Source organism: Cupressus sempervirens, chromosome 1 (genome assembly GCF_028749045.1).
Source record: "Cupressus sempervirens isolate cs-2001-9-10 chromosome 1, ASM2874904v1, whole genome shotgun sequence".
NCBI classification, from domain to species: Eukaryota; Viridiplantae; Streptophyta; class Pinopsida; order Cupressales; family Cupressaceae; genus Cupressus; species Cupressus sempervirens.
In genome coordinates, this window is record NC_143118.1 from 855,327,429 (window position 1) to 855,615,786 (window position 288,358).

Consider the following 288,358-nt stretch of genomic DNA (forward strand, 5'->3'; position numbering starts at 1 on the left):
CAATGTTGTCATTGTATGGTCGACGTATCCTTATTTTTAATTATTTAAATTAAACCTTTCGGTGATTATTAAATCTGAATCATTTGCATTATGTGATTAGACTAGTGAGCATGTCTGTGCATTTAGAGTTTTGCAATGTCGCTAAAGTTGTTAAGAAGATTTCTATTTTTTTGGGTTTTCAGGCTTTTTATTTGATTTATTATAATTGCAGGCAAATTTTCCATAGATGAATTCCTATTTCTAGGAATAGCTTGTTTTTATTTGGGTCCATTCTTGATTTAACTAGGTTGGCTAGTTATTTTCCCTAATCGATTATTCACTTGAAAAGTGAATAAATATCCAAAAAGGAATTTAATTCCTCACTTGTCACTTTTGAATTAGAAAGTTAGACAGTAAAACTCAAAAAACCTCCTCATGAGGATTTACTATTTTGTTCATTGTGGGAACTACGAGTGTGGGATCATTGCAAGGTTGAGCTCGTTGGATCCAACTCGGGGAAACTTTGGATTGTCGTGATTTTCAGCTACTTCTGCGGGCTATTTATTTTATGGTTTAGATTCTTGTTTTGTGCTTTTGGCTATGAGGTAGGGCTTTCCTGTTTTATGGTTTTGGCTTTGTTTCTGCTTCTAGTTTTGGTAGCCATTTGTTAGGAGGCTGAGAACTAGTGTTCCCCTCTGTTTCTATTTGTTGGTTCTACCTGGTTGGTCGAGTATGAACATTTCTCTATTTTTCAAGATGAGGGTTTGGGGTTTTGTGCCATTATGCTAGCCATTTTTGCATATAGTGTGTGAACTTGTTTATTTTTGGATTTTTGAGGTTTTTATACCCAAAGGCCAAATGGGTTTTAATTTTGAAGTATTTCCAAAATTTGGGGTTTTTACCTCGTTTTGCATGCCCCCCTATTTTCTTGAGTTTTCTTGGCACAAGGTGGGTTTTGGTCCTAGATGATCCATTTGGATATCAGTCAACCCAATATTGCACTTTTATGTTGCATTAGGATGCGTGTCACACCTATACTCTCAACTTTGTGTTTGGTTGAGTAATTTTTGTACCTGTTGTTATGGTTTCTTTTAAACCTTTGTTATTGTTTCGTAGACACTAGGATTTGTTATTGTTTCGTAGATACTAGGATTTGTGTAGAATCCATACTCTAAGATTGAGACTGGTTGAGTGAGTTCATGATGTTTGGTCTTGTTGCATCATTGGGATTCATGTAGAATCCATACTCCCAGATTGAGGGCGGTAGAGTGATTTCATGATGTATGGTTTTATTTGGTTTTGGGATTTGTGTAGAATCTATCCTCCTAAGTTGCTTTTAGTTGGGTGTTTTCTTTTGCATTGTGGTCTCATCATATCCTTGTGTTTTTGTCTTTGTGATGGTGGTGCACCACAAACGAGTACATGCACATACATTTGTCGGGTGACTTGTGAGGCCCGATCTTCTATGGTATTTCTAAAAGTTATGATCATTGGTGTTGGGATGGGAGTATGCATGCCCATGGGCACTTGTCATAGGATGAGCATGGGTAGGGTAGGGTAGCATATGGAGGGGGCTTCTATCTCATAGCCTGGTGTCATGATGCCATAGGGTTGGCAGAGGAGGTTTTAATTAAGTGATAACTAAAGAAAATGTGTGAGTGGTAATAAAACTTAAGATAATAAAATTCCGTGTGATGGTTCCAAGGGAGTAGCTTGTGAGAGTTTCCACATGTGATCTGAGCCTGGGCTTGTCGATGCCAAGTGATTGTCCATGATGTAAGCCCCTACTTAGTAGCCTATTGAGTGTCTGAGTAGAACTTATACTCCTTGAATTGTCTTAGGTTCTTGGTTACAACCATCATATTGTCTGGCATGAGTGTTAGCCACGAATGTTTGTTTTGTGTGTGTTTGTGGTTGGATCTTTATCTCCATCAGCATGGCAGGTGTGGACCTATAGGTGCCATGTGGTTGGGAGGCATAGCTACCTATACCACTACTAAGGACCAATGTCTAGAGATGGTCTGTTATACTAGTGCAACTATTGCTGGATGTTTTCACTTGATGCTTCAGGTTTTGGAGTATGCTTTCTTGTGATTTATGCTTTCATTGGAATGCTTGGATATCATGTTTAGAAGATGTTAGTTTATTTGATGTATTTCCATATTATTATGTTTAGCATATGCCTAGATGATGTGAATTGTTGTATTAGATTATCTATTGCTTATTTGTTTAGCATGTTAGATTTCCTTTTTACGATGTTCAACATGTAATAGGTGATGTTATCTACTTGTAGGATTATCTGATGCTTTACTACTAGCATGTTAGATTTCCTTATTCTTATGTTGGTAGCATGTTTAGTAGTGATTTCCCTATTATGATAGCACCAATGATCTGATCAGTGGCTTGGGATGTTACCCATAGGGGATGGCTAGCATCCATGATGGTCTTATGATGCTATTGACGGTTGGGAGGAACCGTGTACTTATTTTGGTTGTTTAGTTATTGAGATGTATTTATATACATTGTGATGTTGCTTATGTTCACTGCAATGTTTCTTTTAGTATGTTCTTTACTACTATGGTTTAGATGGACAGATGTTCCTCTTCCCTTGTTGTTTATGTACTCCAGTGTTCATTCCTTGATTTATGTGGATTCGATACTCCCTAGTGTGGAGGTTTTCATGTTTGTATGCTTTTTATTCTTGTTTTGTTGTTGTGCTAATGTGTTTTCTCATGTGGAAAGGTAGTTCCTCATGCGAGAAGGTACTTCCTCACTTGAGAATGTACTTCCTCACACAAGAATGTATTTCCTCATGTAGGGATGCAAATCCTCACGCAGTGTGCAATGAATCCTTGCGTGAAGCCATGTACTTTCTCGTACATAATCATGCAAGATCTCGTGTGAAACTCGAGATCAGTGCACTTTCTTGTGCAAGAAACATGGGGAAATTAGGCTTGCCTAAGGAATGTTTGAAAGTTGTCTTTGGACACCTTATTGGATTTCACACCTTTCTACTTCAAAACCGTCTTTCTTAGGGGTTTAAAATATATCATTTAAGTATAAGTTATACTTAAGATATATTTTAATATATGCGATGAATCTTTTGAGATAGGTTTTGGACGTCTCTGAGATAAGATAAAGATTCTAGGAAATTTTAGGGCTTCAAAATTTTAGACTTAGCCAAATTTTAGGATTTTGCATTTTACCCCAGCTTGGTGTTTTGTTGATGAGTGGTCATTTCTTTGAACCTTATCATGTGCATGGTTATTATTTGCTTTTGTTTGCATGTGTCAGTTTGGTAGTGGCATTCAGAGATTCGTTGGTTGCTGGGATTGTGGTGAAGTCTCCTGTTGTGATCTTTGTGATCCCTGAATGGTGTTGTCATGTGCATTCATACTTGTAAAAAAAAAAATCTTGGCTTGAATTAAATCCTTGTTTCAGGGATCTCCGGGTAGGGCATTACAAAATGGTCCTCCACTTTCTTTGGTATCTGCCTTGCCTTTTCGACATTGTAATGGATGTGGGGTAGCATCACATTATTTACATCATGAGTCTTATTCCTCCCAAATTTCCCCTACAAATCATCAATGTCTATGGGCACATCCATTTTCCCCTCCAAACCAAAAGCTTCTATGAAAGAAGTCCTATCAAGTGTGCACAAAATACTCTCATTATGTCTATGAAATGACCTTGTGACTAGATTATACGAGTTTATCAGTGCCTTCAACAAGTCCACATCATCAAATACCTCTGGGAATATCAATTTTTCCATGTTCCTATTCCATGGGTTACATACTTGTATGTTCTCAGTTCTGTTCTAGTAAAAATACATAAACAAATTGAAACCATTGACCTTAGGGCATTTTGCATCCTTGGATAGGAAGTAAGGGTCTTTGGAAACATGGTCATTTGCTGAAATTGCATTTGATGACCTTGGAAGTATCTTCAACTAGTCCTTTGCATGCTTGTTTGGCTTTCAGACTCTGGTTTTATTTTCTATTTTTACTACATCCTTCTTCTTCTCCCCTTTTGGTGTGACCTCTACAACATCATCACTTTGCTCTTCAACCTCTACCTCCTTGGTAGGAATCTCTTCAACATCCATGTCAGCAATTTTTTTTGCAAATCTATCTCAAACTCCTACAGAACTAATATAGAGAACTCAAAGCTATGGATGCCTAGAGAATTTTAAGAATAGAAAACACAAGCTCTTCAAAATGGCAAATACTCTGAATGTTCAATCAAATATTTATAGTTTAATCATGCCATCTACCAGCTTTAATAAATTTTGCATGCATGAGTTTTAATACTAGCTTTGTAGGATGTCAGCAAAGAATATCAACCATGTAATTTCATTGGCTATGGTGAATTTATCCTTTTTCCTCAACTGGCATGACACGTCAGCCGATCTCTTTTTCAAATTTGGTCTTCTTCTCATACACTAAGTCCAAACTCTTCAATCCTCATAACTCTAGAAATACAACTTAGCAAAGCCTTACACTTATCCATTGATGCTTCAAAAAATTCCAAGCATAGAAGCATTAGGGTTCTTTAAGCATGGATCTGAAATTCCTTTTATACTCTTATGTGGGCCCTTTTATCATAGGGTCTGAAACCCTCTCAACATACCTTTCTATGCTTATGCTTCAACACATCTTGTACTATTGTAAAGGATTCATTTTGTTCCTGATTTTACCCTTTATGCTCACATGCTAAACCAATCTCATATCTATAGAGGAAGACATGAAGCACCTCTAAGTTCACATGGTATCCTTGCTAACATAGAACTGTAAGGAAAATCTCTCTCTTCAACAAATCAATGACCTAGATTAGATCATAGAAAAATATCGCCATTGATTTAAGCACATGCAAAAAGAATGACTTAAGTTATCTTCCACGTGGGTTGGGCCCATCTGAAATCTATGATGTTTCATAATTTGATTCATTCTTCTCAAGGCCCAAGTGACAATTCATCAGGGCCCACACACACACATCCCTCTATATGATATTGCTTTATAGTTGCCCACAAGCCAGAACAACGAAGGCTCATAAAAGAAATCAAGACTTTCTTTACTCTTATGAGTTTCCCTTTTGCTTAGAACTCTAAAACCTATTTTATATTTTCGTGATATACCTTTTATGTTATGACAAGTCCTTATGTTCTTACGCCACTGAACAAAATGTAAGGGCATAAAACAAACCAATCCACCTTTCTGCCCATCTACTCAACTTATTACTCATACCCCCATAAATCAGTATACATGATCACTTTAAACTTTATTACACTCATATGCTTTAAAGGAAAATGTATGGCTAGAAATACCTTTATGAATTGCTTTTGCTCATTTGCTCAACTTATTACCATCGAATTGTAAGTCAAAACTTACCATATATGCAAACCATTTATGCCTCTTCGCCCAAAGATGAATTGTATACCCAAAAAGCTTCAAAGTCCATCGCTTCATTGTTATGGGTTACATAACTGTATGCTCACAAACCAAAATGCCTTTATACCTTTACACCACTTAGTAAAGTGTGACCATGGAAACTAAAGAAAGAGAGATCAATGCTCCTATGGGAAACCCTAACACTGTAACACCATAAAGGAGTAGAACTTAGGAATTTTGCAAACCCTTTCAAAAAATTGAATAGAAGCTAGGATTTTAACATACTTAGGGCATTTTAATGACTATGTCAATGAAAAACCTTGAGAATTTAATAAAATTCAAACAACATAGAGATCAAGGCATGACTAGGGTAACACAAAATTTTGAAAAATATAAAAAGAGAAACCCTAATCTATAAGACACAAGGATTACAGAAATTTTCACACATATTTTTGGAATTTCTCTGCACTGTGAAAAATCAGACCACTAGTAACCATTTTCAGCTAATTGAGCAATACTCATTAGATTAAGTGCTAACATGAATGGACATTCTAAATGTTAGGAATAAACCTTTTTCTCAATTTTTGGCCAATACATGAATAAAAAATCCCCCAAGGTGAATGCACCAAGTTGTGGTGTCAAAAAGATAATACAAAACTCAAATATCTAAATTTCAAAAAGTGTGTGCTCACTATAGTATGCATGCTTCATAAAAACTCTATAAATGAGCTACAAACCCACATCCCATTCCCTTTTCCCTTATTTCTTTGTCTTGGTTTCTTCTTTCCCCTCAATAGTGCACACATGGTTTGTGGAATTTGAAGAATTTTTTCATTCTCCACCTCAAAATGGCTCCTTGTCATTGGAGATAAAGATCAGGATTGTCAAGTATGTTTTCTAGTATTCTTTTGCATTATTTTGTATATTTTTAAAGTTTTTCTTCAAATTTGTTTATTTATTTAAAATTCAATTGGTTTCTTATCAAGAAATATGAGTAATCAACCACCAAATCCCTAGCCTGATCAACAAAATCAAAGTGAAAACCCTTCACAAGATCAAAATTGAAACCCTCCTCAAGATCAAAATCAAAACACTCAACAAGAAGAGCAAGAAATTCTGCAACCTCCACCAATTTAAAGACCTCCTCCTAGCACTCAAGAAAATATAATGAATGAAATACAAAGAAGGAAAAATGAATTAGAAACAATCATTGGTAGGTTGAAATCTTGCAAGAAAATTAATCTTATGAGAGCACAGTTGGCATCCTCCCTTGAGTCCATTATGAGCCATGTAGCTTCTGCTAGTGGTTAGTTGGATATTTGGTGTGTGAAAAGAGAAGAACAAAGAAGATACTATACAAATAAATTATTTTATAAAGATGTAAGAAAAATGACATAGAAAAAGGTAGCATATGTGTATTGTTTAAAAAGCCTGAAAAAAAAGACACTTAAACATACAACTAAAAGGTTCACCATTGATTGGTGCATACACGATGATATTAGAAATAATTTTTGGGATAGATGGTGGATGGTCTTTGATGCCCCTCCCTACAATAATCATGAGGTTTCAATATATTTCTTAAATAAATTGCATTGTGAATTTGTCCTTGGGGAGATCCCCCAGTTATTTTGATATGTCAAATTCTTAGGGTAGAGGTGGGGTGTCATCATTTGAGAGTTTGGGGGACATCATGAGTCTAATGTAGTTAGGGTGCCTGTTGTCAAGCCACAAGGTGAGCATATCATTATTCCTTTAGTTTTGAAGGAACATGTAGAGACTAGTACTCTAGGGACTATCAATGCTTTGACATAGACCCTCATTCATTATGCTAGTCCATTAGTTGAGGAGGAGCCTTCCTTGTGTTACAGTCACATGTGCACATTATGTGGATTGTTATGTACATTTGGTAGTCATGTTGGAGACACTATGTATGATGGGATAGTCACTGATGAGTTCCTAAGTGACATATTTGGCATTAACACACTTGTAAATTACAATTATAATAAACTAATTTGATTACATTTCATATGTATAGTGAATGAATAATTAATTAGCATGTCTTGACATTGTTCAAAACTTAGGGTAGGAGTGTCGATGGCCCTAGAAAAATTCCCTAAACCCATTTTACATCTCATCGATGAGTTTAGAGGTATGCATAGATTTAATTATTTAAATTAATACATATATTTATTAAGTAATAAGATGAAGGATTTTTTTTTTTTTTGATCCATGTGGATTAGTTCTATACATGACCATTGACATTCACAAGGGACTCTGAGCTTGGCATGATATGAGTTTTGGAGAAGTACATTTGTTTCATGCTAATTTCATTATATTTGTTTCATGTTTCATGTAAGTTGTATTATATGATTTGCAGTTGCTAACATCCAAGACTCCCCATCTTCACCAGTCCATCGATCATGGAGTTCCTATTGTGATGGCTAGTTCAGAGCCATTGACGGAGGTATGAAAGAGTTTTCATAGTTTTAGTTGTTATTTATAATAGTTAGTATTGAAATTTCAAATGGTATTTATAAGTATGATCGAGTGATTATATTGATTGAGTTGTTGTAGGGCCTTGTTACTCACCACTGTCTATGAGCCTTTGAAATATATGTAGATAGTGACTATTTGATGATAGTAAGAAGATAATTAATTTTGTGTGTACATATATTTAATTTTGATGTATAATAATTATTAATTCATGTCTACTTTGTTCATGTATGAAATTATTGGTTATCATAATATATTATATGTTTTTTCATGTATGACATTATTGGTTATCATAATATATATCTTGTTTTTCTTGTTTACATTTTAAGTACATTTAATGTATTTCATTTTAATGTAATTTGCATCCAAAATGGTGTAGAGTGCTCACATCAAAAGATAGTGAATTCTCAACAAGAACACTTTTAAGTAAAATACCTTTTCCACCTTTCTAAGTGTCTTCAAAGACTCTTTCAAAATTAGTTACAACACTGGAAAAACTTCTACCCAACTTCACAAAACTACTTGATCACTTTCCCTATTCAAGACTTGGGAAGCAATAAGGGAAAAATGAGCAAATTTGAGAAATGGATCCTAAACAACTTCTTGCTTCAAATGAACACCTTAGACACTTCAAGAAACACCTAATGATGAGGTTTCCACAACTAGTTTACTCTCCTAACATGTATTTTGCAAAATTTCTCTCAATAGGCCTAATTGCCCCTGTAGCAGTTTTTGTGGTTTTTAGACAACAACTTTGTTTTTCTCCACTAAACTTGATAAAAAAAAGGTATTTGGATACCCTTTTTGAAGTTACACAAAAACCCAAAGCTTCACATTCCAACCTACTCCAGTACTCCTAAACATATGCAAATCTCACATGCCTAATTAGCCAAATCAAGCCTAGAACACTTGGGTTCTTAGGATTGGTTTTCTATTACAAAAGGTCTTATTACACCTTTCCCAACATGGAATGACTATTTTCCAAGTTTCATAACCCAAATAGTGTGGGAGCACCCTGATCATCTCCTTGGAATTTTGAGTCATAAGTATAATGTTTTTGTGTCATGATAGGTTAAGGAGTTAGTTATTTCAATTCATGTATTTAGGTGTTCAAGTAAGGTCATGTTGACCAAGTTCATGTTTTATTCAATATGGGTCTAAGGGAGTCAAAGTCCCTCAAAATGTGGAAAATGTCACGTAAGGCCATAGATGGAGTGTTGAAAGGTCATAATAAGCTTTTGAACCTATTTAGGGTACCAAGAAAGCATGAAAGAGTATAAAATGCAAAATGTTCAAAAAATGTAAAATTGTCAAAAAATGAATTTGTATAATAAATCATTCATTTTGGTGAGATGTACAGTCATTTGATTATAGTCCTTATTCTTTTCTAATATCTCATGGTTATGGAAACTCTTAAAATTCCTTATACATGGTAATGAAGTTAGGATCAATAGTAAGTGTTGCATGTATGTCTAACATCACTAGTTATGGGTATAGTTCTTTGTATTTATAGATTGAGTAGTAAATCAAGATTACTTTAGTCACAAATATTCAGAATTTGGTGATCTTGTCTCATGGGCTGATCTTCATTTGGTAAATCACACATGTAATGGAAGTCAACCAAGTCACCAGATATTTATATGATTTAGGTCCAATGCCTGTAGTAGTCTCCGATTAGTTATCACATGATTGGTCAAAATTTTTGATCTGATTGCCAATGTAATATACATTTTAGATACATTTATTTTAAAATTTTTGCATTAATTTTCATGTTGTTTCTTACTAGAAAATATTCTTTTTCCATTACTACAACCAATTAATTTTCCCTTGGGTTGGGTGTCGCCAACCATTTTCACAATGTGTGTTGACCACCAAGCTCGTTTAGCCAACTATTTGCTATTGTAGGCTTGCATAGGAAGGTACATTTTTCCCACATTTGACATTCTTTCCTATTAATATTATGTAATACTCCAACATATATTGGACTATAAGATATTATTATTGTACACAATTCGCTCTTTTCTAGTCTAAAGACTAGTATTTCTTACTATTGCCAAACCTTCAAAGTGCTAAGTGCATTGTCCATTGACTTGTGGACCATGGTACTTGTTATTTTATTTTATGGTATTGGTTATTGACTTGATTTTAAATTTTAATTTTTTGTGGTAGTAGTACTAGTTATTTGTTATTGTCTAGTGTCCACTAGTGACTAGATATCTCACATGCTAAGATAGGTTTGCAAATTTTATTAGGTAACACCATAGACTGTAGTACTGTATTGGTAGTACCTTTTTATGAGAATGAGAATAAATCATATTATTATTATATGTAGTCTAAGTAGTCTTCTATCACATTCTTTGACTTGTCACTCTTTGAGTCTTTTGTTCAACAACTAAGTTGATTTATGTTTTGCAACCTTTATCGGTTTGCAATGTTAAACAAGAGGGATAATAGGGGTTTTGGTAGGATACCTAGAAGCGAAGAGAGGCTACCATTACCAAAAAAAAAACCATATCCACATATTTTAGTGGTGAAAATGTTGGAAACCTACAAGATTCATGAATTAGATCTCTAGTGCATATTGAAAAAAGAGATTTATCACAAATTGGAGACCATATTGAAGAAGTTCATGTTGGTGAACCTGATATCTCAATCAAGGAAAAACTTGAACACAATTTGGAGGAACTTCCTCTAAGTAGGGTGTCACAAACTAATATTATAAGACTTGGAGTTAGTTTCAGACTAGTCAAGTGAGAAAACCGAAAGCGATTCCATAAATCATGTTCATGCATAGATGGGGAAAAGAAAATTGGAATAAAATAAAAGATCAATCTCACTACGATCTATCCAAAAGGAATTTTCAATTAGAATGGGTGGAAAAGTATTGGTTCATTAAACCAGTGGCCAATCCAATTGATCTTGAGCCTCTTGTGCAATGTAGATGTAAGATTTTCATAGTTTAACATATAAGGAGAAGAGGTTGTAGCTTAAACTTGATACAATAGAAAAGCATGTCGGTAAAGTTTACAAAAGGAAACTATATATGGAGTTGAAAAATCTATGCTAATAATCTTAAAAAGATACCAAGCACTTGATGAGAAATGAACTGTACTAGGGTTTGTATAGCCTCTGTGTAAATCCTTGCTAGTTTCCACTATTTGTCATACTGCATTTACTATGGGAATATTTTCATTTATAATGAGTTTGGCCTTCTCTAGCCTAGCAATTGATGCTAGTGTTAGAGTTGCTACTACTACTAGAGTTAATGGCTATACTGACCAAATGCTTGTAAAAGTTTGTTCCCAAAGTATTCCATGAGGTAATTCCTCTCTTGATATTATTTTGAATGCTAAGGAGTTTGATAGTGCATGCATCTAGTTAGAACAACAAACCCTTATTGGGTATTTTTTGGGTTGTACTCCTAAAACATGCTACGGGAATGGGTTTCCAAGGCTTGGACACCTCAAGGTGTTCATCTTGAAGGCATTCAAAGCCTTACAAAATGAGTTTTTCTTTTTCACTTTGGCAATGCAGGCCAAGCTAAACATGTTTTTGCGTGAGGCCTCTAGATTGTAAGGTCCTCCCTCCTAGCTTTTTAGTGCTAGTTGTGAGATTTTTCTATCTTCAATGATAAAAAACTTAAGGTACCCATTTGGGTGGAGTTCCCTGGGCTTCCCATTCCTAGCTAGTCTTTTTTACCTACTATTGTACAAACTATTGGCAAGGTTGTTTGCCTTGAACTAGACAAGTTTTTCAATGCTCATCCCCAATGTAGGGTTTGTGTTGAGGTTGACATTTCTAGGGACCTCAAAGATATAGTGGACATACATATAGGTGGTACCACCTTTACTTAGAAAGTGCCTTACCTTAACCTCCCAAATACCTGCTACTAGTGCCAGTTAGCTGAGCATAAGATTAGGGATTGTCCCTTGTTGGACCTTAATCATCCCTTTTCTTCAAAAACTAATCTTTCTTTAACCACCAAAAAAGATGAATGGACTATTTTGGTGAAAAAGGGAAAGGTTCAGCTGCGGTTAAGGCAAGCTCATGCCTATGGATCATGGTAAATCTAGCTCAAGCTAGGTTCCCCATGAAGCCCCAATTCCATTGGTCCCTCCACCTCTTGTTTCAAACCCTCGAGGGCATAAGAAAATGGTTGTTCATACCTTGAATCTGCATCCTCTTTGGACTTGAGTGCCTCAAGTAGTGTTGATGATTACCCAAAAAAAGCTATGCTAGTCTCATAGCCCAGATGGCTACGATGAATTTTTTGATAATAGGGAGAAGCTTTGAAGGGTCATGACTATTGATGACCCCTCTTTTGAGCCTCCTTCTTTTTTGAATAATATTTTCTACTCTCTTTTGGATGAGGATGACGTGCAAGCTAGGTTACGATAAATTGCATGTCATGGAATGTGTGGGGGTTGATAGACCTCCGTAGAAAATATTTTGTGCATGTACCAAATGTCAGTTTGTTCTAGATGTGCTTTGCCTCTAGGAAGCTAAAGTTGTTGGGTTTCTTCTTACCTAAACTTGTCATGTTATTTGGCCGAATAGTGCTATTTTTTCTTCTCAGCATGAAGCTGGTCGAGGTGGTGTTGTTACTCTTCTCTCCCCATCTTTAATATCCTCTATTGTTTGACATGGTTCTGACCCTTTGCACAAGGTGGTTTGGATTTTGCTATCTTTTTAGAATCATTCTTTTGGAATTGTTAATATTTATGCTCCCAATAATCCTATTGAGCATTCACACCTGTGATGATGGTTGGCAAATTATTTACCACTTGCGACATGGGTTTTTTATGTGGACTTTAATATGGTTGAGCTAGCCTCTAAAAAGGATAGCCTTCTGCCATTTAGATGGGCTACTGGTGAATGGGAGGACTGGTTTTACATGTAGAACAAATTAGGTCTTTTTGATTCTAATGCTTCTCACTGCCACCTTGATGGGATTTGGCACACTTGGTCCAATTTTTGAGCTAGATCTAAAAGTGTTTTTAAAAGACTTGATAGGGCTATGATTTTTGTGTAGTCCTTTTTCTCTTTTTCTCAAAAGTATGCCTTGCCTGTCATTCCTCTACCTAATATGACATTGTTAGATCACTCCCCCATTCTCTTTTCCATCACTTGGCAGACAACTCAACCTCGCCCAAATAATATGCAATTTTACCTCAACACTTCTTTGTTATTCCATGCACCAACTATTGCTCACATCCTATGTATCTAGATCCTTGAGCCTCAACCTTACAATCACCTTGGATGTATTAAATGATGGAATGATGTCATCCTTCATACTACAAGATTTATTTCCATTTATGATAGACAGTTAGCTATGTACCATAGGAAATATTATGAAGTCACTACTCTTGATCTGCATATGGCCTATGAGGCTCTTGCCATGAATCTATTTGATATGGATCTCCAAGTTTGGCTTGCCAACCTTTGGCACCAAAAGTAGGTTACAGATAGTTATATTACTAGGGGATCTTAGAACAAAGCCCATCTTGATTGACTAGAGGTTAGAAAATAGGCTTCCAAGGAATTTTTTAGTGCTTTCAAGACTTGTCATTCTACTATGGGTATTAAGCACATTCAAGAAGATTAGCACGTCCTCACCAACCTACCTCACATTCTCTAGGATTTTTTCCATCATTATGAGTAGGTTTTCATAGCTTAGGAGTCATCTATTACATGTGATCAAGTGCTACAAGCCTACCTTAATGTTACTCCCAGTAGGCTTGCTCTAGAGAAATATGCCTTTTTTTGACAAAAGCTTACTCTTGTAGACTTAAAGGAAGCTATCTTATCCATGGTTGATGACAAAGTCCCTAGATGTGATGGCTTCCCTTGTGAGTTTTTCAAGACACTTTGGGATGACATTGGCCTTGACTTGTTTTATGTTTATCTTGAAGCTTACAATTCTAAAACATTAGGCAACATTATCAATAAAGGGAATATTAAATTCATACCTAAAGCTAGAGATCTTGAAGAGATTTTCAATTAGAGGCCCATCACTTTTTTGAATGTCTCCTAAAAGATCATTGCCAAAGCCTCTCTCTTAAATTTTGGCATTTTCTCCCTCAGATTGTTTGACCTAAACAAACTAGCTTCATTGAGTCTTGCTATATCTTAGACAACATCATTGCTATCTTGGAAGGAGTTGAATGGGATAGGCAATCCCAACAATAGGCCTTTTTCCTAAAGATTGAGTTTGCTAAAGCATATGACCATATTGAATGGCACTTTATCCTTGATATGCTTCAAGCTCTAGGTTTTGGCCTAGTATTTTGTCAATCAGTGTAGATTCTATTTGGGGATGCTTCTACTTACATCACAATTAATGGTTGCTAGTCTAAAGCTTTTGGGCTCTTCAAATCTATCCGTTAAGGTTGTCCTCTTGCACCTTCTCTCTATTTTTTAGTAGCCAAGGGCTTTGGTTATCTACTAGCTAATTCCATCTCTTGAGGGGTGGTGTGTGGCATTTCTTTACCAAACTCAACCACCCAGCCAGTTAATGGCCATTTTGTAGATGATTCTTTCCTCACATTGATTGATAATGAGGAGAATATTACCAATGCCTTGCAGTGTTTAGATACTTCTTTTCTTACTTTAGGGTCAGCTATCCAATGGAACAAGACCCTTTGCTACCAACAATCTTTTCTACCAGCCCCTCATTGGTTGTAGTAGTATGGTTGGAAATGAGTCCAACATAGAGAAATCTTTAAATTCTTGGGCATTTCCTTTTCTTTTCAAGCATCTTCTATGGAGTTGTGGAATTTGTGCTTGGTAAAATTCAAAAGAAGTTAGAGTATTGGATCACTAAGCCCCTTTCTCTTGTGGGGAAATTCAAAATATGCTCCAAAGTGCTTGCTTCTACTCATGTTTATTATTCCTCCTATTGGGCTCCCTCCAAAGCCTTGTACCTTATAATTGAATTTCTTCTTAGGGTGTTTCTTTGGGCATTTGATGGTATACATCATAACTTTCATAGAGTGGACTAGGATTTCTATTGTTTACCCTAGGATTCTGGTGATCTTGTCTTGCTTTCCACTCATAAATAGGGGATATCCCTCTGTGCTAAATGGCTCATATGGGCTCTCACTAGAGATGAGGCCTATAAAATTTTTTTTACTTCACTACATTTCTTCAAGCTTTCTGGTTAACCACCCAAACTAGAAATGGATTGGTTTTCAAACCCTTCTTGTGACTTCTGAACCTATTCAGATTCAAGGAACCTTTGTTACTAAGAGCATTTGGAAATCCTGGGAAGCCATTAAGCCTTCACTTTGCTGGGCTGGAAATGGATTCAAAGATGGTCTCTCAATGAATCAACAAAACTTTTGGCAATCACCCTTGTTCACCACTCAAGGGGTGCCTTTAGCCAAGATTCAAGGAGCTAGTGCTTTGCATTTATTTCATAGGGTTATCAAGCCACTGAAAGATTTATTCTCTAGGGCTACAATGAACCTTCACTCATGGGAGGACTTGTAGGTGTAGTATCAACTTATCCATCCATATCGATAGACAATTGATCATTTAGTTTCCACACTTCCTCCCAATTTGTTACACAAGCTTGGAATTCATTCATCTCACCCTTGGTAGAAAGACTAGAAGTGGTCCCCTACCACTCTAGTGACCAGTTACAAACCTAGGCTGCGGTATCTATGGCTAGTGTCCCATCTTCTAATGGTTGATACCCTTAATCAACATTTGCATTTGCATTCCTCACGCAAGACTAGGATTCTTAGAATTGCCACTATTTGGCATGCTATCACTAAGCCAAAGATTGCTCACTTCACTTAGTGTCTCCTTTTCTAGGGTTTTCCTTTGGGTCCTCAGCTCTAACATCTAGGGGTTCTTGATCTTAAATTCACTTTTTGTGGCCAAACTGAAAGATTTCTACATATTTTTTGGTTTTTTAGAAGAGCTCAAAATTATTTCCTTTGGATTTTTGATTTCTTAATTCCTTTTCATCCAGAGGCCTACACTTGTCATGTGATGGTTGGGCTCCCCCTGAGCCAACCAATGACCCCAAGGACTTCTGGGGTTTTGATGACAAAGATCCTCTTTCAGCTGGCACTACTCTTGTAGCCTAAAGTTTTTATTATTTCTATTTATATATGTTTTTTGATGAATAGTTGATCTCCAGCCTTGAGCCATTTGAACTTGCAAGGTGATCCTATATCCCCTAGCCCATTTTTTGTGAATATGTATCTTTAATGTTTTAAATTAATGGATAATGTCTATTCATAAAAAAAATCTGTTCTAACTTGGAAAACAAAGGACAACTATATGCATATAAAAAATGCTGAAATATATGAGTTACACAAGTAATTATGGGAGAGACATTCTGCTATAAAATGATCCATTGAATATTTCATTGAGAAGGCAATGGAAGTGAAAGATATAAGAAAAGTTGTTCAATTAAATGTGGTCTTTAATATTTGAGTAGAGGGCATCCTATGATGGACTACCCTTCAATTAATGGTTTATTGCAATTTTTAAAAGTTTGAAACTATCTGAATAGTTACTGGGCAGTAAACAATGGGTGGGAATAGACTACTTATGTTGCACAGGTTGAAAAAGAAGATATAAAGGAAAAAATAAACCACTCAAATTTCATTGCATTGTCTCTAGATGAAGTTACAAAAATTCATAATACTTGCTAGGTGTACATGCATGTTTATATTGTAAATGATCTTTGTCATCAACTCTTTCTACTATCTATTGCTAAATTGAGTTATAGTGTGACAACCAAAAACTTATATGATTTTTTAACATGTAATCTAAATGATTGTGGAGGTATGGATAACATTGAGATTTCCAAAAATTTGGTGTGTTGGAGTAGACAGAGCTTTGGTTTTGCAACGTCATAAAGGCCATCTTTGCAAAAATATCAAGAATGATCTGGCACCCTATGCTATTCCCATTTATTGCATGGCCCATCGAATGAATATAGCTTTTGGAATTGTTTGTGATTTTAGTTGTGTAAGTAATATAGAATCTTTAATCAAAGAGATTTACCAATACTTTTAAGTCCAAAATGAGTCTAAAAATTTCAACAATTTTATCAAGGACTTACTGATGAAAGGAATCTTCTTAAAGTCAATGACACTAGATGGATCTTTTTGGATGGACTAGCACATTGAGTATTCTCTGAATTTCCATCAGTGGTTAGACTAATCCACTCTATGCAAGATAGATTCCTTTAGCTATATTCAAGTCTAACTAGTGTTAAGACACTCTTAACTTTAGAAGATATTCTCCCCATGCTATAGGACATGAGAAATATTATGAAAAAGGTTCAACAAAGAGCTATGTACATTGTAGAATATAATAAGCTACATAAGATGACATGTAATAGCTTGGATTATTTGTATCGATTACAACCACTAAATTAATCAAAATGTGTAAAGTGGATAGAAATCACACTTTTGGAAAAATCCTGGGAACATTTTACATATTTGTGCAAACTATGAGGTATGTGCCAAGGTATGTGGAGTTGATATACCAATGTAGTACTATACTTGCATTGACCCCTAGTCCAATCCAAAAAAATAAGGAAGAAAAGTAGAATTAGAATCAGAGAAGGTACTTTGATGTGTTACAAGTGAAGTCTTCAAGAAGATCAAAAACTCTATGCTTGACTTTGTCAAGCTAGTTTTCTACAATCATTCATCAAAAATTTGATTCAAATTCCCTCTAGAGGAACTTATTGAAGAAATTTCTATTGTTTGTCCTCAATATTGGTCTCTAGGATTGAACAAGGATGATGAATTTGATTGAGAATTTTTGCAAACCTAAAGTAATCAATAGAGTAACTATAAATGGAATTTTAGATGGATCTTGACTAAGAGATCAATCATATTCTTTTGAAAACACAACAAAGGAACAATATGATCTTATGGAGAATCTAAATGAAAAGGGAGTGGTAACAAAGTTTTGGAAAAACCTTGGTTAGAGAAATTAGTTGAGAGAGTTAATACTAGAATATTTCAAGCTTACCAATTTATTTTTGACAATGATATTGGGTTCAATGGAGGATGAGAGAGTTTTTAGTACTTTTGGATTTTTGAAGTCAAAGGTTAGAAACAAACTAGACAAAAATTTGGATAATTGTTTGAAACTCTATAATTCTAGCTATGAGGTAGATAGTTTTCCTTATGATGAGGTTCTCGACATTTGAAGAAAAAAATATCAAAGAAGAGGTATGATCAACATTTTAAACCCAAGTGGTAGTGGTAGTGGTGGTGGTAGTGGCAGTGGTGGTTGCAATGGTTGTGGCTCTGATAGTGGCAATGGCAGTGGTTCATGTCCTGATATTGGAAGCAATGAAGATGAAGTAGACTTTGGTATGTATACTGATAGTAAATTTGAAGAAAAGAAAATGAAAAATGAAATGTTATTGTTGAAACTAAAGCTTTCACCCTAGTGTAAGGGAATACATCGTAGATAGCCTCGTGTAACATGGAAACAACCTCCAAGTGTGGGACATGTGCCCTGAGGCTAAATCTCAGGAGAAGGCTGACTTCCTTTACTATAAGGATGGTCCTAAATAATCTTCAAAAAGAAAAGGGAGATGGAGTGCATGTAAGAAAAACTACCTAACCTAATTTAGAAGGTGATGCACCAAAATAGTATGTGGGTCTACTTCTTTTCCAACGAATGCACTAAAAAAAACTTAATAGATTTCTCAAAATATACCATAATCTACACCTTTTCAATCTCTATATCATAACAAGAAAAAGATAACACAATTAGAGAAGGAATACAATGGATTTACTTGATCTAATTAGTCACCAAATATGAATATGATTATATGATATTTCAATTGTCAAATATATTCAACAAGTGAGGCCACAGGGATATGCACATAGTTGGTTGATATAGAATGGATATAGCAAAGAAAGTCTCTATTGAGTATAGGCCAAGTTGTAGAAAAACTCCAAAACTTTGGAAAGAGAGGGCTCTTTGAAAATTAGAAAAGAGAAAACCCCTAAGAAAATAACAAAACTTGCTTTTATAGTTCAAGCATAACTCTCAATTGCTTCACAATTTCAATCATGCATTCAAGACTATTAGAGGATGACTAGATGAAATCTTGGTGATAGTTTGGATTTGATATACTTTTAGAGTCATTAAAATCATCAACCCTAACTGGAAGAACCCTAATTCTAACATGAAATGGCACCCTTAATACAAAGCTAGGTAGATTGATAACCAGGTGATGAGTTCATGCTCCTTTTGTATTTACTAGGCATGGGAAATGGTGAAAGCAATCTATAGACTATCAAAAATTTGATCTACCATTAAAGAGTCATTTTTCTTTTTGCTATTAGCATGCCAAGTTGGATGTATCAATAGGTCAATCATATTCAACATTCATTCTATATTTTTCCTACAATTCCATTAGATGAAGACCCCTTTTCTTTTCCATCTTGGATGAGTGAAAACCTTTATTTTGGTCAACCTAAGGTTCTATGATCTTATGATCATCAACTTGTCTTAACTTTCGGCCTCCCATGAAGTCTCCTTATGATCTTATGATTGCCACGATGCTATGATAGACCTTCACCTTTATGCCTTTGGAAGAATTTCTCAGATGCACCTATGACCTTATGAAAACCATATATCATAAGATCCTAACCCTTCTTACCGTCCCACATGACCATACACTCTTATGATGTGACAATAACTACATATCATAATATTAATGATTTTGATAATTGACTTTATGATCTTATACTGGATTGTAAGTTCATAGCATGAGAACATGGTTGTATTATGGTAACCCTGACTTTCATCTTTTGTGATTTGAATAAATGGGGCCCACTAGGGGCACATATCAAATCCTCACTATGTTACTATAACTAAAGATCAATCATTTTTCTATAGTGACATAACAAGAGATATCAATCTTCCTCCATTTGACAACCAAAAACATGTAACAAACTTACTGACCATGCTAGAACCCAAACCAATCACGACTCATCAGTATGCCAACCTATCTAAAAAATCTTTTCTATTATAGCCCACCAAGGGGATGATGTCACTAGATACATGCATCACAATCTTGCTATGTCACTTTCCATAAGATCTTTGTAACTTTATAAGGAGACAAGGTGATGGCTATGGATGTTAGGAAGATCTAACACTAAATAAAATGCACTGAAGTAATTGGCTGACACCTTACACAGTCATCACCTTCACCGATGAGAAACCAACAAACTATGAATGTGTTCTAACAACTATCAAACTTTTCTGATAGGAAAGGGTCCATCAAAATCCGTGTGTTGTGCCATCACTATGTCACATAAAATAACTCCCTTGCATCTTTGCAAAGTGACATAATGATGATTGTAGATTGCAAAATAAGATATGATGATAGGGAAGTTGTAGGCCCATGAAAATATTAAAGTGTATAGTCACTTAGGAATTTAAAATATAACCTAAGGTATTAGTATGAAGTATTTTTATGCCCCATATTTGAATATTTAAATATGTGAACATTACCATGTTTGAATTCAATTATGGCAATTTTGGCAGGAAAGCAAAAATGACCAACAAATCTAGTGACTCAAGGGGGATGCAAGCTAGCTATGCATATATTAGTAGCCTGCGCATCCATTGGGAAACAAAGTCATAGAAATCATGAAGATCCACCCAAAAAAACCCTAAAATCATAGAAAAAATTCCCATAAACCTCAAAACTACCTATCTACAATTGAAACCAAGAACCAAAAATCTTTGCAAAACATGTGTGCTCATGCACTTCTTGGAAAGTAGGACAAACAAGAAGTAAACTTCTTTAACTATGTATATGAAACATCATTCTATCATAGAAATAGGGTTTGAGATATATCCCATTAGTTGGAATGGGTAGAATTTCACCATCAGGCCTACTTAACTAGAAAGCATTGGCCTACTTTCAACTAACAACCACATAGGGGCCACTCCATAATGTATTAAATTTTAAGTGCCTCCCTATTTTTTCCCTAACTACATCCCATTTGAGAATAAGATCCCCTTCTTTGAAAACCCTAGTTTTGAATTTTTTGTCAAAAGACCTTTTCATCTACTCCTGATGTGTCTCCAAGGTTTGCATAGCTTGTTGCCTCTTTCCCTCTAACTCAATTAGTTCTACCAATCTGATTATCATGTGGTCATATTCTTCTAGCTCCAATTGATGAGCTAACTCAAGAGAGGGGAACTCTAATGAGAAATGAAGCTTGGCTGCTTTTCCATATACTAGCATGAATGCATAATTCGCAATGGCCCTCTTAGGTGTAATTCTATCAGCCCAAAGGACTATCTTATAACTTGGAATGCCAAAACCTTTGATTATCTTAAATTTCCCTCTTCAAGATTCAAATGAAGTTCTTGTTAGATGACTTAGCCAATTTATTTCCCTAAGGATAGTAGTTTGAGGATGTGCTCCAGTGGATATTATGGTCAACCACTAATGCAGGAGCATCTTGGGTTTGCTTGGTGACTATTTTGGATTTCATGGAAGGAGGATCAATAGATGCTTTGGAGGGTTCTTGGACTAGTTCTCAGTCAAAGAAGGACTGGAGCTTGGAATGCTTCAAAGTTTGGCATGTTCTTGGAGCTCAACATGGTCTATGGAGTTCAACATGGTCTTGGAGCTTGGCATGGTCTTTGGTTGCTTAGCATGGTCCATAGTGGCTCGGCATGGTCTATGAACTCACCATGGTCTATAGTTGTTCAGCATGGTCTTGGTCACTTGGCATGGTCTTTGGTTGCTCGACATGGTCTGGGAGCTTGGCATGGTCTTTGGAGCTCGGCATGGTCTTAGAGCTTGGCATGGTCTTTGGATGCTCGAAATGGTCTAGGAATTTTGTGTCTATTGTAGGCTATATAACTAATTTTACATAATGAGTTAGAGGATGAAAATTTCAAGGATTGAAGAGGGCCTAGATTTCTATCTATGGTTCAAAGCACGAGGTCTAATTCATTCAGAGCTAAGAGATATCATAAGTTTTTCTATGACATTGATTTTGGGAATTTAATTGTTTTTATTAGCCGACTTGTGGCATTTAATTTATGTATTTTTATTTAATTTGTGTTCTAGGCCAACTTGTGGCTTATATTGGTATAAGTAGGGGTTGTGAGGAGGTCTTTAGTCATAGATTCACTCACTTAGAAGAGGAGTGAGTGTGGGAAGTAGTTGGAGAGTGAGTTTTCCTAAATCTGTGGATAGAGCACTGAATGTGAGGTAGTTTATAGTAGGACTATGATTATTGATCCATCATGGAGAAGTGGAGGAGCTTGGAAGAACAAAATTGGAGAAGAGCTAGTAGCTGTGGCTTGGAAAATAAGGAGATTGCTTGGAGATCTTCCTTGGAGGTGTCTACCAAAGTGTGGATTTGGACTAGCTAGGGTTTGGGATTGGATCTTAAGTGATTTTGTAGAACTATTACTTGCTTTGTAGTTGGTCATAACTAAGAAGGCCTTATAGCCTAACACATTGCATGTAACTAGTTATATTTTATGAATATATTATTGTAATTTGGTATTAGATCTTGCATTGTTGCTTCTTGTTGTTGCATTTTTGCTGCATGGTTATTTGCTGGGGGCTAGGAAATCTCTTTTCGGGACTCTCCCCCCTTGCACTACATTAGGCGGTATTAGAGAAAAGGTTGTTCCTAATTGTGTAGATAGATCATCGAAGTTGAGGTAGTTTGCACCAAGACTTGGTTGAAAAAGTAGATTTAATTTGTTCTTGATTAGAGGGGTTGTAGATGGATTGATGGATGCCAAGATGGAAGAGTAATTTTATTGAGGCATGATCATAGAGAGTTTGTGGATTGTAGATCCGTGGTCTTCGATTTGTGATGCAATTCTTGATTGCTCATGCGAGGTGGTAGGTTACGATCTAACTTACAAACAATTCAAAGTTTTCACAAGGAGCATGGGAAGGATTTTTTGTAGAGGGTTTATCAAGATCTTGGGAGATGGCTCTGAGAGGATTAAACCTTAAGATGATTGAAAATCTCCGTAATGTGGTGGAGAGGAGGTTTTATGAGATGACTACTTGGTTTGAAGCTAGCTTGGCTAATCAAGTTAAGGATGGGGTGAGGAAGAAATTCCATAGCTATTTGTGGAGTTGGAGTCTACCAATCCAGAAGAATGTAATTTGGTTGGTTAAGAGACTTTTTTGTGAAAGAAGATGGCGCGACAAGGGTGAGGTGGAAGAGGTTAGTTTTTTTTATCAAATTATGAAGTCTAATATAGAAATTGTAGAGCAGCTAGAGGTTGTTTCTGAAGATAATCCTAACCTTGTTGATGCTAGGATAGAGGTTTATTTTCATGATTAGTTGGTTTGATCTGACATGGTAATTGTAGAGCACTTGGTCGTGGATGATCTGATTGCTATTGGTGGTGAGTTGTATATTGTAGAGATTCTTGTTGTGAGTAATGAGATTGTTGGTGTTGTGATTTTGCCATGTGTTGATGGAGATCTACATGTTGCTATTGATGCAGAGTTTGTTCCTGCTAGTATGGATTCACTAGTTTTTGATGTGGATGAGGGTTTGCTATTGAAGCATTATGTTTAGTTTGTTCCAAGGAGAGAGCATGTTGATTGGGTGATTGAGATTCTAGTGTTTGATAGTGTGATGCAGATGTGGATGATGTGCAGATTGGTTTTCTTTTCCCTATTGAAGTTGAAGCCTTTGGTAAAGATGAATTTGGTTGTTACTTTTAAGGGTGCTTGAACTTGTTCCCGATCAAAGAAGGACTAGAGCTTGGCATGGTCTAGAGTTTGGCATGTTCTTGGAGCTTAGCATGGTCTATGGAGCTCGACATGGTCTTAGAGCTCAACATGGTCTTTGGTTGCTTGGCATGGTCTAAAATTTTTCAGCATGGGATGGGAACTCAGCATGGTCTAGGAACTCACCATGGTCTATAGTTTCTCAACATGGTCTTGGTCACTTGGCATGGTCTTTGGTTGCTTAGCATGGTCTGGGAGCTTGGCATGGTCTTTGGAGCTTGGCATGGTCTAGGAATTTGGTGTCTATTTCAGGCCATATAACTAATTTTCCATAATGAGTTAGAGAATAAAAATTTTAGGGATTAAAGAGGGCCTAGATTTTTACCTATGGTTAGAAACATGAGTTCTAATTCATTTAGAGCTAAGAGATATTACAATTTTACTAAGACACTGATTTTGGGAATTTAATTGTTGTTGTTGGCTGAATTGTGGCATTTAATTTACGTATTTGTATTTAATTTGTGTTCTAGGAAAACTTGTGGCTTAGATTGGTATAATTAGGGGTTTTGAGGAAGTCTTTAATCATTTATTCATTCACTTAGAAGAGGAGTGAGTGTGGGAAGTAGCTAGAGAGCAAGTTTTCCTGAATATGTAGACAAAGCGCTGAATGTGAGGTAGTTTACAGTATGATTGTGATTATTGATCCATCATGGAGAAGTGGAGGAGCTTGGAAGAGAAAATTCGGAGAAAAGCTAGTAGCTATGGCTTGGAGATCTTCCTTGGAGGTTTCTACTAGAGTGTGGATCTATACTAGCTAGGGTTTGGGATTGGATCTTGAGGGAGCTTGCAAAACTATTACTTGCATTATACTTAGCCATAACTGGGAAGGCCTTACAACTTGACACATTGCATGGTTATTTGCTGGGGGCTAGGACATATTCTTTGGGGATACTCCTACCTTGCACTGCGTTAACCATGCATGCAAATCTGATCTCCTATGAAAGATTTTGAATTATTTGTAATAATAGTTGAAGGGCCACCAAATCTAGTTATAATTCCATTAAGGAAATCAACCACAAAAGCCTCTATTGCATCCTTTAGAGCCACTACTTCTATCCATCTTGTGAAATAATCTATGGATGCCAGGATCAACTTATGACCAACACTAGAGGGTGGGTTTATTGGACCAGTAAAATCCCAACCCCATTGAGTAAAAGGTTGATCATGCATGCAAATCTAATCTCCTATGAAAGATTTTGAATTATTTGTAATAATAGTTGAAGGGCCACCAAATCCAGTTATAATTCCATTAAGGAAATCAACCACAAAAGCCTCTATTGCATCCTTTAGAGCCACTACTTCTGTCCATCTTGTGAAATAATCTATGGATGCTAGGATCAACTTAAGACCAACACTAGAGGGTGGGTTTATTGGACCAGTAAAATCCCAACCCCATTGAGTAAAAGGTTGATCAACCTAAATGGGATGAAGGGGAAAGGAACCAAATCTTTACTTGCTAGAAAAGAAGGAACATTTCTCACATTTTTTTACCCATCTATAACAATCATTAAATAAGGTTGGCCAATAATAGCCAACCCTCATTATCTTCATGGCAATAACTTTGGCTAAGAAATGGCCACCTCTAGTACCATCATGAAAATCTTTCAGCAAGTTGCTGACTTGATTAGTCTAAATGCATCTTGATAGGACTCCATCAAAATATTTTCTAAATAATACCCCATCCACAATGACACAGGGAATATATTGTAACCTGAATTGTCTCCTCTTCATTCTATTGAAGTCTTGAGGATACCTCACTTCTTGCAAGAAGGTTGTCATGTCTTGTGACCAATTAGACTAACCCTCATTTCCTACTGGTTTCTCACCTTGAATTAAGAGGGTAACCTCCTCAGGTACCTCAAAAGATGAAGCCATCTACTTGCAAAGTCCTTTACCTCTTATCAACTTGGTGATCTTGATATCAATGTCATATTCCATGACCTTAGTAATCCATCCAACCTTTTTTTCATTAATATCTTTGTTCAGGAGGAAGTCCTTCACACTTGAATGTGGAACTAAAAGCTGAATTTTGTTATGGGATAGAGATGCCTAAACTATTTGAGAGCTCTTACAACAACAAGGACCTACTTCTCTACATATGTATATCTATCCTCATAATCACTGAGTCATTTGTTGAAAAAAGAAATGGGGTGTTCCAAGTTTCCATCATTTACTTCTATCAAAACTACTGATATACTTGATTCTCCTCCAAAGGAGTAGAGGATGAAAGGGGTTGAGGAAATTGATTGCTTGATTTCTTTAAAACTAGCTTTCCCCTCCTTAGTCTAGGTGAAGGTTAAATTCTTTTTTAACATGGTTGTCAGGATTTTGACCATAGTAGCAGTGTTTGGAATGAATCTTCTTACAAAATTAATCCTACCAAGGAAACTTTGCAACCCTTTATTATGAGTGTGAAGTGGGAGAGTAATAATTTCTTCTACTCTCTCTAGATCTATCTTGAATCCATCTCTTGATACAATATGCCCTAGGAGCTTTATCTGCTTAGTAGAAAACACACACTTCTTGGGATTTAGGGAGACACCATATTCACTGGATCTAACAAATACCTAACTCAAATGATCGAAGTGATCTACTGCATGTTTGGAGAAGATAGTTATATCATCAAGATACACTAACACAAAATTCTCCATTATGCCCTTGAAAGCCATCTCCCTTGCCTTCTAAAATGTGGCACCTATATTAGTTAGTCCAAAAGGCCTCTTACAATATACATAGGTACCCTATTTAGTGGTAAAGGTTGTCTGATGTTGGTCTAATTCTTGGACAAGTACCTAATTATAGCTTGAAAAGCCATCCAAGAAAGAAAATATTTCTGTACCAGTAACCTTGGATAGGATTTTTTCCATGGAAGGAAGAGGGTGATGATCTTTAAGAGAAGCCTTGTTAAAGTCTATAAAGTCTACACATACTCTTATCTCTCCATTCTTCTTCCTAATAGGAACAAGATTAGCTACCCATGAGGAATGTTTGATAAGAAAAATGATATTAGCCTCTATGAGTTTTGACAACTCTTTTTTCATTAATGGCTTAATCCTAGGATTAACTAGCCTTTGTTTATGTCTAATAGGCTTGTTATCTTGGTCAAATCTATAGTATGCTGAAATAAGATTGGGTCAAAACCCTTTAAGTATTCATATGTCCATGCAATGACATCATTAAACTCTTGACATAACTTAATGAAAACTTCCTTTTCAACTTCAATACATACCTTTCCTAAATTGAGGGTCTTTCCATCTATAATCATGATGGGTGTGTAGTCATCTTTACTTGTAGTCAGATTTCAACCCTCACTCCTTAATTGATCATCAAAATTAAAAATCTCCTCCAATGTAGTGAGACCATTAGGTAATTTTTTAGAGTTCAAATTCATAATTTGGTCCTCATATCAACTTTGGAGTTTAGTTTGGTCCCCATGCACTTTTAAGAATTTAACACCTCTCTTTCATGCCAATTGGAGGCCTTGGATTAGGGATTCTTATTCTACTACATTATTTATGTAGCTAAATTGGAGCCTATAAGAAAATAACATTTCTCCAATTCAGGAGAAATCTGAATAACACCAACCCCTGAACCATTTTTATTTCTTGAACCATCAGAGAATAACTCCCATAATATGTTTGGATCCTCTTTTGTTTTCATGAGATTAGGGATATAAATACTTTCTTCAAATATATAATAGGTTCCAAGACTTGTCCCTTTGGCCTCTTGTATTGGATCAAAATAATAGGCAGTGGCTCACTCATCCAAAAGAAAATCAAGGAACTCTACCAATGAAGTAGTAGGCTCATGGAATGTGTACACTTCTTCCTCCTCCCTAATCATACAATTCATGTTTATAGGGCCTAGAGTATAAATCTCTATGTGGTTAAGGGCTAAAATCTCTACCTTTAAGGAAGCTCTTGCCCCATATCTTTTCCTAAAGAACATGCATGACCAATTTGCTACAATATGACTCCCTATTTGTGTAGTGAAGTCTAAAGAAAGACTGATAGAAAAATAGGGTTCTACCTCTGCTATTGATATATCTTGGGTTACTGTGCAATAAGGACAAGCATGTAATGCCATCTTCACATTTTTGAGGACCCCTAGAGTCTTGATAGAGCTACCATCCAACTAAAGGACATCCTTGATCATGGGCTCATACTTGATACCAAGGTTATCATTCACACTTTTGGGCACTATAGAACTACTAGCCCTTGAGTTTATCATACAATTGTGGACTAGCTTATCTCCTATAATCAAAGAAACATAAAATGGGTGAGGGCTAATTTTCTTACATATTTCTCCTCCCTTTATTGGTTGCACCAAGCTTGTTGCATTCTCTTCTCTAGGTAGATGATCCTTGACCTCTATGTTCTCTAACTTATTTTATAATGATATGGTGGCAATAACATCCCACATAGAGATATATACATTAGTCCTTTTCATTTTATCCACCACATTAAAAGGAGTTTTGACTACCTTGGTTGAAGCTTTTTGGATTGTATGGGTAGGTGGTTGAGGTTGAGTAATTTTAGGTTCAACAAGGTCTTTGTTACTTGTATTTAGATTCTATTGAGGAGTAACATTGGATTGGACATTCATTATTGGCACTTGAGGAACAAAATTTGAAGTTGAAGCCTGATTGGGTGATGGGGGCATAACATCTTCATCGTCTCTCCTTTTTCTTATGGTATTCTGAGCTATAACATCATAACTGGCATGATAATGTTCGTCTAGTTGATGGTTCATAAAAGAATAATCATTTTGCTACTATAAATAAGAAACATTAGTAGGTTGACTAACACTATATGGTTTTCCCAGTCTAGGCTCTTGGGTAGTTAATTCCAAATAGAGTTTTCCCTTCTTGCACATGCAACATGCATAAGAATAGTTGCAAGGAGGGAAGAAATCTTTCTCTTGAGAAAAATTGTTTTGGGGAACCAAGGTTCTATTCTGATTTGTATTGTCAGTAGAAGCATGACCATTAGATCTATTTTTATTATAGGGGACACATTTTGGATCCTAGTTTGGAGGCCTACTATTCATAGGGGATTGATATTGTAGTTGAGGAGCCTTATTCACTTGAGCTTGTTGTCTCTCCAAATTCACCACTTTATTGCTTACATTTTGAAACGTAGAGAAACTATCCTCCAACTTCTTATCTTGAATTTTCAACTTTTTTCCAATAACTTGCATTAATTCCTTTAACTCTCCTAGCTCACTAGATTCTGTGGAAACTTGAGGGGCTAGAGCAAGAGATTGTGATGTGGAGGATGTGGGAATAGGGGCTATTTTTGGCTGATGATTTGGCATATCAAGGAAGAAAGGCATGGAAGGCCTTCGGGCTAGCTTACCTCCTTGGATCAAAATATTCTTTGCCCTTATGGTTATCTCATAAGCACCTGGTAGAGTATCCCCTCCCATAGTTTGGATTGAAGTGACAATATCACTATCTAAGGCTCTTAGATAATGCAGGAAAGCATTACTGGGGGTAGGCTTCACTAAGGTTGGTATGCTATCCTATGTTTTCTGGAATCTATAATTAAATCTAGTCATGTATTCATGGGGGGTTCTTTTTATAGTGGTTAACTGCTCTAATAGTGAAAGGGAATCACTTTTATCTTCAACGTGTTTGCATAGGGATGGTCCTGACCCATCCTAATCCATTATAGAATCATGGGGAAATCCTCTATACCATTGGAGTGCCTTTCCTTTTAAAGATGAAGTTAGAAGCCTAACTGTAACATCATCCTTAGATATACCATGGTTATTACAAGCATTTGAGACTTCTTGAATATGTTCTATAGGAGAAATGGAGGTTTCACTAGTGAAATCCCATATAACTTTGATAGCTAATACTAGTTTTCCATGTCTCTAAGATAACAAAAAGGGACTTCAACCATTAATATGATCAAATGGTATTTTAGGTTGAGATCTAACAATAGTTGGAGTGGAAATTGATCTTGTAGGGGTATGTATTTCCTTTTTTCTCCTAACTTGTGATAGAGACAATCTAGTCTTCTTTCTTGTAGGATTTGAAAATGAAAGCTCTTGGTATTGGAAATTACCTCTAGAAGATGCCCTTGTTTCAACTTTGGTCATGAATCATAGAAACCTTGGTCTAAGACAAGATATGAAGGGCGTAGAGTGTAGACTCACCAAGTGCTTTGTGAAATTGAGCCCCTTGAAGGCCTAGAATATTGAGAGCAACACTATCTTCTCAACATCAACTTGAAATTCTTCTGTTTTGCACTAGTAGACTTGAAATATTCTTAAATAGGTCCCACTAGGTATGCCAAAAAAATTTTGACACAAAAGCTTGCACCCTAGTCTGAGGGAATACTTCTCAGATAGCCTCATGTAACATGGAAACAACCTCCAAGTGTGGGACTTGCACTCTGAGGCTAAATCTCTAGAGAAGCCTGACTTCCTTTACTATCAAGATGCTCCTAACTAATCTTCAAGAAGAAAAGGGAGAAGGAGTGCATGTAAGAAAAAATACCTAATCTAAATTAGAAGGTGAGGCACCAAAATAGTATTTGGGTCTACATCTTTTCAAATGAATGCACTAAAAAAAACCTTAAAATAGATTTCTCAAAATATACAATTTTCTACACCTTTTCAATATCTATATAATAACAAGCCAAAGATAACACAATCAGAGAAGGAATATAATAGATTCACTTGATCTAATTAGTCACCAAGTATGAACATGATTATATGATATTTCAATCGTCAAATATATTCAACAAGAGAGGTCACAAGGATATGCACACACTTGGTTGATAGAAAATAGATACAACATTGAAAGTCTCTATTGAGCATACACCAAATAGCAAAAAAACTCCAAAAATTTAAAAAGATAGGGATCTTTGAAAATTAGAAAAGAGAGAACCTTTAAGAAAACAAAAAAACCTACCTTTATAGTTCAAGCATAACTCTCAATTGCTTCAGAATTTCAATCATGCATTTAAGAATGTTAGAGGATGATTGGATGAAATCTCGGTGATAGATTTGATCTGATAAACTTTTAGAGTCATGGAAATCATCAACCCTATCTAGAAGAACCTTGATTTTGACATGAAGTGATGCCCTTAATGCACATCTGGGTAGATGGATAACTAGGTTATGAGTGCATGCTCCTTTTTAATTTACTAGGCATGGGAAATGCTAAAAGTAATATGCAGACGATCAAAAATTGGATCCGCCATTAAAGAGTCATTTTCCTTTTTTCTATCAGCATGCCAAGTTAGATGTATTAGTAGGTATATCATATTCAATGTTCATTCTGCACTTTTCCTACAATTCCATTGGACAAAGAGCCCTTTTCTTTTCCATCTTAGATGCATGAACACCTTTATTCTAGTCAACCTAAGGTTCTACGATCTTACAATTGTCAACTTGTCTTAACATCAGGCCTCCCTTGAAGTCTCCTTATGATTGGCATGATGTTATGACAGACCTTCACCTTCATGCCTTCAGAAGACTTCCTTAGTTACACCCATGACTTACAATAACCACATATCATAAGATCATAACCCTTCTTACCATCTCCCATGACTATATGCTTCTATGATGTTATGATAACTGCATATCACACCATTAGTATCTTTGACAATTAACTCCACAATTTTACACGATCATAAGATTGTAGTATGGGAAGGTGGTTGTATTATTATAACCATGACTATCACCTTTTGTGATTTGAATAAATGGGGCTCATTGGGGACATGTGTCAAATCCTTGCTATGTCACTATAACTAAAGATTGAACATTTTTCTACAGTGGCATAATGAGAGATGTTGATCTTCCTCCATTTGGCAGCCCAAAATAGGTAACAAACATACTAACCATGCAAGAAACCAAACCAATCAAGACTCATCCATATGTGAACCTATCACAGAAATTTTTGCTTTTGTATCTCACTAAGGAAATGATGTCACAATGTCGCCATGTTGCCTTCGATAAGATTCTTGTAACTTTATAAGGTGACAAGGTGATGACTATAGATGTTAGGAAGATTTGATGGCAAGAAAAATTCATCGAAGAAATTGGCTCACTCCTTGCATAATCATCACCTCTACCAATGAGAAATTGACAAATTGCCAACATGTTCTAACAACTGCCTAACTATTCTAATAGGAAAGGGTCCACCAAAATCCATGTGTCAAGCTATTGCTATGTCACATAAAATAACTGCCTCGTATCTTTGGAAAGTGACATAATGAGATCATAGATTACCAAAAAGATTTGACAACGGGGAAGTTGTGGGCCCATGGGAATATTAAAGTGCACAATCACTTAAGAATTTAAAATATAATCTAAGGTATTAGTATAAAGTATTTTTGTGCCCTAGATTTGAATATTTAAATATGTGAATGTTACAACATTTGAATTCAAATATGACAATTTTGGTAGGAAGGAAAAAATGACCAATAGGTATATGCAATAAATGAGGAGGATTCTAATGATAGTGATGTTGAGCTGGTCTAGGCAGATTGGCAACTATAACACCTTCTCAACTTCAAGTTATAACTTCTATGTGTGTCAAGTAGTAAGCTAGTAGCTTTGGTCTTACCAATTTCAATTCAAATTAATTTATGTGCTCTGGTCTTACCAATATCTAAGACTCTATTTACTAATTAATTACGTTTGTAGAAGTCAATTTATAACCTTCGTTCATTGTCCTTTTATAGATGCTTAATTTTTTTTTAAGCATGTTGATATTACAAACTTACATGTTGATATTTTAATTGAAATTAGTTCTTACATTTAGAGTCTACATATGTTGAGACTTTCATTGATTCTAGTTTTAATACAATAATACATGTTGAACTTGAGATTTTTATTCATTCTAGGTTTTAGACATTTTTAGGTTTTCATTGATTCTAGTTTCTTTAAGAAATTGTAACGTAATGCATTTAAAAAAATAAAATTTCTTTAAAAAAAATTGTATTATAATTTATAATTACAAATCATCCTATAACATAATACATTTAACAATTACAAACAATTACAACCCTTTGCAAATGGCTCAATGCCAAATGACCCTAAATTTCCTTTGCAAATGACTCAATGTCAAATAACCTTGAATTCCCTTTTATAGATATAAGGGAGTGGCAATAGCTATAGGTTAGTTTGTAATTGTATATATAATCAAATTATTACCACATTATGTGTGTACAATCACATTGCCACATTGCCAATTGTACAATTTTTTCAAGCAGGAGTAGGGAAAATTCTTCCATATGCTCTATGTAGTAATAGTATGCTAGTGTTTGGATGTCCAACTATCCTGAAATGGTAGCTCTTGATTCCTGTAACAATTAACATTAAAAAAAGTTGAAATTAAATCTAAAATTTTAAATTAAAGAGCAATAAGTAACAAAATGATGATAGTACTATCACTTACTAAGTTGTTACTTCTTAGTGCTATCAACTATGACTACCACTAACACTAACAATAATAGTTTGAGAAGATGAACCAATTCTAATGATGTTCTTTAGGGCACTCCATTCTCCATCATTTGAAATCTCTAGTTTTTTGAGGTTGTAACTAAATAGTTGTGACCTCGTTAACAATGAATACTTTGAAGATATATTTTTATATGAATCAAGGAATTTATCTATCATTGCATTCATTGTTGACAATGATTTGATGCAACTAGGTAAGTGCAAGAAGTTGGGTCTTACTTTTGGACAAAAAGTAGAAGTGTTTTTCCTATTTTTGAAATTTCTTGTCAATTTATGTGAAAATTTGATGCATATAGATATTGAATATAAAAAAACTTCTAAAATAAAAATTGTAGTGTTCAGAATCTACTTTTTGAATATGTAATTTATTTGTGTACCCATATGATAGATTTCGTTTTGGTATGGATCTTTAAAAATCACTTTTTTGAAATGCCTATTTAGGACCATACCACACCCTTGCATGAATACCATAATTTGACACAAATAAATAAATTTTTGTAAATCCTTTTAAACAAAGTCACCTAATACACCATATATTGACGATAATATTTTTCCTTAATTTTTTTATTTAATAAATTATTATTAATAATTATTAATTGGCTATAAAGGTAAGTTTTAAAACCTCTCATGTATGAACACCACAATTTGATCAAAATTTCACTTTTAAAAAAAAATCTTTAAAAAAAAAAATTCAAAAGAATTTAATGTAGATTTATGACATTAATTAATTTAAGAAAAATCGTAAAATAAAAAAGTTCTAAAAGTTTTAATGAATGTCATTATTTTACATTTAGGTACCACCTTTAATTAAAAAAATACAAAAATAGTAAATAAAATTATAATAATATTAAATTTATATTTATGAAATCATGACAGTATTCAGGAAGACCCACTAAAAATTATGGCAAGGCATGAATTTGTCAGTTTAATGCCTTAGCCAAATCATGAGAGGTCAAGGCATAGGCTTGGTCTCACCAAGCCTATCGCAAACCAAAATCTGAGGTAGGAAAAAAAAACTCCTGCCCCATGCTGTAAGAAACAAGTACCTGTTATTTGAAATTCAAAAAATGGGTGCCCATTTTGAAAAATTAAAAGTGGCATTAAAATCCCCCCAAAAATTTTAAAAATTGAATTTTTAGTAACGTGTACCCATTTTCTAAAATTAAAAAATGGGTACTCATTTGTAGAAAAATCATTTTTATTTTTTTTTAAAAAATGGGTACCCATTTTTTTGAAATGAAAAAGAGGTACCCGATTTGAAAAAAGAAAGAGTACCCATTTTAAAAATTTACGATTGGGTACCCGAGTCGAATACAGGTGCCCATTTTTAAAAATCAACAACACATTTCTAAAGAGTTCTCATTTTGCAAAATTTACTTTCATGAAATTGTGACCCAACTTTGTGCATTCACCCAATTTGCAATTCTTTCTGGAGTGGTTTCCACAAGGAAGTTGCCTAAATAAAAATTCAAGGTGTTGTGCAACTTTTTCATGTAATCTTCTTTTCTAATGAATTTGCTATCTAAGTAAGTTGGATTTGGTAATCCAACATTTAGCAAGTTTAGTATGTTGTGATTAATCTTTATCAAATCTCTAGAAGAAGATTTTAAAGCTTAATCTATTTCCATTGATTATTGACAATTGTGATAGACAATAAAGGTCATTACATAGGCATCCAAGTGATTTTGAATTCCTTGATTTGCCAAATCCCTGTCACTGAATCTATGTATTTTATTCAAAATTTGTATAGCAATATCTTTTAAGGAATTGGTGAAGAGACTTCTTTTACCCTCAACATCTTTTTTAACATTTTCAAAGACAACCTTGAGATTGCTATTTAAATCAACCCATTCAAACAAACTATCAGTATTCTTCATTAGTTTCTCCCAATTTTCTTGTTTGATAAGCTTAACCATGTTTATTATAGTATCCTTGCAATGATGGTCTTCAAAAGATGTCATTATATTTTGTGCAATTGCATTCTACATCATTTTCTACATTTCAAACATCCCTATTTCACTCTTTTTATGTATTTCCTCTAGTTTGTCCTTGCCATTTAGTTTCTCTCTTCCTCACATCCTCCAATTTCTTCTTCAAATCTTTGATTGTCATTGTAGTAGTTACCTCTTTTTTCTTCTCATCCTCGAATTCCCTTTTCAAATCATGGATTGTCTTCATAGTGGACTCCTTTCTTCACATTGTACAATTCCTTCTTCAAATCATGGAGTGTTTGAGTAGACTCCTTTTTCTTCACGTTCTCCAAATTCCTTCTTTAAGTCAAGGATTTTCTTTGTAGTTGAATCCTCTTTTTTCTTTGCATTCTCCAATCACTTCTTTATATGGTGGATTGTGTTACTATTTGTAGTTGAACTAGACTTCATTTTCTTCACATTCTCTAATTACTTCTTCAAATCAAGGATTGTCTTTGTAGTTCACTCCTCTGTTTTCTTCATATTCTTGAATTGCTTCTTCAAATTGTGGATTTTTTTGCACTAGACTCCTCTTTTTTCTTCTCATTCTCTAATTCCTTCTAAAAATTATCAATTATCCTTGCCTTAGAATCCTCTTTTTTATTTTCATTCTCCAATGCCATCTTCAAATTATCGATTGTATTTTTAGTATAGGAGTGACTTTTTCTTTCATTCCCTAATTTAATCTTCAAATTATTATTTTTCTTGATAGAAGAGTCTAGGTAGGTTTTCAATTTATTGTTGACCTGTGCACTACTCTCTATAGACTTGAACAATTGTGTAGTAGAGGTTTTTTCATGTTGAATTCTTTTTTTGCACTCATCCAATTCTTTAGTCATATTTTTGAGTTGTTTGAATTCATATTTTCTTGCCAAACAATTGCCTTTGTAGAAGAAGAATTCTTTATTGCAATTCTTTGAACCTATTGTCTCCTACTTTCTTCCTATAACTTTTCTATTTTCTTTGTAAGGCTTTTTTTTCCCTTTCCACTATCATAAGTGTAGAGTAGAGTATTTTGTTGCTCTTTTTTGATATATTGATTTTCTTAATATTTTACACTTTTGAGAAATCCATTTCAAGACTAGTAATTTGTACATCATTATAATTTATTACATTTTCTGGTGGATTATTATCTCTAGCTAGGGGCATAACAACCTTGAAGCTCATTATTTTAGTGTTTGGATCATATGTTAGAAATATATTGTTAGTAGAACTCTAACGTTGAAAAATTGGATCACTTTTCAAAGTCTTCATAATTTGCCTATTTCTTTTGCTTGTCTAATAAAACATTGATACAAACTCCTTTAAACTAAAATCTAAGTTTGCTAACACAATTGACTGTTTGAAAGGTGAATTATTAGTTGTATTTTTGTATGCTCCTCCAACTCTAGTTACACTTACTCCACCTATAATTGTATTTTGAGGATTGCCAACATACTAATGATGGTCCATTCCAAATCCTAGCATTTTAAGACTATTTTTAGGGTTTTGTATAGAAGCTATTGGTGCATACATTGCTAAAGTAACCGCTGACATTGGTTGCATTTTACTTTTCATAACTATTTTCTTTTTTGCACAAGGTTCATCCATGCTAGTGCTAGTGGGATCAACTACAACTGGATTTGAAGATTTAACAAATATTTTGTTGGGATGACCTTTAGAAGCAGAAGTATAATATTTTTTCCCTTTCTAGATGAATCATCTTTAATCTCATCAAAGAGTCCAATGATTGGTTTACTTGCACTTTTGGGTTGGTCTGGTACTACAAATGGATTCCAAATCGCTTCACCACTTGCACCAATGGGTCCTATACACACATAACCTATTTTTTGTATCATAGTTGCCCCTTTATTATATGTTTGTTTAAAATAATCACTCATTTCAAGATTAACAATATGCCCACCCCTAGTTGACCTAGAATTCTTAGTACCTTGAATGTCTCCATCAGTCTCGAGGTCCTTTTGTCTTTGACTATCACTATCACTACAAGTGCCAAATTCATATATTATAGTTGGATGCTCTTTATTCTAATAATTTATGAAAAGTTTATGCTCAATTTCCTCAAAACCTATTGAGGTCTTTTGTTCACCCAAATTTTGCCTCATTTTCCAAAAATCATTCATCTTGGTTTAACATCATAATTTAGATTTGCATGCCTCTTTAATTTCTTTCCACATAGAACTCGTAGAAAGTTGAGATGCTTTCTTGTAGAAATTAAAGTATTTCAAAAGATTTGATTTGTGTGGCTCTGATATGTGAAATATCATAATTTCAAATGACAATTCTTGTAATGAAATATTATTCTCTGTTGCATGTTTCTCCATCTCTTTCTTAACCTCATCATATGAATCCATATTTTTTAAACTTTTCTCTCAATGAAATCTCCTAATGTTAATATTTTCTTACAAAGTTCCCATTGGAAATAAGTCTTATTTTTATTATGTTCAGTGGATCATAATTCTAGTAACTAAAAAAATCAAAGCCAAAAATTTTTACCAATTCATTTTCCACTTTGAAAGTCTTTCTCTCAAATGTGAGGCCTCCAATTGTGAAAGGCAAGGAAGAAAATATCATGTTCTTTTGCTATCCAATGAAAAGTTCATCTGCACTCACCATCTTTTGTACATATTCTAGTGAAAAAACCATTTTTGTAACATGCATTGGAAGTTTGTACAGTTCAACTGCTGAATCATAAAACCTTAACAAAGTGTAGTCTTCCATGAAGAACCAGTTAGCCAATTAAATCTGACTTCCCAGTTGAATGCAATCTTTACAAGACACATGCAATCTAGGCATTGACATGCCTGTGATATTTTGGAAAATAGGTGCCAAAAACAAGTCTACAAATTTTTTGTAGTTATTATTGTTAGTAGTCATCCTCATCTTATTTGTCCACTCATATACTAGACTTGGAGTCTCTGATTTCTTCTAGGTTTTCTCATCAAAATTATAAACCTCAATATCAAGCTTGTTGTTCTCTACCTCAAATATTGAGTGATGCTTTACTAAAAGAAGGTAGCACAAGTAACTTGCGAACCAAATTTCTTCATCTTGCCTATAGTTGTACATTGTTTAATTATTAGTTATTGTTCAAATGCATATATTCAACATTGTGTTGAATAAAATTATATCTTATTTCTACTTTCTCAATTGACTAACCTTGACAATGGATATTATGAATCATTGCAAGAACATTTGTCTCCACTTCCTTGTTACTATCCAATCCTAGACAAAATGATAGCAAATAAATAGTATTCTGAATGCATGTCACAAAAATAGCATACTGTTAAGGAGGCTTATGGTCTATGTCCAGTGTAATAGTAACACTAGTAGGATTAGTAGATGACTCTAAGTTAATTAAACCCTTAATATATGAATCTTGAAAAACTCTATCCAATTTTTCATAAGCTTGTGCTAGTTTATCCAAGTCAAAGCACTCTTTAAAGATTTTTGGTTTAAACCCTAGGCCTAGGTCTAATAGAGTGAAAATTTTACTCTCAATTATGGATAAAATTTCCTCTTGAGTGTTTTCATTTATAATTGTCTTTCTATTTTCATCATAATTTTGAGTGTATAGCATTACAATTTCAAGGCAAGAGAATACTTTGGGTAAAATGAGGTTTGCTAATCCAATAACCAAAGTAGCTAGTTTATTTGTATGTGCAGGAATACTTTTGTTATATTTGTAATAATTTTCCCCCTTTTGTGGATCATTCCACTTATTAAATAATGAAAGTCTAAATCCCATGATTCCCAAATCTCTATGATAAAAAGACGAAAAAATATCATGACATTCATTAGTGAAACCTAGGGTTTGTAGCACTTGCCTAAGTTCTATAATGTCTTTCTTTTCCTTTAAGCTTGCACTTGTATTAGAGGTTTTTGACTTTGTTTTGCCCATGCCTAGTACTGTTTATTACACAAAATTCTTCTTCAAGCCCCATTTAATTTTTTTATAAAGTGTAAACCTAAGACAATAAGAATCAAGATTTCTATTGCTACATATTGTACGACAATTTTTAAAAAAAATTTAAATACCCAAAATTGATAATTGAGATTCAATAATATTGGTGCTAGCAGATACTTAGATAATTGGTGTTGTCCTTTGATACTCAACTTTTAGACTTTTAGTCTTCAAAACGAAAAATGGAATTCAGTCAATGTTTGAAAAGTTGAAATTTGAAAACCCTATAGTATCGGACTCTCAAGAACTCTGAACTTCATAGTCTAAAAACATAAAAGATTAATAGTTAAAAGTTAAAACATAAGTATTAAGTAATTAATGGTTTTAAGTACTTTACAAATACTATGTATAGTGTACATGTAAATGACATCAAGACTCAATAATGTACAAAATTATAATAATAAAAAATAAAAATTTATTACACTACTATACATTTGAATTTTGAAATTTGTTCATTTTAAATAAATTAAATAATAAAAATTGAACTTAATAATCAATATGATTTTGGGGTCAATTTGTGGAATGTTATTATTTTTGTCAAGAGTCCTTCAAAATCATGACACTTGTCAAGGACATGTTTCCCTAACACATGTCAAGATTCTAGATGTTTCTTGACAACAACGATAGCATTACAAAAGTTTACCCAAAATTCATCTTAGGTCATTGATCTATCTTTTACTTAATAGTAAAGGTTAATTAATATTTTTTTTAAAAGACTAAACATAATAATTATTAACTGAGTCCTGACACTTAATCGAGCTTTGTAATGATCAGACATGTGTCACCATTCTGGATGAATCTAGACACATGGAAAAAAATTCCCCAAATCAATCTAAAATTCATATTGGGTCATCAATTTTTCTTTTAATCATTAGTCAGGACTAGGACACAAGTTATAACTATAAGAGAGTATCTTGGACTACATGTGTCCCAATTTTCAGTAGTGGAATGTTCTCATGGACATGTTTCACAATTATGGATGTTTCTTGATAGCAATAATATCATTCCTAAAATTTACCCTAAATTCATCTCAGACTATTGATCTTTCTTTTAATCAATGGTCAGGACTCAGACATAACTATAACTTATAATAAAGAATCTTCAACTACATGTGTCCTGATTTAGGTAGAAATATAATTTAACTTAAAATCTTTTAAAATCTAGTCCAAAATAGAGCCGCAGTCATTGATCTATTGTTCATTGAATAGTCCAGATCAAATTGTAAAATGCTAAACCTTTTGCAGAATTAATATTAATTATTTAAGTTATAATTTATTTTATTATTGCACAATGCAAATTAAAACTTAAATCACAAAGTGTTGTAACTAGTTGCAAACATAGAAATTATTTGAAGTTCTTCACAATTTCCAAAATCCATGATTTGGATGAATAAAATTAAACATGTAAAATTAATGAAATATCAAATTTTTGAAAATATAAAATTATAATTTGTAACTTGTAATCAATTATCATTCATCAATCATTAATTGTTTGAAGATGATAACTTGATTTCATAATCATAGTATTTTTACTTAATTAAAATTAATTTAGATTATAATTAATATTTGCTAAACTACTTCATCTTGATAAGGATAAGTGATAAATTAATTTAAATTTAAATAACCATGACATTTTTTATTTAATTCAAAATATGATAAAAAGTTAAAAATATTATGATGATCATTATATTTAAATAAATTTGTAAATTTCAAAATAGGAAGTAATGAATAAATTAATTAATATTCAATATTTTATATGAACATTTATATATAAGTTATAATTTAACCTTTTTATTTTCAAATCAAATTTCAATATTATCTATATAATTTACATTGCATGATCATTGGTCAAGATTTAGAATTCATGATTCATGATTCATGGTTCATGAATCATGATGTTACATGTATCATAAGTTTAACTTTCACAAAGTATTTATTTATTTATTTAATATTTTAAAATAAATTAATAATAGTTAAAACTATTATAACTAATAACTATTAACTTGCATGGCCTTGACCCCTGCATTTATATATTATCAAATTTTATAGGTTTTGAAATGTAAAGGACATACATATACATATTAAAAAATTTCATTCGATGATTTTCAATTGAATAATTTTTTAATATAAATCATTAATCAAATATGTAACCATAAAGGGATTGTTGAAACCCTTTTTTTGTTTCTAACTTTATAACTATTAACAATTAATTTTTTGTAATAGAGTCACAAACTAACATTTGAATAGTGCATTGAGAAGCCAAAAATAGAGTCATGTAGACTAATAGGAACAACAATTTGAGAAACTAAAAACTATTATTTTCATTGATAATAATTGATATTGTACAATGTACATACTACTAATTCATAGCATAGATATTCAAAATAGCTAATTAAATCAACCTAATTTTACTATTTCATAATTTACAATAAAGGGCAAGGCATGATCTAAAGAAAAAAAAATATCTTAAAAAAAAAATTTCAAGGAAACAAGATTCAAGAAATAGGGAACAAGGAAGCACATAATAGGGAGCATTAGTAGGCTGAGGACTTGAAGCCTTCAATTAGAAAGGTCTTCAAGCCCGTCCACATAGAATCTCTTGGAGATGATAATGTTGCTAAACTTGTGTAGCCATGTGAAGTCAGTCTCGCTGATGTTGTCCAACAACAACCACTTTCATAGAAATCCCTCCCAAGCTCCACCCACTTCTGATGGCGAGTCAATTTCTGTTCATTCATGACAAGCAAGAAAGGATGCTTCTTTACAATGCTCCTTGTGCCTTGCTCCCAATACTTTTATGCTACATCTACAAAAGAGATGCCAATGCCAAACCCTAGTACCTACTTAGCTAATACAAGAATTTTGACATTGCATTCTAAAAATTTTTCCTTAAAAACATTACATAGAAGCATTAGAATGTCTACTTGATTGCCTCCAAGGTTGAGAAGAGACACAAGGAAGTGAGAATCAATATTTTTGGACACAAAGAATGATGGATAAAAGGAGCTTGGGTGTCTTTCTTGCAAACCATGGCTAGGACATCCTCATGTATCATGCCTAAAAAGGGATTTTGCAAACCTGTTGTGGTGCATTTCGGGCAAATTGGCATATCCATGACAATTGTAACCCTAAGATTCTAAAAATCTCTACAAATTGGATTGAGATTCTAGAATTTGAGAAATGATAATGAAAGAGGAATTAAAGAGGCTATTTAATGGTAGTTGCATTATATGTTTTAGTATTCACAATCTTTCATATCTTTTTTTTTTGTATTCCTATTAATTTGTTTGTGAAATGTACTCTCATTAATGTCAGATAGTCAGAGTACCTACCAAGGTGGCTGTAAATGGAATGCAATAATTGTAACTATCAGTACCACATTTATGATTTTAATCTTGATGTGATGTTCACTACATTCTAGTTAATGGTTTCCATGCAAAACTTGGCATGTGTCTCCACTCCAAAGAATGTCATTCAACTCCAAGTCTTTTCATGCAACTGGCCCTAAAATGCATCTACTATCGTTGATCTCTAATTAGTCAATGGTCAATAAAACTATTGTATTAACAATAGGAAAGTGATGATATCCAATTTGGTAATGGTGATACTAACATAACTACATTATTAATAATAGACCTAAGACAATACACAAGTTGAAGTGACTATTCAGAAGTCACTACAATCACTAGCAAATACACATGAAAATTTGCTTTCAAATTAAATAAATTTTTAGTCTATCACTAAAGATTAGCCAAGACCATTATTATTCATCTTCCTACAAAAAAAGTATTTGGCCTTTGACATTGCAATCTCAGTTTTGGCAAGGAAAAAAATAGCCATCATTTATTTATCTCTTAGTAAAAAAAATTAATTCACCACATTTAAAATGATTTTTTTTAGAGAATGAAAAAAATCACCAACATATAATATTTTATTTCCCTACATGGAACAAAAAATTGCCCTTGATATTACAATGTTCCAGCGCATTAAATGTTGGATTTGCAAGCATTTTAGGCATTTTTTTCTTCAGAAGCGGTTTCTTAAAGTTATCCTTGACAATAAACTACATGCTTCTTTGGGATAAATCATTATAGTACTTACATGTTATCTTTATATAATGTGGAGGAAGATTTAAAGGTTCCCTTGGTTGCTTTAGATCACCATCTTATAAGTTGACACCATAGCTTTGTTTCTTATTATGGATATAGTTGAAAATTAGTAAATACCTACTGATTGCATGGAAAATATAGAGGATCAATAATTGAAAATGCGACAATGGCTTGGTTAGAGTTTTCATGTGTGTTGGAAGGCTTGTATGCATTCATGGGATGCTAAGGAAGCTCTGGAAGATTGGAATCGAGGTGAATGCACCAAGTTGTGGTGGTTAAAAGATGCCACACAACTCAAATTTCTAAATTTCTAAAACCATGCATGCACTATAGTGAACACACGATTTGGCTTGTGCTTGTGGAGCCTAAGCCAAAGTGCCTGCACACTATAACATGTGTGTACATTTTAAGAACTCTATAAATGGATCGCAAACTCATGACCCATTCTATTTTCCCTTATTTCTTTGTGTTGGTTTATTCTTCCCCTCAACAACATGCACACAGTTTGTGGGATTTGAAGAATTTTCTCATTCTACTTCTCAAAATGGCTCCTCATTGTCGGAGATCAAGATCAGGATCATCAAGTATGTTTTATACTCTTATTTTTGCATTTTTTTTTATATTTTGCTTTAAACTTTTTTATTTATTTAAAATGCAATTGGTTTCTTATCAGGAAATGTTAATAACCAACCACCAAATCCCCAACCTGATGAACACAATTAAAATTAAAACCCTCCACAAGATCAAAATTAAACCCTCCACAAGAAGAGAAAGAAATTCCGCAACCTCCATTGATTGAAATACCTCCTCCTAATAGCTAATACAATATATTGAATGAAATAGAAAGAGGGAAAAATGAATTAGAAGCAATCATTAGTAGGTTGAAAGCTTATAGGAAAACTAATCTTATGAGAGCACAATTTGCATCCTCCCTTGAGTCCATTATGAGCCATGAAGCTTCTATTAGTGGTCAGTTGGATATTTGGCATGTTAAGAGAGAAGAACAAAGAAGATATTATGGAAATAAATTATCCTATAAAGATGTAAGAAAAAAGGAGATGGCGAAAGGTAGCATATGTGCATTGTTTAAAAAGTCTAGAGAACAAGATCCTATTAAACATAAAACTAAAAGATTTTTCATCCGTTGGTGCATACAAGATGATACTAGAAATGACTTTTGGGATAGATGGTGGATGGCCTTTGATGCCCCTCCATACAATAATCATGATGTTTCAATATATTTCTTAAAGAAATTGTATTGTGAATTTTTCTTGGGGAGATCCCCTATTATTTTGATATGTTAGATTCTCAGGGTAGAGGTGAGGGGTTGTCATTTGAGAGGCCAGGGGCATGTCATGAACCTAATATAGTTAGAGTGCCTATTTTCAAGCCACAAGGTGAGAATGTCATTATTCCTTTAGTTGAAAAGGAACATGTAAAGACTAGTACTCTAGGTACTATCAATACTTTGACATATACCCTCTTTCATTGTGCCGGTCCATTAGTTGAGGAGGAGCCTTCTTTACATCATGGTCACATGTGCACATAATCTAGATCCTTATGCACATTTGGTAGTCATATTGGAGATATTATGGATGATGGGCTAGTCATTGATGAGTTCTTGAGTGACACATTTGGCATTGACACATAGGTAAATTACAATTAAAATAAATTAATTGATCATATTTCATATGTACAGTGAATGACTAATTAATTTGCATTTTTTGACATTATTCAAACTTTAGGGTGAGAGTGTGGATGACCCTAGTATAGATTTCCTGATGCCATTTTATGTCTCATTGATGGGTCAAAAGGTATGCATCAATTTAATCATTTAAATTAATACACATATTTATTAAGTAACCATATGAAGAATTGACAAAAACAATTTATCCATGTGTATTAGTTCTCTACAAAACCATCGATATTCACAAGGGGCTTTGAGCCTAGGAATGAAATGAGTTCCATAGAGATAAATTTGTTTCATGTTAATTTAATTCATTTGATTATATTTGTTTCATGTTTCATCTTACATGTAAATTGTATTATATTATTTGTAGTTGTTGACATTTGAGACTCCTCCTTATCTTTGCCAATCTATCAATCGTGAAGTTGCTGTCACAATGCCTAGTTTAGAGCCATTGACTAAGGTATGAAATAATTTTCATAGTTTTAGATGTTATTTATAATAGTTACTATTGAAATTTCAAATGATATTTATAAGTATGATCATGTCATTACAACAATTTTTTCAATTTCCTGTGAGCCTTTGAGGTGGATTTATAGAGTGAATATTTGATGATGGTAAGAAAATAATTAATTTTGTGTGTACATATATTTGATTTCAATGTATAATAATTCTTGATTCATATCTACTTTGTTTGTATCAACTCCAGTTAGAGAGGAGCCCAAACAAGAGGATGAGCGAGCATGTGAGGAAGACCCCATCATCCCCAACATCTTTCTCCATACAATGATGAAATAACTCTAGTGATTTGTTTCATTTCCTCCATGGGAAGGATAAGATATAGGAATAGACACACATGTATAGGCATTAGTGGACATATATCTTAGATTTTATGTTAGTGGACATATTCAACATACATTTGATGTATATATGATATTTTATATTTGATGTATGACATATATTTGATGCATGACATTATTAGACATATGAAATTATTGGTTATCATAATATATGATATGTTTTTTCATGTGTGAAATTATTGGTTATCATAATATATTATATTTTGTTCATGTATGACATTATTGGTTATCATTATATAGTATATGTTTCTTCATGTATGACTTTTCTACTCCACCTCTCTTCTTCTTTATCTTCTACATAAAAATGTATTATTATTATTTAAAAAAATGACCTTTAACCTCCTCTAAGAGGTTGACCAATATGAATGACTATTTAGCTTCCAAAACTTGTCATTTTTTTGCAAAAAATTGCTGATGGTAGCTTTTTGTCAATTTTACATTTTTCGCACACATTGCATTTTATGATTTCTCATTCCTTCTAGATACCCTAAATAGGTTCATCATCTCAACATGACATTTTAACACCTCATTACACTCCATTTATTGTCTTGTATGCCATTTTTCCATGTTTGACTAACTTTGACCCACATTGCTTAACACATGAACTTGGTCAACATGACCTTAATTGAACACTAAATAAATGAATTCAAAAACTAATTCCCTAACCTATCGTGACAAAAAATCATACTAATTATGACTCCAAAATATAAGGAGATGGTTAGGATGCTCCTACACCACACCCCCCTTGTTGAAAAAACTCAAGTACCTTCAATTTGTTGGTAGAACTTTGTCTCGTGTCGATGTTGCCTCCTTGTTCACTTGCTTGCCACCTTGTTCAACCATTGTACTTCATCTCCTTCATCTTGTTCCAAATGATTATGATCTGTACTATCTTTCTTGGAGCCCTAATTGTGATCTTCAATACTTCAGCTCTATCTTCGAGTAAAGGAATGATAAACATTGCGCTAATCTCTGGTGGCTTCCTTGCTTGAGGTACCTTGGGTCCACATGAACTAAACAATTTCATCTTCACCCAAGGTTTACATTTCCTTGGTGAAAAAAACACAATATATCGATTACTCATCATGTTATTTTCCAAAACTGATGGCTTCATTAGAAACTTTATCCTTACTATTTTCACAATTTTAGTCCTTTGACTACCAAGAAAGCATGTGAAAGTATAACATGCAAAATGTGCAAAAATGTAAAATTATAAAAAAAAGTTAGCATTTATTTTTTGCAAAAATGACAAATTATGGAAGATGGAAGGTCATCTATCCTGGACAAGCTCTTAGAGGTGCTGAAAGGTCATGTATGATATAAACAATGTAATGTCATGTAGAAGATAAGTGGGAAGAGATGTGAAGAAGAAAAATACATAATATAGTGTGAATTTGCATAATAAATCATTCATTTTTTGTTAGAGTTTGAATGTGTGTTGGAAGACTTTTATGCATTTAAGGGGTGCTAAGGAACCTCTTGGGAGAGGGGAATAGATGAGATAATGGAGTTTGGGAGATAGTTACTGTAATCAATGATGAAACCCTCATGGAGGCAAGGGTTTGAAGAATCTTCCTTCTACTGAATGACTAGGGGCCTGAAAGTTAGTAGTTGGAAAGGTTTTGATAAGGTAATGGAGTATTGAACATTTTTTGTTTGATTTCTTCAAGATTTTTGAGAGTTTATAGTTTATAGTTTAGTATTGATAGGTGATTGGAAGATTTTTATTTCTTACCTAAATTCCAAGCTAGGGCTATAAGGAAGCGTCCTCATTAGGTCAGTTTACTTGTAATGATGTTTGGAGCCTACTAAGGTGTATAGAACCTTATGAATACTTGGAAATAATTTTTTGGTAGTGAGTTAAGCCTTTGGAAGTAATTTGGAGTATGTTGTTGTGGAAGATCCTAGAGGGTGTAAGGTAGTGGAGGTGTTGTGCATTGTGTGAGATAGTTGATAGAGTTTGTGAAGGTTTAGGAAGAGATATTTGGAATAGGTGAGTGTGGCATGAATAATACACCAACCACCTAGTCTCTATACTTGGAATAGTCCTAAGGGATTGAAAGCAATATTTTTGGAAGTCTTGGAAGAAGCCTAGTTATAGAGTTTGGTAAGAAGAATAAGATTAACACGTCTTAATTGCATCACCAACCCCAAGCACTATCCACAAAATGAGAGTCCTAAGGATTAAAAACTTCATATTTTCACACTATGTAATGTTCATTAACCACTTTGATCATCTAAGAAATTAATGAAACCTAGGAATCTTAATCTACCTACCCTAACCTTAGGAATTTCTTAGAGAATCCATATATTTGGTATTAAATATTTGTTGCATGTACACCTTATGTCTCCTCTAACTTCATAGAGGGTATTTTAATCATTTGACATCCATTCCAAGTGATTAGTAATTGGTTTCATAGGTTACAAGGTTAATGTCAATGTTTTCCAAAAAATTGCTAAAATTGGCAAAAAGTTGTTAGTAACTTTTATTGCAAAATGTAGTTTTTGCACTAACTCTTCCTAGAGCTTAAGCAAGTGGTTTTTCATAACACATAGGACCTATATAATGTGTAATGACTCTCAAAAAACTTCTTTAGTCAACTTATTAATAAAAAAAAACATGAAAGCAAAAATCTTTAGGACTAAGACAACTTGGGTTTATATGTGACCTCAATTTCCTTAACCTTACAAACAAGAATTGCCTTATTATCATAATAAAATTAAATGTTCAAAATGAGGTGTATGATCATCCCTTTAAATTGTATCATGAGTATCCATCATTGGATGAGATGAAATATCCAATTGCCACCAAGATACCCTACACCACAAGTTTCAACACCACCTAAGATGGGGCCACAAAATGAAAAAAGAGTTCAATCTTCAAAAAGAGAGAGGTTATTTTAGGTTTTGGAAACATGATCCTATAGCAACCAAAATTTTATCCATACCTCACATGAGTTTTGAGATATACCCTGTCAAAGATCACTACCCTATGGCATTTAGTGACTATTAGTGTCAATTCAGTTCGACGTGCCCAAGAATTTTTGAGTGGTCAATGAGATTGGATGAGATTGGAAATAGGGTTTACCTGATTGCCTAGAGCTAATAGAAAAAATAGTTAAATCCCATGATGAATGGTTAGAGAGATTCATCAGCTAGCAAATTTATACTAGCCAACACTACAAGTTTTAACATCACCCGAGATGGAGCTGCAAAATCAAAATAGAATCCAATCTCCAAAAAGAGAGAGAGGTTATTGTAGATGTTGACAAAATGATCCTATAGCACCAAAAATTGCATCCATACCTAACAAAATTTTACTTTAGCTTCCCAAACCTAACAATATTTTACCTTAAGATTACATGTTTTTGTAATTATATTCAATCTAATAAACCAACTGGATCTACTCTACATTTTAATGTCTCAAATATTGCCTCATGCTTTGACTCGAGAACCTTCCAAAGATTCTTATTATGTGGTTTTCCACCATATTTTATCAAGATAACATTTGACATAACAACAAGGTTCAAGTAATGAAGAATCTTCTTCTCTATTTGCCAATTCTCAAATAACCAAAAGTTAGGGTTCTTCATAGAATATCGTCTAAGCCATGTGTCAATTACAACCATTGCACCTATATGGTAATCTAAACCTTCACCATCTATAACTGAGTAATCCAATTTTATTCTAGCCTAGACATAATGAAACAAATGTTAATCTATCCCTTCTTTATTTTTTCAGGTGCAATAACAATAAAAAGTTGGCCTATAGTGATAAATGTACAAAATACAGTCATTAATTCAAAATATACTTAGGTAAAAGTTATAAAGTTACATATTGAATTTACAAAGATATATTTATTACCAGGTTGCACTAGATTAGAAAAGTGATCAAAGTCAATGGACGAATCCATCTCTACCATTTTTGGTGCTTGTGAGGGATGATAGGTTCAGTTGGGTCCAAAATCTATATATCCCATTCGTCCACCCATTTAGTCAACTTGTACTCATCCCAATTTCCCTCTATACGTGATGGACAATAGCATGCCATTTTTTGGTGTGTGGATACACCATGAAATTGCATCAGAGCTTCTAAAAGAGTTCAACTTAGTTGATCCTATTAGTGTGCAATAATGCTTACATGGTGCAATTTTAACATTATCTATCAACCAAAAAAAATCTATGAACTGTAGATTCAACTTCCTTACTTGGACCCATTGTAGCATTACACCACTAGATGATAGGTTTTGCATATGTCAATATTGTTTCATCTTTGTAATTTATTTCTTCACAAGCTAATCCTCCTTTTATGCATGTGCATGCACCGTCATGCTCTCCCTTTCCTTGGCCAACCTTTGTGAAATTCTACATATATTGAATTCTAGACAACCCGTGCATCCTTCTCAACCAATAAAACATCTGTGTATTCTTGAATTGAGATGCACAAGTGTCTGACCATATAATGTGCTAGCGATATGGTATGCCCCTATTAGCCAAATCTCCATAAAGTAGTTGAAAACAACCATGTACAAACTCCATAGAATGTGATCGATCATCGGTGATGTAACAATGGTACTCCCTCAATATCTTCTTGTCATCATCTATACTTGCAGGTGAATGCATAAATATCATGTAAAAAAATATAAAAACTTGTTGAGAAGTATAATACTTTTCTTACACATCATTTTGTGGTTGTAGTGTGTAGTTATTTGTGAATTCTATAACCAAAACAATGGTGTCTACTATAAATGTATCCTTTCACAACCTAAATTGCAAATTCAATCATCAAGCTCTATGTGTATGCCTTGCATACTTGTAAAAAAAAATTTCATGAAAAATCTTCATGAATTCATACACTAGAATCTTGTCAATGACTAAATCATATATTTTATTGTGTTTCCCATCTTGCAGAGCATATGTCACTATCTTATATATTCTGTAATTTACTATTTCATTTCCAATTTCATGTGTACTATCAATATGTTCACAAGTTGATATAAGTTGCAAAGAACCACAAAATAAGCATGTATGGTCCAATCATGATGTCTTGTAAAATTTTTGACCATCTCCTATTTCATATAAAATGTTGGATATGAATTCCCTTGAAGATCTAGATGGCTCATTCATTTCACAATCCTACAAAACAAACTTAGAATGAAAAAAATACACATATATGACTAAAAACATCAAAATGGTTAGAAAAATCAATATGTATCCTACAAAAACAAGTTGTGTGTGTGTGATTTATCTTCACATAAAAAGGTTTAACCATCTCAAAAAATATTTGAATTATTTAAATTTGAGGATATATAACAATAAATTTTGCAAAAAATTGTGTCTGAGTTGAGTCCAAAAATGATTCATATGTGGGTCACGAGTTCAGCTACCAATCGTCCTTCTTTGATTAGGGGAAACTCACATGTTATTTGTCCAAAAATATTCAAACAATGATTTAAAAGCTTCATTAATTTCTTTATCCTTTCATATTAGTCTACCACTAAATGTCCATAACTCATTTTTTGTTGGATATTCCATTCTCTCACACCTTACCAAGGCTCTCCTTAGAGTACCTCTACCGATTTTCAATATTTTTCTTGTCTTTTTCATGATTCGAGCTTTCTTCATTTGGGTATTTACTATTTTCAATGTAAGTATGTGTCTTGTGATATTACTATCTTTGGTGTGTGACTGAGAACCCACTTAGTCATGTGCACTCCTTAGATTCTTTACAATGATTTTTTCATTTGAATCGTCCATTTTTCTTATCCCAAGAATCTTCTTGATGGGCCTAGATTTCAAACTCATCATCATTTCAAGAAATAATTAGAATTGACTTACAATATTTAATTCTATAAAGAATAATCTCCACATACGATTAACTTTTCTTTGACAAGTATGCTTACTAATCTTTTCAAGCATTGATTTCAAAATGTTAGTATCAATGTCAATCAAATATTTTTGTCTTCTAAAATGAATTCTAGAAGGTGTTATAATCTCTTCCATTCTCTCAAAATTGTGAACATCAACATAAGGTTGAGTGTTTTGCGTACCTTAAATTGAAGATGATGTGCCTTGGCAAAAATATGCAAAATATGGAATATAACCTACTTGATATGGTGATGTTGTGCTTTCAACATGACATGATGGAGTGTGTAAATTGTTAGATGTAGAAATTAGCATCTCTTCAACATGAGTTGATGATATAAATCCAACATTGGAAGATGGTGTAGCTTCACAATAAAATTGTCTTCTTGAGCCTAAGAGTCTCATTTGTTCTCTGTCTTTCCAATTCTTCCTCTTTGTTTCTTGTATCGGTGGTTCTTATTCCTCTTTGAAAGACAATTCTTCATTATTTCATTGTAATTTTCTTTGTTCACATAGTATTTTCATTTTTATCTCTTTTAATTGTCAAATTTCTCTCCCTCTCTTCCATTGTTTGAGTTTTTTGTTTCTTCCTTGGCATGATGATGATTTCTATATGTCAAATTATTCAAATACATATACAAATTAGAATTATTTCAATGAATAGACAATATATATTAAGCAAATTGTCAAAATTTTAACCATTTCCAAATAAAAATTCATTCAAGCATACCAATTTCAATGAATTCATATATATTAAACAACTTATCAAATTATAATGAAATTTGTCTCTATAGTAATAGAGAATATTTAAAAAAGGACTACACTAACCTTTTATATAAAAAGAATGTTCAAAAAGCCTTCAAATAGTGTATCTAATGATTGAATTTAGTGTTTTCTAGCTTCGAATAGCATGAAAGAATGTTCAAAAAGCCTTCAAATAGTGTATCCAATGATTGAATTTGGTATTTTCTAGCTTCCAATAGAATGAAAGAATGTTTAAAAATCCTTCAAATAGTGTATCCAATTATTGAATTTGGTATTTTCTAACTTCCAATTGCATGAAACCCATGTTTTTTGTTAGAAAAACAAATAGACAACAAAGAAAAAACAAAATATGGGTTAGTAGGGACCCAAACTCTCATTATAATCCCTTTTTAGTGTTCTCTCTCCCCTATCCCACCCTCTATCCCATATCTCTCTCTCTCTCTCTCTATCCCAACCTTCCCATCCCCTACTTTCCCTCCCTTCCCTCCTCGCCCTCTCACCCTCTCCCATTCCCTTCTCTATCTCTCATTCTCTCTCTAACACACACACACACACACATCCCCTACTCTATCTCTGTCTCTCCCACCCTCTCCAATCTCCTACTCTCTTTATCTCTATCTCATGCTCTCTCTTGTGTGCTCTCCTTCAAGTGTTACATGACATTGTAGATCTCTATGTTAGCTATATAACCATATAATTTATTTTAAATTTGAATTTTTTTAAGCCTTTCAACTATGATTTCTTGTGAATGTATGTCAATCTTTTGTCAAAAACCAACATGTACTAATTGGGCTATAGATTTTAGCTTGTTCATCAAATGTTACAAAATCTTAGTTTGTTAGAAACTAGAATCCATTCTACACACTTTGCAAAAAAGGAGTTTTGATTTTAGATTAGTTTTCAATCATTTCTAGGGGAACACACAAATATTTCATGTTTTTGGGATGTGTCCAATTAAACAATTCATAAAAACAAATTACACATTATAAAATTACCCAAAAAATTTGGGATAAACTACATGGTGTTAGGTAACTTTTGACCAGAGCGATTAAAGAATTTCAAAAAAACATTAAAAATTTTTTGGGGGGCACACTTTACACTATGTTATGTTTTTTTTTCTTAAAAACTAGTACCACTTTCTATGGCCCCCTTTTTTGAAGACCTACAACTAAACCGTTTTGAAATTTTTTTTAGTAGTTTAGAAACTAGATTTAAAGGACTACTACTTTTGTTTTTATCAAATCTTAAACTTTTGAGGGTAAATATCTTCAAATTCTTGTCGAAGTTCAAAAATTACTGATTTCAAAAAAAAGTGGTCACTTATACCCCCCTTTTGGCACTAGAACTTGGTCCATTTACCCCCTATTATAGGCACTATTCTCCCATGTTTGAGATCCATGAAAGTGTGATGAGAGAATTCCCATATTTGATAAAAAAAAATACACAAACCAATATTAACATAGCATTGGTATGAAAAAGAAGAAATTATCTTATTACATATCTTAATTAGACTTCATTACAATCATATATATAGAAGTCTTCTAAAATTTCTATGCTCCTCATTAAGGAAATATAAGCTAAAGAATTATAGGTGAACTAGACTAAACAGATAGACTCTAGTTATAAACTATGTATGTATCACCATAATAAAAAATATAATACTAGTTTCAAATTATGTAAAATGTGGAGATGAATTTAGTGAACCTTGATAGAAGAATCATTAAACATACAAATATGATTTACTAAAACTTAACTAGATGTGAGAGAGAAATTACCGTGAACCAACAATACTAGTATTTTTTATTCATATCCTTTCAATATCTCTAACTCATATATGTCATATTTAGTTTCATGTAGAATAGAACATTCATTAAAGTACTATTTGAATGGAAAATCCCACTTTGAGCTTATGTTTATGTGCCTATAGTTTTACAAGACTACCCATACAAAACCAATACAACATTAACAATCTCCACAAAATGTATACAAGATTCAAGGTCATTTTAATATTGACTAGTCAACAATAATTAATCTTAAAAGAATTATATATAAAGATAGGAGATAAAAGAAAATATTCTAAACAAAGCACAAACCAATAACTAGAATATCATAATTTATTGAAACTGTCGATTAAGCTTTCAAAAGATTTAAAACCTATCCAAGAGCATAACGAGACAAGAATATTGTAGGAGTACTTTACAACCCTACCATGAAACTAGTAAGATTCCCCATAATATTTCCTAAGATGAAAGATACCCAACCTAGCATTGAGGAAGACTAACGAAGAAAAACTGCAAGTAGTAATGGAATTGTGTAACACATTGTCTAAGATATAATGAGAAAGTTACCAACTATCCATAGTTTATCATTTTGAATAAAAAAATCCTTATATACCATTTTCTACAATTCTCTATGGAATCCAATCCATAACAATTGATGGATAATTTAATGGCAACTATGGAAATAAAATACATCATAGTGCAATCAATCAACAATAGAATGCACATTTCCCCTGAGGGTGGTGGTGGTTCACAACTAGTGCCACTACTAGAATTCACCCCTGAGCACTAGTACTGGTACCAAAATTCACAGTCCCCGCCCCTTCCATTTTTGGGAAAACAAAAAAAAAAGAAAAAACTTGATATGACTGTGGAACAAAAGGGTAATAAAAAGATAAAATTTGAAAATCCCAAAGAGATGGATGAAGAGGATTCAAAGGAGGAGGTCAGAGGTAAGGTAAGGAGGATATCTAGAAGACTTGCCCAATCCTAGGCAAGGCATAAATAAAAATCCAACAGATTCAAGGTGGAGGAGGTTGAGGAGGAAAACTCAAAAAATAATAAAGAAGAAAGGGAGGAGGAAGAAGAAAAAGGTAAGGAGGAGGTGGAAAAAAGTATGAACTTGAAAGATAATTCTATTGATAATGCACATACTAATGTTTTTGTTGGTAATACTAATACCACAGAGATCACACATGTGTCTACCAGCTTCTCCCTCTAGCCCATAACCTTGTATGAAGAAAGCAAAAAAATGGACACCTCCCCCATAACTATCTCATCACTATCCAACAAAAATTTTAAGGTTTTTACTAATCCAAAGGTTTTGCAGATAAAATCCAAGTCAAGAAAACCAAGGAGGAAGCAAAGAAGGTGGAAATGGAAACCAAGGAAGAGACTAAGGAGTAGGTGGAGCAATATGCCAAACTAGAGAAGAGGGTTAAAGTTTTAGAGGAAGGTTTCTTTACCTTCTCTAAATTTAACCTTAAAGTCACCCACAATGTGTCCACTACCCTCCAGCTATTGGTGTAGGATAAGGAGGATACAAGAATGGATATGGAGGACAATAAGCTACTCTTCAAATTCCTTGATGATGATTGGTCTCAAATTCTGTTGGCTGTGAAAGGGAAGGAGAAAAAAGAAAAGTGAGTTTTTTAGTTTAATGGGATCCTCAAATCCAAGACTTTTATGTTTATCTACTATTTTTGGTTTTGCTGGTATCCAGTTGTAATTAGGACTTGGTGTTGGCCTATTATGCCAACAATTATCTTGATGAACTTCCATATTATTAGATCTTTTTGACTTTTTAGTTTAGTTGTTACTAGTATTATGTTGATTAATTAATAGTTGACAGATCTTTCATTTTTTGAAGCTCTAGTTAGTTTTTTTCTTATTGTTGGTCATTGCTGGTAATGTGCTGGTTACTAGCTTTTTTCTTGTAAGGGCTGAACCCCTAGGTTTGGTCACTTTATATTTCAAACACAATAGTATGCACATGATTATTAACCTACAATGAATTAAATGTGAATTAACAATTAAATTCTATTTTTCCTATTAAAACACATCCATTTGAATTTAACAAAGGATCTCAAAATTTTCAAAGTAATGTAAGAAAATCTCACAAGGAATTTATGTGAACTTCTTTTGCTATTCTAATTCATAGTTCATACACAATTCATAGTTATGAAGAATTTCTTCTGATTAATCATTTAGCAAAAAGATTCTTAAAGCTTGATACCAATTAAATAATAGATCATACATTCAATGTATTAATATTGAGAAGTATATTGATTTAAATAAAAATTTACTTCTATTCCCTAATAATCTTTCTCCTCTCATGATAAACAACCAAAAGAATTAACAAAGCAATTCTATCAATTAGAAAGCCATCAAAGGGAGTCATCTCTTTTTCTTCCTGGATAAATACTAATAGATAACAACATACTCATGGTAAAGACATCAATGAATATAATAAATTTAGAAATGAAATTTGTTTCCTTATGTACTATCATCATGCAGGCATACAAATAGTCACCTGTTGAAATCCAAATCACTTAAATAATCTTGACACATTCAAGATCATGTGTAGATAGTGAGCACAAGTGTTGTGACTAAAATAAGGAATCATGAGGATTGTACACCAATAAATACCAATCTATTCCTTACATCAATAGTGAGCATTTTATTTGAATGTATATAAAAATGTTCACTATATTGATGGAGTTCCCTATTAACCCTATCTCAAGAATCAAATAACATTTAGTATATGGATTCATTTTCATATAATAACCAATCTTAGAATCATCTCACTTAGGCAACTTATCTCTCCTAATAAATATAAATTTTTAATTAATCTTTTCATAATTCCAATAAGTTTAATCACCTAACTCATGTTGGAGAGAGATTGAGCCTTAAGAATAAAGGAAAGATAAAAGAGGACATTTCTTTTCAGCCATTAACCTATCATATTATTCTCTTTTCAATAATAAATGAGGCAATGATACATAAGTTTCACTATCTGAATAAATAGTCTTCTAGATTCCTAAGAGTATATTTTAGTTCTAAAATTAATGTAATCACATTTAACAAAGAAAGACTTTCTCCTTGACAATATTTTACTTTAATATTTGTTCACACGTGTTACTAAGGACTGTTTATCATTTTAATTTGGTATTATATTTGGGAACAGACATTATTTATAATTTTACTGAAAGTGTTAGAACAATATGCTTTTCATCACATTTAAACCTTTTATGCAGAATTAAATAGTAGACATATAACTCATTTTCAATAAATGGTCATGAACTAAAACTCAACATTAAAAAAAATCGCAACTCACATAAGAGACACAAGATTTGTGTCAAGTGGGAAACCCTCAAAAATCCTTACAGTTTTTTCATAGGGAGAAAAACCACTCCATGTAAACCTATAAGTTTATTGAGCAACAATATCCTTTTACAACTAAAACTTCAACTTCTTGGGCTTCAACGCTTATTTCCTTTTACAAAGTATCCATATTCATACCATTTATATACATAAATGCATTCTTTGTATACACACATCTATGCACACAAATAATCTTTTAATTTTGTCTTTCAATAGTCCAATCAATTATTCTATATATAAAGAAACATTCTTGAATGCTTCTCACATTTCTATACTCAGATCAATTTCCTTATATAGAGATATACTTTAAATGTTTTCAATTTTTTTTTAATATATCTCAAGTACAATTACATCTAATTTTTGTAACTATTTCTCAATACTAGTACAAAAGGATCTATTTTAAAGAAACCATAAGTTAATAACAAGTCACATCCTAAACACTTCTTTTCTAAAAAAGAGAGTCTTTGATCAAGCTTAGAAGACTTTGGAGGAGAAACAATTTCAAAAATTAAATTAAAATTTTAACTACCACAATCAACATTTGAAAATTGTATTACTGGCCAAACTAATTTTCATCAAATCTGATAAATATGTGAACATGTTGAGAGCAAACTAGACTTTCTTCATGATTCCCCTTATATAGATTGAGAATAGAAAACCAACTTGAAATTTCACAAGAAAAAATATTCTAGCTCTAAATATTAATGCTTTGTTACATGAATGCACCAACTTTATGATAGAAGAGCCAACATCTTGGATTACTCACAACCAATTATCAATTGTAGAACATACCTAAAGTACATGCAAATAAAACTCACAATTACATGTGATTATCTCTATTAAAAAATAGAGTGTTTACTGAAGATAACTATATAGAATCTACATAAGAAACAAGACACACCAAATAAACTTTTATTAGTGCACCATGATGAAGATACAAAAAAAGAAAAATAAATAATAGAAAATCCTCTGAATGAAAACATTCTCTATTTAAATACCTTATTTTTTGAACAAGTGTATCCTTCAAAAAATAATATTATGTTCTCTCCATACATCAGTATAACATATTGAAAACCCAAAATGAAAAATGAAATTTAGAAGAAGTATTCCTTCCATGGCGGCAACCCTTAAGATAGGATTTACAGAAACTAAACAAAAAAAACAACTTTCCTTCAAATGAAAAAAAATCCCTTAACTAAAAAATAACTTTGTCAAACTCAATCATGTTTTGAAATCCACCACACATAACCAACACATGGATCATCATTAACCATGTTGTATTAACTACAATCAAATATACCATTACTTTTAACTCATGCTCAAGTTGAAACTACATCAACAACCAATTGATTTTGCACTATATTAAACCATGTGTGAAGAATTTATTTTGCATCAAGGAAAACTTTAGTTTAACAAACTTCCTCATTTGTCCTTGAGAAAAAAATTATTTTCTCTACTTCATGCATCACAATATGTAGATACAAATGAGTGTTATATACTATGATTTTGATTATATAGACAAGTATATATAAAAGACAAATATACATACTTGTCTATATGATAACATTCACTTGCATCAAAAATATTGTGACAAATAAAGAACATCAAATAAGAATGCCATAGAAAACCAAAAAAATCTACTAGCCAAAAAAAATTGTCATGTTGTTAAATACCTTCCATGGCTGAAGAATGTACTAGCTATAATGTTAAATAAATGTCATGGATCTCATGGTGATCCAATGTACTCAATTATACATGTACCTATTAAAGATTATACCTATCATACTGTCAACATTAAGTTTATTTCTCCCCCATTTTGCATCAAGGACAAAAGAAATCACTATCAAATGGTATTTCTTTTATACATTTGATATGTTTGAATAGGACCAGAAACCTATATCAGGCTCCCCCAAGTTTAAAGAATTAGTGCAATAGAGATTGCGAGATAACCCCCAAACATGCTTGAAATTGTTCAAAACTATATCAAGAGAAAGGTTTTGTAATAATATCTATAACTTGGCATTGAGTAGGGACATATACCAACTAGAACTCATTATCAATGACCTTATCATGAAGAAACTAAAGTTTCACAACAACATGTTTAGCTCTAGAGTATAAAACAAGTTTTTAACTTAACTAAATGACAGTCTTATTATCACATAAAATGGTGATAGGTTTTGAAATGTGAATTCCTAAGTCAAATAATTGATAATACATCCAAATCAATAGACTACAACATGTGGTAGAAGAAAAATATTAAGACTCACAAGTGGATAATGTGACACATTTTTGTTTCTTGTTATACCAAGCAACCAACCGGTTAACAAGAAAGAATACAACATTGCTAGTACTCTTTTTATCCTCAGAACCACCCCAATCTACATTTTTGTAACCAAGTAGAGTGAAATCACCATTATGTGGATACCATAAACCAAAATCAAGAGTTCCTTGAATATATTTAAATATTTGATTAAGAACATTAAGATGGGACTATTTTGTAGCATATTGAAACTAAGAAACCATACAAATTGCTTGCATTATGTTAGGTCTAGAGGCTATAAGATAAAAGAGAGTGTCATTCATGGATCTATATGTAGTTTGATGAACTAGAGGAGAATCATCATCGTTAACCATTTTGCAACCCGTTTCCATAGGTGTACTAACATGCTTGCATTTTGTCTTGTTAATTTTCTTTAACATTTCTTTAGCATATTTGGTTTGAGATAAGAATAGACCATGTTCAATATGTGAAACTTTCAAACCAAGGAAGAATTTAAGTTCACCCAAAAGTGACATCTCAAACTCAGATTCCATAATGTTAGAGAAATGTTTTGCCAATTCATCATTAGTAGATCCAAAAATAATATCCTCCACATAAATTTCCAGTACTAAAATATCATCATTAACATGTTTAATATATAAAGTGTTCTCTACTCTATCATGAGGAAAACCATTTACTATTAGATGTTTATCCAACTTAGAATACTAAGCTCTAGGTACTTGTTTTAAACCATATAGTGCCTTTTTAAGACAATACACATAATCTGGTTTAATTGAAGATTCAAAAGCTTTTGATTGTTCCATTTAGACTTCTCCTTCAAGATAGCCATTCAAGAATGTTGTTTTAACATCCATTTGATATATAGTAAATATTTTGTAACTCACATATGCAAGAAAAATTCTAATAGATTCCTTTCTTGCAATTGGTGCAAAGGTTTCACCGGAATCAATTCCTTCCTATTGAGCATAACCCTTAGATAAAAATATGGCTTTGTGTCATATTACTTTACTATCTTTATTGAATTTATTTCCAAATACCAATTTTCCACCTATGATGTTCTTGTCATCGGATCTAGGAGCAAGTTCCTAAGTTTTATTTTTCTCAATCTAATTATTTCATCTTGCATAACATTCAAACAACAAGAATTTTCTAGTGCTTCATGTTGGTCTATTTTTTTCTAAGAAGAATTTCCCCAATCTAGGTACAAAAAATTAGAATTTAATCCTCTAATGGTGAATAAAGTTTCTGGTATTTGGTCCTCTAGATCTATTAGCCTTTGAACATTTGTGAAACCTTAGGTCTCATTCCTTTTAAATTTTTGGGCATGAAACCTTTAAAAAATTTGCAAATATTCCTTGAAAAGTTCAAATCTTTTGCATGCCATATGACCTTTTGCTTCTTAAAACATACCATTTGATCAATGCAAGATCAATGAAAATTGCATTGAATGTTACCCTATGTGACATAGCAACTGTCACAAATTTAAAGGGTAGCACCATAAAATGAAGGTGCAGTAATCAAAGATTGTATTGCGTCAGAAGTATTTGGTCACTTTTCTCATGTCAGACTTGTTAGAACCAAAAAAGGGATTAGAATAGTGAAGTACAAAAGGCATCAATAGAAATCAAATTTTTTTTGATAGGTCTCCATGTCACTATCAAAAAAGTTGTGCACTTCGTCATTAGTGACATGGTGCCTTCATGGAACATGTAGACAATAGGCACTTTTAAGTTTTTTGGTGACCATAATCTTCCCAAGTCACATGGTGGACATGTAGTTTTATTGTTATGTCAGAAGCATTAATGAGTGTGATTATGACTTCACTTTCCTTATCTTTTCGGCACTAAGTTTTGATAAGACACTAGAGGTCCCTATGTTGCTGTCATGAAACTTTGTGACCTTCACCATTCGTGACATAGTGCCTTGATGGAAAGTAATAATGTGATAACATTTTCACAAGGTGGGTCCCAAACACATGCTCTGTAAGATATTAATTATATAGTTTTTGGGACATGGTGGCATCTAGTAGGCTACACATGCATTGAGAAAAGTAAAGGCACATAGAGGTCACTATGTCATTGTCATGAAAATTATGCATCTCCTCATTAGCGACATAGTGCCCAGCCATGAAATAAACAAATGGTGGGACCCAAATAATGTGGCAATGTGACTAGGATTGGAAATATGGATATATATGCCAACTGTACAGGATTTTCTCACATCATCAATAATTTGGACCCATGCCCCATTCATAAAACATATGAAAGATTTTGATCGTTTGATCAAGCTTGGATCAATGATTGTCACTACCTTGGTATGGAAAGATGTGCACTTTTTACTCTATGTGACATAGTGTCTAGGGGACCCACTAGATCTTATGTAATTCATGTAGTTTCCATGCCCTTAGAATAATTTCAAATCTACAATCATCCCTATCTCATTATAGTAAATTTCTCAAATGATATGTATAGTGACAAAGTGACTAAGGCCCACCGTATTTCTCTTAAGTAATGCATCAAATGTCATCCATGCGATCAATGTAGAATCAACGATCGTCATTACCTTGCTATAGCAAGGTGCTCACTCTTTATGTATAGCAAAGTAGTGACTCAACAACATGTGTCCTCAGTCATCAGTGGGTCCAGATTGAAATGCCAATAATGAAGGAATTATACACTTGTCAAAGTCTCATTAGGTTGACTACCAACATGTCAAGTGGAACTTGAAGTCATCTTTGCCTACATCCCTGGATCGTAGGATTTTTTGAAAATGAATGGTGTAAATTTGAACGCAGAACGTGGTGCCAATTTGTGCATTTATGAGGAATGAAAGCTTTACATACAAAAGAAAAATAGAGTATAATACATAAGATTTTCTCAATTCCATCTCACACAGACAAAGATTTCAAGCCTTTTCTTGAGCAGAAGCCATTATTGAGAACGCTGTGTAGAGCTTGATAAGAGCGTGAAGCAAATTTCCATTATCGGTGAAGACATTGCAAAATTATAGGAAGGAATGAGAAAAGACTCAAGTAAGTAATTATACTATAATGTCTATAGTGTCTTAGTTCTAAAAATTACAATAAAAAATGCCTCTAAAGAAGGTATTTTCTAGTCAAGAGAATTATTTGGGTAGGAATGTCCATGATTATTTTCTTGTGTTGCTCCCTAACTCCACTATTGAAACTGTACAAGTTAAAAAGCTTACTTCATTAAACCCTAGTTTGAAAATAGTAGATGGATTGTATGACAAAGGGAATTGGGTCCAGGATGCTAATACCTCTCAAACTAGTCTACATTTGTTCAAGAAATGGTTTTTAGAGAGGAACCTTTTGGCGCCACATGCCAATATTTGGAATTTTGATTTAGGAAGATTGGTGGTTCCTAGTGTTTTTATGGATTATGATCTTCTTGGAGTTGTGGCAAAGAACTATCACCAAGCCATTAGAGTAGTAAGAAGAACTTATGGTCAAGTCCTAATTATAGTTAGCCTAGATGAAATTAGGGAGGTTTTTGGTTTAGGGCCTCTCACTGATTATCATGTGCCCATTAATTTGAAAGGGATAGAAAAGGAATACATGTCCAAGAAGGATACCATTATGAAAGGTGCATTGAAGGAACGCATAGGTAAAATTGGAACTCTACCAGGGTTGTGGAGAAATATACGACCCTATGCAGAGTTTTTGGGAGAGATGAAGAGGAGTTAATGCCTGTGGATTTCATGTATATGGTTACTTAGATTTCATCTTTTGGTGTGGACATGATTTTTTATTTTTCTTCTTACTTACCAAGGAAATTCACAATGGACTAATTAGGATTGTTAAGGGCAAGGTTGAAAAAAACATTTGGCCATTATTCTTTATTGATGCACATATTTTTGTTTAAGGGAGCTACATATTTTGGTAAGAAAATAGAGTTAAAAAGAGAAGAAAATGGAGAAGCACTACTAGTCAAATTATGGAGTGTAGATATGACTTGGGATATAGAGAAGGCTAGCTTTGTTAGGTTTGATAGGTATTTCACATCCAAGTTGAGATGTTTCATATTGAGTGACAATTCCAAAATCCCCAAGGCACTAATGAATCTCATTAGGCCTATGGATAATCCCAATGGTTTGAAAGTTTCACACAATTGGGGAGATATCATCCCATACTATGTTTCTACTAAGTTCAAAATTTATGGTTTTAAAGTGAGCCCTCATGTACTACCTTACCAAGTGCCCTTGAAGGTACGAGTAGCTGAGTTTTTGTGGTAGTTGGGAGGAGTGGAGGAAATTTTTTTGATAAAAAGATCAAGAGGGTCAATCTTTCCCACTTGTATAGTGGCCCATTATTTTTTTATCACAAAAGGGGGTTGGCTTTCTCTAAACAAGATTATGGATCCTTATAAGATGGCTATTTCTCACCCTCATTTTTGTGATTTTGAGGGCTTTTATCATTTGGCTCTAAGTCATGGAATTAAGCTTGGTAAAATTGAGCATGAATTCTATTTTCCTAAAGACATAATAAGGAATTAATACTCCTTGCAAGAGATAGAGACTAGAAAGGAAAAGTGGAGAGCCTTCTCTAAAGTTTTGGATTTCATTCATTGTTTTGATGTAGATTATAGTCCTTTGGACAATGTAGTTACAAATATAGATAAGAGAAATAAATTTATGAAAACTTTTCCTAAAATAATGGAGACAATGAATGAAAATAAGCAATTCTTTATTAGATTTTACCTAGATAAGGCCAAGGACATAATGAGAAGATTGAGTTTTACTCCCAATATAGGGGCAGGTCAATTATCTATCTAGAAAAGGCCAAGGTATGTTTTTATTCAAAATAAAAGGGCCATTGTGGACAAAGGCAAACAAATAGTTGAGTCCACTAGTGATGTCTCTGAAGAGAGGCCTTCTGAAACCTCCCTAAAAAGGTGAAAAATAATAAGGGAAGAGGATCCTCATGTTGAGGAATACTCACCCTCATAGACCTCTATGAGAATTGAAGAGGAACAACTCACTAAAGAGCAAGTTGAACAATTAGGAACACAAGGGGGAGTTTTTGTTACACAATTAGAAGTAGATGAAGGAGATCCCCAGGAGCTTCTAGTGCCAAGTTTTGAGTTGACAGTTGCTGATTATAGAGTAAGGGAATTAGACCCTATGTTGGAACAAGCAAGTCAACAAATTTTTATTAGATGAAAATTTTGTTAAATCTAGGGCTTTCTACCAATTTTCATGGAGAGCTAACATGAGAAAATTTGAAGAGAGATGCAACAAGATGAGGACAAAGCATTTTGAACTAGAAGAGGTATCCCTACAAAATCAACGATAGGTACAAATGATTCAAGAGTTCCAGAACATAACCCCTGAAGAGGGGAGGAAGATTGCCAAGGCCTCAAAAATTTAATTATTACCCAATTGGAATATTGTATATGCATTAATTTAAATTCTATTTCAAATAAGTTGGAGTTGCAAGACCCCAATAAAAAGGAGTTTGCAGGGACTTCATTTAGTGAAGATCAAGATGCTCTAGTTATGTGGTCATTGACAAGGGGATCTAGGGTTGTTTCATCATAGCCAGATGACTTAGGATTAATAGGAAATATAATTTTGAGGAGAGTGGATGATACCTCTCATGTGCAAGCTACACATTGGAGTGTTGATTCATCTCAATTTTTTCTGGCCACTACTAAAAAGGAAGAAAGGGCCATGTTTGAATTACAAAGTAAGTATGAAACAATTTTGGAAGCTTACAATAAAGAGGTTTAGAAGTGGATTGAACTTGAGAATAAATTAATGGGGAGGACTACAAGATGTAGAATAACATATCCTCACCCTCCAGTGGAGCCTTCTAAATCCACTAATCTTATAGAGATGCTAGATACCCCATAGAGGCCACAATATTAAACTACTGAAGACTTTAAAGAATAAAAGAGCAAGCCGTTGCCTTAAATGTAGAGTTGAATGTATAATATGAAGATAAATTTAGAAAGGTTCTCATATATTTGGGAGACAAAATTGAAAAGTCATTAGTTTACAATCAGTTGGCTAGAGTGATAAGCATTTGGGAGGAACTGAAAGCAAGCGATAAGGCTCTAAAGCCTATTATGAATAAGTGGGTAAGAAGGAGGAAAGAAATAACATTTTTATGTTATTCTCTCATAAAAGTCTCATATGATCAAATTGAAAAAAAAAATTGATATTGTTTTTGAGCTTCCTAATTTTGATAATAAGAGAATTTATTTGTAGAGAATAATAGTTGGCTATTTGAAAAAATATAAGAGCCAAAATTTTAGTTTGTTTCCTCATGCCCTAGATAGAAGCAATAATTTGAAAGACAAAGATGAATGGGCTAAAGAACTTGATGATTTATTTTGTCTAAGGATGAATAAAATTATCAATGAAACATGGCATGCATGGTGGGCTACCACAACCAAGGAAATAGTGAAAGCCCAAATATTCTTTGATTGTTTGAAACAACAATTTGTTGATATTGAAAGGGAAGCAAAATATGTTATTAAGAGACAACAGGATATTCTGCATTTTGACTGGACAGATGATGCACTTTATGATGAGTGGATGGTGGATATTGCTTTTGGTGAGAAACTAGAAGAAGTTGAAAGTGATGATGATGAAATACACAAAGATGAATTACAAATCATTGACCCACTTCCATCAAAACTCGAAAAAGAAGAAGGGCAATCATCTCATGCTAAAGATATAATGGTTCAGTTAGATAACATAGCAAACAAAGAATCAAGAGTAATTGTCACCTTGGTAACACATGATGATATGAGTGAAAATGTTAGAGTGGAGGTGAAGTTGCATGAATTAGAACCTAACATGTCACTACCAAGTCTAGTAGCTACATATGTCAAGGACTCAAAATGAATAAAGACCAATCACAAGATTCCTAGCATGCAAGGATGTAATAGAAAGGGACCCACAAAGGGAATTTTTGATGTACAAATCTTTCTATTATTCACAATTTTTTCTTTTTGTGATAGGTGTATGTAAATATCTCTTGTAATAGACACCTACCAATTCTCTATGCCTCAAGCTTATTGCATCTCACATTATATAACTGAGATTCTAGGGCTAGAGAAGGGTTTGAATTCTAATGCATTTTTAGTATTACATTTAGGATGTTTTTGGTCCAATCTTTGAGGAAAAACCTTATAGTGTATCTTCTCTGCATATTTTCTGAGAATACATCAATGTGGAAAGATCTTTGTGTCTCTTTATAAGGTCATTCTAAGTTTACAACAATTGTATACAATTTTCAAGGAAAATTAATACAAGTTTTGAGCTATCTGCATATCAATTTTTATTGAATTTTGTCTCCTTTAGTGTTATCCAATTATTTTGAGATTGTGTGAGTAAAGCTTGCTCAATTAAATGCAATTCATTTAGGTTGTATGTCAATCCATTATTGTTATTAATTTAATGAATTAAGTAAATAATTTTGATGGATTGATAGGATTGTCAAGGTAATAGAAAGAATGTCTATAAGAATGAGCTTCATTAAGAATTGCTAATTATATTTGTTGTAAGGCAATAGATTAGATCTAAAAATTGGAGTAGACTCTAAATCCCAATGGAATAGGCATTGATCAAAATTTATTCAGTCTATAGATAGGTATACTATGAAGAAGCATCAAATCTAAAATCACAATAAGATTTAATTTACTTTCCTTGAAGATTCGAAAAGGTGGTCAACACTTGTTTACATGGAATGTTTTAGCCTTAGTTAGCCACTATTGCTAGGAACACTTGCAAATCTATAGAAGAATTTTGACCAAATCTACCATATGGGATGTGTTTTATCTAAAATGTCAAAATCATGCATGTGTTTGAGGATATGAGATGAGAATCAGAATGAAACTAAGCTAATTCTCATACAATAGCTTTCAGCCTTGAATCATCCCCTAGGTATACCCACCTTGGTTTTGCAGAGCCTAAAGAGTAGAAAACCGCCCCTGGTTTTGTTGAAGTTGGGTCCAAATGGTTTACACATGTAATTTTTAATAGGAATTGGCTAATCTCTAGGTTGTGTGAGTAATATCAATTTGGTATTGAGCATTTTGTTGTTCAGTAGTTTCAAACACCAACAAAATGGTGACTCTACTAGGGAGTTGTCCAACACATCTTTGAAAAACTATTGCAATTTCTTTGGTCCTATTATGTATGTGTGTGTTAGACTATTTAGTATTTCTCATGGTTATAAGGGGGGTGTTTTAGTGACAAACCTTGAGAATTTAAAAAGAAAGAAAGAAAACCCCAAATACCACAGAGATACACTGACGTATCTAACCTTTCCAAGTGTCTTATCTAACAAGCAAGAGTTACAGTCTTATAATCTCAGTGATTGGTCCATCTGTGTCAAATAATTCCATTCTAATCTATGTCTTTTTTTTGAACTTAGGAATAATTATAATTGTGTATTTTCCCAAGAAAAGGGTGGTGACTCAGTTAAGGTTTTGAAGCTAGTGCTTATTTGATATATAGTAAAATGGTTGACAAAAGAAAAAACACATGAGCTTACACAAGAGCCAATCCTGATGTACCAATGTATATTGATTTACCTAAAGGTGGTAAGAACAACCTAAATAAGAAAAGGATAGATCCAAATCCAACCTAGAAACCCAAAGGTAGTGTATCAGTCAATTTCCACTATCAATCAATGATAGGGAGAGATTCTTCTTCACTCAACTCTGAATCAAAAACCACAAGACTCCTAGGAGGGATATTTACTACCCCAGTACTAGATGAAAGAACATATCAAGATAATGATATGTCAGTAGTAGGGAATATATCCCCTAGACTAGATGTCATAGCTGAAATGCATCATAGGTTAGGATTGGAGATCTTTCTAATCCCAAAATAGTCCCATATACTGAACCAAATCTTATAGATATGGATGACCCTGTTGACTCAGAAGCTACTTCTATAGATCATGTAGATGTATAATCAGAGATAGGATTTCTAAAGATGTGGTTTGCTAAGGAAGAAGCTAAGAACATTCATCTTGAAAAGGAGAAAGAGCAAACCACCCTGGATGCTATAATAGAGAGAGACACTCTGCTTAGAAGGATGGCTGCCTTGAAAGAACAAAATAAGAAGTTAGAAGAAAAAATGACAACGCTCCATACAAATGTCTTTGGAGATCTAGACACTCTAAAAGCTAAACTACAAGAACAAGAAAAACTCCTAAGTCAAAAGAAAGAGCTAGTTATTTCTCAAGTCCAAGATTATAAACCTATCCAAATAGATCTTGTAGAACCCATTGTAAAAGCTGTGGATAAAGGAAAGTGTAAAGCTATAGGAATCCAAATAAATGCACCTCAAGCTCAACCAAGAAAACCCATAAAACCTTCCATGTCAAAATTAGATATAGATCTAGAGAAGGCTAAAAAGGAGAAGGAAGATCTTGAAAAAGAGCTTGAGAATTTGGAGAATGAAGCTCAAGCTGTAGAAATTAGGAGAAAAATCAAGTTCATAAAATCTAATTCTGCATTGGCTTCATGGCCAAATCTCTCCACCCCATCTACAATTTTTGTACCTAATATTGGTCCAATGATTTCAATTTAGGGGGTATCTCAATCTATTCCTACCTCATCATCCACCATTAGTATTCAAGTCCCTTTTGTTTAGCCTCAACAATCCCAAAATGTTGTCCTTAACCAAGCCAACATAGCAAGCACCTCAAATGTTCTTGGTTTCCAAAAGAAACATGTATACATGGAAAAGTATAGAAAAATATCATTTGTAGATATTCCTAGTGCTCCACATCCCATATCTTTTGATTTAAGAGATAAAGTGGTTAACTTTTTTGGAAACAATGCTATCACTAGTGAAGAAAATTTGAGAATTTTCAAAGACATGTTAAATGATTACAAAGTTGAACATGAAGATGTGGTCATGAAGTTGTTTGTTCATTCACTAACTGAGGATGTAAGAGATTTGTTCAGAAGGTTACCTAATGATATTATTACCTCATGGACTGACTTGGAAAAATTGTTCAAGGAGCAATATGGAGACAACACTAATGCAAGGTTCATGTTAAATGAATTCAATAACATCAAGAAGAATCCTAATGAGTCCACATTTGATTTCAATGTCAAATTCTAGAAAGGCATATACAAACTATTTCAAGTTATGAGATTAAATGAGGATGTTTGTCTCACAACATATTTTAATGCTTTTAATAGGAAAATAGCTTATCAGCTGATGGATAAGGATCCTAAAACTTTAAGAGATGCTTATAAGGTTGCAGTAAATATAGAGAATAATAGGAAAGTATCTAGAAAACTTGGTAGGAGAGATGATTCAAAGCTATTCAATCCCAAGAATAACAACAAAAGGGATGTTGATAAAACTCTTGTAGGAAAGAAGCTAGAAGAACCTACAATAGGTTAGGTACTAGAATTGTTAAAAATGATGAATCCTACTAGTTTCAATACCCATAAGCCAAATGTTGCTAAGAAAATCCCTGTGAACAATGGCAATTTCAATAGATAAACTAGAATGCAGAATTACCCTTATACCAGCCAATGGAAGGATGGCAAGCCGATCCCTAACCAGACCCAAAATGTAAAAGATAAGGGTACACTAGACCCTCTACAAAGAAGTTTAGTAAATATGAATGATAATGTGCCATGGTGTATTATTTTTCAATCACCTCACTCTATAGAATATTGCGTAGTTGCTCAGTCATTTTCTTCTAATCATAGTTTATAAACTAAGGAGGAGAAAGAAGAAAAGAGCCATGATGATGTAAGATGTAATATGGTAAGCATGTGTAATGATGGTGTTGATTTTGATTTGATATAAACAGAAAGTGATCTAGAGAATAAGAAAATTTGTTATCAATTAAATCATTAACAAATCTTCGCAGACAATGAAGATTGTGATGAAGATCAGGTATGTGTTACATCTTCTAAAGTTGGTCATGTGAATTTGAGAATGCCTTCTAAGGAAGAAATTGATAGGATCACTACAGAGATGATCTCCCAAGTACATAGCAATTACAACTTGAGAAATAGAATAATTAATAATGATGTTGGGAAGCCTTCTAGTATATTCATAAAAGATATCACACATAAGATGAAAGATGATGGCAGGAAGGCTAATGTAGAGATAGTCAAGGTTAAAGATATTAAAACTAAGAAGTGGGAACCCAAGAAGAAAGTGCAGTGCTGAGTAAATGAGACATCAAAAGCAGTTGTACAAGAGAAGGGATCAGGATCTAATAATGCTAAGAAAATAGTAGTCCCTATTGCTCAGAAGGTTCCTACTCCAGGTATGATTGTGAGACCCACTGCGTCTGATCCTATTGGCATGATATCCATGTTGTCACAAATTACTATTAACGTACCCTTTTGTGAACTCTTTAGAATTGAAGAGAATAAGAGTAAAGCCTTGTCATGGTTGGGAGGGATAAGAAATAGTAATAACAATGTAGAACAAAATGCTACCCAATAGACTCCCTTAGTAATAGAAGATGTGGTATCATGTCCCAAATTCCCCAAATGTTCTTGGACGACTCATCAGTAGCATCCATAGAAGATATTGACCAATTTTTTCTCAGCCTAATTATAAAAGGAAGACTCTAAAAAATTTCATGATAGATTTAGAAGCTTCTAACACCATCATGTATTTCAAAGTAATGGAAGCCTTAGGGTTGAAAGTAGACACTAAGTAAGGCAGATGTAGGGGTATGAATGCTAGAGAAGTCTTAGTCATAGGTATTATAAATGATTTTCCATTTAAGCTAGCTACATATCCTGAAGTAGAGTTGACCATGTCATTCCTTGTAGTTGACATACCTCCACACTATCGAATGTTGCTTTCTAGAAACTAGAGTGCTGCTATGGGATGTAGCCTACAATGTGAATTAACTTATGCAAATTTCCACATAGGTGACAAGGCTATTAAAGTAGATAGAGAGCCAAGGGTTAGTCATATCTTGGGTGAAGAAAATGAAAAAGATGCTACTTGCTTTTTAGATACTAGTGTGAATGCATTCATAGCTGAATTGATTATACAAGAAGTTGATAAATAGCCTACTATTATTGAAAATGAATTTGAGTTTTGTATGGACTCCCCAATATTATAGAAAATGTTGTTTGATGGGGCCAGTTCTAAAGAAGGTGCAGGGGTAGGGGTAGATTTTGTTTCTCTAGAGAAAAACACTTTCAAAAATTCTTTTACCTTTAATTTTTCATGTACTAATAATATAGTTGATTATGAAGCCTTTTTGTTAGGGTTGAAAGTTGCTACCCACCACCGGATCAAGAAGTGGCATGTTATAGGTGATTTTGAATTGATTATCTCACAGATAAAGGGAACATATGCTTCTAAGAACAAAAGGTTGAAATAGTATAGAAATGTTATTTGGGATCAGATTGGCCTTTTTGATGCATTTGGTATATCATGGAAACATAGAACTCAGAATAAAATGGCTGATATTTGGTAGAAGAAAAACACTTTCAGATATTCTTTTACCTTGAATTTTTCATGTACTAATAATATAGCTAAGTATGGATCCTTGTTGTTAGGGTTGAAAGTTGCTACTCACCATTGAATCAAGAAGTTTCATGTTATAGGTTATTTTGAGTTGATTATCTCACAGATAAGGGGAACATATTCTTCTAGGAATAGAAGGTTGAAGTAGTATAAAAATGTTGTTTGGGATCATATTGAATTTTTTAATGCATTTAGCATATCATGGAGAGATAGAACTCAGAATAAGATGGCTAACTTATTAAAAAATGTAGCAATTAAACCCTAGGAGATATCATTTGTAGGAATATCACAAATTGAAGTACAAAATAAGCCATCAATACTTGACAATATTGAGCATTGGCAAGTCTTTGAAGATGACAAAGACATTGTGAATTTCTTGCTAAATGAAGATAAATACCATGAGCAAGAGTTGTACTATATTGATTTGGTTCAAACCATAGATGGGAAGGAAACAATTTTTGATCAAGAGGTTATACAGTTAAAAATGAATAAAGTACCTAAAGGTTTGGTTTTTTTGGAGAACATGTTTGATAACCAAGATAGGGTAAGGCCTGGTGCTAAAAATTGTAAACCTCAAGAGCTAGAAGAGATACATTTGGGTACTACTGAGGCCCCTAAGAAAGTTTACATTGGCAAAACTTTTTTAGCCAAAATTAGAAATCCTCTGATTGACTTGTTGAGAAAATTAGAAATGTCTTCACTTGGTCATATGATGATTTAAAGGCTTATAAAGAAGACCTCTTTTAGCATGTCATACCTCTAAAGGATAATGTAAAACCTTTGAGGTAGAAATAGTGACCAGTTAATCCCACTCTAGCCCCTAAAATGCAAGAGGAACTAATAAAGTCAAGAGATGGGGGAATAATTAAACCTATCAGACATTCCACTTGGGTCTCTAATTTAGTAGCTATCAAGAAAAAGAACAGAGATATCAGACTGTGTGTAGATTTTAGAAACTTCAACATTGCCTCCCTAAAAGATAATTATGGGTTACCAAACATGGAAGCTATGTTGCAGTAGATAATAGGGTCTAAACTTATGTCTATGATGGATGGATTCTTAGGATATAATCGGGTCCTAGGGAAAGAAGAAGAGAAATTCTAGACAACATTTACAACTCCATGGGGTACTTAAGTATATGTGAAGATGCCTTTTGGATTGATTAATGTTGGTGCCACTTTTCAAAGATCCATGGATGTGACTTTCCATGAGTACATAAACAATTTTATGGTTATGTACCAAGATGACCTCACTACTTATTCCAAAAGGGTTGAGGTCCAATGTAGGCATTTGGAAAAGATATTCATTAAAGCATTGGAATATGGAGTGTCATTAAACCCTAAGAAGTGTGCATATGGGGTAACTGAAGGCAAGTTATTGGGACATATAGTTTCAAAGGATGGAGTAAAGATAAATCTTGAAAGAGTAGTAGCCATTGATAATGTCCCTAAGCCAAAGAATGTAGAAGGAATCCAATATTTCTTTGGGCAAGTTAATTTTCTAAGAAGATTTGTTACAAATTTTGCTCAGATCAGTAGACCTATTTCAAAAATTCTCAAGAAAGGGGATACTATTAACTAGGATGGTGAACCTTCATAGACATTTCAAGATATTAAGACTACTATAAAGAATTCCCCATTCTTGAGGACCCTTGACTACACTAAGCCCATGCACATATTTTCTTTTTCATCTTTCCACATTATAGATGCCATTTTGTTGCAAAAGAATGAGAAGGGATATGAACAACCCATTTCTTTCTTTAGTAAGTCATTGTAACCTACTGAACTAAAATATAAGATAAATGAGAAATAAGCATATGCTTTAGTAAAGGCTATTAATACATTCAAATGCTACTTGATAGGAGCTATTGTCATTGCAATTGTACTCAGTGCTACCGTAAAGGATATTTTTTCTCAACAAGAAGTGTTAGGAAGAAGGTGTAGGTGGATCAATAGGATCCAAGAGTTTAACATTGACATACAGATAACAAAATTGGTAAGAGGTCAAGGTTTAGCTAAACTCATGGCTCAATCTAATTTGGATGCTATTCGGATAAATATGGTAATAGATGACCTCAAATTTAATTTATGTGACATGGATCATTCTGACTAGTATGCTAATGTTATCCAGTATCTACAACATATGGAAGCCCCACCTCATTTGATTGAAAATGAGAAAAGGAGCACTAAATTACAAGCCATCAAGTACATAATTATCCAAGGCAGCTTGTGGTGGATAAATTTTGGGGGAATATTGCTTAAATGTGTTGATCAAGAAAAGGCTAAGGAAGTCCTAAGTGAAATGCATATTAGAGTGTGTGGGGGACATTATATGGCCAAAACCATTGCACCCAAGGTGATGAGAGCTAGATTCTGGTGGCCATCCCTTTTCAAAGATGCTCTAATCATGGTTAGGAAATGTGATGCCTATTAAAGGTTTTCTAAAAAACTAAAATTGTCAGGTAATACTCCACTAAAACCAGTTGAGGTCCAAGCTCCTTTTCAGCAATGGGGTATGGATTTCATAAGGTAGATCTCTCCTAAATCTAGCACTAGCTATTCCTAGATTTTAGATGCTACTGATTACTTCACAAAGTGGGTAGAAGCCATCCCTACAAGAAATGAAACTAGTAAAGTTTTCAACAAATTTTTGCTAAATAATATTATTTCTAGGTTTGGTTTCCCCCAGAGAATTGTAACAAATAATGCAATGTGCTTTAGGTCTGAGGAATTCATAAAATTTTGTAATAGGTATGGAATTATAAGATCAACATCCTCGCCATATCATCCATAAGGAAATGGACAAGCTGAATCCACAAATAAAATCCTGTTAAAAGTCATTAAGAGGACCTTGGATGATAACAAGAAGGCATGGGATTCCACGCTGCAACTAGTGACATGGGCTGATAGAGTGACTATGAAGAAGGCCTTGACTCCCCATTTGATCTAGTATATGTAATTTAGAAAAGGATGCCTCAGAATAATGTGGTGGGACTTTGCAACTACATCAAACTATATGATGAAGATATTATAGATGACATGTAAGACAGGCTGGATGAGGTTGTAGGATTAGTAGAAACAAGAAGAGAAGCATCTTTTAAGAACCAAAAGTTGCAACTACAAGTTAAGACACTATTTGATAAAAGAATAGTGAGTAAAAAGTTTGAAAATGGAGATTTAGTCCTAATGTGGAATGTGTAATTGAGGATAAAGGAAAACATGGTAAATTTGATCATATTTGGTTAGGTCCATATTTGATTGAAAACACTTGGGGAGAAGACTCTTATGTTCTCAAAGATTTGTTAGACAACATTCTTGAACTGCCAGTTCATGGACAATTCTTGAAGAGGTATTTTTCTTGAAAAAATACTTGTTTCTTCCATCAACAATAGTTTAGGCTCTTCTTGTACATTTTTAAATCATTTTGTCTTTATTCAATTTCCTATATATAGCTTTCATGTGTTTTGTTGTTTTCCTAGAGTGGTTAGTTTTTCAAAACCTTTGTGGTCTACTTCTCCCATAAATTATGAGCCCTCATTTGAATCAATATAATTCAATGTCCCCAGATAGAACCACTATTGGTCTAAATTTTTGTAACAGAAATTTCACCAATCTAGGTACAAAAAATCAAAATTTAATCCTCTAATGGTGAATAGGGTTTCTGGTCTTTGGTCCTCCATATTTGTTATCCTTCGAACATTTGTGAAACCCTAGGTCTCGTTCCTTTTAAATTTTTAGGTGCAAAACCTTTTAATTTTGTTTTGCAAATATTCCTTGAAAAGTTCAAATCTTTCATGCCTCGTATGACCTTTTTATTCTTAATGTATATCATTCGATCAACACAAGATTAGTGGTAGTCACATTCTCACTATCAAAAGATGCAAGTATGTTACCTTGTGTGACATAGTGACTATCACAAATTTGAAGTGTGGTACCATAAAATGGAGGTGTGGTGATCAGAGATTGTATTATGTCAAAAGTATTTGGTCATGTGTCTCATGTTAGACCTGTCAGAATCAGAAAAGGGATTAGAATAGTGAAGTACAAAAGGTGTCAGCAAAATCCAAATTTTTTCAATTGACCACCATGTCACTATTGGAAAATTTGTGCACTTTGTCGTTAGTGACATGACACCTTCATAGAAAATATAGAAGATAGTCACTTTTAAGTTTTTTGGTGACCATAAGCTTCCCAAGTTGCATGGTGGATGTACAGTTTTATTATTATGCTATAAGCATTCATATGGGTGATTATAACTTCACTTGCCTTTATCTTTCCATCACTGAGTTTTGATAAGACACTAGAGGTCATGATGTTGTTGTTGTGAAAAATTGTGACCTTTTCCATTAGCAACATAACACTTTGATGGAAAGAAATAATGTGGTAGCATTTTCAAAAGCTGTGTCCCAGACACATGCTCTATTAGATATTAGTTATATAGTTTTTGGGACATGGTGGCATCTAGTGGGATACACATATGCACCAGGAAAAGTGAAGGCACCGAAGGTTGGTATGTCACTGTCATGAAAATTATGCATCTTACTATTAGTTACATAGTGCCTAGCCATGAAAAAAAACATGGCGAGACTCAAACAACATGGCAATGTGACTACGATTGGAAGTATGGATTTATATGCTAGATGTACATGATTTTCTCACGTCATCAATAATTTTGACCCATGCCCCATTCATAAAATATACGAAAGATTCTCATTGTTTGATCAAGTTGGATAAACAATTGTTGCTACCTTGCTATGGAAAGATGTGCACTTTTTACTCTATGCAACATAGAAAGTAGGGGACCCACAAGATCTTATGTAATTCATGTAGTTTCCATGCCCTTAGATCAATTTCAAATCTACGATTGTCACTATCTCGCTATAGTAAGTTGCTCGAATGATATGTATAGTGAAAAAGTTACTAAGGGGCCACCATATTTCTCTTAAGTAATCATCAAATTTCATCCACATGATCAATTCAAAATCAATGATTGTCACTACCTCGCTATAGCAAGGTGTTCACTCTTTATGTATAACAAGGTAGTGAATCGATGACATGTGTCCTCAGTCATCAGTGGGTCCAGACCAAAGTGCCAACAATGAAGGAATTATACACATGGTGAAGTCTCATTGGCTTGACTACCAACGTGTCAAGTGGAACTTGAAGTCATCTTTGCCTGCATTCCTAGATCGTAGGATTTTTCAAAAATAAACTATGTAAATTTGAACGTAGAAGGTGGTGCAACTCTATGCATTTATGAGGATTGAAAGTTTCACATGTGAAAGAAAAATAGAGTATAATATAGAAGATTTTCTTAGTTCCATCTCACGGGAACAAATATTTCAAGCCTTTTCCTGAGTAGAAGCCATTACTGAGAAGGTTGTGTAGAGCTTGACAAGAGTGTGAAGAAAATTTCCATTGTTCATAAAGAAATTGTAGAATTATAGAAAGGAACAAGAAAAGACTCAAGTAAGTAATTAGACAATAATCTCTGTAGTGTCTCAATTCTACAAATTACAATAAAAAATGCCTCCAAAGAAGATATTTTTTGGTCAAGAGAATTATTTGGATAGGAATGTCCATGATGATTTTCTTGAGTTGCTCCCTAACTCCACTATTAAAATTCTACAATTTAAAAAGCTTACTTCATTAAACCCTAGGTTGAGATGGATTGTATGAAAAATGGAATTGGGTCTAGGATGCTAATATCTCTCAAACTAGTATGGAGTTGATAAGGAAACGGTATTAAGAGAGGAACATTTTTGCCCCACACGCCAATATTTGGAATTTTGATTTAGGAAGATTGGTGGTTCCTAGTGTTTTTATGGATTATGATCTTCTTGAAGTTGTGGAAAAGAACTATGACTAGGCCATTAGAATAGTAAGAAGAACTGATGGTCAGGTCCTAATTCCAGTTATCCTAGATGAAATTATGAAATTTTTTAGTTTAGGGCCTCTCACTGATTATCATGTGCCCATTGATTTGATAGGGCTAGAAAAGAAATACATGTCCAAGAAGGTTACCATTAGGAAAGGTGCACTGAAGGAACATATAGGTAAAATTGGAACTCTTCAAGCAATAACAATAACTTGCAAGGAACCTTTCAAAAGGGCATACTTCAACACCGGGGCTGTACAGATATATAGGACACTGTGCAAAGTTTTTGAGAGAGATGAAGAGGAGTTTATGCTTATGGATTTCTTGTATATGGTTACTCAGATTTCATCTTTTTCTGTAGACATAATTTTAAATTTTTCTTCTTACTTAGCTGAGGAAATTTGCAATGGACTAATAGGGATTGCTAAGGGCAAGGTTGAAAAAACTTTTGGCCATTATTCTTTCTTGATGCACATGTTTTTGTTTAAGGGAGCTACATATTTTGGTAAAGAAATGGAGTTAAATAGAGAAGAAAATGGAGAAGCACTACTAATCAAATTATGGAGTGCAGATATGACTTGGGATGTAGAGAAGCCTAGCTTTGTTAGGTTTGATAGGTATTTTGTTTCCAAGTTGAAATGCCTCATATTGAGTGGCAATCCCAGAATCCCCAAGGCACTAATGAATCCCATTAGGCCTATAGATAATCCCAGTGGTTTGAAAGTTTCACACAATTGGGGAGATATAATCCCATACTCTTTTTCTCTTATGTTCAAAATTTATGGTTTTAGAGGGAGCCCTCATGTAGTACCTTACCAAGTGCACTAGAAGGTAGGAGTAGCTAAGTTTTTGTGGAAGTTGGGAGGAGTGGAAGAAATTTTTTTGTTAAAAAGATCAAGAGCATCAATCTTCCCCACTTATACAGTGGCCCATCATTTTTTTTTATCAAAAAAGGCGGTTGGCTTTCTCTGAACAAGATTTTGGATCCTTATAAGATGGCTATTTCTCACCCGCATTTTTGTGATTCTGAAGGATTTTATCATTTGACTATGAGGCATAGAATCAAGCTTGGTAAAATTGAGCATGAATTCTATTTTCCTAAAGACATAATAAGAAATGAATACTCCTTAATAGAGCAAGACACTAGAATGGAAAAGTGGAGAGTCTTCTCTAAAGTTTTGGATTTTATTCATTGTTTTGATGCATATAATAGTCCTTTGGAAAATGTAGTTAGAAATATAGATAAGATAAATAGACTTATCAATACTTTTCCTAAAATAATGGAGACAATAAATGAAAAGAAGTAATTATTTATTAGATTTTGCCTAGATAACTCCAGGGAAGTAATGAGAAGATTGAGTTTTACTCCCAATATAGGGGCAGGTCAATTAACTGTCCAGAAAAGGCCAAGGTATAGTATTATTCAAAATAAAAGGACCATTGTGGACAAAGGGAAAAATATAGTTGAGTCCACCAGTGATGTCTTGGAAGAGAGGCCTTTTCAACTCTCCCTAAAAATGCAAAATATAATAATGGAAGAGGATCCTCATGTTGAGGAATACTCTTCCTCACAGACCCCTATGAGAATTGAAGAGGAACAACTCACTAAAGAGAAAATTGAACAATTGGGATCACAAGGGGGAGTTTTTGTTACACAATCATAAATAGATAAAGGAGATCTTGAGGAGCCTTCAATGCTAAGTTTTGAGTTGGTAGTTGCTAATTATAGAGGAAAGGAATTAGATCATATGTTGGAACAAGCAAGCCAACAATTTTTATTAGATAACAATTTTGTTAAATCTAGGGCTTTCTACCAATTTGTGTGGAGAGCTAACATGAGAAAATTTGAAGAGAGATGCAACAAGCTAAGGATAGAGCTCCTAAGCTAGAAGAGGCAGCCCTAAGAAATCAAATAAAGGAAGCGATGATTCAAAAGTGAAGGCCTCAAACATTTTATTATTACTCAATTGGGATATTGCAGATGCATTAATTTTTAATTCTATTTCAAATTAGTTGGAGTTGCAGGACCTTAGTAAAAAAGAGTTTGTAGGTACTTCATTTAGTGAAGATCAAGTTGTTCTAGTTATATGGTCATTGAGAAGGGGATCTAGGGCTATTTCATCATAGCCAGATGACTCAGGATTAATAGGATATATCATTGTGAGGAGAGTGGCTGATACCTCTCATGTATAGGTTGTACATTGGAATGTTGATTCATCTCAATTTGTTTTAGCCACTACTAAAAAGGAAGAAAGGGCCATTTTTGAATTACAAAGTAAGTATGAAATAATTTTGGAAGCTTACAATAAAGCGGTTCAGAAGAGGATTAAACTTGAGAATAAATTAATGGGGAGGTCTACAAGACCTAGAATAACATATCGTCTCCCTCCAGTGGAGCCTTTAAGTTCCACTCCTCTTATAGAGGTGCTAGATACCACACAGAGGCAACACTATTACACTATTGAAGACTTTGAAGAAGAAAAGAGGAAGGTGTGGGCCTTACATGTAAAGTTGAATGTAAAATATGAAGATAAATTGAGAAAGCCTCTCACATATTTGGGGGACAAAATTGAATGGCCATTAGTTTATGATTAGTTGATTAGAGTGATAGGCATCTGGGAAGAACTGAAAGCAAGTGATGAGGTTTTAAAGCCTATTGTGAATAAGTGGGTAAGAAGGATGAAAGAAATAACACTTTTATGTTATTCTATCATAAAAGTCTCATATGATCAAATTGAAAAGACTTTTGATTTTTTTTTGAGCTTCTTGATTTTAATAATAAGAGAATTTATTTGCAAAGAATAATAGTTAGCTATTTGAACAAATATAAGAGCTGAAATTGTAGTTTGTTTCCTCATGCCCTAGATAGAAGAAATAATTTGAAAGACAAAGATGAATGGGCTAAGGAACTTGATGATTTATTTTGTCTGAGGATGAATAAAATTATCAATGAAAGAGGGCATGCATGGTGGGCTACCACAACCAGGGGAATAGTGAAAGCCCAAATATTCTTTGATTCTTTGAAACAAAAATTTGTTGATATTGATAGGGAAGTAGAATATGTTATCAAGAAAGAACAAGATATTTTACATTTTGACTGGCCAGATGATGCACTTTATGACTAGTGGATGATTGATATTACTTTTGGTGAGAAACTAGAAGAAGTTGAAAGTAACGATGATGAAATGCATGAAGATGAATTAAAAATCATTCGATCCACTTCCATTAGCACCATGAAAAGAAGAAGGGTAGTCATGTCATGCTAAACATAAAATGGATCAGTTAGATGACACAGTAAACACAGAATTAAGAGTAACTATCACCTTGGCAACACATGATGATATGAGTTAAAATGCTAGAATGGACGTGAAGCTGCATGAATCAAAACTTGATAGATCACTAGAAAGTTTGGTAGCTACATATGTAGAGGATTCAGAATGAATAAGAACCAATCATGAGATTCCTAATGTGTGAGGATGTAATAGAAAGGGACTCAAAAAGTGAATGTTTGATGTAAAAGTCTTTCTCTTAATCACAATTTTGTCTTTTTGTGATAGGTGTATATAAATATCTATTATAATAGACACCTACCAGTTCTCTATGCTTGAAGCTTGTTGCATCTCACATTATATAAGTGAGATTTCGGGGCTAGAGAAGGGTCTAATTTCTAATGTATTTTTAGTATTACACTTAGTTTGTTTTTAGTCCACTCTTTGAGTAAAAAATTTATAGTGTATCTTCTCTGCATATTTTCTGAGAATACATCAATGTGGAATGATCTTTGTGTCTCTTTCTAAAGTCATTCTGAGTTTACAACAATTTTATACATTTTTCAAGGAAAATTAATACATGTTTTGAGCTGTCCCCATATCAATTTTTATTGAATTTTGTCTCCTTTGCTATTAGTTAGTTATTTTGACATTGTGTGAGTAAAGCTTGCTCAATTAAATGCAATTCATTTAGGTTGTATGTCAATCCATTACTACTATATGGGATGTGTTTTTATCTAAAATGTCAAAATCATCCATGTGTTTGAGGATATGAGATAAGAATTAGAATGAAACTAAGATAATTTGCATACAATAGCTTTTAGCCTTGAATCATCCCTTGGGTATACACACCTTGGTTTTGTAGAGCCTAAAGAGTAGAAAACCACCCTTGGTTTTGTTAAAGTTTGGTCCAAATAGTTTGCACATGTAATTGTTAATAGGAATTGGATAATCCTTAGGTTGTGTAAGTAATATCAATTTGGTATTGAGCATTTTGTTGTTAAGTAGTTTCAAACAAAACACTTGATTCACATTTTTTTGTTCAAAATCTAATAGCAGATAAAAATGTTCAGCAATATGAGAATTCTCATTGATTTTGGCTTTTCTTCTAGTTAAAATTCCATCTCCTACATCTCTAATGACTTGAGACTCAAGATTTCTTTTAGCAATTATTCTAGATGGAGTTTTAGTCATTTTCAGACCTGTATTTGTTATTTTGGGTGTGGAACACCCTTCGTGTTCAATCATCTCAGGAATTTTAAAATTAATATTATGTAAATTTTGATCACTAGGTATGTTTTTAATTCTTTGAAAAGAAAGCTCCTTTCCATCATTGTTGTTTCACATGTAAATTTCATTAAATACAACATTTATCACTTCCATGGTCTTGTTCAGCTTTTTATTATAACATTTAAAATATTTCTTGTGTGTAGAACATCCTAAAAAGATACCTTCATTAGATCTTGAAGTAAAGCTCTCTAAAGAATCATTTTCCTTTTTAGTAAAGCATTTACATCCAAAGATTTTGAAGTTCTTCACATTTCTTGTTTTATCATGCCACAATTCATAAGGAGTGTAAGTAGTCCTTACTCTAATTTGATCCATGTTTAGAATATATATAGCTGTGTGAACAACCTCTTCCCAAAATTTATCACAAAATTTTTCTTCATTTAATATTGGTCTTTCCATTTCCTTAACAGTTGTATTTTTTCTTTCCACAACACCATTTTGTTATGGTGTATGTGCAATTGAATGTTTTCTTTTGATACCACATTTTTCACAATACTCAATAAATTTTTGAGAGGTAAATTCACCACCTCTACCTGACCTCAAACATTTTAATTTAAAATTAGTTTCTCTTTCCACTATTTTTCTAAATTTTTTGAAATGTTCAATTGCTTCAGATTTGGTTTTCAAGATTGTTACCCAAAGCATTTTGGAATAATCATTTATAAATAACACAAAGTATTTTTTACCACTCAAGGATGGAGTATTAGTTGGTCCACACAAATAATTGTGAACAAGTTTTAATGGCATGCTTGATAGATATTCTTTTGTTCTGAAAAAAGTATTAGTTTGTTTACCTTTCACACATTCTTCACAATTTTTTGTTGGTTTGCTATTAGAGGTAAACCTCTTACCATTTTATTCTTCTAATCCTAGCAGGATTATACAAATTTAGATGTCCAAATCTTGTATGCCACAACCAATTTTCTTCTACTTGACTTACAAGACAAGTATTTATCAATGATGATTCCTAAACTGTAGAACCAATAAAATTATACAAATTTCCTCCTATTCTTAATCCACTAGAAATTAATTTATCTCTCTTATTTTTGATTGAGCATCCTTTAGCATTAAAAGAAATTGAGTAACCACTATCACAAATAAGACTCACACTTAGAATATTGTATTTTAGACCTTCTACATAGTATACATTATGTATAGGAGTGCCTTTATTAAGAGTAATTAAACCACTACCTATGATATAGGCACTTGAATTATCCCCAAAATGAACAAACCCTCCATCAAAGTCTTGTAGGGTTTTTTAATTTGTTTTTACAGCCAGTAATATGATGTGAACAATTGTTGTCTAAAACACAAGTTTCTAGTTTATGAGAAAATAAGGAAATTTTAGCAATCAAGGAATTTTCAACCTTCTTTAGCTTCCATACTTGTCTAGACCGAAAGATTAGTTTACATCGATTTGAAAAATGACCATAATGAAAGCACTTGAAACATCTAATTGTTTTCTTTAACTCATAACTAGTACACTCAATTTACATTGATATGCGTTATGACCAAAGACATTACAACTAAAGCAATAACCCTTAAAAGAACATTTTGTTCTCTATTTTGAAGTCTCTTCTCCTTTTATGTTTAAATTAGATTTATAAATTAGATTTTGCAAAGAAATCAGTTTCTTTTCTTGTTCATCAAGTAACAACTTTTGGTTTTCAATTAACTTATTTGCTTCCACTAAATCTGCACAATGTTTATTATTGACTATTTCATAATTTGAGATTAGTTTCTTTAATCTCTTGAATTATGGTAAGGATTGAAGAAGTTCTTCTTCAAGGTCAACTTCTTCATCTAAATTAGATGAGGATTCATATAGACTTGTTTTGGACTTAGGAACATTTATTATTTCAGCCATGAATGATCTTTCTCCTTCCTCATCAAGATCACTAAAATCTTCACTTGAGTCTTCTTTCAAAAAAATACCCTTTTAAAAAAAATTCTTAAATTGTTTATTTTGGTTCCAAGGATTCTTTTTAGAAAAAAATCCATCTTTCTCATTAGCATCATCATCTTGATCTACATAAGGAAATTTTGCAGTAAAATGACCAAATTGACCACAACTAAAACATTTTGGTTTACCTTGATATTTCCTTTTCACTTTTCTAACCAATAATACTTCTAAAGCTTCTATTAGATCTGAATCACTCTTTTCTAATTTTTTAGCCTTAAAGGTTCTTTCTTTTGTTGTAAGACTAGCCTAATTGGTAATGCTCATTTCATAGGTAGTTAGAATCACTTCTAATCAATATGTAGAGTTATTTTTATAGAAATTTTAGTTTCAAAATTAGGTTAAAAAACATTATAACTTTTGAAAATATATCTCGTTCTTTGATACGTTCTCGTAGACCCCATCTAATATTTATAGTTTCATCAACTATTAAAATATAGGTTTCTATGCTTTCATCCTCATTCATCTTAAGATTATCAATTTGAGTTTTAAGAGTAATTAGTTTTGACTCTTTGACCTTCCCATCTCCTCAATAGATAGTCTCTAATTTTACCTGTATGTCATTATTAGATTTATAATAAATTACTTTAGCAAAAACATCTTTAGCAAGACCACATCGAAGAGCATATCTAGCTCTTTTTTCTAATTCATATATGAGTTTATCATTTGGATCAGTAGGTATTGTTATTTGAACAATATACTTTTTGATGACTACATCCCACATTTTGACGTCCAAAAAATGTATGAAGGCTTCCATTATAACTTTCCAAAAAACATAATCATTCTCATCAAATAATGGAGCTCGATGAAGGGAAGCTCCTTTAGCTAGCACCATTTTCACTTCCAAAAATGCCAAGAATAGTTCCTATAGACAAACCTAGGAAGGAATCCTTGGCTCAAATACCACTTGTTGGAAGTGGAGGTTGTTCCCTAGGGGGGGTCAATTAGAATGATATGCTTATCATCACATTTAAATTCTTTATGTAGAATTAAACAAAAAACATATAATTAATTTTCAATGAATGATCATGAACTAAAACTCAACATTAAAAAAATCACAACTCACAAAAGTGACACAAGATTTATGCCGAGTGGGAAACCATCAAAAATTCTTACAGTTTCATCATAGGGAGAAAAACCACTCCATATAAACCTATAAGTTTTTAAAGCAACAATCTCCTTTTACAACTACAACATCAACTGGTTAGGCTTCAACCCTTATTCCCTTTTATGGAGTGTCCATATCCATATCATTTATATACATAAATGCATTCTTTGTATACACACATCTATGCACACAGACAATCTTATAATTTTATCTTTCAATAATCCAGTCAACTATTCTATATATAAAGAAACATGCATGAATGCTTCTCACATTTGTACACTCAGATCAATTTCCTTATATAGAGATATACTTTAAATATTTTAAAAAAAAATTGTCTTAGGAATGATTGCATCTAATTTTCATAAACATTTCTCAATACTAGTACAAAAGGATCTATTTTAAAGAAACCATAAACTAATAACAAGTTACTTTCTCAACACTTCTTTTCACAAAAGAATGTCTTCGATAAACTTTAGAAGACTTTGCTAGGGATACAGTTTTAAAAATGAAATTGAATTTTTAACTGCCACAATCAACATTTGACTATATTACTAGCCAAACTAATTTTCTCCAAATCTAATAAATATGTGAACATGTTGACAGCAGACTGGACTTTCTTCATGATTCCCCTTATACAAATTGAGAACGAAAAATCAACTTAAAATTTCACAAGAAAAAATTTCCAACTCTGAATATTAATACTTCATTACATGAATGCACCAAATTTATGAGAGAAGAGCAACATTTTGGATTACCCACAACCAAGTATCAATTGTAGAAACATACTTGAAGTACATGCATATAAAACACTCAATTACCTATGATTATCACTATAAAAAAATGGAGCTTTTATTCATGATAACTATATAGCATCTTCATACATAACTAGACACACAAGATAAACTTGTATTAGTGCACTGTGACGATGATATAACAAAAGAAAAATAAGTAACAAAAAAACCCTTTGAACGAACACATTCTCTTTTTAAATACCTTGTTTTTCAAACACGTCCTTCAAAAAAACATTATTATGTTTTTTTTATACAACACTATAACATAGTGAAAACCTAAAACAAAAAATGAAATGTAGAAGAAGTATTCCTTCCATGATGACAACCCTCAAGATATGATTTATAGAAATTGAACAAAAAGAAAAAAACTTTCCTTCCAATGAAAGAAACATCCCTTAACCAAAAAATTACTTTGTCAAACTTAATCATGTTTTGAAGTTCACCACACATAACCAACATGTGGGTCATCATTAACCATGCTGTATTAACCACAATCAAATATACCATTACATTTAATTGATGCTCAAGTTGAAACTGCGTCAACATCCTATTGGTTTTGCACTATCTAATGCCATGTGTGAATACTTTATTTTGCATTAAGGGAAACTATAGTTCAACAGAAAGTTCATGTAAAAACACATTACTTCCTATACTCTGGCATCAAAGATTTTTTGATAATAGGAAAATATTCATTTTGGATAACTACATTTGTTTTAATTTGTCACTCCATGTTCCAAACATTTGTGGAAGAACATGATGTACTTACCTAGCTGAAAGTAAGGGAATGTCTATAGTATTCTAGATGAAGGAGTTCCTTAGTTGCACCCCTAGCATATGCTCATTTGTAAGGGATGTCAGGGTTTTATAATTACTCAAATTCAATCTAATTTAGCATGGTATAGTTTCCCAAGAAGGTTGACTCCCTCTACTATGGGAATCAAAATTTATTGCACATCATTAACATGGAAAAGGTTATCATCCTCACACATGTTGAGATAATGGGTATTGCACACATTGCATAATATTGTTATATTGTATTATTCTATTTTATTATGTAATGTTACACCTAGATGGATGTGCAACATGTAAAGATTCCCATGGGATATACTTGATGAGTTGTACTGTAACATTGTCATAATATTTTATGTACTATTTAATATTAGGTAAAAGAATTAAAATTCCAATATTAAATGTGGGGTTAGTGGGTTAGGTAGCACATGGTTTATGCAATACCACTTGGTGGTTTTGTGGGACTTGCTACTATATAACTAGCCACAAGGGTAGTTGTTGATGTGAGAAGATAGAAGGAAAACAAAGGAAAGATTTGAGTTAGACAAGGCTTGACAGGTTAGCCAAGGGAGAATTTATGAAGGTTGTAAGCATGGCATGGGATGTGGCACAGATTTATGCTTGTTCACATGAATTTCTTGGTAGTGGCTATGGATTTGAAAGTTTCCATGGTTGTATTACAATCATTTTTTTGATGAATAATAAATAGTGATGGATGCTTTTGGAGGCTAGGTTTTCCCCCAATGAGAGTTATATCGTGTGTCACAATTTTTGTGGGTATGTTGTCTATTCTCTTGCTTGTTGATTTCAATTGCATATTTCTTTTAAATATATTATGGGTTATGTGGAAACAATTATATTTTTTGTTGCAAAGTTCCTTACAAGTGGTATCAGAGTTATGGTTTTGTTCTTGTAACCATAGCTTGAATCTATGGAATGCATGAGAGGATAAAATAAAGGGCAAGATATATGAGTTTGTATTGCAGATCTGAGGGTTTTTGGGTTTGCTATTACAATAGGATATTGGTAGATTTTGGGCATGTGAAATTGTTGGACAAAAGGGTTTTTCAGATGTTTCATTTAAATTCCCCCCTCTGGGGAGCTTGCATAAATGACATCTTGGGTAAAAAAAAAACATCACCATTGCATCTAGATTGATGTTTCCATAAATTTTGATATATAATATGCCCTAGTTTGGCCATATTCAGAGGAAATGAAAGAGTTTATTAGTTTCAGCCCGTGATGGCCATCAAATTTACAAAAAATATAAATGAAAATAAAATCGTAGTGAAAATGGTAAAATGATGTAGGAGCATCCAGTAGTGTAAGGGCAATCTTGTATCACTCAAAAATATGCTTAGAGATAGTTTCTGTTTAATGTGTTTTCATTTCTGAATACCCATTTGGATCAAATAAAGGTTCCAACTCTCATAGTTCTAGTATTAGCTTTCTAAGTTGGGGTTTTATTAGTTTTTAACCACCTTGGGATACGTGTAAATGTAGAAAATGAGTTATTTTTTAATTGAGCCAAAATTATGATGAATTAGAGGGTATAATTTGGAGGAATGATTGCACTTGTAATTTAAAACACTCTAGAAAAATAATCGAGTCAAAAGGCTTTACGGTTAGAAAATTATTGTAGTTTTAATTTTCCTAGAGACCTCCTAAGAGTGCTTCAAAGTTAGATATGGGGCCCTAAATGGCCCCGTATGGGGCCAAAAAATTGGGGATGAGCAAAGCTCCTCCATAGGGCTGCAGAGTGCTTCAAGAGCTTTTCAAAAATGTAAATGGTTCATCAATCGAAGTTACAGTTCAGAAGTTATGCCTCTCAAAATCTGGACTACCATTTCTAGATTCTTATAATTTTACACTGACTTCTAATGTGATTTCTAGAACCTTGTAATTTGGTGATGGATGCCAACTAGCATATTCTAGAATATATTCCTAACCCTAAACCATTTGGGGCTTATTTAAGAACATTTCTAGCATTGTAAGGGTAGCTCCTAGTGGAGTTAGAAAGAAGGTACTATGTGGAGGATTTCTTTCTCCAGAATCATACTGTTGTAAGCCCATAGGGAATTTTACATTGATAATAATATTTTCCATTTCCTATGTTTTCATTTTGGTCTTTGGTTGTGTCTCCATCAATTGGTATTAGAGCAAGGTTTTCCTGAGTGTGTAGACAGAGGGCCAACTATGAGGCAGTTTGCACTAGAATTGTGTGGTTGTGGGTTTGAGACAAGAAGATGCCTCCATGAAGGGAATGTTGTGGAAGGGTCAAATTTGTTACTCCTAAGGTTAGATCCCTCTAGAGACAAGTTCAAGCATTGCAGGAGGAGATCTATAGAGGACTAAATGTTGCTGCAGGTAATGAAAGTGAGGAAGAAAATATTGGATAGGAAGGGGATGATAAAGGGGAAGTCCTAAATCAGGTAGAGGAGATGCTTTTCAGGGCCATTTCTAAGCTTGGAAAAATACCTAAAATTGATGTGGGTATGTTTTTAGGAACCCTAAACCCAGATGATTTGATCGATTGGATCAATGAACTAGAGGAGTATTTTGAGTATGAGGATATCAGAGACCTAGAGAGGGTTAAATTTACAAAGATCAAAATGAAAGGCCATGCCAAAATCTAGTGGTAGGAGGTTCTACTAGAAAGGAATAGAAGAGGAAAGGAGAAAATCACAAGATGGGATTGCATGGTGGGAAAACTAAAGAAGCAATTCATTCCTATTGATTACAAGCTTGATTTGTTTAGAAAAATGCAAGGGTTAAAGCAAGCAGGAAAATCTATCCAGGAATATAAAGAGGAATTTTATTAACTTCTTATTAGGTTAGGGCATGCAAAAGCTAATAAGGAGAAGGTTGCCCATTACCTCAATGGGTTACGACCTAGCATTCAGGAGGAGTTAAGTTTGGTTAGAATGACTAGCATTGAAGAGGCGTACCAATTTTCCTTGCGAGTTGAAGAGAAGCTAAAAAAAAAGTTTGATGGAAGGAAAAGACATCATGGTCAAGGAGGAAGGGGTGGCGGTAGGTTCTTTGGAGGCTGAAGTGAGACCCAACAAAAAAATGAAGCTGTGGGTACTAGCAGAAACTAGAGGAATGAGGGTTTCAACCACTCCCGTAATTAAAACTTTGCAAATCAAAGAGGAAGAGGTAGAGGATGTGGACAAGGTTTAAGAAGAGGAGGCTTCTATGGTACCTATTTTCATTGTAATGAAGAAGGTCATTGTGCATTTGAATTCCCTCAATGACAAGAAAGGATAGATAGGAGAGCTGATGGTCAAGCAAGGGTTGCTCATGTGGACAAGGATACATAGTCATCACATTTTGAGGATGTAGAAAGAGGAGAAGTTATCATAAATGAGAGGGTCTTACTAAGTGGTGAGACTAAACCTAGATAAAGGAGGAGTTTGTTTCATACTAGGTGGAAGTACGAGGATAAGTGTTGTGATGTGATTATTGTTGGTGGCAGCACTAACAACTTGGTGTCTAAGGAGATGGTCTCTAAGCTAAAGCTCAAAAGGGAGAAACACCCCCAACCCTATCAGATTGCTTGGGTGATGGATGATTATAAGGTCCTAATCAATGAATAGTGTTTGGTGAAGTTCAAGATTGGAAGTTACCATGATGAAGATCTTTGTGACATTATTCCAATGGATGTCTACCATTTATTGTTGGGAAGACCATGGCAATTTGATAGACATGTTGTACATGATGGTTGTGCAAATAAATTCTCTCTAACATAGGATGGAGTTTGCCACAAACTGAATCCCATGATAAAGGAAGGTGAAAAGGTATGTAGTAGTGCTAGGATATGTCTTGTTGATGGAAGAAAACTTTTGAATGGCATGAAACATCAGCATATGTGTTATGCTTTGATTACTAGGAGAGATAAAGAAGGTAGTAGTGAAATTCCACTCAATTTTTCAGGCCTATTGAGTATGGAGATGTCATCTCTGATAATGTTCTAGAAGGGTTGTTTCCAGTAAGGAAAATAAGTCATCAGATAGATTTATTCCCTAGAGTTAGTTTGCCTAACAAGGCTGCTCATAGGATGACTCCTACTGAAACTGATGAGCTAAACAGACATGCTCAGGAGCTATTGAGGAAGGGTTTGATTAGAGAGAGCCTAAGTCCATATGTAGTACCTTTAGTACTAGAACCAAAGAAGGATGGAGAGTGGAGAATGTGCATAAACTCTCACACTATAAATAGAATAACCATCAAGTATTAGTTTCCTTTGCCAAGAATGGATGATATTATGGATTGTTTGAGTGGAGCTCAATACTTCACAAAGATAGATCTCAAGAGTGGCTATCACCAGATATGGATACGAGAGGAAGATGAATGGAATACTACATTAAAGACCAAGGAGGGTCTATATGAGTGGCTAGTCATGCCTTTTGGACTGATCAACATTCCAAGCACCTTCATGCGGCTTATGAATGAGGTACTAAAGAAATTCTTAAGAAAAAATTTTATCGTCTATTTGGATGATATTTTAGTTTTTAGCAAGACTTTGGATGAACATTTATTGCACATTCATAGAATCCTTGAAAGGTTGAGGGAAGAGAAAATGTTTATTAATTTGAAGAAGTGTAGCTTTGCAAAAAAGGAGTTATTCTACTTGGGGTTTGTGGTATCATTTGAAGGTATTAAAATGGATCCAGAGAAGGTAAGAGCCATCTTGGAATGGCCTACTCCAAGGTTTTCTATAGAGGTGAGATCATTTCATGGTCTAGTTAGTTTTTATTGAAAGTTCATTAAGAATTTCAGTGGCATATGTGCACCCTTGACTGGAACAATAAGGGGGGATAGGAAAGAGTTCAAGTGGACTACAACAACTGCAAGGAGTTTTGAATTATTGAAGAAGTAGGTGATAAAACAACCTTTATTGGCACTTCTAGATTTTAGTAAAGTGTTCTAAGTAGATTGTGATTCTAGTGGCAAAGCTATTGGGGCTGTATTGAGCAAAGAAGGTAATCCTATTGCATATTTTAGTGAAAAATTGAATGATGCAAAGAAGAATTATTTTGTTTATGATCAGGAGTTCTATGCAATCATTTAGGCATTAAAGAAATGGACGCATTAGTTATTGCCAAAAGAATTTGTCTTATATATTGATCACCAAGCATTGCAATACCTAAATAGAGAAGGTAAATTGAACCAGAGACATATGAAGTGGGTAGAGTTCTTGCAGAGCTATACATTTTTGTTGAAACATAGAAGTGGAAGGTCTAATAGGGTTGTAGATGTATTGAGTAGGAGATAGTTGTTGCTTACAGTAATGTAGGTTGAAGTGGTTGGGTTTGATGAACTCAAAAATCTATACCCGGAGGATCTTGATTTTGTTGAAGCATGGAAGGATTGTAAGGAACCTATTGCTATAGATAGAACTAGGTAGCTAGATTATTTGACTTAGGATGGTATGTTGTTCAAGGGTAGTCAAGTATGCATTCCAAGGAGCTCCATGAGGGAAAACTTGATCAAAGAGAAACATAGTGGGGGAATGACAGGACACTTTGGTCAAGATAAGACCATTGCCATTCGTAGAGAACATTATTTTTGGCCTCAAATGTCACAAGATGCATAGAAATTTGTGCAGAGTTGTCAAGTATGTGAAGTAGCCAAGGGATTTATTCCCAATACTAGACTTTATCAACCATTTCTTGTTCCATCAAAGCCTTGGGAGGACATAAGTATGGATTTTTTTCTTGGATTGCTAAGGAAACAAAGGGGTAATGAATCAATATTTTTTGTGGCTGATATGTTCTCCAAGATGTCACATTTCATTCCATGTCACAGGGCTCATGATGCTATACATATTGCAGATTTTTTTTTCAGAGAGGTGGTAAGACTACATGGTCTCCCAAAGAGTATTGTTTCTGATAGAGATACTAAATTTGTGGGGTATTTCTGGAGGACTTTATGGAAGAAGTTGAGGATAGAACTGAGATTTAGTTCTACACATCATCCATAGTTTGATGGATAGACTAAAGTGTTAAATAGAAGTTTGGGCATTTTTCTGAGGCATTTAGTGGGAGATAAGCCCAAGGGATGGGATTTGATTCTACCACAAGTAGAATTTTTTTAGAAATCTATGAATAGGAGTACTACTAGATCACCATTCCAAATTATGTAAGGGAGTAGCCCAAGGATTGCACCAGAATTGAGAAAGATGGAGCAAGGGGAGAGGACAAGTGCCGAGGTAGAAGAATTTTTTGAACATATCAAGAGCCTACATGAGGAGGTTCATGCACACATCACCAAGATGAATCAATAGTATAAAGCTAGGACAGATCAAAGGAGGAGACATAAGGAGTTCCAAGTAGGGTATATGGTTATGGTACATTTACAAAAGGAATAGTTTTTAGTGGGTTCAAAAGTTATGCCTCCTGGAAGTTGGACTACCATTTCTAGATTCTTATAATTTTACACTGACTTCTAACATGATTTTTGGAACCTTTTAATTTGGTAGTGGATGTGAACTAGCATATTCTAGAATGTATTCCTAACCCTAAACCATTTGGGGCTTATTTAAGAATATTTTTGGCATTGTAAAGGTAGCTCTTAGTGGAGTTAGAGAGAAGGTACTGTGTGGAGGATTTTTGTTGGAATGTTTTAATGGGAAGAGTGCTTCTAAGAGGGGGGGGTGAATTAGAAGTACTGGCCTTTTACACTTTTAAATCCTTAATAACATATAACTAAAATTAACATGCATGCATATAAACATTTAAACAGTCATGAAAAAAGTTATGCATCACCACATAACACTTGAGATTTTGATAACCCAAAAACTCTCCAGGAATAAGAAGGTAAAACTAGGGTGGGGATGATACCCACAAAATTACTGTAGCAATTGATTTCAACCAATTTTGATGGTTTTTCCTATTAAAAGCTTGCCCTGTTAAAGGCTACAACACACTATTAAATGTGACCCTATTAAAGGATTTCTACACCCTGTTTGGAGTGTGCCTTTTTAGAGGACTTAAGAAAATTCAACTTAGAATGTCAACTTATTAAAGGATTTACATAAAGCTATTAAATCCACCTAACTCAATAGGATTTACAAATTCCTAATACAATTGTGAGAGAGTATTAGAGTAATACACATGATCTAATGCAATCTCTAATGCTGATCTCAGGTAATTGATCTGCTCTTCTATCATTGATCTCTGCTAGATCTGATCTGATGATTGTGTTCTTTGTTCTGTTCTGATCAACTAGATGTGTAAATGCCATCCTTTCCACTAAATCTTTGACACCAATGTTTAGAAATGACCTTAACAATAGGCTCTACTTTTCCTTCTTCTTTCAACTCCTCTTCTTACAATTTTCAATGGTGTCAAGACTCCCTTATAAAGATTAGTGGTTCTTTATGTATCCTTGATTCAAATGTTACCACTCAAATCTTTGAAATTCACCCGTTGACTACATGCAGTCTCCAATTTTTTGATTGGTTGCATGGGGATTACATAGGTGGTTGTGAGGATTTGATCTTATCCTTTTATCCTGTCATGAGTCATGCATAACCATTTCACATCATGGTTTGTATTGGTAAAAACTCTTATGCTAATCCTGTGTTGCTTGGCACAAGAAGTAATACTGATGCTCAACACCATCTATTCTAGATTTCTCAGCATCCTCTATGGTTCCTACATTACTCAGCTCCTGTTGAATTACTGTGTCACTCGACTCTTGTTGAATTACTATGTCACTCAGCACCTGTTAGTTCTTTGCATTGCTCAGTTTCTACTAATTCCTGAATTACTCAGCTCCTATTAACTTTGCAATGCTTGACTCTTATTGGATCCTGAGTTACTCGACACATATTGGTCTCACCTGCTTGACTTTTAATTTAACTTGCTCAAAACATACTATCTTCTAGTCTACTCGACACTATTTGTAACTTGGCATATGCTAGAGTTTTGGCTTGACTTCCATTGTATACTTGGCATGTATATTGAAAATGATTAAGTGTGTTGACACTCATTTTTTAATCTTACTTATTTGATCAACAATCTCCCCCTTTGACATGAGTATCAAAAACACCTAACTGATCATTCATGATCTAAAATTTATGTGTCCATTCTTGACTTAAAAAATTTCAAAAAGATATTGTGTGAACAACAATATACCTTATGACTCCCCCTAAGTTGATCATGTCATGAATTCTAGTGTCTTGTGCCATTGTGCCTGATGTTTTCTATTTCTAACCCATTCTTAACTTTTGAACCTCTTATCTCCTTATCTTCTTGCTCTATGCATTTCTCCTCCTTTAATATATCTCCCCCTTAGAATATTATCTCCTTCATTATCTCCCCCTTTTTGACACTAATGTCAAAGGGTCCTAAATGGTAATTCCATGCTTGGCCAAAAATGTTTTATTTACCTCAAGGAGTATTTTGAGAGCTGCATCCCAATTATTCAATGTAATATCCAATAACTTGTGTTGGATTGCAAGCTCTACTGCTAGATCAACAAGTCCTTCATGTGTAGAAATATTTGGATCCTTCTTCAGGACTATTTCTACATATATTTTCTCCTTATGCAATATCTCCAAGTGAGGGGTGATTGAGGCTTATATTTGAATCAGTTTTTCTTTAATAGTGGCTTCTTCTATTGATAATGTAGCTAATTCTCTTTGAGTGTGAAGCATTTGAGAAAATTGCTTCTCATTGTGTGTATGATTTGAGGGTAGTTACATATTGGAGAGCTTAATTTTTCCCTCAAGGTTCAAAACTTTAGGATTTATTTCTTGTGTGAACTTGGAAAAATCACACAATTTTCTATAAAGGGAAAATATGTTCCCTAGTACAATCTTTACCTTATCCAATTTCTTGGCTAGGTCAACCTGTCCCAAAATTATGTTGTTGGTTGAATTTAACTAGAAACTTCTTTTCTGATCATTCCATGAGTTTTACATTTGTATCTATAGGATTTGAGCAAAATCGTACAACAAATCCACGAAGCCCAAGAAAACTAGCATGCAAAAAACCTGTCACAAAGAAGAAAAAGAAAAGAAGAGGCAAGGGTTTGATCTAAAAAACTCAGACGAAGAAAATATTATTCAATGGATCTTCATAATTAAAAAATACAAAGAGATCAATCCTTATAAAGGAGATCAAAACCCGAAAAGGGTAACCTAAAGTCTAAAAAGGTTAGGGTTGCACAATATAATTAATAAAATATTAATTATATGCACCTACAAGATAGCCTAATCAAACTAGAGTAATGGACAACTTAATTAATTAAATCAAAGTGATTTAATTAATAAGTGCAAACAAATAATTACTCTAACACCCCCCCCCCCCCCCTTAAGTGAAGCTCAGGAGGTAATCTAACCTAGCACAACTATGAAAGTAGAAAAAAAGGGTCCCGGCAACAAGGTCTGATCAGGTACCCAATACAAGGAAATCTCTATAAATCAGAGACAAAGGAGAAAAACCAATGGGAAAAACCCCTCTCCAAAAAGAGATGGCAAAGAAAGTTCCAGAAGATAGGAGAAAAGAAGATCATGAAGAAAACCACTGAAGCAGAAGAAGCCACAAAATTTGTTAGAAAGAAACTGTTGATCTAAAGATCCTCCACGAAAAAAAGAAGGTAGGAACTGAGAGTGTTTATATGGTAGGTGATCCATCTCACCGAAATGAATAGGTAGCTAGCCATTGCAATTGTCTGGTATGTAGGATCAAATATTGAATACATAGCTCACTCTAATGAACCATCGAACCAAGGAAGCATTAGAAAAATAGAATAACCCCCCCTTAATGTAAACGGGGTCAAGTGACAAACAACTAAAAAGATGGGTCAAATCCTCTGCAGAAAGAACCAAGAACAATGAGAGAGTGTAAGAGGTACAAACACCTATAAATGCACATGTCATAGACACTACATGGGGCTAATGTCGTGGAAGGGACACTCACTTGACAAAGGTAGAATACCTAAAACAACAAATAACTATCCCCCCCCATGGCACTTTATAAATTAGTGCGAGTACAACTGTCTCAAAACAGTGTTCATGAACCCAAAATGCAAGAGTGGCACTTTATCTTAGTGTGTTTGCAAAAAGATGCTTACAATGAATATCAACAAGATTAAAAAAAAAATAAGGCTGAAACAACAGAAGGTAGAGCCCAAACCAAAGTATCTGAAGCAACAAAATCAATCCTCGAACCTAAAACAATGAGGATATCCACCAGCATGCAAAAATGTAGAAGGCTAAATAAAATGTTCTTGGAGTAAGATCTAGAACAACAACAAGCATCACTAAAAAGAGCACAAAAAGAGCTTTCCAGTGATATAAAGAAGTCCAAAATTGAAGATTGGATGCTCAAGATATGCCTCTCAGAGTACAAAATAGAACATCTAGTTTTGACTACCAAAACAAGCAACCAAACTACATCAAAACCCAAAACATCTATACCATCATCTCTGTCTTGGAACCAGCTTTCCGATGCATTTTTTAGATTGAAAAAATATGTCTGTATGCTCAAGTTACGGAGAAAAAACCACCAGGCCCTTTGAAACACAAGAATTTTTTTTTTTAAATAAAAAAATAATTTTTAAAAAAAAAAAAAAAGGTGCCACCCCTGCACCACTGACGGAGTAGCTGCTAGGGTGGCAGGAGGGTGGAGGTCTACCATGGGGCGAAGCTATGATGGGGCCATTGTTGGAGCCACTGCGGGCCAATGGCGGACCACCAGTAGTAACCACTAGCGATTTCTACCAGCGGTGACCGCAGTGGTTAACCGCTAGCAGTTTTGCTGCCGCTAACTAACCGCCGCTGGCTGAAAAACATCTGTGTGATTTTTTTTGCAATTTTTTTAAAAAAATATTTGCATCTTGGATTGCATGCAAAGGTTGTATGACCCTGTATGACAAATTTTTTTTGCCTCCCATATCAACGTTGTCCAAATTGAACAAGTTTTATATCAAAATGGGGGTTTTGATGCCTTTTGAATCCGACCATGAGGTCTCTTTGGCTTGAATTTTCTTTGAGAATCAGTGACCCCCCTATTTTCTCAAAAAAAGCTCGAAAAGACACCAAATATGATCTACCAAACCCTTGTTGTCCCTTTTTCTTGAAACACCGAATAAGCTACAATAGATCTAGCTCTCATACCATGTAGGATTTGAGCAAAATAATACAACAAATGTACGAAGCCCAAGAAAACTTGCATGCAAAAAACCTATCACAGAGAAGAAAAAGACAAGAAGAGGCAAGGGTTTGATTTGAAAAACTCAGACGAAGAAAATATTATTCAATGGATCTTCATAATTAAAAAATACAAAGAGATCAATCCTTATAAAGGAGATTGAAACTCGAAAAGGGTATCCTAAAGCCTAAAAAAGCAAGGGCTGCACAATATATTTAATAAAATATTAGTTATATGCACCTACAAGATAGCTTAAGAAAACTAGAGTAATGGGCAACTTAATTAATTAAATCAAAGTGATTTAATTAATAAGTGCGAACAAATAATTACTCTAACAGTATCATGGTCTTCATAATTCACTTGCTCAACTATATCAAATAGTTTCTCAAGGATTGGCCTATTTGAATCTATAGGTTTTAGGCTGAAGGCATCCATGAATATATCTTTGATCTCATTCATTGCTTGCTTGCATTTGAAATCTTTCCTCATTGCCTCTTGCCTCCTTCTCTTATCCAATGCACTTTGTATTTCATTCATCTTTTCCTCAGTTAGAGTGTTTGAATCATAATAGGGTATTTGGATTTCTTCATCAAGCTCAGGAATACCATAATGAATGGCCCTAACTACCCTAGTAGAACTTGAGCTTGGTGTACTAACTTGTAAGGTCAACTTGTCAGTACATGATTGCTAAACAAGTTTTGTAGGAGTTCCTATTTTTGGCAATTCAACCAAAGTTTGTATTGTAGACTTCTCCTTATCCTGTATTTCTTCCTTATCATCTTCTTGTGCCACTACTGATGGGGGTGTACTTATTATCTATACTAATGTACTTGTGACTTCCCGTGCTATTGTGCTCGACTCCTAATGAGCTTGCATGACTATTCTTGGTAGTGATGGAGGTAGTAGAAATGCAAATCCCGTAGTTTGAGTGATCTGAGGTGGTTCTTGTGGTGACACCTTGGCTTCTTTGAGTTTATCTACTACCTTTTGGAGCTCATCTACACTAACCAATATAGGACTTGTACACAACTATGCTTGAAGATTTTTTTGGTCAAGGATCTTAGTAAGATCCTCTATAGTTAATGGATTGATGTTTTGACTTGAGGTGTCAACAACATCCTTAATCTTTATGATTTTTGTAGGTGTGATAGTAGAGTGAGGAGGGCTAGGAGGTGGAAGTTGTGTGTCTTGCACACTTTTCTGCTCATCAGTAACCCCGTCTTCATTTTTTCCTTCCTCCTCTTCAATCTTTTTCTCTACTTCTATCTTCTCTTCTCTCCTCTTTCTTCTTTCTTCTGGCTTAGCAGTAGCTTCTTCTTTGTACTCCTCTTTAAGGAAATCTTCAGTTTTCTTATATAAATTCTTCCATGATCTTGTGGTTTTCTATACTACTTCTTCAATTTTGTTTTGGAGAATGGAGAATGCCCTATACTTAGGTGTAAACCTAGTGTTATGCCTTTTGACTACTTTAGTTATTTTTTCCCTTGTCAAATCAAGCAGTATGCTTGCTAGGGTTAATTCCCTCATCTCCTTCTCCATTTCCAAATAGAAATGCCATCTGTCTTCTACAATTTTAGACAATTCCTTTGGCAATTGTCCATCAAGTTCAAGAGGTGCATACTTGAACTGTGTCATCATTCATAGACTGATTCTTCTATTCTATTTTGTTCCTCTTTACTGAACTTATTGAAATGAATATTTTCCATGTTACTTAAGTCTCCATTCCTAATCTTTTCACATAATGTATCAATTGAAGACTTAGGAGGATGACTTATCTTTTCAGTTTGATCTTCCTCCTCAATATCAAGTTGAGCCACATATCTTCTCCTTTTCCTTGGCTCTTCTTGTGCCTTCTTGGTTGTCTTCTTCTTCTTTGTAGCTTCCTCTTTGGCCTTTTGTGTAGTGGCCCTTTTTGTAGCTCTAGTTGTTAGCTTCTTAGGCATTGGCATGGCAGCTTTCTTTGGTTTAGGCTGAGAAGTAGGAGGTATCATTGCCTTCCTTTTGATAGGTGCTTCCTCGGCTTCTTCTTCCTCGGCACTCTCATCTTTGTCTTCACCTTGGCCTTGTGATGATTCAGGTGGCCCTTGCTCTGGCTCATCTTCTTCTTTCTCACCATCACCTTCTTCTTCTCCTTCACCGATCTCCTTTGCTTCCCCTGCTACAGTTGTTGCTTCAACACCTAATTTCTTCTTTATTTTCTTTTCTAGCTTTTCCTTTTTCTTCACTGCTATGGCAGTCTTGAGTTTTGTAACAACTCTTGATTTGACAGTGTCATAAGTTCCAAATGACTTGGTAGATTTTTCCATTTCCTCTACAAGTAATGTTGTAATAGCTGCAGAAGCTTGATCAACATTAAGTTCATATCCCAATGATCTAAGCCATCTTACTCTTGGAATGACTATTTGGATGTAAGTATAATCAATGTCAACAAGAAAGCATAGATCATTTACATGTTTTTCCACCAGTGAAATAGGTATCCTCATTTTTTTGTTCATCACATTCTTGAAGCCATCAAAATAAATAGACATTTGATCATCAAATCTATCTCCCATTTGTGCAATAAAATCATTTATTTGATCAACAATTGTTTTGTTTTGACTCAAGTTGACTTTTCCAAATGAAGGGAATTCCTTCATCACATAGAAGAACATACAAACTAGCATTGACCCAAATTTGCATTGTTCTCCCTTGGACTTTCTAATAGCTCCAAGATTTTCATTAATCTATAGCAACATGAGCTCTGCAAGGTTGTATGTATGATCCTTCTTTAGCAGTTTGTATGCAACATCAATAGCTATACAAGGCACGCTATTCAATCTACTAGATTGATAAAATTTGTGTGATATGATCCTCACAAAAAAATCTAATAGGGGGTCTTTTACTATGTCAATTGTCATTCCCCTATTATTCCATTTTGCACGTGTGTTCTTCTCTATTATTTCCTTCTTTTCACTTCTTAGTGTCTTCGGCCGATCTAGGGTTGGAAATCCTATAACCCTATGAACCATCTTCTTGGTAATTTTAATAGATCCTTGCTCTAACTAGAATGATCCATCATGAATTTTGCTAAGTATTATGTGTATCTACTCAGTTTTGAATACTATTAGAAAAACTAGGGCTTTGGTTAAACCCTTCTTCTCTACAATTGAAAATTCATCCTTCAATATACCGTTGTCACAAAGTTTATCAAAGGCATTAAAGATTTCCAAGTCTCCTATGGCTCCTATTTTGCAGTTCTAACACTTTCGCACATCCTGAACCATAATGACTTTTTTAGGGATGGCATATAGGGCACTAGTGGAATCATTTTTCTATGCAACTTTTGGGATTAGCCTAAATTTGGGTTGCTTAACCTTGTTACTAACAAGCTGAATTTCATGGCTCTCTTTCCCTTTGGTGGACTTTGAACTAGATGCCATTTTTAACTGAACTAGGGTTTGATGTTTTAAAATAAACTTCAAAAACTTGGCACCTGAACGAAATACCTAGTTGAATGCTTAAATCACTTGGGTAGATGTTGAATCATTGCAAATCTCTGATTGAATGCTTGAAAATTTCTCAATTTTTCTTTTGGTAATCACTCTTCGCTTGAATGGATCAAAATGAATTGGTTTTCACCTTTAAGTGACTCAAAAACCTTGCATTTAATGCATTTATGTACCTTCCTCTATCACAAAATGTCCAAAGGTTTTTCAACTCAGCATCCACTCAGTAGCTATTCTCACTCAACATCTACTAACTTTTTTAATAACTTGGCAACCACTACAGTTTTTACTCAGCTCCCACTAGACTTCTTGACTCGGCATCCAAAATTTTTTTACTTGGAAACTAAAGATAGCTAGGCATCATCATTCAAGTTTTGTCTTAGCATCTTATCTAATGCAAAAGTATACTTTGAAGTGCTTCATCATGGTTTAGGGCTAATGTATGATACTTCCTTATATATATTAGCCCCATAGGCTGATTTTGTGATTAGTTGGATGAGAAGTGATCAGTTGACCTTGTGGGTGAAGTGACCCTTCCATTAGATGCATTTGGTACATCCTTTTTCTACCATGTCTTCTTCATGTCTGTTCTGATGTGTTCCTCATCAACTTTTTCTTTGCCCTTATTTACTTCAGTCTTGGGTGCCTTGGCCTTTGTTGGACAATTCCTACTGACATGTCCAACTTTCAAGCAACTGAAGTAAGTAGTTTTGTTCAACCATCTTTTATAGTTTCCCTTGAAATGTGTTGTTATCCAGTTCTGGGATATATGTCCATACTCTTGACAATAGTGACAACTTTTCCTTGTATTGTAGTCCCAATTGTAATTGTGTACATAGTTGTCCCTTCTTATATGCTGATTTGGTGTCCACATAGACTTTGATCTACACTCAAAGGCTCTATGTCCATACTTCTTGCAATTGTGGAAATGCCCATGAAATCTTTGTGTCCTTGAGATGTTAGACCTGCAGTCTTGTGTCATATGTCCTTGCATGTTGCACTTGTGATAGTAACCCTTTCTTTTGGGTGTGTTTGGTTGATTGATCCTTCTACTCCTGCAAACATTAGTAGTATGCCTCTTTTTATTATAGTAATGAAAAGTGGGTTTAGGATCCTTACCTTTTTCACTTCTTTTCTCAGCAATTTTTGATGATTCACCAACTTTAGTGCTGATGTATCCAAGTCCTAATGTATCATGGGCTGATCTTGGGGATTTCAGCAACTATTCAAAGTACTTGATAGCTTCACTTGACTTGTTGAGATTCTCTGTTGTTTCTTTTTCTCTCTTTAATTCATTCTACAATTGTTCATTCTACATCCTCAAAGTAGAGATATCAATATCTTTCATATTGAGTTCATGATGAAGGTTCATTAGTTGGGCAAGTCTATCCATCTGCATGTTTGAGATCCTTGTTCATTTAGTACATTTTTCTTCAAGTTTTTTTGCAAGATTTCTTTTATCATCTTCCATCATGACTCTATCCTCAATTGCTCTTTTCTTTTGCTTAGTGATTTCACATAGCATCATGGTCTATGATTCATGGTCTATCTTAAGAGTTCTTATCTCTTCTACTTGAACTCTATTTTTCTCCATTAGTTCTGCTATTGCTGCATCAAATTCTTTGGAATCTCCTTTGGCAAATACTTGTGTGGTGTCAATCTCATTGTAGTGAATATCATTTTTGGCTATAGCTATTTCCTTCCTTCCTTTTAAGGATTTTCTTAATTCCTCTCTAGCTTCCTCTACCTTGTGTAGAGCGAGATGCACATCTATCACTTGGTTCTCAATGATTTTTCCAAGTTTGTAGACTTCCATCTTTAGATCTTTTCCTCCAAGTTGTTAGGCTTCTTCTTGAGAAAACTTGGTTCTGATACTAATTGTTGGAATGTCTCAGTGGGAAGAGGTCTTCTAAGAGGGGGGCTGAATCAGAAGTACTAGCCTTTTACACTTTTATATCCTTAATAACATATAACTAAAATTAACTTGTATGCATATTAACATTTAAATAGTCATGAAAAACAAACATGCATCACCAAATAACATTTAAGATTTTGATAACCCAGAAACCCTCCAGGAATAAGAAGGTAAAACTGGGGTGGGGATGATACCCATGAAATTACTGTAGCAATTGATTTCAACCATTTCTGATGGTTTTCCCTATTAAAGGCCTACCCTATAAAAGGCTACAACACATTGTTAAATGTGACCCTGTTAAAAGATTTCTACACCCTATTAGGAGTGTGCCTTGTTAGAGGACTTAAGAACATTCAACTTAGAATGCCACCCTATTAAAGGATTTACATAAGGCTATTAAACCCACCTAACTCAATAGGATTTCCAAATTCCTAATACAATTGTGAGAGAGTATTAGAATAATATACCTGATCTACTCTTCTATCATTGATCTTTGCTAGATTTGATATGCTAATTGTGTTTCTTGTTCTGATCAACTAAATGTGTAAATGTTGTCCTTTCCACTAAATCTTTGACACCAATGTTCTACAATGACCTTAAAAATAGGCTCTACTTTTCCTTCTTCTTTCGACTCCTCTTCTTACAATGTTCAATGGTGTCAAGACTCCCTTATAAAGATTAGTGGTTTGTTATGGATCCTTGATTCTAATTGGCTGCATGGGGATTGCATAGGTGGTTGTGAGGATTTGATCTTATCCTTTTATCCTATCACGAGTCATGCATAACCATTTCATCTCATGATTTGTATTGGCACAAACTCTTAAGCTAATCCTGCATTGCTCGGCACATGGAGTAATACTGATACTTGGCACCATCTAGTCTGGATTTCTCAACATCCTCTATGGTTCCTGCATTACTCAACTCCTATTGAATTATTGTGTCACTTGGCACCTATTAGTTCTTTGCATTGCTCGACTTCTACTGATTCTTGAATCACTTGGCTCCTATTAACTTCACAATGCTCAACTCTTGTTGGATCTTGAGTTACTCAGAACATATTAGTCTCACCTTCTTAGCTTCTACTATGACTTTCTTGGCACATACTATCTTCTTGTCTACTTGGCACTATCTGTAACTTGACATGTGTTAGAGTTCTAGCTCTGCTTCCATTGTATACTCAGCATGTATAGTGAAAATGATTAAGTGTGTTGACACTCATTTGTCAAACTTACTTATTTGATCAAGAATTTATTTCTCCAAAATCATAATGTTGTAAGCCCATAGGGAATTTTAGATTGATAATAATATTTTCCTTTTCATGTGTGTTCATTCTAGTCTTTGGTTGTGTCTCCATCATAAAAATATTGTTTTGGTAAAATGGCCATAACTTTCTCTTAGGATATCGTATTTAAGACTTCTTATAGGAATTGGAAAGATAATTCAGAGAACTACAACTTGGTGTAGCTAGAATTCCATGATTTTGAACTTTTTTAGGTTTTAAAAGCCCAAAAGTCAGATGTTATTTATTTTCAGCACAAATTAGGGCATAACTTGGGCATACAAAGTCAGATTTTGGACTTTGAGTAGTCAACGGAAAGCTCTTGGAAAACTCTACACATTGGTTTAGATTTGGTGTAGGTTTCATATGGTTTATTTAATGATATATTAATTTGAATAGTTTATGATATATATTGACTATGGTAACATTGTGAGTTTATGGCATTTTATATTTTTTAGATTTGAGTTTGATGTCATTATATACTTAGTTCATATTTCAGATTGGTCTCATGATGATATAGTTATCAGTGTTTAGTTTGGATATGTATGATGACTTGTTGAGTCTACAAGTTGTTTAGTGTTGTAAGTGGTCTATACTTATGGGTTGCAATTATATCTTGGTTATGGATTTTATTTCCCCATTGATCTTTCATTATTAATGCATATTCAAATTGGTGGCTTGGATTTGGTTTGTCTATTCCCTAAGTCACATTATTTTTTGATTTTTTCTTCATGTAGAGGGGATGAGATGTTGTCGTTAGGTACAATCATGGTAGACAATTGTGGCTGACCATTTTGTTAGAAACAATAGTCCACCAAGATAACTGAGAGGGGGGGTCGGTTGAATCAGTTATCAAGAAATTAAAACATTTATCTTCTTCAAAAAAACTTAACCATTCAACCAAAGTAAATACCAACCATACATAGATGCATATAGATAATTACACTAGATATGTTGACTAGGGAAACCCTTGATCAGAGGGAAAACCCCGATGGGAATGATGCCCACAAGATGATGTACTAATATAAATATTCCTTGTTAGAGGATAGAATCTATTAGGAGTCTATCACAATATTTAGTACAAGGAGTCCCTATTAGGAGACTTTGAATCCCTGTTAGGAGATTCCAACCATATTAAGAATTGTGGAAGATAGCTAAACCCACTATCCAAATAGCTTTAGGATAAGATCAATGGATCCACTATCTAATTGACCTTGGTACTATTGCTTTAAGAATAATAGATGTCAAATAAGCTTCTACTTCTTCCTTTGTCTAGTACATTAGACTTCATCTCCTTCAAACCATGTAATTAGATCTGGAACACTTAATAATAAGAACCCTTAAGGTCACTTACATGCACAGGTAAGTCACTTTGCTTTTTTAGTGCTCTACTACTTAATAGTTTGCGAGTGTCATATACTCTATAACTTAAACATGGAAAACATCTTTTCTTTATACCATGCTTAATAATAAATCCTTGAGTCATATTCCCACTTAATTATAATAAGGAAATTAAATGGATACACATTTAATTAATATTGTTGGCTTACAGTCATAAATGGACTTTTACTTGCACAACTTCCATACATGCCCACTTTGTAATGTCATCACTAGCTAGTATGCTGTCTCTAGTTAACAACATAATTTTTTATTAAATTTTTGATGAAGTGTAGTGATCAAACAATAGGAACTACTTTCCCAATACTCTTTTTCCATATAGTTCTCTATAGATTGATGATATCCTCCGTACTGTTGATATCTGATTGAAAAGGTCATTTGAAAAGAGTATTGTTATAAAGAAGATTGTTGAAGAAGACTATCAATTTGAATCATTGTTTTTCCATTGATGTCAAACCTACTATTTTCTAGTAAGACAATTACTTATATGATTCAAGTACTATCACCTAGTTGATTGATGAGGAGGATTTGATCAACAAGATGTAACAAAAACACCTAGAGGAAGAGTTGAGTTATGATTATGTAATAAAGTACAAAAGATTAGTTAAGATAGTGATAACATGATGTATTAATGATCTACTTAAGGCTACAAAATGGCTAGCTACACTTAGAAAGATTAGAAGAACAAGTTAAATAAAGTTTGTCTTCCAAGCTTGACCAAGTGGATAGTAGGTGCCGAGAAAAGTCAGTGCAAGCCGAATAGAAAGTCAATTGGAGCTGAGTGAAAGAAAATTCTAGTGGATGCTAAGCAAGATGGTAGATGTTGACTAAATTTTAGTTGATGTCGAGTTATTTTACAATTGATTCCGACTAATGTAGTATGTGCCAAGCATCAAAAGATTGATAATGTCAAGGTGTTGCATTATGAAAAAGATCAAAGATTTGCCAAATAAAAGCTGACTAGTTTGTTTTCTTGGAACTTGTGAATCAGGAGGAAGATAAGATTGATGAGCTGGTGACATAGAATTTGATGTAAACTATTTTTATGCAAATTCAAATGGATTCTAGGAGAAGTTTCTAGAATAGGCAAGATATTGGATAGATACATTGTATCCTACCTAATCCATCCAAAACCCTAATTTAGATGATGGATAATGAGTGGGAAAATCTTATTATTTCTTTTATATAGGAATGTCTAGTCATTAAGCAAAAGAGTAAGAGAGGTTGGTGTCATAAGTGAGAACCTAAGGAGGAGAAGGAATTGAGAGTTTTGCTTCATCAAGTGACCCAAGAGAAGTGTCTACAATGGTATACCAAGCATAAAGGCTTAAGAAGATGAATTATTGAAGGGTGAACAAGCTGTCAGTGCTACAAAGTATGAAAGCCAAGTAAATTTGAGGAATGAATGAAGATTTATAATCTAAAAATGAAGTTGTAAGTTGTATCAAATCAAAGCTCTACTGTTACTCTCTAACAATTGTATTAGTCTAGGGTAAATCCTTTGGATTAAGGTTGACTTAATAGTCATCGAAAAATCTTTTAACAAGGTGGAATTCCAAGTGAATGGCCTAAAGTCCTCTAACAAGGCCCACTTTTAATAGGGTGATTCAAATCCCTTAAATGGGTCACATTTAATAGTGTGTATTGTAATGTTTAACAAGGTTGGCCTTTCACAAGGGATCACTTCAAAAGAGTGAAAAGGAGTAGAATGTTACTAGTGGGTTTTTCCTAAATGGGTTTCCACATTAAATCAATGTGTCAAATGTGTTGATCTAAATGAGTTGTGTTTCATGATTTACATTTGTGCAAGTTGATTTGACAGTAACATATAAGTCCTAGTTGATGCACAATGAATGCATGCATTGGTATGAATGTTTTATGGATTCACTAAATTGTGAAAAAGGTTTTATTTTGTACATTTAGACCTTGAATAATTGATTCACCCCCCTCTTAGTTATACTAAAAGAATTCCAACAATTGGTATCAGAGTCATCTGCTTAAGAGGACTAGTTTTAAGGTACTAGGAGAACAAAAACCAAGATGTCTAAAAGAGAAGTACCTAAGCTAAATAGAGATAACTTTCTTCCATGGAAAAGTTTGATGAAGCTAAACCTTGGAGGACTTGGAGATCATGCACAATGTTCCATTATAGTGGAACATACTAATCCAATAGGAGCACTAACTGCTGATGATATGAAGAAAAAGAAAGAACACAATCAAGTGATGTTGGAGATTGCCTCCACCCTACGCTATGCTAAATTTGATGATATCAAAGCATGTGACACTACAAAGAAGATGTGGGATGCCCTGACCAACATCTATAGAGGAGAGAAAAATATTCAAAGAGCCAAGTCTGAGAACCTCAGAGGTAAGTTCAATGACAGTAGAATGGAAGAAGGTGAGAATATTTCTCAATATGTCGCTAGGATAAAAGAAGTTGTCAATGCAATAAAAGGTGCTATAGGTCAAGTAAATGATGATACTATGCTAAGTAAAGTCTTGAGGACATTACTACCTATTTATGCTATTAAAGTTTCTATAATCCAAGAGTTGAGATGTATACCAGGAAATAATCCGACCCTTGAAAGTCTAGTAGATAGACTCATTTCTTTTGAGCTATCTAATTTTGACAATTACAAACCAGAGAGTCTTGAATCAGCTTTCAAAGCTAAATTGTTATTGAAGGATTCTGAGGAGGTAAAGTAGAAGAAGAAGAAAAGAAAGATAAAATATGATTCTAGTGACAGTAATATATATGAGGAAGACATTGAACAATTGGAAGCACTATTGCTAAGAAGATTTCACAGAGGTAAAGGCAAGTTCAAAGGCAAGTTACCCATCATTTGTTTCAATTGCAATGAAGTTGGTCATATTGCTACAAGATGTACACAAAAGAAGAACTATAAAGAAGGAAACAAGCACAAAAATAGAAGAGAAGATGATGGTAGAGATTACAAAGACAAAGGCAAGAAGTCATGATACATTGTTGATGAACATGACTCTAATGAACATGATGATGAAGTGGTATATGTTGCAATGAAGGATGAATCTGATGAGGATGAAGCAACTACAGTTCTAACTTGTGTGAACAAGAACGATAAATGGATTATTTACAATGCATGCTCACATCACATGACTGGAGACAAAAGTAAGTTCATTACCTTAAATTGTTATGATGGAAATAGTGTAAGATTTGGTAATGATGCACTATGTTTGATAAAAGGAAAAGGGTCTATGAAACTCATAGGGATGATTTCATGTGACAATGCGTAATATGTTCAAGGATTAAATAATAACTTGTTAAGCATGTCACAATTGAATAATCTAGGTTGCAAGGTTGAATTTGAAAAAAAAAATTGCCATGATAGATGACACAAATGGGAAGCTGATTGTGAAAGGTGATCAAACTAGAAGTAATCTATTCTATCTAGATATAGAGGATGCTACTTGCGTTATTGCAAAACCTGATGATGTATGGCTTTGGAACAAGAGATTATGTCATGTTAATTTTGATAGTTTGGTTAGTATCATTAATATGAAAAGAGTTAGAGGTTTTCCTAAGTTGAAGAAACTTATTAATATAGTGTCCAAACAATGTTAGCTAGGGAAAATGTCAAAGTCAAGCTTTAAGAGTAAAGCTTATACCTCTAAAGAAATACTAGAGATTGTTTATAGTAACTTGTGTGGATCAATTGAAGTACAAAGCTATAGAGGAGATAAGTATATAATGCTATTTGTTGATGATTACTCTAGGATGGTGATAGTCATGTTTCTAAAACAAAAATTTGATGCTTTTCAAATGTTTAAGTGGTACTTGGCAAGAATTGAAAAAGAAATAGGTAAGATTCTAAAATTGTTGAGATCAGACAAAGGAGGAGAATTCACTTCAAATGAGTTTGAGATATTCTGTAATGATAGAGGAATGAAAAGAAAGACATCTACACCTAGGAACCCTCCACAAAATGGAATTTTTGAAAGAAGAAATAGGTCCATAATGGACTATACCAAAATACTTATGATGGAAAAGAATGTTGCTCTGAAATACTAGAGAGAAGCTGTAAGTATTGTTGTATATACCTTGAACTATGTATAAGTCAAGAAATGTACTCATTCAACACCTTTTGAATTATGGTATGGATAACCACCTAATGTGAAATACTTTAAGTTATTTTGAAGTGTTATATTCTTAAAGATGTTAGGAATGGGAAATTTGATGCAAAAAGTGAAGAAGGTATTTTTCTTGGATACTCCACAAGAAGCAAATCCTGTAGGTGTTTAAATACTAACACTAACAAAATTGTGGAAAGTGCAAATATAAATTTTGATGAATTTATAGTACATGAGGCTAAACCTATGAAAGAACTAGAAGAATACAAATCATTTGTATACTTCTATGAAGCAATTCCTAATGAAGAAGATGCTACAAATCAAGTTGTAAACTAACAGAAAGTCTCAGTAACTACCGAGTCACAACCTGTGAATGTTGAGTTGAATTTAGAAATTGAGCTACATTTAGATATTGAGTTGTAGAATGAAGAAAATGCACATTTTTATTTTGAGATCAGTATACATGAAAGAGATGCTAAGATACTTGATAGAGATGCACATAGTGACTCTAGCTAAAAGACCAAATGTAGAAACAAGAGCTAAGCTAAGATTGTCTAAATATGTCAAAAGACACCATCTTGTTGATTCAACAGATAGAGAAGAACAAAACATGGATACTAGTTCCTAGACTAGAAGACAAGAATGTGATTGACACCAAGTGAGTATTTAGAAACAAGCTAGATAAGAATGGTGAAGTGACAAGAAACAAATAAATATTAGTTTGCAAAGGATATGCACAAGAAGAAAGAATTGACTATGGAGAGACATTTTCCCCTGGTGCAAGAATGGAAGGAGTGAGAATTCTACTTGTTTATGCTACATACAAAGGTTTCAAAGTTTATCAGATGGATGTTAAATCTACATTTCTCAATGGCATACTAGAAGAGGAAGTCTACATAGAATAGCTAGAAGGATTTGTTGATGAAAATAGTAGGAACATGGTATGCAGATTGCACAAAGCCCTATATGGATTGAAGCAAGCACCAAGAGCATGGTATGAGAGACCTCATACTTATCTTGTGAAGATTGGATTTGAAATAATTGATGATAATAAAAATCTATATATGAAGATAGAAAAAGACAAAGGTATACTACTATTTGAAATATTTGTTGATGATATCATATTTGGAGGACAAGATGCTTTGTGTAAAGACTTTAAAAATTAGATGAAGTAAGAATTTGAAATGTCTATGTTTGGGGAGATCAAATTCTTTGTGGGATTATAAGTATATTAGATGAAGTATGCAATATACATCACTTAGTCAAAATATGTAAAAGAGATATTGAAGATATTTGGACTGGCAGATTCCAAACCTATAAGTACACCTATGGTGATAGGACACAAGTTGTCAAAGAATGATTATTCTACTGAGGTAAATCAAACATTATATAGATCCATGATTGGAAAATTGCAATATGTAGTACATAACAGACCTGATATTGCATTAGCTATGGAGATAGTTGCAAGATTCTCTACTAATCCAAGAGAGAATCACTTGATGGATATGAAAAGAATAATGAGATACTTGAAAGGAACAAAAGAGTTTGGTTTATATTACAAGAAGAATGAAAAGTTTGAACTAAAAGCCTACACTGATGCTGATTGTTTTAGAAACATTGATGACAAAAATAATACTAGTGGACGAGCATTTTTCTTTGGCAATAGACTGGTTACATGGACAAGCAAGAAACAAAGTTGTACTTCCCAATCTACTATTGAAGCAAAATATGTTGTTGCTACTATAAATTGAACAAACGTTGTATGGATCAAATAGCTACTCAAAGTAATGAAGGAAGAAATCATAGAACCAATGACACTTTGTTATGATAATACAAGTATTATCAATATATCAAAAAATCTAATGATGCACACAAAGACAAAGCACATTGTAATCAAGTATCAATACATAAGAGAGTTATTTCAAGACAAAGAGGTGAAGATGGAATATGTTAATTGAAAGGAGAAAAATGCTAATATATTCACAAAACCATTACCTAAGGATGCTCATGAGTATCTAAGATGTAAACTAGGGGTGATATCCCTATCAAAGGCTATATGAGAAATAGAGTGAGTGCCCTGCATCAAAAAAGTTGATGTTCATATAATATAAATTGATGCAGTGGATCTTACTTTAGGGATTGCCTAAAGTAATCATAGAATTGAAACTTCAAATTAGTCACAATCAAGGTGATAGAGGGAGAAAATGAGGAAACTACAAAAGTTCATATCTGCATATATTAAAAGATGTCAAGTGTTTGATATATGTCTTTGGCATTGTTATCAAAGAGGGAGAAAGTAAATTAAACTGATCAAGTGTAAGAGGAATAAAGGAGAAAGTACATCATCAAAAGATCAAGAGAAAAATGGAAAAAAGTCATAAACTAATCTATTGATCAGAGAGGGAGAAAAACACCAAGAATCAAGTTAGAATAGAAGGAGAAAATTAGAGAGCCAAAAAAAGAGAGGGAGAAGTCGTAATCTACCTAGTAACAGGGAGATATAAGAAGGAACTCAGAGGGAGTTTTAACAAAGAGATTTTGTAACCTAATTAGAAGATTCAAGTTGTTGATAGAAGAACAAAAAAAATACAAGTTTTCTTTTTGGTGTTGTCTTACTATTTTAACCTAGTTAGTTTGATTGAACAAGATGTTCATCATTTGATTGACTTGGTTGATCAGTTTGGTTTGCCATCAATGCTAAAGATGAAGATTGTTGATATCTGATTGAAAATATTATTTGAAAAGAGTATTGTTACAAAGAAGATTATTGAAGAAGACTATGTGTTTCAATCATTATTTTGTCAGTGATGTTAAACTTGCTATTTGTTGGTAAGACAATTGTTTATATGATTCAAGTACTATCACTTAGTATATTGATGAGGAGGATTTGATCAACAAGATGTAACAAAGGCACCTAAAGAAAAGGTTGAGTTATGATTATGTAATGAAGTACAAAAGATTAGTTAAGATAGTGATAACATGATGTATTGATGATTTAATTAAGGTTACAAAATGGCTGGTTACACTTAGAAAGTCTAGAAGAAGAAGTTAAACAAAGTTTGTTTGCTAAGCTTGACCAAATGGATAGTAGGTGCCAAGTAAAGTTAGTGTAAGCCGAGCATATTGTTAATTGGAGCCAATTAAAAGAAAATTTTAGTGGATGCTGAGAAAGATAGTAGATGGTGAGTAAATTTTAGTTGATGTTGAGCACCAGTAAAGTCTAGTTGATGCCAAGTGATTTTACAATTGATGTCGAGTAACACAGTATGTGCCAAACATCAGAAGATTGATAATGTTGAGGTGCTACTTTATGACAAAGATCAAAGATTTTCCAAATAAGAGCCAACAAGTTTATTTTCTTGGAACTTGTGAACCAAGATGAAGATAAGATTGATGAGTTGGTGATAGAGAATTTGATGTAAACCATTTTTAGGTGATTTCAAATGGATTCTAGGAGAAGTTTCTAGAATAGAAAAAATATGGGGTAGATACATTGTATCCTACCTAATCCATCCAAAACCCTAATTTAGGTGATGGATAATGAGCAAGAAAATATTCTTGTTTCCTTTATATAGGAATGTCTAGTCATGAAGCAAAAGAGCAAGAGAGGTTGGTGTCATAAGTGAGTACCTAAGGAGGAGAAGGAATTAAGAGTTTTGCTTCATCAAGTGACCAAAGAGAAGTGTTTACAATGGCATACCAAGCATGAAGGATTAAGGAGATGGATGCTTGAAGGGTGAAAAAGCTATTAGAGCTACATAGTATGAAAGCCAAGTAGAATTGAGGAATGAATAGAGATCTGTAATCTAAAAATGAAGTTGTAAGTTGTATCAAGTCAATGCTTTACTGTTACTCTCTAACATTTGTATCAGTCTAGGGTAAATCCTTTGGATTAAGGTTGACTTAACATTCATTAGAAAATCCTTTAATAGGGTGGCATTCCAAGTGAATGGCCTAAAGTCATTTGACAAGGCTCACTTTTAATAGGGTGATTGAAATCCCTCAATCGGGCCACATTTAATAGTGTATATTGTAACATTTAACAAGGTTGGACTTTCACAGGGCATCACTTCAGAAGAGTGAAAAGGAGTAGCATGTTACTTGTAGTTTTTTCCAAATTGGCTTTCCATGTTAAATCATTGTGTGAAATGTGCTGATGAATGTGTTGTGTTTCATGATTTACATTTCTACAAGTTATTTTGACGGTAACATATAATTCCTAGTTGATACACAATGAATGCATGCATGGGTATGAATGTTTTATGGGTTCAATAAATTGTGAAAAAGGTTTTATTTTGTACATCTAGACCTTTAATAATTGATTCACCTCCCTCTTAGTTATTCTAAAAGAATTACAAGATGTACATTGTCAATCTAGGTTTCATGCACTTACCCTTATAAAAAAGACATACTGCAATATAAGTTGGAAATTGTGCATCAATAGATTAGTAATCTATTTTTATTAGTACAAAGATCACATTATACTGATCTATTAGTCTTTACAAACTTATTACTATGTTGTTATCAATGAAAAACATAGTCATGAATACATCATATCAATGTTTTGCAATGCTCCTCCATAGTGATAGCATCAAAATTCATGCTAACACATTTTATAATGATATGTTGGACATATTCAGAGTTAGATGCTCAATTCATGGATGTGTTCATGGTGCCATGGATTTTGGGATGACATGAATGGATATACAGGTACATCCTTGACATTCATTGGCTTGAATTCCTAATATGGATATGGTGGTATATTATCTTCTTGGTTGAGGATCATGACTATTTGGTTTCTTTTAGGGAGCTCATGATGTGCACTTTGAGTTCTTTGATGGTTTGATGACTTGGTTGAATCTCATGGTTAGAGGATGGTTTTTCATCATGATGTTATAGCTAGCTTGAATACACAATTTAGTGGGAGGTTGTGATAGTGATGAGGTGATAGTGCAGGATTAGTTCCTGATTTGGTTTGCATCTTCTTGGTTTCATTTCGTACTAACATTTTGATTGTGTGAGTGAAGACTTGGAGGACCTTAATGTAGGATGGATTTTATGAAGCCATATGTGACTTGGTACCATGACTGAGTTGAAGTTATTGGCATTGATATATTTATTGAGTGTTTTCAAGTGTTGGAGATTTGTCTTAGATCCTATTGTTGTAGAAGCATCTTTTCCATTTTCATGGTGCACTTGTTATCAAGTCATGGTGTGTGAAGATGGTTAGATCTTGAGGACTCATGGGGTTCTGGGTTATCTTCATGGTGTGTGGAGAAGGTTGCATCTTGAGGACTCATAGGGTTCTTGGTGAAGGTGTGGTTTATGCTTTCATTTGACATGTTATCCTTGGTGTTAGGATGGTTTTATTATTATGTCATGGAATACACTTGGTACACGTTTATAGTTTTGACATGTTATAGTATGTTTATATGGAGCATGTTGTCTCTTTGGTTGAGATGGTTTAGATCATGTTGTCATGTTTATGTTCCTAAGGCCATGGTTGGAACTTTGACAATGATCTTGGTTTAGTTTCTTGGTATTGAGTACATTGATCATAAGCTAGATACTTCATGATATTTCTATGTTGAATTTGGAGTTGGCATGGATTGATTGGTTACAGGTGCTTATGGATACTTAGAGATGGCGGTGATGGTGATTTCTCTTGAATTAGAGAAGTTTTTGTTGGGACAATTGATGGTTTCAATAGGAATTCAGAGGGTTATTCACCTAATATGGACTTTAGAGGAGATTGTTCTTAGATGAGTCTTGATTGGAGAATTGGATATCTTGATGAGCATTCTCATTCCCCACTTTTGGTCTACTTGGTGACTTTCTACTTTAGAGGTATAGCCCATTATTTCTCTCAGGTGCATTATGTTTATGCTTATCTTTTATGGATATAGATGTTGAGCTATGGTACATGATTTAGTTCTAGAGGGTTGATTTGAGAGATGGATTAACGTTGGTTATCTCCATGTGCATATGTTTTTATGTTGGTTGAGTTTGGGAGATGGATTTATATTGGGCATATTCCTTGGATTAGGAATGGTTTATGAGTTTGATCTTCTTGTGAGAGGCTTACATCCATAATTAGTTATATGGTATGGTTTGGGTGTTGTTTTGGCTTCTTGTTGAGGTTTTATGGAGGAGATCATAAATTTGCATAGTTTACATCTATAGGTGTGTGTAGAAGGACATTATATAGGTTATGATTTGCTTGGTTTTTGTTTGGTCTTGGTAGTAAGGACTAGAAGGATCATTAATTTGTCTACAATATAATTTGATTAGAAGTAAATATTAATTTTTTCATTAGAGAACATTATATGGCTTATACAATAACATGATTAGGGAATATCCTTATTTGACTTGCTATGATCAATATTGTTTAAATAAGATTGACTTATCTTTTGTAACCATCTAAATATTAGGTGAAAATGTGTATGTGATACTTTGTATAGTAGAATCTTTCTTATTTAATTAATGTGCAAAGTTAGACTCAACTTATGATAAACTATAGATTTTGTACAGACAATTGACACTGATTACAAATAGAAATGGTTGGACCTCTTTACATATGACACAATAGTTTATGAGATTGGTAGCATTAGACCTAATTCACACTATGATAGAATATCTAATTTATGTTAACACCTTGATTAGCTAATGTGAGCTACCTTATGGGCAAATACCTTATATTGTTCATCTTACCTCATCATGATAATTAGATAGTTTTTGTAATTGAAATTATGGCCAATTGAATTAAATAGATATTTTGTTGTGATGAATACATTTTACATAAGGTGACTATGAAAATGAAAATCAAGTTTGGGTTATGTGCTTATTGTTTTGAAGTGAATTATTCATCATTTAATTTAAAATAAAGAAGTAAAAAAATGATTAGAATGTTGATAACATATTAAATATTAGTGATACTCGTTATGTTATTCTAAGAGATGTTATGAGTTGAATCCTATAATTAGTGGAAGTAAGTACCTATGCTTGATGAATTTTTTAAGAAATTTCCAATCAATTTAAATGAAAAGATCATTGATTTGAATAATAATCTAAATATGGGAGTGATGTCATAAAACATTGGTGACTTCTAGGAGAAAGTCAATGGGCAAAGGGGTAGTATGTAATACCCCATCTCATTATAGATTTAGAATCAATGGTAAGAACTTGATTAATGTATGTGTAAGGTGTTATTATACATAGGCTATGAATTATTAATGTGGTTGCTATTCTTGAAAATTTTGTAATTAGAGAAGCCATTATAGTAGAATGAATGATACACATTTGTAAATAATTTTTCATAGACATATGATTCTTAAGAAAATGATGTTAGAATATGATGTTGGTTTAATGTGTTGATCTATGGTTCAATCAAGGATATGTACTAATGTTTACAATTATATATTTATAAGTTTGGGTTACTATGTTTAATTTGAATTGTGTAGATGATGATTATGAAGACCTATGAAGAATCTATGCCAAATCTTGTACAATAATCAAAGTCTATCTCCATGCAAAATTCTTGTAAGATTGGTTGTAAACTAAAGTTGGACCTTATAGGCATTAAAATGGACCCTAGAGTGCATTTTGGGTTAAAATAACCTAACCCACTTATACTACCTAGGTTGGGGCTTAGTTGAGGGTCAAATCATGGTTAAAAATTACATTATGACACCTCAAAAGGGGCCCACTTCAAATGTGACGAAAATGAATAGTGGGAGACAATGGGTTATGACACATTGATAAGAAATCCATGTACCTTCATTAAATGGGGGGAGGGTTTTGGAAGAAGAGGGAGGAAGACATTGGAGGATTGACCATTAACCATTGTTGGAGATGAAAAGGGGAAGTTATATGCAGAATAGGAGAATGGAGATGGGGGGAGATGATGGTAGAACTAGTATGAGGAGAAGAAGATCAAAAGGGAACTTGAGAGAGAGATGAGTCTTTCTATCCCTTTTCTTTTGTAGTATTTCTCTTTGAGTTGGATTCATGTAAGAACAAGTGTAGTTAAAAATATTGTTCCTGTGTTAGGAACTCACTCATATGATAAAATCTATGATCCTTAGATGCAGTGAGTTCTTTCTTGGGGGTGTGGCTAGGACACTAGAGACCTCATGATGCCATTAATTGGTAGGGTGGAAAACAAGCATTGTTTGAGTATTTGTAGTTTTCTTTATTGTATCTTGCAAAGAAATGTAAATGAAACTTATAAAAGCTAAGTCTTGTTGTTTGATTCAAGATTGTGTATATGACTCTGTGCAAAAGAGAAGTTGTGATCCTACATTTGTGATGTATGAAAGGTTTCCTATTTGAATACAAGAAAAAAAAGGGAAAAAAAAGTAGTTCTGTGTCTTATTAAGATTTATATTTGAAAGACTTTAAAATGGAAATCTAAATCTAATGCTCTTTCAAGTTGAATAAAATTAGTTAATCATAGTTTCAATTCCTTATAGTGCATATTTGAAATTTTTAGTAGAAAATAGTTATCTAAATCATGCCTTCCTTTAAAAGAATATATGTTTTAGTTTGGGCAAGAAAATATGTGCATGACATTTGGTATCAAAGTATGATTGCAACATTGGGACATTGTTTGAGACCATTATAGACATGAAAAAATATAAGGAAATTTCTTCATGACTTAGTACCATAAGAAAAAAGTCTATTAAAATACCATTATGATAGAAAAAGCTAGTTTATTAGGTTCATGATTGATCATGTTTTAATTGCATTTTATAGATTAAGAGATTTCTAATGGATTCATTGAGTTAGATATTGATTTGAAACATTAAAATACCCTTATGTTAATATCATTCACAATATCATAATTGATGGAGAAAATAAATCAAACAAATACTATAGACAAAAATAATCTAAAAAGAAACACAAGGGTAGGATGAAAACAAAAGGTTGGAAGAGAGTATTAACTCTCTAGAATTTGTATGGGAAGTGGAAAATATCCCACTCCCAATTATAGAGTAATAAAATAATAAGAAGCATTTTCTAAGTATTTTGACCCATAAAGTCCATAAATAATAGGAGACTATATATATATAATATATTATTGTGTGATTCATAAAAAAGAGTAGTAAAATAAACAAGAGGCTAGAAACATAATAAATGGTACATCACCATCAATTGTTGAAATTATTAAACTGATGACTATTATAACATGACTCTTACCCTAACCCACTTACCCATCTTGTCCTATAACTATCACCTTCATCCCATGCATGAGTGTCCAAGGCTGACCTAGGCTCATGAACTTTTCTTTTTCAAAGACAGGCTGAGACATAGCTGGGTCATTGCCTTGAAAGGGGTGTATGAAGGATAACTTTTTTTAAATAACCTTCCTTCCTTCGTTAGGCACCTTAATCTAGGCACTCAAAAAGGCTACCAAGGATGGGACATCCCATCCCATCTTCTACTCACATGCCACTTAGGCACTCAGTCTTTGACTAGCAGATTTTAGGAGGGGAAAGGGGTGTAGAAAAAGTAATGTGGTTGTGATTCAAGCAAGAGAAGAGACAAGTTGCCTAGCCTTCACATAAATTTAGATGAAGGAATTATCATAGGATTCACGTGAATTCCATGTCCCCATTCGTGGCACCTACCAAAGCCCCTCCAAAGGGCATTAGTATTCGGGTTGGTAGGTGGTATTTGAATGGCATTGTAAATATAGTTATCAATTGTAAAGCTAGTGAGAGAGGAGGTAGGAATGGGGTTAGTATTTGGGGATTTTGTGGATTAAGTAATTATTTGGTAACATCTATACATTTTGGTCATTTCTATATATGACTTTGGTAGTAGATTCAATGTCTTCAAATACAATAGATATAGAACTAAAACATAATGGCATCGATAAAACAACAATTAGTTATCAGCATAGTAGTAAAAAAATAGAAAAGTATGTAAGTAAATGATATGAAATAATATTGAAGATCCAAGTTATTCTTATAAAATAGATGACAAATAATTAAGATGTTGCTTGAATTGTATATTCAAAATGTTATTATGATTAAAATACTTTAACACATGTAATAAAATTATTAGTGTAGTAGTGTACTTTGATTGTAAATATCAATAGTATTGTTATTTAAAAAAGAAAATTAATTGTAATACAAAATTGGGAAGGATGAAAGCCTACCCCACATAGTGCCTAGGCCTCTCTAGCCTATGGCACTTACAACCACCAACTGAAGCCACCATAGAAGTGATAGTCAAAGCCATTGTAGTAATGACAAGAATGCAAAATAGAGGGCATAGGTGGTCATGACCCCTCTCTATCTTTTCTTGTATTTTATTTTATTTAGAAAAGGGGTAAATCAAAGAACAATGGGTAGTGGGGACCTTAGATTTTATAAAACAAATAAATAAACCATTTATATTTAACAATTTTGACAAGTGGTCTCTGAATGAGTCCATATATTTTCATTATATTTTCTTTAAAAATGACAAAAAGACATAAAATAAATAGATTAAAATGAAAATATTATAGAAAAAAGATCCATATATCAATACTATTTATGGAGTAAATCTTTATTTTGAAACTTGTACACAAGAAAGATGAATGGGGAATGAAGAGGAGGGAAATAGATGACAAACAGAAAAAAGAAAAACCTTCTCCATTATCTTTCAATCTTCTCCATTCTTTCTCATTCTCTATCAATCTATGAAAATAAAGCAAAAGTAATGAAAACTAGGTGAGAGAGGAAAATGGAAAGAAGGAAATTAGATAAAATGGGGTTAACTTCTCTTTAAAATTTTAGAAAATCCTAATTAGAGTTGTTCTAATAAAGGAGGTTATTTTATTGATTCTAAAAGTAAATTTAATTGTAATGCAAAATTGGGGAGGATGAAAGCCTACCCCACATAGTACCTAGGCCTTTCTAGCCTATGACACCTGCAACCACCAACTGAAGCCACCATAGAAGTGATAGTCAAAGCCACCGTGGTAATGACAAGAATGCAAAATAGAGGGCACAGGTGGTCATGACCCCTCTCTATCTGTTCTTTTATTTTATTTTATTTAGAAAAGGAGGAAATCAAAGAACAATGGGTAGTGGTGACCTTAGATTTCATAAAACAAATAAATAAACCATTTATATTTTACAATTTTGGCATGTGGTCTCTAAATGACTCCATATATTTTCATTATATTTTCTTTAAAAATGACAAAAAGACATAAAATAAATAGATTAAAATGAAAAGATTATAGATAAAAGATCCATATATCAACACTATTTATGGAGTAAATCTTTATTCTGAAACATGTACACAAGAAAGATGAATGGGGAATGAAGAGGAGGGGAATAGATGACTCTAAAAAAGAAAAATAAAAACCTTCTCCATTATCTTTCAATCTTCTCCATTCTTTCTCATTCTCTGTCAATTTGTGAAAATAAAGCAAAAGTAATGAAAACCAGGTGAGAGAGGAAAATGTAAAGAAGGAAATTAGATAAAATGGGGTTAACTTCTCTTTAACATTTTAGAAAATCCTAATTAGGGTTGTTATAATAAAAAAGGTTATTTTATTGATTTATTATTATTGTTTCTAAAAGTAAATTTATTTATAATTTTAGTTTCAAAAGAGAATGTTTCTTTTTTTTCTCTAAAGTTTCTAATTTTTTTATTTTTTTTATAGAATTAAAAGAAATAGAAAATGGATGTATAAGAAGAAAGTTTCCATAAATCTAAATATTTAATAAGTCACAATTTTAGCAATATTTGAAATGAGGATTTTGTGTATATAATTATCTTTATTATATAGTTAAAAAGTAGAAATTTCTATGATAGAATGAGATTGTTGAGATAACCTATGTTGATTTATGTGGCTACTAATTGACCCTATGCAATCTATACAAGAAGTGGGAGATTGTTGAGATAATGGGTGTTGCACACATTGCTCAATATTGTTATATTGTATTATTTTATTTTATTATGTAATATTACACCTAGATTGATGTGCAGCATATAAAGACTCCAATGGGATATACTTGATGAGTTGTATTGTAGCATTGTGATAATATTTCATGTAATTATTTAATATTAGAGAAAAGAATTAAAATTCCAATATTAAATGTTGGGTCAGTGGGTTAGTTAGCACATGGTTTTAGGACATAGTTTATGTAATACCACTTGGTAGTTTTGTGGGACTTGCTATTATATAAGTAGCCACAAGGGTAGTTGTTGGTGTGAGAAAATAGAAGGAAAAAAGGGAAAGAGTCAAGTGGGACAAGGTTTGACAGGTTAGCTAAGGGAGCATTTGTGAAGATTGGAAGCGTGGCATGGGATGTGTGGATTCATGCTTGTTCACATAGATTTCTTGGTAGTGGCTATGGATTTGAAGGCTTCCATGGTTGTATTGCAATGGTGTTTTTGTTGAATAATACATAGTGATGGATGCTTTTGGAGGCTGGGTTTTTCCCTCAAGGAGGGTTATATCTTGTGTCACAATTTTTGTGGGTATGTTGTCTATTCTCTTGCATGTGGATTTCAATTACATATTTATTTCAAATATATTATGGGTTATGTCAAAACAATTATATTTTTTGTTGCAAGTTTCCTTAAAACATAGGTATAACACCCAAAGACATGAATCAAAATGCAATAGCAAACAAGATTTCCCCAACTCAATGGATAGAAGGGAGTAAAGACTATTTACAATTAGTTAAGGTTAGACATTTAGTATTATAAATCATAATGCCCTTTATGTATAATTATGAAACATAAAACAAAACCCCAAGTCATGCACTAGTCAAGCATATCTCAAAGGAATTTTATATTTATTAAAAAAATAAACACAAAAGATCAATTTTTGGTGACTGAGGAATGAAAGGATTTACTCAACGAAGGCTTAGAAAGAGTAGAAAAAGATTACAAACTTGCATTTTATCTCTTTTATCATTGCATCTAACTTATATAAGCATGATTATTTAGCCATATCTTATGCATATTTGATCAAGAAATGAAAAGATGTATTTATCATTACATGAATAGAACTTGGGAGTGTTGCTTCTGAACAAAGTTCTACAGGTCCACTAGCTTTCTCCAAGTCCTCCATCTTAGCCATACTAAAACTTTAGGTTAATTATGAGATTAAAATTAACACACCAATTTTTTATTCCCCACCTCAATATCCAAATTTTTTCTCTTCCAATTATATGAACTTATCTTCCCTATTACAAATATCCAAAATCCTTGCATTAAAAAAATAGGTTATAGATACAAAAACCAAGAACTTCCCCCCCCCCCCCTGCCAGAAAATTTTCCAATTTCATTTGTGTTTGAAAATGGTTACTTCTCCATCGGGTAGTGGTCAATTAGTATTTTACATGTATGGAATTGATAAATAATTTTTATGAAAAGGTAATAAAAAAATGGGTTTGATTAAAGTCTACATAATAATAAAATTATCATTTTATTTGGCTTATGAGGATCGAGTTGTGGCATCCTTTCCTCCACAGAAAATGCATCATCCTTGATTCTTGGAATATAGGAATTCACAATCAAATTCAAATATATATTCAAGAAAATTAAATTTACAAGATCAAAATCTTAACTTTTATTATTCACAATAATGCATGCAATCATTTTCAATTCTATAAACAACATTGACTTTCATTTTCTCAACAAAGTCAAATTGAGTTTCTTATTTAAGGCCTAATCTCAATGTAGAATCCATCTAAGGAGAATCAATCTACACCCTCATGGAAGAAATCTTTTTCATAAACAATATTAACTCATATTTAAAGTAACACATTTAATGGAAAATAACACACATTTATATAAATACATGTAGTAATCATTTCAAGAACACCTTCTACATGAATGTGTGAATTCCATTACCACTTTATAGTTTTACAAGGTTACTCTAGCTCTCTCTGACAATATTGCCCTTTTCTTATGATGTTTTATTCCTTCAGGAATAGTTCACAAAAATATTATTCCATAATATATGATAAATCAATTTAAATATCCAATGAATTATCAAATCAAATACTCCCTTATTTTAGTGATTCTCAAAGTTAAATTACATAATTCTTTATAATGACATGATATCACATACATAAAGGTGCTTACTTATCATACCTTGGCATCACATTGATTTTACCCCACTAGTAGATTCTTCATATCCACTTCCCACCACAACAATACATATAGACTCACAATACTTTTAGCTCATTCCCAATATCATTAGCTCAATAAGGTTAGTATTCAATTATAAATATCAAGATTCAATTTTTTCCCTTAAACTCAGCTTTAATAACACCTTCATCACAAGTAACAAAAATAATCAACCTTATGTACCATATGCACCATCTAACATGTGGTACTCACTAAGTAAGTAAGTTCCTACATTAAGAGATTAGTGTCCATGAAACATAATCAAGTGATGCAATCATATTACATCTAATTCACCATCATTTAAATCATCATGAAATATAATGACATCTACATATAACATCGTAATTGTACTATTTAACATTTAATTATCATTACACATAAAAAAAACTTGTAGACATTGACATATAAATCTATTTTCATCATAATGCATTAATTAGCTAAAAAATTAGAGGCATGTATCAAACCAATGTGATAAGAGGATGAATGATAAAAGGCCACATAGTCAAATGTCTAAAGCAACATTGACCCAAAGTTCTACATATCTACACCCTACTAAGCAATGCCACATCATAAAAGCATGAAAAATGTGGAAATACATTCATGGAACCCTAGTTAAATATTCAAATCTCCACTAGTATAATCATAAATTGAAAATAGTTATGCATGTCGTTAACCAAAATAAAAAATGGAATATAATTGCTTATTAATAAAGCAATTGTATGTCAATCAAATGATGTTGACCTACGTGTCATACATCCATGACATAATAACGTAATCATATATTTGATTATACAATACACAATTTTGATACATCACTACCATGTACATAATTATATCCAAACATCTAGTGTACAATGATTACATCAATTAAAACATACAAGATGATTTCATACATTACATCACATAAAGAGTTTTAAAGAAATATTATTTGGGATATGTGTCCATCTACAAGTCCTAATCTCCCTATCCATTAGACATCCTTCATCTACTATCTAAGATTGGAGTTTGGCCTAGGAAATTTGATCACACCAACCACAAAGTGTTTAGATCTCTCAAGTTCCTTCTTAACAGAAGGAACACCCTGAACCTAGCATGAGAAGTCTAGCAACTCAAAACAAGAGGATCAGATGGATCTAGTGCAATATTCTACACATGTATAAGTAGCCTAATCACAATATGTGGTAAGGAATAAAAAAACAAAAATATCTAAACATATGCAATTTAAAAATAGCTTTGGTAAAATCACTTTAACCTAGACATTATTGATGGATAGAAATAAAATAAACTATATCCATTTCTAATCAGATAACTAGCTGATAGCAAAATAACAAAAACATAATGTATCAATTCTATCTCTCCTAATTTTCCACATTACACCCATCCCATAAGGAAGACTAAATGTGTCCACAAAGGAAAATCAATAAGTTTAATAAGTTTAAATTTAAACTAAATTTCAGCCACACATATCAACCAAAGGTCCAAGTTGAATACATAATGAATAGGTTTATGTTGAACAACATATCAAATAGGAGTCCAAAAAAATTCTGCAGACTTTCAAACCATTATTCAATGTTCATAAAATAGGTTGACTAAGTCAAAATGTGTTGACAACTTCCTATAAGATATGAGTCTCATGAGCTGGGTCATGACATATACATTGCACCTAAGCTAAACATTCTAAAAAAAGATAAAAGAAGGATCAATACATACCCTTTTTTATTCTTACTGGAAGACCACATTTCCATGCACTTTCCATGTAGGCCAAAACCCATAAAGAGAGGAAATTCAAGTAAAGTCAAAGTTAAAAGTTGACTAGACATAGTAAAAAAAACAACTAAATAAAATATCTTCCAATCAATTATAGTTCAAGTCAAACAAGTGTTACATCTTATCATGATAAGAATTCATAGTTTCATCTATGCAAGTGTGCGTAACCAACATACAAGCACAAGTTGTGATGTATGACCTTCTCACCATTCAATCATCACTAGTAGGAATTTACAAAAAATAAATATGGGCAAGGTACTTTCATGATCAACCATGAAGCTTTACACTTCCTTGGGATCTTACTTAACATGTAGAATTCCTAACCCTGCGATGTTGATACAATACTTTTAGGCAAAAGTCATTTGGTGCAGCCATGAAACATAGTACTTTTTACATTTGTCTAAGTAGCCCAAATCATGGATGTGGTGAGGAGATGGAACATGTCAAAGCATATCGAAAAGATATATGTACATAGCTTTTTCCAAAGCATTTTAGTACTAGTTTTATACTAACAACTAGAGTAAAAAGGAAAGCATCATTTCTAACATTCCCTGTTTGTCCACATTTGACACCCACACTAGAAGGTAAGCTTTCCAAATATCATACATAGAATGATAAAAAAATTAATGCAAAAAGAATAATCACATGCTCTTCACAATCTACTCTATTCTTCATCATATCAATATTCCACACTGAACATGATAGATGACATCATTTCAAATCATAGGAACAACACCATGAAAACACATGCACCCTAGCTAGTTCAAGATCGAATAAATCTTGAAATAAAGATTTATAGTTTTCAATTCAAAGTCCAAAAAGGAGGAAACAAACTAATAAAATAAAAGTGAACATGGGTCATAGTAGATAGATCATAGAAGAAATTGATGGCTAGGTGGTCATAAGGAACATATAGAATTTTCAAGCCATTCCTTCATCATATCAAGGTTTGTGAAAACTAAAAAATAACATAGTCAAATAAAAACCAATTCACATAAAATACATAATGACTCTTAGTAGTCGCAAAGAGGGAGTAGACTCTTTATGACACCTTGTGTCCAAGGAATACTCAAAAACATGACCAAACTTCAAGAAACACACATCACATAAAAATGCAACATACAATACTTTTGTAAACAAAATCCGTGTTTTTCTTACATATCATACTAGGCTAGTTCAATAATCTCATGAATCTAGTATAAAATTTGTTTCACCACATATGCAACATGTGTTACAAGTACACAATAGAAGACATATTTTTATCGCTATCACAAGACAAGTCTAGAATTTATGGGAACTAGTAATCTAGTCCAAAAATTCCACCATTAATTAACTGTTTCAATAGATAATAGAATTTCAAAATTTTATTCCTCACACATGCATACAAACAAGTACTAATTTGTTAAGTGTAATATGAATAACTTGCATATTATGCAATCACAAAATTTTAGTCAAAATAAAATCATATCTATTTTGCGTACTAATTTTACTAATCAGTTCAAAATATTCTCATTTTTATTATTTATAAAAGAAAACAAGGTCAACCAAAAGTATGACATTCGCAAGGAGCATCCTATGCTTTCATGTCAGAAGTAAACATAACAAGGAGACACAACATGCAACCCATGTTATCAACACAACATGTAATCCATCTCATCAACACAATATGTAACCCATGTCATCAAATTATACAACATATATTAATCTAGTTGACTTATAGTTGTGTAACTACCATAGTGAACTCAAGGCCCTAGTGTAGAGCCAAGAGCTTTGACACCATATGGAAATATTGCCCCTACAAAACCAATGCCACATCAACAATCTCAACAAAATGAAGAAAGTACACAACAGTCAAGGTCATTTGAATACTAAATAGACAAAAATAATTAATCTTAAATGAATTATATATAAATATAGGAGATAAAATGGAATATGCTCAAAAAACCACAAACTATTCAAGTTGGAATATCATCATATATTGAACTTATCGACCAAGCTGCCAAAAGCTCTAGAACCTATCCAAGAACATAAGGGGAAAATGATATTACAAGAGTGCTTTTGCACCATACCAAAAAGCTATTAAGCTTCCCCAAAATCTTTCCTAACATGAAAGATGCCCAGCTCAACATTGAGGAACAATAACCAAGAAAAACTACAAGAAGTAATGGAATTGTGTAACACACTATCTAAGATATAGTAATTTTTTTACCATCCATCCATAGTTTATCATGTTTGAATAAAAAAACCCATCTTTACCACTTTCTATCATTCTTTATGGAATCCATTCCATAACAACACATGGATAATTTAGTGGAAATTATAGATATAAAATACATCATAGTGCAATCAATGCACAATAGTATGCACCTAATTATTAACTTATAATGAATGAAATATGAATAAACATGTATTCTAATTCATAGTCCATACACAATTCATAGTTATGAAGAATTTCAATTGAGTAATTGTTTAACAATAAAATTCTTAATGCATATTGATACGAAATAAAATTGTAGATCATACATTCGATGTCCAAATATATATACTAGTTTAATAAATTAATATACTAGTTAAAAATTCACAAAAAAGAGCCTAGGGGATCTACAAGCTCACCTGAAAGAGTTCACTAATAACCATTCTCCTCTCATGATAAAAAATCAAAAGAATTAATGAAGCAATAGTATCTATTAGAAAGTTATCAAAGGGAGTCATCTCTTTTAATTCCTTGACAAATAATGATAGCTAATAACCAACTCATGGTAAAAGCATCAATGAATATAATAAATTTAGAAATGAATACATTTTCCTTGTGCACCATCATCACATAGGCATACAAATAGTCACATACTTGTTGAAAGATAAAATCATTTAAATAAACTTAACACATCCAAAACCTTGTGTAGTTACTAAACACAAGTTATGTGGCTAAAATTATGAATTAGGTGCATTTTATGCCAATAAGCACCATTATATTCCTTACATCAATAGTTAGTGTTTTTTTTTAATGTAGATAACATTTATCACTATAGTGATGGAGTTCCCTATTCATCCTATCTCAAGAATCCAATAAAATTCAGTGTGTAGATTCATATTCACATAATAACCTATCTTAGAATTATCTCACTTAGGAAACTTATCTCTCCTAATACATATAGATTTTAAATTAATGTTTCGATAATTTTAGTAACTCTAATCACCGAACTCATGCTAGAAAGAGATTGAGCCTTAAGCATAAAGGAAAAATAAAAGAGCACATTTCTTTTCATCCATTAAATTGTCATGTTATTCTCTTCTGAATAAGAAATGAGGCAATGATACATAAGTTTCACTATTAGAATAAATAGTCTTCTAGATGCCTAAGAGTATATTTTAGTTATAATATCAATGTAATCACATTTGATAGAGTGGAGATTTCTCCTTGACAATGTTTCACTATAATATTTGTGCAGACATGATACTGAGGATTTGTTGAAATCTTTTGGTTGCTCATTGAGCCAAACACCCACCTACCCACTTGACACATTCAAACTAGTAGGTGAATTTGAAATTTGGGAAAGAGAGGGAAAGTTTTTGGGATGGAACAAAAGGAATGATGTCTCATTCTTTCATAGAGTAGAGAGAAGTTAGTAGATCAGGAGAAGAGAAGGAAAAGAAGGATAAAAAATATTAGAGTAGAGAACATTGCATTCAGAGAATAGAAGGAACAAGAAGAGGATTAAAGTTGCAGTAGCATAGGATCAGTTCTCTTATTCTCTATAAGTCTATTTTTTTTGTGATGTGATGCAGTAATTTCTCTAGGTGTTATTGTACATAGCCTTGTAGTGCTATAAGTTTATATTACAAATAGAAGGTGTAAGTTAAAATATTTTTTATTCAAGTTGAAGCCATATGCTCCAAGATTTGTAATAGTTGAATTAGTTTATGAATAGAAAGCAACCAAGTAGGCATATTAGTAAATCTCCAAGTATTTAGCTTGTTACAGTCTTCATTTCTATCTCTTCCATATTTGGTTTACTTTATATGCAAGTCTTTGTTATTACCTCTATGTTTTAATGGTAAAAAAGAGCAGACAATGAGTTTGTGATTAATTCAATTGGTTCCCTTGTTAATTGAGTTCTCCTTGTGTTGACTTCATTAGTATATGCTTGTGTTATGTCTGCCAAGTTACAACCGAGTCCACCAAGTCCCTTCCCTATGCTTACCAAGCTCACTTGGTCCTTTCTTGGCTGATTTGACCAAGCTCACTCGGTTACCTTGTCAACTGAGCTCACTTGACGTAGTTTTGGTTGAGTTTGATTTCTGATCTCTTTTCTTTGGTGATCGAGTCACTCAAGTGCCATTGCTATTAAGTAACTCGACATTTTTTGTCACTTAGTTACTTAAGGTGTCGAGCAACTCAACACTCACTATATTTGTTATTTTTTGAGAATTTTTTATAATTTGTGAAGCTATTTTCCACATAGTGACACCAAGGGATCACCAAAGGCTTCCAACTCAATAGGGACAAGAAAACCAACATACAAACTTTTCACAATTTTTTTCTTGATGCATGATGCTCCTGCATTCGACTCTCCATGGTAGGAAAATTTTTGTGAATATGGATTTACAAAATGAAGTAGCTAATGTTGATATATATATATTTCTCTTCCTCCAACACATAGCTGGAACAAGTGTCTGTTGCTGAAATTTCTCTTCTGCAATAAACTTTGTCTGAGTATAAATCTCATCCTCATCCAATCTTGTTAAATTAATCACACCTATAATAAACCCAACAACACCATACCAATCTTCCTTTGCATACCATGCATCACTAACAATATCCTCATGCAAACCATCATCAATATCTTTCAAACTCATCTCAAATTCAGCATCCCATAATTCATATAAATTTACCTCTTTCACGTCTTCATCATTGATTTCTTCTTCCATGTCTTCAACAAGGCAAGTAACTCCTTCACTTATTTGGCTTCCAACCAAGGAATTATATGCATCCTCTACTACTACAATCTTCAAATCACCTTCATCTACTTTTGGCGCACAAACCTGGCTATCTTCATGTTCTTCTTCTTCTCTTTCATCTTCTTCCATTTTAGGTTCACAAATAATTTTGTCTTCATCCTCTTGCTCTTCTTTTGTACAACATGTCTGATATTCCACTTGATCTTCTTTCTTTTCTACATCCATGGGATTATCAACATCTCCTTTTTGGTTGCACACTCCTTGTTTTTGCATCTTAGCTTCTAATTCATTCACTTGCTTTCGCAAATCAACTATCAATGACTTTTGATTTCTTGCTCTAATTTTCTAAAGTTGAGGAATCCTCAAAATCCATCCAATCACAAAATTCATCTTCTAATTTGTCTTCTCCATAATCAAGTCTTTAGAAGAGAAATCTAGTTCAACACAAGAACATTGTGCAAACTGCCGCATAGTTGATGATCTATCTACACAATCAAGAACTTCTTGACAAACTTTACCCAACCCAAGGTCCTAGTGAAAACTACCTCATGTTTGGAAATCTATCTACACACTCAGGAACTCCCACTCTAATACCACTTGATGTAGGGCCACACCACCCTTACCAACTTACAACCAAAATCACAACAATATGGAGAAAAATAGATGACAAAAATGCTTCATAAAGCATCCATTAATACTTGAAACTCATTATAATATTATCCAAATGGAAGAAATCCAAATTCTTACAATATGAGAGAGAGATTCCTCACTAAGAGCTTCCAACTAGAAGAGCTTACAACCAAAGAGTTTGTTCTTGAAGACTTCTACTTCTCAAACTTCTACACAAGGAGCTTACACTTCCCCAACTTGATTACAAATGATAATAAGACTTTCTTAAATAGGCACTTTCCACCCAGTGCATGACTTATCTACAACCTTCTAGAATTACACCTACACAATATCCACAACCTTCTAGAATATCCACTACTTTCTAAAATTCTACCTAAATAGAACTAGGCAGCACCATGTGGCCCAATTAGAAAATTACATTTCTTTTGTGGATCACAACAAATATTAAATGCATGATTTAAGGAACTTTCCACAAGCTTCTTAAGATTCCACCTATACACCTTGATTAATGGAATAACAACTATTTTTATTATTTTTCTATTTATGCCACCTTTGCAGCTTGAGAATAGAAATTCCTCTTTTCTCCCTTTTTTCCCATTTTTGATTTTTTTATTATTTTCTTTCTATTTTAGTCACTTTCCCTCTCCTCCACATTTTTTTTTAATAATAAATTTCTCCATGCAAGATGCTCCTACATCATAAATCCTTATGAGTTTGGTCTTTTTTTTTCTAGGAATTTGACTTGGCAGGAGATGTAGGAAAGGCATGGCATAAACTGCTATCCTTTAATGGATGAAATTATGATACATGATCAAAGAAAATTAGAACCATAGTGGTTACTAATGATTTGTGGGAGTTTTTGATGAATGGTTTCAATGATTTAACCAACCCAACACAATATGCTGCCCTCACCAACACTCAAAAGACTAAAAAATGAAGGAGTTACGAAGGAGGGATCTACAAGCATTGAGTCTAATTTGGGCATCGATAACATAAACTAATTTTCCCAAGATTGCATCAGCAAATTATTCAAAGGAAGCATGGGATATCCTTGAGACAATATTCAAGGGGACTAATAAAGTCTAGATAGTGAAGCTATAGATGATTAGAAGGATAATGAACCTATTGTAGAATTCAACTAAAGAATCTCTACTTTGATAAACCAAATCAAATCAAATGGAGAAGAGTATGAAGAGAAAAGGATTGTGGAGAAGATATTGAGGAGTTTGCCTAAAAAAATATGACAACCTTGTGATGACCATTGAAGAAGCAAAGGACCTCACCACATTGGCCATGGATGAGTTGATGGGAGCTCTTAAAACCCATGAGCATTGGATTAATAGGTCAACTACATATTCCAAAGAGAAATCTCTCAAAGCTCAAGAAAATTCAAGAGTCAGGAGGAGAGGAAGAAATGACTCTGGAAGAGGCTCAAGAAGTAGAGGTTATGGAAGAAATGGTCAAAGGAATGCTAGTGCATTAAGCTCAAGATGAGAAAGCAATCAAGAGGGAGAAATAACCTCTAAAAAAAACTCTAGAGGAGGTTAGAAGAATTGGAAACCCAATAAGAACAATGGAGAATGTTACTACTATCATAAATTTGGACATTATGCTAGTGAATGATGGGTAAAGTAGGGTGATTGGTCAAAGAAAAGTGCAAATGTGGATGATGTGAATATGGGGAATGCAAACTATCCATAGCCTTCATCATGTGTAACATTGGTGAAGAAGGTAGCCCTAAGGTATGGTACTTCGACAACTACAGCTGCATGAGTGGTAATGAAAGTTTATTTTCTTTCATTGATAGGGATTTCAAGTTTGAAATTAAGATGGGAAATAATTGAACCATTCTCATAGTGGTCAGAGGATCTATCATGGTCTACACCAAGCAAGGTGAGAAGAAGGAGATACAAAATATTAATTTTTCCCTTGGCATGGACCACAACTTGATGTGTGTTAGACAACTCATTCAAAATGGTTACAAGGTGCTGATGGAATATGACAAGTGTGTCATTCATGAAAAGGATTGGAGTAAGAAGATATGTGCAGCAATCCAAATGACAAAGAACTAGATATTTCCATTGAAGATGGATACATGTTTCTCTTCTTAAGTCATTATTTCACCTCCCAAGTGAGCATGTACAATAGTACATCAACAATCATCTCTAAGGAGTGTGATTAAAGACCCCTCCAAGCTATGTCATCTCATGTATGGACATCTTGGCTTTGCTAGTTAAATTTATTATCCAAGAAAAGAATGGTAGAAGGCTTGCCAAATATTGTAAATTCATGTCACAAGTGCAAGGCTTGTATATTGAGTAAGAAAAATAGGCTTCTAGTTAATTTTGGTAATTCTAGAAGGGCAAGGGTACCGTTAGAGTTGGTGCATTTTGATTTAGTTGGTCCTATGCAAACCGCTTCTATTGTAGGGAGTAGTTATTTTATTACATTCATAGATGATTTTAGTTGTAGGACATGGGTGTATTTATTTAAAAGAAAATCTAAAGAATTTGATAAATTTGTTGAATTCAAAGCCCTAGCTAAAAATAAATATGAACACTATGTAAAAGTCCTTAGGTCAGATAGATGATGGGAGTAGACCTCTAATAGTTTTGTAAATTTTTGTAGAAAGAATGACATAAAAAAGGAGCTTATGTAACCAATTATACTCCGTAGCAAAATGGAGTGGCTAAAAGAAAGAAGAGGACCATTGTTGAAATGGTAAGTAGAATGATGAAAGCAAAGGGACTCCCAACTAAATATTGGGGAGAGGTTGTAGCAAGAACAATATATTTGATAAACATGTGTCCTACAATGATAGTTTGAGACAAGATTCCTCTTGAGGCATGGTCAAGACATAGATGGACAATTGAGCACTTAATAGTGTTTGGATGTGTATCATATGCACATGTTCCAAAAAAGAAAAGAAAAAAGATGGATCTGATGTAGGGTGCTCTCCTTAATACCATAAACTCATAACAGAAACAAAAAACAACTACAAATGTGAGAACAAAATATGGACTTTTTATTTGCACCACAAATGCAAAATTATAGAATTCATAAGTACAATATACTAACCCACATAGATGCCTTTGGTATAATAATTTGCAAGACAATCTACAAAATACCACTCAGAGTTGTTCTAGACAATGTTTGGGCCTTTCTTAAATAGACACTTTTATGCCACCCAAGAAGGTTCTAGATGCTCAAACTTAATACCTAGGGCCAACAAACCCAAAAAAAATATATAGAGTCATCCAGATACATCTTTGACAATTATTTTAAAACTTTTGGATAGCCCAACCGCAGAAGGTCATAACTCATGAACCATTTCTTTGATTGGCTATTATAACCAATTTTTAGAAATGCTAGCTCATGATCTACAGGCTTGAAACTATGGTAGTGCCCTTCAGTTGAATTTTTAAACTTCATTTGGGTACTCTAAGGCTTCCAACAATGAGCCTAAAGATATTTTTGCAAATTTTTCCACCAAAAATCTGCAATAACTTCTCCGATACTTAAGCTAGAGCAATGAGATTTTTATGGTAGGCTTATATCTCCAAAATGAACCTTTCTATAGAAAATGAGAACATTCCAAGCTCATATGACAAAATTAGTAAAAATAGCAAGTTCCCATAAATAGTAACCACCCTGTCTACTGATCCTTATTGAAATAAAAAAGAATGAAATTTATTTTTATTTTTGGGTGATGCAAGATTGCCCTTACACCTAGGATGCTCCTGCATTAGACACCTAGGATAATTTGAGAAGTGATCCCATCACATCTCCAATGTTAGAGGAAAACCAATATGGTTAACCTCCTTCTTTTCTAGCCATGATGAATCCTCAATTGGCCCCCCTTTCCATTTGACCAGATATTTCTCATAAGTTTTGTTTCTGGTACTTTTTCCAACATGAATGTCCATTATCTCCTCAATCTCCTTTGTAGTCAAATTAGCTATGAGAATGCTCCCCTGCGCTTCTGCAACTTCATCTCCATCACCTCCTTCATAATACTTTATCAAATCTAAAATATTAAATACTGGTGAAATATTCAATTTAGCAAGCAACTCCACTTTATATGCATTTCCATAATCATGCCTTTTCATTATCTTGCATGGTCCAAACTTCTTCATCTTCAGCTTATTATATGTACCTACTAGAAAATGCTCCTTTCTCAAATGAACCATGACTTCATCCCCAATCTAAAATTCCTTATATCTCCTTTCCACATCTACCTTAACCTTATACTATGTATTCATATTTATGATGTGCTTCCACAACTCCTCATGGATGTTCTTCAAATGTTCAGCAAAATCATTTTCTTTAATGTTACTTATCTCTCCTTTATCCAAGTGCCTCAATTCAAAATTATTTCTAGGACTACTCCCATATAGAATCTAGAATGGTTAATTACTAGTACTCCTATTGATAGAATTATTATATGCTAATTCTTCCTGTAGTAAAATCATATCCCATCCTTTTGGTTTATCTCCAACCAAGCATCTTAGCAAGTTTTCCAAACTATGATTCACAACTTTTGTTTACCCATCAGTCTATGGATGATGTGATGAACTAAACTTCAAATCTATCATCAACTTCTTCCATAATGTAGACCACAAATACCCAACAAATTTGGTATCTCTATTTGAAACTATACTCTTTGGCAAACTATGTAATCTCACCACTTCTCTAAAAAACAACTCTACTACATGAACAACATCACTAGTCCTCTTGCAAGGAATAAAAATTGCCATCTTTGAAAACTTTTCAAGTACTACAAAAGTACAATCATGCCCACATTGTGTATTTAGTAATCTAAGAACAAAATCCATGCTAAAATCCTCCCATGGCTTCTTTAGTATACGTAATGGCTGATATAATCTTGTATTCTACTTTACTCCTCTCCCTATCTAACATACTTTACAACTTTGTACAAAATGTGTCACATCCTACTACAACTATGGCCAGTAATAATTTTCACCAACCAAATATATGGTTTTATCTTTGCCAAAATGTCTAGCCAATCTTCCACTCTACTTCTTCTTAATGAGATTCTCTCTCAATGAACTTCTGGGAATCCACAACTGGCTTCCTTTGAACAACATACTATCCTACATCATAAAATCCAACCACTTTGTCCTATCAAGTGTAACATGTTTTGTATAAGCCTTCCACACCTAACCATAATTAGGATCATCTGGATATAAAGTAGTAAGTGTTTTTAACCCAACCACCTCTATCTACATTTTTGTTAGAAAAAGTTGTCTTCTACTAGGAACATCTACAACTTTGTTTAGACTTCCCACTCTCGTGTTTCAAAACTCAACCCACTTTAAATGCATTTGGTTCAATTTTCCTTGATTATTCAAATATTGCAAAGCTTGATGATCTATATACAAAACAAACTCCTTAGGAGGAAGTTAATGTCTCCACTTCTTCAATGCTTGAACTATAGCATAAAATTCTTGATCATAAACAAAATATTCTCTTTTTGCATCATTCAACTTCTCATTGAAATAAGTGATAGGTCTACCTTCTTGGCTCAAAAAAACTCCTATCGAATTACCAATAGCATAATAATCTACATGAAACACAATGTTAAGATCAAGAAGTGATAAAATGGGTTTCCTTGTAACTTTCTATTTCAATAGATTAAAACACTTATCTACTCCTTCAATCCACTTAATCCCTTTCCTATCTCCTCTCATTATTTTAGTCAAGGGTTTGCAAACACTGTTAAAACCTTTTATGAACTTTCTATAAAATTTAGCCAATCCATTAAAATATCTTACTCTTATTGCACTCCTTAGAGTAGGCCATTCAAGGATAGCCTTCACTTTCTCTAGGTCCATTTTTAGACCTACTAATGAGACTACAAATCCCAGGTACACCAACTCCTTTTAAAAACTACACTTCTTTGGGTTTATCAATAACCTTTCTTCCCTCAAATTATCAAACACCTTATGAATATGAATCAAATGCTCCTGCAATGTCTTACTAAAGATCAATATATCATCTAGGTAAACAATGACAAAATTTCCTAGAAACTCCTTTAATACCTCATTCATTAGCCTCATGAAAGTTCTTGGTGCATTGGTTAGCCCAAAAGACATGACTAACAACTCATACAATCCTTCCCTTGTCTTGAAAGCAGTCTTCCACTCATCACCCTCTCTGATACAAATTTGATGGTACCCATTCTTTAGATCTATCTTTTTCAAATACTTAGCTCCACTCAAATAGTCCATTAAATCATCCATCCGTGGCAACGGAAATCTATACTTTATTGTGATCTTGTTGATAATACAAGAATCTATGCACATCCTCCATTCTCCATTCTTATTTGGTGTTAATACTACTAGTACAACACATAGACACAAACTCTCTCAAATCAACCCCTTCTACAATAACCCATGAACTTTCCTGTTCAACTTGTCACTTTCTACTTGTGTCACTTTGTGCGCTACCTTGTTTGGAAAATGGCTCCTGGAACCAAATCCATCTGGTGATTGATCTTCCTTATTGGGGGAAATCTATTAGGTACATTATCTAATACAATATCAAAAAACTCTACTAACATATTTTCAACTTTTGCAGGTATCTCCTCTACTTATTCTTTACTATCTTTAGGAATTATAGAAAAAAACATATGTTCATGTTTCATACCTTTCAAAAAATCTTTTCCATCAACAAAACATATTTTGGCAGCACTACATACCTTTTCTTCTTTATCCTTCGATAGACTCAACTTATGTTTCACTCCATCCTTAGTTAGAGTATACGCATTTTCTCACTCATTGTGTACAACATGATTAGCAAACTACCATAGCCTACCCAAAAAAATATGACATATGTCCATAGGTATGATATTGCATAGTACCTTATCCTGGTAGCTTCCAATCTTACACTTCACTGAGCATTGCTCATTGACCATGACCTTGTGGTCATCTTGCACCCAAGCAATACAGTATGTATGCGGGTGTTTTAGCCTCTTCAACTTCAACTTGGTGACCATCATTTTTGACACCAGATTTTTAGTACTATCACCATCACTAATCACATCACAACACTTATCTTCACATCTACACCTTGTGTGAAACAAGCTCCTTCTTTGCTTAGGTTCATTCTCACCACTTAGTAGGACACTTCAGTTAACTATGACTTCTCCTCTTTCAACATCTTCAAAATGTGAGAATCTAGAATCTTCATCAACATGTACAACTCTAGACTAGCCTTTTATTCTTTGATCTATCCTTCCTTGGCACTAGATATATTCAAATTCTCTATGCCCTTCTTCTCTATAGTTAAAACATTTCCCACAAAAACATCTTCTTCCAGATCCTTGGCCTCTACCTCTTCCTCTATGATCTTTTTTTTTTTATGATGGAAATGACTAGAATTGTTTCCCCTCTAGTTATGACTACTACTTATAGCCTCATCCTTGTTCTTTTGATCATCATTATGACCACTATAAGATCATCCACCAAATCTTCCACCGCAACTTCTTCTACTATTCTTATTGCCAAAATTCTTGCTTAGTTTACTAGTATGCCTCCTCAATACTACTCAACCAGACTCAGCTCCACCTGAATGTTAGGCCTTAACTAGCCTATTAAGATAGAAGGTGACTTTCTCCTTATCAACTTCTACATGGCCAATTCTAATGAGAACTCATTGGAACTCTTCGGTATACTATTGAATAGATTTTCTTGCTTGCTTCAACCTTTGCATTTTCTTCAATAGATCAAGCTCATAATCCATAGGAATGAATTGTTAGCTCATTTTAGTTACCATCCATTCCCATCTGGTGATGTTTTCCTTTCCCTTTCTATTTTGCTCCTACTAAATCTCCTATCACCAAATCTTTGCATGTCCCTTTAGTTTTGCTTTTGCAAACTTGACCCTATTAGGATTTACAATATCTTCATATTCAAAGTACTCATCTAGTTCATTGATCCAATCAATTAGCTCCTCTGAATTAAAATTTCCAAAAAATTTGGAAACTTCAAACTTAGGTCTTTTTCCAATCTTGGAAATGGCCTTAAAAATCCTCTCTTTCTTTGGGTTTAGAATTTCCTTTGCTTTGGCATTTTCTTCTACTTCATCCTCATCCTTGCTTTCATCTCTTATAGGAAGATTTATTCCTCTATATATTTGTTCTTCTAATGCTTACATCTATCTTTGGAGGGCTCTAAAACCCTTAGGTGTAACAACTACAATTTTTTTGCCATGCTCTCTTTGTGGAGGCATGTTTCACACTTTTGCTAAAACCCTAGTGCAAACTGCCTCATAATCAGTGATCTATATATAAACTTAGCCCAAACCATGGTCTTGGTGCAAACTGCCTCATAGTTGGTGATCTATATACACACTCAAGAACTCTACCTTTGATACCACTTGATGTAGGGTGCTCCCCTTAATACCATAAACTCATAACAAAAACAAAAACACAACTACAAATGTGAGAATAAAATATGGACTTCTTATTTGCACCAAAAAAGAAAATTTATAGAATTCATAAATACAATATGCTAACCCACATAGGTGCCTTCAGTATAATAATTTGCAAGACAAGCTACGAACTATCACCTAGAGTTTTCCTAGACTATGTTCAACCCTTTCTTAAATAGGAAGGTTTATGCTACCTGTGAAGGTCCTAGATGCTCAAACTTAATACCTAGGGCCAATAGACCCTAAAAAAACATATAGATCCAACCAAATACATCTTTGAAAATTATTTTAGAAATTTTGGGTAGCCCAACTTGGAAAGGCCATAACTCACATCATTGCTCTGATTGGCTATTATAACCACTTTTCAAAAATTCTAGCTCCTAATCTATTAGCTTAAAATAGTGCTAGCACCCTTCTGTCAAGTTTTCAGACCTCATCCAAGTACTCTAAGGCCTCCAATGGTGAGCCTAAAGATTTATCTACAATTTTTCCCACTGAAAATCCACAATAACTTCTTTGATACTTAAGCTAGAGCAATGAGATTTTTATGGTAGGCTTATATCTCCAAAATGAACCTTTTTGTAGAAAATGAGAACATTGTAAGCTCATATCAAAAACTTACTAAAATAGAAAGTTCTCATAAATAATAACCACCATGTGTACTAGTCCTTATTGAAATAGAAAAGACTGAAAATAAAATATTTTTGGGTGATGCAAGATTTTCCTTACACTTAGGATGCTCCTAAATTAGGATGACAAAGGTGTGAAGTGCATCTTCACTAGATACAACTTGGAATCAAAGAGCTATAGATTGTATGATCCAATCACCAGGAAGATCATCATTTCAAGAGATGTGGAGTTTCTTGAAAATCAATCATGAGATGCTCGGTAGATGAATCTTCAAGCACTTCAAGAAAAGTTCCATGTATTGATGAAGAAGAAATAATTGGTGATCAAAAAGATGATGGAGCAACAAACATAGATAGCTATAAACAAAGGCAAAAAGGCACGCCACCTTCGATATGCAGAGACTCAATTCCTAGTAGCTCTACACAACCTTGAGTTGGCATGAAAAATAGTAGCAACAACATTAGTAAAAATTCAAATCTCACTCTTGCCTCCGTATTGCTAAGAAAGATTAAGATTCTAAGGGAGATATACCAAGAAGAAAAGGCATGATGTAGATTCTGATGAGAGTGTTAATTCTATATTATTTTCTCATAGTGATCTAATTTATTTTGAGGAAGCTATGAAAGAGAAGAAATGGTTTAATGTCATGGATGAGGAAATACATGTTATTGAAAGAAATGAAATATGGGAGCAAGGTATTTTTTAGTGGCTAATATTCATAAATTAGCTAACTTTTTTTAAAAATTGCTAGTAATTTGGATAATAATTTAGGATTTAATGCAAAATAAATCACCATATTTTTATAAATTTTAGTTATTAAATATTTAAAATCCCTCAATAATTTGTTTTATTAAAAAAATTAAACTCAAAGATTCACCACAATATTTGATACATGCTTATATTTGATTCACCTAAATATTATATATTATCAAAGAATTTAAAATTAATTGACCAATAATTATCATAATTATTAGTTTTTGATAAGATAAATAGGTTTTAAAGGGACCTTGAAACCCAAAAGTAGCTACAAACCAAGGTTGATAATAAGAAAAAAAGCCCAGCCAGATAAAATGAGTCTTAAGGTTGATAATAAGCACAAGTCTTAGCCAACAACAAAGGCCAAGAAAAAGGTCAGAACAAATTGTCTTTAATGAAACTAGGCAAAAGCCAAAATGAAAAGCTAGTATAACAAAAAAAACACAAAAGACAGAACAGAGGACTACTCTTCATTCTTCTTCTCAAAATCCTACATGGTCTAGGAAACCTCATAAATCTTCTAGTCCTCCTTGGCCTCCTACTCTTGGACTTTCTCCCTTTCCATGTCCAAACTAGTAAAGGTGATGTCAACAGCCATATAATCATTAGACCTGGATCTTTCTTCATCCTTTCCTTCCTTAGCTACCAGCAAGCCTCTATCTTTGATCACACCAGTTAAAGAGAGCATATTGTCATTGATCAAATTGAGGAGAGAGATCGTCTGATTAGCCAGATTGTGATTGTAGTTTTCAAGATTCTTAATTCTCCTCTTAACTAGACTAGCTCTATTGCTCTGATCCTCTTGGTTCTCATTTTTAGTCTTCCTATTGTTTCCCTCCAACTGACACACCTTCTCTCTAACCTCTTCTAGCTCATGGTATAGCCACTTGATTGATCTAAAATTTTCAATCATGTTGTTATGAGCATTGTTTAGAAGGTTCATTCCTGTCTCCCTTGCATTATTAGAGATGGCCACAATAACTAGATCAATGAGCTCTTCAAGCCAGGGCTCTTACTGATTCTCCACCAAAATCTAAGGATTTATAGCTTCTCTGTAAATTCCCAAAGTCGTAGTCCTAACATTTAAATTCCTCCAAGATTTCTCCTATTTTTGACAAGCACTTCCCCCTCTTTAGCACCAACATTATCCTTTTCCTTCTCCTTGGAATAAGATTGAAGGTGTGGATGAATAGGGGAAAGGGGGAGAATCATAACATCCAGTTTTTTATTCAAAACCCTCTCTATATCCACATTATCTCTCTTCTATTTTTTCTTGGCATGGTCCTCTTTAATGTCCTCTTCCATCTCCTTGCTTTCATCCTCATTGTAATCCATATCATCTTTGCTAGAGGTTTGGCCATGGTCCCTAGGGCTCTTTCTCCTAGGGGTTAAATCAGAGGATTACTTCTTAACACGACCCTTAATTTTCTTTCCAAAAGAAACATTTCCCTCCTTCGAGCTTATGCTCTGAATTTCATTAGAGTTAGAAGAAAAGCTAGAGCTTCCATTGTCCTCATCTGCATCCAACAAAGGATTTTTGCTAATCATTTGAGCTTTGAAGTACTCATGGATTAGTAGCAACAATCCCTCATGTAGAGTAGGGTTGGCAATGGGTTTCTTCTTAAAGCTAGTGATAGCCTTACTCATGGAATTAAGTATATAGTAAGGAAAAGAAATTTTCTTATCATAGCGAAAATGATTAAGAAGAACAAAATGATGAGTTCTTACTCGATTAAACCTATGGTCTAGAGTTATATATTCAATGATAGCATGCAACACATACCTCCAAATATTTTTGATGGATTCTGTCACATAAAATGTCTCACTCTTAATCAATTCATTCATTTCCTTAGTGCTCTTCACAAAATCCTTCATAGCATTGGTAGAGAGTTTTTTATCCCTATAAAACTTGAAACTCTCCATAGGAATCTCTGTGACTATAGCGAACACCTCCTTAGTGATACAAAAAGAGACACCATTCACTTTCACCTTGTCATGTTTCCATAAACTCACCATACTGTTGGTGACCTCAGGATCAAAACCATGAAGTTTGGCAATGTAACTAACAACCCCTCCCTTTTTCAACCTTTTCCAAACTTTTCCCTTTTTCCTCCATTTCTCTAGCTCCCCTACCAACTCCTTTCTATAGAATTCTCCCACCATCCCTTCAGTATTTGCTCCAACAATTCTCATAAATTTTGGTCTCTATAGATCCTTTGTAGACAAAATTTTGGCACAATTTCTTTGGTACGTGCCAAGATAATTCCCCTTACTTAAACACAAGCAGTAAATGACAATTTTGACCCACAAAATGTGTTGAAAAGACAAAGAAAGCCTCATTTTCTTGTGTAAACCAAAAATGCCTTTATGACTCGTACTCATATCCTATATCCCTTTAATATTCATTATTACCATTAGATCTCCACCGTACACCCCTAGATTTTTTCCAAGTCGATAAGGGTCTTGGCTTACGCCAAAATATTTTTTCCCAATTTCCATGTAATCAACTTGTCAGAACTCATTCCTTTACTAGAAAACCAATCCATAACAATATTTTCTTCTCTAAACACATGTGTGATGTGGACAATCTCAAATTTAGCAAGGGTGTCATGTGTCTCTTCAATTAGATTGGCAATTAACATGTAATGCCCCGCCAAGGGATCCAAAGAATTAACCTAGAATTTCACTAACATTTTTTTTTCCCATAGATGTAAACATCACATATAACCTATGCACATTAACAGAAGCAATAACATTGTCCATCTAAAAGTAAACATAATAGAAATAACATATTACATTCTTTAAGATCCCTTAACATTAAATTACATACATGAATCCATCTAGTACAACATCCTCATGAAATGATAAGTCCAATGTTTATACATTACATTTCAAATGCTCATTCATCCACTGTACATGTCACAAGGTATGACAAGCTCAAAAATATACATACATAGATTAAGGTACATCATCCTATTCCAATCCATGATACATCAAGTAAAGACAATCACATGATACACCATCATAGAAGATATAAACATAATAAACTAAGTGCACGGTTCCTCCCAACTGTTAATAGCATCATTAGACCATCGTGGATCCTAGCCATCCCTCTGTGCATAACATTCCAAATCACCGAAGAGATCATCGGTATTAACATAGTAGGAATGTCACTCCTAATATATACAACATCATATGTAGAAAGTAATCTAACATGCAAATAAAAGCATAAGATAACATCATCTAACATATGCTAAACATCAATGAAAAAGGATACATATCCACCATCATGAAGGATGCATCAACCACGATGTCTCAATGAATCTCAGAATGATAAGAGTGGAAAATACACTACCACCCAACCGCATGGTACCTAAGTGGTCCACTCCCATCGTGCTAAGGAGATAATCTCAAGTCCCAAACAAGCTATCAAAATCACATAGCACATATCTCTATAAGTCCAGGAATCCTAAAAGTATACTAACTCAAAGGTTCCAAACACAAAATTTGACATCTAATCCCAGAGCCACACAATGACATGTAGGAACCTACTATGCTAGCGGGAAAGTGTCATCACAATTATCACATACAAGTTACCCTAGCAGTTAGCTAAACTCCACAGGTCCATACTGGATTCATGCAGCCACTAGTATGCTCTCATACTGACGAGGCATACTACAGAATGCAAGGTCGCAACAGTGCATCTCACTACTCCCATCTAGCCTGTACAAGCACTCAAGGCATGGGCAAGAACAAAACTCTTATCTTTTTAGGTTCATTTAGTTAGTATTAGGTGTGAATGTTATCACTTATTAATCCAACTTACAATGAGTTACCCTGGCAACCTCTTAGGGCCCCGGCCCCCATTGCAAGCCACTTCCCATCACTACATGCAGATATCCTACCCTAATGCTCATGGACTCATAAATCTCAAAATCAAAAAATATAATCCATAAAATCATTAAATATGCATAAAAGCATCAAATCTCGATGAGCAAACATCCATAGAAAATCATGAACACAATAGCTCTCTATTGGCAACTGAAGTATCACTGATAATCAAATATCCAATGGTTCTCAATAACCAAAATATATATCTCAATCATACTGATCGAAGACTCCAAAAATGGTTGAGTCAAACATGTCACAACATGACATCATCAAGAATAAATCCACATCTCAGTCCCATCATGGTGACTAGAAAATAATCAAGGATAACTAATCGATGACCAAAATAATGGTTAGGTCAAGAGTCTCATACACAAGAATCTCAACTATAACAATAAGTAATCACATCCAATACATAGAGCATTCCATCACAAACCATGGTTGGGTTTATAAAGATCGAGATTAAAACATCATCATGACATCACAATCACATAACCCCCAAGCCTCTGGTAGACATCCTATATTGGTCAACACTAGTCAACCCAAAACCCAAAACAATAGCATAAAGAATACACAAGGTAAACACATGTTTTGGTTTTGCTAAGTTTTCAAATTTGAATTTAAAAGTCTCAGTTTACATTTTTCCAAATTATATTAAGTGGAGAAATTTCACATTTTTCCTAACCCATGTATTTGGTTGATAGATAAAAGTTTCTCCCCAAAACTATTAGACTCAATTTTCTAATTGATCTAATAATATTTTGTTTATATAACATTGTTTGAAAATTGACACTCTCAATGAATCAAAACTTTGATTATATAGTCTAATAACTAATCTTAATTAAACTAAGTTTAATTAAATTAATTATTAATATCTCTTCATAATTGACAAGCTCAATATCAATATTTTAAATCATTAAAAGAGTGATCCATTAATTTAGAACTTTATAATATTAATTTATAATTAATTATATATACATATATACTTACATACATACATATATATATATATATATATATATATATACATACATACATAAATATATAAATATATATATATATATAAAATAACATTTAATAATTAATGATATTGCAAAAAAATCGAGATTCATATCCAAATCTCATATGAAATAACATTGCAAATAAAACTTTATATAATTTAAAACTAAACTCAAATTGCAATACGATTTTAAAACTGCGCGGCCCAATACATTCACACCGCAGGTACAATGCGGATTGCAGGTACACTGCGATCTTGCAAGCCTGCGGTGGGTGGGGTATATGATACCCGCCCAACATCATATATATATATTTTTTAACGCGATTTTCAATAACATTTTTTTATAAAAATGTTCCCATGCGATATGAAATACTATTAACATGAAACTCTATCACGATTTGACATTCGATTATAAATAAATAAATATATATGTATATATATACATATGTATGTATATACATATATATGGTTATATATATGTATATATATATGTGTGTGTATATATATACACGTAGAGTTTATCACCATCACAACACATACATATATATGTATATAATGATATATACGTATATGTGTATGTAGATTCAAGAATATACACAGTTTACTTAGAAATTCGAATTTTTAGAATTTTCCTTTAAATCTTTGATCTTCAAATTTATCCAATGAATAATCTAATGGGTTTGGCTATGAATTTAAACCCTAGCCCCATTTTCTTTCAGATCTATGCATATAAAGATTTCCACATAAATTCAATTGCCCATATTGAGAATGCATACAATAAAAATATGAAATTCCTCAGAAGACATATGGAAGACATGAAGAAGACAGGGAATGCAAGATGCAGAAATAGCATAAGTAAAATCACAAGAATCTACCCAGATTCTGATGCTAATTCACTCTTCCTCAGAAAACCCATAGAGCAAGCTTCTCCCTTCTTTAGAATTCTTGAATCCTCCAATGCTCCAGTTGCACTCCAAATCCTATGTTTAAGCTTCTAGGGATGCCTGAATATAAAGGGCTCTCAGGAAACCTCTAGAATGTTTCTAGAATCAACTGGAAGGTGTCACCAACTAAGCATGGGTCTTTTCCAACCTTCAAGATGAGCCATAGGGTTGTAGACACCATGTGCTTCATTAATGCACTAACCCCTGTGTTGTTGACACATGAGAAATAGAAAAGTGCGTTAACTCCCATGCAAGCTTATAACTCCAATCCACTTTTTATATAATTTCTATTTAAATATTTATAACTTTTATTTTAATTTTTGTAACTTGTATTATTTTATTTATTTATTACTTTATTATTATTTTATTATTATTAATTTTTAATTTCTAATTATCTTTTATTTAATTCTTTTCTCTCAATTAATTCTCATTTAATTAATTATACTCAAAATATCAAAGATCATGATATTTTATTAATTTTCTCCAAAATAATTAATTTATTAAATAAATCTATTTGTTAAGACTTAATTAATAGAAAATTCACCGTAGACCTCCAAGATAAAATATGAAAACCCATCATAGAGCAAATCATACAAAATTAGTCTAAAGGGTTAAAAATCATGAAATATGTCATCCGACACATTCGGTGGGTACTCAACTCTGATACTTGTCCTAAATCACTAGGACAAATGGTTTAAGGGTTTGGGATCTGGACTTGAGAATTTATCCCCCTTCTCTTATCATTGAGATAGTATAATAGGGTACACTCATCCTGGCAATTCAGGGAAGTCGATACCCAATACCTGCAACCTGTAAAAAAAACCATGCATGCACATACAATATATAATGCTAAGCTAAACAAACAATGGCAGGAAGTGGTGCATCGTGTAGATCCTGACTAAGCAGGTGACTATGAATCCCTTCCTTAACCACATCAAAAATGCCATACAATATGAAAACACGCACACCATACACAAGCAAGTATTGGGTAAGTATCCATAATAAAACACATAAGATAATAGCCATCCATCTAAACATCAATAATAACTGAAAATAGTATAATGATCATCATGTATGCATGAAATGTAAAATCTAAATGATCTCATCATATAACCACTAAATCCATAACATAATGTCTGATAGTGTCAAAACAATACCACTAATCCATCAACATAAAACTAGTCTATCACAATCTAATAATAATAGCATCAATGTCTAGAAAAGATGTAAATGAGGGTAGGCACTACATCCACCCCCCCTTGGGTTAGGCTTACTCCTAGAAGCCTACAAACAAGTAGGGATATAAATCCCTCAATCTAGCCGCATCCTCCCAAGTAGCTAAAGAATCATCAGTAGGGTCCTATTGGACCCTTACCTGCTCGATGGTTCAACCCCTAAGGGTCAACCCTCGCTGCTCCAGAATATGAACCGGCTCCAAATCTAGCTACCCGTCCTCTACCTGCAATGCATTCCAATCAAGAACATGCACAATATCAAGAATATACTGCCTAGGAACTGAAACATGGAAAACATCATGAATTCGAGCTAGGCTGGGCGGTAGAGCAAGACGGTAAGCAATCAGGCCAATCCTCTCTAAAATATTGAATGGTCCCACAAAACGAGGTGCTAGCTTAGAACCCTTTCCATATCGGATCAAACTCTTTCGTGGTCACACTCTCAAGAAAACCTTATCACCCATAGCAAACTGCTTATCAGTCCTACGAGCATTGACATACTTCTTCTGCCTATCCTGTGCTGTAGTCAAGTGCTTACGGATACACACTACTTGTTGCTCCATATCAGGAAGCATCTCAGGACCCAACAGGATGCAATCCTCAAGACTATCCCAACCCAATGGTGTACGACAAGGATGACCATATAATGCCTGAAATGGTGCCATACCAATAGAACTATGATACCCGTTGTTGTAAGAAAACTCCACTAGATAGAGATAATCCTCCCAATATGTTTGCCTATCCATCACATACATCTGTAGCATATCCTCCAAAACTTGATTCACCCTCTCTGTCTAACCATCAGTCTCTGGATGATATGCCAAAGTTTAACTGCGCTCCAAGCTCATGCTGTAGCGATGTCTAGAATGCAGATGTGAATACAGGATCCCTGTTAGAAGTGATCTTTCTAGGAATACCATGTAACCTCACAATATCATGCATAAAGACATTAGCTATAGAAGCTACTATGTAGGAAGACCTGATCGGTGAGAAATGTGCCACCTTAGTCAACCGATCAATGGTGACCATGATAGCATCATGACGTTGAATTGTCATAGGTAATCCTACAATAAAATCCATGGAGATGATCTCCCACTTCCAAGAAGGAATGAGATTAGGCTGCAAAAGTCCAGTCGGGTGCTGATGTTCTGCCTTAACTCTCTGGCACTCAAGGCACCTAGCCACAAAATCAGCAATATCTCACTTCATCCCAGACCAAAAGAGCAAACATTTCAAATCAATGTGCATATTCTTGACACCTGGATGTGCTGAGTAAGGTGTACGATGGGCTTCTGCCAATATCAAGGTGTGAAGCTCATCCAAAAATGGCACATAAATCCTCCCCAAATGTCTCAAAAGACCATCTGATTCTCAAACATAACCTACAAACTTACCTTCCAAAGATCTTCCTGAATCAATCTCTCTGCACACTTCCTGATACTAGGAATCCATAGGAAGTGCCTGAAGAATCCAACTCCTCAAATCCACACTAAGAGTCATTGATGATAACACATGTCTCCTGCGACTCAAAGCATCTGCCACCACATTCTCCTTACCCTGAATGTACTTAACCTCAAAACCATACTCGCATAGAAACTCCATCCATCGCCTCTAGCGAGCATTCAAATTAGGCTGAGTAAAAATGTACTGAAGACTATGATGATCACTGTGTAGCTCAAATCTGTGCCCCAACAAGAAATGTCTCCACCTTGTCAAAGCATGAACTACTGCTGCTAACTCAAGATCATGTGTGGGATAATTTAACTCATGATCCCTGAGCTTGCATGATTCATATGCAATCACCCATCCATTTGGCATCAACACTACCCCAATCCCTTCAAGAGAAGCATTTGTACATACCATGAAATCACCCTCTGGATTAGGTATGGCTAAAATCGGTGCACTAGTCAAAAGCTTCTTGAGCTTTTGGAAAGCTTCCTCACATTTCTTTGTCCATACGAACTTCTTTCCTTTCCTTTGAAGAGAAGTGATAGGATGTGCTATCCTAGAGAAGTTCTGGACAAATATGTGATAATAACCAGCTAAACCCATGAAGCTACAAATTTATGACACATTAGTCGGTGTCGGCCAATCTATTATCGCCTAAATCTTTACAGGATCCACTGAAATACCATCACTTGAAATAACATGCCCTAAATACTGAATCTCCATTTTGAAGAATTCACACTTAGCTGCATTAGCATAAAGCTGATTGTCCCTCAAACACTGCAATACCAACCGTAGGTGTTCCTCATGTTCCTTCTGAGTCTTAGAATATATCAATATGTCATCAAGAAACACAAGTACAAACCTATCAAGATATGATCGAAACACACCATTCATCAAACTCATGAAAACTGATGGAGCATTAGTCAATCCAAATGGTACCACTGTGAACTCATAATGCCCATAGCACATTTGAAAAGCGGTCTTGTGAATATCTACTTCCTTAATGCAAAGCTGGTGGTATCCTGACTTAAGATCAATCTTGGAGAATATTGTAGCTCCCTTGATCTGATCAAATAAGTCATCAATTCTAGGAAAAGGATACCTATTCTTAATAGTCACTTTATTCAACTATCTATAGTCAATGCAAAGGTGCAAAGGACCGTCTTTCTTCTTCACAAAGAGCACTAGAGCTCCCCAAGGTGATACGCTAGGTCGAATGCTCCCTTTGTCCAGAAGTTCCTTTAGCTAAAGATGTAGCTCACCCAATTCCTGTGTAGTCATACGATAAGGAGCTTTAGAAATAGGCTCCGCTCCAGGAATCAGATCAATACTAAAATCAATGTCCCTCTTTGGAGGCATGCCTGGAATCTCACTTGGAAAAACGTCTGCGTACTCCTGCAAAATTGGGTGATCTAAAGTCTCCCTCATGGGATCTTCTCCATCAAGATCATTTACCATAATAGCAAATATCTAACATCCCTTATGGAAATTTTGCTTCAATTGCATAGCAGAAATCATCTGCAGAGATATAGGCCTTGGTATCCCAACTATCTTCACATCATTCCCTTGGTCAGCTTGGCACATAATAATCTTCTTCCTACAATTTATACTTGCTCTATGAGATCCAAGCTAGTCCATGCCTAAAACCACATCATAGGAACCAAGGGGTATGACTCAAAGATCCACTGTAGTATCAAAGCTTCCTAATCTAAGCCCACACTTATGAACTACAAAATCTGTGGAAACCTTAATGTTTGAGGCAAAATCTAGGTGCTTAATTCTAGGTGCTTGATTCCTACAAAATAGAAGGTTTAAATAGACTTTTCCATTGACTGAATAAATCTAGAAGATTGTCTGACATACACCAGCTAATCTCAAAATCCTAGGTTAGGAATTCCCAAACCTCCCTAGAGTAAACACAATGAATGAAAAGATGGTTTACTGATTCTAGCTAGTTTTTACAAAGGGGACATCTATTAGGCATTAAATGTCCTCTCTTTTTACGATTATCTTGAGTGAGGATTTTATTCTGAAGGGCCAGCAAATTAAAGATGTTGGTCTTGGGAATGAGGCCAGGAAGCTAGGTATTCGCCCAAGGGGGTTTCTCCCTCATAATTAATAGTTACTTTAGTGATATATCACCAATATTTAGTTTTCACTATTGATTTAAAATATAATGTAAATATCCTCATAATTTCTATGAGATAAAACATGTTCAATTTTGATCTGTAATATTCCATGATGTTTAGTGAACTTCCTATTATTATTGAGATATGTCAATATTTTCTACTAAAATATTATGATTGTAAAATAATCACTGATTTAAAAAATATTTAAAATTAAAATATTGAGAGATTATAAGATAAAAATAATTTGTTTTTTCAAAATAATGAAAGATTGGCCAATATTTATAGCCTTTTTGGAGGGGGGTTTCTTAAATTTTACCTTGCATGGGAGTTAACTACTTTGCCTCTCAAGAAAGAAGTAATTGGAGTTAAATGAGTTTACAAGACCAAGTGTAATGCTAAAGGAAAAATAGATAGGCATAAGGAACACTTAGTGTTCAAAGGGTACAAGCAACAATATGACAAAGATTAAGTTGAGAGATATGCCCCCATTGCAAGTATGGAAACTGTATGCATTATCATAGCAATTGTATTGTAGTAAAAATGGAAGGTATACCAAATGGATGTGGAATCTACCTTCCCAAATTATGTTTTGAAAGAAGAAGTATATGTAGAGAAGCCACCTAGTTATGAAGTTGTAGGTGATGAACACAATGTTTGAAGAGAGATCTATATGGGCTCAACTAGTCTCCATGGGCTTGGTACAATAGGATTGACTCATACTTGATGAGCAATGATTTTAGCAAAAGTGATGGTGAGCCTAATCTCTACATCAAGGTGGAAAATGGAAAGGTTTTTATTGTTGTCTTTTATGTAGATGATTTGATCTTCACTAGAAATAATAATTTCCTAATTGGTAAGTTCAAAGAGGTCATAATGAATGAGTATGAAATGACAGACCTAGGTCTCTTGAGTTACTTTCTAGGCATAGAAGTAAAAAAAATACATGATGACATCTTCATCTCTTAAGAAACCTATACAAATCAGATCTTGGAGAGATTCAAAATTTAGAACAATAAGGTAGCCCCCACACCAATAGTAGTAGGACTGAAATTGAGCAAGGTGGATTGTAGCAAAAATGTGAATCCAACATTATACAAAAGTATGGTTGGAAGTTTGATGTATTTGATAACAACTTGACCTAACATGATGCATGTGGTAAGTTTGATTTCTAGATTTACATAAACACCAAAGGATTCTCATTGGCAAGCAAGAAAGAGGATACTAAGATATGTGAATGGTACCAAAAGGATTTTGGATTTTGTATACTACTGATAATGATTTTAAGTTGGTTGGATACATTGATTGTGATTGGGCTAGAAGTATAGATGATAGGAAGAGAACCTCTAGTTATATATTCCATATGGATTTGGGTGCAATTCGATGGGCATCCAAGAAGTAACCAATTATTACTCAATCTATAGTGGAGGCCAAATACATAGCAATGAATACAACAACATGTCAAGCTATCTAGTTAAGGAGAATCTTGACATATTTGAATGAAAAGCAAGAGGATGGAACCACATTTTTTTGTGACAATATTTCCTCAATTGCACTGTTGAAGAATCTAGTCTTCCATGGGAGATGAAAGAACATAGAAATAATATATCACTTTATTAGAGAGTTGGTGGAGAATGGAGAAATCAAAATAAAATTTTATAAGCCTAAGAAGCAGCTAGTAGACATTATCACTAAGCCATTGGGCATAAAAACTTATGTGTGCCTAAGAAGAAGTCTTGGCATAGTTGATTTGGATCAGGAGTGATCCTTGTCTTTTTGGCTCAAGACAAAGGGGGAGGGTTGAAATCTTTCAATTGAGCCTTGATCCAAATTCCCACCTATCCACTTAAGACATTAAACTCGATAGGTGAGTTTGAAATGCAAAAAGAGAGGGGAATTTTTTGAGACAAGACAAAAGGAATGTTGTCTCACTCTTTCAAAAAGTAGAGAAAAGTCAACAGATTAGGAGAAGAGAAGGAGAAGAAGTAGGAGGATAGAGAATATCAGAGGAGAGAACATTGCATTTAGAGAACATAAGGAACAAGAAGAGGATCAAAGTTACAGCAGTATAGGATTAGTTCCATTATTCTCTATAAGTCTATTTTGTTTGTCCTATGAAGAAATGATTACTCCAAGCATTATTTTATGTAGCCTTGTGGTGCTATAAATTTGTATTGCAAATAGAAGTTGTAGGTTAAAGTATTTTTTTATTCTGGTTGAAGCCATATGCTCCTAGATTTGTAATAGTTGAATCAATTTATGAATAGAAAGCAAGCAAGTAGGCATATTAGTAAATCTCTAGGTATTTGGTCTATTATTGTCTTCATTTCTATCTATTCCATATTGGGTTTAGTTTCTATGCAAGTCTATGTTATTACCTTTTTGTTTTAATGGTGGAAAAGACTAGACAACAAGTCTGTGATTAACTCACTTGGTTCACTTGTTAACTAAGCTCTCCTTGTACTATCTTAGTCAGTACATGTTTGTGTTGTGTCCAACAAGTTATGGCTAAGTCCACTAAGTTCACTAAGTTTCTACTCTTACCAAGCTCACTTAGTCCCTTCCTGGCTGAGTTGATCAAGCTCACTTAGTTCCCTTGTCAACCAAGTTTTCTCAGTGTAGAGTTGGCTATGTATAATTACCAAGCTCTTTCCTTTGGTGACTGAGTCACTTGGGTCCCATTAGTGTTGTGTTACTTACATTGCCTATCACTCAACTACTTAAGGTGCCAAGCAACTCAATAGTCACTGAGTTTCTTATTTGCAAAGAAAAATTGAAGTTGTGAAGTTATTTTTCATAGGATTGTTGATCACTTTAGTTAGTTATTGGAGTTGGGACTACACGTTATTTCTAATTTTAGTCAAAGTCCATGTAAAAATACATTACTTCCCTCGCTGTGACAACAAATATTTTATGATAATAGGAAAAAATTCATTTTGGATAACTACATTTTTTTTAATTCGTCACTTCATGTTCCAAACATTAATGGAAGAGCACAATGTACATACCTTACTAAAAGTAAGGGAATGTTTGTGGTATTCTAGCCAAAGGAGTTCCCTCACCACATCCCCAACATATGCTCATACTTAAGGGATGTCAAGGTTTTACAATAACTTACATTCAATCTAATTTAGCAAGGTATATTTCCAAAAGAAGGTTGATTTCTTACAAGAGTGTGAATAAAAAATTATTGCACATGGTTAACACAGAAGAGGTTATTGTCTCCACATAGGTGTAACACCCAAACACATGAGTCAAAATGAAGCAACAATGAAGATTGCCCAAAATCGATGGATAAAAGGGAGTACACAATATTTGTAATTAGTGAAGGTTTGAAATTTAGTATGGGAAAGTGTAACACCCTTTTTATATAATTTTAAAACACACAAAAAATCTCACCTCATGCACCAGCCACACATATCTCATGGGCATTTTATATTTATTGAAAAATAAACATAGATGATCAATCTAAGTTGATCGAGGAATTAAAGGATTTACTCATGAGAGGTTTCACAGGAGCAACACAAGATTAAAAAATTCCATTTTATCTCTTTTATAATGACATCTAACTTATCCTGATGATTTAGCTATATTTGATGCACATTTGTTCAAGAAATGAAAAGATTTGCTTATCATTAAAGGGATAGAATGTGGAAGTGTTGCTCATCTTCTCTATTACTAATATCCAAAATCCTTAACACATAAAATAAGAGCCACCTAATGACATCTATTTGTTGTTATAGTTATAGTTAATTATATTTGTATTTATCTCATTGAATATGTGTGTGTATTTTAAATTTAAAATAATAATAATTAAATTTAATTAAAATATTCATTAAAAGGACACATCATTCTTGGTAAGTTAATGTATAGTTAGAATTTTTTTTTTAAAAGTAAAAATAGAGAATTTATAATTAATAAATTATAACTATAATTATAAAATATATAAGTAAAGTAATTTTAAAAATAATTCAAAACTGAGCCTAATAAACTACTTGATAAAGCTGATAAGTTTGTTCTAAATTGAATATATAGAATTTATTATTTTAGGAGCTAGTAAACTATCATACATATTATAAGACCAATACATAAATTTTTAGAGAAATGATAAAATAATTACAAAAGATAAAAAATTTGATTATGGTGGATTATATGATCATTTTTATAGATCTTTATTTATCAGTCAAACTTAATACTATTTATTTTAGCTCTAAGCTTTTAATATTATACATAAATGTGTTGATTTAGTTTAGTTAGACATATATAAAGTAATCATTGACATTATATAAAAATATAATAATTTTGGTAAAATTCAAAGAAACAAAGAATCATGGACAGATATAATAGTCAATATTACAATTTTATATATTTTTGTGGGGTATATATTTTATAATTTTTTAAAATTCAAATGTATATCTTTCAACCATTCTCATCCAATTTTCTTTATTATTTGTTAAGAGTGTGATATTTTTATAGAAAAAATTAATTATAGAAAATGACTTCCTAGAATCTAGTAAAAAAAATTACAATACAAAGAAACATAAAAAAGGGATCTTATAACACAAAAAAACAATCTAGCCAATCATATAATTTATATAATATATAAAATATGTGATAATGTAAGTAGAATGAGAGCTAAGCTAAAATGCAAAAATGAAAGAATGCTCCAAGTCTCCAAAATCACCAAGAAAACCTATAGCATAAGAATAGCATGAGAGACTAAGATTTTTTGAATGAGGAGAAAGCCCTCCCTTTTAAAGAAAAATGAATGGTAGAGATTAAGAGGCAAAAGAGGAATGATCAAGGGAGGAGAATACATCTTGAGTGATCCATGTGCACAAGCATCTCAACCAATCACAATTAATGGTTGACTTTTGAGAGGGTTTGAAATGTGTGGAGGAGAATTAAAGTTATTTTAAAAATAGAAGATTCCTCTCACATAGAAAATTGTGCATTCATGTGTAGAAAAAAAAGTCTTTTCTTTTATTTCTAAAATAGGAATAATGCTTTATGTGTGCACACTTAAGATAAGAGATAAGTGGGGAATTTTATTTAATTAAAAAGGGGGACATGTTCTTTTAATTAAAGATTGAACTTGGGATAAAGTGTTCATACCATAGGTTATAATCAAATAAATAGATTTTTGAGGATTTGATCAAAGATAACCAATGGATAAATTAAGAAAAAATGGTAGAAAGGGGGCTCATAATCTAGATGACCATTCTTGGATGATTACATTTTCCCCTCTTTGACTAATGTGTGATCGATCTAGGAACAAATGACATCAAAGAATACATAAGCCAAGGAGGCAGTAATAGATAGAGAGATATGATTTCAAAGAATGAAATGTAGAAAGAGATAGAAAGTCCTAAATGTATAGTCTAATAGCAATAGTACTACACACTAGGGTAGAGATGATATAAGAACTAAAGAAGAGTACTAACACCAAGAAAAGTACATAGATAAAGAGAAAATAGATAGTTGTAGAAGAAAGCAATTTGCAACAATGATAGAATATTCATGCCCCCTCAAGATTGAAATAAAAATGAGATAGAGGAGATGTAGAAAAATGCTAGATTTGATAAATTTAGAATAAAGAAAAGTTCATGATGATAGATAAGAGATTAAGACCAAAGAGTGACCACCAAGTAATGAAGATATGCCCCAATTTGACTAACTTTGACCAAGAAAGATAAAGCATAAGAATTAGGTCAAAGAAAGAAGAAATATGAAATGAGATGAAATAGAAATGAAAGAAAAGAGTGGAAGAGAGTAGAAATGATGAAGAAATGAAGAAATGATGATTTTCCCAACAAGATTAAAAGATTAAGCATCAATAGGTCAGCCAACTACATACAAAAAGGAAGAAAATTTGACTACCAAGAGGAACTTGAATTTGGATTTTTAATCTCAAATTTGGATCCAGGATGTCAAGATTAGAAAAGATAGGTCAAAATCATAGATGAGATGGTAAGATAGAAAAGAAGAGATAAGATAATATCAAGAAGAGGCAATTGAAGGATGAACACAGTTAGCTAAGAAGTCCATGAAAAATGAAGAAGAGATCTCTCTCAACATGAAAAATGCAAAGCTAAGCTAGAATGAGCCATAGAATGCAAGGTAGTATGAGGAGGTGTAATTGCAAGGGTTACATAAGTAGGTTCTAGTTTTTATCATCGAGCATTTATTTAGGGACATCATGAGATCATGAAATCATCACTAGCATAAACTATGAGGATATGAATATGATCTATGTCAGATAGATATGTAGGAATCCAACCTATGCATCAAAGACATATAGATCAAGGTGACTATGCAATTAGATTCCCTAAGTTTAGTATAGAAACATTACACCTATATCAAGGCATAGGTACCATGATAAACCTTGAGTGCAGTCTTGCAAAAAATCATTCAAGGATGATACATTTATAAGTCAAAGTGTCAAATAGGACAAGAATGAATTCTTTAAACACTATAAACAAATAAAGTATACCCACAAGCATAAATCAAGAAAACATGCCCCATGCCCCTAGTCTTCTAGTCCATGACATCCTTGAAAGATTGTTAGAGAGGGAACATATAGCAAAGAAATTATCAGAGACAACACAAAAAGTAGATAAAGATTAGCATAGCTTAGTCATTTAAGTGTATGTGTGTGTGTGTGTGTGTGTGTGTGTGTATAAGTCACGTGGCAATTTCTTCAAGACCTAATTCTGATTATGAGACATATTACAATAGTTGATGTCAAGTTGGGGGATGGGGGGGGGGGGAGGGGGGTTAGTGTTGAGAAACATTGTTTTGTGAATTGCCAAAGAAACCCTAATGCATAAGGAAACCTTAAATAGGGTAAGCAGTAGTGCCCCTGGGATGAGGACAAGAAATAATTGCAAGCTATAAAATGTGTTGTAGAGTGTGTGATTGAGACTAATAGGCATAGGTGCAATGGTTTCAAGTAGCACCTATTTCTAGGTTTTCACCACTTGGCAAATTTTGTTAGGATTTTTTTCAAATTTTTCAAATTTTTGATTTTTTTGATTTTTTTGGTGATACATCAAAGTGCCTATTGCTAGGCTTTCACTAATATGATCATTTTTTCAAGACATTTTCTTCTTTATAGGATTTTTTCAACATCATATATGATGTTTTGGATTTTTTAGAATGTTTTAGAGATTTCAAGCAAGATCACATCATTTTCTCCCCATGTCTAGCAAGGTATAGGGCATGATGGAGGAACAAGCTGGTGGATAAGTAGAGGTAGATAAGAAAGGAGTATGAAGCAAGTGAAAATGATCCTCAAGGACCGACTCCTCAAGAGTACCCAAGCTGGGGAAAGAGATGAAATAGTCAGATGAAGTATGTTTTGGATAAGCAATTGTAGTAATGAGAAAGATAGCATGTAGGATAAGAAGTGAAGCCAAAAAATGAGATAGCATGAAGCGTGTAGTCCAAAAGACTAGCCATGTCAAGAGACCTATGAGAACCATGTTTTATTTATTGTGATCATGACCAAGATAGAATAGCGATGGGATAGAGCAATACAAATAAAGCTCAAGATGGAGGTTATGAGTGAACAAGAAAGCACAATAGAGAATCTCGTGGATAAGATAGCCAATATTTAAAGATAACTCAACATTTTCAAGATCAAATAGAGAAGAGGGGATAGATGGATGATGGACTTGAATTATGCATAATGCTTGTTTACCAAGTTTTCATCATGGCACTTAGCCAAGGTACCACAAGAAGTAGTTTTGAGCATAGGATGAATTTTGTTTCTCTTTACTTTTGCTACCAAGGTGTCACAAGAAGTGGTTTTCACCAAGGTACATTTTTTTTTGAATTTTTATCTTTTTTCTTTTTGAATTTTTAAAAAGAACTCAAGTTTTTTGAATGTAGATAGTGCTCCTATAGGAAAGATAAGTCATAAAAAGACAAGACCATATAAAGGTATGCACAAATATCTTGATATGGTGATGGAAGGGAGATAATAGTAGGAAGAGTATATGGAGGACAAGAGTTCATGTATAGCAAGTATAAGCTTTAGAGGATTTCATGAGGGTAGGTGAAATATTAGGCAAGATCAACATTGAAACAGACCTTGAAGGGTGTTGGAATGAGATAGCTTGAAGTTTAGATGTATGAGGTAGCAAAGAAATTTTGGAAGAAGATGGAGTGGAAGGCTTTGGAATCTTTTGATAAAGATGTTTAAAAGAAAATGGAGTGGAAGCCTTTGGAAGCTTGAATGTCAATTTTGAAGTATTTTCAATATTCAAGTCTTTAAAAAGAGACTTGGGAATCCATAAAACTTTAGATTTTTCTTTTTCTTTGAATGCTTTAGAGCACATTTCTTCAATGATGGATTTAGGAACCCATATTTTATTTTATTTAGCTCTTTTGGTAGTAGACCTTTGTGCTCTCTTGAATTTTTTTTCATCTTTCTTAGCATTCACATGACGATTAGATGGGAAATAGTGATCTTCATTTTTCAATGGATTCTTGTTTTTATTCTCACTTCCAAAAGACTTGGGATTTTTAGATGAATAAGGATTATATGACTAGTTTAGATGGATAGATGGGTGGAAATTCATCAAGGATGTGTATCTTTGTTGATCTTGAGGTATGATGGGAGATCTAGGAATGGAAAATGTAGGGGATGAAGGAACATAAGGTCCCAATATAGATGGAAGGTTTGAAGGCTTTAGCTTTGATGTATAAGGACCAAGGATAAAATTTGGATATACAAATGGATAGTGAAAAGGGATATCAACATCTTTAGAGTGAGAAACATAGTCAAAGCCATCAATAGACTCATGAGTAGCTTTGATAGGAACAAAAATTTTAATAGGAGCACTTGAAGCTTGAGCACAATTTTTAAGTTGATATGGAGAAGTAGAAAATGAGGGGATGCTTTGATCTTGACAAGTAGCTTTGGATAGCATAGGAAGAGAAATTTTCTCATAATTTTTAGTAATCTCAAGGGAAATAATGAAAGTTGCATCTTCATCATACTTGGGGGATGGAAAAGAAATAGGATATAGAGGGGTGAAATTTTAAAGGAGATGAAAGGGGTTCTTGATCTTGATCTTTCTTGACATTTATAGTTTTTTCTTTTTGAGAGTCCTCTTGACATGGAGCCACTTCTTAGGACAAGGGAGAATCAAGAGTGAATGGATTAGTGCTTGCATCTTTAGGGTTAGTAGCATGAAAAAGGTTTTCAACCAAGTGAAGGTTAGCTTGAGATTATTTTAGAGGTAGCCCTTGAGGATAGGCATAGTGTACATGAAAAAAATTAGGTTCTTTATTTAATAGAGGTATGTGGAAAGATTTGAAGTTTTCAGAGGTGCATGAGTGTTGGAAGAAGTTGAGGTATCAAGGAAACCATCACTAGACATAGGTTCATTAATATGATATTTCTCAAGAAAAGTATCCTCATCACATGAGCCATTAGAGGTATTAATAATCCCATTATCAATAAGATCTTGGATTTTGTGGTTCAGTTCAATGCAATTTGAAGTACTATTCTTATTATGTTGATGATAAGCACAATATATATCCAAGAATGGGTTTCCATATGAGCTAGACTTAGGTAACGTTATGAGCTTGGTGCCAAGAAGTGTTTGCAAAGTGTCATCATAAGAATCTTCCAAGGGAACAAAAGTTCTATCAAAAGTACGTTTAGAGTCATTTTTTGGTTTCTCAAGTGAATGGGATGAATCCATGTCTTCATCATTGTCTTGGTCAAAGATAGGTTCATAATGATAGATTGGAATAGGCTCAAAGGAGGTATCACTTTCTTTCTCTCTAAGGAGGTCTTTAGATCTAGAAGATGAAGACATTTGATGTCTTGGAGTAGAATATGTAGACCTTGAAGAAGATGAACCATTTGTATGTAAAGGTCTTAAGGGAGATTCATTTAATAATGAAATCTTCTCCTCTAATCTTTTCGCAAGTTTAGACTCCATTTATATCATACACTTAGAGAAATGAAGGTAAGAAAGATCATTTGTCTCTTCTAGTTCTTTGTATTGAGTGTATAGATACTGAAACTCTTTAGTGGCATGGAGCATATCATGATCATCTAGATTTGGTTGAGGTTTGGTAGCACAAGGTTTGAATGCCATAGTGGTAGATAGATAATCAAGCCTAAAGGAGACTAGAGGAAGCTGAGAAGGTGACACAAGATAAGTCAATGTACAAACTAAAGAGGTAGAGTGTTCACTTGCCAAAATAGTAAAGAGAGAGTAAAGTGACTTGTCAAGAAAGTTTCTAAGAAACTTACAACACTAGTGACTCAAGTTAAGATGTAGGCAAGAATCCAAATAGCCAAGTGGATAGAGCAAGTGAGGTGACAAGTGAACAATTTTCCCAACATAAAAGTGTAGTCAAGAAATCAAGGTAACCATTTCAGCAAAAAGATAACTAGCAAGTGGACATAGACCATGAAGATAGAAAGAACAAAAGAACTAAGACCAAAGAGTCATTTTAAGGATGTTCAAGCACTAGAGACATAGAAAAGAAAAATCAAATGATGAGACTACCCTTAACAAGCAATAGAAGAAAAATGTTAGTACTTGATGCTTTGACTTGGTTAACAAAGTTTGACAATAGTTGATAGCATAGCAACTTTAATGTTGAAAAGAATTTTATTTCCAAGTAAGATAGTGACTCATGGAGTAGTCTTCACACAATTACGCAAGGGACAAAGAAACCTTGCATGATACAAGAATCTATGAGGTCTTAAAAGAAATCCCTAGAACTATCATCATGTGTATGTTCAAAAGTTTTCCACAAGTCTAGCACATTTGAGAACACATCAAGCAATATCTATCTAAAAGTTATAGTTCATTACTCAACAACTTGGCCCACACTAGATGCTCCTTTGCCTCACACCAAGTGGTTACCCACAAGAGATATTGGCTTTGTCATGGATGTGTCATAAGAACAACCAAGGGAGCATAGTTGGTGAGTGTAAAATGTTGGGGTGATCTCGGTAGTCCACTAGGACTAATTCTTGCACCAAGAAGTTGAGCAAAAAAAAAAGGTAGATTCTAACCTAGGGTGTTTAGAAAGGGTTTCCATTCATAATATTCCTCTTGGACCCAATTAAGGGATACCCCACCTTGCGATAGGTAACAAACCTTGCAGTCACAAGAGAACCTTAAGCATTCTTGCCTATTGATATCGTCATGGTCAAAATCCCATAAATGATCACATTAAGAAAAGAAAAACATGACGTCTACCAAGGTTTTGTGTCCTTGATAGTCTTGAGCTTATAGTGGGTTGGAAGAGCTGAGTAATTTTCTTGTCCCCCACTTGGGTCATTCCTCTCAAATTTTTTGAGAGCAGGCCCTCTAAATGATCCTGACTACCCCAAAATGGATCCACTCTCAAGGGTCAAGATTTCTTATTCACCTCAAAGGTGAAGAGCATACTTTCCTATCTTGATTGCTTCTCCCAAACACACTAAGAAGATTTAATTACCCCCTTGCTTTCAAAATCCAAAGGTGGTTCAAGATTTTTGATTCACTGCAAGGGTGAAGAGCATACTCTCCTGTCACCGAGGAATCCCAATTAAAAGTTTAATGTGCCTACAAAAAATGAACAACTAGTAGATGTGAAACATGAAATAAAAAAAAGCAAGGAATTTTGGGTTTTTATGCATTGGGAAGCCTTGCAAACAAGTTTTAGTAGCCCTTGTGCATTTGAAGCTTTGACATACATTCTTTTTAGCAATGAAATGATAAACTCCCTACAAAAAAACCAAATTTATGACATAATAACCAAGTTAGAACTACAACAAAAAGTGGGTAGTTGCCTCAAAAATTCAAGTTATCTTCCAACCAAGTGTATGCAAAGAATGTGCAATCTAATCACAAAATGATCTCTTTTTTACTCTTTGATTTTGACAAGGTCAACAAGATTGGACTTGTTTTATATGATTTTTGATCTAAAAATAGAAATAAAAAGAAGAGACCCCTACTCAAAACTAGAGATCTTCCCAAGATTGCAAGAAATTCAAAAAAATCTCTTTATTTGTGCCCTAGGGACCCAGTTTTTCAAAATAGACTAAATTTATCAAATTGAGTTTTTGAGGCCTAATATGAGTTCAAAAGTCAAAACAAAAAGAACTAGCCCCTTTAGAATTGATAGACCTGTCTAAAAATGTAAATGTTTCTAACAAAGTCACTAATTTGCAACCACAAATGACTTTTTATGGAAAAAAAAGAAAAAATCATAACTAATGAAAATCAAGTCAAAATGATCTAAAAATTTAATTAAGACATCTTAGACACATAGTCACCCTAGAAAAAAAAATCAAAACCAAACTCCACGTGATTTAGGAGATATGATCAAATCTTCAAAAACCTAGGGTTTTGGCCTTCAAACTAATTTGCATACAGGTTAGCCTTAAAACCAAAGTGAGAACTCTATAAAACCACTTGATTAGATCTAATATGCTGCTGTAAAAAATTATAAATGTGGAATGAAAGAAAATGGAGCTACAAACGTGATTCAAGACCTATGGTGGGTGCCAAAAATGTGTGGATAAAAGTGTTACACTTCTACAAACAATTATTCTTGAGAGAACCCATGGAAGAGGGAGTGTCAAGAGTTGGCTTATAGATCTCTATATATGATGTTAAAAGGCTATGAGATGGTGGCTTTCAAATGAATCAAACTATGCACAACCCTTGCAAGATGGACCATAGAATGAGAGATTCAAATAGTAGAGACAAGAGTGCCAATATCCAAGAAGATAAAATAAAATGCAATGCAAATACAAGCTATTCTAAGTGAAATGCAAGCTAACAAAGATAACTAAGCTAAAGCATAAATTAAACTAAGATAAAAAGGTGTGCCATAATGTAAGTAGAATGAGAGCTAAGCTAAAATGCAAAAATGCAAGAATGCTCCAAGTCTCCAAAATCACTAAGAAAACCTACAACATAATAATAGCACGAGAGACTAAGATTTTTTGAAGGAGGAGAGAGCCCTCCCTTTAAAAAAAAAATGAATAGTAGAGCTTAAGAGGTAAAAGAGGAATAATCAAGGGAGGAGAATACATGTTGAGTGATCCATGTGCACAAGAATCTTAACCAATCACAATTAATGGTTGACATTTGAGAGGGTCTGAAATGTGTGGAGGAGAATTAAAGTTATTTTAAAAATAGAAGATTACTCTCACATAGAAAATGGTGCATTCATGTGTAGACAAAAATGCCTTTTCTTTTATTTCTAAAATAGGAATAATCTTTTATGTGTGCACAATTAAGATAAGAGATGAGTGGGAAATTTTATTTAATTAAATATGAACTTGGGATAAAGTGGTCATACCATAGGTTATAATCAAATAAATAGATTTTTTAGGATTTGATCAAAGATAACCAATGGATAAATTAAGAAAAAATGCTAGAAAGGGGACTCATAGACCATATGACCATTTTTTGCTGATTACACTTTAATCACTTTGAATACTTCAGATCTAAATATTTACTAGCTTGGTCCCTACAAAAAAAATTAGTAATATAAAGTTGTTCTCCACTATCCTAATAGTAACAAACTTGCATATTGTAAAATATTATCAGTAAAACATCTCAGATAACATCCATAGAAGTTTGACAGTAGGATTTAATGTGGAAGCTGAATTTGAAAAAAAAAACTAGTAACATGTCACCAATTTTTCATTCTTATGAGGTGATCTCTATTAAGGACCCAACTCTATTGAAGGTTACAAAAAATACTGTTAAATATGACCCTATTAAAGGATTTAATCACCTTATTAGGAGTGGCCTTGTTAGAGGGCTTAAGATCATTCTATTAGAATTTTGACCTTGATTAAAGGATATACATATGACTTTTAGGTCAGCCTAGATTAAAGGATTTTAATAGTGATATAATGGTTAAAAAGTAACAACAGGTTGATCGAGCAAATACAACTCATTTTTCAAATATAGATCTCAATTTGGTCAAAAAATTGACTCATTGACTAACCTCCATTGACATTTCTATCATTGATTCTCTTGTAAATCCTTCAAGGAATCACTCTTCTCCTTAACACTTAATTATTCAGCCTTCTACTCAAGTTCATCATTCAAAAAAATCAACAACTGCTTCAACTTTGTTAAGGTCTTCACTAGCTCTACAAACCTCTACAGGTTTATCCCTTGTACCTCCTTAAATAGGCAATTATAAAAAGAATTTTGCTTGAACATCATTGTAGATCTTAGGATTTAAATAATATTATTAAACACATACAATGAATCTATCCACCTTATCATTTACTCTTTTCTCTTCTAGAGGCTTCTCCAAACTTCTCGTTGAATTCATGTATAGAAGTACTCAAACATGGTTTCTCTTGAATTAAAAGCTCTAGGTCATCCATCCTCATCTTAAACATGCTTTACATATTCCAAGAGATCAATTGTTTCAACTATAAAAAATGATTTCAGCATAATTTGTCAAATGTTGTCCCTTGGACAACATTGTGTTCTAATACTCAGTCATCACTCAATTGCTTGATCGCTACCAATTTTTATGTTCAACATATCAATTGATACTTGGTCAAGATTGATGCTCGATCAACACTATATTTTTCTCATCTTATATAGTCCTCTATCAACTCTGGCAAAAATCGATATAAACTTCAAGTTCCTTAGTCTTCTTCTCTTTTTCTTGGTCAAGCCTCTACATTTGGTCTTTTTTTGATTGCTTATTCTAGGCTTTAGTACAACTTTCTTCTACACTTATGTTATGATTAAACAATCAAACTATCTTTTCAAATTTTAATTGATCAAGAGCCCATTGTAGTTCCTCATAACTCAACATTTTCGCTAGGTCCTTTTGTTATGTCCTTCTTTCAAATTCTCTTCATCAATCATCTTGATAGAACGCTCTCCTTAGATAGAAACTATCTTACTAGTAAGTTTTGACACCAATGACAACATAACAATTGTCTCAATTGTAATTTCCAACATCCAATATGTCTACTATATGTTGACGTGGGAATCTAGATGAGCCAAGTCTCCTAGATGTTCTCTAATACCATTACCTCTTTGGATAGCATGTATCCTAATACATCTTTTGAAATTTTTTAATCTACTAAAACCCATGATAGACAAAAACTAAAAAGGAAAACCTATATCAAACATTCTCCAATTTGTGGGAGAGTATTCGAAAAAATGAATTGGCAATGAAGCAAACATATTCGTAACCTTCAATTGATTTGGAATACATAATAAACAAAAATATTTGTTATTGGTTGGATCTTACAGTCATGACAATAAATTGTAATTAAAATATAAGCATATTTAATTTTGTTGGTGTAAATAAGTATTTACTATTTACACTTTACTTATGTTTACTTAGGTAAGTGCATTATTTTATTATATTGCATTATTTTATTATTTATTTAGGTGAGACACTTGGAGTTTGTGTACTCTCATGAGTTGTCATGTTGATAACATAGAAGTATGCAACTCTAATTTAGCACATGGTGTCTACAACACTAGAGTTTACATCATTCACTGAGTTTTCATGTAGGCAACATAGTTATTCACACTCCCTTTTTAGCACATTTTGTCTACAATATAAATTTGTGTGCTACACCATTCTAGGCTTACCCTCTCATCATTACACTTGCTTCTGTCCTTAATGGAGGATAACCCATATCTGGTAGACATATGACTAATTGTATGAATTATCATGTTGCTGACTTCTATGCATTCTAGAAGCTTTCTAGAGGCCTTTATATACAAGCACTCCTAGTGTATTTTTAGATGGCATATTGAATAAATATATCATCATTCAGATCATACTCTCTCTTTGGTCTAATGTTGTGCTTGTGTTTGAGTTCCTTGGTCTTGGGTGAATTTTTCCCTAAGGAAAATTCTTACATGGTATCAAAGCTTAGGGAGATTCTCATTAGTAGCCATTCGAGACCATAGTTGCTTCAACACCTTGACCCAAATATGACAAATCTGCAAAAATTGGGAGTGTCTAGAGCCAAATTTGACCTTGCCATTGCATCTAGAATGTTGATTGTTATCTAACCATCATTATAGGGAAAAATTGAACTGTAGTGATGACTGTATGACTATCAAATTTAACCCCATATTTTGCTAATGCAACCCCTCTCTGGATTGATTTTTGATTTTGCAGTCTAGCTTTGGGAGGCTATATAGATCAGTCATCTGAACTCCAAATCAGGTGCAATTTTTTTTTTTAAATTGGGTAGAATTTTCTAAACTTTTTAGTGGTGCAGCTCTTTCCTAGTTTTGATGCACAAATTTGTCAAAAATTGCATCTTTTGGTGGATGTACCTATCCAATCCTACATTTTACAAATTTAATTGCTACATATAAGCACATCTAGACTCAAAAATAGGTTCCATTTTTTAAAAAAGTGTGTTGTTATTTGTCTATTTTTTAGATCTCTAATCGGATTGTAAGGTTGAATGGACAAAAAGTGTCACTTTTAGAAATAGGGCCTTTGTTTGCTTTGTATTACTTCAAATTTGTTGTACAATGTAAAGGTCCAAATTTCTAATCTTTCAAGATGTTGTAACAAGAAAAATCAGAAGTCCATGAAGGAAAAAATTGGCAAGTGGCCATTGTAATCACACTACTTATAAAGTGCCAAAAGCATCTTTTTTTTTTGGTGGGGGGGGGGGGGGGGGGGGGGTGGTTGGGGCTGGGGGTCTCTTGATTTAGTTAAAAGGGGGGAGTTCTTGTGTTGTGTTTCTTCTTTTCTACAATTTCCTCTCATTTTTTCCATCATAGAAAATTTTAAGTTTCTAAAATTAACTCCACATAACTATGCTACATGGTCAATCAAAATGTGGTTTCATTTAATGCATAATGGAGTTTCTCAATATGTAGATGGTACTCTTCCTAAACCAGCAGGTCATAGTGTATCAACAAGTGATATTTCAGCTTGGGTTGCAGTGGATAGGAAATCCCTAGGTGATATATATTTGGTGGTTGATGACAAGATCATGTATCATATTAAGAAGTCTTCTACATCCAAGAAAGCTTGGGATACCCTTGAAAACCTATATAGTAAAGTGTCTGAAGAGGACGTTTTCAAAATTGATGACTAGCTTGCCTCCTTAGATCCTAAGTCATTTGATTCTATAAAATATTTCATCATCAAGGTGAGTGAACTAAGGACAAAGCTTATTGATTGTGGGAGTCCTATCAAAGATGACATATTTATCTATCTTATACATAATAAGATGCCATCAGATTATTCCACATTTGTTTCTTCTTATAACACCTAAAAGACTACATTAGGGTTTTCCTATAAGAAAGTCTCTTTTGATGAATATGCTGATCTGTTGGATATAGAAGAGAAGAAGTTGGTATCAATGAATATTTTCAATTCACCTAAGTCTAAAGCATTGGTGGCCAATAATGAGAGTTCTCAAAATTTAGTTGGACAATTTTCAAATAAAGGAAAGGGTAAGAATAAGAAGTGGAAGAAGACGAAATCAAAGGATGCAAAAATGAAAACAACACAATCTAATCAACAAGGCAAGTCTTCCTCAAATTCCAACAAGAAGGGGGCCAACAATAAGGACAAGAAAAAGTGTGCCTATTGCAAGAAAATGGGTCATGAAGAACATGAGTGTTATCATAAAAAGATTGATGAGTTGACCAACATCACAAAGAAACATAATGTTCCACTGCCTAATGCTTACAAGGATAAAGGCTCTTCTTAAGATTCAAAGGGTAAAGGGAAAGAACTCATGGAAAATTCAAATTCTTCAAAGGAATAGATTCTTGACTTAGATGCCTCATATCATATGGGTTCTTCAAAGGAGGATTTTTCTTCAATGCAGTAGTCAAATGTACTGCACATCGTTGTGGGAGATGATACCAAAATAGAAGTTGAAGCTAATGGAAATGTGGAAATGGAGAATGGAGAGTTCAATGATGTTCTCTATGTTCCAAACCTAAGTTCTAATCTCTTCTTGATCTACCAAATCACTCACCTCAGAGATGGACATAGAGTTGAGTTCCTTCCTGACTTAGTATAGGTGCACAGTCTGAAAGATGACTATTGGTTATAGTGGGGAAAGTGAATCATGACAAAAGGTTGTACTCTTTCTCCCATTTATCTCTCAAGTCTGCTTCAAAAGCTGTGTTATCTCAATCAAATTCAAACATGCAATTATGGCATGAGCAGTTTGGTCATCTTGCCTTGTGCTATCTTTAGCAACTTTTCTTGAATAAAATGGACAAAGGTGTACCCTAAATCAACTTTTCCCATGGTGAATGTTTAATAGATTCACTGGATATGCATTTAGAGGGGAATTTAGTGAAAAGGAAGTCTTCAAGAGCACTAGTTGTTCTATAGATGGTTCACATGGTATTAGCAGGACCTTTTGCAGTGACATCAATCAGTCAAGGTTGCTATATACCTACTTTCATTGATGACTTTTGAAGATACACTTTGGTCTACTTTCTTCATCATAAAAATGAAGTGTTGGACAAGTTTCTAGCCTTCAAGGCTCATGCTGAATAGAAATTTAGGAAAGGCATCACAGTTCTAAGAATGGATAATGAAAGTAGATATGTGAACAAAAGAATTAAAGACTTTTTCAAACTTGAGGGAATTGATCTTCAAAATCTACCAGCATTCAGTCTGCATAAGACAGATGTCACAACATTGAGGATTTGAACTCTTAATTCTATGGCAAGTTGCATGCTATAGGTCAAGTCTCTAGATCCATCACTTGAAGTCAAAGTAATTAGTAGTGCCACTCACATTCTTAATAGGTCTCCTTATCTAGCCTTAGATGGCAAGACTCCTTTTGAGGCATGGTGTAGTAGAAAACCAATTGTGACACACTTTAGATTCTTCAGTTGTCCTATATGGGCACACATATCTTCTAGGGGATGCAAGGCATAGTCACCTCAGCCTTGTACTTTCATTGGTTATGAAGATGGTGTCAAGGCATATAGACTAGTTGATCTAGAAACCCATTAGATCTTAGTGGAGAAGGATGTATGCTTTGAGAAAAGTTCACCAAGCTTGTCCTCTAATCCTCTCTGCACATCATACCATGTCAAAATTGATAGTGACACTAGCAATAGTGCTTCAATAGATTCAAACACATGGGGTTCTATCTATAGTTGTAGTGAGAGGTTACTACATCAATCCAGTACACATGCATATATCACCATAGTGATAGGTCCAACACAATAGGGTACATCTAATCTTCTAATTCTGACATCAGTGATAGACTTGGGGGATAGTATTGATGATTTGCCCCTTCTTCTTGATGCAACAACACCTTCTTCATTTGTCATGAGGGATCCATCCAACCCTCTTGTTCATTCTCTACATGATCAATCATTAAAAGTTGAAGTGATTGTGGATACTTATGATCAATAGTTGTGGAAGGATTATTCATCAATTGAGGAGATAGACAATTCTTTGAAATAGGTTCTTTAGCCAGTTGAGTAGGTTTTAGAGACATCACTTATCTATGAGATTCTTTTCATGCACAGTGGAAGTGTCTCATTTGTACCCTTGGCCTTGTTTCTTCTGAACGGGAGGAACACCATTCCGTAATCTTGGATTAGCTTCTTCATCATAGCAGTCATTGGAAAACATTCTTCTTTGGGGGGGCGCCTATCCTCTTTCTCTTCCTCTTCTCATTTTTTATCTTATGTATATACTGGATGTATGTTGTAATGGGGGGGTCTTTATTAGTCCATCCATCCATACATCATATGTGTTTTTCATCTCTCTTTTTGGGGGAGGGTATCTCCCATGAGGTTTTCTCTCTTTCTCTACTTTATGAGAGATTGCATTTCATTATGTACATGGGTACCTAACATGGTATAGTAATCCAGACTTATGTTATGATTAAACAATCAAACTATCTTTTCAAATTCTAATTGATCAAGAGCCCATTGTAGTTCCTCATAACTCAAATTTTCCTCTAGGTCCTTTTTTTATGTCCTTCTTTCAAATTCTCCTCATCAATCATCTTTTTATGACACTCTCTTTAGATAGTGACTATCTTACTAGTAAGTTTTGACAAAAGTGGCAACATAACAATTGTCTCAATTGTAGTTTCCAACATCCAATATGTCTAATGTATGTTGACTTGGAAATCTAGATGAGCCAAGTCCCCTAGATATTCTCTGATAGCATTGCCTCTTTGGATAGCATGTATCCTAGTACATCTTTTGAAATTTGTTAATCTACTAAAACCCATCATAGACAAAAAATAAAAAGGAAAACCTATATCGAATATTGTCCAATTTGTGGGAGAGTACTTGAGAAAATGAATTGGCAATGAAGAAAACATATTTGTAACCTTCAATTAGCTATCTTATTCTAATATCTAACAAATTTTAGATTCATTACAAAATTTTAGATATACCAGTCCTTACAAAAGTCTCTTTTGATTTGGAATACATGATAAACAAAAATATTTGTTGTTGGTTGAATCTTATAGTCATCACACTAAATTGTAATTAAAATATAAGCATATTTAATTTTGTCAGTGTAAATAAGTATTTACAATTTACACTTTACTTAATTTTACTTAGGTTAACACATTATTTTATTATTTATTTAGGTGAGACACTTGGAGTTTTTGTACTCTCATGAGCTATCATGTTAATAACACAGAAGTACACAACTCTAATTTAGCACATGGTGTCTACAACACTAGAGCTTACATCATTCACTGAGTTATCATGTAGGAAACATAGCTCTTCACACTCCCTTTTTAGCACATGTTGTCTACAACATAAATTGCATGCTACACCATTATAGGCTTATCCTCTCATCATCACACTTACTTTTGTGCTTAATGGAGGATAACCCATATCTAGCAGACATGTGCTTAGTTGTATGACTTATCATGTTGCTAACTTCTATGCATTCTAGAAGCTCTCTAGAGGCCTTTATATATAGGCACTCCTAGTGTAATTTTAGATGGCATATTGAATGAATATATCACCATTCTAATCACACTCTCTCTTTGGTCTATTATTGTGCTTGTGTTTGAGTTCCTTGGTCTTGGGTGAATTCTTAGCTAAGGATTTTTTTTAGAAATTTATTACAATCTCCCATAAAATAAAAGAGACACCTATATCTAGATATTCACACTTATTTCAAAAAGAAAAAAAAAGAATAGTACAATGATTGAGTTGGTGGGAAAATATTTGAATAAAAAGTAAGGGAGTATTAATCACTCTCAATAGAATAATTTACATTTGTAGAGTATATTATATCTTCTTCTGTAGGCAATTTGAAACTAACCATCTATTTGATTTTTGCTAACACTTGGTTGTCAGCCTCAGGAAAAGGTTGTTTGTGACAATGGATTTGAGAAGGCTAAGGAGGTGATGCAGAATGGGATTTCTGAGTTTGGCTATAACAAAAATAAAGATAATGTAGCTCCTTTATTTTATTGACTTTATATAAAGGTCTCAAGAAGAAGTTTGAGGAAACTTTAGATTTGGCTAAACCCTTGCCAAATATTATAAGGAAGCAAAGGTGTGCAAAATCACTTACTACCCTAATCTTGAGAGGAAGATTATGCAAATTCAACTAACTATTGTAGAGATCTCAAGAAATGCGTAATAATATAATCAAAATAACAATGAACACATAATGCAATGATTACCAAGGGGAAACCCTTCTAGGAGAAAAACCCCACCCTCCAAAACCTGTACAATGTATTCTCAAATCAAGAAGATTACAATACACTTGCAATGCAAGTTCTTACAGTAGTGCATCACCACAACTCAAACTCAAAGAGACTCCTTCTAGCACTCAGTCTTGCAAACTGAACTCAAAGATTCAAACACCTCCCCAATCCCTTATTTTATAGCGATTTACAACTTGGAAACCATTTATGGTCTTACGAAACCATGGGCCACAACAATGGGCAAATCAACCATGCCACATGTTACCCACTTGTCATTTGTAACTCCAAGAATAGCATTTTTGTCCATAATTTTTTCCTCTAGTTTAGACCCTCATAAAATTCATACAAGGAGTTTTTTATACCTAAAAATAGCCGTCCTATATTGCTCTAGTCCCAAGACACATTTTTAACAAATCATACACCTTTTTCCAACTCATAAATATGTGGAAAACTACCAAAAACAAATTCTAGAATTGTTTAGAAAAAAGCTTGCAAGGTTGAGACACAATTCTCAACATTCTCCCACTTGTTGAACATCTTGCAAGATTCAGGGGATCCAAAGTGTCATGGACTTAATTGCAAGGGGTTGAGAGGCCCATGTGTTGGAATCATGATATATTTTTCATTAGTGCAAACAATTATTCAATTCTGAATGCTTACCTAGCTCATCACATATATCGAGCATTCAGTGGTTACCATATAAATTTAGAAGGTAAACAATTCTCATTGAGCATTCTAGAGGTTACCAAGTGAATTAGAAGTTTAGCAGTGTTTACTGAGTGAAAAAGGCAAAAAAAGAACTCAGTGTTCACCGAGCAAAGCAAGGTAAATGAAGAGCTCAATGTTCACCGAGCAAAGCAAGGTAAATGAAGAACTCAGTGTTCACCAAGCAAAGCAAGGTAAATGAAGAACTTAGTGTTCACTGAGCAAAGAAAGGTTAATGAAGAACTTAGTGTTCACTGAGCAAAGCAAGGTAAATGAAGAAGTTAGTTTCTACCGAGTGACACTATATCTATCGAGTCACTAATGGTTACCGAGTTCCAAGCAGTTTTGTGTGGCTAGTATGAACTGAGCCTCTACTTCTACTGAGTGCATGATGATGTTGAGTAATGTAGTGGATGCCAAGTATCAGAAGGTCACCAAGTCAGCTTGAGGAACTCGAGTTTTCTACTATCTGGCCGACTCAGTAATGTTTTGTTCACTTATGTTTTGGCCGACCTTGCAGTTGGAAATAATGGAATGATATATATGTAATGTATGACATCATTTTTAGTATGCCATGATATGTATGAAAATATAAAGAGAGTGATGTTCGCATGTGAAAACGGTATTGCTATATTTTGAGAAAAATGAAAGCAAATCAGTAGCAGAATAAAAGGAATACAACAAGGTCAATATAGGAGCAGAAAAATTATATCTATCACATCAGGTGATCAATGCAAAAAGGATCTTATCAGCAAATAGTTGTAAGAATATCCACTGCTTCATCCTAATAGCTGAATCAATTTATGAATCCTTTAACAGGGTAGACTTAACAATCTTTTTGTAAATCTCTTAACAAAGTGCATGCTTTATTGTATGTTTGTAAATCCTCTAACAAGGTGGATCTAGCAGTCCTACTTGCTCCTAATAGGGAAAATCATCATATGTGATCATTGTAAGCCTTAATAGGCCAACTTTATACTAAAGTATTGAAGTTTTGTGGGCATCATCCCCACCCCAGTTTTACTTTCTATTTGGAAGGTTTCTGGGTCACCAAATCTCTGTGTTCATGTGCAATGGATGTTTAATCTTTTAGTTATGCAGTAGATTAGATGAATGAATGGTGAATGGTTAAAATACTGAGTTGATTAAGTTTTTATAGGTTACTAATTCACCCCTCCCCTCTCACTAACCTATCTTATCCTAAATATTTCCAACACCATAGACTCTGAACAATATCTAAACTTGTTTGTGCTCATGGGCTTAGATAATACATTAGCAACATTCAACAAAGACTCCAACTTTTCTAGTTTCACCTTGCCATCCTTGACCATATCTCTCACAAAATGATATTTTACATCAATGTTCTTGGTCTTGGCATGAAATTCTAGGTTCTTCACTAGGAAAATTGCACTCTGATTGACATTATAAATTGTTACTGCAATCGATTTGAACTTTATATGTGAACATAATCTCTTAAGCTATATTAATTCCTTGTAGACATGAGTAGGTGCCATATACTCTACCTCTATAGTGGAAAACGAAACCAAAGCTTGTCACTTGATCATCTAACTAATTGCACCACTGAGTAATGTAAATACACATGCACTAGTGGTTCTTCTTCTATCAATATTGCTAGCCTAGTCCGAATGCACATAGCCTTGAATATCCAAGGAATGCTCATTTCCTATTCAATGAAAACATATAGAGTACTTTGAGGTACCCCATAAGTATCTAAAAAATATTTTTACTACATCCTAATGTGCTCTTCCTAGATTAGACATATAACGAGAAAGTACTCCCACTACTTGGGCAATGTCTAGTCTTGTACAGACCATAGCATACATCAAAATTTTGACAACACTCTGATATGGTACTTGACTCATATTTTCCATCTCTAATAGGGATGAAGGACACTATGAGATAGAAATATTTGTTCCCATTGTAATAAGAATGCTCAATGGTTTAGAATCCTGGATATTGAATCTTCATAGAATATTACCAACATACTTACTCTAGCCTAGCCAAAGAATTTTTTCTTTTCTATCTCTTATAATCTCCATTCCTAGAATGTACCGTGCTACACCAAGATCTTTTATTTCAAACTTTTTTGAGAGCTAATATTTTAATTCATCAATTAAACCTTTTCCTTTGCCAATAAACAACATGTCATCAACATATAAGGCAATAACTAGGAAATAAGCACCATATGACTTGTAGTATATATAGTGAGTAGATTTGGATTGCACAAATCCAAAACTCAATACATATGTATCAAACTTTTGGTACCACATCCTAGGACTTTGTTATAAACCATATAAGTATTTCTTCAATTTACAAACCAAATGACTTTTACCTTTCACTACAAAGTGCTCTAGCTATGTCATATAAATTTATTCCTCCAAATCTCCATGAAGGAAAGCTATCATCACATCCACCTACTCAACTTCTAGGTCATAAGATGCTTTAATAGAAAGTAAAAATCAAATGGATGTCATTTTTTCTATAGGAGAATTTTTTTTAGCACAATCAATCCCTGCAACTCAGGAGTAATCTTTTACAAAAAATCATGCTTTATACTTCTCAATGCTTCCATCTAAACCTATCTTCCTTTTGAACACCAATTTACAACCAATAGGTTTGTGTTCTTTAGGAAATGATACAAGGTCCCATGTGTCATTCCTCTTAAGAGCTACCATCTCTTCTTCTATGACTATTTTCCAAGGCTTTGAATCACTCATACTAATAGCCTCTTCTACAAATTTTGGTTCATTGATATTAGAATTCAAAGTAAATATACACCTCCAATAATCAAGAGAATATCTATACCTTTGTGGTGCTTTCCTTTTTCTACTAGACCTTTGAATAAGATCTAGTTCAAGTTCATGTTTAGGTTCATGATCAAGTTCTCCCTCTTCCTCTAATGATTCAAAACTTGTAGAGCTCTCTTCAAAATCTCGTCTTTCTAAGGACCTCAATTCAACTTTCTTAGGTGTAGCAGGAAGATGAATCACATCTTTCGTTTCTTTCATCTATTCTGGCTATACATTAATAGAAGAAGGCTTAGTTTCTCTAAATATAACACTTTTGGAATAGAATACCTTTTCTGTAGTAGTATCTCAAAGCTTGTATCATTTCACACCATAACTATATCCAATGAAGATATATTTGATAGCTTTTTTGTCCAATTTTGTCTGCTTCTTGTTTGACACATGAGCATATGCCTCACAATGAAAAACTCTCATATGTCTAAGTGAAGGCTTGTGGCTGGATCATACTTCCATTGGTGTCTTATTAACAAGAGCTAATGTAGAAGTCCTATTTATTAGGTAGTAGGTAGTGGCTATAGCTTCAACCTAGAACTTTTGTTCTAATCTAGCTCCACTTAGCATACTCCTAACCTTATCCATCAAGGTCCTATTCATTCTTTCTACAACTCCATTCTACTATGGAGAATATGGAGTTGTATTCTCTCTTTTAATACTACAATATTTACAATATGTGTCAAAATCATTGGAGTAAAATTAACCACCATTATCAATTCTCAAACACTTTATCTTCTTTCAAGTTTGCAACTCAACCATTGCTTTAAATTCTTTGAAACAACTAAAAACTTCAACTTTACTCCAAAGGAAATAAAACCATTTTGTTCTATTGAAACTATCAATGAAGGAAACATAATAAATTGATCTATCAATAGAAGGAATATCAACTAGACCAAATACATCTGAATGGATTAGATCCAAAATACATGAGGACTTATGAGAACTTGAGTAGAACTAAACGTAGTTTTGTTTACCATAGATGCAATGCTCACAAAAATCAAACTCAAGATTATATTCTTTCAACCCATCAATAAGGTTTTTATTTTTTAAGATTCATAGGCCCTTCTCACCTATGTGTCCAAGTCCCTAGTGCCATAACATAGTCTTCTTTGCAGGTAACTTTGATTCAGTTGATAGGGTACCCTTGGGTACCTAGAAACCATGATCATCTATTGAAAGAGAAACTCTCTCCTTCTCCAACAAAGTAGTCCTCTTCATAATCTTATCAGAAGTACTGTTGTAGTCAATCGTACATGCATCAAGCTAGTACAATGTACCCAATCTAATTCCTCTTGCTATTACCATAGCACCTTTGACCATTTTCACACTTGCTTCACAAAATTGTACATGCACACCTACATCTTTTAGTTTCCTAATAGATAAAAATTTCCTTTCTAGCCCTGGGATATGCAAGACACCATCAAATATTTTAATTATTCAATCAAAAAATTTAACATGAATACTTCCATGAATAACAATATCAAGAACTATGTTATCACCCAAATACACCTTACCAATAATATCAAGAACTGAGTTATCACCGAAATACACCATAAAACTTTTTATACTTACTAAACCAATTTCAATTAGGAGTCATGTGGAAAGATGCACCTGAGTCTATCAACCATGCATTATCACTTGCATGATTTCCCAAGGCTATGATGAAATCATCTCCATCTTCCTTCTTGAACTTAGAATTAGAATCTTGCTTCTTCTTCTCTTCTTTGTAGTCCTTTTAGAAGTTCCTAGGTTTGTCACAATTCTTGAAGATCACCTTGGACTTACTAGAAGATTCTAATCTCCCCTTATTCTTGGATTTAGAATGGCCATGCTTCTTTTCATTCTTTCCTCTTTCTTTTAGTCTTTCTCAAACACTCAAAGCCTCTTTGGCATTTAGAGAGATCTTCCTTCTCATCTCCTCAGAAAGTAGAGAACCAACAATGTCTTCTATCTTCAAGAGAACTGAAGTGCTGCCTATGGCCATGACAAGTCTATCCCATGAATCTAGAAAAAAACATAGCAAGATTTGACACCACCTTTCTTCATAGATCAACACCCCAACTGAGGTCAACTGAGTCAACAACATATTAAAACTTTCAAGATACTCATAAATTTTCCCACCTTCTTCCATTCTCAAGTAATACAAATTCATCCTCAAGAAAATCCTTTTCACAGGTGATTTTTCTTGATAGATCTCTCTTAGCTTCCTCCAAAGCTTCTTCCCAGTAGATTCTTCATGGACAATAATCAAAATCAAGTCTGTAAGACACAGTCTAATGAGACCTTTAGCTTATTTGTCTTTCACATCATAGTCTGTGGTTAAAGTTAGATTTGTAGGCCTCAACTTATTCTCATCAATCTCATCCTATAGACCCTGATCAATCAATATATTTTCCATCTTTGCCTTCCACATCTCAAATTTTTTGCCAAAAAAAATCTCTACTTCAATCTTTCCTAATATGCTTTCCATCTTTGCAGTCCTACAACATAGAAAATGAAAAGCTATGTACAAGCTCCCACTCAAACCTTGATTAGCTCAAAAACCTTGGACCCAACAAATAGAACCAAAATTGGCTAGGCTTTGATACCACTCTTAAGGAAGCAAAGGTGCATGTAATCACTTCCTACACTAATCTTGAGATGATGATTATGCAAATTCAGCTCACTATTGTATATATCTAAAGAAATGCATAATAATATAATCAAAATAACAATTAATGCATAACACAATAATTACTATGGGGAAACCCTTCTAGAATAAAAACCCCACCCTCCAAAACCTATACAATGTATTCTCAAATGAAGAAGATTAAAATACACTTGCAATGCAAAGATCTTATAGAAATGCATCACCACAACTCAAACTCAAACTCAGACTTAGAGAGACTCCTTCTAGCACCCAATCTTACAAACTAAAATTGATGATTCAAACACCTACCCAAGCCCTCCTTTTATAGTGATTTACAACTTGGAAACCATTTGTGATCTTACAAAACCATGGGCCAAAAGCATAGGAAAATCAACCATGCCACATGTTACCCACTTATCATTTGTAACTCCAAGAATAGCATTTTTGTCCATAATTTTGTCCTCTAGTTTAAACCCTTGATGAGAGTAGAATATGGTTTATTTTATCATTTCATTTTTGGTTGAATTTGAAAACTTTCTAAAACTTTGATCTTTAAAAACATGATGTTTATGATAATTTTAGAAAAATGTGTGCATAATTACTTTCTAGGACTAAAATGACTATGCTATGAAATGATATGTCATTTGATTACAAAAATAGTGAGAATGATGTTTTTCTTCCTTAGCTGGGTTGGGTAGTTCTCCTGTAGCAATGTAATATAGGGTAAACCAATTTAGATGACATATTTTGAATTAGTCTTGATCAATGTTATTACTTTGGAGGCATTAATATTTTGTATATTTAAAGGTAAAGTCAACTTAACTATAAGTAGAGTCACCAGCCCAAGAAAACTTTGGTAAATTTCATTAATGACAATCAACATCACTAACCATTACATCCATAATAGCCAGTGCCCATTTTCAGGAAAGTCGGAGTCAAAGTAGGAAATCCAAAGGTTGTGAGCTCCTAAATTCATGTTTCATTTGGTGCCAAATTTAATACATCTCTTGTAATATTCATTGTTGTCCATTGTTTCAGTAGTTGATGAAGTCCAAATTTAGGAATTCTATTCCTAGTTTGTGTTTAAATAACTAGAAGTTTTTGTTCCAAAAGAAGAATTTAATTAGTATATTTTAGTTGAAGGAAGAATTTTTCTAAGTTTTGAGTACTACATCTAATCTTTTTTTCTGTGTTTACTCTTTTTATGAATAAAAAGATTATTTCAGGTTTCCATCTTTGAGTAGTTCTACTTCACTTATTTGTGGGGGCCAACATAGGAAGTGAACTAATTAATTAGCATAGAATTTACCTTTAGATAATAGAACTAGTATAGACTATATTGTTCTTGTAGCCCTTGATAGCAAGAATTAGTGGGCTATTCCTATAGCATAGGCAATTGATAGCAAGAATTAGTGGGCTATTCCTGTAGCATAGGAAATTGAAGTAGTTCTTAGTTGTATTGTCATGCTTTGTTAAAATAGATTTGATTCTTAGCTTTAGTGTAGATTTCCTATAGCATAATCATTTGAATTTTCATAAAATAATCCTTAAGTTGAGAGAAGTTTGAAGCATATATTATGTAGACACCATTTAAAGTTTACATCCTTGGTTGATAAATTAAATGAGTTCAAATGAGTTGGGTTAGAAGCATTCAATATGTCCAATCCTAGAATAAGTAGTCCATTGTTGTAATATTTTGATCCCTTTCTTTGGCCAAGAATTTTTGGCATTATTATCGAGGATGGTGTTAATTCAAACCAATCTTTTTAGTTGTACTTTTATTCCTTGTAGAATAGAATTTAGTATTAAAGAAACATGTTATGCATAGAAGAAGAGACCACTTGGTAGATTCCTTCCCCATGATAATTAGAAAGAACTATCCAATGATGTTCATCTTGAACTAGATGAACCCTAAAGAAAGAATGACAAAGATAAACCTTTTGAAAATCTATTTGTTGATATTCAAGCTAAAATACCTTCTTCATCTTCAGAAGAATCATTCCACTTGAATGAACTTTTTGTTGATCTTGCATATCAAGATAATCCACTAGCCATTGTTATATATCAAGCACCACCTCTTCCTCCAGGGATGGCTATGCCTACCTTTCCTTTTCCTATTCCACCTCAGCAAGGGAATCAAAATTTGAAGAACATACCTACTATTTCCCTTCCAAAATTCTATGGCCTTATTATATAAGATCCTTAAACCTTTCTCTATAGGAGCTATGACTACACAATTGATGCCCATAAGTTGAAATTATTTCCCTCTACTCTGAAAGATGCTACTCTAAGATGGTTCATGGGGTTTGGTGCAAATGTCGAAGCAAACTAGATTGAAATGAGTAATTTGTTTCTTCAAAAATATAAAGAATAGTGTAGAAGTCAAGATATGAAGGGGGGTGACATTTTTAAAATTTCATTGAAGGAGGGTGAAACCTTGGAAGACTATGTTTCTAGATTCTTGTTCAATGTGTAGTGGAACACATAGCATAACTTAAATGAGGAATCTAAGAAGAATCCTTTTTCTAAGAGGAGTGCAAGAAGAAAGCATGGAAGCCTTGGACTTAATGGCTAGAGGAGATGTTACACAAAGGACTTGGAATGAAATCAAGGAGATATGTTAGAACTATTCAAGAGCTACTATGAAGAAAGGTAGAGGACTAAGGAGACTACCACATAAGAACAATGGTGGGTCAGGAGTATCTAAGATGGAGCTACCTAACCTACTATCTAACTTCAAGCAAGATATCATCAATGATGTTGCTACTCATTTGGATAGCATAAAAGCCCAAAGGAGATCGGATGAAGCTGATGTTATGCTGATTGAATTCTACCCTCATTGTAGAGAAAGGAAGAAGAGTTGCACATGCAAGACCATTGCAGTGCACAACCAATACCCTCTGATGTCAAAGTAATTGATGAGGATACAATAGAAGTGATCTATGCTTCTCAAAGATGACCATGGGCTTAGAGACAAGCTATGCCTCAAGACCCTCTAAATAATTTTGGTTATAATAATAATCATTGGCAAGGCACTATTCCTCCAAATTCTACCCCTCAAGGATAGAATTGGAATAATAATTGGTCCAATCAATAGCCATAGTATAACCAAGACTACCAACAACCACCTTAGTATGTATAGAAAAATAATCAATGGCCTCATCAAAATAACTAGTATCCTTAGTGGATCTCTAACCAATAACCTATTTATTGGGGAATTGGTAGCAACCAGCTTAATGGGGGCCTAACCAACTACCTCAGTAACAAGTCCTAATGCCTCTACCATAGTAGCAAGCCCTAATGCCTCCACCTCCTAAAACCAATGTTAGCCCATAGAAGCAAACACAACTTCCTACTCAACCAACACCAAATTGCAACAATAAGAAATAGGCTTGTTCTTTGTAGATAAATGATATTCATCTAAGGTCTATGACCAAGTTGTCTACACCTAAAGGACCTATAATAATTGAGGTCATTGATACTGAAAATTTTCCAAAAATTCAACCAATTGATGCCTCAATTACCATAAAAGCATCAACTCCCCCATATCTACAAAGGTTAGTTCATGCAGCTCCATCTAAACCAAATCTTGTAGCAACTGATCTCCTAGACTAGCTTAAACAAATGACTATCCAATTTTTTTTATTAGATGTACTTAAGGAGATTCCCCTTTACAATAAAGGTTTAAAAGAAGTATGTGTCAAGTATTTTGGTAGAAAGAAAAAAATATCCTCCTATTGTCCATGTGTTGGGACAGCTTTGTGTTTTAATGTTGAGAAAAGCTCTGATACCTAAGTATTCTTACCCAGGAAGTCCTGTGGTTACTATACACATAAATGGAATCCAAATTCATTTTTTTTATTGATCTTAGAACATCAATTAATTTCATGACTAGAGAATTCTTCTTAAGACTTAGCATTATTGGATTAAGGGACACTCCTACAATACTTAAGTTAGCAAATAGCTCAACTATCAAGCCTAATGGTATGATAGAAGATATCATTGTGACCTTGGTTTCCCTAGATTTTCCTTTATAATTTGTTGTGTTGTCACCTAGAGGCACCCTTAGAGGATATCCATTAATCTTAGGAAGACCTTGGTTGGCCACTGCAAATGCATGCATTACATGTTGAGTAGGAAAAATGACAATATCAGATGGTGCCAAGACTAAAAAGTTAACTTTGTACTCTCTTGCACAACCACAACTAGATCTTGAAAAAGTTTCTTGGCCATACCTTGGTGATGATCCTTTAGAAGTTAACACTATTGAATAGCTCACAATGCTTAAAAGAAACCCATTTTTTGTATCTTAGGAAGAAGATTATGTACTGGTTGCAATCCTTTCTAATCAATATGATTATGAGTAGTGTACTTCTACAAATCCTACTGGATCTTTACAAAGTGTATTACCTAAATGTGATGCATCTCAATCTCTTGTAGCACCCAATTACCTTCATACATTATTACCTCATGAAATTAAATCTCCATCAATAGTAGAGGTTTCAAAGATGGATAAGGTGAAAAGAGCTAAGATTGTTATAGGAAAAGAGGCGAGTGTCAATAATGACCTTACTGCATCTTAGATGAAAAGTCTCATTAAACTATTGCAATATAGTCAACATGCCTTTGCATGGGACTATATTGACATGAAGGGCTTAGATCCTAGTCTTTGTACACATAGAATATTTTTGTACTTAGAATTTAAGCCATCGAGACAACCCCAGAGGAGAATAAACACGAAATTAAAAGATACAGTCAAAGTAGAGTTACACAAACTTCTTAGTGCTGGATTTATCTATCCTATTTCTGATAGCTAGTGGGTGTCACCTCTAGTTATTATTCCAAAGAAGGGAGGAAAATGAAGAATATGTGTAGACTAAAGGGAGCTTAATAAAGCCACTAAAAAGGATCACTTTCCTCTACCATTTATTGATCAAGTACTGTATAACTTAGTAGGAAGGAGATATTTCTCATTTTAGATGGTTTTAGTGGCTATAATCAAATTTAGATCTCTAAAAAATATCAAGATAATACAATGTTCACATGTCCATGGGGAACATTTTCTTACTCTATCTTACCATTTGGATTATGTAATGTACCTACAAATTTTCAATATGTGGTACTTAGCATATTTTTGGACATAGCTACTGATTGTGTTGAAATCTATATGGATGAGTTCACCACTTATGGTGATACATTTGAAAAAGCTCATGCCAACTTGAAGAAGGTGTTAAAAAGGTGTGAAGAATACAACCTTTCTCTTAATAGTGAGAAATGTTATTTCATGATGGAAGAAGGAGTTGTTCTTGGCCACTACCTTTTCTCTTGTGGAATTCAAGTGGAGCATGCAAAGATCACTATAATTACTAATCTACCAACACCAACCAAGAAAATAGATGTCAGAAGCTTTCTTGGACATGCCAGTTACTATAGGAGGTCCATCAAAAATTTTAGTAAGCCTATTGCCCCTTTGCATGACTTACTCAAGAAGATAGCTGAATTTGATTGGACAAAAGACCATGAAGCAACATTCTAGCAATTGAAGGAAGTTTTGATTACAACACTTATTCTTAGAGGACCTGATTGGAAGCTACCTTTTCAAATTCACACTAATGCATCTAATACTACTTTAGGAGTACTTTTGAGACAAAAAGAAGGTACTATTGAGCATGCCATTTACTATATTAGTAAGAACTTGCAGGGTGCTGAGCTAAATTATATTATCACTAAAAAAGAATTGCTTCCTATTGTGTATGAACTTAATAAATTTTGGCATTACATCACAAGCTACGTGATCTTTTTCTACATTGATCACTCTGCTATCAAATATTTGATGAAAAAACCTATTATTTTTTATATATTAGCATGTTGGCTACTCCTCACGTAGGAGTTTAATGTGAAGATAATAGATAAACCAAGTTGAGCCAATGTAGTAGCAAATTTTCTATCATGACTTTAGATACCTAATGATCCTATAGCCATAGATGATAGCTTCCCTAATGAGCATCTATTTTCAATAGAATGTTATAATCCATGGCTTGCAGATATAACAAATTACCTTGCTACAAGAAGAATACCACCACACTTTTCACCCAAGAAACGTCGTCTCTTGGTGGAAAAGAGTTTCAATTTCTCATGGATAGATCAGTTGATGTCCTACACTAGACCAAATCAAGTAACTCACTACTATGTGAGGGAAGATGAAACTTATGACATCCTATGAGCATGTCATGATGAACCATGTGGGGGCCATTTTGTAGTAAAGAGAACAACCTATAAGATTTAAACAACTAGATACTATTGGCCTACTCTGCACAAAGATGTAGTAAAGTATACAAGGTAATGTGATCAATGCCAACACATGTGAAGGCCCACTAAATCTAATGAAATTCCTCTATAGCCACAAGTGGTGGTCGTGCCTTTTGACAAGTGGGTATTGACTTTGTTAGTCCAATAGAATCCTCTTCTCATGGAAAATCATACATCTTAGTATGTACTAATTATGCAACTAAATAGGTTGAAGCATAGGCCATGCCACATGCTAGAGATCACAAACTAGTAGATTTTCTATATGAATGCATATTCACCAAATTTGGAGTACATAGAGAAATTGTCATAGATCAAGCAACTCAATTCACATCCAACTTGATTGTAGAACTCATGAAGAAGTACATGATCCATCATGGTACATCTTCCCCATACCATCCAAAAGCTAATGGTTAGGCAAAAATCATAAATAGAGAGATAGAAGCAATCCTCACCAAGATGGTTGCTATTCACAAACGAGACTAGGTTACCAAGCTTCCTGAAGCAATTTGGGCTTACAAAACTACATGGAAGAGCACCACTAGATTTACCCCATTTGAATTACTTTATGTTAAATCTACTTCCATGGCTATAGAATTTGAACACAAGATTTTAAAAACTACTTTGGAATTAGATGTTGAACTTTCAAAGGCTCAAGAAGATAGGTTACTATAGTTGAATGCCCTTGCTGAATACAGTAAATCTACCCCGCATAATAATAAGATAATTAAACAAAAGCGAAAGAAATGGCATGATAGGTTCATCCATGACAAGAAGTTTTCTATTAGAGACTGGCTCTTGCTATATGATTCCCATTATCAGAAAACTCCAAGAAAATTCCAAACCCATTGGCTTGGACCATATGAAATTATTTTTATAGTTGAGAATGGTGCAATGCATCTCTCTACCTAATGGGGTCACAACCCAAAAACAGAATGGACACAACAAAAAAGGAAATTGTATTAACTAAAAATAAGCTAGTACATTTAGTACAAAGAAAATAAACTTCAAAACATGCCCTAAGGGCTTACAATAGCATAAATGTGGAGATAATTTCTCCTTTCAGTACCTCCTCTCAAACTCCACTCTGAACTTCCTTTTACAATGCTAGAAATCTCATTAAATAGACCTTGGAAGGTTAAGGACTAGGAGTACATTCTAGAAAGTGCTAGTAGGCATCCACCAACCAAATAGAAGGTTCTAGAAGCTACGTTAGAAGTCGACGCAAATCTAGAAGAATCCAAAAATGGTAATCGAACTTTCAGGAGGCATAACTTTTGAACCGTAGCTTCTATTGATGAACTATTTTCATTTTCGGAAAGCTCTCGAAGCGCTCTATAGACCAATGGACCAGCTTTGCTCATCCCCAATTTTTTGACCCTTTTCAAGGTCATTTAATTCCCCTAACCTGACTTTGAAGCATTCTTAGGAGGTCTCCACAACTCAAAAAATTGCAATAACTTTCAAATCATGGGGCCTTTTGACTTGATTCTTTTTTTGGAATGCTCTAAATTACAATTACATTCATCTAGCCAATTTACACCTCCTAGTTCACCAAAATGATGGCTCAATTACATACTCCTATTTTTTCAAGATTTACACGAACATTGATAGTGGAACTGTGAGAGTTGGAACCTTTATTTGACCCAAATGAGTATCCAAAAATGAAAACACATGAAATAGAAACTAAGTCTAAGTATTTTTTTTGGGTGACACAGGATTACCCTTATACCTCTAGATGCTCTCGTATCAGACACCCAGGGTAGATTGAAAAGTGACCCTGTCACTTTATGAATGGTAGAGGAAATCCCAGATGGGAAACTTCAACTGCTAAAATCCAAGTTGAGTCCTCGATCAGTCGTCCTTTCCATTTGACCAAATACTCTTCATACTACCTATTTCTGGTACTCCTACCCACATAATGATCTAGAATGTCTTCTATCTCCTCCTTCTTAGAAGTAGGAATTGGACATGGCTCTAACACCAGCTCCTTATCTGCACCATCATCATGATACTCTATTAAATGTGTAATGTTGAAAATGGGAGAAATGTGAATACCATCTGGCAGCTCCACTTCATATGCATTTCCTAAGTCATGTTTCTTCAAAATTTTGTAGGGGCCAAATTTCTTCATTTTCAGCTTGTTGTAAGTACCGGCTGGAAATTTTTCTTTTCGTAAGTGCACCATGACTAGATCCCCTACTTGGAATTCCTTATGTCTTTTCCTTTGATCAGTCCTAGCTTTATACTCTTGATTCATCTTGGTAATGTGTGCCTAAACCTCCTCATGTAGATGCTTGATATGTTCAGAAAATTCCTCAACTTCAGCATTTGTCCTCTCCCCTTATTCTATCTTCCTCAATTCTGGTGCAGTCCTTGGGCTATTCCCATATACAATTTGGAATGGTGATTTTCTAGTACTCCTATTTATAGAGTTATTGTAAGAAAACTCTGCTTGCGGTAGAAACAAATCCCATCCCTTGGGCTTATCCCCAACTAAACATCTCAGCAAATTGCCTAGACTTCTATTTACCACTTCTATTTGGCCATCAGTTTGCGAGTGATGCGTGGAACTAAATTTTGGGTTTGTTCTCAACTTCTTCCACAATGTCCTCCAAAAATACCCCACAAATTTAGTATCTCTATCAGAAACTATACTCCTTGGAAGACCATGTAGTCTTACCACCTCTTTCAAAAACAAGTCTGCAATATGGACATCATCATGAGTTTTGTGGCATGGAATGAAATGTGCCATTTTGGAGAACCTATCAACCACCACGAATACTGAGTCATTACCCCTTTGTGTCCTTGGCAATCCAAGAACAAAATCCATACTTATGTCCTCCCATGGCCTTGATGGAATGGGAAATGGTTGATATAGGCCAGTATTGTGACTAAACCCCTTGGCAACTTGACAAATCTGGCAACTCTGTACAAACTTCTTCACATCCTATGAAATTTGAGGCCAAAAATAATGTTCTCTAAGAATGGCAATGGTCTTATCTTGACCAAAATGTCCTGCCATCCATCCACTGTGTTTCTCCTTAATCAGATTTTCCCTCATGGAAGTCCTTGGAATGCACAATTGACTACCCTTGAACAACATGCCATCCTAAATCAAATAGTCTAACCACTTGGTTCTATCTACAACAACAGGTTCTTTACAAGCTTTCCATGCTTCAGCAAAATCAGGATCCTTAGGGTACAATTTCTTGAGTTCATCAAACCCAACTACTTCAACCTGCATTACTGTAAGCAACAACTGTCTCCTACTTAGTGCATTTCCAACCCTGTTAGATTTTCCATTTCTATGCTTCAACACAAATGTATAGCTCTACAAGAACTCTACCCACTTCATATGCCTCTAATTCAATTTACCTTGGCTATTTAGGTACTGTAATGCCTGATGATCAATATACAAAACAAATTCCTTTGGCAATAAATAATGCCTCCATTTCTTTAAGGCCTAAACTATTGCATAGAACTCTTGATCATAAACAGAATACTTCTTCTTTACATCATTCAATTTTTCACTAAAATATGCAATAGGCTTTTACCTTCTTGGCTTAATATAGCCCCGATAGCACTACCACTGGCATCACAATCCACATAGAAAACCTTTCTAAAATCTGGAAGTGCCAACACAAGTTGTTATGTCACCTTCTTCTTTAGCAATTCAAAACTTCTCACAGCTACTGCAGTCCATTTGAACTCTTTTCTATCCCCTCTTATTGTATCAGTTAGGGGTGCACATATGCCACTAAAATTCTTAATAAACTTCCTATAAAAACTAACTAGACCAAGAAATGATCTTATCTCAGTAGCAGACCTTGGAGTAGGCCATTCCAAGATGGCTTTTACCTTCTCTGGATCCATTTTGAGACCTTCAAGTGATATAACAAACCCCAAATAGACTAACTCCCTTTTTGCAAAGATACACTTCTTTAGATTAATTAACAGTTTCTCTTCCCTTAGCCTTTCAAGGACACTACGAATATGAAATAAATGTTCTTCCAAAGTCTTGCTGAAAATTAAAATATCATCCAAATAAACAATAACAAATTTTCCCAAGAACTTCTTAAGTACCTCATTCATGAGCCGCATGAAGGTGCTTGGGGCATTCGTCAATCAAAAGGGCACGAGTAACCACTCATAAAGACCCTCCTTGGTCTTGAAGGCTGTTTTCCACTCATCTCCTTCTCGAATCCATATCAGGTGATAACCATTCTTCAGATCTATCTTTGTGAAGTACTGAGCTCCACTCAAGTAGTCCATAAGATCATCCATCCTTGGCAAAGGAAATCGGTACTTGATGGTTATCCTATTTATAGCTCGAGAATCTATACACATCCTCCACTCTCCATCCTTCTTTGGTGCAAGTACTGCAGGTACTACACATGGATTCAGGCTCTCTCGAATCAAGCCCTTCCTCAACAGCTCTTGAACCTATCTATTTAGCTCCTCTATTTTAGTAGGAGTCATCCTGTGAGCAGCCTTGTTAGGCAAACTAGCTCCTGGAATCAGATCTATCTGATGACTGATTTATCTTACTGGTGGCAATCAATCTAGAACATTATCAAAGATAATATCTCCAAATTCCCCTAGTAAATCTGAAACTTCAAGTGGTATTTCACTACTACCTTCTTTATCTTTCCTAGGAATCAAAGTATAGCACATATGTTAATGTTTCATGCCATCTAAAAACATCCTTCTATCAACAAGACAAATCCTAGCACTGCTACATACCTTTTCACCTTCCTTTTTCATGGGCTTCAATTTGTGGTGAACTCCATCTTTTTTAAGAGAGCATGTGTTTGCATGCCCATCATGTCCTGCATGTCTATCAAACTGCCATGGTCTACCCAACAATAGATGGCAAACATCCATCAGAATAACATCATAGAGAACTTCATCATGGTAACTCCCAATTTTGAATTTCACTAAACATTGTTCACTTACCAAGACCTTATGATCATCTTTTACCCAAGCAATTCGATAGGGCTGGGGATGTTTCTCCCTCTTGAGCTTTAGCTTAGAGACCATCTCTTCTGATACCAAGTTATTAGTGCTACCACCATCAATGATCATGTCACAACATTTATCCTCACACTTGCATCTGGTATGAAAAAAACTCCTCCATTGTCTTGGTTCAAACTCACCACTTAGTAGGACTCTTTCATTTACCAACATCTCTCCTCTTTTTGCATCCTCTGAATGTGATGATTGTGCATCCTAATCCACATGAGCAACCCTAGCTTGGCCCTCAGCTCTCCTATCTGTCCTTCCTTATAATTGAGGGAATTCAAAGGCACAGTGACCTTCTTCATTGCAATGGAAATAGGCACCACAGAAGCCTCCTCTTCTTTGTCCATGTCCTCTACCTCTTGCTCTCTGATTTCCAAAGTCTTGATCATGGGAGTGGTTGAAACCCTCATTCCTCTAGTTCGTGCTAGTACCCACATCTTCATTTTTCTTTTGGGTTTCATTGCGGCCTCAAAATGATCTACCGCTTCCCCTTCCTCCTTGACCATGCCCTCTTTGTCTTCCTTCAAACCTTTTATTCAACTTCTCTTCAACTCGAAGGGCAATCTAGTATTCCTCTTCAATGTTGGTCATTCTTACCATACTTAATTCCTCCTGAATGCTAGGTCACAACCCACTGATATAATGAGCAACCTTCTCCTTATTTGCTTCTGCATGCCCTACTCTAATCAAGAGTTGATAAAATTCCTCTACATATTCTTGGACTAATCTTCCTACTTGCTTTAACCCATGCATCTTCTTAAACAAATCAAGCTTGTAGTCCACAGGAATGAACTGCTTCTTCAATTTGTCCACCATGCGATCCCACCTTGTGATCTTCTTCTTTCCTCTTCTATTTCTTTTCAATTGGACCTCTTGCCTCTAGATTTTGGCATGGCCTTTTAGTTTGGCCTTTGTAAACTTAACTCTATCTGGGTCTCTGATATCCTCATACTCAAAGTATTCTTCCAATTCATTAATCCAATCAATCAACTCATCTGGTTTCAGATTTCTTGAAAATACACCCACTTCAATTCTAGGTATTTTCCCAAACTTAGTAATGGCCCTAAAAAGCCTTTCCTCTGCATGATTTAGAACTTCCCCGTCAAATTCCCCTTCTGGTCCAATTTCATCTTCTTCATTGTCATCTTCACTTTCATCTCCTGCGGCCATAGTTGCTCCTCTACGAAGCTCCTCTTGCAATGCTTGTACCTACCTTTGGAGGGCTCTAACCTCCTCAAGATTAATAGCTCTGGCCCTTCTACCATGCTCTCTTTTTGAAGGCATCTTCTTAACTCAAACCCACAACCACACAATCCTTGTGCAAACTGCCTCATAGTTGGCACTCTGTCTACACACTCAGGAAAACTAGCTCTGATACCACTTGATGGGGACACAACCCAAGAACAAAATGGACACAATAGAAAAGGGAAATTGTATTAATTGAAAATAGGCTAGTACATTCAGTACAGAGAAAATAAACTTCAAAACATGCCCTAAGGGCTTACAATAGCATAAATGTGGAGATAATTTCTCCTTTCAGTACCTCCTCTCAAACTCCACTCTGAACTGCCTTTTACAATGCTAGAAATCTCCTTAAATAGACCCTGGAGGGTTAAGGACTAGGAGTACATTCTAGAAAATGCTAGTAGGCATCCACCGACCAAATAGAAGGTTCCAAAAGCTGCATTAGAAGTCGACGCAAATCTAGAAGAATCCAAAAACGGTAACCAAACTTTCGGGAGGCATAACTTTTGAACCGTAGCTTCGATTGACGAACCGTTTACATTTTCAGAAAGCTCTCGAAGTGCTCTATAGCCCAATGGACCAGCTTCACTCATCCCCCATTTTTTGGCCCTTTTAAAGGTCATTTAATGCCCCTAACCTGACTTTGAAGCATTCTTAGGAGGTCTCCACAACCCAAAAAATTGCAATAACTTTCAAACCGTGGGGCCTTTTGACCTGAATCTTTTTCTTGAATACTCTAAATTACAATTACATTCATCTATCCAATTTACACCTCCTAGTTCACCAAAATGATGGCTCAATTACATACTCCTATTTTTTTGGGATTTACACGAACACTGATAGTGGAATTGTGAGAGTTGGAACCTTTATTTGACCCAAATGGGTATCCAAAAATGAAAACACATGAAATAGAAACTAAGTCTAAGTATATTTTTTTTGGGTGACACAGGATTGCCCTTATACCTTTGGAAGCTCCTGCATCACTACCATTGATCTTATTTACTTCAAATTGCTTGTTAATGGGAATAGCTTAAAACTCTACCATAAGTCGTCTAGTCATGAAGATTTCCTGCAACAATTCCAACCATCTATTAATCCTACAAATCTTGCAACAATTGTAGATGAGTTTCTTGCTCATTTGTAATCCTCTCTCTAAAAGCATTTCACTCATCATAATAAACTACTTTCTTTGTGAAAGTATTTTCTCTATAATAATTCCACCTCACTCCACTTTTTATCCTCTTCCACCTCACCTCACCCTTCATCAACTTGCATGATGGTATCATCTGACAACACAAATTACAACGTTCATACACATACTCAAGTTCAAACTTTTTCTTAATGTGTTGTTCTATTTTTAGTTACCTTTGTCACTAGCAATTGCAAGAGCTATTGCTTAATTTAGTTGAGGGGAGGGGTATTATATTTCAATCATTTTTTTTGTGATCATTAAATGTTCATGTTATTCTTTATATGCCACCACATGATAAAAAGAATGATGTGATGTGATAGTTACCTTTATGTTGCACATATTTTGCAAATTCGTAAGTATGAGTTCCCACTGAGGTATTTAATGCAAAATTAAGTGATCTTAAATGATAAAAATGCATGTTTCTTTAAAAAGGTACTATCACTTGTCTTCTCATCTTGTTACAAGTTTTTCCATTTTTAAAATTACTTCAGTAATCACTTTGAAGGAACAATGGGGGGTGGTTTGGAAAGAAGAGAATCAACTGATCATACCAAATTGTTGGGAGACCCAGTTTGCCTACCTATATTTCAAGCCATGGGGTGGATGAATTACATGTTCAAATTGTTTGCATGGGATGAGGAGCTTACCTTAGAATTTTTCTAAACATTAAAGGATGGTTTTGCCATAGTCAGAGGAATAAGGGTTCTATTTTCACTCAAAATTGTAGCTAAGATAATGGAATTGCCTCTAGCAGGGGAGGAGTTTTCAAATGCATTGGATGTAGTGTTGGCTAGAGCCCAATTTACAGTGCACACAGACCCACAGCTTCAGATAGACCAGAAACAAGGTACAATCTTCACATCTTTACTAGAACCATTTAATGAATGTGCTATTTATATTGTGAGATATTTTACTTGTGAGGGGAGACATTCATGTTTGCATCCCACACATTTCAAATTTTTGAGCTATCTAAGACATGATGACTGCCCTTTGAATGTTCCTCATTTTATGTATCACATTTTGTTAAAAAGAGAAACTATAGTACAAAAAGGAACCCCAAAAGATGTTTCACACCACTATTTTATTAAGCTCATCATAGAAAAAGCCCTCCAGGAACAACTTGGGATATCTTAGGATGATGTTTTTGAAAACAAAGTACAAAACCCTATTAGGAAACCTACAAAGAAAGTTGAAGAGGAAAGAGAACCTCAAGAAAATCCTATAAACCCAACACCAAGCTTTTCCTTGTCTAGACCTAGGAGGTCATAAAGAGTTCCAATTTCCACTCCCATAGCTTCTACCTCCAAGTTGGGTCCAACATTTGATAAGGGTAAAAGGAAAGTTAAAATTTCCTCAAATACCAACTCTCTTATAGTTCCTAGGGTTTATAAGAAGAAGAAAGGGAATGTACAGGAAACATCTTCAGAACTTCATATAGCTTCAAAGGTAGCAAAAGTACCCCTCAGGCATAGAACTCAAAGGAGCCAATCATTTTTAAAACCCGATCAGCATGTATATTTTCAATTCCCTATGTCCAAAAATGTAACTATTGAAAAAGAGCAATCCTCTTCTTTTGATAAGGATAAGATCATTGTTGAAGAGGGTTCAAATGAAGAAAGTGCAAAATGTGTACCTCTAGTAGTAGAAACATCCTCTATCTAGCCACCCATCATTTCCATAGATTTAGAAAGTGATGATAGTGTATATATCAGAGTTGTAAACTCTCCTCCTATTCTTTAGAGGAGATAATTTCATGAAAAAGATATTGGAATAAATTTGGAAATAGTTAATACTATTACTGAACATATTATTTTGCAAGGACCTGATGCTTTAGCCTCTATAGCCTAGCAAACTATTCCTCTTGATCCTTCACTTGCATCACATGTTACTTACCATCTTGGTTCCACTATTTCATTGTTAAGCATTATTTTATAGCTATCTAATTAGTTAATTTAGGAGAGATAATAATGGAAAATAGAGAGAGACCCTCAACAAAATCATCTTCAATTAGACTCAAGAATTGAATGAAAATGATAAAAGGATTGAACAATTAAGTGGAAAACTTACAAAAGTGACTACCATGATTCTTGAATTGATGTCTTGTCACTCTCCTTCTCCTATTTATGCTCTCTTTTTGAAAGAACAATTTTTCAATTATCAGATGACCTATGTAATGCAAGGTAAAAGTTTAACATTGAATACTCCTTAGGAATTCTTCCAAGCTTTTCATACTGCCCCCTATAGCCATCAAAAATTTACTCTATGAACTCTTTTTACATAGTTTAGTAGTCCTTGACAACAAATATTGGAACCCTCTACTTTATATGGGTGATATTCAACTTAGGGCATTGATGTCTTGGATCCAAAATGAAGTTAGCAAAGAAAATCAAGCCTGCCAGTACAAAGAATTAGAGTATGAGATTCCACTTTTTCTTAGGCCTAAAGCCAAAGATGCTAGAATAATGTACTATGATTGGTTGGAAGTTGCTCAATCGAAACCCAAAAACTAGATTATTTCAACTCTAAGGGATGCAACCTATCAATAATATAAAGCTATGGTAGAAATAGATCTTCCCATAGAAAAGTAGGAAAATCAATGGCGTTGGATAGGATTGAGTGAAGACCTATAGAAGAAGGAACCTCATTCTCTATTTAATCTCATCATGGCTACTCAGTGAGCACCCTAGTACATTAAGCCAGGGGAAGAAAGGAAAAGCAATCAGAATCCTTTAACTATTTAGCCTCCACTACTATTGTCCCTATTTCTTGCTAGTAAGCAAGATTTAGAGAAATTTGATATGACAGAAAAGCTTCGTAGATGGGAACGGTACATGAAGAGTAAAGGCTTTTATTGGAACTATGCTATAGGAGGTAAAAGATAGAGTATTCCCTTAGATTTTAGGATTATTGAGATGGTCAAAAATTTCATGTTTCCTTGAGGACAAGTCAAAGCTTTAGTTGGGAGGAATGATGAGACTAGAATATGGTGTATTTTATCATTTCATTTTCAGTTGAATTTGCAAACTTTCTAAAAACTTTAATGTTTAAGAACATGATGTTTATGATTATTTTAGACAAATGTGTGAATAATTAATTTCCAATACTAAAATGAGTATGCTATGAAATGATATGTCATTTGATTACAAAAATAGTGAGAACAATGTTTTTCTTCCTTAGTTAGGTTGGGTAGTTCTCCTACAAAATATGACATAGTGTAAACTAATTTAGATGACATATATTGAATTAGTCTTGATGTATGTTATCACTTTGAAGGCACTAATTTTTTGTAGATTCAAAGGTAAAGTCAACTTAGCTAAGAAAAGTTAGTAGCCTGAGCAAACATTGGTAAATTTCATTAATGACCATCCACATCACTAGTTGTTTCATCCATAACAACCAGTGCGTCTTTTTAGGAAAGTGGGAGTCAAAGCAAGAAATCTAGGAATCACAAGCTCCTAAATTCATGTTTCAGTTGGTGCCAAATTTAATACATCTCTTGTAATATTCAATTTTGTTCATTGTTTTAGTAGTTGATGAAGTCTAAAATCTAGGAATTCTATTCCTAGTTTATGTTTAAATAACTGGAAGTCTGTGTTCCAAAAGAAGAATTTAATTAGTTATTTTTAGTAGAAGGAAGAAGTTTTCTAAGTTTTGAGTACTAAATGTAATCTTGTTGTTTATCAGTATGTATGTTTACTGTTGTTATGAAGAAAAAGATTATTTTAGGTTTCCATCTTTGAATATTTCTACTTCATTTCTCTATGGGAGCCCACACAAGAAGTGAACTAATTAATTAGCATAGGATTTACCTTTAGTTTGTAGAACTAGCAAAGACTCTATTGATCCTACAGCCAGTGATAGTAGAATTAGTGGATTGTTCTTGTAGCATAGGTAGCTGATGTAGTTCTCAGCTGTATTTTCATGCTTTGTTAAAATAGATTTGATTCTTAGGTTTAGTGTATATTTCCTATAGCATAATCATTTGAATTTTTGTAAAATAATTCTTAAGTTGAGAGAAGTTTGAAGCATATACTTTGTAGACACAATTTCAATTTTATATCCCTAGTTGATAAATTAAATGAGTCCAAATGAGTTGGGATAGAAACATTCAAGATGTCCAATCTTGGATTTAAGCAATCCATTGTTGTAATATTTTGATCTCTTTCTGTGGCCAAGAAACCCCCATAAAAGTCATATAATGAGTTTTTTATATCTAAAAATAGCCCTCCTATATTGTTCTAGGGACAAGATACATTTTTAACAACTCATAAACCTTTTTCCAACTCATAAACATATAAAAAACTACCACAAAAAAATTCTAGAATTTTCTAAAAATAGCTTGCAAGGTTGAGACACAATTCTCAATTGAAATAGACCCATGATTTACATTCTACTGATCTAGGTGTATTGTTGCCTAACTTCTCAAAGCTGAATTAGGGTATCCCTTAATAATAGGAGCTACCCCCAATGAGGTTGTATCCCTTTTGGTTTTATGCTTCTTTAGAAATTTCTTGATTGTTTTCTTAGGAGAAACTAAATATATCTTTCTTGACATTGATGTGGCCTATAGAATTACTATAAACTATGGAACTCAAAAAACATTAGGTCTAAAAATGTAGTCCTTGGGATATTGGTCCATAATTTCTTTAGCAATACTAGTCTATCATAGAACACAATTTTCCTTATAGGGTATATTATTTTCAATACCAATCTACAAGTATCATCATTAGTAACCATGATCTTCAATGGTGGAAATATTTTCTTTGGTGGACAACTTAACAAAAGGAAACCATTCATAACAAAGAAAAGGAAAGGAGAAAAGGAGAGTATATTAGATTCTGATGGGGTAAACAACTTTCAATCCATCATCTCTTCTAAGAAATGCCATCTAATTTTCTTTGAAGATTAGATTTTTGAGTAGTGAAGAGCTTAAAAATGTGAAGATACCCAAAGAATTCAATGAAGACACAATGATTAGTATTGAATGAAATTGGATTTGGATGAACTTTAATATATACAACTCTTGCTAATAACAACTCCTATGTTGTTGGGTTAACAATATCATTGATAAAGAAGAATTTATAAGACATTTCATAATTTTTTTAATAAGAAAACATACAAGTAAACAAATGATAACAGTAAGAAAAATACTTAGGTCATATTCATTAAGAATGTTGACATTATGAGCTGTACTCTTTATGATTTTGATGTAGAAATAAAGTTTGAATCTCTAGCTTTTACATAATAGTGCGTACGATTACTATGTTTATTGTCCAAAACAACATCATTTTCCATGCTTTCCTTAGCTTTTATGGCTCTCTATATATAAGAATGTGGGACCATACAATGGAATAATCGACCAATAGATACAAAATACTAAGTTCATAGAAAAGTAAAACACAATTTTCTTCTATTAATCTTTTAAGACAAGAGAATTCTATAATATTATTGGATTTCTAGAATCTATTTGAAATGTGTAAGTGTAATTTCTAGATTTGGTTGTGTACATTTTAGCATCAATCTTTTAGACCACACTCCTTAATCCATTATCAGGATGAGAGAATATAAGAATTTCATATCATGGACCTTTTATTCTTACATTCTCTCATCCTAATGACGGATCATGAAGTGTGATCCAAAATATTGAAGTTAAATGACATGCAATCAAATCCAAACATTAAATTTACACATTTCAAATAGATTTCAGAAATGTGATAATATTAAAGCATCCAATGCATTAAATGGATGGATAAAAAAAGACTTTTATGAACACATTTCAATATTATTGTAGAAATAATGTTTGATAATAAAATAATTTTATTTAGCATGGAGAATAATATTTTATCAATAATTTTTCTGGTCTAATTGGACTTTACCAATTGTTTTTTAATGTAGCCCCCAATCTAGTTGACAAACTATTGACTTTTCAACAAAATTATTTTGTATATCATACAAAATATTATAATAATACATTTCAATTTTGATATCTTCATCGAGACATGTTAGGAATAGATATGAAATTAACACAATATTAAATATTGATAGATAACAATAATTATCTCCTAAAGTTTCATGATTTATTTTCATAAATTAATGGGCATTCATTTTTCTTTTAAACTTTTTCTATATATTGCTTTTTTGTATGAATAGTCCCTTTTTATTAATTTAAATATAAAGTTTCATATTCATCAATGCTAGAAAACCATAAATATCAATGATTCATTAAGAAAATAGTTTTGAAGGCCCTCTAGTTACAAGAGCAGTGCCAAGCAAGAGAGGAGGATCAAGCTTATCATTAGAACCCCAAATATCAATGAGGCTTGGAGGTGTGTCTGGGATAGACCACCCATTACCCTCACATTTTTCTTTATTTTCCTCCTTCCTCATACAGGGGAAAATTTCAAGCATCATCTAAGGAAACAGCTCGTCATTAGCAGTAGAGGGCCACCAAGAAGTAGAACCAAGAGGAGTAGTGGGACAAGCAATAGGGGACCAACTAGACCCATGCTAAGGAGGAAAGGAGGAGTAGTGTTGCCTACCATACCCACCTCCACCAAAAGAGAAATGAGGGGCATAGGACCATGAGGTCTTAGAGCACAAGTAGAGGAGCTGTAGAAAATAATAATAAATAATAATAATTGTGGATCATAGATATATTTTTAATTAAATATTGAAAAAGGAATGCAATTATTTTCTTCCACGATAACATGCAAAACAATGTCTAGATTTAATTCAATGGGAGCATTGCATTTACTACTATCTTCTTTATTACTATCAATATCCATGCTAAGACATTGAGTAGTGTAGTGACCTATTATACTTAAAGAAAAATACTTGAAAAAAAATTTGCCTTTGTATCTACTAGATCATCTTTTGAGCTTACTAACAGATGAAAATTCAATGTTTTCATCATCATTAGATTTGAATTTGTATATTCTTTAGTTCAATTAAAAGTGAATTCTCTTTAAGGAGGATCAATACTAATCCTTGTCTAATAAGCATTAAATTTTCCACATAGGATATTACGAGTTATCTTGTTAATGTCTCTTACCCCCAGAGTTGATATCTTTGAGCTATACCTAGATGTCAAAGACCTTAGCATTTTTGTGACACTATTAAATTCTTCTATAATTTATCAAATGCCTTGAATAAAGTTTAAAACATCACATACTTGATGATAATAGGGTAAGTGTAAGAAGTTGGGTCTCACTTTTGGGAAAAAAGTGGAAGTATTTTTCCTATTTTTAGAATTTCTTGTCAATTGATGTCAAAATTTTAGGCATTTAGAGATTGAATATAAAAGAATTTAGTAACAAAATTTTTAGAAATCATGGTATACTTTTTGAATGTGTAATTTATTTACCCATATGATAGAATTTAATTTTTTTACGGATTTTTAAAAACCATTTTTTCAAAATGTATGTTTTAGGACCATACCACACTCATGTACGAACACCATAATTTGACACAAATAAATGAATTTTTGTAAATCCTTAAAAATAATGTTACCTAACACACCAAAGATTGATGAGAATATTTTTCATTAATTTTTAATTGGCTATAAAGCTAAATTTTAAAACCTCATGTACAAACACCATAATTTGATCAAAATTTCACCTTTCTCAATTTTTTGTTAACTTCAAAAGAATTGTATGAAGATTGATTACATGTAATCAAATTTAAGAAAAATCATAAAATAAAAATGTTATTAAAGTTTTAGTGAACCTTGCTATTTTACATTTAGGCACCACCTTTGATTAAAAAATAATAAAAAAATAGTAAATAAAATCATAACATTATAAAATTTACATTTTTGGAACCAATATAGTGAGAACTCTACTAGTTTTCATTTCATAAAAAAAATTGACAACAAAAACCCTCTAAAAATTATGGCAAGGTCTAAGTTTGTTAGTTTAATGCCTAATCCAACTTTTAATAGGTCAAGGAAAAGGCTTGGTCCCACCAAGCCTATCCCGAATGAAAATCCAACGTAAGAGAAACAAATCTCGCTCGATGTTGTAAGGAATGAGCACACATTATTTGAAATTTAAAAATGGGCACTTGTTTTGAAAAAATAAAATCAACATTTAAAAATGTATTTTAAATTTGAAAAAATAATTTTTATTTTTTTGGAAATAGACACCCATTTAAAAAAAGAAAAGAAATGGGTTCCTATTTTTAACTTAAAAAATTTGGGCACCCATTTTTGAAAAAAAAATAATTTCACAATTATTTAAGAACTAGCACCCATTTTTTGAAAATAAAAAATTGGCACCTGATTTATAAAAAACATGTGCCCATTTTTAAAATTTCTATCAAGGTATTGAACCTAATATAGGAAACCATTTTTAAAAAATGGTCACCTGTATCGGAAAGAGCCAACAAATGGTATAGGAAGTGTTGCAATACAAGGACTTTGGAAAGGACACCAATATATAAGCCAACAAATAAAATTAGATGTCTTTGCATCACACCCATACACTTTTTTTTCAACTATCATAAATGGAGGTTTTTTTTAAGTGTAAGAGGTTTAGGTTTCTTCCTTTAGTTCATAGCCTAAGGATTTCAAATGGAATTTGATTATGTATTTCAAAAATTCATATCATGTGCCATCAAATGGAGTTGTCCTAAAATGTCACTATCCTTGTTGACTAGTGATTGAAAGTACTCTTTAACTTAGAAACCCTATGAACAAGGGTGTACATCTAATACTAATTATTGTAGAGTATGCTATTATTGAAAGGGGGAGGGTGAGTTAGTGTTATAACAAACCTATAAACAACTTTACTTAACAAAGGCTCTTTATAACTCAATAAAAGTATGAGAGATAAAAAGACAATTGAAACATGCACAAAGAATATGATGCAAGCTATTGTTGGACTGTTTAGAAAAATAGAGAAGGGGGTTGGGGGGGAGCGGGGGGGAGTGGGGAGGGGTGGGGTGGGGTGGGTGGGTGAATCAATTATTTAAGGTCCATTTAATTGTACTATTTGAATAATCAAAACATTAAACATTAAGTACTTGGTCAATCCTACTATTGCTTGGTCTCTACTATGCCAATAAACAAATTATTGTCCTAAATATAACATACTTATTAAATGTAAACTTTATAAAATCTAAAACATCATAAAACATTCAAAATAGGTTTGACACTAGGACTTAATGTGGAAACCCAATTTGGAAAAATCCACTAGTAGCATGTCACCACTTTTTCACTCTTTTGAAGTGAGCTCTGTTAGGATCCAACCCTATTAATGGTTACAATACACACTATTAAATGTGACCTAGTTAGAGGATTTAATAATCCTATTAGGACTAGCTTGGTCAGATGAATTTGATCATTCCATAAGAATGTTGCTAAAAGAGTTACATAGATTGTTAAGCCCTTTAGACAAATATTAGGTTAACCCTTGTTAAAAGGATTTCAATACAAACTATTTACAATGATTAGAAAGAAAATAGTAGGGTTTTGATCTGTATAATCATAGCTCACTTTGCAATTTCAAATATATATTTTTTCATTGTGTTGATCTCTGATAAGTCCCTTTATCAACTCTTTCTTTGATTTTCTTGGAAACCCTTCAAGAAATCATCATCCTTCTCATCAAACTCAAGTATACCACTCTAATAAACTTATCAACTTCAGCTACCTTGTTCCCTTGTACTAGAAATAATTTCACATGTGGATACAATCTTACACTTGATCACTCTTGATATCCTTCTATGAATAGAATTTATGTTATGATTGTAGGCCTTCACATGCATCCAAACACTCTAAAATTTTGCATGTTCACATCCATATATAGGTAATTCTTTCTTTTCCATTTTGAAAAATCATTATCAATCTTAAGGCTTATGATCTGATTCAATATGTTCAATGAATTCATACACATTCTTGATCATCCTCTAGAAAATTCTCTTGAACCTATATGTTAGGTCTTTACCAAATCTTTCCCTAAATTAAATCATTTTACATCTCAATATTTATCTTCAACACAGTTTCCATATTCCAAGAAATCAACTGAGTTGGTCAAAATCACAATTCCCACACATATTTAAAAATATTGTTACTCAACAATCACTAAATTTGGATACTCGGTCATTGCTAGAAATTCAATTGACATATATAGTAACACTTGGTTGATATTGATGCTCGGTTGACACTGGATCATACTTGGCTTATATTAGTGCTTAGTCGACACTAGCATCCCTCAACATCAACACTAATTTATGAATCATTTACTCTATAGTAGGTTAAACTTCCATAGTTTGTTAGTGGCTTTAGATGTCTTCAAAATGTTAAACAAAATAATTATCTTGTTACAATCCACCTAATCAAATGTCCATTTTAGTTTCCTCTATTGAAATTACAAATGGAAAACATATACTTCTAAGAGGGGGGGATGTGGTAAATCAAAAGTTCAAACTTTAGCTATTAAAAATTTCTCCATTCATTAGATGCATGAATATATGGACTGAAAATAATATGTAAAACACATACATCTAAATCATGTAAGCATATAATCAAACACACACACTTAACGCTAGATATGATTACCCAAAAACCCTCTAAATGAGAAGGTAAAACTCAGGTGTAGATGATACCCACAAATATTCACTACTGCAGTAATAAAGTGTACCCAATTAAGGTTACAATGGTTTGACCATGAAACATGATCTTCCCTATGAAAGGCCCATCCTGTTAAAAGCTTAAAAAGACTATTAAGTCCCACCTTGTTAGACGATTTCAACACCCTATTAGAAGTGTGCCTAGCTAAAGACTTTAGAACATCCACTTGGAATGTCACCCTATTAAAGGATTTACAATAGCCTATTAGGACTACTCCATCTAGGAGATTTAACTAAAATCACTTGTTAGGATTTTTTAGTATAGATCTTATGATTGGCTCTAGTTTCTTGATTAAAGATCAAATTCATACAATGTCCTTCTTGATTCTTTTTGATCTGATATAATAATTGTTGTATCCTTCTATTCTTTGTTCTCCTCAACCTAATTCTACAATTCACTCTCACTATTGAGTCACCTTGAATGGTCTATAAACAAATTTGATCATTCACCCCTTGTTACCTCCTATAACATGATCACTTTCACTTTCTTGATTCATCCTTTGATCAATTGTATTTTTTGGGGCTTTGTCTTTTTTATAAAGACTTTGGTGACTTAGGGTTAGGTATGAATCTATGGGTGAGATTCATTCTTTTTGCTTCTTAATCCTTCCTATTTTTTGATTGGCTGCATGCAGACACATACGGATTCTACAAATAGATTCATCCTTATCTTTAAAGAATCAAAATCTAACCTTATGTTAGCTTGAAAAGAGTTTATATAGTTGTTTGTGTAATCACAAACAAATATGTCCAATTTGTGTTACTTAGCACTTGAAGTTATTGATGCTTAGCACATACTATAATTATGTTTTTGACTCGGCACTTGAACTTCTCAACATCTACTATTCACTCGGCACTTGAATCACTTGGCATGGTCTATTTGCTTGACACTTGAGTGACTCATCACTTATTGCAACTCGGCATAGTCTTGTTTTTACATATTATACTCATTATGCATTATTAGTTTGACATAAACTAAGTAAATATCTTAAGTGTGTTGACACTCAATTTTCAAAACCAAACTGAGATTAACAATCTCCCCTTTTGACATGAGTGTCAAAAACACTTAACTATACATAATCAATGTAGTCATCTCAAGTATTAGATATTAACAACTTGGCTTATATACAAAACTTCAAAATTTTCTAAATTTTGCAATAACCTATATACCTCAAAATTTATAACTCCCCTTGAGTTAATGTGCCTATTTTGTATTAAAGATCTGCTCTCCATTCTGAGTGGGTTTTTCTTTACTGATTGATACTCTTTTCCTTTAATGCATTTGCAACTGATGCTCTATCTTTAGTTGATATCTACTCTGATTTGTTTCCCATTTTTGCATTGTATATTATTGGGGTCAAAAACTAATTCACTATTAGCTCCCACTTTGTTCATGCTTCCTCTTCTTTCTTGTTCACCTTTCTCCTTTTCATTATTCTCCCCCTTTCTCTTTTACTCTCCCCCTTTTTGATAGTTATGTCAAAGGGTCTATACACTTATAGTGTATTTGTCCAAAAAAGATTTGTGAACTTCCATAATTATCTTCAGAACTACATCCTAGTTGTCACATGCAACATCTAGTGCCTTGAGTTGGATTGGCAGCTGAGCTACTAGGTGAACTAGTCCATATGATATAGAAAGATGAGGATCTTTCTTTAACAAAGTTTTTGCATATCCTATCTCTTTATGGATTATTTCCATATGCAAGTTGAGGGAGGCTTGAATTTGTATCAACTTGGCTCTTATATTAGCCTCTTCTACTATTAATATAGCTAGTTAACTCTGTGATTGAATTAATGCATGAAAATGCTTCTCACTCTGAGCTAGGTTTTGAGGTAGTTGCATACTTGATACATTGAGATTTCTCTCCAAACTTAGAATTCTATGTCTTGTTTCTTCAGTGAAGAGTGGTGGGTCACATAGTTTAGTCTACAATGAGAAAATATTCTCAAGTACCTTCTTTACATCCTCGACCTTTGTGGTTAGTGCAACTTGAGTAAGTGCTATCTTACTAGATATTTTTGCATTCACTTTACTATGGAATTTCTTCTCTAACCACTTAAGAAGTTTTTCACTTGTTTCAATATCTTCATTATTGACCTTTTCAACAATTTCTAACAATTGTTCCAACAAAGGCTCTATTTCTTCAGGTGTAGGCAGGCTGAATGCATCTAAGAAGATTTCATTGATGTCTTGCAATGCTTGCTTTCGCCTAAATTCCTATCTAAGAACTTCTTGGTGCTTCTTCTTTTCCAAAGCTTGTTTTAATATTCCTATTTATTCCAATGTCATTGTTGCATAATCAAACTGAGGTATCACTATTTCTTCATCTAAAGTTACATCACCATAGTGAGTTACCTTGTAAACTTTTGTAGAGCATGAGCCTAGTGTTTAAATGTACAGTGGTATAGCCTCTATGCTTGGATTTTGAAGGATTTTTTTATGAGTACTTGATGTTGGTAATCTTACCAATGCTTGAATAGCTTCTTGCTCCTTCTCCTTTGGCATATCTTTTCTCTCTTTAGATCTACTTTGGTCAATCACAATGATTGGACTTGAACCTTGTGGTTGTGTTGTAGGTATAGATGTGTCAATCTATCCTATTTTCTCTATTGTTGTGTCCTTTTCCTCTTCTTTAATAGTCTACCCCTTCTCAACTGTGTCTTCTTTGACACTTGTGTCAACCTTGATAGATGTATCTTCAGCTATTTGAATCAAGGGTTGAACACTAGTAGCTGGAGTGATGTCTGAATGTGGTTCTTGTGTATTCACCTTATCACTTGTTATGTTAGCTACTACCTTCTGAAGCTCATCTACACTGACCAATATTGGATTTTCACATAATCTTTCTTGTAGTGTGGAATTGTCAAGAATATTCTTCAGATCTTCTACAGTTAAAGGATTGATGTCCTAAGTTAAACTATCAGGAACATCCTTAATAGTTATGGTTTCTATAGGTATACTAGTGTCAAAAATGGGGTATAGTGGAAAAGGCCTGGGAATCCATGAGCAAGGCATTTCCCATCCCATTGAGGCAAAACAAAGGCCTTGAAAGCAAGGATTGGGCTATGGAGAAACAAACAAGAACTTTGAAGCCTTGTTGAAGAAAAATTCTCTGGATAATGTTGAGGCTGAGTCTTCTACAGAGAAGAAGGTGAAGATGCATGAAAAGACCTAGCACTTCTATAGCCATTGTTAGATAAGTGGCCCTTGGGTAGAGAAGTGTTGGAAGTTGCACCCAGAACTTTGACACTTCCCTAAGTTCATTGCAAAATCAAGTCAACCCAAAGAAAACAAGGAAGGAATCAAGGTGGTACCCAATACCACCATGCAAGAGACTAAGGCAAAAGCATCAATAGTAGTCTCCACCACTCTTGAAGTAGTCCTAGTGGAAGCACTACAAAGCAGTGAGAAGCCCAAGAAAGGAGGTTCTTTTGAACAACTTTGCAAGAGTTGGGAACAATTTTTAGCTAACTAGCGATGTCAGCTTTGTGGGTATTACCTATTTAGTAGTGTAAGTGTTGATAGGAAGCTAGTGTGTTTTCGAGTATATGACTCTAAATAAAATTGTATGCAATGAAGTTGTATAATCCTAAGGTTGAAATGTTTGTACAAATATTAAAAGCCACATCTCATGTAATCTAGAAAGGAGAATACTTTGAGCTTCTTATTGCAAAGTTGTTTGATGTAAGGCTCTTTAGAAGAAGGACCTATTACAACTAATGTGATTCAAAGTTGTAGAGAATGGCTAGCTAATGTCTTAAAGTTGTTCACATTATGAATTAGTTAAAAATGGCTAGTTGATGACTGATGTTCCTATAGGTCTTTATAATGTTCTTGATGCATTTGTAAATATTTGGAGCTTTCTAGTGATGCCTTTAGTTAGCCATTTTGAAGAACAAAGGTGAAGGAATGTTTCAACTTGAGGCTTTATTACCATCACTCATGTAGTTTGCAAGAAAGAAGGAGCATAAAAAATGACTAGGCTAGAATATAGATGTGAGCTACCATTGTAAGAAGCAGTAACTGATAGGTTTATCATGCTTAGTTTTTCTTCTTTCTTTATGGTTTTTCAAGTTATGTTTGAATTGCATCCCTTTCTTTAAAATTCCTAGTGTGACTCAAGTATGAGTCCCCCTATGGAAAAATATGACATTGAATTTTTTCATGATATTGTCAAAATATAAGACCCTGAGAAGGCAGAATAGATAGTATTGAGGTATAGGTGTAATTGACCAAGACCAAAGGCTAAATAAAGCATCGCAGTAGAGTTTCAAAAATGGCAACAAAATTGAGATCAGTGATAAGGAAGCTAAAGGTTCTACTATATATGCTTTCAGAGGACCAAATGCTTTATCAGTGGGGAGGTTTGATCCGGAGGATATTTTCATCAAAAACTGAAGTATCTCCAGATCTTCCATAATCAACACCATGTCAAAGTTCTCAAATTCTAAATCTGATACATCTCGAATGAGCAAAAAAGGAGTCCGTATGCTCCAGTTATGGCCAGTCAAAGTTGGATCAAACCCTAGACCAGAGGCCATTAGAAAGGAAAAATTTGGAACTCCCCGAAACTAGTTGAGGTCGGTACCAATTCAAAGATCTCATCAAGAGGTTTTCAAAAATGTTCATTTTGTCAAAGTAGGAGCCTAGACGCAAAAGTTATGCTCGATCAAAGTCATGGTCAAGAAAGCATATCAGGGGTTGACCAAAAATAGGCATGAAATTTTGATCATCTCCAAATTTGTTGAAAATGCCTCCAAGTTGAAGGTCTCATCACCACAATTCCAACACCATTCAGTTATGGTCGATCAAAGATGCCCAAGAAAAGGGTTGACCAAGAGACTAGCATGTCCATATGATGATATATGCATGGTCATGTGGCAGCTTGAAATGCCAACATCTTTCATGGTGATGTGGCAAGTACATCTAGCATATTATGTCAGTAGTAACATCAACAATGGCATAGTGGCATCTAAAAAGTGACATGGCATAGTGTATAGTTGGTCAAATTGAATGTTGACACATGTACCAACGTGGTCCAATGGTTTAGTGACATGTCACCTTAGTGGAAAATAATTTTGTTTGAAAGTTTTTTATGAGTATCAAACCTCTAACTTGTACCTCCTAAATTAGATAGTTGTCGTTGCACCAAACCTGACCATCACAACTAGTATGTAACAAACTTACTATTTAACTTTTTAATCATCGCAATATATTTTAAAATGGCCATCGGTGGGAATTGAACCCTCAACCCGACAGTTACCAAAATGAGTGGTGGCTGCTATGCCACATTTGGCACTTGAAAAAAATTCAGAAAAGTTTATATTTATCTTTTAAAACCACTGCCTAACCTTATTTTAAATAAGGTAATTAGTTATGTGGGTGTCATTTCTAACCCCACAAGTGTAAAGGGCAGAATTCCTAAACTTGTAAAAGGAGTATTTTGAAGATAGAATTTATTAAAGAGCCCATATTTAAAATAATTAGTTTTGGCCTAATTTTAGGCGAAATTTTTGTAAAATAATGGGGTAATTTTTTCTTATGAGGACATTCAGGAGAGGCCATTCTAGAGGAGAGAATTCTAGACATGCTAGAGAGCATTCTAGAGGAGATTTTCTAAAAGGAGACTCTTTTGAGAAGCCATTCTAGGGGCACTCAGAATGCACTTGCATATTATGTAATGATGTTCTGTGTCTATAGTCAAACCTTTTTAGGAAAAGTCTTCTTTGCTCTTTAGTAACTAGTCTTGTGCCTTGAGAGCTTGTATGCAAGTGGTTTGAGTCAAGATTTGTGACATGACTTTGTGGATGTATTAGAGTATGTTGTAATCAACTTTTTGGAGAATTAATTATATATCAATCACTTAGTTGAGATAGACCTGAAGATGTAGTCCATTTAGACTAGATGAACTCCAAAATCAAATCAGTTCTCTTCTCTCTCATTCTTCTCTATATCTAGTGATATAATTCTTGTTAGAGTGAATAATTAATTATTAATTAATTATTCTATTTACTTAAGCTTACTTAGGTAAATGCATTTCATTTATTAGTTGTAGCCTAGGAGTTAGTTATAAGTTGTTGACAATACAAGAGATTGTTCTCTCCTAAGTCATACTTATCCTCTCACCTTGTTAGAGGACTTTCCACCTCATGTGGATGTATGATTAATTGTCACACTTATCTCCTAGCATCTTCTAGCTTCTTCTAGGACATTCCTGGAGCTCTTTATATTTGAGCTCTCTCATTGTATCTGTCATCACATTCTCATTGTAAATAAAATTTTATTGTTTTGCATATTTTCTCTCTCATGTTTGTTTAAGGTTTTTCCCTTGCTCCATGCTCTTCCCTCCTTGGCTTCCCTTTGACAAGTTATTGCATGTAGGTGATCTTGGGCATCTTTGAAATTGGATTTCATCAATTCAAACATGGTATTAGAGCCTCCCTGCTGCTGCTTGGTTGAAGAATTTTTGAAGTCATGTTTTGGAGTCACAAACCCTAGTTTGTTTGTGCATTTTTCTTCAAATTAGAGGAACAACATTTTTTTGGAGCAATTTGAACCCAAAAAGATGTTGCCATTGGATCCGAAAGGCTGTTTGCAGTTAGGATTCATATAAAACTTGTCGATTTTGGAGATAGGGCTCCGGGAGACAAAAAAATTTTCATTCCAAGGCTTCTGTATGGCTGATTTTAGGAAATTTAAAAAAAAAAATCTAATTTTGTAGCACCACTACCACACTGCCATGGGGCCACCACTATATCACCCACACACAGCATGTAGTGGCTACAACTGATAGCACCACCCTTCCTGCACTGCGGCTTTACCTCAGCCATGCTCTGCCTGAGTGCCACCTCCTCTCAGAGGTGACACCTTTGTTCACCACTCTGCTAGAGTTCACCACCATCCATAGCTCCTCCACCTCCTACCTTTTTCTTGCCAGCGTTAGTAACCACCTATTGCATGGAATTTTTTGCCCAGTCACTGCCAGCGGGGACATCTAATCAATAGCAATAGTGGAAATACACTCTAGTATAGTCAACACCTATTAGGGTGTGACACGTGTTAGGTTTGCCACATGGCACTTTTCCATTTAGCCATTTCCACATTAGCCATTTGCCACGTGATTGCCATGTGGCACCTTTTTTTGCTGAGACAAGCTGCAGGCCATCAAATTTAATCCAAGGTTTTACTAACATTAGCATGATGTCACCTGCGTCATCCTCTTGCACCTCTCCAAGGTCATTTTGACTTACTATTGGTTTTTTGGCCATAACTTGTGCATAGAAAGGTAGTTTTCCAATTCAAAAGAAGCACCAAAAGCTAGTTCTAAGATAGAGACATTGGTGTAGGTATTTTTAGGTTTTGATGTTTTTTATTGCCTATTTTTTCAATTGAAGTTTGAAGATCTATTTTTGACTTCGGTACGCATATCTTTTAATGCGTCCCATGTTAGTTTTTTGAAAACTTTATATTTTTTGGAAAGCTGGTTTTGTCATCTTTTCAAAAATGTGGTCCTTTTCCTTAGATTTTGGCCCATGGTCTTTCTATCATATTTTTAGCATTTTTTCTCTATGGTGGATATCTTGGGTGTTTTAGGTCTAAGGATCATTTTCCTAGCATGGTTTCTTTTGTTTTAGGCTGTCCTTTCTTGTGTGTCAGCTTTTTCCTTGTTCTAATAATTGTAGATATCATTTATAAGCTGTTTTGTATACACACTAAAATAAAGTGTCACTTTTTCATTTTAGATTCATGAATGTTGGTTTTGAGTCAGTTGTACATGCACTATTTTCATAAAGCACCATGGGGGGGATAATTGTTTGTTGTTTTAGGCCTTCTCCCTTTGTCAAGTGAGTGTCACTTCGATGAAATTAGCCCCATGCAGCATCAATGTGACCATTTCTTTATAGGTGTTTGTACCTCTTCCTCTCTCATTGTTCTTGGTTTATCTGCAGGAGATTTTTGGCTCACCTTCTTAGTTGCCTACCATCTCACCCCATCTGCATTAAGGGGGAGTTGTGTTGTTGTTCTAATACATCCTTGGTTAGATGGTTTGATAGTGTGAACTATGTATTCAGTGGATAATCCTATATACAAGGCAATTGTAGTGGTTGGCTACCTATGCATTTCGGTGAGATGGATCATCTACAATATAGACATGCTTAGTTCATGCCTTCTTCTTCCATGGAGGTTCTTCAGATCAAAAATTTTCTTTTTGATGGAAAATTTTGTAGCTTCTTCATGCTTCAATGATACTCTTCATGATCACCCCTTGTTCCTATTTTAGGGGACATTCCCTAGTTGGAGGCTTCTTCAGTTCTTTACTAGGTTCTTACCTCTTTTTGGGGGAGGTTTTCTTCCACGTGGTTTTATCTCTTTCTCCATTTTTAGAGGTTGGATATTTTGCATTTGTACATGGGTACCTAACATGGCCTTGTTGTTAGGACCCATTCTGCATTTTTTAGTTTTGTGAGCTTAAGGCATTTCCCTAAGTTGCACTTAAGGGGGGGTGTTAGAGTAAATAATTAATTATTAATTATTTATTCTATTTACTTAAGCTTACTTAGGTAAATGAATTTCATTTATTAGTTGTAGTCTAGGAGTTAGTTATAACTTGTTGATAATACGAGAGTTTGTTCTCTCCTAAGTCATACTTATCCTCTCACCTTGTTCAAGGACTTTCCACCTTATGTGGATGTATGCTTAGTTGTCACACTTATCTCCTAGCATCTTCTAGCTTCTTCTAAGAGATTCTTGGAGCTCTTTATATTCGAGCTCCCTCATTGTATCTATCATCACATTCTCATTGTAAATAAAATTTCATTATTTTTCATATTTTCTCTCTCATGTCCATTTAGGTTTTTTCCCTTGCTCCACACTCTTCTCTCCTTGGCTTCCCTTTGACAAATTATTGCATGCAGGTGATCTTGGGCATCTTCAGAGTTGGACTTCATCAACTCCAACAATTCTCTTTATTTATTGATTATGTCATTTTTAATATTTGATGTCTTTTCAGTTAAACATTAGACATTAAGTATTTGTACACCTTGATGAAAATTTTCACTCAGTATATAATTGCCTACATCCTTGTAATCAGATCAAATTTGGTATTAGAGCTAGTTTGACAAGTTTTATATGAAGTGATTGTAGGTGTACTTGCCACAATGACATGAGAAAAGGGAGAAACATCTAAGATGTAATTAACTCCAGGTAATATGGAATTAATTCCATTGATGTTGGAAATTATTCACTCTATCATAGAGAATGTGGAACTACTCATTCAAGACCATCAAGAAGATGAGAGAGTCCAAAAATTTGAAGAAGTCAATCATCAACTTCGATTAGAGAATGAAAATATTTGAAGGATTCTAGAAGAGGCTAATAGGGAGAAGCAAAGCTTGAATGAGATGTTTCAAAGAGAGAATACGAGAAGAAGTCCTCTACATTTAGAAAGTGTTGGCATGTGGGCATTGAGCCCATGATCAAAAGGAACTTCTACATACTCTCCACTCACCCCACTTGGAAGTATGAATGCTTCATTAGCTATGCATTCTTCCCCAAAGAAAGGATTCCCTTGTGCCCATGGAAAATGGGCTAATTATGGCTCAAAGGAGAATGCAAGTGATTGTGTTTTTTGTAAACAAATAGAGTACCTAATACAATTCCAATCCCCTACCAACCAAAAGGGTTGGATAGAGGAGTCTTCTACATCAAAATAAAAGTAGGAACCTAAACACCACTCTATTGGGAGTTTTTAAAAGCACACTAAGGGCATCAGTAAGAAGCTATTGTCCAAAATGTAGTATAGTGGCAAAGGCTTGGGAATCCATGAGTAAGGAATTTCCCATCCCATTAAGGCTAAATAAAGTCCTCAAAAGAAAGGATTAGGCTATTGAGAAACTGATAAGAACTCTAAAGGCTTGTTGAAGACAAATTCTCTGGACAATGTTGAGGCTGAGTCTTCTATTGAGAAGAAGGTCAAGATGCATGAAAAGACCTAGAACTTCTGCAACCATTGTTAGATAAGTGGCCATTAGATAGAGAAGTGTTGGAAGTTACACCCAAAAGTTTGCCACCTCCCTAAGTTCATTGCAAAATCTAGTCAGCCCAAAGTAGACAAGGAAGGAATCAAGGTGGTACCCGATACTACCATGCAAGAGACTAAGGCACAAGTAGAACAAGTAGTCACCACCACTCCTAAAGTAGTCTTAGTGGAAGCACAACAGAGTAGTGAGAAATTAAAGAAAGGAGGTTCTTTTGGACAACTTCACAAGAGTTGGGAACAATTTTTAGCTAACTAGTGATGTCAACTTTGTGGGTATTACCATTTTAGTAGGGTAATTGTTGATAGGAAGCTAGTGTGTTTATGAGTATATGACTCTAAATAAAATTGTATGCAATGAAGTTGTATAATCCTCTAAGGTTGAGATATTTATATAGGTATTAAAAGCCATATCTCTTGCAATCCAGAAAGGAGAATACTTTAAGCTTCTTATTGCAAACTTGTTTGATGTGAGCCCCTTCAGAAGAAGTACCTATTACAATTAATGTGATTCAAAGTTGTAGAGAATGGCTAGCTAGTGCCTTAAAGTTCTTCATGTTATGACTCGGTTAAAAATGGTCAATTGATGACCAATGTTCCTACAAGTCTTTATCATGACCTTGATGCATTTACAAATATTTGGAGCTTTTTGGTGATGACTTTAGTTAGCCATTCCAAAGAACAGAGGTAAAGGAATGTTTCAAGTTGAGGCTTTATTACCATAGCTCGTGCAGTTTGCAAGAAAGAAGGAGCATCAAAAGTGACTAGGCTAGAATACAGAAGTGAGCTACCATCGTAAGAAGCATTGAGTGACAATTTTGTCATGCTTAGTTTTTCTTCTTGCTTTATGGTTTTTCAAGTTCTATTTAAACTGCATCCATTTCTTTAAAAGTATTAGTGTGACTCAAGTATGAGCTCCCTTGTGGAAAAATATGGCATTGAATGTTTTCATGATATTGTCAAAATGTAAGACCCTGAGAAGGTAGAATAGATAGTATCGAGGTACAAGTGCATTTGACCAAGACCAAAGGCTAAATCAAGAATTGTAGCCAAGTTTCAAAAATGGCAATAGAATTGAGATCACTGATAAAGGAGCTATAGGTTCTACTGTATATGCTTTTGGAGGAACAAAAGTCTTTTCAGTGGGGAGGTTTGATCGGAAGGATATTTTCATCAAAAATTGAAAAATCTCGAGATCTTCCATAATCAACACCATGTCAAAGTTCTCAGAATTTTAAATCTGACACATCTTGAACAGACAAAAAAGGAGCCCATATGCTTGAGTTGTGGCTAATCAAATTTGGGTCAAACTTTTGATGGAAGGCAATCAAAAAGGTAAAATTTGGAACTCTCCAAAACTGGTCAAGGTTGGTAACAATTCAAAGATCTCGTCAAAAGGTTTCTAAAAATGTTTTTTTTGTCAAAATTAGAGCCCAAACATAAAAGTTATGCCCAGTCAAAGTTGTGGTCAAATAGGCATATCAAGGGTTGACCAAAAATACTCATGAAATTTTGACCATCTCCAAATTGGTTGAAAATTGGTTCAAGTTGAAGGTCTCATCACCATGATTCCAACATCATTCATTTCATCAAAAACAGAGTTCGTATGCAAGAGTTATGGTTCATCAAAGATGCCTAGGAAAAGGGTTGACTAGGAGACTAGCATGTCCTTATGATGATGTCAGCATGGTGATGTGGTAGCTTGAAATGGTGACACATTTCATGGTGATGTGGTAAGTATAGTCAATATATTATGTCAGTTGTGACATCAGCAATGACACAGTGGCATCTAGAAAATGATGTGGCACAATGTACTATTGGTCAAATTGAATGTTGACACATGTACTAGCATGGTCCAATGGTTTAGTGACACATGTCACCTTAGTGGCAAATAATTTTTTTTGAAAATTTGTTATGAGTTTTAAACCTCTAACCTCCACCTCCTAAATTAGGCAGTTGCAATTGCACCAAACCCGGCCATCACAACTAGTATGTAAACTTTCTAACCACCACAATCCATTTTAAAATGGTTGTCGATAGGAGTTAAACCCCTGACCCAGTGATTACCAAAATGAGTGGTGGTTGTTGTGCTACTTTTGGCACTTGAAAAAAATATGGAAAATTTTATATTTATGTTTTAAAATTGCCACCTAACCTCATTTTAAGTAAGGTAATTGGTTATGTGGGTGTTATTTCTAACCCCACAAGAGTAAAGGGCTGAATCTCCTAAACTTGTAAAAGGAGTATTTCAAAGATAAAATTTGTTAAAGAGACCATATTTAAAATAATTATTTTTGGCCTATTTTTAGGTTAAAATTTTGTATAAAAAGGGGGGGGGGGAGTTTTTCTAATGAGGACATTTCAGAGAGGCCATTCCAGAGGAGAGAATTCTGGACATGCTAGAGAGCATTCTAGAGAGATTTTTTAATAGGATATTTTTTTGAGAAGCCATTCTAGGGGCACTTAGAATGCACTTGCATTTGATGTAATGATTTTTTGTGTTTTTAGTCAAACCCTTTCAGGCAAAGTCTTCTCTACTCTTTAGTAACCAGTCTTGCACCTTGATAGTTAGTATGCAAGTGGTTCAAGTCAAGATTTGTTACATGACATTGTGGATGGACTATAGTATGTTGTAATCAAATTTTTGGAGCATCAATTATATATTAGTCACCCAGTTGAGATAGACCCAGAGATGTAATCCACTTAGACTAGATGAACTCTCAAATCAAATTGGTTCTCTTCTCTCTCATTCTTCTCTATATCTGGTGATATAATTCTCTCTATTGATTGATTATGTCATTTTTAATACTTGATGTCTTTTTAGTTAAACATTAGACATTAAGTGTTTGTACACCTTGATGCAATTTTTCACTTAGTATATAATTGCCTAGATCCTCGTAATCAAATCATGTACCCTCAAATTATATTCTCTCATCATCAGTTTTTGGTTGTGCAATGTATTTCCTTCTTTATTTCTTCTACTCTAGGCCTTCTTGTTCTATAGCCCTGGCCTTTCCTTTGGCCTTTTGTGTGGTAGCCAATGTGCTTGCCCTAGTTGTTGGTACTATTGACTTTTTTGGGCTTGGCTCAACAATCTTCTTTGTTTTTGTCTATGCCACAAGTTATGCCTTGGCCTTTCTATTCTTAGGTTCAACTTGTATTGGTGCTTCCTTTTCTTCCTTGGCACCTTCTACCTCTTCTTCATCCTTATCTTCTCCCAATCCTTGGGTTAATGAAAGAGGTTCTTGACCTTGTTCTTGTTCTTCCTCTTCATCCTCTTCATCATCTTCTTCTTCTTCACGTATAGCTTTACCAAATTTGGCCTTTAATTTCTTCACCAATTTGTCTTTCTTCTTCAATGTGGAGGCTATCTTCAACTCTATCTCAACTTTAGACTTCATAAAATCATAATTTCCAAAAATTGTAGCTAATTTATCAACTTCTTCAGTAAGAAGGGCAATGATGGTAGTTGAGGCTTCATCAACATTAATCTCATAGCCTAAGGGTCTTAGCCATCTTACCCTAGGTATGAAAGCCCATACATATGTATAGTCAGTATCAACAAGAAAACATATGTCATTGTAATATTTTTTAACCAGTGAAATAGGTATTTTAATCCTCTATTTCATAGACTTCTTGAAGTCTTCAAAATAGCTAGTCATGATAGTCTCAAAGTTATCTCCCATTTTCTCAATATACTCATTGACTTGAATTGCAACTGATCTATTTGTCTTCTAACTCACCTTTCCAAAAGATGGAAAGGTGGTTTGAACATAGAAAAATCTGCAAATTAAGATTTCTCCAAACTTACACTATGCACTCTTGGTTTTTTCTAATGACACCTAGGTTCTCTATTATTTGTTGCAATTGTAGTTCAACTAGTTCATAGGTATGATCCTTCTTTATAATTTTGTAGCCCACATCTACTACAATGCAAGGTACACTATTTAATCTACTTGATTGATAAAAATTATGAGAAATTACCCTTATTACAATGTCGAGTAGTTGGTTTGTGATGGTATCAATAGTCATTCCATGTTTGTTCCATTTGACTCCTATGTTTTTCTCAATGACCTCCTTTGAGTCACTTCATAGAATCTTCAGCTGATCTAGGGTTGGGAAACTAATCACCCTATGAACTATTCTAGTCAAAATTTTGATGGGACCATCCTCCAGCCATAAGCATCCATCATGTATTCTAATCAACACTATCTTGATCCATTTTGTTTTGAGCACCATATGGAAATCTATGTCATGGGTCAAACCCTTTCTTTCAACAATCTTTAATTCTTCTTTCAAATTTTCATTTTCACACAACTTGTCCAAGGATTACCTTATTTCCATGTCTCCTATTCCTCTTATCTTTCAATTGTAGCATTTGCTGACGTCTTAGACCATTATGACTTTCGAGGGAATCTTGGAAAGTGCACCTAATGGGTCTTGTTTATAGGAAACATCTGGAATTACTCTAAAATCTGGTTACTTCACTTCATTGCTAACTAATTGAACATTTAAAACTTCTTGACCATCTATATTCCTTGAATTGGATGCCATTTGACAAACTCTAGTTTATACAAATTTCAAATTGTGTGACTCGGCTTATGAAGAATACCTTGGAGATTCAATGAACTAATGTTGGATCATTGCTTGAATCTATGCAAACACTGTGAACTTGATTTTTGAGTCACCTTCTTGTTCTAATTGCTCTCATTTGAATTTTTTATGACAAAAAATGAGTGAAAATTGACCGTATACCCTTCAAAATTCTACATTTAATGCTTAATGCTTGTGCAACTATAAACTTGGCATTAACATGATTTCTATTTTACTTGACATCTATTGACATGACCATCACTCAATAGCTACTATAGGCTTGTCCTTAACTAACTTAGTTTCATAGCTTGGCACTAACTAGTTTTTTACTCAACATTCATAGAGAACTTTTCACAACATTTTGCATCTTTATTCATGCTAATGTAATCTTTTCAGTGCTATTTTCTTTTGGAACTAATGTATGATATAGTACTTTTGAATATCAGTCCTATATACCTCTTGTTTGCTTAGTTTGATGAGGTGTGACCACTTTACCCATTGGGTGAAGTGATCCCTTCTCCATTTGATGTATTGCAACCTTCTTTCTTTTTCCATGTCTTAGTCATCTCATTCTTGATGTGTTTAACATCTGTCTTGCCTTTTCCTTTATCAAATTCACAACTCGGTGCCTTGGACCTAATTGGACAATGTTTACTAATGTGACCAGTCTTCAAATAGCTACACCATGTAGTTTAACTCAACCACTTCTTGTAATTACCACAAAAGTGAGTCCTAATGCAATTTTTTAGGTACATGTCCATATTTCTAACAATAGAGATAGCTATATCTTGTATTATAATCCCAGTCATAAGAATTTCCATAGCTTCTTACCTTTTTGGCTTGCTTGATGACCATATGGACTTGGATCTACATACAAAGGCTCTATGTCCATACTTTTGACAGTTGTAACAATGTCCTTCAATTTTGGTGCATGCATGGTTCTAGTTCTGCATTCATGTGCCTGATGACCTTGTTTATTGCACATGTGACAGTGGACCATGTTTTTATGCCTACCATTTTTATTTGTATTCTTGCTCCTACGCATATTAGAGGTATGCCTTTTATTTCCATAATGATGACAAGTAGGTTTGGAATTCTTACCTTTGTTGTTCCTTTCCTTAGAAGCTTTGAATGACTCTCCTTCTTCAATGCTTGTGTAGCCCAATCCTGATGTATCTCTATTGGATCTGGGGGATTTTAGTAATTTCTCAAAGTACTTGATGGCTTCATTTATCTTTTTGAAACTTTTAGAAAATTCCTTTTCTCCTTTTAGGTCACTTTCCAATTGTTCATTCTGCAACTTCAATGTAGTTATCTCAATGTCCTTGACATTCAACTCATGATGATCATTCATTATTTGGCTTAAGGTATCCAATTGCATGTTTAAGATCTTGGATAGCTCTATTGAATTTTCTTCTAATCTATTTGCCAATTCTTTTGTCTTCTTCAATCATAGCCTTGTCTTCTATAATTTTCTTCTTTTGTTCAGTCACCTCACATAGCAATATAGCTTGTGATTCCTACTCTGACTTGAGATTTTTGATTTCTTCAGCTTGTACTCTATTCTTCTCCATTAGATATACAATTTCTTCATCAAATTCACTAGAATTACCATCTACAAATAGCTTTGTGGTGTCAATCTCCTTGTATTGTGTGCCATTTTCTGCTATGGCAATCTTTTTCCTTCTCTTCAGGGAACTCTTCAAAGCATCTCTAGTTCATTTAGTTGATGTAGTATGAGATTTATTTCAATATTCTAGTTCTCAATAGTCTTTCCCAATTTGTAGGCTTGCATTTCAAGATCTTTCCTCTAAGCTGCAAAGCCTCTTCTTCATAGAACTAGGCTTTGATACCAATTGTTGGAATTACAAATGGAAAACATATACTTATTAGATGTGTGTGTGTGTGTGTGTTGTGGGGATGGGGGGGGCTGAATCAAAAGTTCAAACTTTAGCTATTAAAACTTTCTCCATTCATTAGATATATGTAATAGATGAACTGAAAATTATATGTAAAGAACATACATCTAAATCATGTGAGCATATAATCAAACACATACATTTAACACTAGATATGATTACCTAGAAACCCTCTAAATGAGAAGGTAAAGCTAGGATGGGGATGACACCCAAAAATATTCACTACTATAGCAATAAAGTGTACCCAATTAAGGGTACAATGGTTTGACCGTGAAACATGATCTGCCTTATGAAATGCCTACCATGTTAAAGGCTCCTAAAGACTGTTAAGTCCCACCTTGTTAGAGGATTTCAACATCCTATTATAAGTGTGCCTAGCTAAAGGACTTTAGAACATCCACTTGGAATGTCACCCTATTAAAGGATTTATAATAGGCTATTAGGATTACTCTACCTAGGAGATTTAACTAAAATCACCTATTAGGATGCTTTAGCATAGATCTTGTGATTAGCTCTAGTTGCCTGATTAAAGATCAAATTTGTATAGTTTCCTTCTTGATCCTCTTTGATTTGATATAATAATTGTTGTATCCTTCTGTTCTTTTTCCTCCTCCAACTAATTTTGCAATTCACTCTCACTGCTAAGTCACCTTGAATGCTCTGTAAAAAAATTTGATCATTAACACCTTGTTACCTCCTATAACATGATCTCTTTGACTTTCTCAATTAATCCCTCACTCAATTATATTTTTTGGGGCTTCATCTTCATTATGAATAATTTGGTTGCTTAGGGTTAGGTATGAATCTATGGCTGAGATTCATTATTTTTTCTACTTAATCCTTTCTATTTTCTAATTGGCTACATGTAGACACATAGAGATTTTGCAAATAGATTCATCCTTATCTTTAAAGAATCAAAATCTAACATAATGTCATCTTGAAAATGGTTTACATAGTTGTTTGTGCAATCATAAAAAAATATGTCCAATTTGTTACTTAGCACTTGAAGTTACTAATGCTCCACACATACTATAATTTTGTTTCCATCTTGGCACTTGAACTACTTGACATCTACTATTCACTTGGCACTTGAATCACTCAGCACTTGCGTGACTCGGAACATGAGTGACTCAACACTCATTGTAACTCAACACAGTCTTGTATTTACATATTATACTTAGCATGCATTACTAGTTTCACATAAACTAAGTAAATGTCTTAAGTGTGTTGAGACTCAATTATCAAAACCAAACTGAGATCAACATCCACTTCATAACTCAACCCTTCTGTTTGGTGCTTTTTTTATGAACAACATCTCATATCCTCTTCATTAATCAAATAGATATGAAATTTAGAACAAATAGTTCTTGATTGATGGAAGTATAAACACAATTATAATATACTAAAAGGGGGGGAGGTGGATGAATCAAAATCTTAAGGACTTTTACTTTTCAACAATTCATTCACACATCCATCAATTATCTTGTACATGTAAAACTTGTAAGAGAGAACTTGCTATAACATGTAACTCTAATCTATCACATGCATGAAAATAAACACATAACACAATATTTATTACCCATAAACTCTCCAAGGTGAAGATAAAATTTTGGTGGGGATGACACCCAAAATCTTCACTACTACAATAGTTTATTTAACCTGATAGACTTATAATGTTTGATCATAATATATGATCTACCTTGTGAGGGGTCCTCACTTTTAAAAGCATTTGAGATAGTCTCACCCTATTGGAGGATTTAACACTTATAAGAAAGTAAGGACTATGTCAGGAGGTTTACAAAGATCTATTAAGACCACTCTATTAAGATATTTACCATAATTCAAATTGGTTAGAACTGATTGGGTACTTGAATGTCAGTATGCTCTGTAAGATGATTTTAAGTCTTCTCTTTGCGAATTGATCCTCTCTTCTGATCTAATAAAACTTTTCTTCTCCTTCACTACTCTAATTAGGTCACTTTCTCTTCTAAGAGATAACAAAACACTTCCACTGACTTCTAATCTAATCTTTATCCTTCACTTCACAACTCACATATTACTCCTTATCTATCACACTATTTGCATTACTTTTCATACACCATACACTCTCTCTTCATCATACAATCTAGGGATTTTTCTCCAATATAGGTTAAAATATTCTCTATTTAAAGAGTTCCATAAAGATTTTTCTAGATGCTTCCATATTTTGCTTCTTCATTTGAATAGTTGATGAAAAAACATAGGGATTTGTGACCCACATCATAAACATGTAAAAATATTTGTAAAAACCTCTAAAAATATTAAATATTTCTACCATGTCAACTTGAAAATGATTACCTCAAAGTATATATCATTTCAAACTTTTGTTTATACTCTATATTTCTTAGCACTTACTATTTTTTGATACTTGACATTATTGATGCTCAGTCTCTATCATTCTTGGCACATACAATATAACTTAGTACCTATATGCTTGAACTACTCTGTACTTGTTGAGCTCAGATTGTATACAAAATATTTAGTGATCACACACTTACTCTTCTCCTATAGAGATCATTACACACAAACTTATGCAAATTAATTAGCCTATATAGAGTAGCTTAATTGTAGTAATGACCATCTGACTTTGCCTAGTAAATGACAAAGTGTTTAACACTAATAGAAAACAATAGTTAGAGATATCAAAAATCTCACCCTTTGAAATTAGTGGTAAAAAATTTTCATGTCCCCTTTTCAAATAATTAAAAAATAATAATCTTTGCTAAGGCAGGCAGGCCCAAGAAAGTGAAGTTTCAGAAAATGGGGGTTAATCTTTGGAAACCGTTCAACTAATAAATGAAAATTATAATTAAAATATGTTTCATTAACCTCTATTGGATGTGAGTTATGGTTATGCCCTCTTTTAAGGGGTTTGGAGGCATTTTGGGCTGATTCCAGAACTTGATTTTTGCTCATTCTTTGTTATTCTTCAGAGGCTGCCAAACTTGTGGAGAAGGAGACCCAAGAATGGGAGTTTACAGGTTTCTAGGAAGGCTAAGGACAGGAGTTTGAAGCCATTCCATGTGCATGCTCATACAGAGTTTGCCTATGTGCTGAACAGTGCAGATTTGTGGGTTTTCGGGTGTGTTTTTTGTATGAGTTTGGTGTTTTCAGTTGAGTATTTCATATCATTTTGGGTTGCTGCTGAATTTAATACTTTAAGGTGTTAAAATAGAGCTGAATATATGTATTGAGATGTGATTAAACTTCTGATATAGATTATTAGTGTTTTTGTGGTGTTTTCGGGCATTTTTGTGTTAATTTCGGGAGCTCGATGAGCATAGTTTTTGTCCTACATTTGTGAACTGTTGTGTAAAGGCTATATGGATCTATAAATGTAATTTTGTAGGCTTTTATGCTGCTTAAATTTTTATAAAAATTTCCACTTTCAGATTTATTAATAATAGGTGAAGCTGTGAATCTTTTGGCACTATTTCTAGCATACCCGATTTGGGGTTTCTTGAGAAATTTGGTGGATCTTTGTGATATTAGTTGTTTGATCTTAAAGATCTGATTAGAAGTTGGAAATATCATACAAAATCAGTAAAGGAACATTTCAAAAAAACTTTTTCATGATTACATCATTACAAATACAATCTAATATGACTACTTCCCCTAAGTCTTATGATTTATGCCAAAAATGAATAATGAATAAATGATGTACAAATGAATACTTTACCCACATACTCTACTTTATGACAAAAAATTCCTCTTTATTTTTTAACACTTATGTCATGACTACTGGGGGTGAATGGATGGAATAAAATCATATTTATCAATGAATGTCTAATGAACTTAGGTGATCATGGATAGTGCATGATCCCATGTGGTTCTTACTACCTCCAAAATGTGAACTTGCAACTACAATCATGCAACTAAGTGAATTAGGCTACCAACCACTAAAAGATTGTGATATTCTTTGATAAGATCCTAGGATGATCGCATCTCCCTTTGCATGATCTCTAAATGAGGTATCAACATTTCCTAAATAGAGATCAATTTAGATCTCATGTTACTGTTAGTTGTCTAAATCTTAGCCAATGTGTCTTGAGCATTTAATAACTTATGATAGTGATCTATACTAGATTCTATTGACTATGAAATAATATTGCTAGATCTCTACATATAATCTTGAATATTGTGTATTTGTACCTAAATATTATTTGTAAATCATGGAACATCTGACAAAAAGTTATACAAATGTTGTACTTTCTATATAAGTTCTATCATAATCTATACACATTCTTATAAATGAACTTTCTTCTTTGCAATTGTTATGGAAACTTTATACACATCCTTATTCTTAAATGTTCTTGTTGACCAATCCATTTAGTTATCATAAGATTCCATATTACTAGCATTTACTTGTTCAACAATATTTACAAGTTGGGTAATAATTGGGGCTTCATCATCAAAAAATTGAATATCAAAAGGATCAACAAAATTTTTTTTAACATCATATAGTACCTTCTTTTTTTGTGCTCTCTTCTTAGCTCTTCTTGCCTTTTATTTTTTGCCAAAATTTCTTGTAACAAAATTGTTTTCTCTAGTGTAAGGTTTGTCAAATCTAATTCTAGCATTTCAATTATTTCATCTAGATTGACTTCAATATCTAGTGAGGTGTCTTTGATTGTTTTACCTCCATTCAGGGAAGGAGTGATGCTACTCAACACTACTTTAGGAGTTGCTAAGAGAGTTTTACCACTCTATCATGTTGGTGCATAGGTGCTTGAGACAACAATGGTTGCAATCAGTTTAGCTCTACTCATCTCTTTATTTTCCTCAATGTGAGGTGTTAATATAGTTTGACTACCTAAACTTATGTCTTTTATCTCAAATTTTCCATCTTTACCTATGAGCCTTGATTTCTCAGCCTCAAGGGTGTTTTCATATACTAGTAGTATTCTTCCTTGCGTAATCAGTACATTGAAACTTTCTCCACTATTGTGATATTCTTTGATGGTCATAGTCTCAGTTCCTTTCTTTGTATCTTCTCTCTTGGTGGATAACACAAAATGATTTCCCAAAGAAATTCATCTTGTTGTGGTAAAACTTCCATTTTATTTTTTAAAATAAAGAAAAGCATTCAATACTTAGGAAAAAATATGTTCCTAAAATTTTCCAAAAATAATTCTTGCTAATCTTGGGATAGATCAGGCATAACTCTAACTAAAGTGTCAATCCTTATCTTTTTCTCTTCTTCTTCAACCTGCTTCCATCTTCTTTCTAGTTTTTCATATAAATCCTTGGGTATTTTCTTTTCAATTCCACCCAGAGCTAGCTTATGCTTTGCAATCATATCTACCATAGCCTCCTCAATCTTGGTTCTAATAGTAGTATCCAATGTATCATATTTTACAAATCTAAAACTAGATAATCCTAAAGATCTTCTAGGATCTACACATACCTTAGCAATAGACTTTATTTTCCCTTTGGGTAGTCCTCTGACTAATCTCCTTCCCTTTGATGTAGATGCAGTATTGGGTTTAGTAGTATCTACTACTCTTTATTTTGTAGTCTATTTGGCAATAGTAGCTGCCCTAGTTCTTTGCTTAGCTGGTGGTGGAGGAGAGAGGGGTGTCACCACTAGCTTCATTTTAGTTCTTTTAGCCTTCTTACTTGGAAGAGTGAAAAAAAATAGGACTTTAACCTTGTCTCCTTTTTCTTCTTCCTCTTCCTCATCACCGCTATCTTTTTCTTTGTCCTCTCCAAGACCTTGTGTAATTTGCAAATGTTCCTTTCCCTTGCCTAGGGTGCCTATTTTTGCTTCTATAACTTCAATCATTATTTTCTCTTTCTTCTCCTTAGAAGTTAATTTAATATTTATAGTTATCATGGCCCTAGCTTCCTCATATTTTCCAAAGGATTAAACCTCAATGTCTATATTTTTTAGTGCAACAATGTTTGCATACACTAAATCACTATCAATTTCATAATAAAAACCATGTAACCAAGCCTTCCTTGGCTTCACAACATGTACAAATGTATTATCTATATCTCTAAGAAAGAATATATCAGTATAATACCTTGCAACCAATTCCTTTGGTATTCACATACTTATATTCATTCTTTTCTTGAAATCCTCAAAAAAGGTATCCATGACATTCTCAAAATTTTCTAGTAATTGAGTAATGTATTTGCTTTTTTTTAGTCATTTGTTTGTTTTGTTCCCAAAAATATCACCAACACCATGAAAATATTTTTGGATATGAAAGAAAATACATCTAACAAGGGATCAAAACTTACACATTGAGTTCTTTGCTTTTCTGAGAGATAAAAGATTCTCTTCTAATTATAGTCTTTGAAGCTTAGAAAGATCATATTTATGATCTTTCATCACTATCTTCCATGCTTCGTCCACTTCCATACATTGCACACTGTTCAATCTACTTGACTTGTAAAATTTGTGAGCTATACCCCTCACAAAAAAATGATTAGTGAATCAAACAAGTTTGTAATGGAAAAACCTCATCCATTCCACTTAGCACCTATGTTTGGCTCAATTTCCTCTTGACTCAAGCATCACATAGTTTTCTTCTTATCTAGGGTTGGATAGCCTATGACTTTGTGAATCATTTTCTTCATGATTTCTAGGGTCCATTTTGTAAACAAAACTTCATGTCATGAATCCTCCTTAAAAAAAATTTAATCCATTCAATATTGAAATTCCTTGGAAATTCTAGGGCACGAGTTAACCCTTTCCTTTAAAAAATTTTAAATTTATCCTTCAAGATTCCTTCATTACATAACTTTTCATATGTTTCTCTTATCTTATAATCTCCCACTTCTCTGATCTTACACATATAACAACTCCTTAAATTATGGATCATAATAACTATGGGTTGTATTGAGGATAACACATACATCATAACTCCTTTCATTATAATTTCTCAAATAACATGAAACTTTGGTGGAGGACAAGCATCACTCTTCACCAATTGGATTTTACTAACCTCTTGGCTTGTTCCTATGGTACACGAAGCTACCATTTTATTTGTTAGGATTTGAAGTATTTTCTTACTCTTCTAAATTACCCAACAAAGTTCAAATTTTTAGTTGTTTAAGCTTCTCATCCAAATCTCTCTTGAAATATTTTTCTAGTCACCCAAATTTCCAAATCACTCTATGCTTTGAAATCTGTATGCAAAGTATGAGAAAATGTCTTCAAAATTTGATATATACCTTATTTTGGTTGATTTTAGGGTGTCCATTAATTTTTTTTACTCAAGTAGGTGGAATCCAACTATCTTAGTTGACATTTCTACCTTTGAATTAGGTCTTTACTTTCTAGCTTGGTCTCTTCTATATCACTTGGCATTTATACAAGTTTTCTTCTAAAGTTCTTAGTCCATGTTGTAATGCTTGGTCAACCTAGACATTTTTTACTAATGCTCAACATCCCTTCATAAATATATTCTTATGCATCTTCATATATGAAACTATGAACTTTGGAAAATTTCATGTAAGGAACTGATGTATGATATATTAATTAAATGTACAGTTCTGGATACATATCTTACTTGTTTAGTTTGAGATGACATGATAACCTTCTCTATTGGATTGGGTGACCTTAATTCCATTTTCTGTACTATTTCCATCTTCTTTTTTCTTTTTCCATTTTTGATTCATTTCCCTCTTTATTTTTTCAATGTCTACTTTACCTTTTCCTTTGTCTTTTGTTTGATCTGTTTATTGTACTTGAGCCCTATAATTCTTGTTTATATGTCCAAAATTGTGACATTTGGAGCATGCATTGTTAGGTGCATAATTCTAGCTCTGATTTTTTTGATAAGGTTTTATCTATGATATGTATTCATATTCTCTATGCCGATGCTTTTGACAATTATAGTACTATCCTTCAAATCTAGTTGTAGTAGATGTATTCCTCATTCTTGACTTACACTCATGTATTTAATGCCCATGTTTCTTGTAGTAAAAATAGTAACCAAAAAAATTAGGTTTAGGATTTTGTATATTGTGTTTTCTTCAACAAATTTTTGTAGTATGACCAAGTTTTCCATAGTGCTAGCATGTTGGTTTTCCCTTTAAATTTTCATTTCTCAGTTCTCCATTCTTGGATGATTCTCCTTACTTAGTGCATGAATATCCTAAGCCATCAGTATTGCTAGATGACTTCATAAGTTCTTCAAAGTATTTCATTACTTCTTTTGGTTTGTTGAAACTCTCCATAGATTCATTCTCAATTTTTAGTTTATTCTTTAGTATGTCCTTCTATGATTTGAGATTTTCTATTTCCACATCCTTTTGATTCAAATCCTTATTTGCAAGCATTAGTTGATTCATCACATCTAGTTGAGAATTCGTGAGCTTGTACACATCTAATATCCTTTCTTTAAGTTTTCTAGCTATTGCCATTTTTTGTCTCCCACCAAAAAATTCAAATTTGTATGCCCAGCCTATCCAATGGTCACCTTCCCATTTTTTATTTTATGCCCAGGAAATATCAAAAAAAAATTGAATGATAAAACCTTATGTTTTATTTCCACTGGCGTGTAGCTTCCCCTACCATTAGATCTTCCATGATCTATGGTTCCCCACTTCTTGCATTATCAAGATACACCACCCTTAAATAATGTGGGAAAGCCTTTTTATGATGGATGACAGGTGGGTCCGTTTTCGTCTTATGGGCCGCAAGGTGAACAGGTGGTGGTTGAGCTGGCAGATTAGTTGGTGCCTACTTTCCTACATTCTGAGCTTTCTTAGACCTTCTAACAATGTGGGGAAGCACCTTGTTGACATGCATCTAGGTGATGTCATGGTAGATGGTTACAGAGGTTCATAAAGTACAAGTTATGTTCACCATCCGATGCAAGAGGATCAAGGGTTGGTGCTTTCCCACATTATCAAAGTGCAAGGAAGTTTAAAAATGTGGGAAAGTAGGTGGAGGACACATGTACCAGATGATGTCATTTGCTTGCCCTCCTCATAGAAAGATACTGGATAAGTCCTCACCGTCCGATGCAATCTGATCCATGACTGAGGCTTTCCCACAAAATCAAGATGCAAGAAAGATAAATATTACGGGTAAACACTTTGCCACCACGTGTCCCTATGGGGCCTGTCTCTTTGAGGGTCACTAGGTATGGTACGATTGCAGAGTTAGATGCCAAGTGGTTCATGAGCCCAGAAGTTTTTAGGACAAAGCACAGTAATATGGCAAGTCTTCACAATTTTCAGATCTATCTAAATCCATGGTGGGTGCTATCTCACTATGGGAAATTGCTCGAAGGTTACCCATAGTGAAATAGCACCATTGTGCCACGTGGATTAGTGGTACCAGGCATGAAGGGCCCAAGGCAAGAATAGGCATAGTACATGAAGGAGTTTCTCGATCATTAATCTCATGGAGATCAATGATCAAGACTTTTCCACATTATCAAGATGCGAGGAAATTTAAAAATGTGGGAAAGCGGGTAGAGGACACGTGTCCTAGTGGTGCAATAAACATTAATAGTTAGCGGCTAGCGGTTAGTATAACATTGTGGTTAGAGTTTGAGGAGCCAGTGCGATTAGTGAAGAAATATGATCAACTATGGGGAGACCTATGAGGTGGCAAAATGAGGTAAATTGATTGGTCCACATGGCTCATCCCGGTGCTAGGGTTATGTTGACCTGGTGATCATGCTGATTCATGAACCAGGAATAAGGAAAATCGAGGGTTTCTTGTGCAATTTGATCCTATGATCAATGCTAACCACCTTCGAGTGAATGTGAGACAGGGAAAAACACTCCACCTTCGATCCAATCTATCTACCTGGTCAAAGTGATTTAATAGCACCATTTCTATCTTCTTAGGTCCTGATATTGTTGCATTTGGGTCTATGCTTAGATCAAATTTCTTCAGATCCCCATGATTTTTCTTGGTAGACTCTTGATGGTGGTGGTTGCAAGATAGTTTTGGAGGGAAAATCTCAGTTATGCCTAAACTATAAAAGCAATTTTTGTAGTTTTTGTTTGGGTCATGGACCCTTCTCTATTTTTTCTCTATTGTTGCTCTATAATTTCAGTGTAAATTCCCTTGTGCCTCTAAACTGCATTATTTTTCTACTTTATCTCCTTCAACCATTAGTGTGAAAGTACAAGAACTTTTGCCTCTCACTGATGTTTTGTAAAGGTCTATAATCTGCATGAATGTATCTCCTATTGGCCAATAAATGATAATATAAGTGAATCTCTCTTCCTTGTGTCATTCATTCCAATTTTCTAATTTGCATGTGATTATTAGATTAAAGAAAGTCTGAATGTGTATATCCTTAGTTTCATTCTAGTTTAATAGTGCATTTATGGGCAGAGTTTGGTCCGAACACTCTATTTTGGTGCATCACCTCTTTAGATTAGATTATGTAGATTTTCTTTTGATCTCTCCTTCTCCCTTTTCCTCTCCAGGAGTAGTTAGGTGCATCCTAATAGTAAGAGGAAGCCAGCCTTCTCTGGAGACTCAACCTCATAGTTCAAGTCCATAGCTTGGAGGTTGTTTCCATGTTTCACTAGGTTGTCCTCATGCATAGGCTTTGGACAAGGGTACAAAAATAAGTGAAAATAGTAGCCATTACTCTTTTTTCTTACTCATCCATAGCCCTGCCTTCTTCTTTTTTCTTATTTTCTTGGGTTACTTCATGTAATCTTACTGATTGGGTTTCATGTTCTCTTTTTAGTCCTCTTATTTCTTCATTCTGGATTTTTTTTAATTTTCAATTAGATCTATAGATTCTTTTTCATTTGAATTAGTTGATTCAAATAGTCCTTCAGTGTCAAATTCTTCATAGGAAAATTATTTACCCTAGATAGCCAATTTCTTGTTCTTTTTAGGGATTTCTTCAGATTTTGTCTTTCTTTCTCAAGTTTTTGCAATATGAGTTGGATGTCAATCACCTAATTTTTGATAACCTTATTGAGTTTAAAATCCTTCATCTCGAAGTCATTAAGATTCTCTTAGAGAAAAAATGCTCTAATACCAATTGTTTATTAGTAGAAGTATAGATATAACAAGATACTAAGGGGGTGGGGGGGTGGGTGAATCAAAATCTCAAGAACTTTTAATTTTCAATAATTGATTCACACATTCACTAGTTGTCTTGTGCATGTAAAACCTATAAGAGAAAACTTGTTGTAACATGTAAATCTAATCTATCACATGCATGAAAATAAACATACAACACAATATTTGTTACCCATAAACCCTCCAAGGTGAAGGTAAAACTAGGGTGGTGATGACACCCACAAATCTTCACTACTACAATAATCAAGTTAACCTATTAGGGATACAATGTTTGATCATAATACATGATCTTCCTTGTGAGGGGTACACCTTATTAAAAGAATTTGAGACTACTAGGTCTCACCTCGTTAGAGGATTTAACACTTACGATAAAGAAAGGACTCTGTTAGAAGATCTAAAAAGATTTATTAGGACCACTTTGTTAAGAAATTTACCCTAATTCAAGTTGGTTAGAATTGATTTAGTACCTAATTTTTCATATGCTTTCAAAGCTGATTTTGAGTCTTCTCTTTGCAAAATGATCCTCTCTTCTAATTTGACAAAACTTTTCTTCTCCTTTAGTGCTCTGATTAGGTCATTTGCTCTACTAAGAGATAGGAGAACACTTCCACTAGCTTCTATTCTGATCTTGATCCTCCACTTCACCATTAGCATATTACCCCTTGTTTATCACACTGTTCACATCACTTTTCATACATTATACACTCTCTCTTCCTCCTATGATCTAGGGACCTTGCTCCAATCTAGGTTAAAATCTTCTCTATTTAAAGAGTTCCATAAAGAGTTTTCTAAATGCTTCCATATTTTGCTCTACATTAGAATCATTCATCACAAAATATAAGGATATGTGATCCACATCATAAATATTTAAACCTCTGCAAATATTTCATGTTCTTTCTATTTCACCTTGGAAATAATTTACCTCAAAGTCTATATCATTTCTAACTTTTATATACACTCTGTATTACTCAAAACTTACTATTTTCTTATACCTAACATTGTTGATGATCGATTTGTATTATACTAAGAATGTACTATGTAACACAACACTTATATGCTTCAACTACTTAGTAGGTGTTGATCTTGGCTTGAGCTTAGTACAAACAAACTTATGTATTGTTAGATACAATTGATTAATTGTGAGTTGTCTTTGATGTTACACAAATGTCATAATAATTATTAGTTAGTCTATGCTAAGCTCACTTAGGTAGTGAAGATAGTTCTCAATGTCTATCGAGAGTTCTTGTGTTTGCCTAGTTTAGAAGGTAGTGTCTATTGAATTAACTTAGGTGTCAAAGGAAAAGTTGCAAAAATTAAGTGTTAACTAAGTTCACTTGGGTAACCAAAGAAAGTTGGATGGAGCTAGTGCTAACTGAGCTCACTTAGTTGCCAAAGGATTTTTGTAATTTTTCAGTGTTAACCAATCTTCTATTGGTTAAAAAAGGAAATCATTTTAGAGTTAGTTTCAATTGAGTAGGGTCAACTAGCAAAAAAATTTCTTATTTTGTTGTAGTAAGCTTAATTGACTTATCTATTGATTCCAGCCAACTAAGATGATGAATATTGATTATTGTAAGTTTTATTTGAGCTAACTTGACAAAGTGGAAGATATAAGTATAAGGCCAAGTTACGATTTCAATGTGTGAAAAGGTGCAAGAGAATGTGCAAATTATGATGATGTGATTGAAGATCTATTGATGAGTAGAGGAAGTGAATTTGAAGGATAAGAAGAATAACTTTGTGGTGTCACAAAGCCATATTCGATCAAGAAGGATCAAGTACAAGCCAAAATAGAGATCTAAAATTAAAAAATTAGTTACAGTCAAATTAGGTCATCTCATTGTTACTCTCTAACCATTGTAGCAGTGATCTAAATCTCCTAATATAGTTGGCTTAACAACTATTTGCAAATCCTCTAACAAGGTGGCAATTCCATTGAATTATTCTCAAGACCTCTAACTAGGCCACTCCTAACAAGGTGATTAAATCCTTTAATAGGGTTATAGCCAATAGTGTGTTTTGTAACCTTTAACAAGCTTGGCTCCTAACAGGGCTCACTTCAGAAGAGTGAAAATCAGTAACTAGTTGCTATTGGTGGTTATTCCCAAATTGGATTTCCACATTAAATCCTTGTGTCAAATGTATTCGTGCTATTTTTTTTTATGTCTTTTCAACTAAGTTAAAGTAATGGTAATCACTGATAACATCTAATTTTTTATAGTTAATCTTTTATTGAGCTAATATATTTATTACCAAGTTACAACATTCTATGTGTTTACCAAGCTTCAATAGTATTTAGTTATCTATTTGCATTCTGTATTGACATCTAAGGGATTTGGGATTTTTTTTGTAGTAATTGATTCACCTCTCTCCTCTTAGTTAGTCCTCTTATATTTTCAACAATTGGTATTAGATCTTTTGGTACTTATAGAGAATGTTTCAAGGACCTAAGCTAAAGATCAGGATGTCTTACAAAAGAGAGATTTCCAAGTTGAATAGAGACAATTTTGAAACATGGAAAAGAATTATGAGATTACATCTAGCCACAATCAGTGATTCAAGTTGCAAGTATCTTGATGCTAAATATTAGACTTCGACTGGAACATTATAAGTTCAAGACATTGTTGAAAAGAAGAATCATAATATCATGATGATTGATATTGCATCTACTCTTAGTTATGCTGAATTGATGAGGTAGAAGATTGCAAAACTACTTTTGCAATGTGGAAAAAAATAAAAGATATCTATGGAGGAGATGACAATGAAAGAAGAGCCAAAGTAGAAAGCCTTAGAGGACAATTTGATCAAATGAAAATGAGAGAAGATGAAAACATTGAAAAATATGTGGAAAGGATCAAGGCTAGTGTAAGTCCAATCAAAGAATTTGGAGGATACATTAAGGAAGAAACTATTGTAAGTAAAGTACTCAAAACTCTTCTTCCCATTTATGCAATTAGAGTATCTTCTATTGAATAAATGATATATGATCCAAATAACAAGATAGGTTTTGATGCTCTAGTTAGAAGATTAATAGCTTTTGAGTTAGACAATTACGATAACTATATTCCTACTTCAAAGAATATTGAATCCATATTTAAAGCTAAGCTTTCACTCAAACAAAAGGGAAAAAAGTCAAAATCTAGTCAATTAGGAAGTGAAGAAGATGGATCATTAGAAGAAATTTTAGATAGTGATCTTGAAGTTGTTGCAACCCTCCTTGCAAGGAAGTATTCCGAATGAAGAGGAAAGTAAAATGGTAAAGTTCCTCTTATCTAATTTTCTTGTGAAGAAATTGGTCACATTGCTGCTAGGTGTCCAAAAAAGAAAATGAAGGATGAGATGAAAAACAATAAGCATAAAGGCAAGAAGGAGTCCAAGAACTACAAGAGCTTGAAGGACATAGGTAAGAAATCTTGTTTCATAGCCAAAGATTCTAATAACAGTGAAGATGAACTTGATGATGAACAATATATTGTTGTGAAAGATGAATGTATATGAAGAATATAATAGTGAAGACGATTCTGATGATGAAGAATATAAGTTTCATGGTATATATTATTGTGAAAGATGAATCTGATGATGAAGAAGATCAAATGGAACTTATCTCTCATGCTAGAAAAAATGACATATGGATTATTGATAGTGGCTACTCACATCAAATGACTAGTGATAGAACAAAATTTGAGCATATGGAATATTATGATGGAGGTAGTGTAAGATTTGGAAATAATGAACCTTGTAACATAAAAGGAAAAGGATGTATCTTGTTGACTAAAAAACTTGTATGTGATAATGCTTATTGGGTTGAAGGACTAAAGTATAATATACTAAGTGTGGCACAATTGAATAACATTGGATTCAAGGTAGAATTCATGAATGGATAGGCCAAACTGTTGGATGGGAAAGAAAATTTGGTTGGTTCTGGCAAGCAAAAAAAAGGTAATCTATTTTATCTTGATCTCAGTGATTGTTCATGTTTTATTGCTCAAGTCGATGAAAGTTGGTTATGCCACAAAAGGCTATGTCATGTGAACTTTGATAATCTAGTTAAGATAACCAAACATAAAAGAGTAAGAGGTATTCCTAGTTTGAAGAAGCCTGGCATGGGTCTATGCAAGAATTGCCAAATTGGTAACATGGGAAAGACAAATGCCAGTCAAAAGAAGTCTTTGAAATTGTTCATGTAGACTTATGTGGACCTATTGGAATAGAGAATTATAGTGGTGAAAAAAATTTCATTCTATTTTTGTATGACTACTTTAGAATGATGAGAGAAATGTACCTAAAATAAAAATCAGAAGCCTTTCAAAAATTCAAGTGGTATTTAGCAAGAGTAGAAAGAAACTAGAAAGAAGTTGAAATGCCTAAGATCAGATAAAGGTGGTGAGTTCATCTCCTATTAATTCAATAATTTTTGCATTAAAAGAGGAATCAAAAGACAAGTATCTACCCCTGGTACACCATAAGAGAATGGTATAGCAGAAAGAAGAAATAGATCTATCATGGATTGTGCAAGAACCATGATGATAGAAAAGAATGTTGCTCTCAAATACTAGAAGGAAACTATCAACAGTGTAGTTCATACCTTGAATAGAGTTTAGTTGAAGAAAGATTCAAACTAGACACCTTATCAGATATGGTATGGCTACAAACCTAATGTAAGTTACTTGAAAGTATTTGGCAACAAATGTTACATATTGAAAGAATATAGAAAAGGAAAATTTGATGTAAAAGGTGATGAAGGCATAGCTCTAGGATAATCTTGTAGAAGTAAAGCATACAAATGTTTGAATTTCTCCACTCACAAAATTATAGAGAGTGCACATGTCAAAATTGATGAATTTCCAGAAAAGAGTGAAGAAGAAAACAACAAATAACTTAAAGATTATAGAATATTTGTTTATTATGAACTTGATACCCTTCCAAATCTATCTAAGAGAAAAGAAGCTTCAACTCTTGAGTCCCTAGAAACTCCAATAGTCACCAAGTTGTAGGTAGTGCAACCCAAGCTGCAAGGACTTAAGTCACAATCAAAAGCTACCAAGTTAGTTCAAATCAATCCTGATGGACATGAGTCGCAGACAAAAGGACCCAAGCTTGAAACTAAAATTCAAGAAGAAGATGGTGGAACTCATTCAAAGACCAAGGAGCCTTTATTAGCAAGATATGTTAGAAGACATCATGCACCTAATCAGATCATTAGAGACAAATTAGATAGAACAATGACAAGAAGAAAATTAAAAGGTACATGTTTACTTGCTGAATTTAAACCTAGAACTATTAAAGATGTTTTAGAAAATGAAATTTGAATTGAAGTAATGAATGGAGAGATAGAGCAAATAGAAAAGAACAAAACTTGGACTCTTTTTCCTAGACCCAAGGATAAAAATGTAATTGGTACAAAATAGGTATTTAGAAATAAGCTAAATGAAGATGGAAAGGTATCAAGAAAAAAAACAAGATTGGTATGTAAAGGTTATTCTCAAGAAGAAGGTATTGACTATGGTGAGATTTTTGCTCCTATAACAAGACTTGAAGGTGTTAGAAATTTACTAACATATGCAACACATAGAGGATTTAATATATATCAAAGGGATGTTAAATCTACATTCTTGATGAGGAAGTCTATATTGAACAACTAGAAGGTTTTGTAGATCCTAGCAAATGAGACCTAGTTTGCAAACTACACAAAGCATTATATGGTCTCAAGCAAGCTCCTAGACTTCGCATGAAAGAATCCATAATTACTAGGTACAAATTGGTTTTCAAAGGAATAATGATAACTGTAGTCTATATATCAAGGAAGGACCAAATAAGAAGATTGTGTTGGCAAAAATATTTGTTGATGATACTCTATTTATAGGAAATGATGATTTATGCAAAGCATTCTCAAAAGAAATGAGTAAAAAATTTGAGGTGTCCATGTTTGGTGAAATAAAATTCTTTGTTGGATTGCAAATAGAATAGAACAATAATGGTATCTACATCACTCAATCATAGTATATCAAGGAGATACTAAAAATTTTTGGAATGGAAGATTCAAGACTAGTCAGAACACACATGTCTACTAGACATAAACTTTCTAAAAATGATGATTCCAAAGAAGTAGATAGGACCACTTATAGATCAATGATTGGAAAATTACAATATGTAGTTCACACAAGGCCTAATATTGCTCTAGTAGTTGGAATAGTGGCAAGATTCTAAGAAAATCTCAAGGAAAATCACATGATGGCAATCAAGAGAATCATGAGGTATCTAAAAGGTATTGAAGACTATGGTTTATGGTACAAACTTAGAGGCAATCTAGACATGAAAGTATTTATTGATGTTGATTAGGTAGGAAGTTTTGATGATGAAAAAAGCACTAGTAGTGGAGCATTCTTTCTTTGTAAAAGACTAGTATCTTAGAAAAGAAAGAAGCAAAATTGTACATCTCAATCCACAATAGAGGCAGAATATGTAATAGTAGCAGTCAATTGTTCTACCATTGTTTGGTTCAAAAAATTGTTGGAAGGAATGAAGGGAGAAATCAAAGATCTAGTTGTCATATATTGTGATAACACTAGTGCAATCAACATATGAAAGAATCTAGTAATGCATTTCAAAACAAAGCATATTGCTATAACGTATCACTTCTTAAGAGATTTGATGCAAGATAAAGAAGTTAGATTGGAATATGTGAATATAAAGGAATAGATTGTAGACATATTCACCAAGCCATTCCCTAAGGATGGATTTTTGTATCTAAGAGGTAAGCTAGGGGTCATTCCCCTATTTGAAATTCACTAAATGAAGTTTAGTGAATGCATCAACCAAAACCTATTGAAGATCATTGATCAATCAGTTGGTGCAAAATTGGAAAGGGCATATTGTAGATGAATCAATACTTAAGTTACAATGATATTTATAAAGTTATTGTCTTTGGCATGTGTTTTCAAAGAGGGAGAAGTTTACTATCATATCTCTAAGAAATATTTGGAACTAGAATAAAGTTAGAAACTAGAGAGGGAGAAGTCTTCTAAAGAAGAAGTATTTTGAAAGAGGGAGGATGTTCTGAATGAACTTGGTAATAGCCATTGTAGATAGAATTTAGTGAAAGGAAGAGCTCATACTAATAGAGAGAGTTCTAAAATCTCAAATCCAAAATTTTATTGTGCTATGACATGTTGTGTTGTCATCAATGCCAAAAAGGGAGATTGTTGGATACAATTGATTAATTGTTTGTTGTCTTTGATGTTATACAAATGTCATAATCATTATCAATTAGTATATGCTGAGCTCTTTGAAGTAGTGAGGATGGTTCTCGATGTTTACTAAGCATTCCTATGTTTGCCTAATTCAAAAGGTAGTGTCTACTGAGTTCACTTAGGCATCAAAAGAAAAGTTCCAAAAAGAAAGTGTTAACTAAGCTCACTTGGGTAATGAAGAAAATTTGGATGGAACTAGTGCTAACCAAGCTCACTTAGTTGCCAAAGGATTTTCATAAGTTTGCAGTGTTAACCGATATTCTGTTGGTTAACAAAGGAAATCATTTTAGAGTTATTTTCTATTGAGCAAGATCAACTAGTGAAGGATTTTCCTATTTTATTGTATTAAGCTTAATTGACTTATCTATTGATTCCATCTAACTAAGGTGATGAATATTAATTATTGTAAGTTGTATTTGAGCTAACTTGACAAAGTGGAAGGTATAAGTATCAGGTCAAGTTGTGATTTCAAAGTGTGAAATAGTGCAAGAGAATGTGTGAATTATGATGATGTGATTGAAGATATATTGATGAGGAGAGGAAGGGAATTTGAAGGATAAGCAGAATATCCTTATGGTGCAGTAAAGTCATATTCGATTAGGAAGGATCAAGTACAAGCCAAAATAGAGATCTAAAATCAGCAAATTAGTTGTAGTCAAATCAGGTCATCTCATTGTTACTCTCTAACCATTGTAGTAGTGATCTAAATCTTCTAATAGAGTTGGCTTAACAACTATTTCAAAATCCTCTAACAAGATGGCAATTCCATTGAATTATTCTCAAGATATCTAACCAGGCTACTCCTAACAAAGTGATTAAATCCTTTAATAGGGTGACACATAATAGTTTTTTTTTTAACCTTTGAAAAGGTTGGCTCCTAATAGGGCTCATTTTAGAAGAGTAAAAATTAGTAACTAGTTGCTATTGGTGGTTTTTCCCAAATTGGGTTTCCACATTAAATCCTGGTGTCAAATGTATTCATGCTATTTTCTTTATGTTTTTGCAATTAAGTTAAAGTAATGGTAATCACTAATAACATCTAATGGTTTATATGTTAATCTTTTACCAAGCTAATCCAATTATTACCAAGTTACAACATTCTATGTGTTTACCAAGATTTATTAGGACAACAATAGATAGAGATACTAACAATAGCATCACATTTCATCAATAGATTTGACATCAATGACAATATAATAATTGTTTCATTTATAGTTTCAATAATCTCCCTTTTTGGCATTGATGGTGTGTGCTAAAATGTTGCCACACTTCTATGAATCATTACATGTAAGAAAACTCAAGAATGAGCCCTCACAAATAGATCCATAGCTCTCTACTCATAGAGTGCAAGGGTTTTCAATGGAGGCCCTCAGTTTGACCTGTTTTTGTGCCCATGCAAGTACACCATGAAATGAGAGATTCAAAGAGGAAAAGCAAGAATGCTAATCTCCATGATCTTCAAATATGCATGAAAATAAGATCTAATCTATGAAAGCAAAATCTAATCTAAAAATTCAAGATCTAAGCTAAAAGCACATGATGGGTGCCAGAGAGAAAAATACAAGAAAATAGAAGTTCTCCACAAAAAGCTTTTGTATTCAAACTCCTTCAAAAATTGGTCTTCAAACCTGCAGCATAACGATAGCACAATCATGGGTGTCTAACATGAGGAGAGGGCTTTCCCTTATAAAGGAAATTATGGAGGTGAGAGGCTTCTCACAACCAATATGGGATAATAGAGCTTGATCCATGTGAGACAAAATTCCACCAATGAGAAAAGAGGAATGGTTGAGGAGAAAGTGGAAAGATAAATCCCACTTAGATCACATTTTTAAGTGTAGAGAAATTAAATAAAAAGAATTTATTTTATTTCCTTTTTTCATCAAAAGAGATATTTAAGTGGGATTTTTATTTAATTAAAAGGGAGCAAGTTCTTTTTAATTAAATAGAAGATATTTAATTAAATTAAAAGAGAGGTTTTTCTCTTAATTAATTAAATGTGGATGAACTGTTTAATTAAAAGAGAGGTTTTCTTTTAATTAAATGGGGATTTTATTTTATTTAATTAAAAGAGAAGATTTTCTTTTAATTAAATAAGACTTGGAATAAAATTATCAATCTTAGAAATGAAATAAATCGAATTTGATCAAGGATATTGATTTGAATTGATTTAATAAAATATTACAAACCATTGATTCAGAAAATTTGATAAATTGATAAATTGAATAATGGGGGCCCATAGTCTAGGTGACCATTTTTGGGTGCATACATTTGCCCCTCTTTGACTAATGTGTGATCGATTTGGGAACATATGTAGTCAAAGAAAAAAATTGAAGTGTGAGGTCAATTTGGGATCACAAAACAACCTAGATGTGTGGTCGAATCGGGAACACATCAGGACAAAGAATACAAGTAAATTTTAACTTGAAAGAGTCGAGGATAAAATTGATAAAACTGAATCAAGGATTGAAATTGATAATTACTACCCCCTCGTGATCGAAATCGAAATGAGATAGAGGAGAAACAACAAATTGATAAATTTGATCAAATTGAACAAAAGATAAGGTTCTTGATGTAAGATGAAAGATATAAGAATCATAGAACCAAGGTAGATCATCAAGCATGAAATATTATGCCCCAAAGGTGATTTAGAAGAAAAGAAGTGGGGAAAAAAAAAATGGAAGATAGAAGTTTGAAAGATATGGAAAGAAATAGAAATAAGAAAAGAAAATGCTCCAAAAAATCAATCAACTGTTTAAGATAGAAATTTTGATTGAGATCACAAAAGAAAATAAGGAAATGAAGATCAAAATATGACCACAATTGATTAAATGTCCACAATAAAGATGAAAGGAGAACCCTCTCAAACTCATACTGTAGCTTAAAAATGCAAACTAACATGAACTCTAATAATGCAAGCTACATGAAATGCAATGGTGTACTTGCAAAAGAGCAACTGTAACATAGGATTTTGTGTTCATCATTCATTAGAGAATGTAAAAGAACTTATTCTCATCATTGGGCCATTATTAACGGACATCAAAAAATCACACAATCATCACTAGTTACAAATGCAACTATGAAGATTTGAATGTGATTTATATTGGATTGAAATGTGGAAAGATTCTAACATAAGCATCAAAGACATAAAGGTCAAGATGACTTCAATGTTAGCTTACCCAATTTAATATAGAAAAACTATGCTCGCATCAAGGCATAGATGCCAAGATGACTATAAGAATGGTTGTGCAAAAACAATCAAGGATGATGTCTCAAATCTCCTAAGTGTTTCAAGGGGACAACAAAAGACACTCTAGAGTTCAAGACCACACCCACAAGCAAAAATAAAAAATAAAAACATGTCCCATGCCCCAAGTCCTCTAGCGATGCATCCCAGAGAGACTTATCAGACAAGGACACTCAACAAAAATCAATAACAGTCAGCACACAAAGAAAAGATCATGACATAAGTCAAGCATTAAGTGTTTCATTTAAAAATTTAAGTGTGTTAACTGATACTGAGTTATGAGGATAAGGATCAAATGCTTGCAAGTAGGTAAGATCACATGATGATACTAGGTAAGACCAAACCAATAAGTGTTGAAAAACATTCGATGTCAATGGGTGTTGAAAAAAACCATTTGCAAGGTTTCCTAAAGACTCACACATCTAAGAAACCAAAGCTAACATAGTTATGCCCCCTAGACAAAGACCAATTCCAAACCAAGGTAACAAGGACAAGGCATGGTGGAGAAAGGCTAAGTGTCGAGGACATGTGCTAAGAAATAGGGGTGCAAAGGCCTCAAGTAGCACCAGTTTACAGGTTTTCACCACTTGGATTTTTTTTTTTTAGGACTTTTTATAATTTTTTTGTATTTTTGCTACCAAGGCTCCTGTTTCCAGGTTTTCACCAAGGCACTTTTTCTATTTTTTTGAATTTTTGAATTTTTTATTTTTTTTGTATTTTTGGAATATATAATTTTTTTGAAGATACATCAAAGTTCCTTTTGCTAGGTTGTCACTAAGATGATCATTTTTTTAGGACATTTTTCAATTTTTAGAATTTTTACAATATATCATTTTTTTGGATTTCTTTTTAAAAATATATCAATTTTTTAAGATTTTTTTCAGGATCAATAAATATGTACAAAGATACCCCTAGACAGAATGGGAATTAAACTCTTAAGCAAGATCATATCGTGAAGTCCCAATGTCTAACAAGGTGGAGGACATGATGAAGCAATAAGGTAGTGGATATGATGGATAAGTAAGGAGTGTATCAAGCAAGTGAAAGTGATCTTCAAGGACCGAATCCTCAAGAGTACCCAAGCTGCCATGCAAAGCACATTTGGACAAGAAATGAAAGGCCAGCATATGATAATTCATGAAAGCATAATGTAAAGGTGGGAAAGATGCAATCCAAAGGAGTAGACATGTCAAGAGACTTTATAGCATCATATTTTACTCTATTTTATTAGATCAAGACCAAAGGGGTAAATGGGAAAAGGTTAGCAAAAGACTAGAATGAATAGAGGAAAATAGACATGAAGGCTAAACATGAAAGGAATGAAAACAAGATCATCATAAGATATCTCACAAGATAGTCAAATGTTTTTCTATAGGTCAACATTGTCAAGATCAAAGAGAGAAGATGAAATGAATGAAAGATGTAGAAGAACTACACATGATACCTGATTGTCAGGTTTTCATCATGGTACTTATCCAAGGTGCCACAAGGGAGTGGTTTTCACCATAGGATGAATTTATTTCTCTTTACTTTTTCTACCAAGGTGCCTAATTACCAGGTTTTCACCAAGGCACATTTTCAAAATTTTCATTTTTTTTTTCTTTCTTTTTTTTTTCAATCTTAAATTTTTTTTTTTTTTTTTTGGAAGAAGTCAAGCTTTTGAGATAATGCTCTTTGAATGTTTAAACCATGATATGCTCAAAGATGCTAATAGCGAAAGGAAGATGAGAGACAAAAATGGAGGATATGGCTTTATGCAAAGTAAGTGAGATTGAAAAATGGAAATGAAGGCAAGAACAATGTCAAAACACGCCTTGAAGGGTGGTGAGAGGATGTAAAAAAAAATTTGAATGAAGGAATACGTGAGTAGAAAGAAGAGGTTTTGGTTTAGGCACATGAAATGGAAGAATTCTTTTGGAAGAAGATGAAGCGGAAGTCTTCAGAAGCTTGAATGTCAACTTCAATTGTTGTTCAACATTAGACTCTCTTAAGAGATATTTTGGAATCCATATAGCCTTAGGCTTCTTTTCATTTCTTTTTGATTATTTAGAGATAATATCTTCAATGATGGATTTTGGAACTCATACTTGTCTTGTAATTTTTTTCTTAGATATCTCTTTTGACTTAATGCCCCCATGTCGATTAGAAGAGACATGGTGGTCTTCTTTTTTATATGGATTCTTGAATTGCTTCTTTTTCTTGTATTGAACATTCAAGTTACTTCCAAAAGACTTGGGACTTGTGGAAGAAAAAGGATGATATGACTGGTTTAGGTGAGTGGGTGGATGAAAAGGATTCAAGGATATGCATCTATGTTGATCTTGAGGAAAGATAGGAGAGGGAGGGACATAAGGACCCAAAATGGATGAAGAACTAGGAGAATTGGGAGGGGAAAGTGAAGGGACATAAGGACCCAAGATGGAAGGAAAATGTGAAGGATTTAGTATTGGTGGGGGAGGTCCAAGGATGGATGCGGAAGATGCAAAAGGATAATCAATAAGTTCATTAACATCTATATGAAAATCAAGGACATCAGCATCTTTAGAGTGAGCATCAGGATTTTCAATAGGAACATAAACATCTTTAATAGGAGCAACTTTGTTGATAGCAGAACTTATAGCTTGAGAAGACTTAGGAAGAGTAGAAAGTGGAAGGGAACATGGAGTGGTAGAACAAGAAGATGGAAGACTTTGATCTTGACAAGGATCTTTGGATAACATAAGCATAGAATTGTTCTCTTGATTTTCAATAGGCTCAACATTGGAAGTAATAGCATCATTTTTAATAACCTTAATGGAAGTATCATCTTTGGAAGGAGAAAGTGTACTAAGGCCATTTTTATTGTCAATAGGCTCAGTGGTGCAAGCAGTATCTTGATCTTGCTTAGCAGAAGGCTTAAGACATGGTGGAATGAATGAGAAAGGGTGTAAGGGATCAAAAGAACCATGAAATGTATCAGAAACATTGTGAAAAGGATTGGATGACATGGAAGGTTCTTGATCTTGATCTTTTTTTATATTCTTTTCTTTATCATTTTTAGAGTCTTCTTGACATAAAGCCAGTGCTAAGGAGAAGGAAGCATGTTGAAATTGTATGGAAGACTTTGGAATAGATGATGAAGGACTAGCTGAAGTAGGCATTATAGTGCATGAAGGCTTAGGCTCTTTAGGTTTAGCATTTTCAAAGGTATTTGTAGCCAAGTGAAGGTTAGCTTGAGTTTCTTTAAGAGGTAGCCCTTGAAGATAACTATAGGGAACTACATGAAAAGCATTAGGATCTTTGTTGGATGAATGATTGGTAGAATATTTGAGAGTCTCAGAATCTTTAGGGAATGTATGGATAGTGGAGGAAGTAGAAGATGGAAGGGGAGCATCAGAAGACAAAGGTTCAACATTAACATGATCTTGCTCAAGAGTGTAATCTTTATTTTCAGCATGAGGGTTCTTAGAAGAGGAACTCTTATCCCATTGATGTTGTATTTCAGGACAAAAAAATGCTTTCTCTTCATCAAAAAATGCAGATTTATCATTTAGGTATTGTTCACAAAATTTATCAATGTTGTTTTCAAGATTTGATTCATGTGAATTACCATCAATATCTTTTCTTGACTCATCCCCTTTAAGCACAAGCATAGGACTAGGAGGACTTTTAGGAACTATTGGAATGTAATAATCATCACCATCATAATCATTGTCACTAGAAGAATTATAGATAGGCATATCACAAGACTTTTCATGTTGTTCATTATCATATGTCTTAATAAGAGGAATGAGACTCTTGGTAGAAGTAGAAGAAGAATGATATCGTGAAAAAGAGGTAGGTGAAGACCTAGATGGATGATATCTAGAAGAGTCATGGTAAGATTTAGAAGATTAAGTATGTGAATGATATTTAGAAGAATTATCGTAAGACTTAGAAGATGAAGAATATGAAGGATATTTAGAAAAATCATGATAAGACTTGGAAGATAAGGAATTTGAACGATATTTAGAAGAATCATGATAAGATTTGGAGGATGAAGAATCTGTATGATATTTAGAAGAATCATGATAAGACTTGGAAGATGGAAAATATTTGGAAGAAGGATATTGTGATTTAATCGTGCACATGATCCTAGCAAAAGTGTCTGATTTATCCATTTTTTTAATCATTTTTGTTGCAATTTTAGCATCCATGTATCCATTGGAGCGACGACACTTTTCAAATTCAAGAAGGAGGTGGATTTCATTTGAGCTCAAATGAGGATCCCTAAAAAGATATCCAAGATCCATGGTTCTAGAAAAAGAAGAATCAAGCATGGAAGAAGAGAAAGAATGAATAGAAGAAGGTAGACTATATGATAATAGGAGGAAAAGAATCAAGAAGACATGAAGAAGAGGAATAATGGAAATGAGAGACTCGAAAGACATGGAAGATGAAGAAGAAAGAAGACCAAGAGTCATTTTGAAAAATTTGATACCATTTGAGATCATTTGAATGTTGAGCAACATGTAATAGCACTTGTAATCAACATGAAAGAAAAGGCACTAGTTGATAGGATAACCCTAAGAAATGTTGGTACCAAACTAGGATAGTAAAAGCTCTCACTTGTCCAAAATAGATGTGATAAGATAGAATTTTGCAATAGGTGTAAACCAACACTGCCACAGAGGTGCTCACAACTTTGGGTGAATACCCTAGCACATATGGACCAGGAGGATGATTGACCCAAATTTTAATTAATTAAAATTGAATTTTGATGAAAGTGAATGGACGAGAGATTACTAAGACTCTCCATGTGTAATATCAAAGGATCCAAGTGTATATCTTTCTCAATAAGGACAATTTCTATCTTACCAACTCCAAACAAGGTCTCTTGTGAAATCAATGACTACTAATTCAAGAGGTCAAAGCACAATAACCTAAGGTGCAAAAAAAGCTTCTAACAATGGGTTAAGTAGCCTAATCCAAATAGGATCAACCTAGGGAGACTCAAAATAATGGGACAACAAAGTTATTTGATCGTGAAGTCTCAACTCAAGAACTCATATTTGTTTAAAAATGTCAAGTAAGCACATCAATAAGTTTTCATCATTGAATAGGCACATAAGACAACAATCAAGGAGTTCAAGCAAGCAGTCTTCAAACAATGAGCAAGGGGCAAAGCAACCTTGCGCATGAGCAATCAAGTGACTTAGTTTATGCTAATCCCTAAAAGAGCTAATTGTGTATCTTCTCAAAGAGTTTCACAATCATTGCATACATCCCTAGAAAATAAAAGTTGGCCTATCTAAGGTTTTTAGTAATGGTTTGACTCTGCAACTTTTATGATTCATAGGGGTGACCTCCAATCCCGACACACCGAGGTTTTGACATAGTCTGAGAACTTAATCTTCAAGAGCTGCTAGGGAGATCTGACAACCCACAATGAACCATACCCCATGGAGATTTCTTCCACGAGGACATTTATATAGTGATTGTTGCAACCACGGAAAAAGTGGCTATTACCGCTTGAGGTTCCGTTCGCAATTTTCCCTGTATAGGGATTGTCTACTATGGTTAACCCTCTCTAAAGGTGACTGACTCACAATAGTGGACCACAAGGGGACTTAGCTTTCAGATCCAAGGTTTTGACACCTTTTCACTTTTAGCCCAATCAAAGCAAGCAGATTAATCCGACACGCTAACTAAAATTATCTCAAGATCTATGATATCAACCTCTAGTGATCTATCAACCTCTCCGGAGAAAGGATGCCTCAATCACCAAGTTGAAGATCCATCTATCTAAGAGATTCTCAAAGTATCCTCCCCACCTACAAGGAATCCATCTTTGAGAGGAGTTTCACTAGGAATTCACTCCCTCAAGATCCACGAATAGTATTCATGGGGCCTAATTACTATGTGTGTACAGATGTTAATTCTCCAAAAGTAAATCTATCCAAGAATAATAAAAAAGCACAAGGTGGTACACTTAACACTTTAACTAATGCAAGGTGAGTCCAAAGATGTGGAACACTTAACCCCTCACACAAGTCCAAAACGAGTCCACAACTCAAAGATTAGTGAGTTCTAGAAAGCACAAGAGGGTTGCCAAGTGGAGCACTTAACGCTTCTATCCTATAGACCCCTCCCCTTTAATGCGGTGCTGATCTTGCAACCACGGGGTGGAATGAGGGGCCGACGGATTCAATGAGTCTAATAACCCAATATAGCTATCTAAATCTATCTCTAATAATCAAGTTTGCTAAATAAAAATCAATGGAGATTACAACCTAGTATCAATTATGCATGTGTTTGAAAAATAAAAGCATAAGCAAAACACACAAGCTAGACACATGAGAGGTTCATTTTAAGGTTCCAAATCAAAGTGTTATCAGCCAAATAAGAATACCTGAAGTCCTCGCAACACGCTTAGTAGATCTTACCTATTTTTAACAACTTTAGCACATTTTTCCAATGAAATCACAACTTGCTGCTATGTTATTCCAAAAAAATCAGAAAACACAGAAAAACCCAAAACAGTGAGCAGTTAGCAGAAAAAACCAGAAAAACATGAAAATCCCTCCAAAAAAAATATGAATAACTTAGTCAACATGATTAGACCTTTTTTTTTGCTATGATTTCGAACCCAAAAATAGAAATGAAAACCCAAGTCCTCTAGCGATGCATCCCGGAGAGACTTATCAGACAAGGACACTCAAAAAAAATCAAAAATACAAAAAAATTATAAAAAGTCCTAAAAAAAAAAAATTCAAGTGGTGAAAACCTAGAAACTGGCGCTACTTGAGGCCTTTGGACCCCTATTTCTTAGCACATGTCCTCGACACTTAGCCTTTCTCCACCATGCCTTGTCCTTGTTACCTTGGTTTGGAATTGGTCTTTGTCTAGGGGGCATAACTATGTTAGCTTTGGTTTCTTAGATGTGTGAGTCTTTAGGACACCTTGCAAATGGTGTTTTTCAACACCCATTGACATCGAGTGTTTTTCAACACTTATTGGTTTGGTCTTACCTAGTATCATCATGTGATCTTACCTATTTTTAACAACTTTAGCACTTTTTTCCAATGAAATCATAACTTGCTATTATGTTGTTTCAAAAAAATTAGAGAACATAGAAAAACCCAAAACAGTGAGCAATTAGCAGAAAAAATCAGAAAAACACGAAAATCCCTGCAAAAAAAAATATGAATAACCTAGTCAACATGATTAGATCTTTTTTTTGCTATGATTTTGAACCCAAAAATAGAAATGAAAAGAAGAGAACCCTGCTAAAAACTAAAGAGATTTCCAAAAATGTAAGAAATTCAAAAAAATTTCTTCATTTGTGCCCTAGGGACCCAATTTTTCAAAATAGGCCAGATTCATCAAATCGAGTTTTTGATCTTTAATACGGCCTCAAAATTCAAAACACAAAGAATGAACCCCCATTAGAATTCAAAAATATTTCTGAAAATGTAAATTGTTTTGAAAAATATGCTGATTTGAGATCAAAAACAGCTTTTTATGAAAAATAAAGAGAAATTCATAACTCGCGCAAATCATGTCAAAATGATATGAAAATCGAACTGGGACATGTTGGACACATACCAAACCCACAAAAAAAAATTCTGAACCAAACTCTAAGTGGTTTAAAAGATATGATTGAATCTTTAAACCAACTAGATTTTTGCCCTACAAACCAATCTATATATGGGTTGGCCTTAAAACCAAAGTGAAAAATTTACAAAAGCACTTGATTAGATCCAATATGTTGCTGTAAAATACCAGAGATGAAAAATAAAAGCAAATGGATCTAGAAACTTGATTCAAGCCCCACGGTGGGCACAAAAAATGTGTGCTAAAATGTTGCCACACTTCTATGAATCATTACATGTAAGAAAATTCAAGAATGAGCCCTCACAAATCGATCCATAGCTCTCTACTCATAGAGTGCAAGGGTTTGCAATGGAGGTCTTCAGTTTGACCTGTTTTTGTGCCCATGCAAGTACACCATGAAATGAGAGATTCAAAGAGGAAAAGCAAGAATGCTAATCTCCATGATCTTCAAATATGCATGAAAATAAGATCTAATCTATGAAAAAAAAATCTAATCTAAAAATGCAAGATCTAAGCTAAAAACCCATGATGGGTGCCAGAGAGAAAAAGACAAGAAAATAGAAGTTCTCCACAAAAAGCTTTCGTATTCAAACTCTTTCAAAAATTGGTCTTCAAACCTGCAGCATAACGATAGCATAATCATGGGTGTCTAACATGAGGAGAGGGCTCTCCCTTATAAAAGAAATTATGGAGGCGAGAGGCTTCTCACAACCAATATGGGATAATAGAGCTTGATCCATGTGAGACAAAATTCCACCAATAAGAAAAGAGGAGTGGTTGAGGAGAAAGTGGAAAGATAAATCCCACTTAGATCACATTTTTAAGTGTAGAGAAATTAAATAAAAAGAATTTATTTTATTTCCTTTTTTCATCAAAAGAGATATTTAAGTGGGATTTTTATTTAATTAAAAGGGAGCAAGTTCTTTTTAATTAAATAGAAGATATTTAATTAAATTAAAAGAGATGTTTTTCTCTTAATTAATTAAATGTGGATGAACTATTTAATTAAAAGAGAGGTTTTCTTTTAATTAAATGGGGATTTTATTTTATTTAATTAAAAGAGAATATTTTCTTTTAATTAAATGAGACTTGGAATAAAATTATCAATCTTAGAAATGAAATAAATCGAATTTGATCAAGGAAATTGATTTGAATTGATTTAATAAAATATTACAAACCATTGATTCAAAAAATTTGATAAATTGATAAATTGAATAATGGGGGCCCATAGTCTAGGTGACCATTTTTGGGTGCATACAGATGGAAGCACCTCAATACTTTAAAATATCATTTCTAATATAGGAATACAGTCTCCCTCTTTATTACCATGCAATACAAAACATTTCACTAACATGAATGAAATAATATCTCTAGTTTCATTATGTTCTAGAGGAGAGAGTCATCTTCTAGAATGTATAAATTTTCTCTTGGTTAAAATAGATTTTTTTTTAAAGATGTGGTGGGAGAGGAAAATTATTGGTTTTAGGTGAGTTGAAATTTGAATAATTAAAAAAGAGAAAATATAGGTCTAAAGTTGATTTTTTTTTTCATTGTTCTAGCTATATATGTTATCTAAACATAGTCTGAGATCAAAAGGAAGTAAATTTATTTCCCTGTACTTACGTGGTGGGAGCTAGGCACCCAATTTTTAGCATTTTTCAACAGCTATAAAATTGTTTTCAAAAATTAGGAAAATATATCAATTCTTAATCCAAATAATTATTAAAAATTATAATCTTAAACTTAATGCATTTCTACACATTTCATTAGTTTACTTCATTTTCAAATTCAAAATAATAATACCAATTTTATGTCATTGAAGATGAATAGTTATACTTTTGTTAGCCTTTCCCTTTAGGTGACACAAGTTTGTGCTTTTACCTTGGAACAACCACATATTTAGCTTGAGTTGTTGATTGGGAAATATAGTTTTGTTTCTTTCTTGTCCATGAAATTAGATTTTTTCCTAGAAAGAATGCACCACCACTAGTACTCTTTTTGTCATGAAAATTTCCTTCCCAATCAAATTTAGTGAACACCTTCATTTTAAACCTATCACTACTTTTTTAATAGACTCCATAATCTTCTATATCTTTTGGATATCTCAATATTATTTTCAAGGCCATCATGTGATTTTGTTAGAAAGGACATGGATTGCATTGCACCAAAACATCGACCTTTCAATGCTTGATACAACAAATAGTCTTATAGAACCATAAGAGGTAGTTAAGTCATGTCATGAATCTTGTGAGGGACACTATCCTACTACCAAAAACCCCCCTCCCAATGTCACTCATAGTGACCTGCAATATTCAAACCTATAACCAAGCTTTGATGCTAATAGTTAGAAAGGATAGGGTTGTCATTGCACCAAATGTTTGACCATTTAATGCCCAATAAAACCAAGAGTCTTAAATAACCATAGGAGTTGGTTAAGCCATGTCACAAATCCTATGAGGGATGCCAGCCTACTACCAATAGATTCTTATTAGGACTTTCTTAAAATATAGAAACTATCCCAACTAGTAAGGAAATCTTAGGTCTACTATAAACCACATATTAAAAAATTCCAATAATTGATCTATATAGTGCTTGGTTCACACTAATAGATCCATCATTTTTGATAAGTTGTGTCCTATAGACATAGGTGTGCTTATTGGTCTTGACTTTTCCATTCTAAATTTTTTTGGTATCTTCTTGATATATTTAGACTAAGTAATGAAAATACCAAACTCCATTTGATATACTTGCAAACCAACAAAGAATTTAATCTCACCAAACATAGACATTTTAAATTCCTTCTTCATTTCATCAACAAATGACTTGCACAATGCTTATTTTCCTCCAAATATAATGTCATCAACAAAAATTCTAGATAGAATCACTTCATTTTTCTTAAAAATACTCAAGTATAGGTTACTGTTATCATTTGTCCTTTCAAAACCAATCTTCACTAGATAATTATGCAACCTTTCATACCATGATTTTCGGGCTTGTTTCAATCCATATAAAGATTTGTTTAGTTTTCATACCATGTTCTTCTTGTTGAGATCCACAAAACCTTTAGTCTATTCATTATATACCTCTTCTTCAAGTATACCATTTAAAAATGCATATTTGATATCCATTTGATATACCTTGAAGTTCTTGTAGGCTGAATATACAAGAAGAGTTTTGACTCCTTTAGGTCTTATAACTAGAGTGAAATATTTTCCATAGTCAACCACTTCTTCTTGAGAATATCCTTTGCATACCAATCTATCTTTGTTCTTTGTGACTTCTCCATTTTCATTCAACTTAGTTTTGAAAACCCACTTAGTTCTAATAACATTCTTATCCTTCTAAGGTTCAAGTTTTGTTCTTCTCAATCTAGTCAATTTCTTCATTCATTGCCCAAATCCAATCTTCATTGTCTAGGGCATCCTTCACTAATTTGGGCTCAACTTTATGAAGTAGGAATGTATCATCTTTGAGTCTTTATTTTCATAACACCAGATTTGACATTTCCAATTATTTGATTAGGTTTGTGATGTTTTCTTACATAATTTTGTATTATAGGTAGTCTCCTTTGGATTTTTTCAATAGTTCATTTTGAAAAATAACCCCTATCTTGTTAACTCTTTCTTTTTCAAGTTATAGTTCAAATTTTTCATGCTTGACATTTCCTATCTAATGGTTGACATTGATTGTCTGAGACTTGACATGATCTATCTATTGCTTGACCCCCACTATGTAGTATTCAGCAACATGTTGTTGCACCTCAACATTCTTTGTTTGTTGGGAATTTGTACCTTGATATTCTTGAATAGTAGGAGTGCTTGGAGCATCATCTTTGACATAAATGAATGAGCTATAATCTTCAAGTTTCTTTTTGAATTCAATGTCATTTTTGTCTGTAAACATTAGCTTTCACATTTTCACTTTCCACAACCTTGAAAATATTAGAATTCAAACACTTGTAAGTTTTACTCTTACTGAAATATCCTAGGAATATACCTTCATCACTTTTTACATCAAGATTTCCATTTTTTCCATTCCTTTTATCCTTAAATATGTAGTATTTTCTTTGAAATATTTTAAAATATTTCACATTAGGAGAATATCCATACCATAGTTCAAAAGGTGTTGTGTTTGTACTTTCTTGACTTGTACCCTATTCAAGGTAAAGACAATAGTACTCACCTCTTCTCTCCAAATTTTTTGAGATACATTCTTCCCCATCATCAATGTTCTAGCATAGTCCATGATTGATCTATTCCTTCTTTCAGCTATCCCATTCTAAGGAGGGGTCCTTGGTCCTAACATCTATCTTTTGATTTTGTGGTCATTATAGAATGTGTTGAAGCCATTAAAAATTAATTCACCACCTCTTTCAAATCTCAAACACTTCAGACTCTTACTCATTTCCTTTTCAACTCTGGTTAAGTACCACTTGAATAACTGAAAGACATTAGATTTGGCTTTAAGAAACATCATCATCATTATCCTATAATAAGCATCAACACAAATAATGAAATACTTATCTCTAAAATAGATTTTAACATCAATAGGTCTAGATAGGTTAGTATAAAATAACTCTAGAATTTCATTCGATGTTTTTGATTTTGTCTTGAAACTAGACTTTGCCATTTTTCCATTTTGACATTTCTTACACATAGCATTTTTAGGTTTTTTCAAGTTTGGCAATCCTCTTACTTTCTTCATCTTACTAATGGTCCCAAAATTGTGAAATTTTACATGACATAACGTTCTATTCCATTACCAAAGATCCTCTTGTTGTGTAAACAAACATGTCTCATTAGATAAATTTAGATAGGAGAAAACTTACCTCTTCTCTAATCACCACTTCCAATTAGCTTTCCATCATGGTCATATATCTTGGACATCCTGTGTTGTAATTTAACTCTATAACATTATTTGTTTAATTGTGAAACACTTAATAGATTGTAATTAAGTCCTTTGACCCAATAAACATTTTCACATTTGCTGCTATCAATTAGCTAAATTGCACCTTTACTTTTCACAACACGTGGAATATCATTACCAAACTTCACAAAACCACCCTTGTATGGTTTATACCTTCAATTTTGTTTCTAACACTAGTCATAAGATTATAATAACTAGTATAAATTATCCATCTATTACTCTTGTTCACATAAGATATTAATGCATTTTTCTCAACTTCATTAGAATCTTCTTTCATAGAAACACAGACAAATTCATCATCATTATTTTCAAACTTATTGTCAGTTTCTTCTTTAGCGATATAACAATATTTCTTACCTTCTTCATCCTTGTTCTTTTTTTAGTCTTAGTCATCTCTTCTTCCTTTGTACTTGGTTTCTCTTCTTTTATCCTTGACTTCCCGCCATGACAACTTGTAGCAATATGACCAACCTTGTTGCATGAAAAATAAATAATAGGTTATTTACCTTTGTATTTACCTCTACCTCTTCCAAATCTCTTTGCAATCAGTGCTTCAAGTTCATCAATCTCACAATCAGATGTGTTACTATCACTTTTCACATGATTTCCTTTTCTTTTACTAAGAACTAGTTGTGACTTAGAAGCATATTCAATAGTAGAAGGTGTGTAATCATCAAAGTTAGACATCTCAAAAGAAAAAATTCTACCTATTACACCTTCCAAAGTCAAATTGTTTCCTAGAGTGCATTGTAGTTCTTGTATTCTAGAAGCCCTAATGGAATAGATAGGAAGTAGAGTCCTTAATGTCTTTCCTATCACTATTTCATATTTGATATCCCCATTCAAATCTTGAATGGCATTAGCATTGACTCTTGTACAATACTATACAATGTTCTCACCTTCCATCATTCTCATTTCATCAAACTTACCTCTCAGGCTATCTAATTTGGCTCTCAAGACATTGTCATCTCCTCCATATATGGTCTTCAATTTGTCCCACATCTTCTTTGTAGTGTCACAATCCTTTATATCATTAAACTTGACATAGGTTAGGGCTAAGGTGATCTCCGACATTTTACATTCTTCTCTTTCTTATCTTTCATCTATTTAATAGTCAGAGGAACTACTGTTATCTTCACATACTCATTGTCCACAAAATTTATTTAAGCATGACTAAAATTGGATATGTGAAATCTCATCAAAGTCTACCATGCAAGAAAATTCTCCTTATTCAACTTTAGTACCTCTATCTTGATAGTCATGATCTCTAACATTGAGTCCCTTCAAATTTCTTCTATAAAAGCACTAGAATTATCTGATAAAAATTGTTGGGATGTTTATAATAACTAAGAGCATAGTGAATCAATTATTCAAGCTCAATTTGTACCATTTGAAAAATCAAACACATTAAACATTAAGTACTCAATCAATTCTATTGTTGCTCACATTGTACTACATTGATAAACAAATTACTATCCTAAACATAACATACTTATTGAATGTAAACTTTATCAAATGTAAAACATCATAAAAAATTCAACATAGGTTTGACACTAGGATTTAACTTATAAAACCAATTTCTAAAAGCCACAAGTAACATGTCACCACTTTTTCACTCTTTTGAAGTGAGCTATTTTAGGAGCCAATCCTATTAAAGGTTGCAATACACACTATTAAATGTGACCTCATTAGAGGATTTAATCACCCTATTAGGAGTGGCCTAGTCAAAGAACTTTCATTATTCCATAAGAATGTCACCTTGCTAAAGGATTTACATAGATTATTAAGTCCTTCAAATGATTGTTAGGTTAAACTCTATTATAAGGATTTCAATACAAACTATTTACAATGATTAGAAAGAAAATAGTAGGGTTTTGATGTGTATAATCATAACTCACTTTGCAGTTTCATATCTCTATGTTATCCTTGTGTTGATCTTTGATAAGTACCTTCATCAACTCTATCTCTGATTCACTTGATAAAACTTCAAGAAATCATCATCCTTCTCATTAAACTCAAGTCTACTACTTTGATCAACTCATCAACTTCAGCAACCTTGTTCCCTCATACTGAAAACATTTTCACATGTGCATATAGTCATGTACTAGATCACTCTTGATCCCCTTCTATACATTTTTTTCTATTCTAATTATAGGAATTTAGATGCATCCACACACTCTAAAAGTTTGCATGTTCACCTCCTTATATAATTAATTCTTGGTTTTTCATTTTTAATAATCACCATCTATCTTAGGGCATGATCCAATTCAATATGTTCAATGAATCTGTCCACTTTCTTGATCATCCTCTACAAAATTCTTTGTAATCCATCTATTAGGTCTTTACCTAATCTTTCCTTGAATTAAATGATTTGGCACGTCAATCCTTATATTCAACATGCTTTCCATACTCCAAGAAATCAACTGAGTCAGTTGGAAATCACAATTCCCACACATATTTAAAAAAACTATTACTTGGCAATCACTATGTTTTGATACTTGAGCATCATTGGAAATTCACTTGACATGTATAGTATCACTTGATTGATATTGATGCTCAATCATCACTAGATTATGCTCAACTTATACTGGTACTTGGTCAACACTAGCATCCCTTGACATAAACACAAATATATGAACCTTGTACTCTTTTACTTGATTAAACTTCTATAGTTTATCAATGGATTCAGATGTCTTCAAAATGTTAAACAACATGATTATCTTTCCATAGTCCAACTAATCAAATGTCCCTTGTATCAAGTTCTCTTAATAACTCAATCTTTCCATTTGGTGCTTTTGTTATGTGCAACATCTCAAATCCTCTTCATCAATCATATATATATATATATATCATTTTTAGATCAGAGAGCATCATGTCTCATCAAAAAATTTGACATCAACGACAACATAATCATTATTTCAATTGTAGTTTCAATACCTATATCCTGAGGAGAAACCAATTGGTGAATCAAAACCACTTGAATTGTCTCACTAGCTTATGTGAAAAATATCCTTTTTAAAATATCTCATTGATTGTGCATATGTATCACTATCAATTCTATATCTACTAATAGTAATTTAAATGCCTCATTGACTTCTCTTCAATTAAAATTACTAATTGATATAGAATAATCCAATTACTTGTATAGTGATCATGATCAAATATCATACACTATTGAATATAAGTAATAATTTATATTAAATAATGCATAATACAAGATATAGACATCTATAATCTCAAACAAGGACTTCTTGATGGGGACACAACCCAAGAACAAAATGGACACAACAGAAAGGGAAAATTATATTAATTGAGAAAATAAGCTATTACAAATAGTACAGAGAAAATAGACTTTAGAACATGCCCTAAGGGCTTATAATAGCATAAATCTGGAGATAATTTCTCCTTTCAGTACCTCCTCCCAAACTCCACTCTGAACTACCTTTTACAATGCCAGAAATCTCCTTAAATAGACCTTGGAGGGTTAAGGACTAGGAGTACATTCTAGAAAGTGCTAGTAGGCATCCATCGACAAAATAGAAGGTTCTAGAAGCTGCGTTAGAAGTTGGTGCAAATCTAGAAGAATCCAGAAATGGTAACCGAACTTTCGAGAGGCATAACTTTTGAACCGTATCTCTGATTGACGAATTGTTTACATTTTTCGAAAGATATCGAAGCACTCTATAGCCCTATGGACAAGCTTTGCTTGTCCCCCATTTTTTGACCCTTTTTGAGGTCATTTAATGCCCCAAACCTGACTTTGAAGCATTCTTAGGAGGTCTCCAAAACTCAAAAAACTGCAATAACTTTCAAACCATGGGGCCTATTGACCTAATTCTTTTTCTGGAATGCTCTAAATCATGGTTACATTCATCTGGCCAATTCACACCATCTAGTTTACCAAAATGATGGCCCAAATACATGCTCCTATTTTTTCAAGATTTTCAAATGCACTGATAGTGGAACTGTGAGAGTTGGAACCTTTATTTGACCCAAATGGGTATCCAAAAATGTAAAGAAATGAAATAGAAACTAATTCTAAGTACATTTTTTTTTGGTGACATAGGATTGCCCTTATACTTCTGGATGCTCCTGCATCAGACACCTAGGGTAGATTGAAAAGTGACCCTATCACTTTATGGATGGTAGAGGAAATCCCAAATGGGAAACCTCAACTGCTAAAATTGAAGTTGAGTCCTCGATCGGCCGTCCTTTCCACTTCACCAAGTACTCTTCATACTGCCTATTTCTGGTACTCCTACCCACACAATGATCTAGAATGTCTTCTATCTCCTCCTTCTTAGAAGCAGGAATCAGACATGGCTCTAATACTAGCTCCTCATCTGCACCATCATCATGATACTCTGTTAAATCTGCAATGTTGAAAATGGGAGAAATGTGAATACCATCTGGCAGCTCCACCTCATATGCATTTCCTAAGTCATGTTTCTTCAAAATTTTGCAGGGGCCAGATTTCTTCATTTTCAGCTTGTTGTAAGTACCGAATGGAAATCTTTCTTTTCGTAAGTGCACTATGACTAGATCCCCTACTTGGAATTCCCTATGTCTTCTCTTTTGATCAGCCCTAGCTTTATACTCTTGATTCATCTTGGTAATGTGTGCTTGAACCTCGTCATGTAGATGGTTAATATGTTCAGCAAATTCCTCAGCTTCAGCACTTGTCCTCTCCCCTTGTTCTATCTTCCTCAATTCTAGTGCGGTCCTTAGGCTATTCCCATATACAATTTGGAATGGTGATTTTCCAGTACTCCTATTTATAGAGTTATTATAAGCAAACTCTGCCTGTGGTAGAATCAAATCCCATCCCTTGGGCTTATCCCCAACTAAACATCTCAGTAAATTGCCCAGACTTCTTTTTACCACTTCTGTTTGGCCGTCAGTTTGTGGGTGATGCGTGGAACTGAATTTCAAATCTGTTCTCAACTTTTTCCATAATGTCCTCCAAAAATAGCCGACAAATTTAGTATCTCTGTCAGAAACTATACTCCTTGGAAGACCATGTAGTCTTACCACCTCTTTGAAAAACAAGTCTGCAATATGGACAACATCATGAGTTTTGTGGCATGGAATGAAATGTGCCATTTTGGAGAACCTATCAACCACCACGAATACTGAGTCATTACCCCTTTATGTCCTCGACAATCCAAGAACAAAATCCATACTTATGTCCTCCCATGGCCTTGATGGAATAGGCAATGGCTGATATAGGCCAGTATTGTAACTAAACCCCTTGGCAACTTGAAAAACCTGGCAACTCTATACAAACTTCTTCACATCTTGTGAAATTTGAGGCCAAAAATAATGTTCTCTAAGAATGGCAATAGTCTTATCTCAACCAAAATGTCCTACCATCCCTCCACTGTGTTTCTCCTTAATTAGATTTTCCCTCATGGAACTCGTTGGAATGCACAATTGACTACCTTTGAACAACATACCATCCTGAATCAAATAGTATAACCACTTGGTTCTATCTACAGCAACAGGTTCTTTACAAGCTTTCAATGCTTCAATAAAATCAGGATCCTCGGGGTACAAATTTTTGAGTTCATCAAACCCAACTACTTCAACCTGCATTACTGTAAGCAACAACTATCTCCTACTTAGTGCATCTACAACCCTGTTAGATTTTCCACTTCTATGCTTCAACACAAATGTATAACTCTGCAAGAACTCTACCCACTTCATATGCCTCTGATTCAATTTACCTTGGCTATTTAGGTACTGTAATGCCTGATGATCAGTATACAAAACAAATTCCTTTGGCAATAAATAATGCCTCCATTTATTCAAGGCCTGAACTTTTGCATAGAACTCTTGATCATAAACAGAATACTTCTTCTTTGCATCATTCAATTTTTCACTAAAATATGGAATAGGCTTACCTTCTTGGCTTAATACAGCCCCAATAGCACTACCACTAGCATCAAAATCCACCTGGAAAACCTTTCCAAAATCTATAAGTGCCAACACAGGCTGTTCTGTCACCTTCTTCTTCAGCAATTCAAAACTTCTCATAGCTGCTGTAGTCCATTTGAACTCTTTTCTATCCCCTCTTATTGTATCAGTTAGGGGTGCACATATGCCACTGAAATTCTTAATAAACTTCATGTAAAAACTAACCAAACCATGAAATGATCTTACCTCCGTAGCAGACCTTGGAGTAGTCCATTCCAAGATGGCTTTTACCTTCTCCAGATCCATTTTGAGACCTTCAGGCGATGTAACAAACCCCTAATAGACTAACTCCCTTTTTGCAAAGTTACACTTCCTCAGATTTATTAATAGTTTCTCTTCCCTTAGCCTTTCAAGGACACTACAAATTTGCAATAAATGTTCTTCCAAAGTCTTGCTGAAAATTAAAATATCATCCAAATAGACGATAACAAATTTTCTCAAGAACTTCTTAAGTACCTTATTCATGAGCCGCATGAAGGTGCTTGGGGCATTCATCAATCCAAAGGGCATGACTAACCACTCATAAAGACCCTCCTTGGTCTTGAAAGCTATTTTCCACTCATCTCCTTCTCGAATCTGTATCTAGTGATAACCACTCTTTAGATCTATCTTTGTGAAGTACTGAGCTCCACTCAAGCAGTCCATAATATCATCAATCCTTGGCAAAGGAAACTGGTACTTGATGGTGATCCTATTTATTTCTCAAGAATTCATACACATCCTCCACTCTCCATCCTTCTTTGGTGCGAGTACTGCAGGTACAACACATGGACTCAGGTTCTCTCGAATCAAGCTCTTCCTCAACAACTCCTGAACCTGTCTATTTAGCTCCTCTATTTTAGTAGGAGTCATCCTGTGAGTGGCCTTGTTAGGCAAACTAGCTCCTAGAATCAGATCTATCTGATGACTGATTTGCCTTACTGGTGGCAATCCATCTAGAACATTATCAGAGATAATATCTCCAAACTCTCCTAGTAAATCTGAAACTTCAAGTGGCATTTCACTACTACCTTCTTTATCTTTCCTAGGAATCAAAGCATAGCACATATGCTGATGTTTCATGCCATCTAAAAAATTCCTTTCATCAACAAGACAAATCCTAGCACTGCTACATACCTTTTCACCTTCCTTTTTCATGGGTTTCAATTTGTGGAAAACTCCATCCTTTGTTAGAGAGTATGTGTTTGCATGTCCATCATGTACTGCATGTCTATCAAACTACCATGGTCTACCCAACAATAGATGGAAAACATCCACCGAAATAACATCACAGAGAACTTCATCATGGTAACTCCCAATTTTGAATTTTACTAAACATTGTTCACTTACTAGAACCTTATGATCATCTTTTACCCAAGCAATCTGATAGGGTTGGGGATTTTTCTCCCTCTTGAGCTTCAGCTTAGAGACCATCTCTTCTGATACCAAGTTATCAATGCTACCACCATTAATGATCATGTCACAACATTTATCCTCACACTTGCATCTGGTACAAAACAAACTCCTCTATTGTCCTGGTTCAATCTCACCACTTAGTAGGACTCTTTCATTTACCAAGGTCTCTCCTCTTTCTACATCCTCTGAATGTGATGATTGTGCATCCTCATCCACATGAGCAACCCTAGCTTGGCCCTCAGCTCTTCTATCTGTCCTTCCTTGTCGTTGAGGGCATTCAAAGGCACGATGACCTTCTTCATTGCAATGGAAACAACTACCATGGAAGCCTCCTCTTCCTTTTCCATGTCCTCTACCTCTTCCTCTTTGATTTCCAAAGTCTTGATCATGGGAGCGGTTGAAACCCTCATTCCTCTGGTTCCTGCTGGTACCCACATCTTCATTTTTCTTTTGGGTCTCATTGCGGCCTCCAAATGATCTACCGCTTCCCCTTCCTCTTTGACTGCACCCTCTTTGTCTTCCTTCAAAGCTTTTATTCAGCTTCTCTTCAACTCGAAGGGAAAACTGGTATGCCTCTTCAACACTGGTCATTCTTACCAGACTTAATTCCTCCTGGATGCTAGATCACAACCCACTGATATAATGAGAAACCTTCTCCTTATTTTCTTTTGCATGCCCCACTCTAATCAACAGTTGGTAAAACTCCTCTGTATATTCTTGGACTGATCTTTCTGCTTGCTTTAACCCATGCATCTTCTTATACAAATCAAGCTCGTAGTCCACAGGACTGAACTGCTTCTTCAATTTGTCCACCATGCGATCCCATCTTGTGATCTTCTCCTTTCCTCTTTTGTTTCTTTCCAATTGAACCTCTTGCCACCAAATTTTGGCATGGCCTTTCAATTTGGCCTTTACAAACTTAACCCTATCTCGGTCCCTGATATCCTCATACTCAAAGTATTCTTCCAGTTCATTGATCCAATCGATCAACTCATCTGGTTTCAGATTTCCTAAAAATACACCCAATTCAATTGTAGGTCTTTTCCCAAACTTAGTAATGGCCCTAAAAAGCCTTTCCTCTATAGGATTCAGAACTTCCCTGTCAAGTTCCCCTTTTGGTCCTATTACTTCTTCATTGTCATCCTCACTGTTGTCACCTGCGGCAACATTTGCTCCTCTACGGAGCTCCTTTTGCAATGCTTGTACCTACCTTTGGAGGGCTCTAACCTCCTCAAGATTAATAGCTCTAGCTCTTTCACCATGCTCTCTTCATGGAGGCATCTTCTAACTCAAACCCACAACCACACAGTCCTGGTGCAAACTGCCCCATAGTTGGCGCTCTGTCTACACACTCAGGAAAACCAGCTCTGATACCACTTGATGGGGACACAACCCAAGAACAAAATGGACACAACAGAAAGGGAAAATTATATTAACTGAGAAAATAAGCTATTACAAACAGTACAGAGAAAATAGACTTCAGAACATGCCCTAAGGGCTTACAATAGCATAAATCTGGAGATAATTTCTCCTTTCAGTACCTCCTCCCAAACTCCACTCCGAACTGCCTTTTACAATGCCAAAAATCTCCTTAAATAGACCCCGAAGGGTTAAGGACTAGGAGTACATTCTAGAAAGTCCTAGTAGGCATCCACCGACAAAATAGAAGGTTCCAAAAGTTGCGTTAGAAGTCGGTACAAATCTAGAAGAATCTAGAAACGGTAATCAAACTTTTGGGAGGCATAACTTTTGAACCGTAGCTCTGATTGATGAACCGTTTACATTTTTGGAAAGCTCTCGAAGTGCTCTATAGCCCTATAGATGAGCTTCACTCGTCCCCCATTTTTTGACCCTTTTCAAGGTCATTTAATGCCCCAAACCTAACTTTGAAGCATTCTTAGGAGGTCTCCAAAACCCAAAAAATTGCAATAATTTTCAAACCGTGGGGCCTATTGACCTAATTCTTTTTTTGGAATGCTCTAAATCATGATTACATTCATTTGGCCAATTCACACCTTCTAGTTTACCAAAATGATGGCCCAACTACATGCTCCAATTTTTTCAGGATTTTCAAACGCACTGATAGTGCAACTGTGAGAGTTGGAACCTTTATTTGACCCAAATGGGTATCCAAAAATGTAAAGACATGAAACAGAAACTAATTCTAAGTACATTTTTTTTAGGTGAGACAGGATTGCCCTTATACCTCTGGATGCTCCTGCGTCACTTCTATTTGTTTAAGTGATAAGCATAAATAATACAAATAATATTTCTTGCAAATCTAATACTCTATGTGTTGAATGAATCCAAATTGTAATGCTCATGAAATAATTTGAGATAATCAACTATAATGTAACTTCCATATCAGACCATTTTCAAAAATTAATTAAAATTAGTTGTTAATCCTCAACAAAAAATTAATTGACTTTCTCTAAAAATAATGTATGCTTATATATATTTAGTTTTTAAATGGAAATATTCAAAACTTTAGTCTTTTTTTATAAACTAATGATATATGTTTTATCTCTACTTTACAAGTTTTTAATTGAATGGAAAACATAAATTTTAAGGTGATCAAAAACCCCATATAGTCTTTCCAATAGATGAATTATTAATTTCCATAAAATAATCTATGTTAGCCCTGCTAGCAACCCTTAAACAAAGCCAGACTAGAGACAAACCAAAACCCAACAAAAATCAACTAGCAAACCCAAAAAGCTGACCAAAAATTAAAAACCCCAATTCAAAATCACAATAAGTCAAACCAAATCCCTAGTAGAGGCAACTAGTTCATTCTTTAGATAAAACATCTTTTGCATCACTAGATTCAGGTCCACCAAATCTAAAGAATATCTAGCAACCTATTTTTTCTTTGAATTTTATCTCATCTGCATCACTAGTAGCCTAACCAAAAGAATAAACTACCTCAATATGCAACACCAACATTTCCTAGACATCCTATTCAAATTTCCCCACCATCCTATTAAAGAAATCAATAAAAGAAAAACAAGTATTCTAGGAACTAACCCCTTTGTCAAAGGCCTTCAATTAGTTGACCCTCCCATATAGCTCCTCCAATGTTTGATTGAAGTTTTTTATGTTCCCAGCATCCCCATTATTAGAGGTATCTTATAGTTTCCCCTAAATCTTATCTAATTTGGCACAAAGGAATCTATAATTGACATTGATGGTTTTAATATAGTTGAATGTCCACTTATCCATATGAAAACTGTATACAAGTGGATTTGGCTATTTAGATCACCTCAAAAGGATAGCCAACCTTCATATTCTCTAGGTTATCCTACAAAAATTTGACATTCACTTCATCCACATCAACAATTTTAAGGAAAATGGATACACTTATTGGTTTTATCAATCCCTGCATAATGATGCTTGATTTCTTGTTAATTTACACTCTTCATATCCTTCTCTATCAAATCCTTAGGGGAAATGGGAATATCATTTTCAACAAGATCCACATAGTCAACCAACACAAGAGCTTCATTATCCTCCTTATCAATTGACACATTATTAATTTTAACATTTTTATTTTAATTCTTACTTAGTGGGGGAAAATTACCATCTCGCAAGGCATGGGTAGAGGGAAAATTTGAAACATAAGGGTTGCAAAATTTTTTTTCTCTACTAAAACACATGACTCCACACTCACAACTTCTTCCTTTGTACCCATATTATCCTCCTCCTAAGCACTAGTGACCCCCTACAAAAAATCATCAATAATTTTTCCTTTCAATCCAATCTCCATATCACTATCCTCAAGTTTAAGTTTAGCCTTCTTAAAAAATTCAAGAAAATCCATACCAAGTTTCCCCAAAATTCCCTTAGTTTTACCACTACTTGGCCTAGTAGATGGATCTTTTTTCTTAGGAATTTGAGGGTTGACAACATCCCCCACATTCTTTTTGATGTTGTAAAAAATAAGAAGAAATAATCCTTTATGCAAAATGGTCTTTTTGGTTCTCTTCTAGATGATATCAATACTATGAGTGAGAGATAACAATATATTAAGGGGAAAGAAAACCCTCTTCTTATGCATAAACTACTTAATTAGATAAAAATGATAGGGATTGTTACTATTACAGTGGTCATCTAAAGTATTGTATGTCATGATAACAACCAAAACCTTCATCCAAATCTTCTTTAAATAATAAAAAACATATACCACAAGAATATTTAGAATTTTTTCATTCTCCTTTCCTTTTTTTAGGGATATATTTAATTTTAACATCATAAATCTTATTATCTTGGAACAAATACATACCTTTTGTACTAAGCCCAACAATTTTTATGATTACTTGTGCATAAAGTTGTATCTCCCCACTAAAGTCACATACCATCTTTCTAGTCTTTAATGAATTGCTACTTAATTTTAGGCTTGAACCCCTAAGGATTCTTTATATAAGGAACAAGGTCCCCCTTGGATAATTTGTCCAAACCTCCTTTTAATTTCTTGATTTCTAGTATTGGGTTCTTGTCTCATTAATTCCCTAGCCATTTTATTAGAACCAAAGTTGCAGTAGCAAAAAATAGCAAAGGTGTCATACCCAAAATTTGAACAAGAGACACTCATACACACATACATTATATTCAATTTTAATTCTTGAAACCAATTTAAGAAATAATATCAATTGATAAGTAGGAGATAATTTCCACAGCAAGTCAAATTGTGATATTGCTATCAAGATTTAACTGTGTGATTTTGAGTCAAACTCATTGACCCATGTTCCATGAGTAGTGATTCAACGTGAATCCATCTCTCATGAGGATAAATGGAACACTTAGCACTCATTGAATCCAATGAGTGCTAAGTGTTCCATTTATTCTCATGAGAGATGGATTCATGTTGAATCACTACTCATGGAACATGGGTCAATGAGTTTGACTCAAAATCACACAGTTAAATCCTGATAGCAATATCACAATAATATCAAATTATTAATAAATTATTTAGCTACAATTTTTCAAATACCTTTACTCATTATCAAAAAATATTTAAACTAAAATATATTCACAGTATTCAAAATTCCTTTCAATCATTACAATCATATTTGGATCCTTACAACAACTCAAAATTTACATAAATGAAGATCTATTTCTAATATTTTATTATACATAACTTTTACAAATGTTCATAATAAATCATCTTCAAATCTCCAATAGAAAATGAAATTCTTCCAAGCTTTTCTTCAACACATATCCATTTAGAAAACCTATACAAAAAAACACTCAAAGGTATGGAGATCTCACCTCCCAACCTAGGTCTCTATGAGACCACCCGCCGATCTTGGAGAACCAAGACCAACTAGGTAGCAATCAAGCACAAACACATAATTTAACACTACATGATACAACATTTAATACCTTTTTTGAGCTTACATAGTAGGTTACCAGAGCAACTAATAGAATGGGTGAAGTTTTCTCTAAAAACCCTAAGGAGAACCCGAATATAGAAAACAAAATTTGCCTTCACAAGGAACACAAAATAAATACCAATTCTCACAAAATTTCTCCCCTTATCACCGCCAAAGTGCATAACAATATACTGGCACATGCAACCCATACTACATGCTTATCCCTCTTCCTTCCAGGGAAGAGACTCTACTCTTAGGGGATAGGCCCAACTAACCCCTTCACTCGAAGGCTATTTCTTCCCTCTCAAGGGTGAGTGATGTCCTTCCACACCCATAACAACATACTCTTAAATTGAAAATTAAAATAAGACAATAGAAATTTATCCATACCCATCAATACAATAGGGGAAATGAACAACACATATATGTATCTGTAGCAAAATTTACACATATTTTATTTAGAAAAACAATACAACACATAGTTCACAAAACATGAAAAAAGCTCCAACCTTTCTCCAAGCTATGGTAAATGAATTGATTTGAGAAAAGCCCTCTATTCTTCCTTAATTCAATCTCCAAAATTGAAAATCTCTAAAACTAGAGAGTGGGTGAATGACAACTCTATTTTCCAATTCCCCTCTAAAAGAAAAAGACTCCTAATTTTCTCCATCATAAAAGAGAGAAAACACTTTAACTCAACCTAAGTTTCCCTATTTGGTTGGAATTATCAACTCACTGAAGCTAAGGTGGGAATTTGGGTAAGTCTTATTCCTTTCTCATGATACTTGAAAAAGGAGATTTTGAAAGTATTAAAAAAGAGATTTTAACTTGAGTAAAGTCAAAATTAAAGCCCTAAAATATAGTACTAACATGTAGGGAACTTAATTTCACTAAAAGGACACCCTAAAACTAAAATAAAGCCCTCTAAAGTCACCCTAAACATGAAATCCTGAATTTAATTTAATTAAAGTCTTCATAAGATATTTTAATTCAAGGGGATAAAAAATTAAACATTTCTAATTGGTTAGTAATAAGGTGTTGACATATCAATTAAGTTTGATATTAATGACACACACTTATTTAGATTATATATGGCTATCGAGCTTATTGTATAGCTCACAGTGTTTGTCAAGCATTTCAATTGTCATTGAATCCTATTGTTGCTACCAAGTCCTTTGGAAAAATCCTAGTGGTTACTAAGTAGTTGTAGCTATAGTGAAGATCAGTAGTGTAAATTGTGCATCTTAGTGTATGCTGAGTTTACCAGTGCAAATCGAGCTATGTAGTGTTCATCAAGTTCACAATTTATGTGATCCAAATCCAGTGTTAATTGAAGCACTCAATGTTAACCAAGTGACTCAATTTATATTGAGCTTGAGGTGATAGTTTTTATTGAGTCTTGCCATGGTAAACAAGTGATTTAGTTTATATGATGAGTTTCACATTATCTACCAAGTCACTAGTGCAAATTGAGTAGAAGATTACTTGGAAGTGATCAGTATGGACCTAGCTTCTACATCTACTAAGTGCATGATGATTTTAGGCATTGATAGTGGATGTTGAGTATCAAAATCTAACCAAGTCAGTCTTCAAAACTCGAGTGTCTTAACTTGAGCTGATTTTGTAATATTTGTGTAAACTTGTAATGTGGTCAACTTTGTAATTTGTATAATTGGATTGGTATATATGTAATGAATTGTATCATATCCAAGTGTGTAAGAAATGTGAACATGAATGCACTATAGAAACACATTGTACATTCAAAAACTCTCATTCATGACATTAACTTCTCTATTGTAGACCATATGATAGAATTGTCAGCAGAAGTTTAGATTGCACCTCACACATGTAAGGTCCTACAAGACAATTGGGATAAAACTTTGGCAAGCATTCTCAAGGTACATTCTAAATTTTTATCTCATTTTGGTGTTACCATGTAAATAAATAGAATAAATCTTTTGCATTAATGTCAAAAAGGGGGAGAAGATGTAATAAGTTGTAAAAACAATGGGGGAGAAAGATATGAATAGAAAGATATGTTGTATAGATATATATCTTACAAAATCAAATTTTAAAAAATATAAAAACTAGTATACTCTATCAAGTTGGTATCACAAGGTGATGGATAAAATGTATTCAAGAAACTTTTTGAATTCAAGTTTTGATGATAAGAGTTTTTGTCACTAATGCCAAAGTGGGAGATTGTTGACATATTAGTCAAGTTTTTTATTAGTGACACACACTTATTTAGATTGTATATGGATACCAAGGTTATTGTACAACTAGAAATGTCTTCCAAGAATTTTAGTTCTCACTAAATTCTATAGTTGCTACTAAGTCCTTTGGACGAATCCCAATGGTGACTGAGCAATTGTAGTTACAGTGAAGATTAGTAGTGTAAACTATGCATCTCATTGTATGTCGAGTTTACCATTGCAAACCAAGTTGTGCAATGTTCACCAAGTTTTTAGTTTATCTGATGTGAGTCCATTGTTAACCAAACCACTTAGTGTTAACCAAGTGACTCATTTTATACTGAGCTTGAGGTGATAGTGTTTACCGAGTCTTGCCACGGTAAATAAGTGATTTAGTTTATATGATGAGTTTCACAATATCTACTGAGTTACCATTGTAGATTGAGCTCAAGACTACTTGGAAATGATCAGTATGGACCAAGCTTCTATGTCTACCAAGTACATGATGCTGCTAAGAATTGATAGTGGATGCCAAGTATTAGAACCTCACCAAGTCAGTCTTCAAAACCTGAGTGTCTTCACTTGAGCCAACTTTGTAATATTTGTGCAAACTTGTATTGTGGCCAACTTTGTAATTTGTATAATTGGATTGGTATATATGTAATGAATTGTATCATATCCAAGTGTGTAAAGAATGTGAATATGAATACAATGTAATTGAATATAATCAGAGAAGAGTAGAAAGAGTGTGTTACAATGGCTACAACAACATAAGGAACAGTAAAGAGATAACTATCACATCAAGATGATTAGTACATAAAGGAATCTCATTCAACAAACTAAGTTGCAGATCAGAGATTAGTTACTATTTCATCCTAATAGGTGGATTAGTCAAATCCTTTAACTAGGTAGGCCTAATAATCTTTTGTAAATCTCTTTACCGAGTGCATACTTCATTGTATGTTTGTAAATCCTTTTACAAGGTGGACCTAGCAATCCTTATTTCTTCTAATAGGGCAGATCATCAGAATGATCATTGTAAGCTTTAATGGGTTAACTTTATACTGCAATACTAAAGCTTGTGGGTATCATCCCCACCCTAGTTTTACTTTCTATTTCGAAGGTTTCTGGCTCACCAAATCTTTGTGTCAAAATATTATGAATGCTTTCATGTTTTCAGTTTATTATGTATGCAATTAGATCAGATTATATGAGAAGAATTAAATGCTAATTGGGTTGTTGGATTAAGAGTTGAAATTGTAAAAGTTTTAGACGTTACTGATTCACCCTTCCCCTCTCAATAACTTAGCATAGTCTAGAATATTTCCAACATAAGGTTGGGTGTCTTTTGTCAATATCTCAACTTGACTTGCCATTTAAACACATAAAAACACAAGTATCAAGTGATATTATAGAATATATATTTAAGATTATGAATGGAAAATCAATTTTCACATAAAATAATCTAACCTTAAACACTCATTCACATCATGTTTAGAAAGTAAAATACTTTAAAATGAGGTTAGGATCTCTTCATTAAATCTAACCTTGGCTTTCTCAATTAATACAAAGGTATAGTTTTGGTTCTCCATTTTACCATGGTTATTTCCTACACACTCAAACCACATGTCAGTAGTCCAAGATAAATAAATCATATGCATATATAAATCCTTAATCAATTATATATTTATAATTGAATCAAACCATAAGGCATTTCTCAATTTAACTTCAAATGACATTTTTTCATTTCTAAATCATTGTGCATTTATAATACTACTATTATCAAACTAAACATGATATGACCCTTTTGCAACATTTTATGATTTCCAAATATATATAATCCATCTAAATTTTTCATTCAAACATAATTTCCTACTCATTATTAAAATAACCAAGTACATGAATGTAAATAATCATCAAGCATAATCAACAAGTTCTAACATCATAAATTATTACCATAAAATAAAAAGTCCATAGTATCAAATATTTGAAAAATAGTCCATAATAGTCAAACATATAAAAAGGTATCAAAATATAAAGTATCAAAAATGCAAATAAACTACTATGCTATGCTATGATGGGTCAGGGAAGGGCCTCACAAGAGGAACTCACATACATAGTAAAAAATGTGATAGCTGAAAGGGAAATAAATAAGGAAGTAATATAGAAAGAATATTGTCTTTTCTAATATAGGGAAACTCACCCTATAGAGTATTATTATAACCAATATTTCCTCTCCAATGCATTTTTATCAATAATAGAAAAAATAGATATCTCTACACGAGCACTATGCATCTTGTCAAAATAAATGACATATTTTAAATCCTTGCTAAAATTTACTCCACCTTCTCATATAATGACATCATTTGATCTAACTTCCAAGTTGGCAATGACATCGAAACCTTTATTGTCTTCTCTGTAAAGGTTCAAAATAAAAAAAATTATCAAACATGCAAGAAATAATTTTAGCTTCATTTATAATTTTCTGTATAGTCTACGATGGTAACATCATATTTTTAAAGAGATTGATAATATTCTTTGAATCCTCTTCTATCTAGATATTTTTATCTTGACAAGAAATCACTAAATTGAGACCTTGGAGTGATTTCATGGCTTCATCCAATTGATTAGTCATAGAACCAAGAGGGAAAGCAATAAACTTCAAAATATCATCCTTATCATTTTTAACTATACTATCACATCCCACGATTCCTAGGTTGCTTTTGGTTTCCCCATCAAAATTCACTTTAATCCATCCTTGGGGAGGACAATTCTATTTTGAAATGTCCCTTTTTATCATTTTTTTGGGTAGAATTAGATATCCTACAACCAAAACCTCTTCCATCATTTAAATCCAAATCAAGGTTTATGTTATTCTGATAATTTTAAATTATGCAAGTCTTAATTTTCTTTGCAAATATATTAGGAGGGAGAGAAATATCCCTAAATAACGCATAATTTTTGTCCTTCCAAAAGTTCCACATAACATGAGGAGATATTAGCAACCACAATTTTATACCAGGAGAAAGGGAAATAGATTAAGATATGAGAAAAAATACTCAGCATTGGATTAACAAATGAAACACCTATTAAGAATGGCCATACCTCTAATAAGGAGATTGCCAATCTTGAAGATCTAATTCTAGAAGGCCAACCAAAAATAAATATTAATTTTTGGGAAATGGGCTAATTTTGGATATTAGCCCAAAATGGAGGTGAGAAATCTTGAGAGAGAAAATAAATAACAACTGAGAAAATAAAGTTCTATCTTGAGGAATTATCAACCTAGATAGGAGCATCATCCACTGAATCAACCATAAAGTAGGAATTAAGGAATAACCCAAATAGAGAAAGGGAAGGATGCACATCTAAAGGTTGATCCTAGAACCATTTCACTAGTAGTCAAAATCCTTGACACCATAGCTCTTGACACATCATTTGGAAACTACAATTGGAAAAAGTGTTATGTTTTCGTTTATATTAAACGTAATAGAGAGACATTTTTCTAGTAGTGTAGAGAGCCATATCATTTGATTGATGAAGACGATTTGGAATAAAGAGATATCAAGGTGAGCTAGTGGTGTTGATGAGTCATGCGAAGTTAATTATCATGGAAATATGATGCGAAATTGATAAGCTAGTCCTTGATAAGATAATGTTTTATCCAATCAATACAAGTAACGAAGATAGTTGGATGAAGCTTAGAGTTGGAACAAGTCAAAAGGATAAGCTTGACGAAGTATCACCATTGATCAATTAATGGAGTTGAAGCAGAAAACTAAGGAACTTAAGTATAATCATAATAGAATAGTTAAAGATGAGTGTTAGTTATGGGTGAGTGAGCCTATTGATTTCAAGCAAGACTATATAGTGCATGTATAGCTACACAATAATGATTGAGAAGAAGAATACAATCATTGGCAAGTGATGAAAAAAGTTATAGTTTGAGAAAGAATTGAATTTTAGGCTGACATAGTTAGAATTTTGAATCAATCAAAGCATGTGGAAGATAAGGATTGATGATCTAACATATTTAATACTTGAGAAGAGTTTGTTAAGGATAAAAGGCAAGGATTTGATCAGATGTTTCTAGAAGAAGAAAGAGAACAAAAATATGGAAGGATTCGATGAATTTGACCTAATCATAAGATCAATGATGATGTTTAAGAAGAAAAGAGATTGAATTACCTATTGAATGAGACATAAGAGATGTTTTCTAAGGTTGGTTCATTATTGATTAATGATCTTAAGTAGAAGTTGTGGGAGAAGAACAATAGAGGTGAAGTCTAAAGAGTTTGGTGAAGAGTGATTTCTTGAGGAGATGTGAAGTAGATCAATAATGGAGATGACAATAAAGGCTAGTCAATTAACTAGTAGATGGGTGTATGGAAATCTAAATTTGCAAAGTGAGTTTTACTTTATAGATCAAGCCTACTATTACATTCTAACCATTGTATCTATCAGAATCCTTTAATCAAGGTGACATTTTAATGGAATGTTCTATAGTCCTCTATCAAGGCCACTCCTAATACCTTGATTAAATCCTTTAAAAAGGTCACATTTAACAATGTGTTATATAACCTTTAACAAGGTTGTCTCTTAACTTAGCTCACTTTAGTAGAGTGAAAAATTGGTATGATGTTACTTGGTGGTTTTTCCCAGATTTGGTTTCCACTTTAAATCTTGATTTAAAAGTGTTATTTTTATGTCTGGATGTTATTGTTATACATGCTTTATTTTATTGTAGTTTATTTACTAGCAATTGACACATATAGAAATAGAGTTAAGTAATTACATGAAAAGTTAAATTGGTGATGATATTCTATATAGACTGAGTGGGTCTCTAAGATTGATTAATTTGTTTGAAGTTGCTAAAAATTGAATTGGTACATTTGGACCCGAGTATAACTAATTCAGCCCCCTCTCAATTATTTTTAATCATTATAACAAAAATTTCATTTAAAAGAAAAAAAATACCTTTATTGAACTAATATGATAATAGAATAACTATCTATCCTCCCCATAATTAATGCTGCTACCATCCCTAAGATTTTATTTGGCTTTAATTAAGGAAGTATCCTTATCACTTTGGATGCAACTCTCAATGAATGATCTAGGAATCTTAAAATCAAACATAAGGAAAAAATCTAGGATAAGATAAGAGAAGAGGTGCTTACTTTTAACAATATTGTTCCAATTTTTTGTTTCACCAAACACATTGTAGATCTTTTTAGCTAGAAGAGAAAAATTCATAACATGAATAGGACGAATACTAAGGCATTCTTATTTTCTTTGCTTGAAAACATTATTCCAAGGAACAAGAGTCTTTCTTCTTTTATCTTCCACCCTAGTCCACAAGAAGTTCCTTTAGATTTTCTCCATGGCTTCTACAAAATTTGCAAAAATCTTAGAAAGGTTGAGGGTATGGATTGACAAGTTTTTCAATGTATCCTTCAAAAGTTGAAACTTCACAAATGGCTCAAAAGGAAACCCTTCCAAATAGAATGTTTCTTGTTCCAAAAAGGACTATCATGTATCTGGATGTTCAAAACTAAGGGGGATATTAAGGTGAGAGGTAGGAAATTGGTTAATAGAACACCCCAAAATTTTGGCTATCTCCAACTATTTGTCTTTTGAAGTGTTTATAAAGTACAATGAAATTTTATCTCAAATGATAAGTTGATCAGTAGCATTAATATGAAGTTGTAAAAAGTCCATACATTTTAGGCATTTTTTATTCACAACTTTGTATGAGATAACAATGTTAAGCATGAATATGCATGCATCTTGTGGGTGTTCTCATTTTATTATTATCTATTGTCCTATAGATATTTACATTTTACTAAACTTTCTTTGTTAACATATATTTTTAATTAATAGTGTATTTTTCTGAATCTGTATGACTAATTTAGCTTTACAACATGATACATAATAGTACAACTTGAATTGTAATAGAATAATGAAATATATTATTGATGTTGGTAAGCAAGAATCTAAGGATAATTTTGAATTTGAGGAGAGAGGTTAAGAATATGGACTTAGATTATACAGTAGATTCTTGTTTGAGGAGAGAAGGTCTACCAAATTTGAGAATAAAAAAGGAAAAATTATAAGGAAGACAGTAAGGATGAACCCCTTGAGACCAAAATTAGGATACTACCTGTTATCCTAAAATTTAAAGTGTAATAAAGTGGAAACAATGAAGCAAAGGATGAAGATTATGAAGAAGAGGAGAAAGATACACAAGATGTAGAGATTGAAGTTGACTTGCAACTTCATGAGGATATCCCTATTACGAACCAACAAGCCAAGGAGGATATCAAAAAATAGGAAGAACCTATTGTTAATTTGTAGAGATGGGAAGGCCAAATGGATAAGAATGTCTCGAGTAAGATTAATGAATTGAAGGATAAGATTAAGGAAATGAATAGAAAGTTTTATGAAGCTATTATTAGTAGTGAACTCTAGATTATGGTGTCCATTCTTTATAGAATCCAAAAGGATATGATGAGAAGGGTGGACATTTGTCCTATCATGGGAAGAAGGAAGTTAAAGAAAGTTGATTTTCTCATGGACAATAAGAAGGATGTTGTGCAAGAATTTAAGGATGTCACAAGCTATCACAAGGATGTTAAAATCTTGGTTAATGAATGGGATAATATCAAGAAATCCTAGTTGTTAGGATTTGTTAGTTAAGTTTATGTTTTGGTTTTTGGAAATATGTTTAAAAATTTAATGTCATCTAGTTTTGGTTTGATGTTCTTTCCTCTTCTATGTTTATTATGATAAGAAACTATGGTAGTTTTTATTTGAAGTTGGATACCTAGATTTGTTTTGACTAGGAAGATTTACTATTTTTTAGTAGTAGTTTAATAGTGTGGGATGTTATAGAAGACAATTGTCTAGATCAAGGTAAAATTTAAGAAACCCACCTCAAACAAAAGATATAAAATATTGGCAAATCCTCCATTATTTTGAAGAAAAACAATTATTTCTTTGGGCAAATCTCTCTATTTTTTATTTTAAATATTATTTATATTGTCAATTATTTTCCAACCATAATTTTGTGTAGAAAATATTGGCAAATCTCAATAATAATAGGAAACTCATTAATCCCCATGGAAAATTACAAATCAAAATTGAACAATTTTTACCTCATGAAATATTATGAGGATCATTATATTATATTTTAAATAAATAGTGAAAACTAAATATTGGTGATATATCCCTAAAGCAACTAATAATTATGATAATTATTGGTGAATTTTTAAATTAAATAATCGAGAGAGCAAAAATGGTACAACATCAAAAGATGGGGGGGGGTTGGGAGGTGAGCCTTAACCACCAAGTTCAAAGTCCAACTATAAGCCAAAATCAGTCAAGTAACACATTAAGTAGCAGTTCTAATGAGATTACAAAAAGAGGAGACATATAAGCTATTCAAGAACATCATCATGATCATCGAACCAAGCTATCCATCCTAGCTCTCCTTCCATCCATACAACTTTCTTCCACTTGAGAAGTTGAGCAAAGAAGTCAAGTCTATAAGAAAAGGGACCTCTGTTCTCACATATTTTCTTGAGCAGCTCCTTGAGAGCTTTTCCAAAAGTAGTCTGGTTATCAAGAATGCTGGTTAGTTCCAGCCCATGCTTCATCTCATAAATGAACATTGTAGTGAGCCCATCATGGAGGAATCCTTTTAGCTTGTCTAGCTTGAGCTTCATAATGCAGCAAATCTATGAAACAATCTTAAAATGGATGAGTTTCAAATGAAACAAACTAAGGGATCTACCAACATCTTGAAATTTGTCCTCATTTCTACATTTCCAAATAAACCAAAGAATGTGAGAGGATAGAATGTTCGAGAAAAAATTAGCATCATTTTTAAGACCAAATAAGTTGCCAAGAATGGTATCTAAAATAGGAACATGATCAACTATATAAATTCCAAAAATCTTCTATATAATCCTAGCAAAATTACAAGTAAAAAATATATGCCTTCAATTTTCAGCAACCCTACAAATAGAAAAAAGTTTAGTATCACCAACATGATTTTTAATAGGAAGTCTATCGAGAAGAAGCTGCCATTTAAAATGTAAGATTTTGGGGGGAATATGTGATTTACAAAATCTATCAAGAATTTTTTGCCATTCAAGAGAGTTCAAGTTCATATACCAAGTGGTATTAAGGTGAGAAATAATAGAGTTTTCTTTATTGAGCACCTTATATATATCTTTAGCTTAAATTTTATGTAGGAGAGATCCATCATCCTAATGGAAATTCAAAAATCTATGAGAGTCCACATCACACCTATGGGAAAGATTAAGAGTGCGACAGGCATTGGTAACCATATTATATGTACATTTATGGGAGATAAGAAGATCGAACTTGATTCTAATATCCTACCAACTAACAACATTATCATTATCCAAAATGTTAGTAAAGCTCTAGATACCAAGGTTGTTCCAAAATTTTGCAGAACAACCTTGAGTCATGGCAAGAGGCTTACCATTATGATGTAGATTCCACCATATAGAATGCTCACTGTGAATAGAGTTATTGCTAGCAAATTTGGAATTAGAGATGAAACCCTTTACAAGCTTCAAAGCTTTCTAGATAGACTTGAAAATTAAGGAACCTTGGACAGAGACAAGGAAGGACCCAACAACCAGATCAGTCAAAGGAATATTTTTCCAATGTTTGGCCTACTTAGGATAACTAGACTAAATGTTGTTTCTAAGAAGAATCTTCCAGGGTTCCTGACCATCAAGAGCCTAAAAAATCCACTTAGTAGCAAGGGAAATTCCCTAGGTCCTAAGGTCAATTAGGCGTAAGCCACCAGAGTTCTTGGCAACATGACACTAACTCCATTTAACAGTATGTTTCTTCCTATGACCTTTTCCATCAGACCATAAGAATCTCCTAATGACTTTCTAAATCTCAAACATTGGGTAGTTACTAAACATCTAGATAGAGGAGTAGTATATAGTATAGGATGACAAGATTTTCTGACACACCTACACTCTACCAGTAAGTGACAACACCTTGTTATCCCACTTGTAGAGCTTCTTGACAGTTTTATCCTTAATCCAAATCCACAAGTCTTTGAGAGAGGGGGAGATGGAAAAGGGAACCCCCAAATATCTGACAATTATTAGGTCCACATGATAAGTATCCAAACTAGAGAAACCAATCAGGAGGCTCCTCTTTCCAACCAAGCATAACAAATTTGGATTTGGAAATGTGAGCTGTAGAAATGGTCTCAAATAGGTCAAGTTTAAGATTATGATGCTGAATATTACTACAAGATAGTTGAAGGAAGAGTGAAGTATCATCCACAAATTGGATATTAAGTAGCTTAGAATTATTGGGGAGAGAAATCCCATTAACTTTGGGAGAAATAGTGTTATCTCTGAGGATATAGTACAAGGCATCAGAAGCGATGACAAAAAGAGTAGGAGCAAGGGGACATCCTTGTCAAATGGATCGAGACAAAGGTATAGGATTAGAAATAAAACCATTGATTTCAATTTGAGAAGATGAATCCTTAAGCAAGAATTGAATATATTAAACAAATTCATCAGGGAATCCAAATGCTTGAAGAATAGAGAAGATAAATTCCCATTCAACGCAGTCATAAGCTTTCTCAAAATCTAAAATAAACATAGCAGATTTTTGATGCAAAGTCTTAGCCAAATCCATTGACTCCCAACTAGTGACAAGGTTCTCTAAAATATACCGACCCTTAATAAATCCTATCTAAGTGGGACATATGAACTTAGGAAGAACATTAACAAGCCAAGAAGCCAAGGCTTTGGCCAAAATTTTATATGAAACATTAAGCAAAGTAATTGGCCACAAATTCTTGATAAGGGACTTATCTCCATCCTTAGGGATAAGTTTGATAATCTCTATATTGATAGAATATATAAGCGTGCCACAATCATAGGCTTCTGAATATAGGTCAAATAAGTCCTTGGCAATCTAATCAATATTGAATTTGTAAAATTCTATAGGGAGACCATCAAACCTAGGTGCTTAATCTTTTTTGAGAGAAGATATAGCATCAGAGATCTCCTAAACTGAGATCCTAGCCCTAAGGATGGAGGCAGTTGTATATGAGCAATGTTAGTATGCTAATAGAAACCAAATTTAAATAAAGCTTCTACAAACTAAACAAAATTCATAAACTTCAAGATAGACTAAGATGAGCTCTCAATTGAGAATATGAGCTATTAATGAGCTCTCTCAATAAGAAGCTCTCTTGTTGAGTGGCTTTGTCTAAATATATAGGATGTATGCTCAAGCTTATGCTTCAAAAAGGGCTTCAAATGGAGTTGGAATTTGGGTGTGAGTGTATGGTTTTGATGTAAAATGGCTTCTTAAAATGGCATTATGACTTTACTTCATGGTTTGTCTTATTTTGCAAAGGGGAAAGTTCCAATTTATAGGCAAGAGGCTTGAGGGATTGAGGGCTAAGATGCAAGGATGGGAAAAAGCTCATGGAGGGATCATATTGCATGAGAAGAGAGCACATGGATTGTGCTTCCTTACAGCCAATCAAGGAGTGACACATGTCATAGGGTGAGAGGATGGAGGAAAGGGGAAGGATGAGTTAACAAAGGAGGCTCAAGGGATAAAATCTTCATAAAGACCCTCATAATGGCTTGTAAGAGCAATAAAAGGGCTTTGGAAGAGTCATTTATGGCCTAGTGGGCTTCATAAAGTTTTATGGTTGGGATATTTTGAGGGAGATGAGAAGAATTTCGACTTGGGCTTGATTAGGAAGGTTTTAAGCTTGCTTAGGATTGTGCAAATGATTAGAGGATGGATTAGGATGGTTTAGGATTAGCTTAGGGATAGGCAAGTGGATGGCATTTAATGAGGGTGGGTGAAGGAGGAGATATTTGTTAACTTTGGCTTGGGTTAGTAAGTCTTAACCCATGTTTAGGGAATATGACAAGGTTAGGAGGGGATTAGGATTAGGTTTAAAGACAACTTCTAGAAGAGTCTAGACTTTGGATGAGGATAAAGGCTTTCTAGAATAGTCTAGAACTTCCTAGGATGAGGATGAAGACTTTCTAGAAGAGTCTAGAACTTCTTAGGATGAGGATGAATTAGATTTTTAGAAAATAAATAAAGTTTTATTTATTTCAAGGGTTTGGGTTGAGGAGATATTTATTAAAACTTTTTTAATAAACATGAGGATTAATATTTAATCTTAATTAAATATTTTGAGTTGGGATTAGGGGTAGGAAATGATGGGATTAGCCTTTAATCAAAATTAAAGAAGGATTAGAAGATTTTGGAAGAGGTTAGTGGTCTTAAGGAAATTGGCCAAGTTTTGGGCAAAAAATAAATTTTTTATTTATTTTGGATTTTTTGGTCAATTTATTAATTAAATAATTAATAAATAAGGAAATAATGTTTAAATAAGATTTAAACATTTTTGGGAGGGATTCCTTAATTAAATATTTTTAATTAAGATAAAAGGATTTAATGGCATAAAAATAAATAAATTAATTAAATAATTAATTAATGATGATGTCATCAGGAATTTTTCAAAAAATAAAAATACGTTATTTTCTAAAGGTTTTTAGGTGTCTACAGCAGCATCTTAAGTAATTTTCTTAGGAATAAGTTTCTGAAATCTACTTTCAAGCTCTTTGGCATTGTTGTTGTCCTTAGAATTGAATGAGGCTTTGTAGAACTTCTCAAAAGTAGTAGCAATGTCATTAATATTATTGAGCTCCTGATTATCAACCACAATTCTACCAATTCTCTCCTTAGTTTTCTTTCATCTAAGGTAATTAAAGAAGAATTTAGAACCCTTATTGCCATATTTCAAGCATTGCTGATAGCTTCTAATAGAGGCTCCAAATATGTTGATGTTTCCTTAGCGTATCTCTGGCATCTCAGACACATTCAACATGAGGAATGGAAGTGGGATTAGCTTGCACATCTAATTCAGCAAGGTGAAGGCATTCATTTAATACATTTTCCACTCTTCTATAGTTTTTTTCCTTCCTTTGGCCAAGGGTTTGGAAAATTTTCCTCCACGAGGTGTCATTTCTATTCCACCTATCAACTTGAGAGGAGAAATTATTAGCAAGATTAAACAACCTAACCATCTTAACAGCAACACAAGAGTCTTGGTCATTAAGAAATGAAGTATTAAGGATAAATATTTCATTATGATGAATGCAAGGAGCAAGAGTAATTGTAATGTTAATGAAAGCACTTATAGGGAGATGATTTGAAAGAGTAGAGGAAGAGGCAAAAATAGGGGAATGCTGTTGGTTAGGAGAGAATAAAAAAAAGTCAGAGTTCACATAGAATCTATTAAGCCTGGAGTAAATCCTCTTAGACCCCTATTGAAAATTACACCATGTGTACCAAAGGCCAAAGGTATCCCTTTTACGCCCTTCCATAGGATTAAACAAATTAAATTTATGTTTACAATGATCCCAACATAACTTCTCTTGATGTTTCTAGGCAAAAGGAAGACCACCAAACTTATCATCTTGATCCTCAACCATGTTAAAGTCTCTGGCAAGGATCCAGGGAATGTCAGGAAGATTATACAACCAATTCCATAAAGTGATCCTATCCTTAACCTCATTAGGAGTGTAAATAGAATAGACACCAAAGGGTGAATCTTTAAAATCAATAACAACCCAAGCTGCTCGGTTACAAGAAGAGTAGCTAGCTGAGTTAATATATTTTTCCCAGTAGGGATTGATGAGTAAAGCAGCACCACCTTTCCCTTTAGGATGATTGGTGAAAATTTTAATAGCATCCCTCCAGATAATGTCTAGAGAGGAACTAAGAAGAAAGTTAACAACTTTGGTGAATTAATTTTAATTTCTCCAATAATATATAATATTTACATGAATCAAATATTGTGGCGAATCTTTGAGATTAATTTTTTTTAATAAAATAAAATATTTAATAATTTAAAATATTTAAGAACTAAATTTTATAAAAATGTGGCAATTTAGGTTGAATTAAATCTTAAATTATTAGCCAAATTACTAGCCAATTTTTTTTACAATTAGCCAATTAACGAATATTAGCATCTAAAAAATACTGTGGTCTAGAGCTATGGCAATTTTTTATTAATTTTGTTGATTGGTAGGGCATCTAGTTGTTTTAGCTAGTGTTGTTATTCTATGTTGCTTAGTTGTAATGGACCAAGGTAGAGTAGTTTTATGTTCCTTTGTTGTTATATAGGGTTAGGATCTTTTCTTGCCTCTTTTAATTAAAACTTGAATCTTTCCTAACCCTTTTTAAATTAAGGGTTTTCAACAGACAAATTTTAATATTTATATAGCTAAATATGTCATTTTCCTCCTTCCTTTATAATTTAGGTATTTCTCTTTTCATCTAAGATTCTTTAAAAGTCCTATAAAACATAGTCTTTAGACTAAGATCTTCATTAGTATCTCATTACTGAAAAAATCAAGAAAAATAGCCAAAGACTTACTTATATTTATTTTGTGTGTTTCCCTAAATATAATAAACTTCCCAAACACATATAACAGATGACATTAAGTTCCTTTCACAATAGATATTACCTATAAAATTAGTTGACATTAACATAATGATAGTATAGTGAAATCTCCAATGTTGAATAAATTTAGTAGTATTGTGTTTCACCTTCCTGCATAATTGGTCAAACATTTCATGGATAATCTTGATGAAGAACAAATTGAGACATAAGTTTGTAATAGATACCTAAATAGAAATGATTTTTTAGAATCTAACCCTTCTATCGATAAAGGGCTAACCCAGACTTGTACATTATTTAAATCCATGGATTACCACTTTAAAAGTCCTTCATTTTGAAGGAAAAAATTGAAGCTAGAAAGAAGGGGTAAGCTATTATTGTGAAATTAAAATACATTTAGGATCTATTGTACAAGCATAAACAACCCAATTATCTATGCTAAACCAAATTAATAAAGGACAATGAAAGAGATAACTAATACCAATGCTTGGTTAGTTAATTGAGTTGGAAACTAGAGTGTTACACCCATTACACATAGATTAGACATCCTTTAGTTTTAACAAAATTTCTTATTGAACTCATTTAATATATCAAATAGAAACGTAGACTTGAAATGGTATTTCCCAACTATATGCTTTAAACCAATCTAATTTCCATTATTGAAACTATGAATTTGAAATACAAACTCTAAGTATAGAATATAAATATGAATCTATTGTGCATAATTGTAATACAAACCAAACACTATTCTATCCAACTATTCTATAGGAACAAAAAAAAAAACCGAATAACTATGTGGATGTACAAGTTATAGAGTACTAATTATTCTAAATGAAATGGGAAACTAATCCTACTAACAAAAATCACTAACCAAGTGGGCTCCCTTAGATGAGTGAAGGAAAAAATACTTAAGACAAATTGATGAAAGTCAACATGATTTTATAGATATTGGAACCATCAAAAGTACAAACTAAAAAAACAAACTATATATTTGAATTTTGTTGTAAATTAAAATCAACTTCTAAACTGTCAAGAAGTTTGAACAACAACTTATTTATAGTACCTAGTGAAAACAAACTTGCCTAAATCTAGGATTTTCAACAACAAGGATTGAACATAACTTGAATGAAAATACATCAATATAGGATAAAATATTTCTAATGAACAAGTCTTCCTCAAATGTAGCACACCACAACTCTACATTTGTGCATGAGTATTTTACAATTGCATTGACCTAATCTTCTATTAAACTACTTGGATGTGGGTGCCACATGAATCTTTCATAACTTCCTTGATTATACTTCTTTGGTTATTTTTGACTTGTTCTTGCAAGAAGTTAGTACACATGCCAAATTTCAAGACATATATCCACTTCAATAACTCATAGAAAGCATCAAATGTACCACCAACTATTTTTATGTGGAGCCTTATTAGAGTCATAGGTTAAATGTTTTCCACTTTATTCAGCATGGTTTTGCCACAAATTTTACAATGGAAATTTTGGGGCAAAGCTCCCGAGCTCTAGGGTTCAAGGGGAAATTCCCCCTGTGGGTTCCTAGGGTGCTAGGAAAGGTCAAGGGGTAGCCCCCTTTGTAGGATTGTGGGTTCAAAGGTATCATGAGTTATGTTTTTCTTGTAGCTAGAAATGAATCTACTGTTGTAGAAGGTGTTTGGAGCTATATTTTTCTATTGGTAAACTTATTCTATCCCTAAAAATGTAAGTGAAAAAAATCTTGTATAAAATGGCTTAGGATTAGGGATTTTATGATATATGATGAGATTGTAGCTTCTTGTCGCAATATTGATCCATAAGGGATTGCATATTGTAATCAAGTTATCTTAATTGAATAATAAGAATATTGGACTCACTATTGGTGGACGCAGTCTAGGGACTAGGTGAACCACAATAAATCTTTGTGTCTTGTATTCTCTTCTATGAATTTTTTTTATATATATATTGGTTATATTTGCATGTAATTTTTATTTTTGTCTCTTTAACATCGACTAATCTTTTATCACAACATATGGCTACTGGAACCTACCCCATTAAATATTTTAAGGGGAGAAAGAAACATTTTTATTAATACACACACACACACATGATTTTATTTATTATGCGTCGGTTCTAACTACAACATTATAATTATAAAATGATAACATGTCTTTAGAAACCATATTAGAGCATAGTAGTTTATAAGTCTTATATAGAATATATGACAAAATTTCTTTTGATATTAATGGTAAAAACCCTCCAAATAACCATAAAAACCCATAAAAGCTAGATACTAATATATGGCCCTATCAGTACCCCCAACTTAAGTTATAGTTGGTCTCCTATCAAGTATGTGATTCCTAACATGAGTTTACTTTCTAAAATCTACTAAATTTCTCTATTGTGATCCTCCTTTGGTGAATCTCTAATAGAATCCCTTAGATTCCATCTCTTGTTTCCAATATCTAGTATTTGCCACCATATCATGATCATCAACATCCTCATAGATACCTAGGAGTGGATAGATGAGTAGAGATGGAAGAAATTTGAGTGAAATTCAAAAACTCCTTGTTCTTCGTAACAATATATACCATGAAGCATGCCTACTTGTTATAGTAAAATCTTGAGGTGAATGTGGCTTTCTCAAGTATAAATTATGTGGAATATATATCTATCTCTACATAATTAAATTCTTGGCTTCTTACTACTCTCATCCATACAATTTTTCATACTTTGTATAAGTAAATCTTCTAAAAGGTTTAATATTTTTTATTTCCCCTTTATTGCCTGCTACTTTCAACCAATCATAATAGTAGTTCTAGGGGTCTCTAGCCTCAAGTCTTAACAACAAAGGTGCAATCAATATCCTAGCCTTATTTTCCTTATATATCTCATTTTGAATCAAGGATATGAATGCCCTCATTGAATATCACCTATGTACATTAAGGGATTCTAGTCCCTATCATCTAGAACTTACAGATTATGTAAATGATTCACAAAAAAAAAATTAATGCTATAGAAGAATGTTGAAATGCATGAAAAAATTTGAGTGGTGTACAATCCTTATCATTTTAAAGTTTAACATCTACTCTTTATGGAATAGAATATATATCTATGCTAAAGGACTACATTGAAAAAAAATAGACATCAAATTGGTAATTTGTGTTACCTTATCCTTCAATATGGTGATCTCATCTTTATCCAACAATTCCTATTGTTGATTATTAATAATCTATCACAATCTCTTTTTCTCTTCTTTCTACATAGCTTTTTTCGTCAACACATATTGGTATAAATTAAATCCAACCATTAAAGTTGTAGAGATATCTAGATGAGAAATTAGGCTTTGATTTTCAATATATATATATATCCACCTGGGTGCCATATTAACTTATCGTTCATCCCTTTCATGCTTATTAGCTGAATGTCTAGTCCATAAGACTAGTGCTCTCTCTAGATTATCATTCACTAACTGTTGAGGAAGATCTTCTCCCTCCAATTGTTAGGCTTCTTGTACCAAAGTATTCAATCCTTCGTTAATAGTCTATTCAATAACTTGATCTACAATGTCCACATTGATTGTAGGTTAATCTTCATCAAGATTTTTGAGATTTTCATTTGTGGCTACAAGATGCTTTTCTTGTTCATTACCATAAACAAAGATTGTTTCATTATTCATAGCTCCATGCTCATCTTCTAAGGATTCATGAATCACATGGGGAGCCCTTACTTTCCTATGAAACACAAAATTATATGAACTAGATTTGTCATCACTACTATCATCTTTAATGTGACCAATATCTTCATCTCCCTAAACCTTGTCTGAATCATGTTGAACATTTTCAACATTTTCCCCTGGCATCTCTACTCATTTATCTAGGTTAGGAACTTCATTTTCAGTTTCACAATCAATATTTTGAGTAGGGTTGTTAAGATGGATATCACACATGCTAGGGTTTTGACCAATTTACTCACTCCTCCTAACATGTGTTTCAAAAAACATCTTTGACACTTTCTTCCTTTCCTTCTTTGATAATTCTCCTTCTATTGATTTTGCATGAATTTTTTTGCACTTTCTTTCTATAAGTAGGAGGTTAGGAAGAGATATTAATATATTCTACATTTTCTAAGTTCCTTGGTTATTTTATTACCTTGTAGTTGTTCTTGAGCTACCTCTTTCTCACTTTTCTTTATAGAAGACCTAGTTTTGACACCACTCTAAGGAGTAAAAAGATTTTCATCAAGAAAAATATTATCCTTTACCTTTCCATAAGTAGAAGTAGATGGGGATTTCTCCACTTTTTATTTTTAATGGCCTAGGGTTTGTCATAGAACCAGAGGGTGAGGGTTCAAATCATTCTACAATTTTTA